The 288358-nt window shown below is 46.3% G+C and overlaps 2 protein-coding genes across 2 annotated transcripts; one reads left to right on the top strand and one right to left on the bottom strand.

The window, feature by feature from the left end:
• The first annotated feature begins 247332 nt into the window (after positions 1 to 247332).
• On the top strand, positions 247333 to 249598 carry LOC109782412 (small ribosomal subunit protein uS11x). The gene is made up of 6 exons (XM_020341035.4): positions 247333 to 247490; positions 248480 to 248599; positions 248691 to 248736; positions 248825 to 248910; positions 248990 to 249119; positions 249277 to 249598. Exons 1-6 carry the CDS (start codon positions 247488 to 247490, stop codon positions 249342 to 249344), a joined length of 453 nt encoding a protein of 150 aa, XP_020196624.1. The 5' UTR covers positions 247333 to 247487; the 3' UTR covers positions 249345 to 249598.
• Positions 249585 to 250500, bottom strand: LOC109782411 (early nodulin-like protein 18). The gene is made up of 2 exons (XM_020341034.4): positions 250289 to 250500; positions 249585 to 250173 (listed from the first exon to the last, which is right to left on the bottom strand). Exons 1-2 carry the CDS (start codon positions 250464 to 250466, stop codon positions 249731 to 249733), a joined length of 621 nt encoding a protein of 206 aa, XP_020196623.1. The 5' UTR covers positions 250467 to 250500; the 3' UTR covers positions 249585 to 249730.
• Positions 250501 to 288358: the final 37858 nt, after the last annotated feature.

The raw sequence follows: 288358 nt of genomic DNA, 5'->3' as shown, positions 1-288358 counted from the left end.
GGTTAATAGTATAGCCAGCTACTGGCTATAAGCCAGTGCCATGTCATCTACAACCCATCTTATATTCAACTTGTACAATAATAGATCAAAAGAGTGTACTACTTTTTTATTATGTGGCCCACTTCTCATTCTCACAAAGTGCCTAGGAGCACGTGCTAGAGCTGGCTCTTCACGAAGAGCCCACTTACCTTCTCTCTCCTCTTCTCTTTCCTCCAACTAAGCAGAAATATACTAGTTTATTTCTTATAGCCCACTGACTCAGCTCTATTGTACTTGCTCTTATGGGATTACTAATCTAGAAGCCTAAAAGAACTGGCCCCTGGTACTCCTACTAGTAGTAGTACTCAAGTTGAAATTCCAATTGCACGGCACAACTTGTTAGGCAAAAAATTCGATACAGGGTGTAGGAAGCAGTTTGGGAATTTGCATACCTTTCCAACCAGTGAGATACTCCGTACAAAGTACGACAGAGAAATAACCACAGAGAAGGAAGCTAAAAGTAAACAGTCAAACAAGCATTTTTGCATTTGTTTTGCATTGAATCGTTTCACAGGCTTGACTAGTGCTGTTTTTCTACTTTTACAAAAACCGCATCGTAATGTTAAAACGTGCATTTGCACGTACATAAGTAATAGTAGTACTCCCTCCGTCTAGGTGTATAAGTCTTCCCTCCTTCTTGGTCACGGTGCACAACCAAAGATGACTTATTGACCTAGACGGAGGGAGTAGCACAGTCTGCAAGCATATATCGAGAGAGACGTGTAGTGCGATAGTATATAGTAAAGTTTGTGCTATATGCACGTACTTGCAAAATGCGTACGAATACACAAGGTTTCCAAACTTTCCCTTTTACATACTTAATTAAGGACGCTAAAAATTCCTGAACGTTCGGGATTTATCATTTGCGTCCCAAAACTAATGAGATCGCCTTACGAAACAAAAATTATACTCCTCCTAAAAGCCACAGCGCTCGCAGGAGCGCTTGCGGCGCGCCACGAGTGCCCTGGCGCGCGGCCGTTTCCCAGCGCGCCGACACAACGCCTCTTCCTCAGCCTCGCAACTCGCGAGGTGCTGATTGGCGGCTTGCCGGCGGGCGAGCGCGATCTCACCGGTGTGGTGATCCGGCACCAACAGGTACTCCTCCTCGCTGGAAGCGTGCACCCAGTCCACGTACCGCCAAGCGTAGATGAGGCGCTTGGGCCCGACTGCACTCAGGGCATTGGCACGGGCGTCCTCCGCCACCCTCACGGCCCTCGCATGAGCCTTCTGCCAAAGAGCCAATTGCCTGACTCTCTCGGACACGACATAGGCCTCCCAGGCAGCTTGTTCCGCGGTGCGCTTCTCTTCCTCGGCCTTCTTCTCCGCCTCTATTTTGGCGCGCTCTGCTGGAGGCAAAGCCTCCCACAAGGCGACATCCATTTCTTTCCAAAGCTCCTCAAGGCTGGGGGGCTCGGCGGGCGGCGCGGTGTTCTCCTCGTAGCGGGGAGCCGACGCGTCCTCTGGCGCGCGTGCTGGCGGGATTGGGAACGCCGACGCGTCCACCTCGACGCGTCGCGGCGAGGAGCAGAACACCGACGCGTCCTCCTCGACTAGTGGCGGCGAGGAACGGAACGGTGACGCGTCGCGTCGCGGCGAGGAGCGGAACGCCGACGCGTCCTCCTCGACTAGTGGCGGCGAGGAAGGGAACGGCGACGCGTCGCGTAGCAGCGAGGAGCGGAACACCGACGCGTCCTCCTCGACTAGTGGCGGCAAGGAACGGAATGGCGACGCGTGACCGTCCGCGCGGTGCAGCGAGGGGCTCCTAGGGCTTGGGAGGGGCGATGCCATGGTGGTCAATGTGAGAGGGAGGGGGAGGAGATAGCGATGAACGTGAACGTGAGGGGGAGGAGATAGCGATGTCGTGGGAGGCGCAGTATTTATAGCGAGCAATGGCACACCTACGTAAGATATGGACTGAGCTGCATTGACTTAACTGCAGGTCCAGTTGCGTCACTGACATGTGGGCCAGACCCCTGTTGGGCCCATATGTCAGTGACCCAATGCACCTGCTGTTAAGTAACAGCTACGTGGGCATATTTGTTGGAGTAAATTACGGGGGAGCGAAGGGGTGGAAATATTGCTGGTCACAACGGATTGGACGAGTGTGGGGGGAGGAGAGTCATGCATGCAGATTTTTTCACACGGGGTGGAGTGGTGGGACCGCCGGAGGGAGAAGGAGAGTTTGGCAGGCATATTGTTTCCACACATGGAGAGGAAAAGATTTGGAGACGAACGGGCTTCCTGCATGTATGGGGAACGGTGCATAATAAGTCATCTTGCATGCCGGGCTAGGTATAGTCTCAAGTCATTAAAAACATACACGCCCCACACATGTTCATATTTCAAGGTGCACTAAATTATTGCATGCGATGATTAAGGCTGGCCATAATGGTGGTATCTTAGCTGGTATCATGCACACGGGAATAGCAAACATGCTGATGTGGCAAAGAATTAAAGAAGAGAGGGGGGTTAGAGTAACTAGTGTTCATGCATGCATTGGTAAACACATTTTTTTTGTGAAGAACAACATCACTAGTTGAGTACTTTTGCAGACTTCAAAAACTATTCCACCGCCTCTACTATCTTGCTAAGAGTAGGTGAAATTTTTGAATCGAGCCCTTTAAACTAGAAGGGAGGTAGTGGTACTCTAAGGCTGGTCATAGTGGGGAGTAACTTAGACTAGTAACATGCATATGTTACTAGTCTATGTTACTACCTCTATAGTGCATAGTATCATAGGTGGTCTCATTTATTGCCAGGCATGACACATAGTAGCATCACATTTATTATGTTACGGTATCTACCTATGTTACTATAATCATCTCTCTCTTATACTCATTATAATCAGTATTGTAGATATTGATATTTTTAGTATAAATTTGGTCGTGGGATTTCATTGATGCCTGTCAAAGCGTGGAGGAAGCGGAGCTTAGGGCTTGCATTGCCGGTCTCTACATAGGTATTTCTTTTCATAATCCTGTAATTTTAGAGACTGGTTGCGCTTTTGTGTTAGCCTCTCTTGCATCGGGGGACTATGACATGTCTGCTATGCGTGACCTAAAGATGAAAGCGTTGAGCATCTCGAAGTTGATCAACAATCTTCAATTGTCAAAGATTAGCCGTTCGGCCAATAAGGTGGCACACTTAATCGCTAAGTATAGCTTTGACAATAGATTAGATGGTATTCTTGTAAATAACGTACCGCCCTGTGTGGTGAATATTGTATCGAATGAGTGTACTGGTGTGGCTGGTTAATTAATATAAGGTGGTGTTCAAAAAAAGTATAAATTTGGTCAAACACTTTGCAAACGGTTGACGGGAGTAAAAAGGACCACAGGGAGTATCATGCATGCGGAGTAGGCAAAAAAATTGCTTGTCTAAAAAAAGGCAAAAAAATTGCTCATTTATAGCCGGTCGAAGTCTCAAAGGGCGCGACCGCGCGAGGGAGGCGATGGTCGTGGGAGGCGCGACGTTTGACGGAATTAAGTGAAGTTACATCCACGCGCCGGCATGGCGTGCGAACAGGCAGAAGCTATACTGTCAGGCCTACGATATGGGTCTAGTAGACATGACATCTAGTGGGTCCCGCATAGTTCTCGAGAACTCTTTGGGGGCTTGCAGCCGTTTATCCACCGGGAAAGCCAGCAACCCCACGCCGTTCGCACGCCCTACTCGTCCCCGTCTTCTACCTTACAACAGTTCGCTCACAGTCGTCCCGTCCTTTCACATTAGTTCGCTCCCAGTTTTTTTTGCGGGGTACAACAGTTCAACTTCTCCTAACCCTCCTCCATAATCCATGGCCTCCCAAATCTCCATGGTCGCCGCTGAGTACCAGGTTAGAGCCATCACCGGTGATTAGTTCATCGTCATCTACACACGTGGATCCGAGACGGTGAAAGCATGGCTTGCTCGCTTCCTATGCATGTTCAACAGTTCAACGGATGAGTGGGTCGCTGGGCAAGATGTTGAGTACACCACAGTCCTGGGATGAGAGAAGGATCTAAAGGACGAAGAGAGGAAGAAGCCCGCCGTGATACAAGTTTGCATACATAACGTTTTCTTGGTCTACCACATATGCCATGCCGACGTTGAGTGCAGGATTTTAAGAACTTCCTCAAGGACAAAAGAGTGAAATTTGTTACTGTAGGCTTTAAGAACGATAGGGATGTCCTGCGTCGGATAGGTCTTGTTGTAGGCCAGCCCTTCGATCTCCAGAAGGCAAGCCTGGTGTCCTCCTCTCAACCTTCAATCCTGACCCTGGCACCAGCCATGATTGATCCTTCGTACGCTAAACTGAAGAAACCTCATCACGAGTTTCATCATGCATGGGAGTCGAAGACATTAGATGAAGATCACATCCTGTACGCAGCAATGGATGCCTACCTTTGTTTAAATATCTACAAGGGTTGGATGAAGAAGCAGAGCCCAGTGTCCGGTTCAAGCAAAGAAGCGTCGGTGAAGAGGAAGAGGAAGAGGGACGAGGACGAAGTCGAGGACGTGGACTCGGACTCTGAGTAGGTGGCAGTGCCGTCGCTCATGCTGGTTCTACTGCAGTGTCAAGCGGACTAGTTGCTTAGTTTATTTTCAAGGGTGTGTTGTGCTGAGGCCCCAGCATAACTATGTTTATGTTCTTTCTCGTTATTTGAACTCTTTAGTATGTATAGTAGTACTAGTACTATGTCTTACTACTGTTCTTCTTGCAGTTGGTACTACTGCTCGTATCTTCGTGTTCCTACTGTACTTAATACGTTCGTACTAGTAGTATAATTTGGGTCAGTCGATTTGTGAAAGAAGTTCGACGGAGCGAAGGAAGAAGACGGCAGAAGAGGTGGAAGAAGCCCTTCTAGCCATCCATGTTGCATCAAACGGCTCACATGAGTCGACTGACCCAAATTGCTCCTTCAGATTGCAGGATCCACGTGGCATTCAAGGTCTCGAAGGTAGGTTCTGCGTCCGCACCTGGTTTGCAGGCTCGACGCGCGCGCGACCGGCTTCCGCCGCGACAGCCACCATGCGCGCCTCCTCCGCGCGGGCGGAGACGACAATGACACGCTAGTTCCTCCTCGCCGGCGTGCTGGAGCACGCGCTCGTCCTCCTCTTCGTACGCTGCGTGCATAGACGCGGCTCCACCAGCTGCTCGCGTGCTTGGCAGCGCGGTGGCATCGCGAGGAGGGACTGCAGACGACGTGAGCGGGTGAGCCTTCGGCTTCATGGCACAGGGATGGCGGCAACACGGCGGTGATGGGTGAGAAATTGTTGGCCGGAGCAGGCGGGTGCCGGCATGCGCAATGGCGGCGGCATAATGATGAGTGCGCGTGTGGGAGCTTACTTTAGTTTTATATATAAGGCTGGTCAAACTTAAAAGAAAACCGTACTAGTACACGTAAACATTAGACTTAGGCAACGCTTTTATTAGTTAGTACCACAGCCACGATACGGAATCCTGTGCAAGCGCGTGAACCGCGGCCGCGCGGTCGATCGAACGGTGCGTCACCGTGTCGCGCTCGAAGGACATCCACCAAACCTTTTTGTGTGTGTGAAAACAATCCTCGAATATTACTCAACTTTTTTTTCCTGTGGAAGTTCTTGACGCTGCAATATTTCCATATATTTGAATTTAGCTCCAGTTCGTGTTTATTTGGATTTGGACGTTTTAGGTGCGCCCTATTTTTTTTAATACTGATTTTGTGTGTGTGACTAAGAGAGAACGTGTGTATGTGTCCATATGTGTGTTGTGGCGGAAGGGCAATGTGGAGACGGTGTGCGTGTGATACAGACATAGAGAGGTGTGAATGTGCAAATGATCATGCATGAGTGAGACATAGACAAATGCCGATACGTTGTGTATACATGAGAGAACGGTCTTCTAGTTTACTTTGTGTGTGTGTGTGTATGTGAGTTTGAGCATGTTGTGAAGTACTATAGACCTTGTATATATCTTGGGATTCGACAATGATTGTAACTATTGAATTGTATAGACCATTACATTCGAAGTCAATAGCCTAATATATTTATTTCACAATTTCAACAAATGATTAGTTCACTACAAACTAAGAAAACAAATGTGTACTCCCTCCGTTTTTATTTAAGTCCGCGTATTAGCATTGGTCAAAGTCAAGTTTTGTAAACTCTCAGAAAGCTTATAACAAAAAATATTAACATATACAATAACACATAAATACCATTAGATTCATTATTGAATGTACTTTCACATCATACATATTTGTTATGGTAAATGTTTATATTTTTCTACAAACTTGGTCAAACTTTAGGAAGTTTGACTTCGGTCAAACCTAATATGCAGAGTTTACTACTACTACTCGCTAGTTGCTTACCCGAATCAGTCAACACGCCACACGGGGAGTCCAGTGTCACAAAATTTTGAGGTCGGCGGGAAAATCTCCCGCGACCCTGATTCGAGCAGTGGGAAGTTACCATCATAGCCTTCGGAACAGGCCTACGGATGACGCTTGGTAGGGGGCTGTTTTCGTAACTTCAGGTTCACCCTACCCAGCCAACCCCACCACGACACCCAGAGTAGTACACCTGAATACTCCCCATTTTCTATCCCCACCGCAAAATAGACTTCTCCACGGCACCGCAGCCTCCGTGCTCCTCCCCTTTACATTGGCGCACTCGTCCACCGCAGCGCATCTGCCTCATCGACGACCTCGTACGCCGCACTGGAGCCGGTCCACCGTCGTCGTCGTACACGGAGCCTCTTCCCCGGCATCGTCTTCCACGGTCTCGGATCTGCTTCCCGGAAGCCGACGCCAAGCGCAGAAGTACCACCGTCGTGGACAATGAACTAACTCCCGTTGCCGACCATGACTCACAGAGGCCGCCGCGACCATCGTTCTCCTCCTCGATTGGTAATGTGTGTATTGAATCACTTAGCAGTACATGTGCAGTTCCAATTTTGTTCATACCTACCCTTCAAATTTCCTGGGTGCTATTGTTCCCATAAAAGTAATTGGTTATAGCCTCCATTGTCCAGCAGAATATCAGCTTGTAATTGTGCGTCGCTCCTGTATCGCGTTGTGCTTGGGTAGGTTTTTCATCTGCAACCAGTAGTGTGGCAAATGATGGAAAGGTTTCTAGAACTAGCAAGATGCCCATGCGTTGCGCGCATCAAGATGCATTTGTATGAGTAGTTTATCTTGTGGGAGAAAAGGATGAACGAGGGAAGGCCTTATTTGCAAATCTGGAGAGGGGTATGGGTATCTTTTTGCAAAATTCCCATTTGTTTCCTTCCTATCTGTCAGATATAAATCGGACGGCCTATATTGCAAGAAAAAAAAGTATAGAGAAAAAAAGTAGACAGTAAAGGAAGTAGAGATAAATATTAAATATTAAATATAAAATAAATATAACAGTAGAGAAGAGAGTAGAGATAGCAGAGACGTCGGGAAAGGATCGCGCGCGGGAAAAAGCGGCCGGGCGTGCGCTAGTTTTGGCGCGCGGCGTCCGGCGCGCTTTATAAAATCCAACGCCCTCCCACCGCTCTGTGCCTTGCCACTGCTCTCTCCCCGCTCTGTGCCTCGCCACCGCTCTCTCCCCGCTCTTTTTCGCCTCACCGCCGCCGCGCCACCATGCCGCCGCGTCGCCGGGAAACTTGGGGATACCGCGGCATCCGCGCGCGCCCCTCCTGCGGCTTCTCCGCCGAGATCCGGTTCCGCGGGATGCGCCTCGGCCTCGGCAATTTCTACACCGCCAACGAGGCCGCCCGCGCGTACGACGCGGCGGTGTGGCGCCTCCGGTGGCCTCATAGAACATTGAACTTCCCCAACGTGCCGACACGGGAGCGGGCGCAGGAGCTCGCGCCTCTGCCGCGGCTTAGCACCGACGAGGATCGTCGCGACAACCGGAGGCGGGAGCACCGTCTCGACATCGCCGAGATGGACGAGGAAGCCATGGCGCTGTGGCGCCAACACTTCCCGCAGGACATCATCAAAGAGCGCGAGTTCTACGCGCAAAGGAGTGCGGAGAGGGATAAGAGGAGGGCGGAGCGAGCCGCCTATCGCGAGGACAAGCGTAGGCGAAAAGCGGACGATCAATTCAACATGAGGCTAGGAGCAGCGTCGCCCTGGGAATCCGACGACGATCGGTATCTTCACGCCTACAGTCAGACGTCGGAGGAGGACATCACCGAGGAGGAGTCGGACGACGAGGAGTAGTTGAATTATCTTTTTTTATCTATCTATGCTGAGAACTATCCTCTACTCTCTAGTATCTACTTCTCGATCTCAGCACTGTAAACGCTTTTTTAAAGCGCCGCGCGTTGCGATTTGTTGGAGATGCTCTAACATGGCAGACGAGTGCTTTAATGTTGCCCACAAGATGCGCGAGTATTACTAGTAGTATATTTTCTTGCCATGTTGAGATTTTAAAACCACGAGTGCGAACATGTAGAGGAGCAATGAAGACCAAACACGGGATATTTAGGACATCTTCAAGGAGCGTGGCAAGTTAAAGAGGAGCTGCACCGAACCTGTAAAAAGAGCTTTGGTAAGTAACACCCTTTCAATTACTTTCGTGTAGCCTCGTGTTCTTCGATGTGTATATGTTGTAGTTTCTGTTTCTCTTAAGCGTGGTGTTCTTCGATGTGTAATAAGAAGAGTCTTAATCGTCCTAATGCTTTCATTTTTAGCTTGATGTAGGAAGTGGGTGTTCTCACCTTGTAGTTTGTTTTTATTTTATTTTTCCTTTTGAATTCACTTCTCCGAGTTCTGTTTATCTGGCTTCTACTAAATGGATCTAGGTTGCTCTGAGTATTGATCTAAAAAAGAAGTAACTTCATGTCAGGATGCAGTTCCTGCGAGGAGGGAAGTATGGTCAACCTCGAGATCGTGTTTCCAAAATGAGGCTGGATTACACACAAGGTGCCAGTTCCCTAATGATGTTGGATTAGACACAAGGTGCAAATTCCCAGATGATGCTGGATTACACACAAGCCAGGTGGAGTCGTCAGCTGTTCATGTCCTCGTGGCATTAGTAAAGGCTGAAAGAAAGCGTGCAGCAGCCCTTGAGAATGTAGCTGAGTTCCTGAAGAAGCGAAAAGAGCAATCAGATGCTCTCTTCACCCAAGCCAAAGAAGAGATGGAAGAAGCCAGAAATAAGCTAGCAGAGGTAGAGCAGGCTAGGCGTCTCCTGCTATCTAAAACCGTTGTCAATACAAAATTTCCTTCATAATAGCTAGGTTCAAATGTTTATCTAGTCAGCATGCCTGTTGTGATGTCCATGCATCTACTGATGTGACACAAAATGTTTTTTCGGGTCATGTAATAACAACAATTACTTTCCAAACAATAACAGACGAAGCATTGGACATGGTATAGTTCACGCGCAAGCCCGACATTCCAAGTTCAACTTCCACATCAAACTCATGTTCACAGATATCTGCACATTCATACATAATGTCCACAACCATGATTCACTTCAAAGCCAAAAAAAATGAGGAGAGTTATAAATAAAGAAAATCCTCTACTAGTTCCTGCTACCAGTGCGAGCACAACAAGTCAAGACCATGCGTAAATTAATTATATTTTAGTCATTTTTTGTGTTCTAAAATGCCTGCCGGCTCGCGGAAGGACGTGTTGCCGGCACACGGGCGGATTCAATGAAGGCAGGCGGGGCAGTCTTAAGCTGGTAGCACGCGGCGAGGAGGCGTGCTCAGCCGGGCCTGCAGCGACTGCGGCCCTCTTGGCCGGTGCGCCGGTTCAATGCCTGTGCTATGAGAGGTCGCGTCCGTGTCAGAGCAATCACTCCCTCGAGTCCTTTTTTTGGGTATAATAAAATCTCGTTTTCCATTCACATTTTACAAGTAAAATTCGTGGACAAACTTTGACCCAAAGTACGATGGGGACTAGTAAACCAGAATGGAGGTAGTAGTTTTTTTAATCAAAGAAGGGTTTCCCCTTCCGATTTTCATTACTGAAAACCAGCATCTAAATCTTTTCCCTAGACTACCAGGTTCAACATCTCGCAACATAAACCCATACAACCTCCATCACAAAAAAAACCATACAACCATACGCCAAGGAGGTACGTAGTACTATGAATTCCATTTTCACTCCATACCAATCGTTCTAAAAACTACTTACTACTTATAACGCGCCATTGAAAATCGAAACTCTTAACCCCGCTAAAAAAGATATTTTAAACGTGGCTACTCGATCTGTGGCAACTGGCGAGCCACCGCGCTCCAAGTCGTTCACCTGTGGTCCCGACCATCAACTCCTACGGATCAAATTATCACGCAAGCTGACTATTCCTACAAAGGTGCTCCACCACGTACCCAGTACCCGCGAATGCAGCAATCGTGCACCTAGGGTTTTAGGGTTTATTTGTTAACGTCGCCTTTACGTAACACTCATGTGTGCGAGACAGCGAGAGGCCGACTGCGTGCGTGCGCCTCTTCTCTTCGTACATGTACTCCACCGTTTGTCTGGTGTCCCAAAAATTATAATAACTACTAGCAATGTGCCAATGCGTTGCCACACGGTCAAAGTAGATTAATACATATTCACCGATTTGATAGAAAAAAATTCTAGTTTTGAAATACGTATATCACTAAAAATATGTTATGTTTCACTCAAAATATATTCCTTTGGCGGTTTTGATGAGATAAGGGAGGAATGTTGTTGGTTTCAAGATTCGAGAAGTGGTATATGTCTAATTTCTACTCTTACTAGCAAGATGCCCGTGCGTTGCATGGAACATCAAGATCTTGTGGGAGAAAAGGATGAACGAGGGAAGGCCTTATCTGCAAATGTGGTGAAGAGTGCGGGTAAATTGCCATATTTTCCTTCCTATCCGTCAGATATAAATCGAATGACCTACATTGCAGGATGGCAGGCCCACCATCATCACCAACTCTATTTTTTATCCCTACTTATATAAAAAGCATTGTCGGTGATGATCGTGTGCCTTCCATCCTACAATATAGGCCGTCCGATCTATATCTGACGGATAGGAAGGACACTATGGCAATTTTGCAAAAAGATACCCACACCCCTCTCCACATTTGCAAATAAGGCCTTCCCTCGTTCATCATTTTCCCCCACAAGATAAACTATTCATACAAATGCATCTTGATGTTCCGTGCAACGCATGGGCATCTTGCTAGTTGTTGCAAAAAGCCCATGTGTGTGTGAGAGAGAGGGAGAGTGGAGGAGGACGGAGTGCATGTGTGACAAAGACACAAGGAGTGTGTGTGCAATAGGTATCAGCTTAAAATGAGGCGATAGTGTGTGTGTGCACGATCGAGAGGGCGTGTCTCAAGAAGGGAAGAAAAATCTACATAGATACAAGGAGCGGGAGAGAGACATGTATGCGATGGTGGAAGCACGAGTGTGCGGGTGTATAAACCTATCTAGAGGCTAGCTAGTCGATAAATGTTTGTGAGAGAAATACGAGTCGGGGTGCGAAAGCGAGAGTTTTGTGTGTGTGAGAGAGAGACGGTAGTCGGGAAGGGGAGTGGAAGCAGGAGTTGTGTGTGTGTGTCTGTGAGAGAGAGAGGAGACGGCAGTCGAGGTTGTCTGATTGGTAAACAAATGAATAATGTCAGTCTGGGATGGAGTCGAAAAGGAGACCGCAACAAATGTTGTGTCTACAGGAGAGAGAGAGTAATTTTAGTGGTATGAGTCATATGTAGAGACATATAGGGTATGTGAGAGAATCCCATAGAGAGAAAGACAAAGTGAAAGACGAGTGGAGACTGTGTGTGTGGCAGTGAAAAAGAAAGCTTAGGTACCGAGTGATACCAGAGAACAGTAGAGACGTGAGAGATAATGAAAACCGTGTAATGTATAATGATAGGAAGAGTGTGACACTTCTCAAGGGAGATGTCGAGAGACCATGTTTGCGAGGATAGGAGAAACATGAAGTGAGCGTGCGGGTGATCTGGAGAAAAGAGAGTGATAGCTACCTAAAGGAGCATGCATGCGAGAGAGATGGGCGTGAAAGGAGTGAACAAAAAAGGGATTCAAATATTTGAATTCGAGATGATGATACATGTAATCCATACTCGAACCAAAATTGATCTATCAAACATGCATACTCATATGAATTCACGCACATCTATGTTATTTAATATGTAGATATTACTGATCCATACATTTTAGTAGAACATAATTTGGTTAAAAATTTTCGAATTCAACCTTAAGATTTCCAGATCGTTGTATTTGTAAATCATATTATACATATAAAGGTGCAGAATTATTTGTTGTGCTTTTGATAGTATATATAAAAAATGATGTATATAGAATGTAATTCCAATTGAAAATGGATCCGCCCGAAAAAAATAGAATACAAACGAGATTCGAATTGAGTTGGCACGGTAAACATGCACTCTGCAAATTTTGAACGAAGCGGGGAAAGTCGCAGTAACCGCCTGAAACCAAAATCTGCGAGATGGAAATCACTACTGCCTATCCCTGCCACGCAAACCTATTTGCTGGATTTCTATAGGTTTCGATAGGGGTAGGTTTGTAATTTCACCCAAACGTGACGTAACCGCCTCTCACCCGGATTCATACACGGTGGGCGCCAAAACACAGTGTGTCCTCGGCCGAAATCGACTCCCTCCCTGATTCATATTCATACACGGTGGGCGCCAAAAACAAACTCTCGTCGGCAAATATTCGGTGTATGCGAGATTACCGTCCTATCCCCAACCGACTAATGTTGCTGTGATGTAGTAGAAATTTGAAACAGGGGCTAAGTTTGTAAATTTCCTCGCATTTGAGACAAGTGCGCCCTGAATACATGGTTCCCCCCTTCCTCTCTACCTCCCTTTTCCCCATTCGTACTCCGTGGGCGCCAAAACACCCTCTCCACCCCACCCTCCTCCGTCCGCCGCCGTCCGCCACCCCATCCACCGCCGTCCTCCTCCACCATGCCGGAGCTGATACCCCGATGCCGCCGTCCATTACAAGAGATCGACCTCTCTCATCCACGGCTTTGGACCGGGATCCTTGCATCCCGTCCTCTCGCTTCATCCCCGCCGTCGTCCACCTTGCCGGCGCCGCTCCTACGACTGTCTCATCCACCGCGCCCCGCCGCCACCGGCTACCCTCCTAGATCTGCTTCCACGCCACCGACAGCCATCGCTACTGCAGCACCGTCAAATTCTCAACAGATGCGTACACGGCGCCGCACCAGAGGCGGTACTCTTTCGTATCTGCTCAACTTATTTATCGCAGCAAGAAAATAGATCGCCACTGCTTTACTCTGATTTCTTGTCTTGGTTGCGAAGTTGCCTTTGTCCGGTTTGCACCTTCAGATCCACCATGGCACGCTCAACACTATACTCCCAATGCTTATGGTTTTCCCCTTTTATATTCCACACTAGTTAAATCACAGTAGACTAAATTTCAAAATTGGGTCAGTCGATTTTTCAGAGCTCGCCGGAGTTCGCCGGTGCGAACGAAGGGGCTCGGGTGGTTGTGGGGCCTCGCCGAACGAAGAAAACTCGACGCGGGTGGGGGTTGGGGTGGGGGTGGCGGAGGAACACAGGCGGCGGGGGCCAGTGGTCCGGCCGGCAGCCCGTGCGGTGTTCTGTATGGGAAGAACAGAGACGAGGAAGAAGATGGGTTGGGAGACGTAGGATCTTCATCCAACCGCCTGAAATGGTCGAGAGACAGCTGGGAGTTGCATTCTTAATGCGCTCTGGTTCATCATGTGTGGGCACTGCGCAACCAACATTTTATTATCCAAAATCTGCTTGCTCTTCTTTACCATGTTCCTGTTCCATTCTTCTTTAATATGTACTCTCTCCGTTCCTAAATACAAGTCTTTGTATAGATTCCACCATGGACTACATATGGAGCAAAATGAGTGAAGCTACACTCTAAAATGTATCTGGATACATCTGTATGTGATCCATAGTGGAAATCTCTACCAAGACTTATATTTTGGAACGGAGGGAGTATGATAGTAGTACAGTATGTTCCTTGTACTGAAGATGAGCAGGGACATTTGCAGTGTAGAGGTATATACGGTCGGTTGTGATGGACACTTTGAGCCTGTTTGATTCGTAGGATCTTGTAAACATAGGAATAGGATTTGTAGTGGCCTGCCCACTTGAATCCTATAAGAATAGCAAGGAAATGTGGGGAGCTGTGTCGCCTTTGAGAGTTACACTGATATTAACAGTACCGCACCTTCACTTTGATGGCAAGTCTATAAACGAATTTCCGGTGAAGTCTCCTGTGCTAAATTTAAAAGACATTGAATTGAAAAACCTTGTTATGCACTGGCCTTGTTCCCAGGATGAGGTACTGTCTATGAAATCACATGACAATTTGAACTTCTACTTTTCCGCATGTGCCTTACAGATCTTTTTTGCAGGAAATCTGCTCGAAGAAGAATTCCGATTTGACAAGAACGACAGGATATCGCAAATATGCTGCCCGCTGCTTTGCTCTTGTTAGTACCAGTTGTCCTGTATCACTGTACTTGCATAGATACCTGGTTCATTATGTGACAGCAGTATGCATGATAGCTTGCTTATCAATTGTGCGCTCCAAATTATCTGATCTGTATGAATGGTTACATTAGTGTAGAATATATCCAATGCCAATGTTTTTTTAGCTCTGCATTGTTCTTGTAAGTACATGCTGTCATTTATCAGTGTACTTATAATGACAGGTAGTTGTTCATGTACCATCACTCTGCAGCTTATTTTCCTTTGCCCTCCATTTTCTACACATCAGATCTATATTTACTCTTACCATAAGGTTGGTACTGAAGAAGTATAGCTGTGCATTGCTCTTGGCTGTACCTTTTGCCTGTATCGCTGCACTTACATTTATAGCTACTTGGTTATGTAGCATCACTCTTCATATTATCTTAAATATTCTCCACTTTTTCATATATTATCACATCTATATTTACTCTTAACAAAATGTAGAATAAAGGCAATGCTTTTGAAGAAGATTCTGTGGTAAACTTCTTGAATTGCCCCCCATCAGCATGGACAAGGCCTTTATAGAGCCTATCTTCACCAATAATGTAAGTTTGTCCATCTCAAGCCTTCAAACTTTGTTGTATATATTTGGTTAGGCATGACTACAACAACTGTTTATTTTTGATGTTTGCATCAAATTGCTTGTTTAAAGTTTATTATGTAGTTGATAAACAAAAGTTTGTCCTTTCTCAATTTAAGTTTTTAGTTGTACAACCAAGTTCCTTCTTCATACCATGTAAATTAAACTATACAGAGCAAGTGATCTTCTTTTGCACTGCATGTATGCTTCTGTTCTTCATCCGTAATCCAGTGGTGTGGTGAACCTACCCACTACAGCACAATGTCATATTCTGCAATGTCTTAACTATGAACAATGTCATATCATTCTACTATTATTTAAACCGTCTCTTTATTTGCCAATCTGAAATGGTATAAATTGACAACACACTATCCATTCATACTTATGAGTTCTTGATCTGTAATCCAGTGGTGTCGTGAAGCTGCCAACTCCTTCACAATGTCATTTCCTGCCATGTCTTGACCTGAACAATACCATATTGTGTTAATGCAATTTTAAACTGTGTCACTTTATTCGTCAGTAAGAAATGTGATGAATTGTCAGCACTGATACTTTTAGGTGCAAAACCTATCATCTGTCTGCTTGTTTATCTTTCAGAGTGAGGAAGATATAAGTGTTGAACAAGCGCAGTCTCATCATCTTGCTCAGCTGCTTGCGCTGCAGCTCCCCAGCAGGGCTAACCTTTCTTGAACTCTATTGAAGTGCTGTCGGTTTTGTATATTATTTTGTCGGCGTGTTTATTTGCACTGGTGGCGATCTTTGTTGCCCAGTGTATGTAATCTGCTGTCTGCTTGTGCTTTATTATCATAGTGGCGAACTTTGATGCCCAGTGGATGTAATATGCCGTAATTTCTTTATTGTATAGTCTAGGTTTTTTCTTATTCACGATGCTGCAGTTATTTTACTGTATATATATCCTGTCTTCGCAGTAAACCGGCCAAACCGTAAAATTACGGTACATAATCGGGCCGTCATGCAATCACGATGTAGGTTGGGCCTGGAACATGCCGAACATCTCACGGGCCGGCAGCAGCCTGAAATGAACCCCGGCCCATGATTGTGTGAATCAAATCACGGGCTTTTAACAGGCCAAAATTGTCTCGGTCCTTGTTTGGCCCAATCAGATATCGGCTGCGAGCAAGCCGGATGCAAACCGGGCCGTAGTTAGGCCCAACTATATGACGGGCTTTTAACAGGCCGAAATTAATATAGGGCCAAAATGTTAAACGGGCCCTTAACAGGCCAAAACTAATATTAGGCCAAATTACTAAGTGGGCCTTTAGCAAGTGGGCCCAAAAGCATAGTGTCCAGTTGACGGGCCGAATCTGATATGGGCCATAATTGAGCCCAAAGCCTCTTAAAGGGTCGGACCTGATCTGGGCTGTAATTTGGCCCAGAACGTGGTAGGCTTTTAACGGGCCTGATCTCATATGGGCCACTATTAGGCCCGGAGCGTGGCAGGCCATTAATGGACCGGATCAAATATGGGCCGACATTTGGCCCAAAACATGGCAGCCAGTTAATGGGCCGGCCTACTAGGGTCCTCAAAATCTTGTGGGCCTACAGCTGGGCCGGCCCATTAATGTCGGCGAAATCTCGTGGGCCTTTAGCTGGGCCGGCCCATTATGATCCGCAAGAATCTTGTGGGCCTTTACCTGGGCCGGCCCATTATGGCACACAAAAATCTTGTGGGCCTTTACCTGGGCCGGCCCATTATGGCCCGCAAAATCTTGTGGGCCTTTAGCTGGGCCAGCCCATTATGGTCCGCAAAATCTCGTGGGCCTTTAGCTGGGCCGGCCCATTATGGTCCGCAAAATCTTGTGGGCCTTCAGTTGGGCCAGCCCATTTAAACTTGATGGGCCAGTCCACGTGTCAACATATCATAGGCGCGTCTCGCCCATTGGATGAGTGACACCTGTGCCACCGCGGACCTGACACGTGTCTCCTCTAGCCAATGATGATTTTACACGTGGAAAATCCCCATTGGTCGGTGCTGTTAACGGGTTATCGGATCCAGAACCCGACCCGATAGCTTAACGGCGTTCCGTTACGGTGGATGCCACGTGTCGGTCACCCTTGACGAAAGCACTTCTGTGACGCGCGATTTATCATCATGGAAGTGGACACTTCCGTGATGATAATTTTGGTAATGTCATGGAACACTTCTACGACAGCACAGGTATGACTATCTTGATTCTATCATAAATTTGTCATGGATGTACATGCATGACAAAAAACGCGACCTACTGTGACAAACACGTATCATCACGGAAGTGTATTTTTTTGTAGTGAATGGAGCTTCGCCAGACGCGTCGGTGCTGCCATGAGCGCCGGCGCGCTGGTGCTGCGTTGGAGCATGGAGGTGGTGTGATGGAGATACAAGTCTGGGAGGGGGCTGTCCTCGTGAATATGCAACAAGAGGAGGAAGACGGGCTGCGAGCCTATGGATCAAACGGCTCGTGTGCCTTAATCGAACGGCTCCTCAGGGGGATGATATTTTGCAAATATCATCCGGTTGATTTGTAGCATTGGCCTTATCAATAACCAGTATTATGATTAAGGTTTTCAAAGTCGCTTCAGTGCAATGGCCATAATTTATCAATGGATATGATTTATTCTACAATGGAAGGAATAGTCCCGAGTCGCTGCAGGCTTACGACCCGGCACTTGGGGGCTACATTATTCAAGTTGAGATTACATCAAATATGCAAGTCCCATGTCACAGCCAGCATGCACCATGGCACTTGGGGTCTAATGCAAAGTCATTTTTGCTCACCTTATTGAAGACCCGACTCATCACATTGTAATGAGCCGGCCCTTGGGGGCTACGAATTGCTCCTGTCAAAAATTCAAGGCAATTACAAGTCCCAGGCTGCTACAAGCATGACAACCTGGCACTTGGGGGCTACATATATGGAGTATTCAATTTTTACTAGTGACTGAGATGAACAAAATGGATTTCTTTTAAGTGGCAGTATTTATATTGAAGCAAGTCTTAAGTTATCACTTTGTTCTGCTCAAGACTTGGGGGCTACAGGTAATATGGATATAAGAGAGAAAAATCTTCAAATTCTCAGTTTTGAGCAAACCAGATTGACCCGATGTCTGCAACAATTATGACCCAGCATCGGAAATAATTATGACTCGGCATCATCTCTTTATAACCCGGCAATTTTGGTAACCATAAATTGGCAAGATCTACATCTTCAAGTCGCTTGAAGATCAGATGAGTATTTCAAGACCAATATGTCCTCACAATATTTCTATGAGAAACCAATGTCAGCAAATTGATTATGAAGTTGGTCTATTAACCGGACTTTCCAGAAGAAGGAAATGACAAGGATTTAAGGATGATCAGGTACCGGTTCAGAAAAACTTTTAACCCGGAGCACAACCTGTCAAATTTGTTCTTGTGTTTATTTTGCAGGATCAGTTTAACATGGATAAATCCAAATTAAACTGGGGGCTAATGTCGGGGATATACCCCACGGTATGACCCGGCCGGATGTATGATCTGTACTTTAACATGTGAATAGCTTGTTACTTGATCATGAGAAGCTTTATGTTATGAGCTACTGTTATGACATATAATGATGCTAGAAAAAGTGATTGGAACTATCATTGATCAAACTTATGCACTTGCTAGCATTCACACTTCATAAATTATTTCTTTTATCATTTACCTACTCGAGGACGAGCAGGAATTAAGCTTGGGGATTGTCGGGGATATACCCCGCGATATGACCCGACCGGAAGTATGACCCGGCCGGACTTGGCGCTTCACCGTGACCCGCCGGAGGACTGGCGACTCACGGGTCTGGCGGCTCACTGTCAGATGACTCACGACCCTGACGACTCACGGATGACCCCGATGGCGGGTCAGATGGACAACAAGGCCCAAAGCCCGGAAGGCCGGCTCACGTTATGATGGGCCGGCTTAAGAGGAAAGGGATGACGAATATTTCCTTTACAAGGAAGCAAGACCCGGACTTGTAATCAACTTGTAAGAGAAGATAGACTAGTCGAAGTCCAACTGGGACTCCACATGTAACCCGCCCCTCTAACTTATATAAGGAGGGGCAGGGCTCCCCAAGAGGGACGGGTAACAAGAAACAATCTCTAGGGCTAGACACCGAGAGTCGGTTCCCGGCGACTCTCCCGTGATCATAATGAGACCTAGCCCCAAACAGCATGTAGGGTTGTTACCGGATGATGTTTCCCGGGGCCCGAAGCTGTGTAAATCCTTGTCTTGTGTTGCGTCTCTCGATTCCGCTCAACCCCTCTCAAGCTACCACATAGATGCGTTGGCCTCGCGACTAAGTCCTAACACTAAGGACATCTGAGGTGTTAATTCCACGACAGTTGGCGCCCACCGTGGGGCTTGCGCACGGTGGTGTTGAGTTCTTGAAGGGATCTCTTCAAGGGTTCGAGAAGTTGGCAAATTTTTCGGATGAAGAAAGAATCAGTTTGAAGGATATGCATCAGCCGGCCAATTTTGCGATCCGCCGAGTTGTAATGATTTTCGAAGATTCGCCGAATTGCCACCGCCGCGTACGTACATCACATCAAGACAAAGTTGATTTGTTCCAAAATTATCTGAAGCCGAACCGGTCTTCTTTGGCCAACTCCGACGGCTATAAGGAATCTGCTAAAAGATTACATCAAGGATTAAGGAAGGAAAAAGGCGCAGCCCACGTGAAGGTGTAGTACTTGTTACCGTGACCCCACGTGAAGGATCAATCAAAGGAAAAGTGAGCCATGCATGTACGCACAGATTCTTGATGGGATTAGTAGTACTCTTTGGACTTGGGCTCCACAATCGGGCATCTGCGCCGCGACAGCCGGTTTCGGCCCTGACGCCTCTGCCGCTGCACTTCTAAGCCTGCCTGCGCAAAGCCGCCTCCGGCCACGGGCCTCTGGCCCGCGCGTCTCCGTCCCAGCCTCTGGCTCATGCGCCTCCGTGCTTCATCGACGGCGTTCTTTCTCCTCGTGGTCGCACCTGCACGACTCTGAGTGCTAATCGCCAAGTTTCGTGCCACGCACGCCCTCTGTTCTGGAGTCACCTTCGTCAAGTCCTCACCACCAGCTGCTATCACCAGATCCGCTCGTTCGCTGGTTTTACTCCACTACGCTGGACCCGTCGCACTTAGACCGCTGCTATCAGGGGAACGCCAGCTTCAAGTCCCGAGGGAATCGGTGCCGCTGTTACGGTGTCCTACAAGACCTAAGGAATAAACCAACGTGACTAATGCTGGTACTCCGTATTGGGCTGATTTTCTTCAGAGATCAATTTGCATGGAATACACATATGTGGAGACCAGCTACGCGCTAATGGCCACGCTCACATGCGTCCAAAAAATAAATCAGGTGTTATTTCTCCTATATATTTTCTCAGTATACTTTAATTACTATGAGCACAACTACTCTACTCTACGGTATTTTTATATATGCAGGAGAATTATTCATTACAAAGTGGTGTTATATCACGGAGGCACGTTCGGCGGTACCGCGCGGCTTCATGGACTGGCGTGTCATGGTCCGGATTACAGCAACGCGCCGGCCGACTTGCCCGTCCGCGCCGCATTGCAGCACCACAAACGACTCGCCCGCACGCCCTCGCGACCGGTTCATGCATCCGCATCGGCTTACAACGAGGAGGACAATTTTCTCGTCCGCACCGGCTTACAACGCCGCGGCCGATTTATCTGTCTGCTCCTACGGCCGATTCACCCCCCGCGGCCGACTCGCCTGTCCACCCGGCTTACCGTGCCTGCGATTAGCTCGCCCGTCCGCACCGGCTTACAGCGCCGCGGCCGACTCATCTGTTGCCCGGGCGAATCAGGTGATATTCATCCAAGTTTGTTCTTAATACATAGTATTTTTGTCAAAGAGCAGTTTATCTTTGCCTTGGTCTACAATATTGTTGATGCAGGACAATTGTTCCCTACATCAAAACGATGTGGTTAACTCGCTCATCCGCACTGGCTTACAACGCCATGGCCGGCTCATCTGTCTGTGCCGCCTCTGATGCTACGGTCGTCTTTACCGTCCGTCTCTCGCGGCCTGGTCTACATCAACCCACCGGGCCGTACCTGTCTGCATGAGTTGTTATTGAATATGAGCAAGTCACTGCTTGGGAAGCCCGGTTTTCTTCCAACAACTTGGAGGAAACTTATCATGTGTTATCAACCGCCGTCTGCACTGGACGGCTCAATGGGCAGGCGCACAAGTCGCCGCCACTACGGTTTGGTTAACTTCAAAACATCCAGTTGGAAGGAACCATTGGCCGAGTTGCTCACACGGCTCATATGGGATCCTTTATAACCCGCCGCAGTCACCTCAACCTTCTGTGGATTCACATCGCGCTGTCAACACCAATGATATACCCCTTATGTTATGGTCAATATGGAGAATCTCAAAGTCAACTCCTCGAATCGTCTTGAGACTCGGGGGCTACAATGATATGACTCGGCATCATTGGTCGGTTTCAATGCATTCAAGAACTCCGGGTCGTTGGAGGGAATGATAACCCGGTCCCGGAGACTACTGTTATATTGATGAAAATTTAAAGGCCGTTAGAAAATTTTCGGCTTAGAAAGTATATGACAGTTACAAAATCCTGGCTCAATGAAGAAGTTCCGGGTCATCAGAAAGGATTCCAGTTTAAAATTTGGCTCAAGGGAAGTCAGTCTCACTGAAGCTCTCAATATCCGGTTTAAAGTCCGGCTCAAGGTAAATTTATATCTTACAAAGCTTTCAAGCTCTCAAATCCGGTTCAAACATCCGGCTCAAGGTAAATTTATATCTTACAAAGCTTTCAAGCTCTCAAATCCGGTTCAAACATCCGGCTCAAGGTAAATTTATATCTTACAAAGCTTTGGAGCTCTCAATATCCGGTTTACAAATTTCTGGTTCAAAAAAAAAGTTATCTCTCGCAAAGCTTAAGTTCTCAGGAAAAATTAAAGGGACCAAAGAGAGTCTGTTACAAAGCACAACTCAAATATAGGTACCCTGCTTTAATGACCATTGGGAGCTGATCGTATTCGAATTTAGCTTAACCCTTTTGGTGTGACCCTGATCGTATTCGAATCAGAGTCGTTAAATATTCTCATGATCACTAGGGGGCTTCCTGTTCAAACATAGGTCGTATTCGAACCAAAGAGAACATAACTGTCGATACCCTTTTGATCGGCACACTGCCGAGCTCATTGGGGAGTTTGTTGGTCATATTTGAACCATAGCTCAACCCCCTTTGGGAACCGACGTGGATCGTATTCGAATCAGCATCGTTAAACAACTCTCAAGGTCATTAGGGGGCTTCCTGTTCAAACATAGGTCGTATTCGAACCAAAGAGAACATAGCTATCGGTACCCTCTTGATCGGCAACGCCAAAGCCACTGGGGGCTATATGATCGTATTCGAATCTTAGCTTAACCCCTTTGGGACGGTTTTCTGATCGTATTCGAATATGAAGCCTCAAGATTTTTTGAAGTTTCTTTTTGCAAATAATTGTAAGCTCTTTTGAACACATCTAAAGTGTATATGAGTGGTTTCTATTTAAACCCGGCTTGATTTTCGATGATAAGTCGCCGGCTTATGACAATCATCATCTATGTGGAAGCATTGGCTTCTAAGGATTGGGTTATCACACTTACTGCACAGGTATCATAAGCCGGCGGTACAGTTCAATACCACAGATATGATATTGTTTATACATAATTATGTTTAAACTAGCCCTGGCTATGGACTTTAAGCCGCCGGTATGTTTTGAATTGCGCCATTGGAATCATGCGCGTATCAAAGATTAGGTTATCACCCTTATTGTGCAGGTCATATAAACCGACAAATGCAAATTCAATATCACAAGTATGATATTATTGTTATGTTTCAAAGTTATGATTCATAACAGGCTTATCTGTGACTCCTTTTTTACACATCCGTGGTCATATGTAATATATTATGACCCGCCCTGCGGTAAACCGCCAAGGTTTCTTGTGATCTACTTGTGTGCAGGATAAGACTACATTTGGGTAGTTACCCGCCCTGGCTTTTGACGTTAAGTCGCCAGGGCATATGTTGTTTAAACTCTGTGCAGGATTTGCAGAACTATGACTTATATAAATGCTTCAGTCCAAGCTCATCACTGAAATTGGTGTCTCAAAAGGGTTATCAATTATTGGTTTTCTCAAGGGCTATAGGCCACCGGGTTACAAAAATTCCGGCTTACAATGAAGGCACATTAAGTCGTCATTGGCCAAGAGCCGCCAGGTATTTAAACTCCGGGTTTACTTGTCAACCGATGAGGTATTCAAATCTTTAATAGCCAAAACTGGCTGAATTTTCATGATGATATTGAATGATTGAGGTTTTCATACCGGATTATATTATTCAAATCTTGAATAGCCAACATGGCTGGATTTCTATTGTGATTATCAGTAACCAGTGTTATGATTGAGGTTTTCAAAGTCGCTTTAGCGCAACGGCTATTATTTTTATCAACGGGCATGATTTATTTTACAATGGAGGAAATAGTCCCGAGTCGCTGCAGGCTTACAACCCGGCACTTGGGGGCTACATTATTCAAGTTGAGATTACATCTAATATACAAGTCCAATGTCACCGCCAGCATGCACCATGGCACTTGGGGGCTAATGCAAAGTCATTTTTTGCTCAACTTATTGAAGACCCGACTCATCACATTTTAAATGAGCTGGCCCTTGGGGGCTACCAATTGCTCCTGTCGAAAATTCAAGGTACACAAGCCTTAATCCATTATATCGCAAGATCCACTATTCAGTTGGTAGAGTACAAAGCTCTTAACCTTGTGGACGTGGGTTCAAGCCCCATGGTGGAGATTACATCATATACTGTTATTATCAATAAATCATATACAAAGTCCCAGCTCGGTAATATCTTACTGACCCGGCCCTTGGGGGCTACGCTGGTTGAAGTTTATATGAGCATGAGGCAATTACAAGTCCCAGGTTGCTGCAAGCATGACAACCCAGCACTTGGGGGCTACATAATATGGAGTATTCAGTTTTTACTAGTGACTGAGATGAACAATATGGATTTCTTCAAAGTGGCAGCATTTATATTGAAGCAAGTCTTAAGCCATCACTTTGTTCTCCTCAAGACTTGGGGGCTACAGGTATTATATTATTATCGAAGAAATATTTTCAAATTCTTTGTTTTGAGCAAGCCAGGTTGACCCGGCGTCACCAATCATTATGACCCTGTGTCTACAACCCGGCGTCATCAATAATCATGAACCGGCGTTGGCAACAATCGCGACCCGGAAGTATCAGCTTTTATAACCCGACAATTTTGGTAATCATAAACCGGCAAGTTTTATAAGCCGGCTGAATATAAGTTGAATATTTGAAGACCAATATTTTTGTCAAAGTTAGAGCATTGAAAGCCGACTCAAGTGGATTATCTCTTACAATATTTCTCAACAAGAGACCAATGTCAGCAAATTGACACTGAAGCTGGCCTGTTGACCCGGATTTTTCAAAGGAAGTATCTGAATTTTTGCATTGGCAAAATTTGAACATATCTGCTAAAGAGATTTGCTATGAGATTATGGATACATATCAAGAAGGAAGATGACAAGGACTTAAGGATGATCAAGTGCCGGCTTACAAAGAATATTTAACCCGGAGCACAACCTGTCAAATTTGTTCTTGTGTTTATATTACAGATTAGTTTAACATGGATAAATCCAAATTAAACTGGGGGCTAATGTCGGGGATATACCCCGCGATATGACCCGGCCGGACTTGGCGCTTCACCGTGACCCGCCGGAGGACTGGCGACTCACGGGTCTGGCGGCTCACTGTCAGATGACTCACGACCCTGACGACTCACGGATGACCCCGATGGCGGGTCAGATGGACAACAAGGCCCAAAGCCCGGAAGGCCGGCTCACATTATGATGGGCCGGCTTAAGAGGAAAGGGATGACGAATATTTCCTTTACGAGGAAGCAAGACCCGGACTTGTAATCAACTTGTAAGAGAAGATAGACTAGTCGAAGTCCAACTGGGACTCCACATGTAACCCACCCCTCTAACTTATATAAGGAGGGGCAGGGCTCCCCAAGAGGGACGGGTAACAAGAAACAATCTCTAGGGATAGACACCGAGAGCCGGTTCCCGGCGACTCTCCCGTGATCATAATGAGACCTAGCCCCAAACAGCATGTAGGGTTGTTACCGGATGATGTTTCCCGGGGCCCGAAGCTGTCTAAATCCTTGTCTTGTGTTGCGTCTCTCGATTCCGCTCAACCTCTCTCAAGCTACCACATAGATGCGTTGGCCTCGCGACTAAGTCCTGATACTAAGGACATCTGACGTGTTAATTCCACGACAGGGATGCTGATACGTCTCCAACGTATCCATAATTTATGAAGTATTCATGCTATTATATTATCCTTCTAGGATGTTTTATATGCATTTATATGCTATTTTATATGATTTTTGGGACTAACCTATTAACCTAGAGCCCAGTGCCAGTTTCTATTTGTTCCTTGTTTTTGAGTATTGCAGAAAAGGAAAACCAAACGGAGTCCAATTGACCTGAAACTTGACGAAGCTTATTTTTGGACCAGAGGAAGGCCATGGAGTAAAAGAGTTGGGCCAGAAGAGTCCCGGGCTGCCCACGAGGGTGGGAGGCGCGCCCCCTACCTCGTGGACAGCCCAGAGACCCCCCTGACTTGTTCTCGACGCCAAACCTCTTATATATACAGAAACCTCCAGAAAATAACCTAGATCGGGAGTTCCGCTGCCGCAAGCCTCTGTAGCCACCGAAAACCAATCTGGACCCGTTCCGGCACCCTGCCGGAGGGGGAATCCCTCTCCGATGGCCATCTTCATCATCCCGGCGCTCTCCATGACGAGGAGGGAGTAGTTCACCCTCGGGGCTGAGGGTATGTACAAGTAGCTATGTGTTTGATCTCTCTCTCTCTCTCTCTCTCTCTTGTTTTCTTGATTCGGCACGATCTTGATGTATTGCGAGCTTTGCTATTATAGTTGGATCTTATGATGTTTCTCCCCCTCTACTCTCTTGTAATGGATTGAGTTTTCCCTTTGAAGTTATCTTATCGGATTGAGTCTTTAAGGATTTGAGAACACTTGATGTATGTCTTGCATGTGCTTATCTATGGTGACAATGGGATATTCACGTGATCTACTTGATGTATGTTTTGGTGATCAACTTGCGGGTTTTGTAACATTGTGAACTTATGCATAGGGGTTGGCACACGTTTTCGTCTTGACTCTCCGGTAGAAACTTTGGGGCACTCTTTGATGTTCTTTGTGTTGGTTGAATAGATGAATCTGAGATTGTGTGATGCATATCGTATAATCATACCCACGGATACAGGTGACATTGGAGTATCTAGGTGACATTAGGGTTTTGGTTGATATGTGTCTTAAGGTGTTATTCTAGTACGAACTCTTGAATAGATCGATCCGAAAGAAAAACTTTGAGGTGATTTCGTACCCTACAATAATCTCTTCGTTTGTTCTCCGGTATTAGTGACTTTGAAGTGACTCTTTATTGCATGTTGAGGGATAGTTATATGATCCAATTATGTTATTATTGTTGAGAGAACTTGCACTAGTGAAAGTATGAACCCTAGGCCTTGTTTCCTAGCATTGCAATACCGTTTACGCTCACTTTTATCATTAGTTACCTTGCTGTTTTTATATTTTTAGATTACAAATACTCATATCTATCATCCATATTGCACTTGTATCACCATCTCTTCGCCGAACTAGTGCACCTATACAATTTACCATTGTATTGGGTGTGTTGGGGACACAAGAGACTCTTTGTTATTTGGTTGCAGGGTTGTTTGAGAGAGACTATCTTCATCCTACGCCTCCCACGGATTGATAAACCTTAGGTCATCCACTTGAGGGAAATTTGCTACTGTCCTACAAACCTCTGCACTTGGAGGCCCAACAACGTCTACAAGGAGAAGGTTGCGTAGTAGACATCACTACGCCCCTGGTCATCAGATCAGTTTTGGAAATCTGAATTATGTCTCGGGCATCCTAGGAGACTTGGTCTTCGAAGGGTTCACGGCCCCGACCACCTCTCTGGCCTTAGATCCGGAGCAAACTATCAGATTCGAAAATGGGAGTTTGGAGCCCATCGGACTCTCTGCAATTACGAAGCTCGCTATCGAAGATCCGGAGGAGACTGCATCATCGGCAAACCCGGAGTCGAACCGGGCTCCCCATGTCATTGGAAAGTCGGACTCACCCCCGGATACCAGCTCTGAACTTTCAAGGTCCACGCCAAGTGAGCATGGCCAGGAGGCTTCTGCCCTGCCTAGCTCCATGGACTCTCGCTTCCCCGTCCAGACCTCACTCTTAAACAAGGCTCTGGCCCTAATATGATCCCTCGCCATTACAGAAGAATCACCTCCAAACTACGTACGCCCAGCCCAGACTAGGGGCTGAAGGCGGGGAATTTTACGTCCCACCCACCACCCACTTCATAGCCATTGTCGAGGACTTAACCGACATCCTGGACTACGCCTCCGAAGACATCGACGACATGAACAACGATGCCGGAGACGAACAAGGCCAAGACCCGCCATTTATCAGGCGTTGGACGGCCACCTCCACATATGACGTGTATATGGTGGACACACCCAAAGAGGATGGCGGCGATGGTAGGAAGGATCCGGTTGAGGACAAGACTGCTGAGGCACCTCCAAAGCGTCGACGTCAGCGGCGCCGCTCAAAATCGTGTCACGAAAAAGACAGCAATACCGGCACCGGAGACAAGAACACTCCAGAGAACGCCAAAGACTCCGAAGCCCCCGTCGAGCCAACATCTAATCAGGATGATTGGGAGGAAGGGCAAGTTAACCCTGACGATCTGGTCGGGAACGAGGACTCAGAGGATAGTAACTATCTACCGATCTCTGAGGATGATGTGAGCCTCGGCGACAAAGACTTCATCATGCCAGAGGAACCACTCGAGCAGGAGCGCTTTAAGTGCCAGCTAATCGCCACTGCGAGAAGCCTAAAAAATAAGCAGCAATAGCTCCAAGCCGAACAGGATACACTCAACGACAGATGGACCCAGGTCCTAGCCACTGATGTTGCTTGAAGCTACGTCGGTATTTCCCCAAAGAGGAAGGGATGATGCAGCACAGCGGCGGTAGGTATTTCCCTCAGATATGAAACCAAGGTTATCGAACCAGTAGGAGAACCAAGCAACACAACGTAAACAACCCCTGCACACAAATAACAACCACTCGCAACCCAACGTGTTAAAGGGGTTGTCAATACCTTCTGAGCAACGGCGCCAGAAACGGTGCATGGACAGGAGAAAGTTGTAATAGATTGAATAAATAGATCACAAATAAAATAAAGTGCAGAAAAGTATTTTTGTATTTTTGATTTAATAGATCTGAATAAAAAGTGCAAATAAAATAGATCGTAAAGCAAATATATGAGAAAGAAGACTCGGCGGCCGTAGATTTCAATAGTGGCTTCTCTCGAGAAAGATAGAAAACGGTGGGTAAACAAATTACTGTTGGGCAATTGATAGAACCTCAAATAATTATGACGATATCCAGGCAATTATCATTACATAGGCATCACGTCCAAGATTAGTAGACCGACTGCTGCTTGCATCTACTACTATTACTCCACACATCGACCGCTATCCAGCATGCATCTAGTGTATTAAATTCATGGAAAAATGGAGTAATGCAATAAGAATGATGACATGATGTAGACAAGATCTATCTATGTAGAGATAGACCCCATCGTTTTATCCTTAGTAGCAATGATACATACGTGTCGTTTCCCTTTCTGTCACTGGGATCAAGCACCGTAAGATCGAACCCACTACCTGGCACCTCTTCCCATTGCAAGATAAATAGATCAAGTTGGCCAAACAAAACCCAAATATCGGAGAAGAAATATGAGGCTATAAGAGATCATGCATATAAGTGATCAAAGAAACTCAAATAATTTTCATGGATATAAAAAGATATGACTGATCATAAACTCAAAGTTCATTAGATCCCAACAAACACACCGCAAAAAGAGTTACATCATATGGATCTCCAAGAGACCATTGTATTGAGAATTCAGCGAGAGAGAGAAAGCCATCTAGCTACTAACTACGGACCCGAAGGTCTACAAAGAACTACTCACGCATCATCGGAGAGGCACCAATGGAGGTGGTGAACCCCATCCGAGATGGTGTCTAGATTGGATCTGGTGGTTCTGGAATTTGCGGTGGCTGGATGAATATTTCGTCGACTCCCCTAGGGTTTCTGGAATATTGGGGTATTTATAGAGCAAAGATGCGGTCCGGGGGGCACCCGAGGTGGGCACAACCCACCAGGGCGCGCCTGGGCCTCCTGGCGCGCCCTTGTGGGTTGTCCCCTCCTCGGTACTCCCCCAGGTGCAACCAGGGCCCAATATCTTCCTACTTGTGCATAAAAAATCTCCGTGAAGTTTTGTGACATTTGGACTCCGTCTGATATTGATTTCCTGTGATGTAAAAAACATGGGAAAAACAGCAACTGGCACTTGGCACTATGTAAATAGGTTAGTACCAAAAAATGTTATAAAATGACTATAAAATGATTATAAGACATCCAAGATTGATAATAAAACAGCATGGAACAATCAAAAATTATAGATACGTTGGAGACGTATCAGCACCCCCAAGTTTAACTCCTACTCGTCCTCGAGTAGGTAAGTGATAAAAACAGAATTTTTGATGTGGAGTGTTGTTTGTCATGTCATATCATATTATTTTCTTTATAGCATGGACATTTGGACTTTTATGTGATTCAAATCAATAGTCTAGTTTTGACATAATAATTTGATACTCAAGCATATCAACAAGCAACCATGTCTTTCAAAATATCAATGCTAAAATAAGTTATCCCTAGCCCATCATGCTCAAACATTGATCCATTCATGAAACACACTCGAATATTAGCTACACCCAATACTTAAGTATGATCATATTGCCTCTTATTTGGTGCTTTTGTAAGAGAAGATGGAGGCTCAAATTCAAAAATAAAAAATTGCATAAAGTAAAAGAAAGGCCCTTCACAGAGGGAAGTAGGGATTTGTAGAGGTGCCAGAGCTCAAAGCGAAAAATTAGAGATAAAAATATTTTGAGAGGTGTATCCATCCCACCAACGAAAACGACTAGAGTTCTGAACACTTTCCATGCTAGATATGCCATAGGCGGTTCCCAAACAGAAAATAAAGTTTATTCCTTTTTCCACCATTCTTTCACTTTCCATGGCTAACCGTATCCATGGGTGCCCTCCATACCAACACTTTCCAAGGAATTTATTATTTGACAACATAAAGTAAATTCATTTTTGCATTTCGGGACTGGTCATCCCTAAAACCTTTGCCTTACTCTCGTGCAATGACAAGTGAATAAACACTCATCGTGAGAATAACACATCCAGCATGGAAAATATTAGCCACCCATTACCGTTCTGCGAGCGAAACAAATACACAAAAGAGAAGTTTATTCTGAAAATTAGAGATGGCACATGCAAATTTGCTTAGAATGGCAAAATAATACCGCATATAGGTAGATATAGTGGACTCATGTGGAAAAAACTGGTTTAAAGGATTTTGGATGCACAAGTAGAGGTCATACTTGGTGCAAAATGAAGGCTAGCAAAAAGATTGGGAAGCGACCAACCAAGAAATGAATAATCTCATAAGCAAGCATTAAGCATAATTAACACCGAATAATGCACCACAAGTAGGATATAATTTCATTGCATGACTATTGACTTTCGTGCATGCATAGGGAATCACAAACCTTAACACCAATATTCTTACTAAAGCATAATTACTTATCGACATAACTCACATATCACATCATCATATCTCAAAACTATTACTAAGAATCAAGTTTAATTTGTCCAATGATCTTCATGATTTTTTTACTTATCCTTCTAGGATATCTATCACTTTGGGACTAATTTCATGTGTTGCTTTTCATAAGCTCAAACAAATATAAGTGAAGATCATGAGCATAAAATTTTCTTTCTCTAAAAATAACTTAAGTGAAGCAAGAGAGAATTTATTTAAAATTTTACTAAATCTCAAATAAATCTAAGTGAAGCAAGAGAGCAATTCTTCAAAAATACTAAGCACACTGTGCTCAAAAAGATATAAGTGAAGCACTAGAGCAAGTCCTAGCTCATAAAAGATTTATGTGAAGCACCGAGAGCAATTCTAACAAGTCATGAAATAATTTTGGCTCTCTCAAATAGGTGTGTCCAGCAAGGATTGATGACTTAAAACACAAAATAAAACAAGAAAAGACTCATATCATACAAGACGCTCCAAGCAAAACACATATCATGTGACGAATAAAAATATAGCTTCGAGTAAAATACCGATAGTTGTTGGAAAAAAGCGGGGGTGCCACTCGGGGGCATCCCCAAGCTTAGTTGGTTGATCATTTTTGGATAATAGCTTGGGATGCCGGGGCATCCCCAAGCTTAGGCTCTTCTATCCTTCCTTCACCCATCGTAAGATAACCTAAAAGTTGAAAACTTCAATCACACAAAACTCAACAAAACCTTCATGAGATCCATTAGTGTAAGAAAAATAAATCACTACTATAAGTGATGTATCAAACCAATTAATATTTTGTTTTTGTATTATATCTACTATATTCCAACTTTTCTATGGCAAAAACTCATCAAAGAAAACCATAGAGCCATCAATAAGCACACAACACAAAGAAAACAGAATATGTCAAAACAGAATAGTCTGTAGCAATCTTATTTGTTCGAATACTTATGGAACTCAAAAAATTCTGAAAAATAGGACGACCTGGGTAATTTGTATATTAATCTTCTTAAAAAAGAATTAGGGCAAAATATCTTTCTGATAAAAAATGAGAATTGTTTTCGTGAGCGCAAAGTTTCTGTCTTTTTCAGCAACATCAAACAACTATCACCCAAGAAGATCCTATTGGTTCTACTTGGCACAAACTCTAATTAAAACACAAAAAACACAATCATAACAGTAGCATAATTTTTCTAACACTCAAAAACAGAAAGCAGAAAAAAAATTATTCATTGGGTTGCCTCCTAACAAGCGCTATAGTTTTACGCCCTTAGCTAGGCATAAAGCAAGGATCTAAGTTTTGTCATCCTTCTTCTTCTTAATTTTCTTAGAGGTGTTTCCATCATGAGGTTTTGTAAACAAAACATAAAACATATTATCCATGGAAACTTTCGCATTCCTTAGTTGGTTTTCATCATAACCCTTTTGATTTCCCGCAACAATCCAAGAGTAATGTTGATTAACATTATTGAAAACTTGTTGGATTATATCTAGAACGGGGACTTCCTTTTTAAGATTATCATCAAAGATCTTATTATCCCCAGAAAATGCCTTAATGCATAGTCACTATTATAAAGAATTTCATCTATCACAGGCTTTTCATGATTCATACCATAATCAAAGATTTCCCTAGCTTCCTGTATTATGTAGTCAAACTCATTCATAAGAACGAGAGTGGCCAACTTTTTAGCCCTAGGATTCTTTATTTAGGGAAGCTCAAAAAAAATCTTTGCAAAGTAGGATGAGTACGAATAAATTTACTTTCGAGTTTCAGAAGTAGTGCTGAAATAGCATCTGCATAGGATCTAGTAGTTTTAAGTATAGGAGCATCATCAAGACTTAGATTTCCAACACAATTGAAAAATTCTTTGATACGTTCTTTCCCCATAACGTTCCCTTGCCCCAAGATAAAAGTTTTAGCATCCAGATTGCCCGTACATCCTATCTTAGGAGTTAGGCCATCATCTGTTGGTGCCATACCGAAATCACTCATGATTGCAAGTAAAGAATATATCTGACGAGAAAACGGCGAACGGAAGAAGAGAGGCGAATAAAACGGCAAATTTTTGTGAAGTGGGGGAGAGGAAAATGAGAGGCAAATGGCAAATAATGTAAATTGCAAGGATATGAGATTTGAGATTAGGAACCTGGTATATGTTGAAGATACTCCCCGGCAACGGCGCCAGAAACTCCTTTTGATGTCGCTTGAAGCTACGTCGGTATTTCCCCAAAGAGGAAGGGATGATGCAGCACAGCGGCGGTAGGTATTTCCCTCAGATATGAAACTAAGGTTATCGAACAAGTAGGAGAACCAAGCAACACAACATAAACAGCCCCTGCACACAAATAACAACCACTCGCAACCCGACGTGTTAAAGGGGTTGTCAATCCCTTTCGGGTAATGACGCCAGAAATGGTGCGTGGACGGGAGAAAGTTGTAATAGATTGAATAAATAGATCGCAAATAAAATAAAGTGCAGCAAAGTATTTTTGTATTTTTGGTTTAATAGATCTGAATAAAAAGTGCAAATAAAATAGATCGCAAAGCAAATATATGAGGAAGAAGACCCGGGAGAAAGATACCAAACGGTGGGTAAACAGATTACTGTTGGGCAATTGATAGAACCTGAAATAATTATGACGATATCCAGGCAATGATCATTACATAGGCATCACGTCCAAGATTAGTAGAACGACTCCTGCCTGCATCTACTACTATTACTCCACACATCGACCGCTATCCAGCATGCATCTAGTGTATTAAGTTCATGGAAAAATGGAGTAATGCAATAAGAATGATGACATGATGTAGACAAGATCTATCTATGTAGAGATAGACCCCATCGTTTATCCTTAGTAGCAACGATACATACGTGTCGTTTCCCTTTGTGTCACTAGGATCAAGCACCGTAAGATCAAACCCACTACCAGGCACCTCTTCCCATTGTAAGATAAATAGATCAAGTTGGCGCAACACTGCTCACTCCAATCCAAGACCAAGTGACCAGAAGACACAAGCACGGGGACACTGAGTCATGGCGCCTCCCACCTCCCTCCCCTCTCACCCCTCCCATGGCGCCTCCCACCTCCCTCCCACCTCCAATCCCTTCCATGGTGAGTTTTGATCCACCAAAATTCCTATGGCAAGTCTCATTCATTGGGATTTTTCCCCTGGTCTCAAGGTGGAACAGAAGGTACGTGCCAAGTTCAGATCTACGGTGCACTTTGATAGTTCTTCGGGGACCAAGGAATTTTTCTTGGTTGTTTCTTTCTCGTCGGCCTCCTTACCTCTTTCTGAAGAGGCGGTAGGAGTGGTTTTACAATGCTGCATTGGAAGATTGCCCATGGGTTTCAATGTCAAGCAATTGGGAGATCGGAATTTTCGGTTTTCGGTGGCTTCTAATCGTGTTGGTCATTTCATTTATGGTTTGAAAGATCGTGTTTGTCCAAGTTTTGTGTGTCACTTCCGCTTGTTCAAATCTTCGGTGGATTACTCTTGGAAGGGTTCTGAGTGGCATCTTGATGAAGTTATTCCGGAGGTTGTGGTCCGATCACCTATGGCTATCAGGAGTTCTCTAGGGTTTCTACGTAAAAGTGCACAAGGAGATACCTCGTCTAACCCTGAGTTGGCAAAATTCGAAATCTCTCATGCCGAAGACAGGAACACCACTGCCTTTCCGGATCATATCTTGGATAATTTTTTGGAGATGCAGGATCGTTCATCAAATGCTAATTTGGTTTCCAACGTTAATTCAAATGAGTTGGCTTTTGGCAGCTTTCATGCGCGTATGTCACGGCCGGATCATTAGGTTATTGGCAAACGATTTTCTGTATCCACTTTTTCAACTCTATCGTGGAATCTAATTCCGGATTCAAAGCTTGAGGAAGTGCTGGATTTTTGGCAAGCTGGTTATTCTAATGAAACCATACAATCGATACTTGCTATTTCCTCCCTGCCTACTAAATCGTTCATCTATAACAAGCTTCATATTTGCATTCTATGTGGGAGAAGAGGTCATTTATCTATGAATTGCACTAATGCTACTTTGATAGCTAGCTTGCCCTCTTCTTCCATTCAAAATGTTGTGTCATCTACCTTGCTAAATGATAAGGGGTGCACGAAATGCCGGTCTATGGATCATTCTTTTTCTACGTGCACTTTTGGTAGTAGACGCTGCAACATATGTGGTGCCACCGGTCACGTTCAATGGGATTGCATTGCACGTCGTGGATATTCATCGAAATTAGTTGCATGAGTTAGAAAAGATCGGGTTGTTGACCATTCTGTTGGGACTCGGGTTTCTCATAAGCAACAAAAGATTTGGCACAGAAAATCTCGGAGTCTGGTTCAACAGAAAAGGGATAAGAAGCAAATTTGGATTATCAAGTGTAATGGGAGGGATTCGGTACAATCTTTTGCCCACTCTACCAAAAATACCGCGGGCGTTTCGCCTCCTCACCAACCTATCACCACTCTCCAGATTCCCGAGACCACGGTGCCTCCCATGTTTTCCCCGTCACCTTGCGCCCCTGTGCTCTCCTCCACCCCTAACCTTAAGCTCTCCTCTTCTCCAAACCAAACGCCGCCAATGGCTAACCTATCCGTGCTTCCCTACCAGTTTGTGCCGGGGGAGATGGACATCCAGCACGGTCCGGAGGGGAGGCTGCAGCGGAACATGGTGATCGTAGATGACCCCCCTCTGGACCACTCGCATCATGCATTGGTCATGGTGGTGCCACCCCCTGGAGTTCTGCAACATGAGGAAGTTCTGGCAGAGGTCAGGAGGGTTCTTCATCATGATCATGGTGCTCCTACTGCTGAGGGTGAGATCTATCCTTCATGTGTTGGTTTAATCAGATTCAACGATAGTCTTGTCAGGACCCCGATCCTAAGCCACATCGATCTAGCATGTAACACATCATATCACTTTGCGGCCTCACGCACGGTATTCCCATGGGTGCCATCTTACCTGGCCCGGGACCGTTTGCGCCTTTTGGCTCATGTATATGATAGTGTCGCTAGTATCCATATGACAGAGAACCCAGGCCGACATGACTAGTCGTGAACCCAAAGTGGCGCTAACTTACGGGGACAGGCATACATGAACCAGCATCGAACGTGTCGGTCATCAGCGTGTGAATCCGGGCTGTAGCAACTGGGCTAACAGGACTCCGGGAACCCGGGCTGTAGCAGGCTAGCAGGACTCCGAAAGTCACCGCGTGACATTTCCCCGAAGGGACAGACACAGGAACGAAGTGGATCACATGCCGGCCAGTCTAAGTGTTCCGGAGCAGTAGTAACTGGGCTAGCAGGACTCCGGTAAACCGGGCTATAGCAGACTACCATGGCTCAGTGGAAGCACTAGACTACATTTCCCCATAAGAGAGGCTACAAAGGATAAACAACTGGGTTGTCGGATCCCACACATACCAAGCATTTCAATCATACACACAATATGCCCGATATGTGTAAATACAACATGGCATCACAACAAAACTCTACGACTCAAAGTATTTATTCATTAGGCTCCGAAGAGCCAGATATTACAAACATGGGTCTGATGACCCAGCATTCAAGTCATACAAGCAACAAGCACATGCGGAAGCTTAACTTGTCTGAGTACAAACAACTACAAATGAAAAGGGCTGAGAAGCCTGACTATCTACAAGACCCTGCCGAGGGCGCAGGATCGTAGCTGAGGTAACAAGCTAAACGTTGAGTCCACACGGAACTACTAGTGAGACTGAAGTCTCTCTAGAAAAAACATAAATTAAGCAAACGTGAGTACAAATGTACCCAGCAAGACTTACATCAGAACTAGCTACATATGCATCAGTATGAACAAAGGGGGTGGTGGAGTTTAACTGCAGCAAGCAAGCTTTAACTCGGTGGCTATCCTAAACTACGACTGAGGGAGTCCTGGATTAGGGGGTCCTCGGACAGCCGGACTATATACTTTAGCCGGACTGTTGGACTATGAAGATACAAGATTGAAGACTTCGTCCCGTGTCCGGATGGGACTCTCCTTGGCATGGAAGGCAAGCTTGGCAATACGGATATGTAGATCTCCTCCCTTGTAACCAACTCTGTGTAACCCTAGCCCCCTCCGGTGTCTATATAAACCGGAGGGTTTAGTCTGTAGGACAACAACAATCATACCATAGGCTAGCTTCTAGGGTTTAGCCTCTATGATCTCGTGGTAGATCAACTCTTGTAATACTCATATCATCAAGATCAATCAAGCAGGAAGTAGGGTATTACCTCCATCGAGAGGGCCCGAACCTGGATAAACATCGTGTCCCCCGCCTCCTGTTACCATCCGCCTTAGACGCACAGTTCGGGACCCCCTACCCGAGATCCGCCGGTTTTGACACCGACATTGGTGCTTTCATTGAGAGTTCCACTGTGCCGTCACCGTAAGGCTAGATGGCTCCTTCGATCATCGGCAATGATGCAATTCAGGGTGAGGTTTTCCTCCCCGGACAGATCTTCGTATTCGGCGGCTTCGTACTGCGGGCCAACTCGCTTGGCCATCTGGAGCAGATCGAGAGCTACGCCCCTGGCCATCAGGTCAGGTTTGGAAACTTGAACTATATTGCCGACATCCGCGGGGACTTGATCTTCGACGGATTCGAGCCCATGTCAGGTGCGCCACACAATCACGACGAGCATGACTTAGCTCTGCCGTCGGGCAGTGTTCGAGAGATCACACCTGCAACTGCTCCGGCCCTCAATCCGAAACAAATTGCGCCATCTGAGGACGGGTGGATGGACCCCGCCACGGAGGCCACACACTCAGTGGCGATAGAGCCGAATACTGACTTCACCTCCTACGAGACCCGTGTTGCCGAACCGTTGGATTCGTCCTCGGCCATGGGCTCCGAGCCGCCTGCGTCCGTGCCTATCAAATCCGATTGGACACTGATCATGGAGTTTACCTCCACGGATATCTTTCAGCACTCGCCCTTTGGCGACGTGCTAAACTCGTTGAGGTCTCTCTCTCGCTGTCAGGAGACCCTTGGCCGAACTATGTCCGGCTAGAATGGGATGCGGATGACGAAGAAATCCGCTCCCCACCCACCACCCACTTAGTAGCCACTGTCGATGATATAACATACATGCTTGATTTCGGCTCCGAAGACATCGACGGTATGGACGACGATGCAGGAACCATCGCCCATAGGGCGCTGGACAGCCACTTCATCACATGATATATACATGGTGGATACACCCAAAGAAGACAATGATGAGGAACGGGAGGGTGCACCGAAGGATAACCCCCTCGAGAAGCAACCAAAGCGACGACGCAGACACCGCTCCAAATCCCGCCTCGTCAAAAACGGCGATAACAACGCAAGAAAGAATGAGACCCCGGTTGACTCCAATGCAGCAGAGCAGGACGAGCCAGCGGACGGCGGACATAGTACGGAGACACTGTCCGATCATGGCAACGCCGAGGGTAGAAATCATCAATCTGTCTCCGGAGAGGAGAATAGTCCGGATGACGATATACATATCATCCCGGAAAGGAACTTGGAACAAGAGAACCTCCATAGAAGGCTTATTGCCACCGCGAGGAGTCTTAAGAAGCAGAAACAAAGGCTTAAGGCCGCACAAAATACACTCATCAGTAGATGGAACAAAGTGCTGGACACTGCGGAAAAGTACGATGGTAGTCGCCACACAAAGAGTTACCCAAAGCGCAAGCTGCTGCCTGAATTCGATGACGAGGCCTTAGAGCCTACAGAACCAAAAAATAAAACGGCTGATCGGTCGGATCGACCACCTCATGGCCGCGATAGGGTGGCTAACGAGGCCGCACATAAGTCAGCACACGATTTACGTGAGGACTGGCATCAAAAAGCCGGCATTACCAGATCCATCTACAGATCTAGGAAGCGCGCTCCAGCGCAGAATCAAAACCGAAGACTACAACCGTCAGAACGCCACGATACATCCAAATACAAGGGTGCCGCGCACCCCCTATGCTTCACCGATGAGGTACTGGATCACGAATTTCCAGAAGGATTCAAACCCGTGACATAGAGGCGTACGACGGAACGACAGACCCTGGGTCTGGATTGAGGACTTCATCCTCCATATCCATATGGCTCGCGGAGACGATCTCCACGCCATCAAATACTTGCCCCTCATGTGAAAGGACCAGCTTGGCACTGGCTGAAGAGCCTCCCCGAAAATTCAATTGGAAGGAGCTTGAGGATGCTTTTAGGGCTAACTTTCAAGGGACCTATGTCCGACCTCCGGACGCAGACGATTTAAGTCATATAATTCAACAGCCTGGAGAGTCAGCCCGAAAGCTTTGGAACAGATTTCTCACTAAGAAGAATCAAATCGTCGACTGCCCAGACGCCGAAGCCTTAGCAGCTTTCAAACACAGCGTCCGAGACGAATGGCTCGCCAGACACCTCGGCCAAGAAAAGCCAAGGACAATGGAAGCCCTAACAAGCCTCATGACCCGCTTTTGCGCGGGCGAAGACAGCTGGCTGGCCCGTAGTAGCACCAGCGACCCAGGCACATCTGAAGTCAGGGATGGCAATGGAAAACCACGACGCAGTAAAAGCAAGCGCCGAAATAACGAAGACAACCCAGACAACATGGTGGTAAACGCCGGATTTAGGGGCTCTCGACCCGGTCAGCGGAAAAAGCCTTTCAAAGGCAACAGAGATGGACCGTCCAGCCTAAACAAGATTCTAGACAAATTATGTCAGATTCATGGCACCCCTCCGACAAACCTGCAAATCACACCCACAGAGAATGCTGGGTCTTCAAGCAGGCCGGCAAGCTAAATGCCGAACACAAGGGGAGGGAGACACCAAGTGAAGACGAGGATGAGCCTCGCTAGCAAAGCACTGGGGGACAGAAAAAGTTCCCACCAGAGGTCAAAACAGTGAATATGGTTCACGCAACAAAAAGAAGGAACAAACATGCACTCCGAGACATATGCGCCATAGAGCCCGTCACCCCTAAGTTCAACCCTTGGTCGGCCTGCCCGATCACTTTTGATCGCAGGGATCACCTGATAAGTATCCAGCATGGAGGATTGGCTGCCTTGGTGCTAGACCCAATTATCGACGGATGCCATCTCACCCAAGTCCTCATGGACGGCGGCAGTAGTCTTAATCTGATATATCAGGACACGGTCCGCAAAATGGGGATAGACCCGACAAGAATCAACCAAAGCAATACTACCTTCAAAGGAGTAATACCAGGCCCAGAGGCCCGCTGTATGGGCTCTCTAGTACTAGAGGTTGTATTTGGTTCTCCCGACAACTTCTGAAGTGAAAAATTAACCTTCGACATCGCTCCATTCCGAAGCGGCTATCAAGCACTACTCGGAAGAACAGCTTTCGCTCATTTTAATGCAGTACCACATTACGCTTCTCTTAAGCTTAAGATGCCCGGTCCACGGGGCATCATCACAGTTAGCGGAAATATTGAGCGTTCCTTACGCGCAGAAAAACGTGTGGCGGCTTTAGCAGCTGAACACTAAACGGCCTCTCCAACCAGAATAAATGATCGGTCGTCAAGACTGCGGACACGGCTAGACGAGTCCGGCGCATCACTAGCTGTAATAGCTTAGATAAACCTGAGATTGGTTTGATGGTTATACCCCCATAGGCGGTACCAGGGGCTTCCCGCATGTAAAAAGAACTACAGTTCGGCTCGACCTTACTTATCCTGAATTTTAATGGTTTGTTGAGAATAACCAATTTTTCGCACGACAACTTTCACCTAAATTTTTCTCTTTTACAGATGATAATCGTGCTACACCCTTCCAGGATACGGCACAACGGAGACACAGGCGCAGACGTGCAGCAGGGCCCCGCTCAAAGGTTTCTTTTTAGATTAAGACCCTGTGTAAACCTTTTTCACTGTCTCTTGTTGCTTCACATCCTTCGGATACTCAGTATAACCGAGAGGGATGCTCACGTTATTGGCATTTCGCCACGTCAGAATAATGCACGTACCTGGACACTCGGGGTTCATTATCAAGGGCGTTACTCAGACCGGTATATGTTGTAAAGACCGAATACCTTAGGGAGTGTTCGGCGTCGCGAGTTTGGCCTTATATGCATCAGCTCCGAATCATGTCTTTGGTCAAATGTTGGGTTTGCCCGGCTCCCGCGTTTTGCTACCTTACGTTCCGCTCTATCGGCTAAGGTGGCACCGGGAGAACTACTGCGATTGTGCCCTGGTTCATCCGGATGAGCACCTCAGTAGAGAAAGCCGAAAACTGATTGTCATGATAAAGCGCGAGACTGGTCAACAACTCGATGACTTAGCGGAATCTTCGGGATTCCTCCGCATTAATGAAGGGCCGGTTTTCCCGGTCATTTACGTACGCGCCCCGTACTCGGGTGAGCGCGGAAGTACCAGGGGCTATATAGTAGCCCCACTATCAAACTCCTATGGTTAAGTGAAAGTGTTAAAGCAATATAGTCCGATTGCCTCGTTCGCCGCGCTACCACCTCCTTAATGGACCAAGACGTTGGATCAAGTGTGAACACGCGCTTTTGTGAACACCCCCGCATTATGTGCGTGGGGGCTGAAGCCGACGACTGCAAACTTTCAAGTTATATACATATATACATAAATGGCCTCACATGAGGCATCATAATACTTTTAGGCAAAAGTATAAACACAACCTTTATAATTCAAATAGCATTGTTATTACAATCGAGATACATGTCACTTGAACATGACACTCTTCGAGCACTGAGCCTCTATTAAACGAGCACCTTCCAGGACTTCTTCAAAATAGTGCTCGGCCGAAACCTGGCATACGGCCGGATTCTGGGTTGCAATCATGGTGGCCTCCATCTCCGCCCAGTATGTCTTGACACGGGCAAGAGCCATCCGCGCACCCTCTATGCACGCCGACCTCTTTACAGCATCGATATGCGGCACAGCACCAAGGAATCGTTGCACAAGACCAAAATAACTATTCGGCCTTGGTCCTTCCGGCCAGAGGCGATCCACAACAGACCTCATGGCAAGCCCGGACAACCTATGGAGCCCGGCCACTTGGCCATTTGCTCATTTAACAGCAGCGGACGTGCCGGAGCATTGAACTGCGGCCAGAACAACTTTTCCACTTCGTGATCTTTCTGATCTTCGAAAAACTTGGTCGCATCAGCAACACTCGCTGCCAAATCCAGGTACGCGTCCGCAGAACTCCATAATTGATCCAGACGGGCATACTTAGGATCTCCGAACTTCGTCCGCAACAAAAAGGGCTTCCCAGCCGTGATATTTCCGGCTTGACGTAGCTCCTCCTTCGTCGCTCTGATTTTAGGGCGGGTTTCCTTAGCTGCTACCATGGCTTTCTCAAGGTTCGCCGTCTTCGTTTGACTTTCCCTTTCGAGAAGCTCATAACGGTCGGCGGCGTCTTTCAGCTCAACAACCATCTTGGCTATTTTCTCTTTGCTCTCGCAATGCGCAGCCTGTTCGGCTTTTAACTCTTCGACCGCCTTTAGGGCGGCCTCATCACTCCTCCTGGCTTGTTCCTTGGCTCGGGCAAGTTCCGCCCGAAGGATCTCCACGACGGCAGCTCCATCTGCAGTCACAACATATTATAGATACTAGCATTATGCTCCTCTTAATAAATGTTGACCATCGGAGAATACATACCCTATGCCTCGTCAAGCCGCCTGTTTACAAGCACGATGTCGGCATCTGCCACATCAAGTTGCCGCTTCAGTTCAGCAAACTCACCAGTCCGGCTTGCCACCGGACCTTCAGCCACCTGCACATGAAGGCGGCATGATTATTACCTGGGACTATGATCCTCTGTTTGCCGCCATTTTCGACAGCAACCAGAGTCTCAGGGGCTACTATCTACATAGGGCACACCTGGCGTGTGCGGTACCATCAAAAATATATATATTACTTTGCATACCTCAAAGCCTCTCAGCAGGCTCATAAAAGCTTCATGCAACCCGCTTTCGGTGGATGAAATCTTCTCAACTACCATACCCATTAACGTACGGTGTGCTTCTGAGATAGCCGCTTGCTCCAGAAGATTCCTCAGTAAGTCTGTTCGCGCACCGGGCAGTCCCGGACTCTTTTCGTTGCCCCCTTAGGAGCCGAATACTCCGGACTCCGGGTGGCCGAAGGGTTACCTTCCGTCCTTGGAGGATCAGGAGAAACCCTTCGTGACGACACCTCAAGGTCGCCCGCCTCATGAGGCGGGGAGGCATGGGGAGGTGTTTCGCTCTCCATCATCTCCGGAAGAAGATCCCCCGAAGACGAACTCTGTCGAGAAGGGCTACGATCCGAACTACAGGATATACGTCTCGGTTATTGTCCTCGGAAATAAAGTAGGATACGTTTAAAGTACTTTTGTCTACTTACAGCTCGGTGGGGGGCTGATCCCCTTGTGGGCACTGTGCAGTAAGAATACCTCCGGGGCAGGACCCTCTGGCGAAGATTTCTTCCCTCGTTTGGAAACCATTGTTTCCAAGTCTTCAGAGGCGGTCCTCTTCCTTCCCTGGGGAGAGGGAATTTTAGATTCTTCTCCCCGGTTATCCTCCTTCGCGGAGGCACTAATTCCCCCGGTCTGGGTGAGTAATGAGTGAGGCCCGCTTTTGGCTTCTTTATTCTCCCCTGTATCTTCCCCTAAGGGCGCTTGATAAGGCGCGAGCTCAAGCATTCTGTCCAGTACTGGATCTGTTGAGCCTTCGGGAAGGGGGGCCGAACACCTGATCATCTTCGCCTTTTTTGCCCAGTCCTGGTCAAAGAGCGACTTTTCAGAATGATGTTGTGATAAATAAAGAGATAGCATGTTCGGCCAAAGAACTACTTACTTGGGTATCTGGACGATTGCAGCTCAGACCCGCATCCTCGGTGGTGTCCGGACACCTTATTTGTGATCCGAAGAACAATCTGTACATCTCTTCGAGCGTCATGCCGAAGAAGTGCTGAATAGCTCGCGGTCCTTCCGAGTTGAACTCCCACATACGGAGAGGTCGACGTTTGCAAGGCAGGACTCGACGAACTAGCATGACTTGCATTACTTTGACAAGGCTGACATCTCCCTCGAGGAGATCTCGGATGCGACTCTGTAATGTCGGCACATCATTTACTGGCCCCCAGTCCAGCCCCTTGTTGATCCATGACGCCAGTTGTGGCGGGGGGCTCGAGCGGAAGGCAAGGGCGGTAACCCACTTAGTACCTCGGGGAGCTGTGATGTAAAACCACTCCCGTTGCCATAAGCTGGACACCTCCGGGAAGGAACCCTTTGGCCATGGAACATCGGCGCCTTTGCTTATTACGGCACCTCCGCATTCTGCGTGTCGCCCATTAATCATCTTCGGCTGCACATTAAAGGTCTTGAGCCATAAGCCGAAGTGTGGGGTGACATGGAGGAAGGCCTCACACACGACGATGAACGAGGAGATGTGAAGGATGGAATCCGGGGCCAGATCATGGAAATCAAGCCCGTAATAGAACATGAGCCCTCTAACAAAGGGATCTAGACTAAGGCCTAGCCCTCGGAGGAAGTGGGAGACGAGTACGACACTCTCGCCGGGTTCGGGAGTGGGAATGACCTGCCCTCGAGCAGGCAACCTGTGCGAGATTTCGGCGATCAGATATCTGGCTTCTCTTAGCTTCTTGATGTCCTCCTCTATGACAGAGGAGGGCATCCACCGACCTTGAAGGTTGGATCCGGACATGATTGAAGGTCTGAAGCGCCTAGCCTGAGCCTTGGGTGTTGGAACTCAAGGTGGGGGAAGGATTCGATTGAGTGCGAGAAGAAAAGGACATGCCTTGGCCTCTTTATAAAGAGGGTGAATATCAAGCGTCCTCCGCGTGGCCATTTGGAACTTGCCTAAAATCGAGGAGTCATACCAACAGGCACGATTGGGTTACCCACACTCGTATTGATGAGAATCCCGTGATAAGGGGAACACGATCTCTGCTTCGACAAGACGTGCCAATAAAAACCGCCTCGCGAAACATGAAGTGGCAGGCTGGGAGAAACGGTTCGAATAATGACCAGGCCGTGGTGTGATGTCACGTTATGAAAAGTTGTCAGCAGATTAGATTTGTGGAAATATTATTCTCTCTACGGTGGTATGTGGAATTTGTTTTGCAGAGCCGGACACTATCCTTGTGTTCAAAAGCTTCTATGGAGTATTCGGAGGAAGAACCCGCCTTGCAATGCCGAAGACAATCTGCGGGCCGGACTCATCGTCATTGAAGCCTGGTTCATGGGCTACTGAGGGAGTCCTGGATTAGGGGGTCCTCGGACAGCCAGACTATATACTTTAGCCGGACTGTTGGACTATGAAGATACAAGATTGAAGACTTTGTCCCGTGTCCGGATGGGACTCTCCTTGGCATGGAAGGCAAGCTTGGCAATACAGATATGTAGATCTCCTCCCTTGTAACTGACTCTGTGTAACCCTAGCCCCCTCCGGTATCTATATAAACCGGAGGGTTTAATCTGTAGGACAACAACAATCATACCATAGGCTAGCTTCTAGGGTTTAGCCTCTACGATCTCGTGGTAGATCAACTCTTGTAATACTCATATCATCAAGATCAATCAAGCAGGAAGTAGGGTATTACCTCCATCGAGAGGGCCCGAACCTGGGTAAACATCGTGTCCCCCGCCTCCTGTTACCATCCGCCTTAGACGCACAGTTCGGGACCCCCTACCCGAGATCCGCCGGTTTTGACACCGACTGCAAGAACTCTTTTGAGGTGGCGCACACTAGTCCACATATTCACCATATCAATACACCACTATGGATCCGCTCCCGTCTCCCTACAAGAACGCCATCCATAACACTCACGCTTATCTTGCGCATTTTAGAGTATCCGCTTCAAGTTATCTATGAACTGTATAGGAAACCCAGAGGTCCTTTATCGTGGACACGGCTATTCAAATAGATCATTTATAACCCTGCAGGGGTGTACTTCTTCACACATGTTTCCACCACTTAGCGTCTGCACACGACATGTGCTCGGCAGACTTCAAGCGAAAGCCGACGTGGGTGTAGAACACGACCTGACTAACCACACAAGTCTCTAGTCCAGGTTTATCGCCTATTCAGGTTCCATCCGAAGGGAGTCCTGCCGAGGTTTCCACTTATGGCCCCGAACGATGTGTACAGGGTTCCGAGACACCAAACGCGGGCGCCCGGCATACCTGGCCACGTGCCTACCGCATCACAGCCCACCCCTCGGGTCAGCGCTGCGCACGGCCTCCAGCATACTACAAACACCAGAAACTACTTGCAACTCCTGGACAGAGGATAGGGGGTTAATAAGTCGAGCGGGGTCATATTTCAGGGCCCAACGTGTGGTAGTAGCTGTTCATGGATCACAAACACAGAACTCAGTTCCTGAGGACGGCTTCAATGAGACAACCCACCATGTACTCCTACATGGCCTCTCACCGCTACCTTTACCAAATCGTGTTCACACACTTTACTCTCAACAGTAGGACATGTTCACCACATTCTGATTCATCCCCGATGAATCAGACCTGACTCAACTCTAAGCAGTAGCAGGCATGACAACAAGCATGAATGAGTAGGCACATCAGGGCTCAAACAACTCCTACTCATGCTAGTGGGTTTCATCTATTTACTATGGCAATGACAGGTCATGCAGAGGAAAGGGGTTCAACTACCGCATCATGTAACAGTTGAATCATTGTTGTCCTAATGCAGTAAAAGAGAGCAGAAGCGAGAGAGTGGGATTGTATCAGAATGAACAAGGGGGTTTTGCTTGCATGGCACTTCTGAAGATAATATAGTTCTTCATCGGTGTCATCGAACTCATCGTCGGAACCACGTATATCGAGAGGGAACAACCACCGGCAACAGAGAAGGAACACAATCAATGCAATGCACAATATGACGCATGATCATGACATGTCAATATGCTGTGATTTGAGCTAATGCAACTAGAAACAGGTTAAATGGAGTTGGTTTGAATCCAAGATTCAAATTCAAACTCCATATGTGGATATTCAAATGTCATTTATATGATTGGTCCTAAACAGCAGCTATAAGTTGTTCTAACATGCACGAAAATGGTACAGATGGATAGATTGGATTTTTCTGATCATTTTTCATATATAAATCTTTTCATTTGGAGTTACAGATTAATTTCTATGATTTTTAGAAGTTTAGGTTATTTTTTGAATTAAATAAATCATTTCTGATTTATTAAATATCCAGAAAACATTTATGACGTCAGCACTGTGTCATCCCTGCGTCAGCAGGTCAACTGACCCGTCCAGGTCAAACCTGGCCTGTGGGGCCCACGTGTCAGTGTCAACACTAAGTAACAGGGTTAATTAGCGTTAAGTTAATCCTAACTAAACTGTGAGTGGGGCCTGGGGCCACTAGTCAGTGAGTTAGTGGGTTAATTAAGTTTAATTATAAACTTAACCCAAAGTTAGTAGGGCTAGGGCCCACATGTTAATGACCCAGGGGGGTCAAACCCTGGTCAACCCGGGTCAAACCTGCCGGCAACTCAACGCCGGCAAGGCCAGACACGGCGGCGAGGCTCGGAATCGAGCCACCGGGCATCATTTCGAGCGCGGTTAGTTGCGTTCGAATGCACGCAGTGGCGCGCATGGAACGGTGGTGGTGGGAGGTGCTGGAGTGGCCGAGAACAACGACGGCGAGCACCTCCACGGCGGCCGGAGTTCGGGCGACCACGGGTTTGATGCTGCAGAGAGCAAGCGGGCTAGTTTTTGCGCTAGGCATGCTCTACGGGGCACTACGAACGCGTTGGGCTCGTCGGGGTGACCAAATGGTCACCGGAGCTACGCCGACGGCGAGCTCAGGCGGAGCTTGCTACGACCATCTACAAAACGACGGCTACGGCGAGCGGCAAGCCACAGGGTTAGGGGGAAACATGCGGGAGCTCGCGGTGGGTTGGATGAGGCAGAACGCGAGCTCGGGGAGGCGGAGACGGCGGCGAATCGACGTGCGCGGCCTTTGGCGACCGAGGAGGAAGAAGGTGGAGTAGCCGGTGATGCAGGCTGTCCCAGCGCTTGGGGCCAGGGTGGGGCGAAGCAGCGGTCGTCGGCGGTTCTTGCGGACACAGAGGGGCGGTGAGGGGAGCACGGTTGGCGCGGCTATGGCGGCAGCGGGGTGAAGGAGAGAGCAGAGGGGAGAATGAGAGGCCGGATTGATCGGGACGACACCGAGGAGAAGATCCGCGGCGTTGCGCTGTCCCGGGGACGAAGGCAGGCAGGTGGCATGGTAGCACGGCTGTGCGCGTGCGTCGGGCACGCGCTCGGCGTCCGACTGGCGCGGTGGAGACGACGACTGGCAGTTGGACCAGTGGGCCGCACCGCTGGGCTGGTAAGTGGCCAGGTATTCTCTCTCTCTTTCTAATTCTATTAGTTTTCTGTTTTGTTTTTTTATTTAAACTTGCCACTGTTTAAAATTAGAACAATTGAAAACAGTGCCAAATATCCTCTAAGTATAACTTATGTTGCTTATTGGACATTTCCAAATGCACATAAATTATCAAAGAGCATTTAAAAACTTATCCATATATATTTGAATATATTTTCAAATTCAAATAGAATATTGTTTTAAATTCAGAGACCAAATAATTCCTTAAAAATGTTCCAAAATTTTGGTTTGGTATATAACCCTTGACAAAATTCTCAAAACTATTTTTAGGGACTTTTGGATTCACTAAATGCAATTTAAAGGGTTCTTGCCCTTCTTTTAAAAGATTTTGAGGCTTTCAGATTCCCTCAATTCAAGTTTCTTCAATTTAAACATGATGCATGCTCACAGATGCAACTCTTACACTCAGATATTCTAGGGCTGTCACAAGTCTTGTTCGAGATACGATGATTAGCAGAGGAGAACAACCCTTAGATGAGAACTCTAGCTTCTATTTGCTGCGCCATGATGAAGGTCCCAATATGCGTAGGCCTGTGATTGAAAGAGATGTTTGGGTTATGTTTCTTGGATTTCCTCTGAATTACCAAACAGAGCATTATATCATCAAGGCGGTGTCCTGTTTTGGGAGATGTATGTATTGGCACCGCCCAGGTCATAGGAAATCGCGTGTGCTTGTGCGTGTGCTCATCAATGAACTAGCTCTGGTGCCCTATAGTCTGATTGTTAAGAGATTCAATGATATCAGTGGCCTTGGCACCTCCTGGACGGTCCCTATTTATGTGCTTAACGGAAGAAATCCTAGCCAGGGGATGGTGAGTGATGAAGAGGCGCCTCCTCCTTTGGGAGCTTCTCCACACCCTGAGCATCTTCCTTTTCTTAATGCAATGCAGCAGGCGCAGCACAATGCGCATCTTTGGCAACTCCAAAATGCAGCCAATGCTTGGGAAGCGGCTCCACCACCTCCTCCGCCGCAGCAAGGTTGGGGTGAGTGGCCAGTTCTACCCCCTGTTCCACCTGCATACCAAGGTTTCAGCTATAGAAGATTCACTGGTTATGATGGTCCTTCTATGATGGATGGAATTCAGACTGCGGACTCTGGTTTTGATGATGGTCTGCGTGTTTGGAATGAGCATGTTGCAATGGTTGAAGATGTGGCAGAGCGATTTATCTAGGGCAGCCCTAATGGTGATTTTGCTTTCGAGCAGATGAATACACATGAAGTGGTTGTGGAAATTCCAGAGGAGCAGAATTGGCTTTCATTCATGATCTGTTTTTACTGCACGGTGTACACTCCTAGGCTCGTTGGAGTTCTGAAGATGATAACAGGGCAAGTCTCTGGTTAAAATTTGCCAATGGTTTGCAGAACACTCTGGTGGATCTGGTGGGAAGTCTTGCTTCACATCCTTCCCTTTTTCACCATTTGAACCGGGTACCAATATCATTCGCTTGTGTGAGGATGCATGGTCTTTTTGTTGTGATTTTGTGGCTGATCAACTAAACAAACTTCTTCATCTGGATAGTGATGAGTCAATGGCTGTGGATGTTAACTCACAATTGGAAAACTTATCTTGTTCTGGGTCAGCAGCAGGAGATGATGGAGATTGATACGGTCAATAACAAGAAGAAGCGCAGAATGGTCACACCTCTTGATGTCTCTGAAGTCAGACGAAGTGTGAGGGATACTAGGTACCAGGGTTTCAAACCCCCCTCTCTGGCAGACAACAAACGCAGGCCCTCATTTGTTAAGCCAAGAAGGACTCCTGATATCCTGGAGGTGCAGCACGAACATAGAGCTGATGAAGCAACTGTTGCAACGCACGTCCCCCCCCCCACTGCAATTGAAACTCTGTAATATCTTGGTACAATCGAGTGTGCTATTCCTCAGGAGGATCTCACCAGAGAGAAGCTGCTTGCCCCTCTCAAGGGCAAGGAGAAGAACGAGGCCTAGGCCCTTAATTAGCTTCCTTGTTTCAGCTGCCCTGTTGCATTTTATCAGCATATTTCTAAACTCTGTTATACGCTTTATCTAGTTTGTTTTAAGACTTTAATGGCCTCGGTTATGTGGAATATTTTGTGCTGGAATATCCGTGGTCTGAATGCTACTACTAAATGTGATGCCCTTCGTAATAAGATTGATGAATCAAACTGCTCGATTGTATGCTCGCAAGAAACTAAGAAACCTGATTTTGATCATTCTTTTATTCGAAAATGATGTCCAAGGAGATTTGATAAATTCAAGTTTATCCCGTCAAATGGCGCTTCAGGTGGTCTAGTTATTATTTGGTGTAGCAGCCAATTTATGGGCCAGATCATTCATCAATTTTCCTTTGCGATCACAATTAAAATGACATCGGTTCAAACTAATGAGAGCTGGCTTCTCTCGAATATTTATGGACCGTGTGATGGGCCTGAAAGATTAATTTTCACTAATTGGATGGGCAATTTAAACATTGAAGCAGAAGATCTTTGGCTTTTCATGGGTGATTTCAACTTCATGCGATCTTTGGATAATAGAAACTTACCAGGTGGAAATATCGATGATGTGCTCAAATTTAATGAGATTATTAGTCACCTTGGATTGCTTGAAATTCCAATAAAAGGAAGGAAATACACATGGAGTAACATGCAAGAAAACCCATTATTAGAGCAACTGGATTGGTTCTTTTCTTCTCCACAATGGATTCTCAAATTCCCAAATACCATGGCAAAACCTCTGGCTCGACCAATCTCTGATCATGTTCCTTGCATTCTTTCAGTGGAAACAAAAATCCCAAGATCTAAGCTTTTTAGGTTTGAATTTTTTTGGCCATCTCATCCTGGTTTTTTGGAGGTAGTGAAATCATCTTGGCTAGCACCTATTAAAACCTCTTCTAGTGCCACCAAAATCTCAGCAAAATTAAAGAGACTAAGATATGCTTTAAAAAATGGAGTAAGTCGATCTCTAAGTTAAAGCTCCTAATTGAAACTTGTAATAGAATTCTGCTCCAGATTGATAATCTTGAGGATTTGAGACAGCTCTCCACCCCAGAAGCTAATTTCAGAAACATTCTTAAAGCACATGTGCTAAGGTTGCTCAAATACCAAAGTGAATATTGGAAAAATGGTGCACTTTTCGGTGGGCAGTCCAAGGTGAGGAAAATACTAAATACTTCCAAGCCCGTGCGACTGAAAGGTTAAAGAGAAATGCCATCACAAATCTGCTAATGCCTGATGGTCGTTTGGTTGAGAATCATGATGAAAAGGCTGCGGCTTTCTATGATTGCTTTAAAACAAGAATGGGGGTTTCTAACCAGCTTGAGTTTGATTTTGAACTATCCGATCTCATCCAAAAATGCCAAGGTCTAGAAGAACTTTCGGTACCCTTTACAAAAGAGGAAATAGACAATGTTATTAAGATCATTTCAGTTGATCGAGCTCCAGGACTAGATGGATTCAATGGACTTTTCCTTAAGGTATGTTGGGATATAATCAAAGAGGATTTTTATGCTCTACGTGATGACTTCTGGAAAGGGACTATAAATTTGCAATGTTTGAACACATCTTTAATCAAGTTGATCCCGAAAAAATTGATGCCTGAATCAGTCAATGATTATAGACTGATTTCCTTGTTAAATTGTGTACTCAAGGTTATCACAAAAATTCTATCTGAGAGGCTTCAACGTTGGATTCTAAAGGTGGTGCATCGAAACCAATATGGGTTCATCAAGTCTAGGACAATTCATGATTGTCTCAGATGGGCATTTGAGTATTTGCACCAATGCAAACAGTCGGGCAAGGAAATTGTGATACTGAAATTAGATTTTGAAAAAGCCTTCGACACGATGGAACATTCTTTTATTCTGAAAATGTTAGAATGCAAGGGATTTGACGACAGGTGGTGTATGTGGATTAAAATGTTGTTACAATCATGATCTTCATCGATTCTTCTCAATGGTATACCTGGCACAGAATTTAAGTGTAAACGGGGAGTGAGACAAGGTGACCCGATATCCCCCTTATTATTTGTGCTCGCGACAGATTTATTGCAGTCCTTAATTAATAAAGCATGGTTAGATGGTTTAATTGCACTACCAATCAATCAGCCTGCTTCGGAAGACTACCCGGTTGTACAATACGCCGACGATACATTAATCATTCTCCCTACAAATCAACATGAGCTTCAAACAATTAAGGGGATTCTTGACTCATATGCAAAGGCAACGGGTCTGAAAATCAATTACGCAAAATCACAGTTAATGCCAATTAATGTGAATGCTCAAAAAACTATTGATCTGGCCAATGTACTGGGCTACCAAGTGGGAGATATGCCGTTTACTTATTTGGGATTGCCTCTCGGTACAAGAAGGCCCACTGTTAGAGACTTGATGCCATTGGTCGGCAGAATTGAAAGGAGATTGACTGGAACGGAGAACGAGTGCAACTGATCAACTCCGCACTTTCATCACTTCTATCTTTTGCCATGTGTGTTATTAAAGTTCCATTGAAGTTGATAGAGATTTTTGACCGCGCGAGGAGACACTGTCTGTGGAGAAAAGAAGTTGACAGAGATGCCAAAACTCACTCCTTAGCCGCCTGGGATCTGATTTGCCGCCCAAAGAAAAAAGGAGGTCTTGGGATCTTAAACTTGCAAATTCAAAACAAAACATTACTACTCAAGTACCTCCATAAGTTTATCCACAAAAAAGACGTGCCATGGGTAATGATAGTCTGGAATGCTCATTATGAGGATACACCCCCAAGCAAAACCAAGTTGCGGCTCCTTTTGGTGGCGTGATGTTTTCTCTCTAATGGATATTTACCAAGGGATCACTACCTGTATTCCTGCTGCGGGGGACACGATATTACTGTGGAAAGATGTTTGGAGGGATGAAAGACCGCTGATGGACACACATGAACATCTCTTCTCTTATACCAAAAACGAAGATATCTCATTGGCGCAATACTACAACAACATTGGTCATGAGGACAACTTCCTCTTGCCTCTATCAATGGAAGCCAGAGCTGAGCTAGATAGCCTGCAAGAGATCATGGAAGGAATAACCTTGGAACCTATGGGGACAGACGAATGGATTTTATGCTGGGGCGATACAGATTTTAAGCCTAAGAAGTTCTATATCTTCATGTTCAGAAATATAGTGGCGCCACAATACATCACCTCCATCTGGAAAACAAAATGTATCATGAGGCATAAGGTATTTGCGTGGTTGATGTTAAATGATAGGGTCAATACAAGGGATATGCTTCTTAGGAGACATTTCAACATTGGGGATGATCACAATTGCCCGGTTTGTAACATGGAGGTGCTGGAAACAAACACCCACCTATTCTATGAATGTCCATTTTCTGCAAAGTGTTGGGAAGCGGTGGGAATTCGTTGGGATAACCAGCTGGACATGCAACATAAATATGAAAGAGCTAGAACAAGATGGAAGGGACCTCTTTTCAAGGAGATTACCATGTTGACACTATGGAACATTTGGAAGGAACGAAACAGAATGGTGTTTGATGGTGAGGTGGCCACCCACATTGAATGGCTGAGGAAGATCAAGGAAGATTTTGTGATTTTGGGTTTCAGGATCAACCCTCAAAACTTATCCTTTTTGGAGGGTTTTAGCAACTCTCCTACTGTTTAAACCTCTTCTTTGTACTCTAGCTAAGCACTTCTTTTTCTTCCTTTGGATATGGCCCTTGATAGGCATATCTTTATGTAAAAGTCATGTAAAAACATTCTCCCCCCCTTGTTAACCATAGGTTAACATTTCAATAAATAAAAATAACAGTAGGAGTCTCTCCTGCTGTTTTCATTGGTAAAAAAATATCGGAGAAGAAATACGAGGCTATAAGAGATCATGCATATAAGAGATCAAAGAAACTCAAATAACTTTCATGGATATAAAAAGATATGACTGATCATAAACTCAAAGTTCATCAGATCCCAACAAACACGCCGCAAAAAGAGTTACATCATATGGATCTCCAAGAGACCATTGTATTGAGAATTCAGCGAGAGAGAGAAAGCCATCTAGCTACTAGCTACAGACCCCGAAGGTCTACAAACAACTGCTCACGCATCATCGGAGAGGCACCAATGGAGGTGGTGAACCCCATCCGAGATGGTGTCTAGATTGGATCTGGTGGTTCTGGACTCTGCGGCGGCTGGATGAATATTTCGTCGACTCCCCTTGGGTTTCTGGAATATTGGGGTATTTATAGAGCAAAGAGGCGGTCCGGGGGGCACCCGAGATGGGCACAACCCACCAGGGCGCGCCTAGGCCTCCTGGCGCGCCCTGGTGGATTGTCCCCTCCTCGGGACTCTCCCCAGGTGCAACCAGGGCCCAATATCTTCCTTCTGGTCCATAAAAAATCTCTGTGAATTTTCGTGACATTTGGACTCCGTCTGATATTGATTCCCTGCGATGTAAAAAACATGGAAAAAACAGCAACTGGCACTTGGCACTATGTCAATAGGTTAGTACCAAAAAATGATATAAAATGACTATCAAATGATTATAAGACATCCAAGATTGATAATAAAAAAGCATGGAACAATCAAAAATTATAGATACGTTGGAGATGTATCAGCCGCCGAAGAGTATGGCCTTCAGCGCCCAGCAAAGAGTTATCTGAAGCGTCGGCTACTACCACAATTTGAAGACGAGGCCCTTGAGCCCATACCATCAAGACATGACCGTGCTGATGAACCAGACCGGCCACCACGTGGGCGAGATAAAGCGGCCACCTACGCCAAACACCAACCCGCACCACCTCGCCGTAGAGGCAGAGAGACAACGGCTCCAGGATACACCTACGACCTATGACAGACCTCGACAATAGAGCAGGCCAAGCCAGATCAATCTACGGATCAAGGGGGCGGGCCCTAACGCGAGAAGATGACCATCAGGCCTGGCGCGACATGCACAACCTCACCCAGGCCAAAAACCGCATACGGACTTCATCCGAACCGCGTTGTGACGTCGCCTGATACAGAGGCGTCGCACACCCCTTATGCTTCACGGATGAGGTAATGGAGCACCGGTTCCCAGAAGGGTTTAAACCTGTGAACATTGAATCGTACGATGGAATGACAGATCCCACAGTATGGATCAAATATTTTCTTCTCCACATCCACATGGCTCGCGGTGAAGATCTCCATGCCATCAAGTACCTCCCCCTAAAACTCAAGGGACCAGCACGACACTGGTTAAACAGCCTCCCAGAAAACTCTATTGGTAGCTGGGAAGATTTGGAAGATGCCTTTAGAGACAACTTCCAAGGTACCTATGTTCGGCCTCTAGACGCCGATGACCTTAGTCACATAGTCCAGCAACCCGGAAAGTCAGCCCAGAAGCTCTGGACGAGGTTCTTAATTGAAAAGAACCAAATTGTTGATTGTCCAGACACCGAAGCCCTCGCGGCCTTCAAACACAGCGTCCGGGATGAGTGGCTCGCCCGACACCTCGGCCAAGAAAAGCCGAAGTCCATGGCAGCCCTTACCACACTCATGACCCGCTTTTGCGCGGGAGAAGATAGCTGCTAGCTTGCAGAAGCAACAGCACCAGCGACCCTGGCACCTCTGAAGCCAGAGACGGCAATGGTAGGCCACGACGCAACAAACACAAGCATCGAAGCAACAATGAAGATACCGAAGACACGGTGGACAATGCCGGATTCAGTGGCTCTAAACCCGGTCAGCAGAAGAAGCCATTCAAAGGAAACAAAGATGGCCCATCTAGTTTGGACATAATACTCAATCGACCTTGCCAGATCCATGGCACCCCTGACAAGCCTGCCAATCATACCAACAGAAATTGTTGGGTCTTTAAACATGCCGAAAAGCTAAACACCGGACACAAGGGGAAAGAGCCGCCTAGCGAGGACGATGATGAGCCTCACCCAAGAAACACAGGGGGGCAAAAGAAATTTCCCCCCGAGGTAAAAACAGTAAATATGATCTACGTTACTCATATCCCTAAGCGGGAGCGCAAGCGCACACTAAGGGACGTCTATGCCATAGAGCCAGTCGCCCCAAAATTCAACCCATGGTCAGCCTGTCCGATCACTTTTGATCGCAGAGACCATCCGACCAGTATCCGTCATGGAGGTTTGGCAGCATTGGTCCTCGATCCAATTATCGACGGATTCCACCTCACGCGAGTCCTTATGGATGGCGGTAGCAGTCTTAACCTGCTCTATCAGGACACTGTCTGCAAAATGGGCATTGATCCATCAAGAATCAAGCCCACTAAAACCACCTTCAAAGGAGTGATACCTGGCGTAGAGGCCTGCTGCACAAGGTCCATAACGCTGGAAGTAGTCTTCGGCTCACCAGATAACTTCCGAAGCGAAGACTTGATCTTCGACATCGTCCCTTTTCGCAGTGGCTATCACGCACTGCTCATCACCAGAGAACTACTGCGATTGTGTTTCTGGCTCGTCCAGTCAAACACCTGAGTAGAGAAAGCCGAAAACTGACTGTCATGATATAGCAAGAGCTGGTCAGCGGTTTGGTGACTTACTAAACCTTTTGCGATTTTTTTTCGTAATATACGAAGGACTGGCCTCCACCCGGTCACGCGCCTAAAGCATCCAAATTCAAAGAGCTGCATGCGCACCAGGGGCTGGATCATAGTCCCCTTGTAAAACTCCTATGGCTAAGTGAGAGTGATAAGCCGCATAGTCTGATTGCCTAGTTCACTGCACGGTCACCTCCTTTACGGACCAAGACGTTGGGTCAAGTTTGGTCATGCGCTATTCCGAACACCCCCGTAGTACCTATGTGGGGGCTGAAGCCGACGACTGGTAAACTTTCAGAAATAAATACGGCCGCACAGGAGGAAAATATTTCAGATAAAAGCACAAGTACATTACAAAGGACTTGTTTCATAACACTAAGTCTGGGTAGCCCGGATACATTCATTCAAACATAATATCCTTCGAGCATTGACCCTCTATCAAATGGGCACCCTCCAGGACGTCCTCGAAGTATCGCTCCAGCTTGCGGTAGTCCTTGCCTTCGGGCGGACCCTTGATTGTCACGACGACGACCTTCATCTTCACCCAGTGCATTTTGACACAGGCAAAGGCCATCCGCGCGCCCTCTATGCATGCCGAGCGTTTCACAGCCTCAACTCAGGGCAAGGCGTCACCGAGCCGCTTGACTAGGCCGAAGTAGCTGCTAGGAATGGGTTCGGCTGGCCATAGCTGGACTATGATGTCCTTCATGGCCAAACCGGATATCCTATGCAGCTCCGCCAGCTACCTCATCTGGTTGTTTAGCAGCGCTGGCCGCTTCGGCGCCAGGTACTACGACTAGAAGAGCTTCTCCGTCGTGTTCCCTTCACTACTGCAGGATGCTGCAAATGCGACACTATGATCAGAGACCCTTCGAGAAATTGTGTGCGATGCAATAATCGCAAACGGTGCTGTATGAAAACCGTTAGAAATGTATAAAACGTTTGTGATGACGGATGCATCAAACACGGTTCAGGTTTTAGTTGCGTGTGCAATGAAGGGCATACGGTTCAGTTCAATTAACTGTTTGCGATGAGGAGGAACAAAAGAAACGGGTAGCCAGATGAAGGCGTGTGTGATTCACAACATACGGTTCACTCGGATGAACTGTTTGTGATTAGGCAACACAAAAGAAACGGTCAGCCAGATCAAGGTGTGTGCGATATACGGCATGCGGTTCACTCGGATGAACTGTTTGCGTTGAGACATGAGAACAGAAATGGTTCAACTTAACAAGATGTGTGTGATACGCGGCAAACAGGTCTGTAATCAGAAATGTGTGTGAAGACCGATAATAACACAGACGGTTGCTGCTAATAAGACGTGTGTGTTGTGCGATGGGATTGCATACAGAACAACAACATATATATATATATATACATATATATATATACATATATATATATATATACATATATATATATATACATATATATATATATATATATATATATATATATATATATAGACACACACACACTTATAAGGACATGCTTGCATAACCAAATTAAACATCCACTTACATAGGTGGCTACTACAACCATGGCATTTGCACACACCAAAGTAAACTATTACATGCATAATTACATAGGTGGCTACGACACACATGACATTTCCACACACCAATAAAGTAAACTATATATCACATGCATTATTAACTAGCATAAACGATCATCTGATCATCATCTACTTCTTGTGACGCTTGCTCTGCTTGTGGCTCGATCCGGGCTCATCGATTTGGGTAACGAGGCACTTCCTCATGTCAACGATCCACTTGTGCATCTCGTAGCATGTGTACATGCTCTTGGCCGCAAACCTGAGGTGAGGTTCATCCAGTTGTCGCATCCAGGCCCCGTGCCAGGATACGGGACTTGTTCTCTGGGCATCCTACTTCATCTTTTTGTAGTAGGGGTCGATGATGGCTGAGGCGAGTTTGACCAGGGAGTCCTGCTTCGTGCTGCCCTAGACCCTGTAGTGGTCATGGATTTCGACAAGGTTCTTGCAGGCCAAGCTCGTAACACTGAGCGCTTTTACATCGTCTTTGGTTTCCACCGTGGCGAACTTGTAGTTGGTGCTGTTGACAAACCTGTTGAAATGGTCGCAAGGCTCTGTGGCCATGCAGTAGTGGTAGATGAGGACATGATGGCGCACGCACAACTGGGCGACGACAACCTTCTGATCTATGCCGGGATGACCGACGGTGTACTGGAGGTCGACGCCGACCACCTTGTACTTGTGTCGAGCAAGCAACTGCTCAACGCTGTTGATGTAGTCGTCCACCACGGCCGGGTCAATGGTGTACACCACCGAGAGATCCGTCTCCCTCGCGCGGGTCTCCACTCTATGCTCGCTGACCTCCATTGGAGCGCCGCTGGACATCCCCTCTCTATGTGTCGTCGTGGGTGTGCTTATTGTGCTGTGGGGCGTGATCGAAAGGTTGAAGAGACTAAGGTTATAATGGCCGCGGGAATTAAAGGGGAAGCCGGACGGCTAGGAATATCGGCAGGCCCTGATGGCAGTTCTAATTTGCAGCGTGTAAATCCATCGTATCACATGTAACTGCATCGCGTGGAAACGCGCGTGGCGCAACCGCATGCATATGGGGCCCCGACGTGATCGTGCGCACGCCCAACCGCTAGCAGAGCGCGCGCGGAGGGACGCGAGCAGAGCGCTCCACGGTCGCCTCAAGGAAAAGATGTCCACAAGCCGAGCGCGCCGACGAACATGAGCAGAGCGCGCCAACGCACGCGACAAAGCATGCCGCGGCGCCTAACGGCGAGCACAGTGCGCTGTGGCGCCTAACGGCAGGCAGAGCATGCCGAGGGACGCGAGCAGAGGACGGCACAGTGATACGTGGCAAATAAGACGAACTGTGCGAGCGATGTTGGAGACATCAAGCATGAATCAGATTAGAGTTGCGTGTGCGATACGTGGCAGACAGTTGATCCATCAGAGCTGTTTGTGATGGAATAAGCCATGTGTGTTGCGGGCAAACGCTTGCTGGTGTATAACCTTGAATTTAACCAAAAAAGTGTTAATGCATGTTACAAAAAATGTATAGCTGGAAACTATGTTCAAATACGACTCCAATGATATAATCTATGGCGACATGCATTCGTATTTTATTAGTTAAATCCTACTTATAAACCAGGACGGGGTATAGTAGGTAATTAAATCGCAAATGTTTTTTTGTTAACTATATGTGTACGTGTCCTCTCGTCCTCCTCTCGCATGTCTTGTCACCCCGCTGCCGCGGAAGGCTTACAGCGCAAGCTTGCGCAACGCGCGGGGGCGTTCTTTTGGCCAAACGGTGGCGCCAATGAATCTTCCGTGAGCCCGTTCCCACGCAACCTCGCAGGTTCCTGCGCAAGCTTCACGCCCGACTCGGCGAAATCCCCCAAAATCCCAATGCTTACCGGCCTGCTATAAAAACCCTTACGGCCGGGGAGTCCTGCGTCGCATTTCCCCTCCCTCCGTGTAGCTTATCTCGTCTGCTTCTCCCACAATCGCCAATGGCACTGGTCCGTCGTCGTCGCTCAGCCACTCCGCCGTCATCAGAGGACAGCTCCAGCTGGGAGGCTACACCGCGATGGCGGCGCAGTCCACGGTGTAGTTTAGTGCGTGTGGCATCCCTGTTGGGTGTGTGCGGAACACCCACCACACGCTCCGCCGCCGCTGCCCATTGGCAGCTGTTGCAGGCCGCCGTTGCCGCCACACCACCGTCAAAAGCCAGGGCCATCTCCCGCTCCGCCGCCGCGACCCAAAGGCAGGAGGTGGCCGTCGTGGCCGCCACCCCACTACCGGCCACCGTGGCCATAACCCGCTCCGCCACCGCGGCCCGAAGGCAGGAGGTGGTGGTCGTGGCCGCCATCCCATCATTGGTCGCCATGGCCGCCAGCCCACCATCGACCGCCGGGATCATCACCCGCTCCACCACCGCCGCCTGAAGGAGGGAGGCGGAGGTGGAGGCCCGCACATGCGTCAGCGACCTTGAGTGATACATCGAGTTCCTGCGGGAGGAGGAGCGCCTCGTCGAGCACGCAAACAGCCTTACCGCAGTCGTGGCTGCAGCACACGCTGACGCAAAGGCGAGGAATCAGGAGATCTACGAGCAGTCCGGCCGCTTCGAGAGGGATCGTCTAGAGCGGCAGTGGGCGTTCGAGCTGGCGAGCGTCGCCGAATGTGCAGCAGCGGCAGGCGCTGTATTGCATTTGTCCAGCTCATCGGTAGGCTCGTCCTCCTCCTCTGCCTCTTACTGAGCACGCTCGGCAGAGGAGAGGCTGCCGGAAGTAGCGCAAAGCCCCTCCGTGGTAGTAGTAGTATTTAGGGGCTATTTTGTTCAGTTCATCTGACTATAGATGTGTGGTCGAACTGTACAACATACTTAAAATTAGCTACTATATATAGTTGAACTAGCTATTTTAGTACGTGGCTGGCAACAATTGGGGAGAAGTTTGGTCAGTTCAGCTGTCGAGTTGAACTGTTTCTATAAATTAAGAACGACTGCTTAATCTATGAATGAAATCTATGCTTAATTACTGAATTTTAGTTCCAAAAATTACATAGTGCTAATGATTTCTAGCTGCATATTTTGACAAATCACAGTGTTATAAGGATTGACAAATGGCAACGTTACTAGATCAACAAATGTAAATCTTTCCAGTTTGACAAATGGCAACATACCCAATATGACAGATGCAAATCTTACCAAATTGTTTGTATGTGGTTGCACATGGGTCATCCAGAACAACCGTTTGCGTTGAAGGGGTGCACAAATCCTGCACTGCTCTCACTTTGCATACGAGTGTTCTATCTAAAACGTTTGCGATCAAGAGCTGCAGAAATCCTGCTCTGCACATTTTCTCTTGGCTTCCTGGGGAAGTTGTCGGTTTGCATACTGGTGTTCTAACTAAAACGTTTGCGATGAGTGTTTTATATTTGAAAAGCGAATTAAAATGCGGCTTGGGCGCCATTAATGGAGAGCATGCGAGCAAGGCGGGTGGCCATGGAAGTCAAAGGGCTCGCTTCCCAGTGAGCCTACGCAGCGTACAGCTCGCACGCTTCTCGATGAGCCTACGCACTCGAGGACAGCTTGCACGCCTCTCGGTCAGCCTGCGCACCTGACGGCACTTGCACGCCTCCCGTTCAGTCAAGGTCAAGCAGCTATCTGCACGGCACCTCCTACAGCCATTAAAACCAAGACACGTGGCGTCACGTGAATGGTTAACATAATTTTGGATTTACTAGAATTTAAAAACGAGGCATCTCAATGTTTTGCCAGCAATCAACGGTGCCATGGTGTTTGAAATTCATTCCCATTTCCTTCATGGGACCTAAGCATGCACCCAAGGACACAGATTTGATTTTTCAACCAATTTATATGCACTGGAGCATGTGCATGTAGTTCAAATTTGAATCATGCACATAAATGCATTGAAAACTCAGTTAATGCATAAAAATGTCCAAACGAACCCCGAAAAATCACAAAAATTCACACAACACTCCTGTTGTTCTATGTTGACACGAGAAAAAAAATTGAAAGAAATAAGAGGCAATGGATATCGTTTCGTCCCCAAAGGTGAGACGTTCCCTACCGAAAACCATCATGCTTGTTGTGAGAAGCTCCAGTTTGTGAGAAGCATATACCCAAACCTGCCCCAAATGGGACAAAATTTGTACCACGGCATGTTGATGCTGCTCCATGTTAGCATGCCAAGTTTCATGAATTTCAGACGAGTTTTGGATTTACTAGAATTTAAAAACCAGGCATCTCAATGTTTTGCCGGCAATCAACGGTGCCCTGGTGTTCGAAATTCATTCCCATTTCTTGCATGGGACCTAAGCATGCACCCAAGGACACAGATTTGATTTTTCAACCAATTTATATGCACTGGAGCATGTGCATGTAGTTCAAATTTTAATTATGCACATAAATGCATTGAGAACTCAGTTAATGCATAAAAATGTCCAAACGAACCCCGAAAAATTCCAAAATTGAACATAACACTCCTATTGTTCTATGTTGACACGAGAAAAAAAATTGAAAGCAGTAAGAGGCAATGGATATCGTTTCGTCCCCAAAGGTGGGACGTTCCCTACCGAAAACCATCATGCTTGCTATGAGAAGCTCCGGTTTGTGAGAAGCATATACCCAAACCTGCCCCAAATGGGACAAAATTTGTACCACGACATGTTGATGCCGCTCCATGATAGCATGCCAAGTTTCATGAATTTCAGATGAGTTTTGGATTTACTAGAATTTAAAAACCTGGCTTCTCAATGTTTTGCTGGCAATCAACGGTGCCCTGGCGTTTGAAATTCATTCCCATTTCTTGCATGGGACCTAAGCATGCACCCAAGGACACGGATTTGATTTTTCAACCAATTTATATGCACTGGAGCATGTGCATGTAGTTCAAATTTTAATTATGCACATAAATGCATTGAGAACTCAGTTAATGCATAAAAATGTCCAGACGAACCCCGAAAAATTCCAAAATTGAACACAACACTCTTGTTGTTCTATGTTGACACTCGAATTTTTTTGAAAGCAATAAGAGGCAACGGATATTGTTTCGTCCCCAAAGGTGGCACGTTCCCTACCGAAACCATCATGCTTGTTGTGAGAAGCTCTGGTTTGTGAGAATCTTATACCCAAATCTGCCCCAAATGGGACAAAATTTTTACGACGGCATGTTGATGCAGCTACATGATAGCATGCCAAGTTTCATGAATTTCAAACGAGTTTTGGATTTACTGTAATTTAAAAACCAGGTATCTTAATGTTTGCGGCCGAGTGACGGTAGCAGGGTGTTTGAAATTCATTCCCATTTCTTGCATGGGACCTAAGCATGCAACCAAGGACACATATTTGATTTTTCAATAAGTTTATATGGACTGGAGCATGTGCATGTAGTTCAAATTTGAATTATGCGCATAAAATGCCTGAAAAACCCAGTTAATGTATAAAAATGTGCAAATGAACCCTGAATAATTCCAATTTTTTTGACGACACACCTATAGTTGCATGTTCACTGCAGATAAAAGTTCTAACAATTCAAACACCATCCTTTGTAGCTGTGACCCAATTACGTAATTGAAATGATCAAGACGATAAATCAAGTAGATCGCGCACAGTTTATTATCACCAACCGTGTGAGAGGCGGCACAAAATATCTTGGAGCACCATCGGTGTATAGTACGCCCATGCCTTACGAGGGAAATTCGAACCAAATTATGCAATGACGTGGATGACCACTGTAACCAGCGAAATTCGAACCAACATTTTTGACGTTCAAACTCAACACACACGGGTTAAGCTATCTGAATTGTTTGTGATGTTCACATATCGTACACAGTTCTGAATAAGGGACCGCGTCTGATGACACTTTGCACGCCAGTTTTTTCGCTGAAGCGATTCCAAATTTTCGGCTTCCGCGGAAATATCTACCTCCCCACCCCCTCCCCCTTACCAAAAGCCACATTTCCCCTCTTTCCGCCTTCCTTTCCAAGTTGAAACCTTCACTCCTTGCTTGCAGCGTCGCCGCCTCCTCACCGGCGACCCTCCTTCACGCTGCTCGGCTCTCCTATCCAGGCAGGTAATTCACACCTGACCCCCATCCTCCTCCTCCTTCCACATCCCACATGCCCCTACCGCCAGCGCGTGCGCAACACCTTCCACCCAAATCACCGACCCCTCCACCAAATAAGCGCCGGCCTAAGCCATGGTGCACGCAGTATAGCCAAGACCTCAAGGAGCATTTGGCAGCGGAGAAGCAAATCGCGGCCGCACGCGCGGATGAGGTCGCGATGGCTGCCATTCGTGCCGACCCCCAGATCTTGAAGGAGCACCTTGCCATTTGCTAGCTACACCGGTTAAGCATGCTCGGTTTACCCGTTGCGTGTGCTGCTCCTACCTTTCCTTCACAAATTCTAGTGAATTGTGCTATCTAATTTTACCATGCAATCTGTTGCTCTAGTGTATATGTTCTATATGTTGTGTAGTGTGGTGCTCACTTATTAACTATTTTGTTAATTAGTTGTCGTCTTCAGTTAACTGTTTTGTTCAATTCTTCAGGCTGCAATTTTGTATTGTCTTCCATGTGAGAAATAAATCGAATTTATCTTTACAAAATTGTGGGTGCATTCTGTTATTGTATACCATGTGAGGAATAAATTGAATTTGGCTGTAGTAAATACATGAGAAACAAATACAATTGCTACAATTGGCTGTAGTTAACTATTTGGTTAACTGTCTGATCTTCTATTAGGAGTATGTTATATTGTGCAATGTGGTGCTCAGTTAATGTTTGGTTCATTTGTTGTGGTGTTTAGTTAACTGTTTGGTTCAATGTTATATTGTGCAATGTGGTGCTCAGTTAATGTTTGGTTCATTTGTTGTGGTGTTTAGTTACCTGCTTGGTTCAATTCTGCAATGCGATGTCCAATTGTCGTGGGTAGAATTTTGTATTGTTGTGCATGTGAGGAATAAATCGAATTTGGCTGCACTTAATACATGAGAAACATATACAAGTGCTATATTTCCTAGTTCTTAATCATGCTTGATTTGGATAAATGGGTTTTCCCTGTGGCTTGAATTAATCTGATGAATCTGGAATGTGATTATTTTTCATCAACATATTTTACTGATAGCATGCGAACTCTTACCTAACCTGATGACTAACTACCTTATATGTGTTGCAGGGAAACAATGGGAAGCACTGAGGTTTACAATCGAGGTTAGCACGTGCATGGTCCGTTGTCTAATAGCACATTATTGTGCAATTGCAGGAACCATTCTAATAGTTAGGTTTTTAATAATTTGGTCTTGCACATGTAGGTCCTGCTGTCAGAGGTTTGACCCACTATTCGACCCTTTTTGCATATGGGGAAATGAGTTGTCCATGAATATCAGCCAAGTCAAGAAACTCAGAAAGATTGTTAGGATAAAGAAATTAGCGACAAAAAACAACAAGATCTTTGTCTGCACAATGAAGAAGACATCAATTCACTACAGGATGCACTACAAAAAAAAGACACATCCGTGACATTTTGGGCCGAACAATTTTTTTTTCTGTCATACATATGACACTTCTATGACGATAATTGTGACAAAACCCGGTATTATCATAGATGTGGTGGGCTCCTACTTCTATGACAAAAAATCATGGCAGAAAATGGGCTTTTCGTCCTGGGCGGGCCGGAGACGCAGCTGCATGACATTCTTTGGGCCGTCCATGATGGGAAAAACCGTGGTAGAAGCGAGGGCGAGGAAAATTTCGGGGAGTTCCCGGTTACGGTGGGAGGTCGGGGGCCGAGCGATGCGCGTTTCTCTCGTACACGTACGCACGTGTGTGCGAGGCGTTGGCTCTAACTGAACCCGAGCGAGGCGTTGGGCTCTAACTGAACCCGAGTGATTGCATTGCAGGCTACGCGTTACTGAACCCGAGCGATCGATCGATGGCCGTTAACTGAACCCGATCGAGCGATTCCTTCACTACTGCTGCTAACTGAAGCCGATCGATTGGATGAACAGTGAGCGTTGCGGGGGGGGGGGGGGGGGTTGGATTAACAGTGAGCGGTGGTGTTGCCTCTGGATGAACAGGATCCCGTGGTGTGGAGGGCTGGATGAACAGTAGACGGTGGAGGGGTGCCCGTGGAGGGGTGGTTGAACAGGACCCCGTGGTGTGGAGGGCTGGATGAACAGTAGACGGTGGAGGGGTGCCCGTGGAGGGGTGGTTGAACAGGACCCCTGGTGTGGAGGGCTGGATGAACAGTAGACGGTGGAGGGGTGGTTGAATAGTAGCCGGTGGAGTAGCGCACGGTGGAGGCTGGATGAACAGGAGCCCGTGGAGGCTGGAGGAGGTCGACGGTAGCCCGTGGAGGCTGGAGGAGGTCGACGGTGGAGATGAACAGTATCCCGTGGAGTCCCGTTTTGCGGTACGTCACACCCCTCCCGATCAACAGGACCCCCGTTTCGACCGTAGCGCTCCAACACAAGGCAGTTTCCTCCGTTTTGCGGTACGCCACACCCCTCCCGATCAACAGGACCCCCGTTTCGACCGTAGGAGGTCCGTTTCCTCCGTTTTGCGGTACGCCAGACCCCTCCCGATGAACAGGATCCCGTTTCGAACGTGGCCGGTCGAACACAAGGCCGTTTCCTCCGTTTTGCGGTACGCCAGGCCTCGTTTCCATCGCCTGTTCCATCCAAGCCCTCCCGATGAACACGACCACGCATTCCGTTCCGACCCAGCCGGTTGGCTCCCACGCGTTCCGTTGCCTCCCGATGAACACGACGCATTCCGTTGCCTCCCCATGAACACGACACATTCCGTTGCCTCCCCATGAACACGACGGCGACGCTGTTTCTCCGTTCCGACCCAGCCATGTACACGAGCCCTGGCCGTACGTATGCGCGAGTAGGCGTTCGAGACCCTGCCCGTATGTACGTACGTGGCCGTATTTTCTTTCTTGCACCCTGGCCGCTGTACGTACGTGTACATGCTATGTGCGCGCCTCTACTACGACACGTACGCGCCTCTACTACGACACGTACGCGCCTCTACTACGACACGTGCACGCCTCTACATCGACCAGTATATATGTACGTACACGTTTGCGACCAGAATGACAATGCTACGTACGCTTCGACCAGGTGGGTCCCGACTGTCAGGCACTTCCTTGCCTGCGAAGATGTAGCTGGTGGGTCCCAGCAGTCAGGGGGGCGAATCGTTTTTTTGCCCGGACGCACTTCCTTGCGTGCGAAGGTGTAGCTGCTGGGTCCCAGCAGTCAGGGGGGAATCTTTTTTTTGCCCGGACGCACTTCCTTGCGTGCGAAGATGTAGCTGCTGGGTCCCAGCAGTCAGGGGGGAATCGTTTTTTTTAGGACGCACTTCCTTGCGTGCGAAGATGTAGCTGGTGGGTCCCAACAGTCAGGGGGAAACATTTTTTTCGCGAAATACGGTGGCCCGTCCGGTGGGTCCCCGCTGTCAGGTGGAGGAATAATTATTTTGCGCGTAATAAGGAGGCACTTCCTTGCTGCGGCCGTGGACCCAGCTGTCAACCTCTCCACGTACACTCCACGTCCGATGGAAGCCATTCCTTGACCACGTTGACCACGCCGCGCCGAGAGCACCAGGGCGGTGGACGACGGCGAGGCCTAGGAAGGGGACGACGCGGAGCCGGGGAAGACGCGGCAGTGGATGCCCACGCGTAGAGGAGTATGAGGGTTCACTCGTTCGGCTGCGGTGTGAGGCTGCCGTCGCCGCAGAATAACAGGGGGTGTGGGTGCGTAGAGGGATGGCCTGGCCAGCGGTGGGAGTAGTAGGGGGCGGCAGGAGCAGGCGGCACGACCGGCGCTGCTTTGGGCGGCTGGAGCAAGAAGACCAGAGGTTGAAGAAGCACTACGGCCGTTGGATGGACATCGTACGGTCACTGGAGCTAGAATCGTTCATATATTGACTAAAGTTGACAAAGGCCTCCGTCCCAATCAACTTAGTAGGCCCACAAGTCATCCTCCCACCAACGTGGGTCCCAGCTAGCAGGGGGGTATTCTTTTTTTTGTGCATAATAAGGAGGCACTTCCGGTGGGTCCGAGCTGACAGCGGGGGGAATGTTTTTTTTGCAAAATACGATGGCCCGTCCTGTGGGTCCCAGCAGTCAGGGGGAAACGTTTTTTTGCTAAATACTGGTGGCCCGTCCGGTGGGTCCCTACTGTCAGGTGGAGGAATAATTATTTTCCGCGTAATAAGGAGGCACTTCCTTGCGGCTGCCGTGGACCCAGCTGTCAGCCTCTCCACGTACAGTACTCTTTCGATGGAAGTCGGTCGTTGACCACATTGACCACGCCGCGCCGAGAGCACCACGGCGGTGGACGACGGCGAGGCCTAGGAAGGGGACGATGCGGAGCCGGGGAAGACGCGGCAGTGGAAGCCCGCGCGGAGAGGAGTACGAGGGTTCACCGGTTCGGCTGCGGTGTGAGGCTGCCGTCGGCGCAGAATAACATGGGGTGTGGGTGAGTAGAGGGATGCCCTGGCCAGCGGTGGGAGTAGTAGGGGGCGCTGAGGCCTGCGCGGCAGCACAGCCGGCCACGGGAGGCGGGAGTAGGCGGTCCCGCCGGCGCTGCTTTGGCGGCTGGACCAAGAGGATCAGAGATTGAAGAAACATGACGGCCGTTGGATTGACATCCAACAGTTACGTCTGCTAGAATCGTTTGTTGACGTATATAATAACGAAAAAAATCTTGCATACGCGTCAACTAAACAGGCCCACAAGTCAGACCACTCCCTCTTTTTTTAAATAATTTATATATAGCTCATGGCAACTTCTTATGCAATTTATTGCAGTCGTTTTTTTGGGTTGGCCAGGGCCAATTTCACATATTTCTGTGGGTTCCAAGCTATTTTTAATACCGAAATGTCGAGCCAGATTTAAAGTACTTTGAAGATATATTTAAATTAGGTTAATGCCCAGTGAAATAGGAATCTGAAAATGTGAAAAAAATCAGAAATTATAAAGTAATTGCCAATTTGTCATCTGTTTTTATATTTACAACCCATTTCATATTACTTTCAAGATTTGCAGGCGTCTTGAAAGAGTTGCAGCCCATCAGGGCGTAGAAAAATAAGTAGGGCTGGATTGGGTATTCTTCAGAAAAAATAAACTGGGCTCATTTTCACAAAGAAAAAATAGCTGGGCTGGTCACATGGTGAACATAAAATATAAGCCTGGGCTAGACGGGCCACAGCCCAGTTCAAACCCTGCTCTGTCTCAACAATACCAAACAAAAAAAATACTGCTCGAGTAGCTACGTCCCAGGTGTCAGCCGATCTTGTGCTGTTCTCTTGTCTATTGACTATATACGCTCACAATGTTGTGGGTCCCAGATGTCAGGAAAACACTAGGAGGAAGCATTTTATTTTTCCATACGCTGACGTGGTGGGCCCCTACTGTCATCCTCTCCACGTACTTCTGCCGATTCCTGTTGTTTGTTGACCATGTTGACAACGCGAGAGGGCGGCGCCGCGGCGAGCGCACCAAAGCGCGCGGAGGACGTCGGCGTTAACGATTTAGGAGACGGTGGGGCGGCGATGCGTGCGCTGAGGCGCAGCCAGCTGTGGGAGGCGGAAGCAGGCGGCCCCGTCGGCGCTGGTTTGGTTTTGGCGACTGGAGGAAGACAGGACTGAAGAAACACGACAGACTGTAAAAGCAGCAGGAGTACTTAACAACCTTAACTGAAACCAGCAGGGGCACTTAACAACCAAAGCTGAAAGCAGTATGAGTACTTATACAGGTTCAACCATACAAAGCACGCCTTGAACAGTGCTACTTTGCCTACAGTTAACCAAGGGTGAGGCCGCCAAGCCCCAGGACAAGGCCCAGGCGCCACCCCGCGCATCCACAACCTTCTGAAAGTGGCTTCATCTCGCAACGTGGTCAATAAACAGGATATTCGCTTTAGAGCTAAGGAAAAGCATGAACATAATCTTCTGTCCTATTCTCCAAGATGGACGGGCCTTCATTATTTGAGACCACCCATGAATAAGTATCTTTTCACCTCCAAGGGGAATTGAGTAGGTCGACATAAACATCATGTTGTGACCAAGCGCAAGTCTGACCCGACCATGGTCAGACATCTGTATAGGAACAATAGAACTTGGCAGTTCCTGTTTCAAGAAGATCACAGCTGTAAAACTGTGTATAAGCAATAGTTTATGAACAACATATATAACAGAAAATAGCTCATACCATAAGTTTCTCGACACAGTTGGACCTGTTCAACGAGTGCAGCAGTGGCACACATATCCCACGTGGCCTTCCACCATTGAAACGCTCCACAAGGACCTCAAGACGATCAATAAAGTGTAGGAACTTGTGGATGTCGATCCAGTCAACTTCAGTGCCATTAGTAACAGCCGAGTTATTACAGAGTAACAAACGAGGAGACTGCTTAACTCTGAAAAAACCTACACGTGCCACCAATTATAAGAAAATATTAGTTAGAAGTAGCATCTTCGTGAGAGATTCGTTGCTACTTATAAAGTTAAATTGTGATTAGTTAGACAGAATAGGTGGATTAAGAAGTAATCGAGGCAACAAGCAAGAACCAGATACAAAACTAACATGGATGAACAATTGGAACGACATCGGGGTGGAAGATTGCAGTGAAGATGAGACCAGGTTCTGCTATTTCCATCAACATTCGTGCGCCAACTTTCAGTCCGTAACACTTGAGAAAGTTTATCCAAGTTCGGCCATAAAAAAAGCAGCGATCTTCTTGGTTCATGAACCCAACTCGGAACTTATATCCATGGCTTGTCTTCACTGTGACCATTAAACTAGTGTATTCAGTTATGGCAAGGCCGAGCATCTTGAGTACATGTGTTCTGGCAGAGCAAATAATACACTACAGGAAAACTAATATGAGAACACAGCATGTTCAAAAAACCCCCACCCTCCCGGATAGAAAAAGAGGATTCTAGGAACATACTGTGCGCGCTTCAAAATGCTGTGTTAGGATGAGAAGGAACAAGTGTGGCGTCTCGCCGAGGGAGCAGAAACCTGTAGGGTACTCGCACTTTGGGCATTGCAGATGAAACACACTAGATTCAGTAGGAAGAAAAATGCATCAACGGCGGCGGCTGCCATCCTAGGATTACCTGCGACCAAGGGACTTGGATTTATCGGGGATGGATGAAGAATTCGTACCTGGTTCTCCATGAGAAAACCCTGTGCAATCGCCGAGAGGGGGTTTTCTCTGAACAAGTAGACGAGGGAGAAGGGGATTCAGTCCCAGTGAAATATTGCCGCTTCGTCCGTCCAGCTTACTGCTAAAGCTGGAAAGGGGGGTTGTGATTTGATGGCTCATTGGGCATTACTGCGGCGCTACGACCGGGGTGTGTCTACCATGAAGTTGTGCACTCTAATTTGTGCATATGGCACGTGGACCCCATTGCCGGTTGCCCCACATATCAGCGAAAGGAAGTAGAAAGACAGGAGTAACTAGTTACACATAAATATATTTTTTGACAGAGAGATACTCCCTCTGTAAAGAAATATACAAATCTTTTATATCACAGGCTCACCTTGCCGAGAAATATACTCCCTCTGCAACGCACGGGCATTATGGGGGTTCAGCTCTTTTTATGGGGGTTCAGCTGAGAATATAATACTCAGATAGGCTCACGGTTCTGGACTTTGGGCCGCAGGCCGACCCTGCATGTTTGGGGGCCCATGTGTTCTACCTCAGCGCTTCTCATATTGCAAGCGATCGGTACGGCGCTGGTTTTAGATGCTGTCGCAAGGCGAATACACAAAATTGAATAAAGCACGACAGCTGTTGGAATGAAATCGAACGACATTTCCTAACCAGCAATCAGAGTTGCAATTCTATCAACGATATACCATGTGATAAATAATACTGTCGTACTACTTATACACACAGGACACTTGTTTCACCATGCCAGATTATTACATCAAAATCTCTCGGAGGATAGATCAATTCGGCAGTTGCGTGCTGCTACTGAAGAATTTCAAAGTTGATTTGGACCAGCTCTCCTTGCCGAGAAAGTTCGATTTTGACATCATCCCCTACTGCAAGATATGATTTAGATTTGAACCTTGACCATCCTTTAGCATCAATCATCATGCGACCATCCTTTGTACTTACGGTATATTGAGCAGGTTCATTCACACCAAGGCTGCGCATGCTAAGAGAAACTTGGCCGCGGTCGCCCGGATTGTTGAACGACTCCCTCGTTGCTCTAGGAATTCTCTGTTTGCAAACAAGAAGACATACCCAAACAGTTAGATCAACACAGTGAATCATGTGAAACAACATGGAAAGAAAAAAGAACGAAGCACTTGGGCGGCCAATGCTTACCAAGAAGGTGGACATGTCGGTTTTTGTAAGGACTTTGGTATATGAAGTGCGAACTGCAGCCCAGTCTGTTGCCGGTGCAACTGCACGGGCCGGAGCAGATGCAAGTGCAAGTGTTGGTGCAGGTGCCGAAGCCGCTGCTGCTGCCGGAGATGGTGCTCCTTGTAGAGCTGGTGCCGGTGTCGATGCCCGATCCTCCGGTAGATCAGACTGATCCGCTGACGCGGTCGGTGCCCAATCCTCAGCTGGATCAGACTGAGCTGCTGCCGCTGTCAGTGCTAGAGCAACTGCCGGTGCTCGATCTGTGCAAGATAGCGGCGATCGTGTCTGGTCTGCTATGATCAGCTTTCTAACTTGACTAGGATCCGTGACCGTGATCCAGTTTTTTTCTTCATTTCTTTTAAACGCGAGAAGGACTAATTGTGGCATTTTTGTTAAACCAAACTGCAGTTCATCATAGGGATTCAGCTTGTACTCAGAAAACAGACTGATCCAATTTTTTCCAGTAATATAAGTGATGGACAGTGCCTTCGTTACTGACACGACATAAGAAGTGAAACCTGCAAAAGTAGCCATCGTAGAGCAAACCAAACGGTTTATTCTGTGATGAATGTCACATGGCAAAACCTGCATCGTAAAATTGTAGGAAAAGAAAGAAAACATGACATTAAATCGATAAGATTTAGACAGTAAATCAATAAGATTTACTTGATGTGACATGAGTGAATCCTTACCAGGAAATCACTATGTTGAAGTACTAAACAGAAGATTGATCGTCCAACTACGGGTGGCATGCAGGGGCCCTGCCTACTCCCACAAGCAGGACAGTCCAAAGGTCGTGACAAATCGTATGGACCGAACATCCATGGGGACTGGAAATCCTGGTGGGTGCGACAAACCCTGCAATGCATACAGATATTGGAGTGTAACCATAATTGATAAACCGTCCTCACAAAAAATATGATCTGGATACTTCAAAATATACAGACTGAATTGAGTGAACAGACATTAACATAGACATTAACATAGACCGTTCACACACCAAAAGCGGCAGTACTAATAAACAATACAGGGTTCACAAACACAAATCAAGTACTGAACAATAGTACTTACTACAGACAAGCAAAGTTGCACTAACTAAACTCTGCAGACTATTTCTTGCCACCGATCTACGGGATGAACCCCGCATAACTGACTAGGCCATGGACTTCGTGTGAGATGTCTACATGCACCATCACCATCTTGTCAACCTTGGAGAACCTAACAGAGTGGTCTTTCCACTCATAAACATGATGATGAAGACATACATGCCGCATCAGATTTGTTGGGAAGCTTTACAAGAACCACACCCTTCGTAATCGAAGGCACAACCAGGAAATTGTTGTGGTCAAGTACAGCCTCGAGAACACGCCTGACAACAATGCTGCAGGAAAACACTAGTTCAGGACACGTGGCGACAAGGACATAGCAGCTGGATAGTTCAGCAGTATAACTCATCATCAGGTCTCCCAGTTCACACGGCATGACTTTGAGAACTTCATCTCCACCGCGGACCTGGTTCTAATTCAAACAGAAACCATATTTTATTACTACCTCCGTTCAGAAATATAAGATGATTTTCAATATTATACTCCATATATGACTACATATACGCACATAAATGAGTGAACAAAGACACTAGAACATGTCTTCAAAGGCATGAGAGCAGAGGGATTACATGCAATATCCATAACACAAGTTACTGAGGCAAATATACCTTTTAAAAGGTAGCATTGATGTTCATAAAGTACTCCCTCCGTCCCAAAATTCTTGTCTTAGATTTGTCTAGATACGGATGTATCAAGTCACATTTTAGTATTAGATACATCTGTATCTAGACAAATCTAAGACAAGAAATTTGGGACAGAGGGAGTAGTTGAAAGTAATCTATAAGAAATCAGTGTCAACCTCTCGCATGTTTTGGTAAAAAGAGGAATTTAGAACCGTCATTTGGCACACTAAAATCACATGCAAGATCACCCAGAAAGTTGTACTACCAGTATTAGTACTGCGTGTTAGATGAAAAAACATGATCAAGATCGAGAAAAAGATCGTCAACAAGAGACATTACCTGGACTTGCTTAATGAGGGATCCCGGAGAGGGGGGCTTGGACAGGGCGATGGCTTTGAGCTTGTCTGCGGTAGTCTCGGCGGGGTGCTTGCACTTCTTCGTACCATGAGCCTCGACGGTTTTGTCCAGAGCCATAGACATCACGTCGGACGGTGCTCCGGCGTCCATCCAAGAGAGGAAGCTGAGAGAGAAGAGTGAAAGGAGGAACGAGATGAGGGAGAAGCGAAGCGAGTGGGGGTTTTCTTCAAGAGAGGAAGCTGAGAGAGAAGAGTGAAATGATGGTTGCTTCGTCCGTCCAACTTACTGCTAGAAAGGAGGGGGTTTTGTGATTTGACGGCTCATTGGGCATTACTGCGGCGGTTCGATCAGGGTAGTCTACCGTCACTCTACTACGGAGTAATTTAGTGCATGGCTGGTGGACCCAGGTGCTGGCTGTCCCACACATCGGCGAAAGCGAGTAATTTAGTGCATGGCTGGAGGAGGATCCGCACGGTATAGTGTGTCCACTGTTTTTCTAAAGAAAAAAATGATTACAGCAAGCGTTTCCACTCTTACGACGGAGGAGTGTGAAACACGGCAGCCACTTGAACATACACAGTGCTCCTACTACTAGGCATGTGCAGTGGTTCATACGTCAGTACTACACAATCTTGTTGCTAGTGTAGTAAGATATGAGGATAACAAATGATGTTGTGCGCATGTCAACTACTCCTATATGTAACATAGTACCGCTTTTTCGACTGTCCGGTCGAGAATGAACGGTGAGATCAATGTTAACAGAACTAGGTCCACAGCGCACGGAGAGTACGGTGCTACAGTACTCCACGAAACATGAACCATATGAAGCACAAATAGTGTTAGGCAGGGTGTATGAAGGGTGCACGGGATGGGAGCAAAAGTTCCCTTCTCGACCCACTTTTGGGTGTTTGGCAGAGTGCATGAAGGGTGCATGAGTCCACACTAGTAGGTTGACAAAAATACACGAAGAGGAAACAACTATATTGAGATGAGAATGCAACCAAACACACCCACACGCTTTGTGCTACAGTGAGTGATCTGCACCGTCTGAGTTTGATCCAACGGTCATGTTCTGCCGAGACATGGACATGCCCATGCAGAGGGCGCCTAAACACCACTGAAGTCCCTCTGCTTCTTGAGGCGCACGATGTTGGTGATGCAGGGTGCAACCGCCCGCAGAGCCCGCTCCCGGTCGACGGGAGCCAGCTCGTCAAAGACGGCGTCCAATGGCACGATTCTGGTGATGGAGCCCTGAAAGGATTCGCCCGGCAACGGCGATGGCAGCCCGCAACCCCTCCTTGTCCAGCTCAGCCCCCACCATCGCGTGGAGACGGCTCAGCTCCTCGGATATATAGGTGAACAAGGAGACCAGGTCAGGAAGCCGCAGCTTGTTGAAGTCGACCGGGTGGTCGAACGGGTTTAGCCCGACGGCCGGCATCGTCGCGCTGGCACGATGGTAGGCATCGCGCAGCCGCAAGACGTGTGTGGCAACTTGGTTCACCAAGTAGCTGAGGCGACCCTGGACCTCGTCACGATCGGCCCGCTCGCACTCCAGCCGGCTCCCCTGACGGCCTATCATATCTCCCGCTTTCTGTAGCAACGCCGCCGACGCCTCGAGCATCTTTGTGGTGGACGCCTGCCGCTTTTGAAGCTCCGTGAACTCCCGCACATCACGGAGGAGCATGGCACTCCTCTCCTCCTTGAGCTCACGGAGCTCCACGTCCTTGGCCCTGAGCTCCGCATCCTTGACATGGAGCTCCTGTGTCAGGCGCCTCACCTCAGACTCCGTGATCTGCTGCGCCGCCATGGCACTAGGTAGAAGCAATGGGGAGAGGAAGCAAAGGGGGCGAAACGGCTGAAAGGCAATGCAATCTACGGGAAGGCGGAGGGAGCGGGGAATCTTTTGGTTTTCACCACGGTAAAACACCAGTCGACGACTTCTCACATCAGGGAGCAGTGGGTTTTTACAGGCGGAGTCATCGTGACTAATTGTTGCCGCGCCTGCTCCGTCAATCAAAAAATTAAAAATCCTGCCGCACCCAAACACCATAGTAACGCCGCGGTGGATATTTAAATTTACCTGCCGGCAAGTAGATAAAAAAAGGGGTGAAAAAACAAATGTGGCGGCGGCCTAGCTAATCGGTCGAACTAGCCCAACCAGCTAGCCACCGTGCTTCACTGATGTACTCGGCGGGAAAGGTGGTCTTTCATGATTTGACGACTCATTTACTTGCTTCGGCGCTACGACCGAGGAGGACCCAGAAAACGCGCGGTAGGGCGTCCCACGTCAGGAAGAATATATGCGTGCACCACCCGGGAGGACCCCGAAACCGCGCGGTAGGGTGTGGCACGTCTCGGCACGAAGGAAAAATGTGCGTGTAAAAATATACTGTATCAGACATAGTACCTATGGTTCGACCTCGGGACCCAGCCAGTCGGTCGAAAACACCCCACTAGCCACACAGCTTCATCATGCAAACGTGGCACGGAGGATAGATGTGGTTAGCTCCGTCTCGACCAGCCACAACGTATCTTGTTCTAGGCGATTCTTCTATTTTCCAAGTTTTTTTAGTTGTAATAACACCACGGCAAGCTAGTGCCGCTCTTCGTGTGTGCCCGTGCAAAGGTTAGACGATGGAGAGAAGAGAGATTGAGATCGCAGACCTGGGACCCACCAGTAAGTGAGACAACGGTCATGCACGTGTTGACGAGGCACTCCCTCTACCCTACTCAATGCAAGTACTGTATAAAATCAAGTTATGGGACAAAGCCAACAACCGTTCGTTTTTTCAGGCTATCGACTTACGCTTTGTAGTCCAGGTTGCCAGTTTGAATCTCGTCTTTTAGATTTGTTAGTTTTAGGTCCAAATTTGATTAATGACAAGTGGGACCCCCATGTGTTGTTTCGATATTTCAGTGTAGGATGGTTTTTTGAACAAACACTTTGCGCGGTTAGACAAGTAACGGCACGAGTTACACATATTTTGCAAGTTTACGAACAAAAATGATAGTGGCATAGAATATCACATCCACCCCCCAGCTTAGATACTATGGTGATACGAGTTTTTACACCGTTGGAAGTGAGATTCAATGGCTTGGGAGTAGTCTTTGTAATTATGCGCAATTTCCAAACGCTCCAAAGGTTTTTTTTGCAAGTAAAACATTCAGGCCTCGTGTGTGCCGCTGCATCTTCGATCCAACGGCTCCCCGGTGCTCATATTAGGTGCTCCTCGTAGCTTAATTACCCGCTACGGTGATATGAGCATCTAGGTCGTATGATCAGTGATCAGATGGCACATGCGTAGTACTTGTACTTTCTGCGCATTTCCCAAACTCTATCAGTCGTATATTGCAAAAACATTCAAACCTCCTACTGTGGGCCGTTAGATCTCAGTGAACTCGTATCACCATAGAATCTACGATGCGGGAGCACCTCATACTCTCCCGTGCGAGAAAACATAAGGTGCTATCGCAGCTTGGATGCTACGGTGATACGAGCTTGGAGGTCATTTGATCTGAGATCCAATGGCATCTGAGCAGTCTTTGTGCTTGTAAGCAGTGGCCGAACTCTTTTGGGGCTTTTCTGCAAAAAACCATTCGAACCACCGAGGAGGTGTTGGGTCACAAATCCAACGCCTCCGAAGAGCTTGTATCACCAAAGCATCTAAGGTGTGGTAGCACATGATATTCTTACATACAGGAGAATATGATGTCCTCCTTCATCTTAGATGCTACAGTGATACGAGCTTCGAGGTCGTTGGATATGGGATCAAAGGGCATCTAAGTAGTTTTTGTACAAATTGTGTGCAATTCTCAAACTCATCAAGGTTTCCTGCAAAAATATTAAGACACATCATGTGAGCTGCTATATCTCAGATCTACAAGCTCCAAGCAACTCGTATCGGCATATAGCATCTAAGGTATGGGGGCACATGATATTCTCCTGGGGAGGAGGGGTGGGGGGTGCACAACCAATCGGTGGTTGGGAGGGTGGGGACAAATATAATCTAAACAACCCTAAACAGAGCTCCACAATTTTATCTAAGGTCGAGGGGTTGACCCCCGACAATCATAGCTCCGCCTAAACACAACATTTGCATGTACTGTAGTACTAGACTTAATATTCATGTTTCAGTTTCATGTTCATTTTAAATATTGAACTGAGGACCATGGATGTCTTACATTTTACTCCCTTCGTTCCTAAATATTAGTCTTTTTAGAGGCTTCAAATGGACTGGCACATACGGATGTATATAGACATATTTTAGAGTCTAGATTCACTCATTTTACTCCGTATGTAGTCACTTGTTGAACTCTCTAAAAGAATAATATTTAGGAATAGAAGGAGTATTTTTGAATTCATGTCATACATGCATGGTTTGGAAAAATAGATGCACTATACTTATTGGATTGTTGTTGTGTTCGTGCGTGTGTGTCTCTGTGTGTGTGTGTGTGGTCATATGCTTGATACATACAAAGTTTTCTCACCTCCATATTGTTCATCTTTTAAATTTGAATTTGCATTGGAAAACTTACTAGGGATACCATGAAATGTGAAATCCATGTTGAGATCACTATATCACAAACTCACTCTAATTCAACAACTCGTCATAAATCAATTACCACGTTGAGATTAATATTTGCAAGGAAAATACGGGTATTGTAATACACATAGATTCGTTCGGCAATTTAAAAGGTTCCTTTTGTATTCTCGAATGGTAGGACCCAACGGCGTACCAGCCAGACCTTGGCTCGTGTTGATCCTAAAAAAAACTGGGCTCGTGTCCTTCGGTGGCGTGCGTGGTACGCACATTAGGCAACCCCAACTAGTCGAGCCTCAGCGTTTCAAGTCGAAATATCTAGCGGCCAGAATTCCAGCCCTAGGAAATTCCCCTCATGTCCCCGGTCCATAATGACTACCGATGAACAACGGAAGGATGCTTTAGTAACTAGACAACGTTACCTACCGTGCCGAGCACGGTTCAATTCCCTCGATCGCCGCTCGTCAAGGTCACCCGTCAACTGCATTGCCTAGTACTACTACTACTACACCAGGATGAGCACAGAATTGAGCCCGTTTGTTCGTGCCTAGTACTTGAGTTAATATATCAGGCAATGCACTGGTACGGAGGGATTATCCTTTTACTCTGCATATATAACTTGTCTGAAGTCTAACTAAGAAAAATGTTTGACCAAATCCTTTCTTAAGAAATACAACAGGACAGATGTACGGCTTGAAAATTTATTGCATGATGCAGGTTATGATATTGTTTTGAATCCTGGATCTTAAATTTCAGAAAATCCAAAAGTGAGCATAAATTCTTGAAACTAAGCAGGGTCACGTGATATGGCACAAATATTACTTCGTAAGTTTTTTCTTCAATTTGAGACAAGCTGCTTATGACAAGTTGCACAAATGAAGAGCCAAGGTATTTTGGAACAAAGACCTGTCACGTTAAGGCGAACGCTTTCACTATTGAAACCGTGGGCGTTTACGTGCCGCCACGAGTCCCCGCTTCTCATCGGCAGGTGCCGTCCGAGCAAGCGTGTGAGTCGACGGGAGGCGTGCGAGCAGACCGCTGCGCCGGCTGTTAGGGAGGCGTGCGAGCAGACCGCTGTGCAGGCTCACCGGGAGGCGAGCCCTTTGACCAGGCTCCGCCGCCCACCGTCGTCCCAACTGCTCCCACTTTTAATGTCGCCGGCGCCGCAGTTTAAAATCAACCCCGCACTACCCGGTATCGCTACAATCCTCTCTCTTCCTCTCCGATTCTCCTATTGTCTACCTCCAACTAGCCTGACCTAAACGTACGCCATGCCGCATCACGATGGTCTGACCTTAGTTTTCCAGTTTCCTGAGGAAGACACTCAGCCGGAGTCTCAAGAAAATAAGGCGCTTTGGGACGAGCTTGAACTGGCCTTGCGGGAAGACGCCGCGCCTGTCCCTGCTCCCATTCCGGCTCCCGTCGCCCCGACTGCGCCTGCGCCCATCCCCGTGGCATTGATGGGCTGGGAGCCGCACATTGTCGCCGAGCTTGATCCCACGGGGTTCCATGAGGTCCCCGCTGACTTTCACGCGCCCGTGCACCTGCCAGCGCATGCGCTTGCGCGTGCACTGACGCGCACGCCCGTGCCGGTGCCCGTGCACCTGCCAGCGCATGCGCCTGCGCGTGCACTGATGTGTGCGCCCGTGCACACGAATGTCTCCGCCGCGCCGTTGACAGTGCCTATCCCCGTGCGGGTGCCAGTTGCCCCCTCAGCGGCATGGATGGCCGCCGTCGACCGCTTCCTTGCACCAACGCGAGTCGCCTCCTCCCGCCAGTTGTCTCGCTTCGAAGTCCAGAACATTTTGGCCTTCCTTGAAGCTAGGCCAACGTCCAGGAGTACGCCAACAACGGCGCAAGACGCCGCCGTCGCCGTCGGTTAGTGGCCCGACGACACACAAAGCACGGCAGAGGAGCCGCTTCCCACCGCGAGACGCCCCCGCCGCCGCCGCGTAATCTAAATTTGCCATGAAAAACGTTCGGATTGCCATGCTTAAAATCCGAACGTTTATCATTTCCGTTTATTTTATATCGATCGTCGTATAATTTAAAGTCGGAGTCAGACTGAATGAAATGTATGGTTTGATCGATTGAATGTTCTGTTAGAGCCGTATCAAATTAAATATAAAACATCATCAAGCCACATGTATTCCTTGTCATCCAACGACCTAGACTGCTTCAATGTCGAGCGCTCAACACGTTTAGCGTGCAGTTAATTTCATGCCAAAAATAGTGCTAATCACATGACAACACGCAAATAATATCCTAGTAGTTAATATCCGCATGCACTTAATATACTTCCAAATTAACGTGCAATACACGTACACACTGACTAGTGCTGCTAGTACGTGAAACTGGTGCCGTGACTTGTGAACGCGTCCAGATATGGTCAACGGCAACATCGCCCGCGAGTTCTTCCTGTTTGCCCGTGCGTCTAAACGCAGAAGGGGATGAGAGAGAGAGCACACATGGAACCCACCAGTAAGTGAAGGCGAATAGTACTAAAAATAATATTACATGTTATCCATTAATTAGGATGTTGGTAATATAAAAACATTATGTGAACAAAGGGGGTACAACAAACATTGCTATTCTACGTATGTTGCCTATTGACGTGCAGCTTGAAGGCCCGGTCGCATGTTCGATCCTCGTCCTTTATTTTTTAATTTGTATATGGGTCCAAATTTGTTTCATGACATGTGGGCCCCTCGGTGTGTAGTTTGTAGCACTTTAATTTGTGGGTCAAAATTTGTTCCATTCCAAGTGGACTATCGGTGTGTAGTTTTGTGGCTTATTTATAATAATTAAAGAGAACAACATAGTTTTTTCAATAATACCATGGTGCGACGTTGAAGGCGAGAAAGGACGTGCGAGAGAGCGAGACCGAGCCAGAGGGAAATCAACTAGGGGTGTTGCGTGGGTTGCAACGCTGTTTGGAGTAGTTGTGGGCCGAATGCTACGAAAATATAATCTAAACCGACCGGAATAAATGCCTACACAAATTAATCTAAGGTTGGAGTGCCCCTCGCAATGTAAATAGCTCCGGCTTTGCGAGGGATGGAGAGGTAGTAGCTTCAACGCGTGGAAGATACGGTGTGAGAAAGCGAGGTCAATCGAGAGACATATAGATAGAGAGACAAAGTGAGTGTGGTCCGACATTCATTGAACAAATATATATGCTCTGGAGAGATATTGTCCGATTGAGCTTTTTGGCAAGGGTGAGGGCTGTAAGATAGAGCTTGAGAGATGATCCAGTCACAGACGTGTAGATATATTTTGTGCGTGGGAGGAAGCAAGGTAACCGATCACATAGGGTCGCCGTGCGATCGAAAGAGTGAGACGGGTTGGAGAGAGTGACCTAGATAGACGATGTGCGTGAGAGAGTATACAATGTGAATAGGTCGAGTTGGGCTCAAACATGGTGATATATCGTTTTTGTCCGAGAAAGAGCGAGGTCAATCGAGACATACGGAGAGAGAGAGAGATTGAGTGAGTGTGGCCCACCATGAGGTCGAAAGAGTGGCGACGGCTTGGATGGACTGACCTAGATAGACAATCTGCGTGAGAGAGTATAGAGTGTGTCGATCGAGGCCCGAACAGGGAGATATATCATTTGTGTGTGAAAGAAAATGAGGTTAAACGAGACTCAGATAAAGAGAGCGAGATTAAGCGAGTGTGGCCCGCCGTGCGGAAGAAAGAGTGAGACAGTCTCGAGGGAGTGACCTAGATATACAACGTGCGTGCGTGCGCACGAGAGGTTGGGGGGCTAGATAGGCAATGCATGTATTTAGCGCGAGAGGGTGAGAGGGAGAGGGGGGAGAGAGAGAGCTCGGCATGGGGTGCAATGGCGGGTGTGTGAGGTAAATACATTTGGTAACAGAGTGGAAAAAGGGGTTGTGTAGTTGAGAGACTTAGAGATCGAAACATGGAGAGAAAGAATGAACGCGTGTTGGAAATCGATAGCTTCCTAAGGTGGTTAGGAGAGGAAGATTGACCGATACATGAAGTATGTAGCGTTTGTGCGGGGGGGGGGGGGGGGCTAAAAACAACATTTGAATGTACATAGTACGAGACTTAATATCGATGTTTCAATTTGGTGTACATTGTAAGATTTGAACCGAGGACCAGGCATACGGGTAATTATTTCGAATTCGTGCCATACTAAGTTTCGAAAAGTTGACATTGACTCAGTTTGTTGTGCCAATTTGTAGGTCATATGTTTGAATCCATCCAAAAGTTTTCTCACTACCATGGTGTTCATCATATACATATGAATTTGTATTAAAAAAAGTAGCGTGGATACAGTGAAATGCGAAATCCACGTTAGAATTGGAGATCGCTACGTGACACACACTCTAATTCAAATAACTAACTACGTGACACACACTCTAATTCAAATAACTAATTACGTGACACACACTCTAATCCACGTTAGCGTGGGTACCGTTTTGATTTTTTTCAAATAACTCCTCATTAATTAATTTATAGTACTCCCTCTATTCACTTTTATAAGACCTTGAAGACATTTCAGACAATGTGCAAAACAGTTCATTTTAAGTTGTCTAAAATGACTTACAAAAGTGAACGGATGGAGTATCTTGTTTCGAATGACTAATTATTGCAAGGAAAACACAGGCATGGTAATACATACAGATTCGTTTGCAAATGAAAGAAGATTCGTTTGCATTCTCAAATGTAGGCGCACCAGGTAGACCAGGGTCGTGTCGGGGTGGACGCTGCTTCGGTGCCTTAAAGGCAACTGCCTTTGGGTCACTGACATGTGGGCCAACCACCTGTTGGGCCCACATGTCATGGACACAAAAGCAGGTGCCTTAAGGCACCGAAACATTGTCCTGTCGGGGTGGTCGCATGTGTCGGACGGATGCGTAGCACCCAGCCGCCCACCCCCCTCCCCCCCAAAAAGGACGACGACAATATAAGTTCGCGCTTCCACGTTTCGGATTGAAATATCTGGTGGCCCCAATTCCAGCCCTGCAAAATCTCTCTTCTCCACCGTCCCCTTCCGCGCCCAGATTGCTCAAATCCCTAATTCGCCGCCAACCCTCGAATCGCCCCTCGTCTCGTCTCTTTCCCCACCGTTCCCCACCTCTGTGCCAGACAATGACGACGAAGACGACGGTCGTGCTTCACCACCGCACCGGAGCTACCTCATCTACGCCCTCGTCCACCGCACCGGGTGGTCCACCGACAACGTCGGCCGCCGCAACCGACGTGCCTCACAGACACCGAGTTCCACCGCATCAGGTGCGCTTCACCGACGCCGTCTCCCAGCTCATCGGGGCTACTTCACCGAGCACATCGTCGCACCTCCGCCCCCCGAGGCCGTTGGGGCTTCACCAATGGTCTCGTCCACCGCGTCGTAGCGCTCCGCTGCCACTCAAGATCTGCATCCGCGCCCGGCCAGCCAACGCCAACGCATCACCCTCAACGGCTCTGAAGTGACCCGCACTCTAGCTAGGCGAGCATGCCCAAACGCCGGCCCGAACTAGGTATCCACACATCACTCCCTTGTGCACTGTTCCGATGATGTTTGGATATCCTTTCACTGCTCTCTTAGCTTACACGCCTATGCAACTCTGACTTTAACTCTTATTTCTTCTGGAGATATCATCTGAAACAAGCAAATCCATTTTTTAGTGAAGCATGACGGCGCTACGGGATCTGGTACACATCCTGCACACCCGTATAACCTTGTAAGTATCTGTCCTCCGGTACAACATCAAGGTCGATTCCTCTTATTTGATCAACCATCCACCGTGTCAAAAATGCAGAGGGGGATGCAAGGAGCACAAGGCCTGCACATCCAAGCAAGTGGTAACATGGACTTGTACATGGAACATCCCAAGCGCAAGCAGAGCTGTAGTGAGCCTGTACAATGAGCTAGCGTAAGTCCCTGCATTTCATTTAATTCATACTGACATTCGTGTATGATTTGTGTGCAGTGGCTGATCCATGAATTCAAGTTACCAGGGGCGAACATTTAACTTAAAAAATACGAAGGCACTTGCACTCCGGAAATCAACATAACTTGAGAAATGTGAAGCTACATGCACTTTGAAAACCACCTAATGATCCAAAGTAGTTCAGATTATAAACACTAAATGATGCAAGCACCAAAAAACACAAAATGCAACATGGTGTACAAGGACTACAAACATGGTCTGTACCTGCTTGAATTATTCGTTCTCTGGCTGAAAATATCGAAGTGTAATTGCATGTATAACCAGTGCGCAAACTGCATATCAATATATCTATCCTGCACAAGTATGGCAATAGTTTAAAACAACAGATTAGAAAAGTATTTATGCTATGTTGTCATGATACGGGGACTTTCTGGTAGATGGCCTCGACGTTTCCTCAAGCTATGAAAATGCACTATAATTTGCTTGTCATCAATGCCTGCAAATCTCTGTCTCTCTCAACATAGTAGATCATCATTAGACACTAAATCCTTCAATGAGCTTGCAAAATGCTTGCATTAGATCCCTCATTAGACACTATATGTTCATCACCAGGAGCATGTAAAATGTTTGCATCAAATCCTTCATTAGCAGTCTGTTCATTAGACACTTCAGGCTCAAGAACAACATGAGCTTGTATGTTTGCACTGGAAACTTGATTAGATAGATCAGATTCAGTCAGTTCAGTATTGATTGGGGGAGTTATAAAATAAGTAGAAATTGGTTTCATTTTCTCATAGATTCCCTACATACAAACAGTTTTACAACACCGTCAGGTTTAACTATTGGCCAGAAATTGAAGAGTTGAATTAGATATAATCAGGGATGTGATGTACCTGCTCGTTGCGCATGCTACTCTTGCAAGCTGCGACTGTCCGTTTGCGCAAGCTCGATGCCATGCCCGTGCTGCCGCCTCTGCCTCCCACGCAGGCTACACCCAGGGTTGGATCTTCATCTTCTTGTCCTTCCGTTCGGTTGAAGCCCGGCGACCTCCCTCCAACGAGGGCGCGAGGAAGTGTTGTGTCGGTCTGTCCAGCGGTGGCTAGGTTAGGAGCGAACCAGACTGGAGGCTGGAGCGAATGAATTGGGATTTTTCCTGCTGTCAATCGATATGGGAGGCGCTCGTTTGGGCCGCGAGCCTGCTATAGGGCCTGCCTTGCACTTATGTTATTGGCCCATCCAAATTGAAATATTTTTCTTCATTTTTTACATTGCCTGCTCGTGCGTTGGGACGAACAAAACTAGCATGGGCCAACCTGGACGACTCAAACTAGGTGCACACTTTCCAGCCACCTGAGGCGGCCGCCCATACCAGCCCCTATGGTGGCGTCGCCCCTTTTTGCGTGTATGATTGGATAGTGAAAAATATTCTAGTGGCGCTTTTGATTTACCCACAGAATGGTTGAATTGCTTGTTTCTATGAACTGAGTTTGCCAATTATGTGAAGGATGCCAGTATTTTCATCCTATTGTAGATTGCTTAGATCTCGATATGCCAAAAGTAATCACATGAAATATACAGTAAAAGCCAGTGTGATGTGTTTGGCTACAACTAGTCTGACTACACGTCCTCATATAACATATCAAGGACGTACCATCTTACCAGATTAACCATTCGACTTACCCATGCAGTGTGGGAAGAAAGAAGTATTGGGACTACGTATCCAAGCAGTTGATGCCATGGACTCCTTCATACAACCTTGTAAGCGAAAAAGAAGTTGCAGTGTGCCTGTACAAAGAACTAGCGTAAGTTCAGTTACCTGCTTCTCGGAATTTTAGTTAGCCACTTATTGCAAAATTGTTCAATTACGTTGCTTGGCTTAATTTAGTTTGCTACTGATTACATAATGGCACAGCCTGTTAATCATATTGTAGACTCCGCCTATCTATGTGTTTGATACTTACTGTTAAGAATTACCTGTTTGCCTTAACTTAAATATCTACTTGTTTGTTTAACTGCTTTGCTGCTGCAACAGCGGGTTACAATGATGTTAATAACTACTTTTCAGCATCCAATTGAAACTCTTTAATTCCTTGTTTGTTTAACTGGTTTGCTGTTATAACTCCCAGTTGAGATGTTTTGCTAACTTCAACTTTTCTGAATCCAATCGGAACTTTAATGGCAAAACAGGTTAGCCCAAGATCAAAGAGTGAGGTCCCCATGGACGTTGCATCATCCCACAGCAGTGGCACCGACCCAATCATGCATTATGAATTGCCAACTGCTGATGCTCTAGAGGCTAAACTAGTGGTAGAAAGAGATTCTGCTTCTGCACTTAGAGATGAAGTTGACATGTTGAGGAAGCAAACAGCACAATCACAAGCAGTACTCAAGACAACCATTAAATATTTGGTGGATTTCAAAACGAAGCAAGCTGAGACTGACCAGATTGTTAAGGTCCTGAAGGAAAAAAGGAAATTAAATTCATACTTGGTAAATCATAGGTGAAATGTTCTTTCCATAGTTGAATAACCTTTGTGTTGTCTGTTCATGTAATCAATCAAACCATTTGTTTTAGAGATCATGTAATAATTGTTTTTTTTGTTTTTTGGTTTGTAATTTTATTTGAGCACAAGTCTGTATTAATTGATAAGACTCGGAGACATTTCATTTGGATTGCTGTGCCAGACCTACAAATATGCCAATCGGGCTGAATGTGCATTCAACAATAGTAGTAGTATAGATGGACCATAAGTGGCACGCATCGAAAAGGGCCAAGATGCAGGCTAAAAAAAGGATGCTGTTGTAGCAAAAAAAAGTACAGTGGCCTGGCTTATGTATGTTAGTTGATATTATTGATCCATATACTCTATAAGTGTTTATATGTCTGTTAGTTCTGTACATTCTTGGTTGATTGACTCGGTATTTGAATCTTGATACATCGCTTGTGTACATATCTAAATGGGAGTACACATTATGTTGCGTGTGACATTTGAGTTGGACATGAAGTGTTCCAAATATTCGAATTCACCTTAAACTGGATTCTAGTTTCTGAATTTGAGTATCGGCATTTGTAAACCATATTCATATATGACAGTGGAATACATCTTTGTCGTCCTTTTGAAGATATATAAAAACACATAGAATGATCTATAAAGATTCATATAGGAATACAAAATGGATTCAAATTTAGTTGCTAGGGTAAATGTGGATGCTTATTGTCCCAAAATTCGAAAGAAGCAGCAAAATGTCCACTCCCACATCGGCTGCCCGAAGCCAAGTGTTTGGGAGATGGAAATTACTATCTACCCATTACACGGACAATCCATCGGCCCGATTTCCACTGCTCTAAATAGGGGTAGGTTAGTAACTTCAATTAGACGTGACACGACCGCCTCTGAGCCCATTCCGACACGGTGGGGGTCAAACATGGGCGGTAAAACTCATTTGATTCAAGCTCGTCCGAAAGGCCTTTGTTTCTCCCTCCATTCCCCATTCATACACAGTGGGCGGCAAAACAAACCCGACTCGGCCGAAAGCGATGTAGGCAAATATTTTCAATAGGGGCAGGTTTGTAACTTCACTCAGACGTGACACGACCGCCCTACCTGTCAGCCCCGTTCATACACCGTGGGCGCCAACCATGGGCGCCAACCACCCTCTCCTCGCCCGAAATCGCTCTGGGCAAATATTGGCGAGATGCGAGATTACCGTCCTATCCCCAACCGAGGAGACATCCAAATTTTAAACGGGGGCTAACTTCGTAACTTTCCCATATTTCAGACAGGCGCGTCCCAAAAACATGGTTCCCCGTACCTCTCCCTCCATTTTCCCATTCATACACAGTCCACGCTAGAACACCCCATCCCCACACCAGCCTCCGTCCGCCACCCGATCCATCGCCGCCGTCCTACACCACATCCATCGCCACCGTCCTCCACCATGCCGGAGCGCCTACCAAGACCGCGTCATCCACTGCTAGAGATGGACGTTTCTCATCCACGGCGACGGACCAATAGCCTTGCATCACGTCCTCTCGCTTCATCGGCGCCGTCGTCCTCTTTGCCGGGGCCGCTCACACGACCTTCTCTTCCACCGCAACGGGACTTATCCCCCGATGCACCTGTCTACTATTGCAGATCTGCTTCAACGCCACCGACAGCCATCGCACCCCCGATGCCTACACGGCGCCGCAAGAGAGGTGGTACTTCATATCTCCTCAACTTTTTGATCTCAACCAGAAAATAGATCTTAACTTGGTTACTCTACTTTCTTTTCAGCTCTTAGAATTTAGTTCTTAGTTCGAAGCAAACAATGGATGCTAAATATCATTTCTCCGATTTGCAGCTTCAAATCTGCCATGGCACAGCCATAATACGGTTTAATTGATCATGCTTAGGGTTTAATTGATCATGTTGGTTCCGTGGTGGTTTCTTTAATAGAAATCGGAGGGGAAACTCTCTTTTGCTAAAAAAATATGCTTAGAGTTTCCCCCTTTTATGATCACTATACGATCAGAATACGTGCTTTGTGTCATAATAACACTGCTCCACCCATCAAGCTAAACAAGCTTAGTTGTTCAAATACGAATCTGATATTATTAAAACATAGTTGTTTAATTGGTCAGCTAAATGTTCCTAAATTAGTTTCGAAAATGCATGTTCGCCGCTCGGGTGTGTATCTCTACAGGGTGCCCACAGTGGGCCGACCCACCCTGGGATTTTGGGTCATCCCAGGCCCCGATTCCCCTCTGTTCTGCTGCGCGCTTCCGATCTCTACTCGCCCCCAGCCGCCTGCCTCGCCGGCGACTTGCCGTCCCCGGATGACATGACTCTAGGAGGAGACGCCGGACTAACAGGAGGCCAGGAGCCGCTCGCCCAACAGCGTCACCGCTGCCCGGGCGCGCCGCCGTGCCTACCTTCCCCGTCCGTTCAGGGCTCAGGCGTGCAACACCCACCAAGCCAACCCGATTTATCCTGAGATACGTCCTCAACACTCAGCAGCCACTCATCATCACCCATTTTCTAATTGATTCATTACTCATTAGGCAGGATTGTCATTAGGGTTTGTTGTGTGCTCAGTGCTACCTACACTTAATGGTTCAGATGTATTTCGGTAATCTTTAGCACCTCTAAAGTTCACAGGGTTTTCAAAATTCCGGCCCTCGGAACAGAAACTAGTCATTTTGGATTGTTGGTCGTAGTGACATTGACCCAGATTACTACTTCAAGCCAGGTTTGTTGACAATTTTACTTGTCTTTCTTACTCATTCGATATAATATCCAATTATTCACGTCGATTAGTTGCAAAAAATAAGTGCTAGACAAACTTCTTCATTCAGATTTTGGACGGTCGCTTACTGCAGTTACAATTCTGCATACTTGTCCTAGTAAGCTCACAAGTAAATGATTGATTCACTATATCTATGCTTGCCTTGTCATATTTGTTGTCAATATTCTTTTAGGGTGGACCACCCTGTTTCTAAATACTGGAACCGTAGACATGAGTGAATAGTATTTCTCTATGTGATCTCTTCCATCATGTGTGGGTAACGAACACTGCATTGTATAGAAAGAAAGTGTCATTTCCAGCTTTTACATAGGTTTCGATCTTTTACATGGAATACAATCTGCCTACTTGCTTTGTGTCGCACTACCAACACTCCACCCTTGAAGCTAAACATTACGCCACTCATAATTGCTTAGTTTATTTGTTCAAATACGAATTTCATATGATTCTAATGTTCCTATTGTAGTTTTGAAATGTGTGCCTGCCTGTTATAGAGACATAAGGGGTTTGTATTTCTGTGTGTGGTCTAGTCAGCACGGTTGGGGAGGTGAACTTTGCATATGCAGGGGTTTATAGGGAGACACTCTCCGAGTTGAATCCGCAATGCATTCCATAGATAATCTGACTACTTTTTATGTTTTCATGAACCTCAGATTCTGAACAGCATCATAATGATTATGAGCTTGTGCGCATGAAAAGAATAAAGCAGAACAATGCCATGGCTGTCAAACTTGGCATTAAGGGACTGAAATCAAGTCTGGATGCAATGCAATGCAAACGCTCTCCACCTACAGATTCATGCTCAGAATATGATCCTAACAGTGATTCTGAGCTAGAGGGAGACCTAAGTCAATGTAGCTCCCTAGTGGAGGAGTCAGAGGAAGATGCCCTATCTTATTCACCCATCAAGGTACTTGCTCTAACTTTCCAAGGTTACATTGCTCGCACATATCTTGCAACTGATGCTTTGCATTGCTTCTACTTTGTTGAACTTCCATTAGCTTAGTTTACACATCGTGTATGTGAATACGCCCTGCCTATCCATTTTCAGTACATATTCCATCTGTCATCATACCATATTTATCCATTCAAATGTTGTTCTTGTGTATCAGACGTTCAAAAGGAAGAGGGCGATTGTTGATCGTGGAGGAGCACAAGCAAAGTATTTGGAAAAGGTAGTGGCACCTGATAAATCAAATAGCCCATTAGGTGTAGTTGCAATATCACCTGACCCACAAAATACCCCAACTCTAGCAGACTCTAGCCCTACTACACTGGTCATTTCTGATGCCCCAACTTAGCAGGCCCCAACTGCAACAAACAGTATGATTATGCCAGTTGACATAGCACCAGTTGTACGACGCAAAACCCCCATTCCAGCAAAGAGTACACCAAATCCAGTTGCCAAATCCCTTTTCGAACCAGAGAGAGCCCCAATTGCAGCAAATAGGACCCTTGTTCCATTTCTTCCCAGTTTAGAAGATGAAGCTTATGTTGTTGTCAGGAACTTTGTGCGCATCTTTCCTTCATGGAAAGATTATACCGCAGACACAGAACAATTTCCAGTCTTCCTCCGCAACTTACGCGTAAGTAATGTACTAATGTTATTCATGGTCATTACTGCATATGTTTCTGCTGACAGAAGACACAAGATTTCATTCTTTTAAATAGGCGAGGAGCAAACTGGATTATGATGACGAGCAAGGGTTGGTTGTGCTTTTCAAGCACTCGTTGATGAAGTATCGTTCCTACCTGAGGCAAGCGCACTTCAATGGCAAGCCTCTGAACGAAATTTCTGTAAAGTCTCCGGTGCTACATTTATCCGACGATGACTGGAATAATCTTGTTACACATTGGTCTCGGCTGCAGCGTAAGGTACTGTCTATGATATCACATCACAATTTGAACTACATTTCTGCATTTGCCTTAATGTCTCACTTGTACGAAAACTGTTAGCAGAAGAACATTCGTTCTCAAGGGACCACAGAATCTTGCAACTATACTGCACACTGCATTGCTCTTGTGAGTACCTCTTGCCCTGTATGACCATACTTACTTTCATAGTTGTTTGATTATGTAGCATCACTGCACATGTTAGCCTCGTAATCGTCCATTTGGTGGACATTATAAGATCCGTATGGACTCTTACATAAATTTAGAATCAACCCAATGCTTTTGAAGAGGTTTAGCTCTGCAGTCCTCTTGTAAGGACTGAACGTGGTCTATCACTGTACTTACATTAACAGCTACTCCCTCCATCCCATAATATAAGAACGTTTTGTACAGTACACCAGTGTTCAAAACACTCTTGTATTATGGGAAGAGGGATTGGTTCATTTTGTAGCATTCTGCATCTTATCTCCCTCGCCCACCATTTACTAAAAAAGATCAGATCTATATTTAATCTTACCAACAAGTAGAATACACAGACAATGCCAGTGCAGAAGTGTAGCCCATTGCTCTTGTCAGTACATTTTGTCCTGTAACGCTTGTACTTCCAAGGATTGGTAGTTGATTATGTAGCATCAATCTGCATCTTATCTTCATTATCCTCTATCCCTTCCAGTATTATCATATCTATAATTACTCTCTACAAAATGTAGAGTACAGGCAATGCTTATGAAGAAGATTCTGTGGTGAAATTCTTGAGTTATCCTTCCCTTGACATGGAGAAGGGCATTATAAAGCCGGTGTTAACTGTTAATGTAAGTCAGTCCTTCTAAAGCCTTTATCCTCAACTGGTGTTTAATTTGCTCATACTCCCTATCGTTTACTGCTGTTTAGTTTGCTGTTTCTACCAAAATGCATGTTCGTAAGAACCGTAAGTTCTAAGTTTTACTTGTAAAACCAAATTCCTTATTCATACCATGCACATTACTTAATACTCCCTATATGTATGCTTGTTTTTGTGGATCTATAATCTAGTGTGTGGTGAAGCAGCCCACGTTTGCACCTTGACATCTCCTGTTTTATCTTACTGATGCGGCTGATGATATGAACAACATGCCATGCACATTATCCAAAATAGATACAATGATTTTCTTTGCCCTTCATGTATGCTTGTTATGTTGACATGGTAATCCAGTAGTGTGGTGAAGCTCCCCGCATTATGAACAATGCCAAATTATGTTATTGATATTTTGAACTTACTCTTTATTTTCTAATTTGAAATTGGATAGAATTGACAGAACAGTTATCATCTTTGTTTATACACGTGCAAAACCTGTCATCTCTCTGCTTTGTTTCAGGGTAATATGCCTGATGGCATGCACAAGTCTGCTGAAGGCTGTGAGACAAACCCAACATATATTGCAGCAAAGAAGGCAAAACATCTTGAAGATAGCGAGACAACCCCAAAGTCTTGTCTTGATGCAGTGTTCAAGTTACTTGAGACTAACAGTCAGACAAGCTCACAGAATTCGTTGTCTGAATCAGTTTGACTTCTTCAGTCCCAAGTTCTAGCAGAAAGGCATTCTGCAACTCAACTTCGACTTGAAGTCCTATCTCTAAGAAAGATTGCGGAGAACACCAATGAGAACCTCATCGCTAAACAGCTACACCTGGAAGCTATGACCGACATGCTAGGCCGGTCTCACAGCATTGCTCAGCAGCTTGCGCAGCAGTTCCCCCGCAAGGCTAACCTTTCTTGAACTGTCTTGGAAGTGGTCTCGGTTCAGTATTATTTTGTTACGCTGCAATGGTGCCCAGTTTTTGTAATCTGCTTCTTCGTTGCGCTTTATGATCACTGGTGGCGAACTTTGATGCCCAGTGGATGTAATATGTGTAATAGCCGTGATAGCCTAGCATAAGTTGCTTGCTTATTTATTTCCTTGTTGTCTTGTTTATTTGTTTGCTTGTAGTCAGTGCAGTTCTTTTTCCGCGGTTTGCTAGTGGCTGCAATAACCTATTTTTTAAAACTAGGCCACAATAACCATGGGCTAATATTTACTGTAGTGACACTAGGCCTCCTACGGGCTGTAGAAACAGTGGGCCTTCTACGGGCCGTAGAAACAGTAGGCCTTCTACGGGCCGTAGAAACAATGGGCCTTCTACGGGCCATAGAAACAATGGGCCTTCTATGGGCCGTATCATCAATGGGCCTTATACTAGCCGTATGATCGATTGGCCAAACATGGGCCAATAACAGGCCGCATTATGGCCGTAAACGGGCTAGAGTTGGAATCGTCCGTTCATGGGCCGACCATAATGGGCCATCGTTAATAGGCCATATTTGATGACGCTATGAAAACGGGCCAACGTATTAACGGACCACAAACGGGCCGACTGTAACCACGGGCTGAATTTGGCCCACAAGCAGAAAATGACAGTAACGGGCCGTAAGTAAACGAATGCTGGAAATGAGCCCAAGAATAAATGGGCTCTGAGAAGGTCGAAAGATAACATGGGCTGGAAACGGCCCAACGGAATAACGGGCCATTAATGGGTATAAAGTGATACAATGTTCATTACGGGCCAGTTTCACCATGGGCCATTAATGGGTGTAAAGTGATACACTGTTCATTACGGGCCAGTTTCACCACGGGCCGTTAATAGGCCAAGAGTTACATAGGGCCTCATATGGGCCGGAAGACGTCATGGGCCATACATGGGCCAGAAGTGAAAACGGGCTGGAATCATATTGGATGGCCCAGATGACGCTACTGGGCCTAATTCGGATAGGGCGTAACGGGCCTTGGGTTAGCCGGCTGTAAATGGGTTATATGCGAACAAGCCATTAACAGGCTTTCCATGGGCCGGCCCACCACCTTTTGACGAAGTCAAACGGGCCGGCCTTTTCACAGGAATGGGCCTCTGTTGGGCCGTGCCACGTGTCGACGTATCATAGGCGCCTTCTGTCCAATGAGTGGATGACATCTGTCCCAACGATGAGCCGACACGTGTTTCCTCCAGCCAATGATGATTTTACACGTGGAAAATTCCCATTGGTCGGGGCTGTTAACGGGTTATCGGATCCAAAACCCGACCCGATAGCTTAACGGTGTTCCGTTACGGTGGATGCCATGTGTCGGTCACCCTTGACGAAAGCACTTCTGTGACGCGCGATTTATCGTCATGGAAGTGGACACTTCCGTGATGATAATTTTGGTAATGTCATGGAACACTTCTACGATAGCACATGTATGACTATCTTGATTCTGTCATAAATTTGTCATGGATGTACATGCATGACAAAAAATGCGACCTACTATGACAAACATGTATCATCACGGAAGTGTATTTTTTTGTAGTGATGGTACTAACTATTATACCTTGCCTTTTTAATTCCTTTGCCCCATTTCCAATATAGAGAAGATATTTATGCACATCCTTGTTTTCAGGCCTTTCCAAAGTAGTTCACTGATGATTACCTCTCAAACCACCTGTATGGTCAGGAGGCAAGGAAGGTATTCATACAACACCCACGGTTCAATATTGAAGTGTTCCTGAAGAGGACGAAGGATGGACGGTCAATCATCCACACGCACTAGCCTAAAGTTACAGAGACCTTCAACATCAATGAAGGCTCAATATTCGCCTTTTGCTTCAGTAGTTTTCCAGATGAGATACATTTGTCTATGTACCGTCTATGATGCTAATTTCGAAAGGTTATAGATGTTGCATGTGAAACTTGGTCCTGGTGTAGTTGTGTAATGGGTAGCTTTTTTCGAAACGGAGTAATGGGGTAGCTGAGTGCTGAAGCTATATGATGTTGTACTCTGATGTATTTCAATTATGAAATTGAAATATATTGTGTGCTTAATATGAACTGTCAATTAGATTAATAAATGGATTACGAATAATCGGATAATTAGCCTGCTAGTGGTGAATTAGCCTGCTAATTGGGTTTTGCTATTACAAACGGTTGTTGAAAAAATGCCGTGGGCGATGACCTCAGGCAACGCACACAGTTTCTAGGAATAAACCGTGTTGGATCAATGAACAATCACACACGACTTTCTCTTGAAAACTATTTCCGTTAGGCTACCTTGCGCAAATGTTTACCACATGGAAACTGTGTGTGATGGATAGCCTTTGCCACACAGTTTCTTCCACGGACCATGTGTGATATATTCAATAACACAAGCGATTTAACTGGAAAAATTGTGTGTGATGTACCTGTGAACAGAAACATTTTCCTTCGAGCGACTGTGTGGGATGTACATACGAACGGAAATGTTTAGCGGGGACTGTTTGTGTGGGATGTACTTGCGACCGGAAACAATTTCGCCGTATAATTGTATTTTTTTAGCTCTACTGTATGTATTTCCGTATTTGAGCGCTCGCCGGTCGCACACGACCTCATTTTGCTGAACGTGTGTGCCAGGAGGGCATATCCCCGACGGTTTCTGGGTCATGTGGGAAGGACCCCCCTATCACCCACACTCACTTGGCGACGGTTCCAAATGCCGTCGCGGAAAGGGGTTAAAAACCGTTTGTTTAGGAGCTCGCTATACTAGTGCTTCTTGGGCCTGGAAATACTGTGCGGCGTCAGCAGCACTCCTTGGGAGATCTGCAAAGGCGTCTGGAGCACTCCATAGTCGATTTAGCAAAGCATATCTCCGACCGCCAAATATACTCTGTAAAAGAAAAGGCTTACCAGCCGCTATCTGTTCGGCTTGCTTGATCTCCTCGCGAGCCGCCTGGGACTCGGTCCGCACCTCCTTGGCCTCTTGTAGAGCCTTGGTGAGATCGGCCGCTTGGGCCTTGTTCTTCTCCTCCAAGGTCTCGCACTTGCTGGCAGCATCCTCGAGCTCCCATTCCACTTCGGTCACCCGCTCCTCATACTTGCGGCGGGTGTCCTGTTTGGCCTTTAAATCCGCAGCCGCTTTGTCAATGGCCGCCTGGCTCACCCGTGCCTGCTCCTTGGCTTGGGCGAGGGCGCTCTTCAGGGCCTCGACCTCGCCCGCACTGCCTACAAATATGATCGGGACAACACAGGAGGTTAGACTCCACATTGGCATTTTAATTCAGGTGTGTACACACTTTCAAAACATGCACCTCATCAAACCGCTTGTTGATGCGGACAAGATCCTCATCGGCCAGCGCCAGCTTTCGCTTGAGCTCGGACACTTCGGCGGCCTGGACGATCGCCGCTAACAGTGAAGCCTGTTTATCAAAATAGACAAGTATGTTATCTCCGGCGAATATTTGATCCTCTGTCCGGCCCTTTTTCAAATAGCCGAACAGAGTCTCGGGGGCTACTATCTATACACAGGCATATTTTTTGCACATGCAAAAGCGGCTAAGAATATTACATCACATACCTCAAAGCTTGTTAACAGGCTGGTGAAAGCTTAGTTCAGCCTGCTTTTGGCGGACTAAACCTTCTCAACCACCGTACCCATCAGGGTACGGTGCTCCTCCACGACGGAAGCACGTCGAAGTGCTTCCCTCAAAGTGTCCGGCGCCTTCGGATTGATGAAGGACACCGGTGGAGTCGGCACTCCCCCTGCTTCAAAGGGGGTTGATCGCTCGATTCCGGAGCCATGTGGGTCTCCGGAGTGGTATTCGGTTGGGGGCCGGACTGGTCCGGGCCCCCGTCATCAGTCTCCATGGGGGTTGTGCCCCCCATGTTCTTGGCAGCCGAGGCATTACCCTCTGGCACCGTTTTGGCGGCCTTCCACGCCTCTCCCTAGCCCGGAGAGGTCCTTTGGGATAACACCTCGGTGTCATCCGCAGCATGTGGCGGAGAGGCTCGCGGAGGCGTCTCGCTATCCACCATCTCCGACGCCAAAGAGTTCCCCGAAGACGATGATTGTTGGGGGAGATCACGGGCTGGACTGAAATACACAAATGATATGTTATCCTACAATTTGTAAAAGGCCGGATATATGCATAGTATCTTTGAATACTTACGATTCGGCCAGGGGCTTCGCCCTGGGACGCTGCTACCTCTTGAGCATGCGTTGGTTTTCCCTTGAAGAGGAAAGGGTTATGCAACAAAGTAGCGTAAGTATTTCCCTCAGTTTTTGAGAACCAAGGTATCAATCCAGTAGGAGACTACACGCAAATCCCTAGTACCTGCACAAACGAATAAGAACCTTGCAACCAACGCGATAAAGGGGTTGTCAATCCCTTCGCGGCCACTTGCAAAAGTGAGATCTGATAAAGATAATAAGATAAATATTTTTGGTATTTTTGTTGTATAGATTGAAAAGTAAAGATTGCAAAATAAACGGCGACAGAAATAGCTAGTTGACGGGAGATTAATATGATGGAAAAGAGACCCAGGGGCCATAGGTTTCACTAGTGGCTTCTGTTAAGATAGCAGATTCTACGGTGGGTGAACAAATTACTATCGAGCAATTGATAGAAAAGCGCATAGTTATGAGAATATCTAGGCATGATCATGTATATAGGCATCACGTCCGTGACAAGTAGACCGAAACGATTCTGCATCTACTACTATTACTCCACACATCGACAGCTATCCAGCATGCATCTAGAGTATTAAGTTCATAAGAACAGAGTAACGCATTAGCAGGATGACATGATGTAGAGGGATAAACTCAAGCAATATGATATAAACCCCATCATTTTATCCTCTATGGCAACAATACAATATGTGCCTTGCTGCCCCTGCTGTCACTGGGAAAGGACACTGCAAGATTGAACCCAAAGCTAAGCACTTATCCCATTGCAAGAAAGATCAATCTAGTAGGCCAAACCAAACTGATAATTCGAAGAGACTTGCAAAGATATTAAATCATGCATAAAAGAATTCAGAGAAGAATCAAATATTGTTCATAGATAATCTTGATCATAAACCCACAATTCATCGGATCTCGACAAACACACCGCAAAAAGTACTACATCGAATAGATCTCCAAGAGAATCGAGGAGAACTTTGTATTGAGATCCAAAGAGAGAGAAGAAGCCATCTAGCTAATAACTGTGGACCTGAAGGTCTATGGTAAACTACACACACATCATCGGAGAGTGTCACATCCCTAGTCTGGTATGCACTTAGGCTAGCTAGATATGCTGCATCATGTCTAAATTTCATTTAAAGTTGAATTGGGGATGACCAAACCCTAGCACCAAATGAATTCAAGTAGGTTCAAAATAAAAATATTTTCAATGAACCCAAAATGCCCTTAGAAATGTTCACGATTTTTGATAAAGGTGAAAACCTCTGCCAGAAATGATGAGCATATTTATTGGCCATTTATGGATTTTTGAGCTAAAGCATACTGTATTTGAATTGGAGCATTTAATGCCTATAAATATTTTAAATGCTTCAATACTTCTGAAAACAATTGGGGGCTGTTGGAAATAATTCAAATAGTGCCCACAATTTTTATCAGGATTTTACAAAATGAGTTAGTAATTTTACTAATTCAAAACAGATCAAATAAATAGAAAACATAAAGTAAAGAGAGAGAGAGAGGAGAGTACCTGAGCCACTTACCTGTCCTGCACTGTGTTGGCCCAACACTGTTGGCCCAGCCCATCTCTCTCCCTTGTCCTCTTCCAGCTCACGCCAGAAGGACTGGAGCGCGCGTGCCCGGCGCGCGCAGCCACACGCCGGCCACCTCCACCCTGCCTGCGTGCTCCCTCGTCGCCCTGGATCTCCCTCGCGGCGCCACGACACCCCCTCGACGCCTCGACCTCTCCCTCGAGCTCATCCCCTCCTCTGTCTCCCTCACGCGCGTCCACCCGAACACAGCCGTTGCCGCCGCTCGCCACCACCGCGGCCACCGCCTCCCCCTTGCCTCACCGACGCGCCCAGAAGCTCCGCCACTTCGTCCTCGACCCCCTCGCTAAGCTACACAACGCCGGACGCCTCGAAGCGCCGCCGCCGACGCCTTCTTCTTCCTCGGGTCGCCGAGATCGCCTCCGCCGCCCCGCTCGCTTCGAACCTCCTCCGAGCTCGCCGTAGCCTCTGCTGCAACTACTGTGAGCTCACGGACCTACTCCCCTTCCTCTCCTACTCGCGTTCATGCTCTAGCTTCATTCCCCATCTCCGCCGAAGCTCGCCACCGCCATTGCTAACGAGCTCCGTGCTCCCGAGCTCGGCGGCTCGCCCGAGCATCACCAGCGTGCTCGCCGCGCTCCTGTGAACCTGAAGCACCCACGGGTTCGCCCTGCCGTGCCCTGTAGCTCCGGCCGCCGCCCAAGTGGTCGCCACCGTAGTTCCCGACCTCCCCTCGCCCAGCCGCCTGCTCCGTTGGATGCGGTGCACGTCCAGCAGCCCGTAGGGCCAAACCCCGAGCCCAATGGTCGCCGGATGGCAAAACCCGACGCCTCCGCCGTGCGGAATGCTTGCCGCCGGCCATATTCCGGCGAGGCTGACGTGGCGACATCATTAGCGGCTAATGACGCCACTAACTAACCCCCCAAGCTCACTGACAGACGGGCCCCGCCCTTAATTAACCACAGGGTTATTTCCTGTTTAAATTAAGCTAATGCCGTGGACCCCACATGTCAGCTTTGACTTTGGTCAAGTCAACGTTGACCGGTCCCACTTGTCATCCACCCAAACCAGCCAGTGACACTGACATGCGGGCCCCACCGTCCAGGTTTGACCTGGACCGCCCAGTTGACCTGCTGATGTCACTGTGATGTAATGCTGACGCTATAAATCATTTTCTGGATTTATTCTTATACAGAAAATTCCAGAAAATCCTATAAACTTCTAAAAATCATAGAAAATAATCTATAACTCAGATTGAAAAGATTTATATATGAAAAATTATCAGAAAAATCCAATCTATCCATTTATGCTACTTTCATGCATGAAAAACCAACTTATACCTGCTGTATAAGTGAAAACATTCAAATGGCACCTTAAATGCTCAAACTAGAGTTTGCATTTGAACCTTTGGTTCAAATGGACTCCCTTGCACTTGTTGCTAGCTGCATTAGCTCAATTCACAGCATATTGCCATGTCACATTCATGCATCATATCGTTGCTTTGCATTGATTGGTTTTCCTCTCTGTTGCCGGTATTTGTTCCCCTTGGTAGACGCTGTTCCGACGCTGTGATCGTTGACACTAATGAAGACTCAATGCTATCTTCAGAAGTGCCAGGCAAGCAAACCCCCTTGTTCATTTCGATACAATCCCACTCTCTCGCTCCTGCTCTCTTTTACTGCATTAGGACAACAACGCTTCAACTGTTACTTGCTGCGGTAGCTGAACCCCTTTATCCTCTGCATGACCTGTCATTTCCACAGTAAATAGATGAAACCCACTAGCATGAGTAGGAGTTGTTTGAGCCCTGGTGTGCCTACTCATTCATGCTTGTTTGTCATGCCTGCTATTGCTTAGAGTTGAGTCAGGTCTGATTCATCGGGAATGAATTGGAATTTGGTGAACATGTCCTACTGTTGAGAGCTAAGTGTGTGAACACGATTTGGTAAAGGTAGCGGTGAGAGGCCATGTAGGAGTACATGGTGGGTTGTCTCATTGAAACCGTCCTCAGGAACTGAGTTCTGTGTTTGTGATCCATGAACAGTTACTACCACGCATTGGAATGCTTAAGTGCCCCTCTCGACTTATTAATCAACCTGATCTCTGTCCAGGAGTTGCAACTAGTTTCTGGTGTTTGTAGGTAGTGTTAGTAGTCTACCAAGTGGCACCCGGTACAGGTGGGCTTGGGACAGACTAGGCACACGTGGCCTGGTGTACCGAGTGGCACCTGGATGGTGGGCTCGGGAACCCTGCACACATCGTTTGGGGCCGTGAGCGACACCCCGGCCGGATCTCCTTGCGGATGGAACCCGAATAGGCGATAAACTTGGACTAGAGACTTGTGTGGTTAGTCAGGTCGTGGCCGACTCCCTCGCCAGGCTTCCGCTTGAAGGTTGCTGAGGTACACGAGGTGTACATGGTGGTAAGTGGCGAGAGCGTGTGTGACGAAGTACACCCCTGCAGGGTTAATATGATCTATTCGAATAGCCGTGTCCGCGGTAAAGGACTTCTGGGTTGCCTATAACAGTTCATAGACAAGTGAAAGTGGATACTCTAAAATGCGCAAGATAAGCGTGAGTGCTATGGATGGCGTTCTCGTAGGAAGACGGGAGCGGATCCATAGTGGTGTATTGATATGGTGAATATGTGGACTCGTGTGCGCCACCTCAAAAGAGTTACTTGCAGTCGTAGTTCAGGATAGCCACCGAGTCAAAGCTGGCTTGCTGCAGTTAAACTCCACCACCCCTTTTGTTGATACCGGTGCATATGTAGATAGTTCTGATGTAAGTCTTGCTGGGTACATTTGTACTCACGTTTGCTTATTTTATGTTTTGCAGAGAGACGTCAGTCTCGCTAGTAGTTTCGTGTGGACTTCGACGTTTAGCTTGTTACCTCAGCTACGATCTTGTGCCCTCGGCAGGGTCTGGTAGATAGTCAGGCTTCTCAGCCTTTTTCATTTATAGATGTCTGTACTCAGACATGTTAAGCTTCCGCATGTGTTTTGACTTGTATGCTCTGAATGTTGGGTCATGAGACCCATGTTTGTAATATCTGGCTCTTCGGAGCCTCATGAATAAATACTCTGAGTCGTAGAGTCTTGTTGTGATGCCATGTTGTATTTGCACATATCGAGCATATTGTGTGTATGATTGAAATGCTTGGTATGTGTGGGATCCGACAATCTAGTTGTCTATCCTTAGCAGCCTCTCTTATGGGGAAATGTAGTCTAGTGCCTCCTTGAGCCATAGTAGTCCGCTACAGCCCGGTTCACCGGAGTCCTGCTAGCCCAGCACTACTGCTCTGGACACTTGACTGGCCGGCATGTGTTTCATATCGTTCCTGTGTCTGTCCCTTCGGGGAAATGTCACGCGGTGACATCCGGAGTCCTGCCTAGCCTGCTACAGCCCGGGTTCCCGGAGTCCTGTTAGCCTAGTGCTACAGCCCGGATTCGCACGCTGCTGACCGACACGTTCGATGTTGATTCATGTATGCCTGTCCCCATACGTTAGTGCCGCTTTGGGTTCACGACTAGCCATGTCGGCCCGGGTTCTCTGTCATATGGATGCTAGCGACATTGTCATATACGTGAGCCAAAAGGCGCAAACGGTCCCGGGCCATGGTAAGGCGACACTCGTGGGAGTACCGTGCGTGAGGCCGCAAAGTGATATGAGGTGTTACAGGCTAGATCGGTGTGACTCGGAATCGGGGTCCCGACAGAGAGGCTATGGTGTTGATGTAGAAGCCCTTCGTGCTCGATTCCTCCTCCAGTAGAGCGCCAGAAAAGGCCCCAAGATGGGATCTCACGGGTACAGATGGTTGCGGCGGTGGAAATAGGATTTCGTGGTGCTCCCGGATGTTTTCGGGGTATATGAGTATATATAGGCGAAAGAAGTAGGTCGGTGGAGCTACGAGGGGCCCATGAGGGTGGGGCGCGCGTACCCCCCTGGGCGCGCCCTCCTACCTCGTGGCCACCTCGTGGCTTCCGTTACGTCCACTCCAAGTCTCCTGGATTGCGTTTGTTCCAAAAACGATCCTCGTGAAGGTTTCATTCCGTTTGATATTCCTTTTCTGCTAAACACTGAAATAGGCAAAAAACAGCAATTTGCACTGGGTCGTTGGTTAGTAGGTTAGTCCCAAAAATAATATAAAAGTGTATAATAAAGCCCATTAAACATCCAAAACAGATAATATAATAGCATGTAACAATAAAAAATTATAGATACGTTGGAGACGTATCAGACGCTACTCGGGGATGGCTTCGGCATCCGAGTCCGAGCCATCCGAGAGGGATATCTTCCCCCTGTTGGACGCCTCCGCCTCTAGGAAAGCGGAGGACGCCCTCTTCTTCTTCTTCTCCTTGAGGGGATAATTTCTTTCTTCCTCCTCCTCTTCGTCTTCATCACCCTCGTGGGAGGAGGGAGCTTCGGTATCTCCGGACACAGCGTTCGAAGTACCTTTACGGCGGAGGCCACCTTTGGCCTCCTTGCCCTTCTTCTTGACCTTTTTCTCCGGTGCCTGGTACGGCGTCGGGACCAGCATCCTCGCTAGCAGAGGATCAGCTGGGTTTTCGGGTAGCGGAGCTGGACACTTGATCCGCTCCGCCTTCTTTGTCCAGCCCTTATCAAAGGATGGAATTCTCAGCATACCCCTTTTGAGTTGCGAACTAAGTTATGTTTGGACATCAAAATACTTACCGGGGTGGCTGGGTGAGCGCAGTCGAGGCCGATGTCGTCGGTCGTCTCCGGCCACGACTTCTGGGCCTTGAAAAGCAGCTTCCAAATTGCTTCGTGTGTCATGCCGAAGAATCGCTGCAGGGTCCGCGGCCCTTCCGGATTGAACTCCCACATGTGGAGAGGCCGGCGTTGGCAGGGAAGGGTTCGACGGAATAGCATCACCTGGATCACGTCAGGGAGGCTGGTGTTCTTTTCTACCATGTTTTTGATGCGCTTCTGCAGCATCAACACCTCGTCGGTCGACCCCCAGTCCAGACCCTTGTTGATCCACGACGCGAGCCGCATCGGGGGTCCGGATCTAAACTCAGGAGTGGCCGCCCAGTTGGCGCCGCGGGGTTCGGTGATGTAGAACCACTCTTGTTGCCATATCTTGACGGTTTCCACGAAGGCCCCCTTGGGCCAGGTGACATTGAGGAGCTTGCTCACCATGGCGCCTCCGCAGTTTGCATGCTGTCCGTCAACCACCTTCGGCTTCACGTTGAAGACTTTGAGCCACAAGCTGAAGTGGGGGGATGCGGAGGAGCGCCTCGCACACGACGATAAACGCCGAGATATGGAGGAAGGAGGTTGGGGCTAGATCGTGGAAATCTAGCCCGTAGTAGAACAAAGGCCGCAGACGAAAGGGTGAAGTGGAAATCCTAGTCCACGGAGGAAGTGGTGGATAAATACCACCCTTTCGTCGGGCCCTCGGGTGGGGATGACCTACTTCTTGGCAGGGATTCTGTGCGCGACGTCCGCACTCAGGTACCCCGCCTCCCGGAGCTCTTTGATGTCCTTCTCCGTCACGGAGGAGGCCACCCACTTGCCTTGAGAGCCGGATCCGAACATGGCTGGAGTGTTTGGTGGCAATGGGAAAGATCAAAACTTGGGCGCTGGAGCTCGAGGATGGGAGGGCTGAGGAAGAAGAAGGCGTGGGGTAAAAAGATGGGTCCTTATCCTCATATAAAGGCAGTGAATATCAAGCGCCCCCTCACAAGCCTTAAAACTTGCCTATTCCCAAGCGGTCGTGCGAACGGCACAGTTGGATTACCCAAACCCGTATTGATGAGAATCCCACAATAAGGGGACACGATCTCTGCTTTGACAAGACGTGTCAATGGAGGCCGTGCCTTGAAACGCGAAGCGGGAGGCCAAAAACGGTTTGAAATAATAATAAGGCCAGACATAACATCTCGCCGAAAAAGCTGTCAGTGGACATGACTTATTTTGTTTAAGTATTTTGCCCTTGTGGTTGGGGGTTGTAACCATTATACAGAGCCGGATATAGTTCACTTGTTCATAAAACTGCTTTGGTGTATTCGGAGGAGGAACCCGCCTTGCAATGTCGAAGACAATCTGCGCGCCGGACACATCGTCATTGAAGCCTGGTTCAGGGGATACCGAGGGAGTCCTGGATTATGGGGTCCCCAGGCGTCCGGGCTATGCGACATGGGCCGGACTGATGGGCCGTGAAGAAACAAGATAAAAGGCCTTCCCCCGTGTCCGGATAGGACTCTCCTTTGCGTGGATGGCAAGCTTGGCGTCTGGATGTGTTGTTTCCTTTCTCTGTAAACCGACTCTGTACAACCCTAGGCCCCTCCGGTGTCTATATAAACTAGAGGGTTTAGTCCATAAAGATGATCACAATCATATAGGCTAGACATCTAGGGTTTAGCCACTACGATCTCGAGGTAGATCAACTCTTGCAACCCCTATACTCATCAAAGTCAATCAAGCAGGAAGTAGGGTATTACCTCCATTAGGAGGGCTCAAACCCGGGTAAACATCGTTCCCCCTTTGTCTCCTGTTACCTTCGATCCTCACACGCAGTTCGGGACCCCCTACCCGAGATCGGCCGGTTTTGACACCGACAGCCATGCTTCCTTGGCCACGGTGAAGGGTCGGAGATGCGCAATATCTTCGGATGGAATTGCATCTTGGATAATGGAGAGGGCGGACTCGTTGAATTGATGATCCGCGGCTTCTCTTGGAGTGAGGTTGCTTGGGTGGGTAGAACCTTGCTCAATAATTCTCCAAAGATTAGTAGAACTATGATTTAAATGACATTCAAAATGGTAGACCCAAGAGGCAAAATCCTCATTTTTCACAAACTTAGGAGGAGGACCAACATGATTCAAATGAGTGGAGGGAACCGGTCCTCCATAAGTAAGGGGTGGTTCAACATGGGCAAATATGCCATTTCCACTTCTACCACTAGATAAAGGAACTTTATCACTAGTAGCACCCCCCTTGTCAGAGTTAGCATCTGTCACCTTGTTAGCCGGATCACCCATTTCATTGGTGCAATGGATAATTTAAGGCCTTCTAAAAACTTGTTGAACATGCCTTCAACTGTTGGGGAACGTAGTATTTCAAAAAATTTGCCTACGATCATGCAAGATCTATCTAGGAGAAGCATAGCAGCGAGCGGGGCGAGTGTGTCTACGTACCCTGGTAGACCGAAAGCAGAAGCGTTTAGTAACGCAGTTGATGTAGTCGAACGTCTCGCGATCCAACCGATCCAAGTACCGAACGCACGACACCTCCGCGATCAGCACACATTTAGCTCGGTGACGTCCCTCGAACTCATGATCCAGTTGAGGCCGAGGGAGAGTTCCGTCAGCACGACGGCGTGGTGACAGTGATGATGAAGTTACCGGCGCAGGGCTTCGCCTAAGCACTACGACGATATGACCGAGGTGTGTAACTGTGGAGGGGCACCGCACACGGCTAAAAGATCAACTTGTGTGTTCTAGGTGCCCCCTCCCCACGTATATAAAGGAGGGAGGAGGAGGCCGGCCGGCCCTAGGGGGCACGCCCAAGGAGGGGGAGTCCTACTAGGACTACTAGTCCTAGTAGGATTCCGCCACAAGGGAGAGAGGGGAAAGGAAGGAGAGGGAGAGGGAGTAGGAAATGGAGGCGCCCCCCTTCCCTTGTCCAATTTGGACTGCAAGGGGGGGTGGGTGCGGCCTGCCCGGGCTGCCCTCCTCTCTCTCCAATAGGGCCCATGGTGGTTCCCCTGGGGGTTCCGGTAACCCCTCCGGCACTCCGGTTTTACCCGAAACTATCCGGAACACTTTCGGTGTCCAAATAACATGGTCCAATATATCAATCTTTATGTCTCGACCATTTCGAGACTCCTCGTCATGTCCGTGATCTCATCCGGGACTCCAAAAAACCCTCGGTCATCAAATCACATAACTCATAATACAAATCGTCATCGAACGTTAAGCGTGCGGACCCAACGGGTTCGAGAACTATGTAGGCATGACCGAGACACATCTCTGGTCAATAACCAATAGCGAAACCTAGATGCTCATATTGGTTCCTACATATTCTACGAAGATCTTTATTGGTCAAACCGCATAACAACATACGTTGTTCCCTTTGTCATAGGTATGTTACTTGCCCGAGATTCGATCCTCGGTATCATCATACCTAGTTGAATCTCGTTACCGGCAAATCTCTTTACTCGTTCCGTAATGCATCATCCCGCAAATAACTCATTAGTCACATTGCTTGCAAGGCTTATAGTGATGATCATTACCGAAAGGGCCCAGAGATACCTCTCCGATACACGGAGTGCCAAATCCGAATCTTGATCTATGCCAACTCAACAAACACCATCGGAGACACCTGTAGAGCATCTTTATAATCACCCAGTTACGTTGTGATGTTTGATAGCACACTAAGTGTTCCTCCGGTATTCGGCAGTTGCATAATCTCATAGTCATAGGAACATGTATAAGTCATGAAGAAAGCAATAACAATAAACTAAACGATCATAGTGCTAAGCTAACGGATAGATCTTGTCCATCACATCATTCTCTAATGATGTGATCCCGTTCATCAAATGACAACACATGTCTATGGCTAGGAAACTTAACCATCTTTGATTAACGAGCTAGTCAAGTAGAGGCATACTGGGGACACTCTGTTTGTCTATGTATTCACACATGTACTAAGTTTCCGGTTAATACAATTCTAGCATGAATAATAAACATTTATCATGATATAAGGAAATATAAATAACAACTTTATTATTTCCTTTAGGGCATATTTCCTTCATCAACCTCGGCCGTCATGGAGGTTTTCAATGTGTCCAAAGCCGCATTGAACTCCTCACGAGAGATCGAGGATCCCCCATCAGCCATAGACGAGGACGGAATCACACCGGGGTGCTCCTCCCCACCGTCCACGGTGTCAACCATACTCTTTGGACGGCAAAGTCCTTAATAAAGTGACGAGGCTCTGATACCAATTGAAAGGATCGATATAGTTGACTAGAGGGGGGGGGGTTAATAGGCAACTATCAATTTTTAGCTTTTCTTTACCAAATTAAAGTTTGCATCAAAGTAGGTTGTCTAGATATGCAACTAGGTGAGAAACCTATATGATGCAACAACAACAAGCACACAAGCAAGCAAGGGATACAACACAATATAAGCTTGCACAAGTAAAGGTGAGAGATAACCAAGAGTGGAGCCGGTGGAGACAAGGGTGTGTTACCGAAGTTCCTTCCCTTTGAGAGGAAGTACATCTCCGTTGGAGCGATGTGGAGGCACAATGCTCCCCAAGAAGCCACTAGGCCACCGTATTCTCCTCATGCCCTCACACAATGCGAGATGTCGTGATTACACTATTGGTGCCCTTCAAGGCGGCGACCGAACCTTTACAAACAAGGTTAGGGCTCTCTCCACAACCGAATTGGAGGCTCCCAATGAAACCACGGAGCTTCACCACAATGGAATGTGGCTCCGAGGTGACCTCAACCATCTAGGGTGCTCAAACACCCAAGAGTAACAAAATCCACACAAGAAAGTATGGGGAATCAAATATCCTTTGGTGGAAGTGTAGATCTAGGTCTCCTCCTTCAATCCCTAGAAAATCAACAAGTTTGAATGGCTAGAGAGAGAGATCGGGCAAGAAAGCTTGAAGGGCATTAATGGTGGAGAGAGAGAGGCAAGAGGTGATAGAGGTAGGTGGAATAACCTCCTTTATATAGCAAACCCTAAAATCCAACCGTTATTGCAGAAAATGCACAACAGCGGTAGAACCGCTCCTCAGCCCAGTACAACCGGGATTCACGGGTACCCTGTAGAAGACCTAACAGGCAGTACACCCGGACAAACAAGCTGTAGTACTGGTTGTCAAGATCAACCGGAACAACCGCTCAGCCACCACTCAACCACCGCTTTGAAACAGAAGGGAGTCACCCCTGTGAGCATTGATCGAGCGGTAGTGCGCCGGTACTCCCGCCTGGCCTTGGTACCCTGGGTGGCTAAGTCCTAAGAGGTAGAACCGCTTAGGGCATCGGTGGTATCGGTGTGCAGAGCACGACTGGAACAACCGGGCCACCACAGCCCGGGTACCGCATCAAAACAGAAGCATGTCCGGTTGTTGAGCGGTACCTGGCCGGTATAACCGCCAATGACACACCACAGACATTTTCAAGCATGGTGGCGGTACCACCGCCCGGGGGCAGCGGTACAACCGCTTGGTCATGCACTGGGAGGTTCAACCCCAGGGTATCACCCCTGGGGTGGTGGTTGGGCCGGTGCAACAGATCCAACGGTGCAGCTGCTCAGAAGAGCGGTGCAACCGCTAAGAGGAAAGATCACAGCAACAGTATGGATAATAGGAACCTCTCTCAAGCAAGGAACGAAAGGCAAAGGTGGGTGAGGAATATGTGTACATGCAATGATTCACCCAACTCCTTCCGATGTGGATTCCCTCTTAATAGTACGGGTTTCTTACGACCAAAGAGATAAACACGTAGACAAACACCGTCTTTGATATTTTCCTTCCAGAGAGAATGACTAATCGATGCAAGCCTAATCACCAAGACCTGAAGCACTTAACACAAGATTAGCCCAACAGAGAGTTTTCATCATCATCCAAAACACAAAGTAGGGAAATGACCTAACAGCCGTGGCCGTGGCCGCGGCAAGCGTCGTGGTCGTGGCGCTCCGGGAGCCTCTTCTTCGTCCGCACCTCCACCCAATCCTCGCCCGCCTGCCCTCCCTGGCCAGGCGCCCGGTGCCAACTCCTGGACCGGGCTGGTGCAAGCCTGGCCCATGGCCTGGCGCACGCCTGGTGCCGGCGTCCTTGGTCCTCGCCCCAACACGCCCCATCATTAGGCCTACTTCGCCGGCCCGAGCGCGCCCATGCCGCCGTCTGGCTATGGCATCTACGGCGCCCCTCCCAGCTTCCACTACGGTGACCCCGGCGCCTTCTCCAGCACCACGCCACCGCCTCCGCAGCCCTGGCACATGGGGGCTCTACACATGGCTCTGCAGGCCGCGTCTATTTCCTCTCCACCTACCGGAAGCACGTCGGACTGGTAGCTCGACTCCGGCGTGGCGTCCCACATGACCACCAATCCTGGTAACCTCCATTCCCTTATCCCACACTCCTCTCCCACCCAGACCATGGTTGGTAATGGTGATCATCTGTCGATCACACACACTGGCCACGGTTCTCTGATCACAACCAACTCCCCACTAGTTCTTCGTAATGTTCTAGTTTCACCCTCCCTGCTCACAAACCTCCTCTCTGTTCATCAACTCACTCGTGACAATCTTGTTTCTGTCGAATTTGACAAATTTGGCTTTCCTGTCAAGGACATCCGCACCCACCAGGTGATCCTGCGATGTGAGTCGACCGACGACCTGTACCGTGTGACGCCCTGCCGCGCGCTCCCTCCCTCGCATCCGTTCGCCGGCGTCGCCACCGTGGAGCTGTGGCACCAACTTCTTGGCCACCCTGGGGATGATGCTCTTCGCCGCGTGCTCCTCCAGTTCCCCTTCACCTGTGCGCCTTCGGACGTCCACACATGCCATGCTTACCGGCTGGGCAAGCATGCTTGTCTGCCGTTCTCTGCATCGCATAGTCATAGCTATTTCCCCTTTTAGTTGTTGCACTTAGATGTTTGGACATCGCCTGTGGCTAGTATTTCTGGTTTTTTGCACTATCTCGTTGTACTCGACAGCTGCACTCATTATGTTTGGACCTTCCCATTGCGTCACAAATCTGATGTTCTCTCTGTCCTTACTGAATTTTACGCCTATGTTCAGACCCAGTTCGAATGGCCCATTCTCGCTTTCTAGATAGACAATGGCAAGGAGTTCAACAGCGTTGTTGTTCGCTCACTCCTCTCCAAACACGGCACCACTCTCCATCTCTCTTGTCCATACACTAACCAACAAAATGGCAAGGCCGAGTGGGTGCAGCGCACTCTCAACGACAGTGTTCGTTCTCTGCTCTTCCATGCCTCTCTCCCTGCACGTTTTTGGGTGGAAGCCCTTGTCACTGCCACCCTTCTTCTCAACTACAAACCGTGCACCACTTCCTCGCTGCGATCACCACATGAGCTGCTTCTGGGCACTCCCCCGGACTACTCCATTCTACGGGTCTTTGGGTTTCTCTGCTACCCCAACACCTCGTCCACCTCTCGGCACAAACTTGATCACCGGTCTGTCGCTTGCGTGTTCTTGGGTTATCCACTTGACTACCGTGGTTACCGATGTTATGATCCCCGCACTCGTCGAGTTCTTACTTCTCGCCATGTGCACTTTGACGAACTATTGTTTCCCTTCGCCACGGCGCCGGTGAGCCCTTGTCCGCCTGCCACCAGCGCTCCGCCGCCCCCGCAGTTTGTTCCTGTGCCGCTCCAGGTCCCCGTCGCCGCTCCTGCTCCGCTTGCCTCGCCGACATCTGTTGGGCCTTGTGTCTCCAGGGGCCGCCCGCACGCATCTTCCGGGGATTCAACCTCCACCGCTGGATCGCCATCCAGCGGCTCCGGCTCTTCGTCGAGTGGCGCGTGAAGGAAATATGCCCTAGAGGCAATAAAGTATTATATATTTCCTTATATCATGATAAATGTTTATTATTCATGCTAGAATTGTATTAACCGGAAACATAATACATGTGTGAATATATAGACAAACAGAGTGTCACTAGTATGCCTCTACTTGACTAGCTCGTTAATCAAAAATGGTTATGTTTCCTAGCCATAGACATAAGTTGTCATTTGATTAACGAGATCACCTCATTAGGAGAATGACGTGATTGACTTGACCCATTCCGTTAGCTTAGCACTCGATCGTTTAGTATGTTGCTATTGCTTTCTTCATGACTTATACATGTTCCTATGACTATGAGATTATGCAACTCCCGTTTACCGGAGGAACACTTTGTGTGCTACCAAACGTCACAACATAAATGGGTGATTATAAAGGTGCTCTACAGGTGTCTCCAAAGGTACTTGTTGGGTTGGCGTATTTCGAGATTAGGATTTGTCACTCCAATTGTCGGAGAGGTATCTCTGGGCCCACTCGGTAATGCACATCACTATAAGCCTTGCAAGCATTGTGACTAATGAGTTAGTTGCGGGATGATGTGTTACGGAACGAGTAAAGAGACTTGCCGGTAACGAGATTGAACTAGGTATCGAGATACCGACGATCAAATCTCGGGCAAGTAAGATACCGGTGACAAAGGGAACAACGTATGTTGTTATGCGGTCTGACCGATAAAGATCTTCGTAGAATATGTGGGAGCCAATATGGGCATCCAGGTCCCGCTATTGGTTATTGACCGGAGACGTGTCTCGGTCATGTCTACATAGTTCTCGAACCCGTAGGGTCCGCACGCTTAACGTTACGATGACCGTTTTATTGAGTTTTGATGTACCGAAGGAGTTCGGAGTCCCGGATGAGATCGGGGATATGACGAGGAGTCTCGAAATGGTCGAGACGTAAAAATCGATATATTGGATGACTATATTCAGACTTCGGAAAGGTTCCGAGTGATTCGGGTATTTTTCGGAGTACCGGAGAGTTACGGGAATTCGTATTGGGCCTTAATGGGCCATACGGGAAAGGAGAGAAAGGCCTCAAAAGGTGGCCGCACCCCTCCTCATGGTCTGGTCCGAATTGTACTAGGGAAGGGGGGCGCACCCTTCCTTCTTTCTCCTTCCCCCTTCCCTTCTCCTACTCCCACAAGGAAAGGAGGAGTCCTACTCCCGGTGGGGGTAGGACTCCCCCCTATGGCGCGCCTCTCCCCTTGGCCGGCTGCCTCCCCCTTGCTCCTTTATATACGGGGGCAGGGGGCACCCCAGAGACACAACAATTGATCCTTGAGATCTCTTAGCCGTGTGCGGTGCCCCCCTCCACCATATTACACCTCGATAATACCGTTGCGGAGCTTAGGCGAAGCCCTGCGTCGGTGGAACATCATCATCGTCACCACGCCGTTGTGCTGACGAAACTCTCCCTCAACACTCGGCTGGATCGGAGTTCGAGGGACGTCATCGAGCTGAACGTGTGTAGAACTCGGAGGTGCCGTACGTTCGGTACTTGATCGGTCGGATCGTGAAGACGTACGACTACATCAACCGCGTTGTGATAACGCTTCCGCTGTCGGTCTACGAGGGTACGTGGACAACACTCTCCCCTCTCGTTGCTATGCATCACCATGATCTTGCGTGTGCGTAGGAATTTTTTTGAAATTACTACGTTCCCCAACAGTGGCATCCGAGCGTGGTTTTATGCGTTGATGCTATGCACGAGTAGAACACAAGTGAGTTGTGGGCAATATAAGTCATACTGCTTACCAGCATGTCATACTTTGGTTCAACGGTATTGTGAGATGAAGCGGCCCGGACCGACATTACGCGTACGCTTACGCGAGACTGGTTTCACCGTTGCGAGCACTCGTTGCTTAAAGGTGACCGGCGGGTGTCTGCCTCTCTCACTTTAGTTGAACCGAGTGTGGCTACGCCCGGTCCTTGCGAAGGTTAAAACAGCACCAACTTGACAAACTATCGTTGTGGTTTTGATGTGTAGGTAAGAACGGTTCTTGCTAAGCCCGTAGCAGCCACGTAAAATATGCAACAACAAAGTAGAGGACGTCTAACTTGTTTTTGCAGGGCATGTTGTGATGTGATATGGTCAAGACATGATGTGATATAATTTGTTGTATGAGATGATCATGTTTTGTAACCGAGTTATCGGCAACTGGCAGGAGCCATATGGTTGTCGCTTTATTGTATGAAATGCAATCGCCATGTAATAGTTTTACTTTATCACTAAGCGGTAGCGATAGTCGTAAAAGCAATAAGTTGGCGAGACGACAACGATACTACAATGGAGATCAAGGTGTCGCGCCGGTGACGATGGTGATCATGACGGTGCTTCGGAGATGGAGATCACAAGCACGGTGCTTCGGAGATGGAGATCACAAGCACAAGATGATGATGGCCATATCATATCACTTATATTGATTGCATGTGATGTTAATCCTTTATGCATCTTATCTTGCTTTGTTTGACGGTAGCATTATAAGATGATCCTTCACTAAATTATCAAAGTATAAGTGTTCTCCCCGAGTATGCACCGTTGCGAAAGTTCTTCGTGCTGAGACACCACGTGATGATCGGGTGTGATAGGCTCTACGTTCAAATACAACGGGTGCAAAACAGTTGCACACGCGGAATACTCAGGTTAAACTTGACGAGCCTAGCATATAACAGATATGGCCTCGGAACACGGAGACCGAAAGGTCGAGCGTGAATCATATAGTAGATATGATCAACATAGTGATGTTCACCATTGAAACTACTCCATCTCACGTGATGATCGGACATGGTTTAGTTGATATGGATCACGTGATCACTTAGAGGATTAGAGGGATGTCTATCTAAGTGGGAGTTCTTAAGTAATATGATTAATTGAACTTCAATTTATCATGAACTTAGTCCTGATAGTATTTTGCAAATTATGTTGTAGATCAATAGCTTGCGTTGTTGCTTCCCTGTTTTATTTTTGATATGTTTCTAGAGAAAATTATGTTGAAAGATGTTAGTAGCAAAGATGCGGATTGGATCCGTGATCTGAGGATTATCCTCATTGCTGCACAGAAAAATTATGTCCTTGATGCACCGCTAGGTGACAGACCTATTGCAGGAGCAGATGCAGACGTTATGAACATTTGGCTAGCTCAATATGATGACTACTTGATAGTTTAGTGCACCATGCTTAACGGCTTAGAATCGGGACTTCAAAGACGTTTTGAACGTCATGGACCATATGAGATGTTCCAGGAGTTGAAGTTAATATTTCAAGCAAATACCCGAGTTGAGAGATATGAGATCTCCAACAAGTTCTATAGCAAAAAGATGGAGGAGAATCGCTCAACTAGTGAGCATGTGCTCAGATTATCTGGGTACTACAATCGCTTGAATCAAGTGGGAGTTTATCTTCCAGATAAAATGTAGCGACCAGACCTCAAATGGCCTGTGTTGCTGTGCACCAGTGTCATCCCTGGATCAGTAATGCTGACACGCACAGTACAAATGGAGGATTTATAACAGAGTAGCAATCACACACTTATTACATCGAATATCTCCGAAGAGATTAAGTATAATAAACATGGCTTAAGGCCATCTAAAAACGATAACAGCGGAAGACTTGGAAGATAAGTGAGTCCATCAACTCCAGCGGCATCACTAAGTATAAGACCACGACCTAAGGCACCTTACTTGTCGTCTGAAAAGTCTGCAACATGAAACGTTGCAGCCCGAAACGGGTCAGCACATAGAATATGCTGGCACAGCAACACATAGAGAGCAATGAACAATGATAAGGCTATACTATATGCATATATGGCTGGTGGAAAGCTCTATGGTTATAATGTTTTTGCGAAAAGCAAATTTTATCCTACTACAAAGGAATAAATTTTATTTAACTATCATGGTGGTTGAAACATTGAGAAGGTACCTCCAACTCAATCCCAATTAAGTAACATCATTAACCCAACAAATTAATTATAAGTATCACGGTGATGAGATTCAAATGATAATCCAGGTACTAGATACTCAAGTTGTCCATAACCGGGGACACGGCTAATCATGATCAGTTTGTACACTCTGCAGAGGTTTGTGCACTTTTCCCCACAAGACTCGATCGCCTCCGCTTGATTCTCGCACTGCATGTTGTTTGAGAAACGGATGACCGAGACACAGTCTTTCAGAAACAGTCACTCTCTACTCTGGATGGACCGGTACACCTACTTTCCCCTACATCTGCTAGTCCACCTCTTCAAGAGATCCTGTAACCTACTCAGCTATGCTAGAGCCCATAATAGCTTGCGGCTGCACACGGAAGTTTCTAGCATGAAAAATCTTATGATCCCTTTGAGCCTGGGTGGCGGACCTTATACATACAGACAACACTGGGTTCTCCAGGTGTCTCAATCCACCCAGATGTGAGTTTTAGTTGCCACCTTAAGTTGAACCATTATTAAACACTCACATCTGTCATGAATATCTCTCGAACCCAATCCACGTCTACGAGCATAGCATGGCAATAATATAAGCAACGTAGAAGTAACTCCCAAGGGTTTGATAAAGAACAGGTAATAGGTACTACCTCAACTACTTCCCAAATACCCACAGTTTAATTAGATCCTAATCATGCAATGTGTTTGAGGAAATAGATCTAATGCAATAAAACTGGGTATGAACGGGGTATGATCAAAGTGTTACTTGCCTTGCTGATGATCTGCAAAGCCTAGCGAGTCGAAGTAACAAGCGGCACACTCCGGATACTCTATCGCAAACAAAAAAGCATACAATCAGTACTCATCTAATGCACAGGTAAAACTCGAAAGAAAGATCCAACCAGAAAGTTCAACTTAAGAACTCCAGTTTGCAAAAAGAATCAACTCGAAAGAAACAACGAAAGTCAAACGGCGAAAGAAAGAAACTTTGTTTGCTAATCTGGATCTAGGTCAAATTTTACTGTAGCAAAAACTTGTTTGAGTAGGTTAAACGGAAAGATAATTTCGAGACGAAACTCTAGGCGCTTGAATCACCTGATTCCGATAAACGAGCGAAAAGTTAAACAGGTTCGAAGTTTCGATCAGAAATCGAATCTGAGAAAATAACGAGAAAATCCGACGAAAAAGAAAATCGGACGAACGGTTAAATAACGGACATTCGTTAACAGAGAAAAACCGACGAACGCGTTCGTTAAAACGAACGGTTCGGTGAACGCTCGTAAAATAAGAAAACCGAAAAAAACCGATCTAGGGTTTTTTTTAAACAAAAGGGTTTTTTTCTTCAGAAAAACCGGTCAACTCGAACGGCAGTACCTCGGCGGGGCTCGCTCCGGCGAGGGCTCCGGCGGGCGGGGTCGGCGGCGGGGGGGGTGTGGGGCTCGGGCGGCGGTTCCGGCGGGCGAGGGGCGGGCTCCGGCGCTCCCGGCGGCGAGGGGCGAGGCGAACGGCGGGCGGCGGCGGGCGGCTAGATGCGGGGCGGCGGCGGCGGCTTCTCCGGCGATGGTGGCGGCGAAAACGGAGGGGGGTGCTATATATAGGTAGGGGGGGCTAGAGGGCTTGGGGGAGGGGCAAAGCCCGAGGCGGCGGCGGCTTCGTGCTCCCGGCGGACTCCGGCGGCGTGGGGAAGAAGGAGAGCGCGGGCGGGCCGGCCTGGCTTCGACTGGGCCTCGGCCCAGTCGGGCAAGCGCGTATTTTTTTTAAATTGTTCCGCGGAAAACATTGCATAGAAAAATAAATAAAATCGGAAAAATACGAAATAAATTTTCCCCGTCTAGTTAGAAAATCTAGAATAGGGTGAACATTTTTAAAATCAAAAATAAATATTTTGAAAACATGCATATTTTTAAATGCAATAAAAATTGCAAATAAAATCCAATAAATTCCAAATAATGTTTTTAACATTTTTCCTCCAATATTCCAATATTTTTGGAGAAGTCATATTTTCTCCTCTCGTTTATTTTTAAATGAAATATTTTTCTGGAGAGAAAAATAATTAAAATAAAATCCTCGTCTGAAAAATCAAATAAGAAAATTCGAGAAAATCCCCAACTCTCTCCGAGGGTCCTTGAGTTGCTTAGGATTTATCGAGGATTTGTCAAAATGCAATAAATCATGATATGCAAATGATGATCTATGTATAACATTCCAAATTGAAAATTTGGGATGTTACAAACCTACCCCCCTTAAGATGAATCTCGCCCTCGAGATTCGGGTTGGATAGAAAACAGGTGGGAGTGGTTTTTCCGTAGATCTTCCTCTCGCTCCCAGGTGGCCTCATCTTCTGTGTGGTGACTCCACTGAACTTTGCAAAATTTGATAACCTTGCTGCGGGTAACTCGGCTGGCATACTCGAGAATCTTAACTGGCTTCTCCTCATAAGTCAAATCGCTTTCCAAATGAATTGCTTCCAGTGGCACAGTATCTCTCAGTGGTATCTCAGCCATCTCTGCGTGGCACTTCTTCAACTGTGAAACGTGGAATACATCATGTACTTCAGACAATCCTTCGGGAATTCCAGCTTGTAGGCAACTTCTCCCATACGTTCCAACACTCTGTATGGTCCGATAAAACGAGGCGCTAACTTTCCCTTAACTCCAAAACGCTTCACTCCTCGAAGGGGTGATACTCGAAGATACACTCTGTCTCCGATTTCGTGAACTGTTTCCTTGCGCTTAGAATCAGCATAACTCTTCTGCCTGGATTGGGCTACCTTGAGCCTATCGCGAATCAACTTCACTTTCTGTTCAGACTCCTTAATCAAATCTGGTCCAAACAACTGACGGTCTCCAACTTCGTCCCATAACAACGGTGTTCTACACCTCCTTCCATACAAAGCTTCGAAAGGGGCCATCTTCAAACTGGTTTGATAACTGTTGTTATAAGAAAACTCCGCATATGGCAAATTGTCGTCCCAACTTGATCCATAATCTAGCGCACATGCTCTCAACATGTCCTCCAAAATCTGGTTGACTCTCTCGGTCTGTCCATCTGTCTGCGGATGAAATGCTGTACTAAATTCCAGCCTGGTTCCCAATGTTTCATGCAACTGCTTCCAAAACTTCGAGGTAAATTGGGTTCCTCTGTCTGATACAATGGTCCTCCGAACTCCATGCAAACATACTATCCTGGTCATGTATATCTTTGCCAACTTAGCGCTGGTGTAAGTGGTCTTCACTGGAATGAAATGAGCCACTTTCGTCAAACGGTCGACTACAACCCATATCGAGTCATAGCCTGAACGAGTCCTGGGTAATCCTGTGATAAAATCCATGCCTATTTTATCCCACTTCCATTCGGGTATCGGCAATGGCTATAGCAATCCTGCTGGCTTCTTATGCTCTGCCTTCACTCTCTGACATACATCACAAACTGCTACAAACTCCGCAATATCCTTCTTCATTCTGGTCCACCAGAAAATATTCTTCAAATCCAAATACATCTTGGTATTCCCTGGGTGAATCGAGTACGGTGAATCATGGGCTTCTTGCAAAATCAACTTCCTGATCTCCGGATCATTTGGCACATATACACGGTCCTCGAACCATAAGGTATCGTGCTCATCCTCACGAAATCCCTTGGCTTTTCCTTTGCTCATCTTCTCCTTTATCTATTCAATCTCCTTGTCTGTCTTCTGAGCTTCTCTGATCCTTTCCATCAAGGTAGACTGAATCTCCAATGTCGCTAAATAGCCTCTAGGGACTATCTCCAAACATAGCTCACGTATGTCCTCGGCTAACTCCTGAGGTAACTCTCCTGTCATGAGGGTGTTGACATGACTCTTGCGGCTCAACGCGTCTGCTACTACGTTAGCCTTTCCGGGGTGATAATGCAATCTCATATCATAGTCTTTGATGAGCTCCAACCATCTTCTCTGTCTGAGATTTAACTCCTTCTGCGTGAAAATGTACTTCAAACTCTTGTGATCCGTGTACACCTCACAATGGTTTCCGATGAGAAAATGTCTCCATGTCTTCAATGCATGCACCACGGCTGCTAATTCCAAATCATGCGTAGCATAATTCTTCTCATGGGGTTTAAGTTTTCGTGAAGCATACGAAACAACTCTTCCTTCCTGCATAAGCACTGCTCCAAGTCCTCGACGAGAAGCGTCGCAATAAACTTCATAGTCCTTGCGTTGATCTGGCAGTATCAACACTGGTGATGTAACCAATCGTTTCTTTAACTCCTGGAAACTAGCTTCACATTCCTCAGTCCAATTAAATTTGGTGTCCTTCTTCAATAGCTCAGTCATGGGCTTAGCAATCCTTGAGAAATTCTCGATAAATCTCCGGTAGTATCCTGCGAGTCCAAGAAAACTCCGGATTTCTCCAACTGTAGTGGGTGATTCCCAACTGGTCACTGTGTCAACCTTGGCAGGGTCTACTGCTATTCCTTCTCCAGAAATAACATGTCCAAGGAATCCAACTTCCTTCAACCAAAACTCACATTTGCTGAACTTAGCATATAACTGATGTTCCCTGAGCTTCTCAAGCACCAATCGTAAATGCTTCTCATGCTCTTCTTCATCCTTGGAAAATATTAAAATATCATCAATGAACACCACGACGAACTTATCCAAAAACTCCATAAACACTTTGTTCATCAGGTTCATGAAATAGGCAGGTGCGTTAGTCAGTCCAAATGACATAACGGTATACTCATACAATCCATATCTGGTGGTAAATGTCGTCTTGGGTATATCCTGCTCTCGAATCTTTAACTGATGGTACCCTGATCGTAGATCGATCTTGGAAAATACTTTAGCTCCTTGCAAGCGGTCAAACAAATCATTTATCATCGGCAGTGGGTACTTGTTTTTGATGGTCACTTCATTCAATCCTCGGTAATCAACGACCATCCTTAGTGATCCATCTTTCTTCTCTACTAGAAGTACTGGTGATCCCCAAGGTGACGAACTTGGGCGAATATAGCCTTTATCCAGTAACTCTTTGATTTGCTTCTTAATTTCTTCCAAATCCTTTGCGGGCATCCTGTACGGTCTCTTAGATATTGGCCCTGTGCCTGGCAAAAGTTCAATCAAGAACTCAATGTCTCTATCTGGTGGCATGCCTGGCAACTCTTCTGGAAATACATCCGGATAGTCATTCACCACTGGTACTTCCTCCTGTACAACTCCTGATAAGGAATTCACTTGAGTCCTCTTCGGCATATGCCTGGATACATACTTGATCCTCTTTCCTTCCGGGGTGGTAAGCAAAATAGTCTTGCTGGCACAATTGATGTTTCCTCCATACAACGATAGCCAATCCATTCCCAAAATCACATCCAAGCCTTGCGATTCCAAAACAATGAGGTCTGAGGGGAAAACATGCCTACCAATGGCCAACGGTATCTTAAAACATCCTTGGGTGGCCATATACTCTGCTCCTGGCGAGGTTACTAACATGGGGCTTTTGAGAACTTGGGTGGACATCTTAAACTTGTTTACGAATCCCCTTGATATGTATGAATGCGATGCACCAGTATCAAAAAGAACAGTTGCAGTAAATGACTTAACCAAAAACTTACCTATTACTGCATCAGGCTGAGCTTCAATCTCCTCCACGCTCACGTGGTTCACATGTCCTTTGTTGAACGGGTTCGGCTTCTTCCCAGAGCTTCCATTGCCATTTCCATTTTGGGCTTCGGGACAATCAGTTGCATAATGTCCCGTCTTCTGGCACTTGAAACAAGTAATGTGACTTAGATCTCTCTTGGTTGGGGTAGATGGGTTGGTGCGGTTTTGTCCGTTTCCTCCTCCATTCCCATTACCATTCTTGGAGCGATTATGGTTGTGCGAACTACCTCCTCCATGGGTATGCTGAAACTGTCCTCCCGGCTTCGGGGTAAATCGTGGCTTCTGCTAGGCTCCAGAATTATACTTCCCTTGTCCATACTTCCTCTTGCGGTTTTCAATCTGCTGCTGCTTCCCTTCAATCATGAGGGCTCTATCTACCAACTCCTGGTAGTTGTTAAAAGTTGCTACCATCAACTGCATACTCAGCTCATCATTCAATCCTTCCAGAAACTTCTCCTGCTTGGCAGCATCCGTAGCAACATCATCTGGTGCATAACGTGCTAACTTACTGAAATCTTCCACATACTGGCCTACGGTGCGTCCTCCTTGGCGTAGGTTGCGAAACTCACGCTTCTTCATAGCCATAGCTCCTGCTGAAACATGAGCTGTACGGAAAGCTTGCTGAAACTGGTCCCATGTGACAGTGTCAATAGGGTGCGTGGTTGTATAATTCTCCCACCATGATGCTGCGGGTCCATCAAGCTGATGTGCGGCAAAACGCATTCTTTCCGCATCTGTGCATCCTGCAGTGGTCAACTCCCTTCCAACTTTGCGGAGCCAATCATCTGCTACAATCGGCTCGGTGCTACTGGAAAACACCGGCGGGTTTAGCCTTAAGAAACGGGCTAAGTGGTCAACAGGTGGTGGTGGCGGTGGGTTGTTGTTGTTGCCTTGGTTCTGAACTAACACTTGCATCAAGGCATTCTGTTGCTGAATCAACTGGGTGATCTCTGGCGGGAAAACAAATCCGGTGTCGCGTCTCGGAGGCATCTGATAGGTTTAGAAAAGATGAGAATTAAGAATAGAATGAGGTCTAGAGAGAAAACACTACCCATATGCTCATGAGACAAATTCAAACAATATCACTCAATCAATCCAAACAAGGCAAAACAATCGATCTAACTAGCGTTACAAAGTGCTTGAGCTATACTACTAAATGGGGGAAAACTACTACTGATATGGTAGTCTACTAAAAATTCTGATCCGTTGAAGACTCCATGATGTCTGCTCCAGCTTCATCAATCCATTCGCCTTCACTTGGTTCCGAGTCGGTGTCGTCGATGATGATGTAGTTATCCGGACAAGTGCATTCGTCGACTTCTGCTTTTGGCACTGGATTTCCCACGAATGATCCAATCTTATTCTCCAGGTCGTCAATCTTCCCGACTAGTGCGTGGATTTCCTCCAGATAATCTTCGCGTATAGTCTTGAGTTCTTCTTGGAATTCCTTGATCTTCGTGAATGCCTTCTTCAGTTCTTCCTTGTCCGTGCACATCTGATTCTCCTGGCGTCGAATATGTTGGTTCTACTCCTGGATGAAAGCTGCAATTGATCCATCCTTCTTGGTCTTGATCATCTCCCATTGCGCGTCTCGACGTCCACAAATTTGATAAATTGTATCCTTAAGCTCCTGGTGGTAGACTTCTCCAATGCGTCCCATGGCGATATGTGCGGCCATGCTCTTCCCTAAGCTCCAAGTTGGTGCTTCGAAAACCAATCTCATGGGTTCCGTAATTGGCGCAAACGTCCTTCCTGGAATGATAACTTGAATCTTCCAGCTCTCCTCTTCAGGTAATGTGGCGTCGTAGGTTCTGGTGACGCTTGGTATTCCTATGTTCAAGTACTTGCTGACTTCCTTCAAATGTCGTCCAAACGGCGTGTCTTCATCCGGTTGCATGAACTTGCTCCTTGCATTCGCCATTCCTAAAAGAGTAGAAAGTGGAGAGGAGTCAGAAATGAGAAGAGGGAAGTTTCCTAGGGCTTAGGCTTAGTGGTCGTGTCCTATAGTCAACGTGTGCTCTGATACCAACTTTGTAGCGACCAGACCTCAAATGGCCTGTGCTGCTGTGCACCAGTGTCATCCCTGGATCAGTAATGCCGACACGCACAGTACAAATGGAGGATTTATAACAGAGTAGCAATCACACACTTATTACATCGAATATCTCCGAAGAGATTAAGTATAATAAACATGGCTTAAGGCCATCTAAAAACGATAACAGCGGAAGACTTGGAAGATAAGTGAGTCCATCAACTCCAGCGGCATCACTGAGTATAAGACCACGACCTAAGGCACCTTACTTGTCGTCTGAAAAGTCTGCAACATGAAACGTTGCAGCCCGAAACGGGTCAGCACATAGAATATGCTGGCAAAGCAACACATAGAGAGCAATGAACAATGATAAGGCTATACTATATGCATATATGGCTGGTGGAAAGCTCTATGGTTATAATGTTTTTGCGAAAAGCAAATTTTATCCTACTACAAAGGAATAAATTTTATTTAACTATCATGGTGGTTGAAACATTGAGAAGGTACCTCCAACTCAATCCCAATTAAGTAACATCATTAACCCAACAAATTAATTATAAGTATCACGGTGATGAGATTCAAATGATAATCCAGGTACTAGATACTCAAGTTGTCCATAACCGGGGACACGGCTAATCATGATCAGTTTGTACACTCTGCAGAGGTTTGTGCACTTTTCCCCACAAGACTCGATCGCCTCCGCTTGATTCTCGCACTGCATGTTGTTTGAGAAACGGATGACCGAGACACAGTCTTTCAGAAACAGTCACTCTCTACTCTGGATGGACCGGTACACCTACTTTCCCCTACATCTGCTAGTCCACCTCTTCAAGAGATCCTGTAACCTACTCAGCTATGCTAGAGCCCATAATAGCTTGCGGCTGCACATGGAAGTTTCTAGCATGAAAAATCTTATGATCCCTTTGAGCCTGGGTGGCGGACCTTATACATACAGACAACACTGGGTTCTCCAGGTGTCTCAATCCACCCAGATGTGAGTTTTAGTTGCCACCTTAAGTTGAACCATTATTAAACACTCACATCTGTCATGAATATCTCTCGAACCCAATCCACGTCTACGAGCATAGCATGGCAATAATATAAGCAACGTAGAAGTAACTCCCAAGGGTTTGATAAAGAACAGGTAATAGGTACTACCTCAACTACTTCCCAAATACCCACAGTTTAATTAGATCCTAATCATGCAATGTGTTTGAGGAAATAGATCTAATGCAATAAAACTGGGTATGAACGGGGTATGATCAAAGTGTTACTTGCCTTGCTGATGATCCGCAAAGCCTAGCGAGTCGAAGTAACAAGCGGCACACTCCGGGTACTCTATCGCAAACAAACAAGCATACAATCAGTACTCATCTAATGCACAGGTAAAACTCGAAAGAAAGATCCAACCAGAAAGTTCAACTTAAGAACTCCGGTTTGCAAAAAGAATCAACTCGAAAGAAACAACGAAAGTCAAACGGCGAAAGAAAGAAACTTCGTTTGCTAATCTGGATCTAGGTCAAATTTTACTGTAGCAAAAACTTGTTTGAGTAGGTTAAACGGAAAGATAATTTCGAGACGAAACTCTAGGCGCTTGAATCACCTGATTCCGATAAACGAGCGAAAAGTTAAACAGGTTCGAAGTTTCGATCAGAAATCGAATCTGAGAAAATAACGAGAAAATCCGACGAAAAAGAAAATCGGACGAACGGTTAAATAACGGACGTTCGTTAGCAGAGAAAAACCGACGAACGCGTTCGTTAAAACGAACGGTTCGGTGAACGCTCGTAAAATAAGAAAACCGAAAAAAACCGATCTAGGGTTTTTTTAAACAAAAGGGTTTTTTTTCAGAAAAACCGGTCAACTCGAACGGCAGTACCTCGGCGGGGCTCGCTCCGGCGAGGGCTCCGGCGGGCGGGGTCGGCGGTGGGGGGGGGGTGTGGGGCTCGGGCGGCGGTTCCGGCGGGCGAGGGGCGGGCTCCGGCGCTCCGGGCGGCGAGGGGCGAGGCGAACGGCGGGCGGCGGCGGGCGGCTAGATGCGGGGCAGCGGCGGCGGCTTCTCCGGCGATGGTGGCGGCGAAAACGGAGGGGGGGGTGCTATATATAGGTAGGGGGGCTAGAGGGCTTGGGGAAGGGGCAAAGCCCGAGGCGGCGGCGGCTTCGTGTTCCCGGCGGACTCCGGCGGCGTGGGGAAGAAGGAGAGCGCGGGCGGGCCGGCCTGGCTTCGGCTGGGCCTCGGCCCAGTCGGGCAAGCGCGTATTTTTTTTAAATTGTTCCGCGGAAAACATTGCATAGAAAAATAAATAAAATCAGAAAAATACGAAATAAATTTTCCCCGTCTAGTTAGAAAATCTAGAATAGGGTGAACATTTTTAAAATCAAAAATAAATATTTTGAAAACATGCATATTTTTAAATGCAATAAAAATTGCAAATAAAATCCAATAAATTCCAAATAATGTTTTTAACATTTTTCCTCCAGTATTCCAATATTTTTGGAGAAGTCATATTTTCTCCTCTCGTTTATTTTTAAATGAAATATTTTTCCGGAGAGAAAAATAATTAAAATAAAATCCTCGTCTGAAAAATCAAATAAGAAAATTCGAGAAAATACCCAACTCTCTCCGAGGGTCCTTGAGTTGCTTAGGATTTATCGAGGATTTGTCAAAATGCAATAAATCATGATATGCAAATGATGATCTATGTATAACATTCCAAATTGAAAATTTGGGATGTTACATAAAATAGTGATTGACAGAATTCTCTAGTCACCATCACCAAGTTAGTAGAACTTCGTGATGAACTATGGTATGCAAGGGATGACGAAAGTAATTCACGAGCTCTTCGTGATGCTGAAATCGACGAAGGTAGAAATCAAGAAAAACATCAAGTGTTGATGGTTGACGAGACCACTTCAAGTGTTGATGGTTGATGAGACCACTAGTTTCAAGAAAAGGGCAAAGGGAAGAAGGGGAACTTCAAAAAGAACGGCAAGCAAGTTGCTGCTCAAGTGAAGAAGGCTAAGTCTGGTCCTAAGCCTGAGACTAAGTGTTTCTACTGCAAAGGGACTGGTCACTGGAAGCGGAACTACCCCAACTATTTGGTGGATAAGAAGGATGGCAAAGTGAACAAAGGTATATTTGATATACAGATTATTGATGTGTACTTTACTAGTGTTTATAGCAACCCCTCGGTAATTGATACCGGTTCAGTTGCTAAGAGTAGTAACTCGAAACGGGAGTTGCAGAATAAACAGAGACTAGTAAAAATGAACAAAGGTATATTTGATATACAAATTATTGATGTGTACTTTACTAGTGTTTATAGCAACCCCTCGGTAATTGATACTGGTTCAGTTGCTAAAGAGTAGTAACTCGAAAACGGAAGTTGCAGAATAAACAGAGACTAGTAAAAGGCGAGGTGACGATGTGTGTTGGAAGTAGTTCCAAGATTGATATGATCATCATCGCACACTCCCTGTACTTTTGGGATTAGTGTTGAAACTAAATAAGTGTTATTTGGTGTTGCGTTGAGCATGAATATGATTTGATCATGTTTATTGCAATACGGTTATTCATTTAAGTTAGAAGAACAATTGTTGTTCTGTTTACATGAATAAAACCTTTATGGTCATACACACCAACGAAAAATGGTTTGTTGGATCTCGATCGTAGTGATACACATATTCATAATATTGAAGCCAAAAGATGCAAAGTTAATAATGATAGTACAACTTATTTGTGGTACTCCGTTTAGGTCATATTGGTGTAAAGCGCATGAAGAAACTCCATACTGATGGGATTTTGGAATCACTTGATTATGAATCACTTGATGTTTGCGAACCGTGCCTCATGGGCAAGATGACTAAAACGCCGTTCTCCGGAACTATGGAGAGAGAAACAGATTTGTTGGAAATCATACATACAGATGTATGTGGTCCGATGAATATTGAGGCTCGTAGCAGGTATCATTATTTTCTGACCTTCACAGATGATTTGAGCAGATATGGGTATATCTACTTGATGAAACACAAAGTCTGAAACATTTGAAAAGTTCAAAGAATTTCAGAGTGAAGTGGAGAATCATCGTAACAAGAAAATAAAAGTTTCTACGATATGATCGCAGAGGTAAAATATTTGAGTTACGAGTTTGGCCTTCAGTTAAAACAATGTGAAATAGTTTCACTACTCACGCCACCTGGTACACCACAGTGTAATGGTGTGTCCGAACGTCATAACCGTACTTTATTGGATATAGTGCAATCTATGATGTCTCTTACCAATTTACCACTATCGTTTTGGGGTTATGCATTAGAGACAGCTACATTCACGTTAAATAGGGCACCATCAAAATCCGTTGAGACGACGCCTTATGAACTGTGGTTTCGCAAGAAACCAAAGTTGTCGTTTCTTAAAGTTTGGGGTTGCGATGCTTATGTGAAAAAGTTTCATCCTGATAAGCTCAAACCCAAATCGGAGAAATGTGTCTTCATAGGATACCCAAAGGAGACAGTTGGGTACACCTTCTATCACAGATCCGAAGGCAAGACATTCGTTGCTTAGTATGGATCCTTTCTAGAGAAGGAGTTTCTCTCGAAAGAAGTGAGTGGGAGGAAAGTAGAACTTGATGAGGTAATTGTACCTGCTCCCTTATTGAAAAGTAGTTCATCACAGAAATCTGTTCCTGTGACTCCTACACCAATTAGTGAGGAAGTTAATGATGATGATCATGTAAACTTCAGATCAAGTTACTACCAAACCTCGTAGGTAAACCAGAGTAAGATCCGCACCAGAGTGGTATGGTAATCCTGTTCTGGAGGTTATGTTATTTGACCATGACGAACCTACGAACTATGAGAAAGCGATGATGAGCCCAGATTCCGGGAAATGGCTTGAGGCCATGAAATCTGAGATGAGATCCATGTATAAAGAACAAAGTATGGACTTTGGTTGACTTGCCCGATGATCGGCGAGCCATTGAGATTAAATGGATCTTCAAGAGGAAGACAGACGCTGATAGTAGTGTTACTATCTACAAAGCTAGAATTGTCGCAAAAGGTTTTCGACAAGTTCAATGTGTTGACTACGATGAGAGAGTTTCTCACTCGTATCTATGCTTAAAGTCTATCTGAATCATGTTAGCAATTGCCGCATTTTATGAAATCTGGCAAATGGATAAACAAAACTACATTCCTTAATGGATTTATTAAAGAAGAGTTGTATATGATGCAACCAGGAGGTTTTGTCAATCCTAAAAGTGCTAACAAAATATGCAAGCTCCAGCGATCCATCTATGGACTGGTGCAAGCATCTTAGAGTTGGAATATACGCTTTGATAAGTTGATCAAAGGATATAGTTTTATACAGACTTGCGATGAAGCCCGTATTTACAAGAAAGTGAGTGGGAGCACTACAGCATTTCTGATAAGTATATGTGAATGACATATTGTTGATCGGAAATAATGTAGAATTATTCTGCAAAGCATAAAGGAATGTTTGAAAGTAGTTTTTCAAAGAAAGACCTCGATGAAGCTGCTTACATATTGAGCATCAAGATCTATAGAGATAGATGAAGACGCTTGATGAGTTTTTCCATGAGTACATACCTTAACAAGATTTTGAAGTAGTTCAAAATAGAACAGTCAAAGAAAGAGTTCTTGCCTGTGTTACAAGGTGTGAAATTGAGTAAGACTCAAAGCCCGACCACGGCAGAAGATAGAAAGAGAGTGAAAGTCATTCCCTATGCCTTGGCCATAGGTTCTATAAAGTATGTCATGCCGTGTACCAGATCTATTGTATACCCTACACTGATTTTGGCAAGGGAGTACAATAGTAGATCACTGGACAGCGGTCAAAATTATCCTTGGTGGAATAAGGATATATTTCTCGATTATGGAAGTGACAAAAAGGTTCGTCGTAAAGGGTTACGTCGATACAAGTTTTGACACTAAATCTAGATGACTCTAAGTCTCGGTCTAGATACATATTGAAAGTGGAAGCAATTAGCTAGAGTAGCGCCGTGCAGAGCATTGTAGACATAGAAATTTGTAAAATACTTACGGATCTGAATGTGGCAGACCCGTTGACTAAAATTATCTCGGAATCAAAACATGATCACACCTTAGTACTCTTTGGGTGTTAATCGCATAGCGATGTGAACTAGATTATTGACTCTAGTAAACCCTTTGAGTGTTGGTCACATAGAGATGTGAACTATGGGTGTTAATCACATGGTGATGTGAATTATTGATGTTAAATCACATGGCGATGTGAACTAGATTATTGACTCTAGTGCAAGTGGGAGACTGAAGGAAATATGCCCTAGAGGCAATAATAAAGTATTATATATTTCCTTATATCATGATAAATGTTTATTATTCATGCTAGAATTGTATTAACCGGAAACATAATACATGTGTGAATATATAGACAAACAGAGTGTCACTAGTATGCCTCTACTTGACTAGCTCGTTAATCAAAGATGGTTATGTTTCCTAGCCATAGACATAAGTTGTCATTTGATTAACGAGATCACCTCATTAGGAGAATGACGTGATTGACTTGACCCATTCCGTTAGCTTAGCACTCGATCGTTTAGTATGTTGCTATTGCTTTCTTCATGACTTATACATGTTCCTATGACTATGAGATTATGCAACTCCCGTTTACCGGAGGAACACTTTGTGTGCTACCAAACGTCACAACATAAATCGGTGATTATAAAGGTGCTCTACAGGTGTCTCCAAAGGTACTTGTTGGGTTGGCGTATTTCGAGGTTAGGATTTGTCACTTCAATTGTCGGAGAGGTATCTCTGGGCCCACTCGGTAATGCACATCACTATAAGCCTTGCAAGCATTGTGACTAATGAGTTAGTTGCGGGATGATGTGTTACGGAACGAGTAAAGAGACTTGCCGGTAACGAGATTGAACTAGGTATCGACATACCGACGATCAAATCTCGGGCAAGTAACATACCGGTGACAAAGGGAACAACGTATGTTGTTATGCGGTCTGACCGATAAAGATCTTCGTAGAATATGTGGGAGCCAATATGGGCATCCAGGTCCCACTATTGGTTATTGACCAGAGACGTGTCTCGGTCATGTCTACATAGTTCTCGAACCCGTAGGGTCCGCACGCTTAACGTTACGAGGACCGTTTTATTGAGTTTTGATGTACCGAAGGAGTTCAGAGTCCCGGATGAGATCGGGGATATGACGAGGAGTCTCGAAATGGTCGAGACGTAAAAATCGATATATTGGACGACTATATTCGGACTTCGGAAAGGTTCCGAGTGATTCGGGTATTTTTCGGAGTACCGGAGAGTTACGGGAATTCGTATTGGGCCTTAATGGGCCATACGGGAAAGGAGAGAAAGGCCTCAAAAGGTGGCCGCACCCCTCCCCATGGTCTGGTCCGAATTGGACTAGGGAAGGGGGCGCACCCTTCCTTCTTTCTCCTTCCCGCTTCCCTTCTCCTACTCCCACAAGGAAAGGAGGAGTCCTACTCCCGGTGGGGGTAGGACTCCCCCTATGGCGCTCCTCTCCCCTTGGCCGGCTGCCTCCCCCTTGCTCCTTTATATACGGGGCAGGGGGGCACCCCAGAGACACAACAATTGATCCTTGAGATCTCTTAGCCGTGTGCGGTGCCCCCCTCCACCATATTACACGTCGATAATACCGTTGCGGAGCTTAGGCGAAGCCCTGCGTCGGTGGAACATCATCATCGTCACCACGCCGTCGTGCTGACGAAACTCTCCCTCAACACTCGGCTGGATCGGAGTTCGAGGGACGTCATCGAGCTGAACGTGTGTAGAACTCGGAGGTGCCGTACGTTCGGTACTTGATCGGTCGGATCGTGAAGACGTACGACTACATCAACCGCGTTGTGATAACGCTTCCGCTGTCGGTCTACGAGGGTACGTAGACAACACTCTCCCCTCTCGTTGCTATGCATCACCATGATCTTGCGTGTGCGTAGGAATTTTTTTTGAAATAACTACGTTCCCCAACAGCGGGTGCCTGCGGCTTTTAAGCAACGTCGTCGGATTTGCATCAAGCGGCCCTGGTTCAAACTCAGGCGTGCCCGCGCCAAGCTCTTCTTCCACTACAGACGCTGCCTCACGGATCGTCACCAGCTCTTCTTCCACTACGTCTGCACTGCTGCCATTGCTCCCTCGCCGGACGTCTCGCCGATCCCTCATTCTGTTCACGATGCGCTTCGCGACCCGAATTGGGTTTCTGCCATGAAGGAGGAATTTGACACGCTCGTCGGTGTTGGGGAACGTAGTAATTTCAAAAAAATTCCTACGCACACGCAAGATCATGGTGATGCATAGCAACGAGAGGGAAGAGTGTTGTCCACGTACCCTCGTAGACCGACAGCGGAAGCGTTATCACAACGCGGTTGATGTAGTCGTACGTCTTCACGATCCGACCGATCAAGTACCGAACGCACGGCACCTCCGAAGTTCTACACACGTTCAGCTCGATGACGACCCTCGAACTCCGATCCAGCCGAGTGTTGAGGGAGAGTTTCGTCAGCACGACGGTGTGGTGACGATGATGATGTTCCACCGACGCAGGGCTTCGCCTAAGCTCCGCAACGGTATTATCGAGGTGTAATCTGGTGGAGGGGGCACCGCACACGGCTAAAATATCATATATCAAGTGTGTATAGAGGTGCCCCCTGCCCCCGTATATAAAGGAGCAAGGGGGAGGCCGGCTGCCTATGGGCGCGCCAAGGAGAGGGGGGGAGTCCTCCTCCTAGTAGGAGTAGGACTCCCGTTTCCTAGTCCTACTAGGAAAAGAATGGGGGAAGGAAAGAGAGGGAGAGGGAGAGGGAAAGGGGGCTGCGCCCCCCTCTCCTAGTCCAACTAGGACTCCTCCTGGGAGGGGGCGCACCACCTCCTGGCTGCTGCCCTCTCTCTCCCCTCAAGGCCCACTAAGGCCCAATACTTCCCCGGGGGGTTCCGGTAACCCTCCGGCACTCCGGTTTAATCCGAAACTTCTCCGGAACACTTCCGGTGTCCGAATATAGTCGTCCAATATATCAATCTTTACGTCTCGACCATTTCGAGACTCCTCGTCATGTCCGTGATCACATCCGGGACTCCGAATAACCTTCGGTACATCAAAACATATAAACTCATAATAAAACTGTCATCGTAACTTTAAGCGTGCGGACCCTTTGGGTTCGAGAACTATGTAGACATGAACGAGACACCTCTCCGGTCAATAACCAATAGCGGGACCTGGATGCCCATATTGGCTCCCACATATTCTACGAAGATCTTTATCGGTCAGACCGCATAACAACATACGTTGTTCCCTTTGTCATCGGTATGTTACTTGCCCGAGATTCGATCGTCGGTATCTCGATACCTAGTTCAATCTCGTTACCGGCAAGTCTCTTTACTCATTCCATAATACATCATCCCGCAACTAACTCATTAGTCACAATGCTTGCAAGGCTTATAGTGATGTGCATTACCGAGTGGGCCCAGAGATACCTCTCCGACAATCAGAGTGACAAATCCTAATCTCGAAATACGCCAACCCAACAAGTACCTTTGGAGACACCTGTAGAGCACCTTTATAATCACCCAGTTACGTTGTGACGTTTGGTAGCACACAAAGTGTTCCTCCGGTAAACGGGAGTTGCATAATCTCATAGTCATAGGAACATGTATAAGTCATGAAGAAAGCAATAGCAACATACTAAACGATCGGGTGCTAAGCTAACGTAATGGGTCATGTCAATCACGTCATTCTCCTAATGAGGTGATCCCGTTAATCAAATGACAACTCATGTCTATGGCCAGGAAACATAACCATCTTTGATTAACGAGCTAGTCAAGCAGAGGCATACTAGTGACACTCTGTTTGTCTATGTATTCACACATGTATTATGTTTCCGGTTAATACAATTCTAGCATGAATAATAAACATTTATCATGATATAAGGAAATATATAATACTTTATTATTGCCTCTAGGGCATATTTCCTTCAGTCTCCCACTTGCACTAGAGTCAATAATCTAGATTACATAGTAATGATTCTTACACCCATGGAGTCTTGGTGCTGATCATGTTTTGCTCGTGGAAGAGGCTTAGTCAACGGATCTGCTACATTCAGATCCGTATGTATCTTGCAAATTTCTATGTCTCCCACCTGGACTAAATCCCGGATGGAATTGAAGCGTCTTCTGATGTGCTTGGTTCTCTTGTGAAATCTGGATTCCTTTGCTAAGGCAATTGCACCAGTATTATCACAAAAGATTTTCATTGGTCCCGATGTACTAGGTATGACACCTAGATCGGATATGAACTCCTTCATCCAGACTCCTTCATTCGCTGCTTCCGAAACAGCTATGTATTCCGCTTCACACGTAGATCCCGCCATGACACTTTGCTTGGAACTGCACCAACTGACAGCTCCACCGTTCAATGTAAATACGTATCCGGTTTGCGATTTCGAATCGTCCGGATCAGTGTCAAAGCTTGCATCAACGTAACCCCTTACGATGAGCTCTTTGTCACCTCCATATACGAGAAACATATCCTTAGTCCTTTTCAGGTATTTCAGGATGTTCTTGACCGCTGTCCAGTGATCCACTCCTGGATTACTTTGGTACCTCCCTGCTAAGCTTATAGCTAGGGACACATCAGGTCTGGTACACAGCATTGCATACATGATAGAGCCTATGGCTGAAGCATAGGGAACATCTTTCATTTTCTCTCTATCTTCTGAAGTGGTCGGGCATTGAGTCTTACTCAATCTCACACCTTGTAGTACAGGCAAGAACCCTTTCTTTGCTTGATCCATTTTGAACTTCTTCAAAACTTTGTCAAGGTATGTGCTTTGTGAAAGTCCAATTAAGCGTCTTGATCTATCTCTATAGATCTTAATGCCTAATATATATGCAGCTTCACCGAGGTCTTTCATTGAAAAACTCTTATTCAAGTATCCCTTTATGCTATCCAGAAATTCTATATCATTTCCAATCAGTAATATGTCATCCACATATAATATCAGAAATGCTATCGAGCTCCCACTCACTTTCTTGTAAATACAGGCTTCTCCAAAAGTCTGTATAAAACCAAATGCTTTGATCACACTATCAAAGCGTTTATTCCAACTCCGAGAGGCTTGCACCAGTCCATAAATGGATCGCTGGAGTTTGCACACTTTGTTAGCTCCCTTTTGGATCGACAAAACCTTCCGGTTGCATCATATACAACTCTTCTTCCAGAAATCCATTCAGGAACGCAGTTTTGACATCCATTTGCCAAATTTCATAATCATAAAATGCGGCAATTGCTAACATGATTCGGACAGACTTAAGCATCGCTACGGGTGAGAAGGTCTCATCGTAGTCAATTCCTTGAACTTGTCGAAAACCTTTCGCAACAAGTCGAGCTTTATAGACAGTAACATTACCATCAGCGTCAGTCTTCTTCTTGAAGATCCATTTATTTTCAATGGCTTGCCGACCATCGGGCAAGTCAACCAAAGTCCATACTTTGTTCTCATACATGGATCCCATCTCGGATTTCATGGCTTCAAGCCATTTTGCGGAATCTGGGCTTACCATCGCTTCTTCATAGTTCGTAGGTTCGCCAATGGTCTAGTAACATGACCTCCAGAATAGGATTACCGTACCACTCTGGTGCGGATCTTGATCTAGTTGACCTACGAAGTTCAGTAATAACTTGATCTGAAGTTTCATGATCATTATCATTAACTTCCTCACTACTTGGTGTAGGTGTCGCAGAAACTGATTTCTGCGATGATCTACTTTCCAATAAGGGAGCAGGTACAGTTACCTCATCAAGTTCTACTTTCCTCCCACTCACATCTTTCGAGAGAAACTCCTTCTCTAGAAAGGATCCATTTCTAGCAACAAATATCTTGCCTTCGGATCTGTGATAGAAGGTGTACCCAACGGTCTCCTTTGGGTATCCTATGAAGACACATTTCTCCGATTTAGGCTCGAGCTTATCAGGTTGAAGTTTCTTCACATAAGCATCGCAGCCCCAAACTTTAAGATACGACAACTTTGGTTTCTTGCCAAACCATAGTTCAAAAGGCGTCGTCTCAACGGATTTCGATGGTGTCCTATTTAGAGTGAATCCAGCCGTCTCTAAAGCATAACCCCAAAACGATAGCGGTAGATCAGTAAGAGACATCATAGTTCGCACCATATCTAATAAAGTACGATTACGACGTTCAGACACACCATTTCGCTGTGGTGTTCCGGGTGGCGTGAGTTGCGAAACTATTCCGCATTGTTTCAAATGTAGACCAAACTCGTAACTCAAATATTCCCCTCCACGATCAGATCGTAGGAATTTTATTTTCTTGTTACGATGATTTTCAACTTCACTCTGAAATTCTTTGAACTTTTCAAATGTTTCAGACTTATGTTTCATTAAGTAGATATACCCATATCTGCTCAAATCATCTGTGAAGGTGAGAAAATAACGATATCCGCCACGAGCTTCAAAATTCATCGGGCCACATACATCTGTATGTATGATTTCCAACAAATCTGTTGCTCTATCCATAGTTCCGGAGAACGGTGTTTTGGTCATCTTGCCCATAAGGCACGGTTCGCAAGTACCAAGTGATTCAAAATCAAGTGATTCCAAAATTCCATCAGTATGGAGTTTCTTCATGCGCTTTACACCGATATGACCCAAACGGCAGTGCCACAAATAAGTTGCACTATCATTGCATCTTTTGGCTTCAATATTATGAATATGTGTATCACTACTATCGAGATTCAACAAAAATAGACCACTCTTCAAGGGTGCATGACCATAAAAGATATTACTCATATAAATAGAACAACCATTATTCTCAGATTTAAATGAATAACCGCCTCGCATCAAACAAGATCCAGATATAATGTTCATGCTTAACGCTGGCACCAAATAACAATTATTCAGGTCTAAAACTAATCCCGAAGGTAGATGTAGAGGTAGCGTGCCGACGGCGATCACATCGACTTTGGAACCATTTCCCACGCGCATCGTCACCTCGTCCTTAGCCAAACTTCGCTTAATCCGTAGCCCCCGTTTCGAGTTGCAAATATTAGCAACAGAACCAGTATCAAATACCCAGGTGCTACTGCGAGTATTAGTAAGGTACACATCAATAACATGTATATCACATATACCTTTGTTAACCTTGCCATCCTTCTTATCCGCCAAATACTTGGGGCAGTTCCGCTTCCAGTGGCCAGTCTGCTTACAGTAGAAGCACTCAGTTTCAGGCTTAGGTCCAGACTTGGATTTCTTCTCCTGAACAGCAACTTGCTTGCTATTCTTCTTGAAGTTCCCTTTCTTCTTCCCTTTGCCCTTTTTCTTGAAACTAGTGGTTTTACTGACCATCAACACTTGATGCTCCTTTTTGATTTCTACCTCCGCTGCCTTTAGCATTGCGAAGAGCTCGGGAATCGTCTTATCCATCCCATTGCATGTTATAGTTCATCACGAAGCTCTTGTAGCTTGGTGGCAGTGATTGAAGAATTCTGTCAATGACGCAATCATCCGGAAGTTGAACTCCCGGTTGAATTAAGTGATTATTATACCCAGACATTCTGAGTATATGCTCACTGACAGAACTATTCTCTTCCATCTTGCAGCTATAGAACTTATTGGAGACTTCATATCTCTCAATCCGGGCATTTGCTTGAAATATTAACTTCAACTCCTGGAACATCTCATATGCTCCATGACGTTCAAAACGTCGTTGAAGTCCCGGTTCTAATCCGTAAAGCATGGCACACTGAACTATTGAGTAGTCATCAGCTTTGCTTTGCCAGACGTTCATAACTTCTGGCGTAGCTCTTGCAGGAGGCCTGGCACCTAGCGGTGCTTCCAGGACGTAATTCTTCTGTGCAGCAATGAGGATAATCCTCAAGTTACGGACCCAGTCCGTGTAATTGCTACCATCATCTTTCAACTTAGCTTTCTCAAGGAACGCATTAAAATTCAACGGCACAACAGCACGGGCCATAAATCTACAATTAACATAGACAAGCAAGATACTATCAGGTACTAAGTTCATGATAAATTTAAGTTCAATTAATCATATTACTTAAGAACTCCCACTTAGATAGACATCTCTCTAATCATCTAAGTGATTACGTGATCCAAAGCAACTAAACCATGTCCGATTAACACGTGAGATGGAGTAGTTTCAATGGTGAACATCACTATGTTGATCATATCTACTATATGATTCACGCTCGACCTTTCGGTCTCTGTGTTCCGAGGCCATATCTGTACATATGCTAGGCTCGTCAAGTTTAACCTGAGTATTCCGCGTGTGCAACTGTTTTGCACCCGTTGTATTTGAACGTAGAGCCTATCACACCCGATTAACACGTGGTGTCTCAGCACGAAGAACTTTTGCAACGGTGCATACTCAGGGAGAACACTTTTATCTTGATATTTTAGTGAGAGATCATCTTATAATGCTACCGTCAATCAAAGCAAGATAATATGCATAAAGGATTAACATCACATGCAATCAATATAAGTGATATGATATGGCCATCATCATCTTGTGCTTGTGATCTCCATCTCCGAAGCACCGTGCTTGTGATCTCCATCTCCGAAGCACCATCATGATCACCATCGTCACCGGCTCGACACCTTGATCTCCATCGTAGTATCGTTGTCGTCTCGCCAACTTATTGCTTTTACGACCTCGCTACCGCTTAGTGATAAAGTAAAACTATTACATGGCGATTGCATCTCATACAATAAAGCGACAACCATATGGCTCCTGCCAGTTGCCGATAACTCGGTTACAAAACATGATCATCTCATACAACACATTATATCACATCATATCTTGACCATATCACATCACAACATGCCCTGCAAAAACAAGTTAGACGACCTCTACTTTGTTGTTGCATATTTTACGTGGCTGCTACGGGCTTAGCAAGAACCGTTCTTACCTACGCATCAAAACCACAACGATAGTTTGCCAAGTTGGTGCTGTTTTAACCTTCGCAAGGACCGGGCGTAGCCACACTCGGTTCAACTAAAGTGAGAGAGACAGACACCCGCCAGTCACCTTTAAGCAACGAGTGCTCCGAACGGTGAAACCAGTCTCGCGTAAGCGTACGCGTAATGTCGGTCCGGGCCGCTTCATCTCACAATACCGCTGAACCAAAATATGACATGCTGGTAAGCAGTATGACTTATATCGCCCACAACTCACTTGTGTTCCACTCGTGCATAGCATCAACGCATAAAACCAGGCTCGGATGCCACTGTTGGGGAACGTAGTAATTTCAAAAAATTTCCTACGCACACACAAGATCATGGTGATGCATAGCAACGAGAGGGAAGAGTGTTGTCCACGTACCCTCGTAGACCGACAGCGGAAGCGTTATCACAACGCGGTTGATGTAGTCATACGTCTTCACGATCCGACCGATCAAGTACCGAACGCACGGCACCTCCGAAGTTCTACACACGTTCAGCTCGATGACGTCCCTCGAACTCCGATCCAGCCGAGTGTTGAGGGAGAGTTTCGTCAGCACGACGGTGTGGTGACGATGATGATGTTCCACTGACGCAGGGCTTCGCCTAAGCTCCGCAACGGTATTATCAAGGTGTAATCTGGTGGAGGGGGGCACCGCACACGGCTAAAATATCGTATATCAAGTGTGTATAGAGGTGCCCCCCTGCCCCCGTATATAAAGGAGCAAGGGGGAGGCCGGCTGCCTATGGGCGCGCCAAGGAGAGGGGGGGAGTCCTCCTCCTAGTAGGAGTAGGACTCCCCTTACCTAGTCCTACTAGGAAAAGAAGGGGGGAAGGAAAGAGAGGGAGAGGGAGAGGGAAAGGGGGCTGCGCCCCCCTCTCCTAGTCCAACTAGGACTCCTCCTGGGAGGGGGCGCACCACCTCCTGGCTGCTGCCCTCTCTCCCCTGAAGGCCCACTAAGGCCCAATACTTCCCCGGGGGGTTCCGGTAACCCTCCGGCACTCCGGTTTAATCCGAAACTTCTCCGGAACACTTCCGGTGTCCGAATATAGTCATCCAATATATCAATCTTTACGTCTCGACCATTTCGAGACTCCTCGTCATGTCCGTGATCACATCCGGGACTCTGAACAACCTTCGGTACATCAAAACATATAAACTCATAATAAAACTGTCATCGTAACTTTAAGCGTGCGGACCCTTTGGGTTCGAGAACTATCTAGACATGACCGAGACACCTCTCCGGTCAATAACCAATAGCGGGACCTGGATGCCCATATTGGCTCCCACATATTCTATGAAGATCTTTATCGGTCAGATCGCATAACAACATACGTTGTTCCCTTTGTCATCGGTATGTTACTTGCCCGAGATTCGATCGTCGGTATCTCGATACCTAGTTCAATCTCGTTACCGGCAAGTCTCTTTACTCGTTCCATAATACATCATCCTGCAACTAACTCATTAGTCACAATGCTTGCAAGGCTTATAGTGATGTGCATTACCGAGTGGGCCCAGAGATACCTCTCCGACAATCGGAGTGACAAATCCTAATCTCGAAATACGCCAACCCAACAAGTACCTTTGGAGACACCTGTAGAGCACCTTTATAATCACCCAGTTACGTTGTGACGTTTGGTAGCACACAAAGTGTTCCTCCGGTAAATGGGAGTTGCATAATCTCATAGTCATAGGAACATGTATAAGTCATGAAGAAAGCAATAGCAACATACTAAACGATCGGGTGCTAAGCTAACGTAATGGGTCATGTCAATCACGTCATTCTCCTAATGAGGTGATCCCGTTAATCAAATGACAACTCATGTCTATGGCCAGGAAACATAACCATCTTTGATTAACGAGCTAGTCAAGCAGAGGCATACTAGTGACACTCTGTTTGTCTATGTATTCACACATGTATTATGTTTCCGGTTAATACAATTCTAGCATGAATAATAAACATTTATCATGATATAAGGAAATATATAATACTTTATTATTGCCTCTAGGGCATATTTCCTTCAGTCGGCAACCGCACCTGGGAGCTCGTTCCTCGTCCTCCTCGTGCCAACGTGATCACCGCACTACAAAAAAAGACACATCCGTGACATTTTGGGCCGAACGAATTTTTTCTGTCATACTTATGACACTTCTATGACGATAATTGTGACAAAACCCGGTATCCTCATAGATGTGGTGGGCTCCTACTTCTATGACAAAAAATCATGACAGAAAATGGGCTTTTCGTCCTGGGCGGGGCGGAGACGCAGCTGCAATACATTCTTTGGGCCGTCCATGATGGAGAAAACCGTGGTAGAAGCGAGGGCGAGGAAAATATCGGGGGAGTTCCCGGTTACGGTGGGCGGTCGGGGGCCGAGCGATGCGCGTTTATCTCGTATGTACGCGCGTGTGTGCGAGGCATTGCGCTCTAACTGAACCCGAGTGAGGCGTTGCGCTCTAACTAAACCCGAGTGATTGCACTGCAGGCTACGCGTTACTGAACCTGAGCGATCGATCGATCCCTTGCTGTTAACTGAACCCGAGTGATTCCTTCTCTACTGCTGCTAACTGGAGCCGATCGATGCTGCCTCTGGATGAACAGTGAGTGTTGTTGGGGGGTTTGGATGAACAGTTCCCGGTGGGGTTTGGATGAACAGGAACCCGTGGTAGCTAGTAGAGGTCGTTGCTGCTGGATGAACAGTACCCGATCGATCGAGCTAGTGGATGAACAGGACCCCGTGGAGGGCTGGATGAACAGGACCCCGTGGAGGGCTGGTTGAACAGTAGCCAGTGGAGGGCTGGATGAACGGTAGCCCGTGGAGGGGTGGTTGAACAAGACCCCCGTGGAGAGGGCTGGTTGAACAATAGCCGGTGGAGGAGTGCGCGGTGGAGGCTGGATGAACAGGAGCCCGTGGATGAACAGTCGCAGGTGGAGGCTGGAGGAGGTCCACGGTGGATGAACAGTAGCTCGTGGAGGCTGGAGGAGGTCGACGGTGGAGATGAACAGTTTCCCATCGAGTCCCGTTTTGCGGTACGCCACACCCCTCCCGATGAACAGGACCCCCGTTTCGACCGTAGTGCTCCAACACAAGTCCGTTTCCTCCGTTTTGCGGTACGCCACACCCCACCCGATCAACAAGACCTCGTTTCGACCGTAGGAGGTCCGTTTCCTCCGTTTTGAGGTACGCCAGACCCCTCCCGATGAACAGGACCCCGTTTCCACCATGGCCGGTCGAACACAAGGCCGTTTCCTCCATTCTGCGGTACGCCAGGCCTCGTTTCCATCGGCTGTTCTATCCAAGCCGGTTGGCTCCCGATGAACAACACGTGTTCTGTTGCCTCCCGATGAACACGACGCATTCCGTTGGCTCCCCATGAACACGACGATGACGCAGTTTCTCCGTTCCGACCTAGCCACAGCCATGTACACGAGCCCTGGCCATACGTATGCGCGAGTAGGCGTTTGACACCCCGCCCGTATGTACGTATGTGGCCGTATTTAGTTTCTTGCACCCTGGCCGCTGTACGTACGTGTACATGCTACGTGCGCGCCTCTACTACCACACGTGTGCGCCTCTACATCGACCAGTATGTATGTACACGTTCGCGACCAGAATGACAACGCTACGTACCCTTCGACCGGGTGGGTCCCGACTGCCAGGCACTTCCTTGCGTGCGAAGATGAAGCTGGTGGGTCCCAGTAGTCAGGGGGCAAATCATTTTTTTGCCCGTAATATGGACGCACTTCCTTGCATGCGAAGATGTAGCTGGTGGGTCCCAGCAGTCAGGGGGGGAACGTTTTTTTCACAAAATACGGTGGCTCGTCCGGTGGGTCCCTCCTGTCAGGTGGAGGAATCATTATTTTCCGTGAAATAAGGAGGCACTTCCTTGCTACGGCCGTGGACCCAGCTGTCAGCCTCTCCACGTACAGTACTCTTCCGATGGAAGTCGTTCCTTGACCACGTTGAGCACGCCGCGGCGAGAGCACCAGGCGGTGGACGACGGCGAGGTCTAGGAAGGGGACGACATGGAGCCGGGGAAGACGCGGCAGTGGATGCCCATGCGGAGAGGAGTACGAGGGTTCACTGGTTTGGCTGCGGTGTGAGGCTGCCGTCGCCGCAGGGCCTGGCCAACGGTGGGAGTAGTAGGGGGCGGTGAGGCCTCTGCGGCATCACAACCGACCACGGGAAGCAGGAGCACGCGGCACAGCCGGCGCTGGTTTGGGTGGCTGGAGCAACAAGACCAGAGGTTGAAGAAGCACTACCACCGTTGGATGGACATCGTATGGTCACTGTAGCTAGAATCGTTCATATTGACTAAGTTGACAAAGCCCTCCGTCGTCGTCAACTTAGTAGGCCCACAAATCAGTCTCCCACTATGGCGGGTCCCAGCTAGCAGGGGTATTCATTTTTTTTGTGCGTAATAAGGAGGCACTTCCTTGCGTGTGAAGATATAGCTGGTTGGTCCGACCTGTCAGCGGGGGGGAGGTTTTTTCGCGAAACACAGAGGCCCTTCCGGTGGGTCCCAGCTGTCAGGTGGAGGAATCATTATTTTGCGCGTAATAAGGAGGCATTTCCTTGCGTGTGGCCGTGGACCCAGCTGTCAGCCTCTCCACGCACAGTCTACTTCCGATGGATGTCATTCATTGACCATGTTGACTACTCCGCGCCGAGCGCATCCAAGGTGGTGGACGACGGCGAGGCCCCGGACAGCAACGAGCCAGAGATGGGAAGACGCGGGAGTAGAGTCGCAGACGGAGAGGTGCACGAGGGTTAACTAGTTCTGGTGCGGTGTGGTTCGGTAGTCGGTGGAGAAGAACAGGAGGTGTGGAGGGGTGGAGGGATGGCCCGGCCAACGGTGGGGTAGCGCTTTACAGCGAAGCGTGCTAAGCAGAGCTGCTGGCAGCAGGAGGCGGGAGCAGGTGGTCCCGGCGGCGTTGGAGGAAGAAGACGAGAGATTGAAGATGGATGCCGGACGTTGGATGTAAATCCAACGGCTAACGATGTCAGAATCATTTGTTGACTAAGTTTACAACGACTTGCATTGGCTTCGACCTATTGGCCCACATTTCAGCCTCAAAAAATGTGGCACGTATTCAACCCATTTTTTCAGAATTTACAGTCAATTTGATCTCTTTTTTTTAGAATTACAGTCCATTTGCTGGGCTGGGTGAACAAATAATGTAGCGTCCATGCGGCCCATTTATTTTTCTCCTAAAAAATTACAGGCCATTTGCACTTTCTCGAAATACACGATTTTGCTGGGCTGATTCTAATTATAATGTTGGGTTGGGCGCAGCAATGTTATCAAAAATAAACAGGGGATGAGCATTTTGTTATAAATATATTTAAATAATACGTGATTTATTATTACATTGGTCCTTAAATCTTACCAAGCTTTTGTACACAATCACCAGGATTTTCGTTGCCAAAAAATCCAGTATTTTATTGTTAAGAAATTATTTTTATAAGTTAATAAGATGTGGGATATTGTTTTCTTACATATGTAAGTATCTGTTAAATATATGATGACAATAACAATAATATATAATAACATCTAAAATAATTTAAATATATATAATATAGTTAGAAGGGAAACAAAAGTTGGACCAGGCGTTCCTATTCTTATATAAAAAATAGAACGGACCACTGCGTTTTCTTCAAAAAAAATACATAAATTGGGCTACCGATGTTTCGGGAAAAATAAAACCTCGGATGGGAGGTCCATAGGCCGGTCGATACATGACGGCCCTCAAAAAAATATAAACCGGCATGTCGTGGGCTGCGCATGTTAAAAAAGAAAGCCTAGACGGGGCAGCCCAAAACCCAGCGGATACTTGCTGCCCTAGTGATAATAAATGATACTACCCACCAGCTCCACAGCTTCGTTGTGAATTTATCTCCTACGTTGCAGCACCTAAAAAATGTAACTATGTTGACAAACCCGTGGGCCCCAACATCAGTATAGCATTAGGAGGAAGTTTTTTCGATGAGGCACTTGCTTGCGTACGGCCATAGACCTGGAGGGTCCCAACTGTCCGCCTCTCCACGTACAGTCCTCTCCAGATTCCTCTTGTTTGTTCAGCATGTTCACAACAGCAGACAGCGGCGCCGCGGCGAGCGCACAAAGGCGCAGGAGGGGATCGGACCACCCAAGGCAGTGCCTTATTTGTAACAAAAGTACTGAACTAGCCCAGTGGCCAAGTGACACTACCCGACAGCTGTTCCGCTCGGATTCGATTCCACCTGATGCAGGGAAAATATCTCCAATTTTTTTGCCTCTGCCATTATTGACATGTGGGTCCCCATTGTCATCTACGCACACCACGTCCAACACTTGCCAAAACTTCGTCCCTCGTTTTCTCTGTTTTTCGCACACTCGACATTGTGTGGGCATTTTGAAAATAGCATATCTTTTTTACTTTGCATCATATGAAGATGTGCTATGCATGAATGTTGATCAGCATGATGTTAACTGGCTGGTAGTTCCATTTTCGACCATGAATAAAACTTCCAACATGATGTTAACCCTGTTTGAAAAGGCCGTGTTAATATAAATGCTCTGCCTGTGAAAGTTGCAGTTTCTTATCTGAAACTGAACTTGCAGTTTCTTCTCTGAGAATCACATTGTCTGCACTTTTATACTCCTATGAAACTACATTTTTTTAAGTGCTAAAAATAGATCTCTAGAATTCATAAAATACTTCATATGCTCAATACTGCAAATCTGAAATTCAAAAGACATTCATATCTGAAAGTACTCTCAAAATACACAACACAAAACACAATTCACAACCTGCAAATACTGACAACCCTAAGCTCATCCTGACAATTCACAACCTGCCCGACTATTGGGCTGGGGGCAGTCCCCTCCTATTCCTCGGCGGCAGATAGCCGCCCCGTGAGACGATGTGAACGACGAGGGAGAGAATGGCGGGGAAGCGTCGTCGGGCCAACTGCTTTTCTCGTCTTGCAGCTGGGTTCGGTCGACGAAGACTCCATCGGCTCGCTTTGGCACGACACCCTCACAAACGGCACCCTATAGATGCTCGATCCTTCAATCTCTGGTGGATGCTCCATTTGGGATCGATACTCCCACCACCGCTCCCTCACGATCGGATTCAGTGAATCTATTTGCTCCATGGCCCAGAGGAGCAGCTCTATGTACTCCCGCACGACTCCCTTCAGGAGTATCGCTACCTTTTCGCTCTGTTGCAGATATTTGGCCATGCATGTCGCCGCCGCCGCTAGTTGGTCCTTGTTGTCAAACCAAGAATGTATCTCCAACATCCTAGCTAGCTTCACAGAGTCGCCATCTGCGATCCTCACGTATCGGTTGTACTCCTCCATCGATCTACTTCTCCACAACACCTTCACTCCCCGGCGGTGGTTTTTGAATGGAAGAGGAGAGGAGCAGCGCTGGTTTTGGATTAGAACGGGAGAGGAGCGACGCTGGTTTTGGATTGGAACAAGAGAGGAGGGGTGGTGGTTTTGAAATGGAAGAGGAGAGGAGCGGCGCTGGATTTAGATTGGAACAGGAGAGGAGCGGCGCTGGTCTTGGAAGTATTTTTTTGTTTTGCATATTTTGGGTCAAAGTTTGACCACGTACTGTATTTGACAAGCAAAATGTGAATGCATGTCACCAAAAATTGTATCGTTTGGCTCGTATCTGAATGTACTTTCAAATTATATTATTTTTGCAACGTATAACATATATTTTATTTGTGAAAATCATGGTCAATTATTACCCAGAATAAAAGGGAGACTAGTTAATGTGGGGTCGCTTTCTTAATTGAAGGGTAAATTGATTTTGATTTTGATCCAGTCACAGCGCGCCGGCCCTCTCGTCCAATCCTAAATCACTGCCGCACGCTCCTCTCCCTCTTCTCCATTGCAAAACCACCTCCTCTCCTCTCCATCTTCTCCATTCCAAAACCACCGTCTCGCCTCTTCCTCTTCTCCATTGCAAAACCACCTCCTCTCTCCTCGGATGAGGATCCCCTGACGTAGCCCATCCTGCCATTGAGACACTGACACATGGGTCCCAACAAGCGCGGGGCCCACCTGTCAGCGACCGAAAGGCAGGGAAACCTCTCCTCTCCATCATCTCCATTCCAAAACCACTGTCTCGACTCTCCCTCTTCTCCATTTCAAAACCACCCCTCTCCTCTCCATCATCTCCATTCCAAAACCACTGTCTCGCCTCTCCCTCTTCTCTATTGCAAGACCACCGTCTCTCCTCCCATCTTCCAAAGCTAGCACCGGACCACTCAGAAGGACATCTATGGAGAGGATGCAACAGCGAATCAGGCAGATCACCGGTGGCAACCAGGCAAAGTTAGCCAGGTTGAAGGAGATCCTTACTTGGTTTGACAATGAGTGGGAGATTTCGAGGACGGTGAGGGCCATGTGGCAATGTATGCGAAAGAACGATACGGCGGCGATGAGGGCGGCGATGTACTCCTCGGCGGCAGTCACGCCGCAGTCCTTCGAGTTCATCGAGTATCTCCTCTGGGCGATGGAGCAGACAAATCGCCCGAATCGAAATTTGGGCGGAGGTGGTGGGCGTATACGTCGAAGGTCGAGCACCCAGAGGATAACGAATCGATCGAGTACGGTGTGTCGTTCGTGAGGGTGCAGAGCCAGCCGGAGCCACAGGAGTATTCGTTCTCCCACCGCAAGAGGAGGCCGGATGGCGCGACGTTGCTTCCCCGCCGTTCTCCATGGTTCCCTCGACACTCGCCTCATTTCAACGGCGTCGGTAGGGTTTAAGGTAAGCTTCGCACTAACCTAATCTTCCATCTGCTCATGCTTACAATTGGTGTGACAGCTAATAAAAATCATGCTTACAAGCAGTCTCCGAGTACTACGCCAATCACCCTAAAATAGCTCTGGACCTTTGGATCAAAGTTGTGACATTGTGTACAAATAAAGAAAAATAGATTGGTGCTTCTTTCAGAAAAGAGTACACCCTAGAAAACTGCCAATATAAGCTACTAGTATTTTTTTTGAAGTCTAAGCTACTAGTATTTGGTTAGAGGATTTGCTGCCGAGAAAGATCCGTCCACAGTGAGTGCCACACATCCCATTGATGGTGGTGGATGCCAATGCTTAGATAGAGCAGGGTTGGTGTCGGTAATTTTTACTTGGCACCTCGCACTCTGCATATATGTTGGTTCCATCCGTACATTTGTGCAGTTCCACCAAAATGCAGCTGAATAACCCTGTTTGCACAGATAATGAAAAGGCGTGATTACATTATAGTGGCACTAGTTGTTGAAACATACACTAATAAATAGAAGAAAATATTGCGATAGTATCATAGTATGCCATGTTGCGAGAGCGAGATGGGCCCCGCGACGCCTCATACGATAAGCCTCATACTGGAAATCGACCCAAGTCTCCCCGATACACCTTCTGCCAGTGATGAACATCAGTGTACAGCGGTAGTACAAGGAGGGGCCTTGAGACATTCCAATCTCTATTTTTGTGCAGATCAACCAAAATTAAGCACCCCAGTTTGCAGAAACGCTTAAACATTAACAATGGGACTAGTTGATGAAACATATACTAACAAAGAGAAGCACTTTCTTTGTCTATACATTGGAAATGAAATGATAGAGAGGACTCTCTCTCTATTTTAACTGTATTATTACTTCATTTTATCAGTGGCACTAGGGTCGAGCATGTGGCAAACGAGGTGTACCGTGCGTCGCAAGGATGGAGGCCGGGGGTGCTTAGACTGGGATGCTGAAGTTGGCTCTTTCAGTCCCTATCTTCCCCTCCGATGTTTCTGTGGTAGCATTTGGGTTGTAATCCAAACTTGGTCGAGCTGGTGCTACGTCCCCCTACCTGCCTAGCTTATGTGGCGAACTTGTCTCCTGCTAGTACTCAGTCCATTCTAGTAGTAGTTGCATAACTGCCTGTTTACACTGAGATGTTGTCGGATAATGGTTCTCTATGGTTGGATTTCTTTAATGAAATCGGAGGAAACCCCCCTCTTTCGATATATAAAAAATCAGTGCCACTAGCGGTGCCAAAAAATTGCGTCAAATTAATAGTGCCACTAGATTAAGGTGCAAAATAATAACATTACTGCTTTATCATGGCAGTGCCAAAACAGTAGCACAAGAGCAGACTCAACATGCAGGATCTTTGGCAAATGGTCAGACCAAAAAGGAACATACCTCGTGATGGGAACCAGGTTTGAAGTCAATGCCATCGTAGAAGGGATGACACCAGTCACCAACATGGATGATTCAATTCATGGGACCTTTTGGTGCAGTTCACCTGAAATGAAGCAATGTCCCATGAGCTAGCAACTTCTTCTTCATTTTTTAAGAAAAGGGCTCCAGCCCCGGTTCCATTTCCATCAGAAAACAAAACCCACAGAGCTTCTTCTTCATTAGTTGCAATAAAATTGAGCAACATCAAGGTTGGTTGTCAAGCTCCTGGATTCAACTATAATTTGGATATCATTTGTCCAGTTCAACTAAGATCAAGCGTGAAATGCATGTCTCTGTTTGCACAAAAAAGGTGGAAAGGAGGGTGACAAACAAGTGATGAAACATACATCAAATGAAAAGAAGCATGTTCCTTATCTGAATGGAAACCTACAAGGACAGTAGCAATTTATAAAGTAGCAGCATTGCTAGATATTAGTGTAGGCATTAGGATTAACTATGAAAACCTTTAAATACGACATTACTTTAATGGTGCCATTGCTTCATTTTACCAGCAACATTTGTTTAACGTGTCCTTACTTTTAGCAGTGTGACTGCTACATTTTACCAGTGGCATTACATAAGAGTGGCTCGGGGCAACAAACATCAGAACAGGATATCTGGGTTGGTCCCATTTTTGTTCGGTATACTCACCTTATACTGTGTGAGGCTAGGAAATCTAGTGTTGGACTTACTCTGTTGACTTGTCCCCCAGTCCCCACTTTATTTCCTTTTTCAACCAATAGATCGGGTTTATATTGAGTTTGTACTGCGTTTCCCTTTATTTCCCTATTAGACCTAGAGACCAGTTGGATAGCCAGTCTCTGCTACTTTTCGCCCCCATTATTTCCTCTTTCGACCAAGTCCTAGATTCAGGTAACAAATATTCCCCCAACCCCCCCCCCCCCCCACCCCACCCCCGTTTCTTCCATGTTTGAACCAAGTAGTACTAGATTCGAGTGCATTAACTAGTTTTACCTCTTAACAGTAAAAATTTAGGTGGCTTTCGAACAGCCAATCGATCCTATCTATGAGGGCCCCTGGGAAATAGTAAAAGATACAAATGCAGCAACGTCAGGAGCTCGGGAAGTAGAGCAAGGCCGGTTTTGAAGGAAGTTATACCTGAGGGTCGCCGGGATGTCGCTAGGTGGGCGGCGGGAGGCCAGATCTACCCACACTACGGCAGCGAGGAAGAAGGGGTTGGAGGCCCTCCCTAGCCAGCTGTGCTTGGGAGAGAACGGCAAGGCACGCTGATCGGGACGTGCCCGCAGTGGGTAAGAGCCGTCGCAGAGGACGACCGCGTGAACGTTGTACCTTCTCATCTTCCCCGGCGGGGAGGATCCAGCTGGATCTGTGACCAGCAGTGAGCAGAGAGAGAGTGTGTGTCCACCGCTGTCATGTTTAGATCTGGAGAGGACAAGACAGTGTGAAGAGAGCAACACTAGCAAGCAAGCACGGAGGCTCCTGCCTATATAGTGGAGTACTACTAGTTTTCTTTTGTCTACCGGAGCCGGCTTGACCTCGTCAATGACTGTCTTCATGCACGTGCCCCGGAGGTGCAGTTGTCCTCATTTTGATCTGAAGCAGCGGATTATAACATGACAAGAAACCATAACCTCACTGCCCAAAGGAGACAACATGAATCCCGACGGACAAACTAGCCGAGGATCAAAGCTCAAATTAAAGATAAACTCGTAGAAAAGGGGTCCATCGATAGATGCCCTAATTAACATAGCGGGCTTGACATAGATGGCAGCCGAGTAGTCTTCGTGCATGTGGCCCCCATGACTAGAGCCTTGGAGGAACTCAGTTGTCGCTGTTTAACCCTCGCAGTGATCCAAAGCACATGACACCTAATTTTGCGAGATGACAAGAAACCTTTTTTAGATTTCTCACTAGAACTATAGCCCTGTACAACACAACCTGCACGATATGTAGACGATAGCCAATCCAGGTGAAAGTGCAACTATCCCTGGGTGGTTTTGGTAATACCTAACAACATATAGCTCATTGAGCTAATGCTATTCCAAGATAAATATTTCAGGAAAGCTCAATGTTTGGCATGGCATGGATTAGAAAGTGGACCCTTCAAAATGCTAAGGACAAAGGATTGGCTCAAGCTCAAAGCAACAGACTCTACATTTTCTATTTTAGTGATCCAAGATCACATTGAGTCTATCGGAAAAGCCAATACTATTAAGAAGGGATGAGGTGTTTCTTAATGAGGATCTTGCTCAAAATGCTTAGTGATATGCTCCAAAACCCTCCACTACTTTCTCATATCCACATATGTCCTAAACCAAAAAGTCCAACTCGGCCCCACCGATTCTTTCCATCCGGAGCCACCGAGTTCAGTTGACATAGCCACTGCCAGAAACCCTAATCAATTCGGTCTCACCGATAGGGATCTCGGTCTCACCGAGATGGGGTTACAAACTCTCTGTTTCCCTTCGTAACGTTTCGGTCAAACCGAGATGAGCGATTGGTCCCACCGAGATTGCAATGCAAACTCTCTGTTTCCTTTTCGTAATGCTTCGGTCCAACCGAGATGAGCGAATCGGTCCCACCGAGTTTGCCTGACCAACTCTCTGTTTGGCTATTACCAAAATCGGTCTCACCGAGTTTGTGTAATCGGTCTCACCGAGATAACGTTATGCCCTAACCCTAATGACATCGGTCCCACCGAGTTGACATGTCGGTCCCACCAAGAATCCTAACATTCACATTTTGAACTAAATCGGTCCGACCGAGTTTAATGATTCGGTCCCACCGAGTTTGGTGATTTGTGTGTAACGGTTAGATTTTGAGTGGAGGCTATATATACCCCTCCACCCACTTGTCATTCGTGGAGAGAGCCATCAGAACATGCCTACACTTCCAATACATATTTTCTGAGAGAGAACCACCTACACTTGTGTTGAGGTCAAGATATTCCATTCCAACCACATAAATCTTGATCTCTAGCCTTCCCCAAGTTGCTTTCCACTCAAATCTTCTTTCTACCAAATCCAATCCTATGAGAGAGAGTTGAGTGTTGGGGAGACTATCATTTGAAGCACAAGAGCAAGGAGTTCATCATCAACACACCATTTGTTACTTCTTGGAGAGTGGTGTCTCCTAGATTGGCTAGGTGTCACTTGGGAGCCTCCGACAAGATTGTGGAGTTGAACCAAGGAGTTTGTAAGGGCAAGGAGATCGCATACTTCGTGAAGATCTACCCTAGCGAGGCAAGTCCTTCGTGGGCGACGGCCATGGTGGGATAGACAAGGTTGCTTCTTCGTGGACCCTTCGTGGGTGGAGCCCTCCGTGGACTCGCGCAACCGTTACCCTTCATGGGTTGAAGTCTCCATCAACGTGGATGTACGATAGCACCACCTATCGGAACCACGGATAAAAAATCTCTGTGTCAACATTGCGTTTGCTCCCTCAAACTCATCCCTTTACCTTCATATGCAATTGTTTTACATTCCGCTGCTATACTCTTAGAATTGCATGTGTAGGTTGATTGCTTGACTTGTGCTAAGTTGCTAAAATCTGCCAAGAACTAAAATTGAGAAAAGGCTAGATTTTTATTTGGTCAAGTAGTCTAATCACCCCCCCTCTAGACATACTTCCGATCCTACAAGTGGTATCAGAGCTTTGGTCTCCATTTGCTTTGCTTTCCATAGCTTTTGGTGGTCATAGCCTTGGTTTCACAACCTAGGAGAGTATGGCGTCTAGTGAGGGAAATTACCACCGTAGAGGTCCTTACTTTGATGGCACTAATTTTGCTAGTTGGAAGCATAAGATGAAAATGCATATTCTTTGACATAACCCCGCCGTTTGGGCTATTGTGTGTATTGGCTTGCAAGGTGAATTCTTTGATGGGAGAGAACCGAACCGTGATGCTACCGCGGAAGAGTTGAAGATGCTACAATACAATGCTCAAGCTTGTGATATTCTCTTCAACGGATTGTGCCCCGAAGAATTCAACAAAATCAGCCGTCTTGAGAATGCAAAGGAAATTTGGGATACTTTGATTGATATGCACGAAGGTACCGACTCCGTCAAGGAATCCAAATTGGATGTGCTTCAAAGTCAACTTGACAAGTTCAAAATGAAGGATGGGGAAGGTGTCGCTGAAATGTACTCTAGGCTTGCTCTCATCACAAATGAGATTGCCGGCTTAGGAAGTGAAGAGATGACCGACAAATTCATCATCAAGAAGATCCTAAGAGCCTTGGATGGAAAATATGATACCGTGTGCACATTGATCCAAATGATGCCCAATTACAAAGATCTCAAGCCAACGGAAGTCATTGGAAGAATTGTTGCTCATGAGATGTCACTCAAGGATAAGGAAGAGCTTCACAACAAGTCAAGTGGTGCTTACAAAACCTCATGTGATACTCCCACATCTTCAAGTAAGAAACAAAACTTCAATGAAGAATTGAGCCTAATAGTAAAGAACTTCAACAAGTTCTACAAGAGTAGAAGCAAAGAAAGAAGTTCCAAGTCAAGTTCCTACAATGACAAAAGATCTTCTAGTCGTGAGCGTAATTGCTACAATTGTGGAAGACCCGGACACTACTCCAATGAGTGTACGACCCCCTACAAAGGAAGAGAAGATTCTCCCAAAAGAAGAAGTAGAAGAGAAGAATCACCACCAAGAGAAAGGAGGAGTAGAGATGATCGCTATGAACGAAGACCCTCTCAGAGAAGCAAGGATTCGGAAAGAAAGGAAAAGTCATCAAGGAGCTACACAAAAAGAAGACATCAAGCTCATGTTGGTGAATGGGTATCCGGCTCCGAATCCAACAATCACTCTGACTCCGAATATACTCAAGATGAAGGTGTTGCCGGTCTAGCACTTGTGTCAACCAACTCCTATGATATATTTGACTCACCAAATGAAGGAATTGGAAGATGCTTCATGGCCAAAGGTCCAAAGGTAACACATCCCGAGTATGTTGATTTCAATAGTGATGAAGATGATTTGCTAGGTGATGATGATGTACTTGTTGACAACTCTAGTGATGAAAACTATGATGAAACATCAATTAATCATGCTAATCAAGATAAAACGAATGATGATGATAAGAAGGAGATTGAGCGTCTAAACAAAGAACTAAACACTCTTAAGTTAGCTCATGAAACTACCTTGGAAAATCATCGAGAACTTTTAAAGACTCATGATAAGCTACGCTTTGAAAAGCTCAACCTTGAGCAAGAGCATGAGTTTTTAAAGGCAATCAATGATGATCTTCGCTAGAAAAGTTCTTGTTACATTGCCAAGCGTTTACTCTTGTCTACTTACATGCCACAAGTTAAATCAAGCAACAAGAACAAGAAAGATTCTTCATCAGTAGTAACAACAATCATGCTAAATCCAATGTTGATGCTTCTAGTAGTTCTCTTGATTCCACTAATGATTCTCTTAGCCAAGTTACACTTGAGCAAGAAAATAGCTTATTGAAGGGAATCATAGAGAAAGGTGTTTACAAGAGTCTTGCCGGAAGTAAGCAATTTGATGAAATTGTGCGCAAGCAAGGAAGACACCGGAAGAATCAAGGTGTTGGTTTTGAACGGAAGTTCGATGCCAACCGAGTTGAGTGGGAAGAAGATCAATACCCCAAGACGAAGTTTGTTCCTCAACAAGAGAAGTATGATCCTACTTCTTTCAAAGGGACACAAGCTCAAGATGATCTTCCACCACAAGACCACAAGCAAAAGGGCAAGGATAAGCTTCAAGAGGAAATTTATGCATTTGAAGAAGCACCTAAGGCCTTGGTCAAGTGGGTTCCCAAGACTACATCAAGTTCCACTTCATCAAGTACAACTACGATTCCAAGGGTTCCCATCAAGATGGTGTGGATCCAGAAGAAGAAGAACTAGAGAGTTCTTGAGGGTGACTCCGCCAACATACTTCACTCCTATCATTTTGGCAAGGACAAGTGCAAACAACTTCCATATCTTGCACTAGTTCAAGGAGTCACAAACCCTCTTGTTGGTAAGACAAGGGACAAGGTAACCTAATGACTTCATGGACATCATTTTGTGTATACGTCACTCTATGTCTATGGATATCCTTGTTTGTTCCTTGTGGGACTAACCCATGTAGGTATTGAAAGTGCAACTCACTCAAAAGGATTGCTCCAAATGATCTACATCAACATTGAGCATCTACATTTTGAACGCCTACATGAAGTCATCATCGACAAAACCCAAGGTTAGTTCATTCCCTTTAGGGGGAATATCACATCTAGGGGGAGCTTTACTCAAATCAATGAGCTAAAGCAACTCTAATGGTGTGAACACAACAATGCTTTATGTAAAAGTGGTAACCCCACTTGTGCTTAAAGAATGAGTATGACCTATGATCAAATGTTCTCATTTGACTCCTATGTCAATATACTCATATATAGATGACCTAGTGAAAGGATCGATATAGTTGACTAGAGGGGGGTGAATAGGCAACTAACAATTTTTAGCTTTTCTTTACCAATTTAAACTTTGCATCAAAGTAGGTTGTCTAGATATGCAACTAGGTGAGCAACCTATATGATGCAACAACCATAAGCACACACGCAAGCAAGAGATAAAGCACAAATAAGCTTGCGCAAGTAAAGGCACGAGATAACCAAGAGTGGAGCCGGTGAAGACGAGGATGTGTTACCGAAGTTCCTTCCCTTTGAGAGGAAGTACGTCTCCATTGGAGCGGTGTGGAGGCACAATGCTCCCCAAGAAGCCACTAGGGCCACCGTATTCTCCTCACGCCCTCACACAATGTGAGATGCCGTGATTCCACTATTGGTGCCCTTGGAGGCGGCGACCGAACCTTTACAAACAAGGTTGGGGCAATCTCCACAACTTAATTGGAGGCTCCCAACGATACCACGAAGCTTCACCACAATGGACTATGGCTCCGCGGTGACCTCAACCGTCTAGGGTGCTCAAACACCCAAGAGTAACAAGATCCACAAGGGATTAGTGGGGGGATTCAAATTTCTCTTGGTGGAAGTGTAGATCGGGGCCTTCTCAACCAATCCCTAGAGAATCAACAAGTTTGATTGGATAGGGAAGGAGATCGGGCAAAAATAGAGCTTGGAGCAACAATGGAGCTTGGAGGTGGAAAAGGTGGTCAACTAGAGGAGGAAGACACCCCTTATATAGTGGAAGAACAAATCCAACCGTTATCCACCAACTCAGCCTGCGCATCGCGGTACTACCGCACCTGAGGCGCGGTACTACCGCAGAGGCACGCGGTACTACCGCAGGGCCCCGCGGTACTACCGCCCACGCAGCAGAGACCAGAACAGCCACACATGCACTAAAGCAGAGGGCGGTAGTACTACTGGCGCGGTACTACCGCTCCCCCTTGCGGTACTACCGCAAGGCAGGGGCTGTCCAGGGATGGGAAGGCACGGATATAAAAAATTACATCCGTGGCTACTTCCGCAGAGTTGGAGTCGATGCAAAAACCCGACGCGGTAGTACCGTAAGCCAGCAGCGGTACTACCGCGCGAGGCGCGGATGTAAAAAATTACATCCGCCCCTTACTGCCGCGTACTTGCGGAACTAAGTCGGAGACCATGGTACTACCGCTTACTATAAGTGGTACTACCGTGGGCCCTTGCGGTACTACCGCACCAGCGGGCGGTACTACCGCAAGGTCCTGCGGTACTACCGCTCTAAGGAGCAGTACTACCGCAAGCCCTAGTTCAGCAGGCAAGAGCAATATTTGCATAGACAAGGAAAACATAGGATACTCCAAAGGCTAGAGGAAAGGAGGTGCAAAGAAAGATGTGTACGTGATGAATCCACCCAACCTTTCCAACGCGGACCCCCTCTTAATAGTACGGCTTCCCTACGACTCAATACCACCGAAAAGAAACGAAGAGAAACGCCGTCTTCTATAGCCTTCAAGGGGAACCCAATCATCTTGTGCCTAGTCAATATATCTGAAATATTCGATGCACATGATTAGTCCGCAAAAGCATTGTCATCAATCACCAAAACCAACTAAGGGATAAAAATGCCCTTACACCTAGTCATCGCCAAATTGTTTGATAGATGCTAGAATGTTTGTGCATGCTTTGTCACATATTTCATTTGCCATTTTAATTGTGTGAGCATGTTGGATGCATATTTTACTCATTCGAGGACATTCATTTGTTGCTATGATTGTTTGGCTCTTTCTCTTTTGCCAAATGGATGGACAAGAATGCCTAAGAACACCCTCTAGCTATCTATGCTTTTCTCGTCTCAAACTCTATTCATGCTAGATCACAAAGTTTGATCAAGTCAGATTCGAACCACTCTATGTGAGCAGCACTCGGAGATCCCGATTCGTCAGAGACTTAAACCTCCAAAACCTCTTTGTGCATCTCGGTCTGACCGATTCATCCTTTTCGGTCCTACCGAGTCACCAAGTTGATCTAGGGTTTTCAATCTCGGTGCAACCGATTAGAACTTTTCGGTCACACCGAGTTGCAGTAACTGCTTGCAGTTTTGCATCTGGGTGCCACCGAGTCGTTCGACTCGATCACACCAACAGGGTCAGGTTATATATACCGCTGGGTCAAAATTTGGAAATTTCTCCGAACCCCTTCGCCCGCGCGTAACCTACTCTGCCTCCTCTGGTCTCCGGATCGTCCTCTCGTCGCCAGCGACCTCCCGCCGCCGGTCTCCGCCGCCGTCAATGGAAATCTTCTCCGCCGTTGCCGCCGTAGCAAGTTCGTCGCCGCACTAGGGTACGGACTTGATCATTGTGCTAATCTTTAACTCTGATTCTTAGCACATTGCTTTGCCATGTTTCCCACCATAATTGAAATCATCCTGTTCGGCGAAAACGTCCCGTAGATTAGTTTTGATTTGAAAATTTAGGGTTAGGTCTCCGCCGAATTCATCTCGGACCGACCGAGTTGTAGAAATCAGTCTCACCGATTTTGGCTTAGGCCAGAGCACACGCATTTTCGGTCCGACCAAAAATTGTAAATCGGTGTGACCGAGATCGATTCTCTGTGAAACCCTAGCAGTCTCGGTACCACCAAACTGTGACTCGGTCTGACCGAGTTCACTAGTTCAGGTTCCAAAAGCTGCTTCGGTATATCCGAGTTTACAAATCGGTAGATCCGAAATGCTTTCTGTGAAGAACTAAAACTAAGTTTTTAAGTCATCTGTTTTGCAAAAAACTCCTATACTTTGTGATGCTCATCTACTCTACCTCATCTACAACCTATTCACAGGGTCTGCTGATAGTTTGCTTGCAAGATGTCTGACCAAAGTGACAACCAGAACAAGTCAGAGGAACTGGTTCAGTTAAGTGAGGGCAGTAGTCCCTCTAGCAGCTATGATGATGGCAGCAGGAGCACTCCAAGCAATCTGCCAAAGGCTGCTACCAGAACAAGGAAGAAGAAGACTTCTGACTCTGAAGATGAAGATTATGTGGCTGTTGAAGATGAAGCCACTTCTAAGAAGAAAGTGCTGAAGAAAGAGTATGGCTCAGCTGCTGCAACTAAACCGGGTCTGAAAACTAAGATGCCAGCAAGAAGACAGCCCATGTCTAAGCCAAGGAAAGTTGCCACAGGTGAAATTATGAAGTTCACCATTGAGTCTGAAGAAGAGGCAGCTGGAGAAGATAAGAAGAAGAAGAGGGCCAGAACCACTACTGCCAGAGTTCTTTACAAGCCCTCAATGAGGAAAGATTCTAAAGAAGAGGAAGAGGAAGAGGATGCAGCACCAGCACCCAAAGCTCAAAAGCTTATGGGAGATGCAATTAAGACAGGGGCTGCTCCATCTAAGCCCAAAACTGCTCCTAAGACTGCTGCTCCAGCTCCAAAGCCAAAACCCAAGAGGAGCACTAGGAACATCCCTGCTGAGGAGAAAAACAAGGCCCCAGTGCCTCAAGCTGCTGAAGAAGAAGAGGAAGATGATTCTGTTGTTTTGAGGAAGCTGAAGCCCAAGATCCCTGATCACAATGATGCACACCCAGTTGCAGAGAACATGAAAATCAGGAAGGATTCAGGATTGAGGCTATGGAGATAGTCTGATCCATATGCCACTAGGAGAAGGACTATTGTGGACTACAGATTCCACACTAAGGAACATCAGGACTTCTATGAGACTGTTTTACTTGACAAGAAGCCCATAGTGTGTGACATGAGATGGGTTGACTGGGAATTCATCAAGGAAAATGAGGATCACTTCCCTGGTGTATATGACAGCTTGAAGGCATGTGGAGTTGATGAGTTTGTGGCTCAGAAGTTCACCAAGTGGAATGATGAGCTCATTATGCAATTTTACTCCAGTGCACTTCTATCCAGATGGAAGGATTGTGTGGATGTCTGAGGGTACTAGGTACCAGTCTACAGTTGAAGAATGGGCAAAACTCATAAATGCTCCTGAGGAACATGAGGATGACTTCGATGTCTATGCCAAGAAGAAGAAAGACCACAACTCTATGGCAAATATGTACAAAGAGATCCCTAATGCTGCTTTGGACACACATAAGTTTGGATTTGTACACTATTTGTTGTCTGGTCTGCCAACAATCAATTGGATTCTGAGGCACACACTTCTACCCAAGTCAGGTGATCACAAGATGATCAGAGGACATGCTATCAACTTGCTGCACATATTTGATGTCCCACAAAAGTTCAAGGTTATGAGCCTGATTGTGGAAACAATCAAGAGGACTGCAGCTGATCAGAAGAGAAGCTGTGGATATGCCCCACACATCCAGGAGCTCATCAACTCAAAGATGGGCAAAGGCAAGTACATCTTGGACAAGGAGCATCTACCCATCTATCCTGAATTTGAGGACAACACAGTTGTCATGACTGAGAATGAACCATCATCTGTGCAAGCACAAGAGAAGAAAGCCAAAGCTAAAGCTGAGAAGGATGCAAAGATGCCAACTGTGGAAGAGGCATCTCAGGTCTTCTTGAAGAGCAAGCAAGACCAGCTTGGATATCTGATCCAATCCACTCTGAGGATTGAGCAGGGCCTGGCCACCCTGACCAAGAACCAGGAGAGCTTGGAAAGGATTGTTGAGACAAAATTCTATGACCTTGATGTCAAGATCACAGAGATCCAAACTGCAGTTGAGCAACTTCAGGAGGAAGCAGAGGAGAAGAAGGGCAAGTCTACCACAGATGCATTTGCTAGAGTGCCCAGAGGACAGAGATCTGCTGCAGTGCCAGTGACAGACACTAGAGCTACAACATCAGCACCAGCAGCTACAGGTCCAGTTCCAACTCCAGCAGCTACTCCACCAGCTCCAGCCACTTCATCAGAAGCTTTCGTCCTTGGCGTTCTCTCAACACCACCACCCGAAGATCAAGCCTGAGATTCGTTTAGCACTATGCATTTTCAAACTTTTTGGTAACTTGTTGCCAAAGGGGGAGAAAAATGTATAGATCATAGGCTTCGAGAGAGAGAGAGAGTGTTGGTTTTATCTCTCTTTGCACTTTTTTTGGTTGGTTTGAAACTTTACTGCGTGCTTGTGTGATACTACTTTGTGTCCTTGTGAGATACTTATTTGGTCAAGTGTTTGATCATATGCTACCCTTAATGCTTGTTGGATAATGCTATCTTTCATATCCTATTATGATCATTCACTTTGCTTGGTGATGAGTGCATGCTTTTAATCTCTATCTTTTTCAGCGCTCCACCAAGATGTATGTGACATGGAAGAGTAACCCATGATCCTAATCGATTGTGCATTTGCATTCAAAAGCAAATCTTAAATAATGCACAAATTTAGGGGGAGCTCTTGCTTATCACATACTTCTCAAAGCGACGATGTTTTTCAATCTTATTTATCATTTGTCGAAGCTTTGATCTATATGTTGTCATAAATTACCAAAAAGGGGGAGATTGAAAGTGCAACTATCCCTGGGTGGTTTTGGTAATTCCTAACAACATATAGCTCATTGAGCTAATGCTATTCCAAGATAAATATTTCAGGAAAGCTCAATGTTTGGCATGGCATGGATTAGAAAGTGGACCCTTCAAAATGCTAAGGACAAAGGATTGGCTCAAGCTCAAAGCACAAGACTCTACATTTTCTATTTTAGTGATCCAAGATCACATTGAGTCTATAGGAAAAGCCAATACTATTAAGAAGGGATGAGGTGTTTCTTAATGAGGATCTTGCTCAAAATGCTTAGTGATATGCTCCAAAACCCTCCACTACTTTCTCATATCCACATATGTCCTAAACCATAAAAGTCCAACTCTGCCCCACCGATTCTTTCCATCCGGAGCCACCGAGTTCAGTTGACATAGCCACTGCCAGAAACCCTAATCAATTCGGTCTCACCGATAGGGATCTCGGTCTCACCGAGATGGGGTTGCAAACTCTCTGTTTCCCTTTGTAACATTTCGGTCAAACCGAGATGAGCGATCGGTCCCACCGAGGTTGCAATGCAAACTCTCTGTTTCCTTTTCGTAACTTTTTGGTCCAACCGAGATGAGCGAATCGGTCCCACCGAGTTTGCCTGACCAACTCTCTGTTTGGCTATTACCAAAAAGCGGTCTCACCGAGTTTGTGTAATCGGTCTCACCGAGATTACGTTATGCCCTAACCCTAATGACATCGGTCCCACCGAGTTGACATGTCGGTCCCACCGAGAATCCTAACATTCACATTTTGAACTAAATCGGTCCGACCGAGTTTAATGATTTGGTCCCACCGAGTTTGGTGATTTGTGTGTAACGGTTAGATTTTGAGTGGAGGCTATATATACCCCTCCACCCACTCTTCATTAGTGGAGAGAGCCATCAGAACATGCCTACACTTCCAATACATATTTTCTAAGAGAGAACCACCTACACTTGTGTTGAGGTCAAGATATTCCATTCCAGCCACATAAATCTTGATCTCTAGCCTTCCCCAAGTTGCTTTCCACTCAAATCTTCTTTCTACCAAATCCAATCCTATGAGAGAGAGTTGAGTGTTGGGGAGACTATCATTTGAAGCACAAGAGCAAGGAGTTCATCATCAACACACCATTTGTTACTTCTTGGAGAGTGGTGTCTCCTAGATTGGCTAGGTGTCACTTGGGAGCCTCCGACAAGATTGTGGAGTTGAAACCAAGGAGTTTGTAAGGGCAAGGAGATCGCCTACTTCGTGAAGATCTACCCTAGTGAGGTAAGTCCTTCGTGGGCGACGGCCATGGTGGGATAGACAAGGTTGCTTCTTCGTGGACCCTTCGTGGGTGGAGCCCTCCGTGGACTCGCGCAACCGTTACCCTTCATGGGTTGAAGTCTCCATCAACGTGGATGTACGATAGCACCACCTATCGGAACCACGGATAAAAAATCTCCGTGTCAACATTGCGTTTGCTCCCTCAAACTCATCCCTTTACCTTCATATGCAATTGTTTTACATTCCGCTGCTATACTCTTAGAATTGCATGTGTAGGTTGATTGCTTGACTTGTGCTAAGTTGCTAAAATCTGCCAAGAACTAAAATTGGGAAAAGGCTAGATTTTTATTTGGTCAAGTAGTCTAATCACCCCCCCTCTAGACATACTTCCGATCCTACACCAGGCGTGTCTGCTGGAGTCTGGTCACATGCATGGACGAACTGATCTTCTGTGTCATGCAGGGATCGTCCAGGCACCAACGTCGAGGCCTCCACCAACGTCTGTACAACACTTCTCTAGTACTACTATCGCTCGTCTCTCTCTTCTATTAACTCACTCGACTTGCGGGGCCGGGGAGTGTGCCTATGGTCGGTTCTCAATTGCGGTCCCACATGTGTGTGCAAACGCAATATGATGCGCGTTCCATTCGGAGAGCGGCGTGCCAGACCGACCGACCGTCTGGGGTGCGATGCGAACGCGACGGGCGTGTTGTATACTGTACTCCGTAAATGTGTACCGCCGTTTTCTTGAGGCTTTGCTCCATGGCGCAATCCATGGATAAAAAATTAGTATACTGTACTATTTAAAAGTCGAGGGCGGGGCTTTTCCCGTGCGGTAGGCGGGGCAGTTCCGCCTAGTCGGTTCGACAGAGATGCGAGAAGATGAGGGAGTAGGCTGCTGCAAACATAGGGCTGTGTGATTTGACAGTGAGTTACTGCTGGACAGGTGGGGCTCAGTGATTTGACTTGCCATTATAATTTTAACTGCGGCGCTACGACCGGCATGAATCTCCCGATTCCTGACCACCTCCATACAGGTGTCTCTCCCGATGCTCCACCATGTAGAGGTTGGCTCTTTCTTGAGAGCCCACTCCTCCACTTTTTCCTTGCCTCTTTCCCCCACATATGCAAAAATGCCATGTAAAGCAGGCTTATAGCCCACTATTGTACTTGATCCTATAGGTGCTAAGCCTGCCACATAGGCATAAAGTTTGATGTGGCAAGTTAATTAAGAAGAGAGAGACTAGTTTGGTGACCCCAGGAAGAAACGGTGCTAAGCGCGTGTACCTAGATGAAGCAAACTTAGCAACAAAAAACTAAGCACCTATGCATTAGGGACTTGAGTTGCTAAGCCATTTAGTGCCCATAGCACCTCATCTAAGCACCATTTCATTGGAAGAGGTCACTCCTTGGCAAATGCAATAAATACTACAAAGAAAGAGATAGAGAGAAGTAAACAAAAAATACTCTTATAGCCAACCTTATAGCTAACCATGTTGTAGTATGAGTGACTAAGTGATGACTATGTATGACATGCCAACATCAGATAGCCTAACGCACCATGTTAAATCTCCAAGGTCGCGACCGCGCGAGCGAGGCGACGGTCGTGGTAGGCGCGACCATGATACGGGCTGCTGGCAGCCCTTGGATCTGAGATCGAACGGTCGCATGCTAAGTTGCTAAAAATTTGTAGAATAACCCTCCAGGATAGGATATTCACCCATAGGTCTAGAATCACGCCATGCAACCGTTCGATCTCAGATTCAAGGGCTCTCGGAAGCTTCGTATCACCTGTAATTTTCTCGATGCTTGACATGACATCGAAAGCCATTTAATTGGGCGTCGAGTAGACATGACATCTAATTGGGCCCCGATAGTACTGTGCATGAATCCATTTATCCACCAGGCAAGCCACCACCCTGCCGTTCGCACGCCCCCCCCCCAGTCGGCATTTTTACAATCGATAAACCGCTCCTAGTCGTCTCGTCCTTTCACATTACGGCAGTTCCACTAATCCTAACCCTCCTCCCAAATCCATGGCGTCCCAAATCTTCATGGTCGGCGATGAGTACAAGGTTAGAACCATCACCGGCTATGAGTTCAACGTCATCTACACCCGTTCTTCCGCGATGGTGAAAGGATGCCTTAATCGCTTCAGACGCATGTTCGAAAACTCAAATGATGAGTGGGTCGTTGGGCTAGATGTTGGGTACACAACAGTCCTGGGAAAAGAGACGAATCTAAAGGAGGAAGAGAGGAAGAAGCCCGCCGTGATCCAGGTTTGCGTGCATGACTTATGCTTGGTCTACCACATATGCCATGCCGACATTGAGTGCGAGGAATTTAAGAAGTTCCTCAAGGGCAGCCGAGTCAAATTCGTTACTGTAGACTTTACGAACGACATAAGAGTCCTGGAATGGATAGGCCTCATTGTAGGCAAACCCTTCGACCTCCAGAATAATGGGCTGGTGTCCTCCCCTGATAAGCCTTCAATGCTCACCCTGGCAGGAGCCATGGTTCATCCTTCGTACAGTACATTGAAGAAACCTCCGCACATGTTTCATCATGCATGAAGTGGAATGTACTAGATATAGACCACATCCACTACGCTGCAATGGATGGCTACCTTTGTTTCAATATCTACAAGGGTTGGATGAAGAGCAAGAGCCAAGTGTGCGGTTCAAGCAAAGAAGTATCGGCCAAGAGGAAGAGTGACAAGGACGAGGTCGAGGATGTGGACAAGGACTCCAAGTAAGGTGGCAGTGTCGTTGCTCATGGTGGTTCTAATGCAGTGTCTACCGGATTAGTTGCTTAGTTTAATTTCTGGTGTGCTTAGTTTTATATGAGGGGTGTGTTGTGCTGAGCCCCCAGCAGAACTATGTTATGTTTCTTCTCGTTACTTTAACTCTTCAGTATGTACATACTAGTATTTCTTACAGTTCATATTTTAGTTGGTATAGTACTATGACTACCACTCGTTTCTTCACATTATATACGTACAATATATATGGCCAACATCGTATAGCCAGCAGTTTAGTTGTCAAAGAATTTCAGGGGGCTTAGTTTTGTCAAAGAATTTCAGGGTGCTTAGTTTTATTTGAGGGGTGTGTTGTGCTGGACACCATTATTGTGACTCAAATCTCTTTTGCCATGTTATAATGACATAAATACCGATGGACCAACATGTCAGCTCTCCCTCTATCTCACTATAGTAAAATAAAGTGTGGGGCCTACTTGATCCCAACAGCATTCTTATTTTCCTGTAAAATTGTTCGCTTGGTTACTCCTGACAAGCGGGGCCACACTTATCATTGTGAGAATCGGCTTATTTTTGTCATGTAACATGGTCAATGGTTTTGACGTGAAAATCACAATGTCTAATGGCATTTTTAGTAAACATCTAACTTAACGATGGCATTTTTTAGATATCTAATTGCATTTTTGAGCAGGCATCTCACGGGTCGATGGCATTTTTGAGTAGTTGTAACTTCTAATGGCAAAACTAAGTAGTGATACATAAACTAGTGGCATAAATAATAAGAACCCAAGAATTAAATAGGTATGCTAATTTCTTTAACAGAATTTAGCACCCCATTTAAGCACGTACTAGCTTTTTTAATAGTACTATATGCATAATTTGGCGACGAGCGCTCTCTATATGTACCACCTTTTTTCTCTAATTTCATCTTGTTAGTTTTGCTCCATGGCACAATCCATCGATCCTACTACCGTACAAAAGTATACATTTTTTAAAAGGCTAGAGGGCGGGGCAGTCTAGCTAGGTCGGTTTCAAGAGAGGCGAGGGCCTTTGTGATTTGACGTCTCATTACTGCTGGAAGGCGGGGCCTTATGATTTGACTGCTCGTATAAATGTGCCAACGACCTGAGGAGGAGCAAAGAACCGTGCGGTATACTCAAGTTTTCCACTGGAGTATGACGGAGGAGCACGAAACACGGCAGCCCAGTGCCATATCCTCTACTCTCTACTCTTATTATATATTACTAGCAAGAGGCATTGTTCTATTGGCGATAAAGACTGATCTAATTTGCTAGTCATCTCATTTTTAGCATTGTTCTATTCATGCCTCGCAGAGAAGGTGACACGTGCGGCGAAACACCCGAAGCTAAAGAAGAAACACAAGAGCAAAAGAAGAAGGAAGATTATCACCCCCAAAAAAGAAGGAAGACACACACACAAGTCTGGGGCGCTGCTCTCACTACATGAAGGGCTGCTGGACGCGGAGTCGTAACTGCTTCTTCATTGCCTCCACGACCTCCATCTCCTTGCGCGTCTCCTCCGCCATCTTCTTCATTGTGTCCATGACGCGGGATTTCTCGACACGAGCCTTCATCATCTGTTCCACGGTCGCATTACGTACCTTGACAGCAGTCAGGTGCTCGATGAGGAGCTTCGCCAACTCCTCCTTTCCATGACGAGGGTCTGCAGCATCTTCATCGAGGAACTACTATTCTCATGCAGCTTCTTCCAGCCGGCGTTCTCCTCCTTCAGCAGGTCGAGCTCGTGGCAGAGCTTCGCCTTGTCCTCCTGAAGTTGCAGGCTTTCGCCGGTCGCCTTCTTCTCTGAGGCAATGCTCTTCTTCAGCAGCATCACCAAGCCGGCGGCCAACTCCCCCTTCTCATTGAGCTCAGCGGGCATGTCATCGAGGCTCTCCTTCAGCAGCTCCACCAAGCCGTGGATGAACTCCTACTTATTGAGGTGCTTATTGAGCTGATCGGGCATGCCTTCGAGGGATAATGACTCCAGCGCCGCCAGCTCGGCATGTTCGCCTCCGCGGCTAGGGCGCTCCTGGGAGCCATCGCCTGCCCATGAGAGATCTTTCGAGGTCTCTGTGTGGCGGCGAGCCCTCTCTTTTTTTTCCGCAGCCTTGGTTGCCGCTCCCTTGTTACGAGTAGTTCTCGACCTAGAGCTCTGCACACCGGCCATGGCAAGGACGGACGAAGAAGGAGGACGTATGAGGAGGAAGGTAGAGTAATTTTTGGTTAGGTAGTTCCCCTTTTTATAACCTAAGTACTAGCACTAGTACTACTAGTGTAGAGGGCGGCGCTGCATGCGAGTCTCGCGGCAGTAAAGCCGTCATATCACAAAACCCAACCACTAATAAGTGGCCTGGTAAAATAAACGGACAAGCAACCATCACATCCCTCCGTCTTGATTGTTCTAGAACACAGGTGAGGTAGCAGCAGTGTACTGTTCATGCGAATCCTACTGATATTGGCTGTTGGATTTAGAAGATCAACGGTTATGATTGATGTTCTTAGTCCTACTTAAAATTGGTACACTATATAGTAGTATAGAAAAACCTGCATAGTGGGAACACGTTCAGGTTTGGTACGTACTAGTAGGTGTGAGCAGGCTTGCACTTAATTGTAGCACCAGTACTTTGGAATGTGATGGGAACAAGGTAAACATTAATTGATGGTTTTGGTTTCGAGGCCCGAAACGGCTCCCGATGAGTTTAGTGGAACGTAAATTTCAAGTACCCCCGATGAGTTTAGTAGAACATAAATTGTTTAACATAAAAAATATATCATTAAAAATAGAATATTTGAAGTTTGTAATGATATATTTTTCGTAATGTATGCCTCTTATTAAGTTGGTCAAATTAATGACCTAGGTACACGTGCAAGACTTGTAAACTGAGATAGAGGAAGTACTACACTGCTCAAATGCGGTTGCACAAGTCAGTGATGTAACTGGTCGTGCATGTCAGACCAAGCCGATGCGTGTCCCTTCGGTGAGACGCGGGTCTGACCAACCGTCTGTTGGTGCGACCGACCGTAAAGTACTTATGCGATGGAGACCTGGTTGTGGCTTTGGTTGATTGTCACGACTAAGCATTCTAAAACTAGTGATAAATCAATTACCATCTTTTTCCAAACGACCAAGTATGTTTTACAGGAAAACAATACATATAGATGGAGTGATTGTCAAGGTTGCAAACCGACATAGCGTTGCAAGTTCACTGCAGCAGCAACCAACTCGGTCACTGCATCGCTGGCAGGGAAGGAGGGCAACTCACCTCGCCTACGATGCATGCCCAGCGGCACCACCGCAACTGGTCCCAGGATTTGGCTTCTCCTACCGCCCATTTGAACAGTTGCACTGGCTGCTCATGCCATTGCGCAGGCATGCGCGTTCTTTCCTCCGCAGTCGACTCCATGAATATGATCTCTGCCATTAGCCCTAGCTTGAAATCAACATGACGCTGCCAGATGCTGATATCCCTCAGCATCTCTCCCCTGAGATCGACTTGCGCCTCCGCCTTGTGCTGCGCCAGGCACAGCTCCTTGGAACTTCTCTCCAATCAATGTGACGCTTGCTCGATCTGATTTGCCCTTGCTGCCCACCACCTGAAACGCAGCCCTGACATGTCCTCCGGCGCCACCGATCTGTGATTCCAGAGCAATGGATCCCCTCTAAAACACATGTGGGTTTCGCTCAAAGGCGGCAGTGCTGCGGGCCGCAGCGAGAGGGCATCCCGCGGGATCCTGGGATCTAAGGGATTATCCATGGCGGGATCCAGTGGGCGAGGCGGGGAGGCGAGCCTAGGCGCTGGGAGCCCTACGAGGCTAAGATAAATATAGTACTACTCCACTCCGTCCATATTTAAATACAAAGGCCACCAATAGTAGCCCTGGCAAAAACTGATCATGCTGCCTGCGTCCTACTTTATTGGCCCCCTTTTTTTGTGCCACTTTTTATGACATGCATAAATATTATGTTACTTACAAATATGGTCAAAAATTAGCACAAAATACGAAGGAGACCAATGGAAGTACTGGCACCCCATGATTTAACTACTCGCATGCGCGCAGTGGAGTAGTAATGTATTTCTTCCGCCCTCACATCCACTCAATTTGCATGCGCTGTATTAATTGACCATCAATGAAATGAAGGACTTTACACGCGTCAAATTATCGCATGGGGTGGATCTTCATACAAAAATGTGTCGCCCCATGTACCCGCATGTGCGTGCGGGGGAATGAGTGCGTGCGTGGCATGCGTGCACATCTTCTCTTCGTGCATGTACCGCTAGTGTGGCTCAGAGAGGACGAGTACATTCTTCTGGAAGCAGCAGCACGTCACTGTGATCAATCCACACAAGGAGGTCGCAACAACGCCTCCACATATGCCACGTAGCTTCATGAACTGTAAGAGCGACACTGTGTAGCGTGTCATTGGAATTCTAATCTACGTGTTTGCACATACTCGAAGTACTAGTAAGGTACACGTGCATTGCACGCATCAGATTTGGCAAGCAAATTATGAAGAAATACCACACTATAGCATGTAAGCTCTGAGTCATATATGCCTGATGTAGACCTTCGTTTAATTCTTATAGTTCATCTCATTCAAAATAAATTAGTTTTTATAAAAAAGCTAGGGCCTCTTTGATTCGTAGGATTTCCAAAACGCGGGAATAGGAAAACATGGGATTAGAGTTAAATGTCTTCTTGAATCCTACAGGATTGTACGAGTGTTTGATTGTGCATAGAAAAAACGCAAGATTCTTTCAAAGTGATTTGAGTGGATGAGATGTTTCCTATGAAATCTAGTGCAAATGAATCCTATGGAAAAATTTCTATGGTTTACAATCCTACGAATCAAACAACCAAGATAGGAAAAATTCCTAAGGATTAGAATCCTCCAAAATTCCTTTGAAAATCCTTTGAATCAAAGAATCCCTTAATCTATTTTATGATTCATGGAATTGTGCGTTGTAAAGCATAAAGTAAAAACAAATAATGGCAATTCAACTAGAAATTTTTTTGGGCAGTTATGATACGGAAGATTCTAGAACAAAGGAGAAGCACTTGCGTTTTGAGGTTTGTGCATTATGCTTAAGTTCAACCATGGAGTCTGCTAGATTTTACATGTGGCAAAATCCGGTGGGGGGCTAGAAGATGGTGCGAGGGGCCAAGTGGAGGGAGACTATGAAGGAGTGCACAAGTGCGAGATCGATATTTGAAGAGAGGGGTAGAGAACGTGCGTTGTTGCGCGCAGTGGCGTAGCCATGAAAAATAAATGAGCTAGGGGGCCAAGCATTGCTAATCCTTTACGAGGAGGGCCAATTCATCAACTTAAACCATTTTACCAGCAATTTTCTAATGATCACATTCATATTAGCCTCGATATATAGTGATGTTAGGGGGGCAGGGCCCGTGCTGCCCTATCTTCGCCACTGTGCGCGCGTCTGAGAGATGAAGCGGAGGCATGGATGATGAGAGGGGGCGTTGGATATATAATTAATGTGGATGTATTAGCTATGTAATCCTATATAGAGAGGTATAGATTGATCGATGTGGACGTGGGAAAGAGGGTGAGACCTCACTAGATATATAGATTGATCGGTTTGTGTGGAAAACTGTGAAAGACCTAGCTATATATACACACACATAGAGGAACATCGATCGTTGCGCATGCACGTGAGAGATAAAGAATGCCCGATATGATGGGGAGGGGAGGTGTGTGTGTGTGTGTGCATGCATGGGAGACCGACCTGAAGAAAAAGATTGCATGTGTGCGATGGATAATGCCGACTGGTATTGTGTGTGCATGCATGCATGAGAGAAAGTTAATGGTACAATTATAAAGAGAAGATGACTGTGTGGGTGTAAAAGACTAGGTGATGTCATAATCCATGTAAAGTAGAATTCAAATATTTGAATAAGAGATCATGATGTTTCAAACCCATGCATGCATGAATATAACTGAGATATGAGTGTTGTGGTTTGGAAACGAGCATGTTGTACTGTATACACATTGAACAAGGTCAGACTGATTTGTATTTGAGATATCGATGGCAGACATCGTTTGGCCACATTGCATCCGTGCATGGACACACTATTCTAATTGGAGATGATGGGTGGCTTTCACATCACATATCTATATCTATACCCCTGTATATATATATATATTATATTTTATATTTTTTATATAGTGTGCGGATAACTTTAACTTTGAAAGATGGTCGTTGGATGAGGCCAATCCGATGGTGCAGGGATGGCAAATTTGAGCACAACTGGTCGTTGGATATCATCTAGATTCCACCAGATTTTGCCACATGAACAATCTAGAAGACTCCATGGTTGAACTTAAGCATAATGCACAAACCTCAAAACACAAGCACTTCTTCTTTGTTCTAAAATCTTCCGTATCAGAATTGCCCAAATGTTTTTCTACATGATTTGCCATTATTTGTTTTTACTTTATGCCTTACAACGCACAATTCCATGAATCTTAAAATAGATTAGCTTTCTTATAAAAACTAGATGATTTTTAATGAAATGAACTATAAGAATTAAACGAACATCTACATCATGCATATATGACTCGAAGCTAACATGCTATAATGTGGTATTTATTCATAATTTGGTTGCAAAATCTCATGCGTGCAATGCACGTGTACCTTACTAGTCTAAATGGTGTTTGTGTGTGTTGTGCTTGTTAAACACATTGTACGTAGTATCATACATGGTTTAGATTCCGAACATCTAGCTAGAGCATACATGTAATATGATTTGAATTCAACATAAAATCTATACATATATTTGAATTTGAGATCGTATGTACATGTAGTTCGTATTTATATAGGAATGTACTTCTCCTATATTCATGTCATGTGTTGTGATGATAATATTTAGATGGTTGTATAACTAACCCGAGTACAATCCCATTCAAACTGGGAAAATGTACTCAAATTTAGTCCATATGCTAGAAAACACTCATTGTTTTTTTATTGTTGAGGGAAGTGCAAATTGTTTTGGTACTGTACACGTTATGTTTGTTGTCCTGATTTTTTTATTTTTTTGTTGTATTTGAATGCATTTCTAGTAATATAGTAAAACGGGACATAGCTCTCTCTAGTGATGAGGTGCGAATTGTCTTTTTCTTGGGTACACGTTAAGCTTGTTCTCCCGAAATTTCAAGCCGCGCCTTGTTATGCCGAAATTTCAAGCTAGCGCCTCTGTCTATCGTGCTGCGAAACTCCCGCCTCTTCAACTTGCGCCTTGTTACCCTGAAATATTTAAGATCTATCTTTGTCTTGTTGTGCTCTGACAACTCCCTCCATCTCAACCCGCGCCTTGCTATTCCAAAATTACAACCCGTGCGAAAACTCCCACCTCCTGTGAAATCCCGACACGCGAATGCCCGTGATACCGCTGAACCAAAAGAACCGCCTAGCACAAATCGGTGGGGGTACTTTTGTAACTTACCCCACATTTCGGACAAGCACGTCCCTAAGCCATGGTTCCCCACTCCCATCCCATCCGCACACCCATTCGTACACCGAGGCGGCGAAAACCCGCGAAGCCCCACACCCTCCTCCGTCCGCCACCCAGCCGGAGCCTCTTCCCCGACGACGTCGTCCACGGCAACACCTCGACGTCCCTCATCCACCGTACCGGATGAGGATCCATCATCGATCTCGTCGTCCCGCCGGTTCAGCCACCCCGTCCTCCACCTCCAAGGAGCTGCCCCGCCGTTCCCCTCGCCTTTTGCGCCACCTCCATTCCCACACCGCCATCTTCACCTGCACCACCGGAAGAGCATCATCATCACCGTTTCCTCGGATGAAGCTGAGGCCTAATCGGCGCCACCAAAGAGGTTGTACACTAATCGCCGCATTTTCTTCTTGATTCGATCTCACGGTGCTGCCGGCGCTCCGTCCCGAGCCGACACGGCGCGGCTCCATCCACGGCGGCGTCGCCGGCCACTTCCTCCACAGAGTCGCTCCCTCGGCGGCGACGTCCACATCAGTAGGAGCTGCTGCTCTGCTCTTGCTCTCGGTCCCCTGCTTGCCCTGCTCTTGCTCTTGCTCGCGCTGCTGCTCTCGCTCTTGCTCTTGCTTGTGATGCTGCTCTGATTTAGCTACACTTCAGTCGACTGAATCGACTTTCGGGTCAGTCGATTTTCAGGGGGTGGGGGGGGCTCGCCGGAGTTAAGGAAGAACCAGCCGCAGCGGGAGGGGGGCTCGCCGGAGAGGTACCCTAGTATCTATCTTAGGGTTCAGGGTGGGGGCGGTGGTCGCCGGTGGTGGCGTGGGGATCGCCGGAGAAAAAGCTCGGCACGGGGGGGCCTAGAGGGATGGCCGGGGTGGCGGCGGACTGGCGGTGGGGGGTGGTTTCGGGGCGGGCGGGGCGGCGCACCGCCGGCCGCGGGCGGCGGGGGGCGACTGTTTGGCCGGTGGTGGCTGGCGGCTCGGGGTAGCCTCACCTGATGCTGCTACACAACCAGTTGTCCCGGCTCTCGCACGCGCTGCTGCTGCTGCTACTACTGCTTTTCTGCTACTAGTGTGTTCAGCTTTGACAGAAAAATTCAGTTTCGACAATTAAGTTCAGTTTCGACAGTTAAATTCAGTTTCGATAGTTAAGTTCAGAGCTGGGCGGCTGATGTATTTTACATCTAGCACTTTGTGGTTATGTATTTTACATCTAGCACTTTGTGGTTATGTATTTTACGTCACCTATTGTAGATGCTATTAGAATTCCACTCAGGTTAACGTTATCTCTCTTGTCCTGCTTCAGCCTCGGCATCGTACAACTCATCGGAGCTGCTCCAATGATGAAATCCTGAATCACAGCGGAGCAGTACCCCGGGCTCCATCTCCAGACGCCTAAGATCTTCTTCCCCTCCTCCGACAGCCAAGTCAGCCGGATCATCCTCACCGACCAACCCAATCACGCTGAGATCGACATGCCTTCGCCAAAGAGGTTGTACACTTGTTGCATCTCTTTTTTACTCTACATGTTATATATATTGTCCACTGAGCACACGCAGTAACGTGAAATACGATTAGTTTCTCCTACTATATGACAAGCGGTGAGGTACCAGGCAACTTAGCTATCCGTGATGGACTCCCTTGAACGCCATCATTATTAATCTCTGCGCGTTTGAGCTGTGCATTTGTCGATGGTCCTGGGAGTTGAGCTAGTAGGGCAGTGGCCTGGGTCCAAAGTAATAGAAGTAGCACAAAAACATTTTTTGAGTGTAGGCTTTTCCTTGCTCAAGCCTGCCTACTAGAATCGTCGGTGCTTGAAAGGAAAAGTGAAGGAATAACATAGGAATTGGAAAGTTTCCTATGGTACTACTATTCATGAATTTGGTTCAAAGGAATGGAGCAAAGGAAAATTGTAGGATTTGTTCCTTTAGTGTCTCCTTGAAAGAAAAACCGTAGGAATTTTAATTTCCACTTGTCCTCCTTTTCAAATTCTTATTCATGAAGCACAAGACTAAGCGATAGTAGCATAATAGCATTATAACCGTACATTTTCTTGTGGTTTGACTTAATCTCACCTTGCTTCTTTGCATCCTGTGATCTTCCAATTCTTGTGAATCAAACACCCAGATTGGCATAAATCCTGTGTTTTTAAATTCTCTGTTTTGCACGTGCATTCCTATCATATTCTTGTCTATTTCCTATCCCTGCATTGTTAGAATCCTCAAATTCAAACAAGCCCTTACACAATTAATTCTGTTACAGATATGTGTCAAAGAAAACCTTGTGTGGTTTGTCCTGCTCCTGCTGCGCTATGTTCCACCCCAGCTCAGCTGCTCCAACGACGGAAGGGTTCACCACAGCAGAGATCTGCTCTCCAGACTGTCCTTCGCCGCCCAAGATCTTCTTCCCCACCGCCGGCAGCCACGACAACTGCATTACCATCATCAACTGAGCAGATGACCTTGAGGACTACACGGGTCCGCAAGAGAGGTCGCACTCTTCCGTGTCTGCTTACGTTATGCATCGCTTAATATGATGACATGCTACTTTATTGTCGTGTTCACCTATTAAACTCCGAGTCAGGTCCAAACTAATGCTGGAACTTGAGTTTTTAAATGGTTGTGGGGTACATATTGGGGCAGCAATCAGTACTATCTGGTTAATCTCGGGTGTCTACTACGAGTTTCATGTTGGGTGCAAACAAACATTAAAGGAGCCATTATCAGTATTTTTTTAACTAAAGCTATTATCTGCCTGCTATCATTGGTTTTGGGTCTATCCACAGTTTGCTACCATCACTCTGGATTTGTGCATGCACTCCTTACATAATCTCACTATGTTTTATTCCTATGCATGTCAGTTATTGTACACAATGGAACTGAACATGTAGAACAAAAGAGACGAGCCTTGCGTGGCAATAAAATTTCATGCAGACGTCGCTCCATGGTGGGCACAAAGGCAGCCCCCTCACCCATTTCGGATCATAATCAAGAGGAAGATAACTATTCTGAGGGGGATTCAAAAGGAGAAGACCACTCCTATTTACCCCTGAGGTCTTCGCTCTAACTTGGCATGCTGATGTTGGTAATATCATGCATATGGTGCCTTGCATTGCTTACTGGATACATCAAATATGTCATCTGCTTAGTTTAGACATGCTTTGTGTCAATGCCATCTGTTTAGTTTCTTTATCGTATATGTGAATCATGCAATGCCATCATGTTTAGCCAGGCATCATATATGTGAATTTTGCAATGCCACCCTGGTTAGCCAGTCATCTTATATGTGAATTATATCATGCCATCATTTTTTATTACGTGTTAAATTTGTCAACAATTTTAGTACATTCAATTACTCTTCCTGTGCATCAGCCATTCGACACGGTCATGGAAAAATCTGAAGTGGAAACAAGGTCTTCAGAGCAGACAATGCTATCTGACGAAGCGCATGTCTTGCTGGTTACGGATAGCTCCTCAGAGGAGGATTCAGAGATAGATGGCCAGTCCTATTCCCCCCCCCCCGAAGTGCATGCTCTAACTTGGCAGGGTTATGTTGCTCATATCGTGCGTATGGTATCTTTGCATTGCTATGTCATTTGCTTAGTTTAAACATGCTTTGTGTGAATGCCACCTGTTTAGTGTCTAATTACCATATATGTGAATTATGCGATGCCATCTTGTTGCAAGACATTATATATATGAATTATGCAATGCTATCTTGTTGCAAGGCATTATATATGTGAATTATGCAATGCCATGCTGTTTAGCCAAGCGTCATATATGTGAATTATATCATGCCGTCCTTTTTTTTGTATTTCTCGTTGCATTTGTCGACAATGTTTGTATATTCAACTGCTCTTCCTATGCATCAGCCATTTGAATTGGTGATGGAGAAATCTGGAGTGAAAACAAGGTCTTCAGAGCAGACAATGGTACCTACTGAAGCAGATATCTTGCTGGTTACAGATAGCTCTTCAGAGGAGGATTCAGAGGCAGATGACCAGTCCTATTATCCCCCTGAGGTGTATGCTCAAACTTGGCAGGGTTATATTACTCATATCATGCATATGTTGTATTGCAATGCTTAGTTTTTACATCATATGCACAATATTGAATGCCATCTCCTTAGTTGACACATCATATATGTGATTGCCCTCTGCTCACTTGCTTAGTATATAAATCATATATTTGAATTATATCATGCCAAGATGTTTACATAGACAGCATGTATCTGAATTATGGCATGCCAACCCATTTTCTAAAGACATGATATAATTATATCATCTCATCCTATTTACATAGTCATCATATTTTGAATTATGTCATTCTATCATGTTTAGTTAGCCATCATACATTTGAAATTGTGTCATGCTATCCTGTTTAATTAGCCATCATATATGTGAAATTATGTCCTACTATTCTGTTTGGTTAGACAACATAAATGTGAATTATTTCATGCCATGTTTTCTTCCCTACTATCCATTGCACCTGTCTATCTTACAATGTCTGTACATTCAATTACTTTTCTTTTTTATCAGCCATTTCAATTGGAGGGGGTGATGGTAGTATCTGTGGGAGTAAAAACACGGTCTTTAGAAAAGATTGTGCTACCTGTCGATGCAGATGGAACCACGGTTGTACTTGCCCAAGAACCAGCCCCACCACACATAACTCAGACTCACACAGATTGTACCCCTACCCAGTTGGACAGAGAACCAGCTACACCCCTTCTAACCCCAACCCCAGCAGATAGTAACCCAGTTCCAGTTGACACAGCACCGTTTCCACCACAGAGTACCCAAACACGAGCAGTTAGTAAGGCAACTGCAGTGCCCAAAGCACGAGGACCACCACTCCGAACCCCAAGTCAACGCTTAGAGCAGAAGAAGAATTGTTCTTAGGTTAGGTTCCGTAGCTATGGTTCATACTACTTTGCTCTTGCATCACTATATTTACTCATACCAACTAATTTCAAATTGAAGGATGCAATTGAAACTCCAATGGCGCAACAGGTATGTTTTAAACCTGTTTCTTTAACGTGTTTGCTGTTGTAACTTGCTCTATGTTGATTTCAGTTCAATTGAAGAAACAGTTATGTTCTCATGCCATGCACATTACAAGTGTTGTTATTGCTGTGTAGTTTCCCACACTTATATTCTGTCTATGCTGCTTTGTCTTAAATAGATATGATTCAAACTGTATCTATCTTGATTTGGCAACATAAACTAGAATGATATAGACCATACAGTGACCATACTACATAGATATATGTTTGTTTCATGTTGTTATCCTGTCCACCCTACTACTGAACTGGTTTACCAAAATGAGTTTCATATGCTACATTGTAAACCTGTGATGTGTTTGTTTGTTTCTCTTTTAGAACGCGGATAAAATATTGGAGAAGAGTACCCCATTATGCAATGCTAAAGGAAGTAATGCAGATAAGGTTCAAGATAGTGAGACATCCCTGTTGGTCTCCAAGAAAGCTGATAAAAACTATATTGAAGACTCTGAGACAACCCCAAAATCTTATCTTGATGAGTGTTCGAGTTACTGGCTACTACTGCTGGCACCAGCTCTTCGAACTCGCTGCCTGAATCAGTTCGGCTTCTTGAGTCTCAACTTCAAGTTGAAAGACATTGATCAGATGTTATGCGACAGGAAGCCGAAGGACTGAGGAAGTCCCGCAGAATTCAGATGCATACTTTCTGGTGCAACAGCAAGTGCTGGAGGATTTAAGCGCCAAACAAGAGAAAGTTAATAAGCTTGCTAAGCATCTTGCCAGCATTATGGGTACCCAGGACATTGTTTCTTGAGCTCTTCTGAAGTGGTTTCAGTTCTGTACTTGTTTTGCTGCGGCGTTTATTTGCACTGGTCGCCAACTTTGACAACCAGTGTATATGATATGTTGCTTTGTTCCCTATACCACTAGTGGCGAACTTTGATGCCCAGTGGATGTAATATATGTAATAGCCATGATAGCCTACCGTAAGTTGCTTGCTTATTTATTTCCTTGTTGTCTAGTTTATTTGTTTGCTTGTAGTCAGTGCAGTTCTTTTTCCGCGGTTTGCTAGTGGCCGCAATAACCTATTTTTAAAACTAGGCCACAATAACCATGGGCTACATATTTACTGTAGTTACCATGGGCCTCCTACGGGCCATAGAAACAATGGGCTTTCTTAGGGACGTAGAAAGAATGGGCCTTCTACGGGCCGTAACATCAATGGGCCTTCTACGGGCCGTAGCGTCAATGGGCCTTCTACGGGCCGTATGATCGATAGGCCAAACATGGGCCAATAACAGACCGCATTATGGGCCGTAAACGGGCTAGATTTGGAATCGTCCGTTCATGGGCCGACAATAACAGGCCGTCGTTAATCAGTCGTATTCGATGACGTTATGAAAATGGCCCAACGGAGTAACGGGCCGCAAACGGGCCGATTGTAACCGCGGGCTGAATTTGGCCCACAGGCAGAAAAGGCCAATGACGGGCCATAAGTAACCGAATGCTGGAAATGAGCCCAAGAATAAATGGGCCCTCAGAAGGCCGAAAGATAACACGGGTTGGAAACGGCCCAATGGAATAATGGGCCGTTAATGGGTATAAAGGGGTACACTGTTCATTGCGGGCCAGATTCACCACGGGCCGTTAATGGGCCAAGAGTTACAAATGGTCTTGTATGGGCCGAAAGACATCATGGGCCATACATGGGCCGGAAGTTACAATGGGCTGGAATCATATTGGAAGGCCTAGATGAAGCTACTGCGCTTAATTCGGATAGGCCGTAATGGGCCGTGAGTTAGCGGGCCGTAAATGGGCTATATACACTACAAAAAAAAGACACATCCGTGACATTTTGGGCCGAACGAAATTTTTTCTGTCATACATATGACACTTCTATGACGATAATTGTGACAAAACCCGGTATCATCATAGATGTGGTGGGCTCCTACTTCTATGACAAAAAATCATGACAGAAAATGGGCTTTTCATCCTGGGCGGGCCGGAGACGCAGCTGCATGACATTCTTTGGGCCGTCCATGACGGAAAAAACCGTGGTAGAAGCGAGGGTGAGGAAAATTTCGGGGAGTTCCCGGTTACGATGGGAGGTCGGGGGCCGAGCGATGCGCGTTTCTCTCGTACACGTACGCGCGTGTGTGCGAGGCATTGGCTCTAACTGAACCTGAGCGAGGCGTTGGGCTCTAACTGAACCCGAGCGATTGCACTGCAGGCTACGTTTTACTAAACCCGAGCGATCGATCGATGGCTGTTAACTGAACCCGATCGAGCGATTCCTTCGCTACTGCTGCTAACTGAAGCCGATCGATGCTGCCTCTGGATGAACAGTGAGCGTTGCTGGGGGGTTTGGATGAACAGTTCCCAATGGGGGTGGATGAACAGGACCCTGTGGTGTTGCCTCTGGATGAACAGGACCCCGATCGATCGAGCCGGTTGGGGTTGGATGAACAGGACCCCGTGGAGGGCAGGATGAACAGGACCACTCCGTGGAGGGTAGGATGAACAGTAGACGGTGGAGGGCTGGATGAACAGTAGCCCGTGGAGGGGTGGTTGAACAGGAGCCCGTGGAGAGGGCTGGTTGAACAGTAGCCGGTGGAGTAGCGCGTGGTGGAGGCTGGATGAACAGGAGCCCGTGGATGAACAGTCGCAGGTGAGGCTGGAGGAGGTCGACGGTGGATGAACAGTAGCCCGTGGAGGCTGGAGGGGGTTGACGGTGGAGATGAACAGTATCCTGTGGAGTCCCGTTTTGCGGTACGCCACACCCCTCCCGATGAACAGGACCCCCGTTTCGACCGTAGCGCTCCAACACAAGTCCGTTTCCTCCGTTTTGCGGTACGCCACACCCCTCGCGATCAACAGGACCCCCGTTTCGACCGTAGGAGGTCCGTTTCCTCCGTTTTAGGGTACGCCAGACCCCTCCCGATGAACAGGATCCCGTTTCAAACGTGGCCGGTCGAACACAAGGCCGTTTCCTCCGTTCTGCGGTACGCCAGGCCTCGTTTCCATCGGCTGTTCCGTCCAAGCCCTCCCGATGAACACGACGACGCATTCCGTTCCGACCCAGCCGGTTGGCTCCCCATGAACACGACGACGACGCTGTTTCTCCGTTCCGACCTAGCCATGTACACGAACCCTGGCCGTACGTATGCACGAGTAGGCGTTCGAGACCCTGCCCGTATGTACGTACGTGGCCGTATTTTCTTTCTTGCACACTGGCCGCTGTACGTACGTGTACATGCTACGTGTGCGCCTCTACTACGACACGTGCGCGCCTCTACATCCACCAGTATATATGTACGTACACATTCGCGACCAGAATGACAACGCTACGTATGCTTCGACCAGGTGGGTCCCGACTGTCAGGCACTTCCTTGCCTGCGAAGATGTAGCTGGTGGGTCCCAGCAGTCAGGGGGGCGAATCGTTTTTTTCGCCCGGACGCACTTCCTTGCATGCGAAGATGTAGCTGGTGGGTCCCAGCAGTCAGGGGGAAACGTTTTTTTCGCGAAATACAGTGGCCCGTCCGGTGGGTCCCAGCTGTCAGGTGGAGGAATCATTATTTTCCGCGTAATAAGGAGGCACTTCCTTGCTGCGACCGTGGACCCAGTTGTCAGCCTCTCCACGTACAGTCCACGTCTGATGGAAGTCGTTCCATGACCACGTTGACCACGCCGCGCCGAGAGCACCGGGGCGGTGGACGACGGCGAGGCCTAGGAAGGGGACAACGGGGAGTCGGGGAAGACGCGGCAGTGGAAGCCCGCGCGGAGAGGAGTACGAGGGTTCACTGGTTCGGCTGCGGTGTAAGGCTGCCGTCGCCGCAGAGCCTGGCCAGTGGTGGGAATAGTAGGGGGCGGTGAGGCCTCCACGGCAGCACAGCCGGCCACGGGAGGCAGGAGCATGCGGCACGACCGGCGCTGCTTTGGGCGGCTGGAGCAAGAAGACCAGAGGTTGAAGAAGCACTACTGCCGTTGGATGTACATCGTACGGTCACTGGAGCTAGAATCGTTCATATTGACTAAAGTTGACAAAGGCCCCCGTCCCAGTCAACTTAGTAGCCCCACAAGTCAGCCTCCCACCATGGTGGTTCCCAGCTAGCAGGGGGAGTATTCATTTTTTTGTGCGTAATAAGGAGGCACTTCCTTGCGTGCGAAGATATAGCTGGTGGGTCCGAGCTGTCAGCGGCGGTAACGTTTTTTTTCGCGAAATACAGAGGCCCTTTCGGTGGGTCCCAGCTGTCAGGTGGAGGAATAATTATTTTGCACATAATAAGGAGGCACTTCCTTGCTGCGGCCATGGACCCAACTGTCAGCCTCTCCATGTATAGTCCACGTCCGATGGAAGCCGTTCCTTGACCACGTTGACCACGCCGCGCCGAGAGCACCAGGGCGGTTGACGACGGCGATGCCTAGGAAGGGGACGACACGGAGCCGGGAAAGACGCGGCAGTGGATGCCCACGCGTAGAGGAGTACGAGGGTTCACTGGTTCGCTGCGGTGTGAGGCTGCCGTCGCCGCAGAATAATAGGCGGTGTGGGTGAGTAGAGGGATGGCCTGGCCAGCGGTGGGAGTAGTAGGGGCGGTGAGGCCTCCGCCACAACGTAGCCGGCCACGGGAGGCAGGAGCACGAGGCACGACCGGCGCTGGTTTGGGCGGCTGGAGCAAGAAGACCAGAGGTTGAAGAAGCACTACGGCCGTTGGATGGACATCGTACGGTCACTGGAGGTAGAATCGTGCATATTGACTAAGTTGACAAAGTCCTCCGTCCCCGTCAACTTAGTAGGCCCACAAGTCAGCCCTCCACTATACTGGGTCCCAGCTAACAGGGGGAGTATTCATTTTTTTGTGTGTAATAAGGAGGCACTTCCTTGCGTGCGAAGATATAGCTGGTGGGTGCGAGCTGTCAGCAGCAGTAACATTTTTTTCACGAAATACAGAGGCCCTTTCGGTGGGTCCCTGATGTCAGGTGGAGGAATCATTATTTTGTGCGTAATAAGGAGGCATTTCCTTGCGTGCGGCCGTGGACCCAGCTGTCGGCCTCTCCACGTACAGTCCACTTCAGATGCATGTCGGTCGTTGACCACGTTGACCAGGCCGCGCCGAGAGCACCAGGGCGGTGGACGACGGCGAGGCCTAGGAAGGGAACGACACGGAGGCAGGGAAGACTCGACAGTTCTTTCCCACGCGGAGGGGAGTACGACTGTACGAGGGTTTACTGGTTCGTCTGCCGTCGCCGGAGAATAACAACAGGTGTGGGTGAGTAGAGGGATGACTAAGCCAGCGATGGGAGTACGGTGGGGCGGTGAGGCCTGCGCGGCAGCACAGCCGGCCGCGGGGAGGAGGGAGCAGGCAGTCCCGCCGGCACTTGTTTGAGCGGCTGGAGCAGGAAGAGCAGAGATTGAAGAAAGCACGACGGCCGTTCGATGGACATCCAACAGTCACTGCTTGTGCGTCAACCTTTTTTTAGGAAAGCCTCAAATCTGTGGAAAACAGCATACAGCCCATCTGCCATTATTTCTAATAATTTACAGCCCATTTGCTAATTCTTAAGGTTTTTTGGAGCCCATATTCTTTTTGTTAGCATTACATCCCATATTGTGGCCACGGTTAAAAAATTATACGAAATTTTGCATATTTCGGTGCGGTCCGAACTGTTTTTAATCCCGAAATTTCGACTCACATTCAAACTGATTTTAAAAATAAATATATATCAATATAAAATCCAACAAATTCTCCACGCATAAAAATTAATGTAATTTAAAATCTCGAAATGAAAAAAAGATATTTGAAACTAATTGCCGGTTTGATGTGTTTTAAAAATGTACAGCCCATTTCTCATTACTGATAGGCCATTTTCTCGGCCAGCCGAATGAAGCTCTCCTCGTCTTGAAAGATTTACAGCCCAACAGGCCTGACAAAGCGACTTACTTGGCAAATCACAAAAAAACTAGGCTGTGGCCGTGGACCCAGATGTCAGCCTCTCCACGTACAGTACTCTTCCGATGGAAGTCGGTCGTTGACCACATTGACCACGCCACGCCGAGAGCACCAAGGCGGTAGACGACGGCGAGGCCTAGGAAGGGGACGACGCGGAGCCGGGGAAGACGCGGCAGTGGATGCCCACGCGGAGAGGAGTATGAGGGTTCACTGGTTCGGCTGCGGCGTGAGGCTGCCGTCGCCACAGAATAACAGGGGGTGTGGGTGAGTAGAGGGATACCCTGGGCCAGCGGTGGGAGTAGTAGGGGGCGGTGAGGCCTCCGCGGCATCACAGTCGGCCATGAGAGGCAGGAGCACACGGCACGACCGGCGCTGCTTTGGGCGGCTGGAGCAAGAAGACCAGAGGTTGAAGAAGCACTATGGCCGTTGGATGGACATCGTACGGTCACTGGAGCTAGAATCGTTCATATTGACTAAGTTGACAAAGCCCTCCGTCCTCGTCAACTTAGTAGGCCCACAAGTCAGCCACCCACTATGGTGGGTCCCAGCTAGCAGGGGGTATTCATTTTTTGGTGCGTAATAAGGAGGCACTTCCTTGCGTGCGAAGATATAGCTGGTGGGTCCGACCTGTCAGCGGGGGGAACATTTTTTTTGCGAAATACAGAAGCCCTTCCCACGTACAATGCACGTACAGTGCGTAATAAGGAGGAACTTTCCTTGCGTGCGACCATGGACCTCGTGGGTCCCAGCCGTCAGGCTCTCCACGTGCAGTCCTCTTCCGATGACTCGTATGTTGACCACGCCGCGCCGAGCGCACCGAGGCGGTGGACGACGGCGAGGCCCCAGACTGGAACGATCCGGAGATGGGGAAGACGCGGCAGTGGAGTCACAGACGGAGAGGAGTGGGAAACTTGACTGGTTCGGGTGCGGGGTGGGCCTACACTCGGCAGAGAATAACAGGAGGTGCGGAGTGGAGGGATGGCCTGGCCGTCGGCGGGGTAGCGTTTTGCTCAGGAGCGCAAAACAACGCCGCTGGACACCGACGGCTGGAGCAGGCGGTTCCGGCAGCGCTGGGGGAAGAAGACAAGAGATTCAAGAAGAATGCCAGCCGTTGGATGTAAATCCAACGCCTTCTTAGGCTTCGACCTACTGGCCCACATGTCAGCCAGTCCATTTGTTTTTTTAGTCCATTTGGTGGGCTGGTGAAACAATGATGTAGCATCGATGCAGCCCGTTTTCCCATTTGCATTTTTCTCGAAATCCGCGGACTTGCTGGGCTGGGTGAAAATATCATGTTGGGCTACACAGAGAAATGTTATAAAAACATAAACACATGATTGCACGTCAGTAAAATCTTTGCAAGCTTATGTACGCAATCACTAGGAGTTAACTTGCCAAGTTATATATAAACAATTATTATTATTATTTTGTAAGAACTTTCAACTTACGAAATAAAATATCATTTTAATTTGATGAGTTAATAGTACGTGGGGTATTATTATTTTTTAGGCTAGACGTGGGACAGTTGAGTTGGTTCTAGGGGAAAGTACTGGGAGAAAACTCAGTTTACATCGAAAAAGAAAGTGGGAGAAAATTCAGAGACCTGCTGGGTCCACCTAAGGAGGGGAATATGTTGGGAGGAAGGAGATTCAAAGCACGGCAGCCGAGTGAACTAGTTTTATTTTTACGGACAAGTGAACTAGTTTACATACATAAGCAAATAGCCACTAAAAAAGCAATCAGGTTAATGGGTTCTTAAAAAGAAATATTTCAGACAAAATAGATAATTACGACATGTACTTGATCATGATGATAAAGGTGCTTATAAACAGATAAAGTACAACATCTAAAGGTGATAAAGGTGCTTATAAACAGATAAAGTACAACATCTAAACCTTCCTGGCACACTTGATCATGATGACGCGGCTGTCCGTGTACTCGTCGGTTACGGGAAGCAGACACGCCCTCATGTCCAAGATCTGCCTGTACATGTCGTAGCATGCGTATGCGTCCTTGGCCGCGTAGGTTATGTAGGCTAGATTCAGAGGTACCTCCCATGTGTTCAGGTCGTCTTCTTTCATGTTGGCGTATCAGGGGTCGATGATGGTCTCAGCGAGGTCAACCACGGAGTCCTTCTCCTGCCCATTGCTGATGATCTTGTATTGCTTCTGGATGTCGACAAGCTTGTTGCACCAGATGGCTGAATCGTTGCGTTCTTCCTTCTCTCCACCGTAGCGAAGGTGCAGTCGGCGCTGCCGATGAAACGGGCGAATGCTCCAGAACCTGGTGCAGCCATAGGACTAAGGCGAGGTAGAGCTTCACCGAGTCCGTATCGTTGGTGTACATCACATTCAACTTGGTGCAGTCATAGGTCTGAACGGCGAACTCAAAGGGGAACTCCTTGCTGAAGTCCATATCCAGCAGGCTCACCCCTCGGATCACCATTGGAGTCTCTTCGAGTGAACGAGTGTGTAGGCGGCGGCAGCAGTTCGTTTTTCAGCTCTTGGGGAACTGGATTCAACAGTAAGCTGAGTGTGTACAGGCGACAACAATTACTACCCCTCGCTTGATTCCCAGCTTGCAGGATTCCTACACATCTCATTGATTCCCAGCTTGCAGGATTCAGAACCAACAAATAAGATCCAAATAATAAGTACAACAAAGATGCCTACACATCTCATTGATTCCCAGCTTGCAAGATTCAGAACCAACAAATAAGATTCAAATAATAAGTACAACAAAGATGCCTACACATCTCACTGATTCCCAGCTTGCAAGATTCAGAACCAACCCATTAGAGCCTTTTGATAAAGTGAATATCGGGATTAAATCCATCTGGGCTAGCCATGTCATACAATCGAAGAACTTGGCAAATGCTCTTGACCGTCACAACATCTGTAGTTGAGTATTCCTGTTTGCACAACGCAGATAATAAAGAGCATGATTACTATAATACTGGCACTAATGGAAGTCAACCTGCAGCTCCACTCGATGATTCAATTCATGCCACTTTTTCTGCAGTTCGCCTGAAATGAAGCAAAGATTGCATCATTCAGCTACGGCTCATCTTGCAAAGGCTAATAAAATGTTGCATGAGATTACCAGCAGAATTTGACGGAGATTAACTCCAATCACCATTTTGTGCAGTTCCACCAAAATTGAGAGATGTTGCCCATGTAACATTTTAGTTGAACTGCACAAGACACTCATTCCAAAAAAGTGTTTTGTGCAGTTCACCAAAAGGTCACAATAGCACCAAGGTGAAATGGATATCCCTATCTGCACAAAAAGATAGAAAGTAAACAGTTGCTGGTCAATAAGAATATACGAAACATATAAAAAATGAAAAGAAGCATCTTAATTATGTTCATGGCAATCACGCAAGGACAGTAGAAATTTTAAAACGTCAGCAATGCTTCATGTTACCAGAAGCATTACGATCAACAATGAGATTCCTCAAATATGGGATTACTTTAATGGTGGCATTGCTTGTTTACCAGACACAGTAAATCAACAGCAGCTAAAGAGTTGGTTTAAGGGCATGGGACCGTGGGGACACCAGGACACTCAGCAGCGTAAAGGAGCAACTTACTTATCATACTGGGGAAAACAGCAGGAGTGCCATTTGTAACACAGTTTAATTGCATATTATCACTGGAGGCATTAGATTAACAATAACACTGGTTAGACATGTCCCTAAGGTAACAGTGTGATCGCTTCATTTTACATGCGCCCTTACATTAACAACAGCAAAAGGTTGGTATATGGACATGCGACAGTGGATGCATCAGCACAATGTACCTACAAGGAGGCATAAAGTGGTGATGCCGAGTTTGTTCATGCTATGTGAGGGCAGCAAACCTAATCCTGGAGACCTTTTACTATGTGAGGGCAGCAAATCTAATCCTGGAGACCTTTTACTATGTGAGGGCAGCAAATCTAATCCTGGAGACCTTTTACTATGTGAGGGCAGCAAATCTAATCCTGAGACCTTTTACTATGTGAGGGCAGCAAATCTAATCCTGAGACCTTTTACTATGTGAGGGCAGCAAATCTAATCCTGGAGACCTTTTACTATGTGATGGCAGCAAATCTAATCCTGGACATACTCTGTTGACTTGTCCACCAGCCGCCACTTTCTATCCTTTTTTTCAACTAATAATAGATATGTTCCTTATCCAGTTTGTACTGCGTTTTCCCATTATTTCCCTTTTCAACCAAGAGATCGGTTGGGTATCCGGTCTCTACTACTTTCACCATATTATTTCCTCTTTGAATCAAGTCCTAGATTCATGCTACAACTTTCCCCCTTTCTTCGTTGTTTGAACAAAGCCCTAGATTCGAATGCATGAAGTAGCTTTACCTCTAATAATACTAAAAATTTAGGTGGCTTTGGAAGAGCTGATGGGAGTAGAAAAAGATGCACATGCAGACACGTGGGGAGCTGGGGCAGTAGAGCAAGGCCGCTTTCGAAGAACTTATACCTGAGGGTCGCCGGGATGTCGGCGGTGGCAGGTCAGATCTGCGGACAATACGGCAGGGAGGAAGAAGGGTCGGAGGACCTCCTGAGCCGGCGCTGTGTCGGAGAGAACAACACGGGCAGAGGATCGGGCCCCTCCGACAGCTGTGGGTTTCCTCCCTCGGCGGCGATGACCGCGTGAACGATGCACCTTTTATTCCTCTACACACACCGGCCGAAGGGATCCAGTCGAATCCGTGACCAGTAGTGAGCAGAGAGAAAATGTCGCTACCGCTATCTTGTTTATATCTGGAGAGGATGAGAGAATGAAGAGAGCAACCCTAGTAAAGCAAGCGCTCAGGCCCCTGCGTCCATATATAGTGGAGTGATTATCCTTTATCTCTCCACAACAAGCGTTTCAATTTGTGTACGTGGCATTAAAGAAAAGAAACTCTCTATTTAAGGTGACTACTGTACGACTCCTACTTACTACTAGTAGTACTACAGTATTGTTCACTTGTGCTCCCCGCCCCTCCATTCATTGAACAACCCCACGGGTGAATAAACATACAGTAAGTATTGTATTTATATAGAACGAACAAGCTCGAACTATTTTCGCGTAGTTAAAAGTTGAGGTCGGGGCTTTTCCCGGGCAGTACGCGCGGCAGTTTTCGGGTAGGCGGTTTGACAGAGAGGCGAGGAGGGTGAGCGAGTGGGGCTGTGCGATTTGACGGCGCGTTACTGCTGGAAAGACTTGTGATATGACCACTCACTATAGTCATGAATTACTGGCGCTCCGACCGGGGTGATGCCCCCCTTCCGTTCCGCGCTCTAATCTGGTGCATGACACGTCGACCCGGATGCTGGCTCTCCCACATGTCGGAGTAGTAAGAAGGAGCAAAGAATGATGCGGTATATACTAGTACTATACTAGAGTACTACTCAGGTCGGAGGAGTGCGAACCACGGCAGCCCAGTGAACCAGCAGTGCGAACCACGGTAGCCTAGTGAACCAGCAGTAGTAAACAATGTGGTGATATGGCCATAAAAAACAATGTGCTACGGTCCATACTGTAGCATGTACAGTAACACTCCTCTTTCTTTGGATCCCTGAGTTAGAGCTAGTCTGGGTTGAAATAGCCTCAAGTTATCAAAACAAGAGGGGTTAGTTTGAGCTAGTTTGCTCTAACCCAGCTAAAAAAATAGCCCGGTGGAGAGGTTCTAATTGGGTTAGTTATCCTCGGGCCCACTAAAAGAGAACTAAAAAAATCTCCCCTGCCCGCACCAGATCGCTCCCCCCTCTCGCACGACTCCTCTCTATTCCCCATAGGGCCGCTCGCCCTCTCTCTCCTCCGGCCGCCCTCTCCTTCCGGCCTCCACCGCCCTACTCCAGCCACCCTCTCCCTCCGGCCTTCGAAGGTCGCCCCGCTCCCCCTTCACCAGTTTTTCTCCCTCTGTCGTGTGCGGCGGCGGCGCATCTACCAGGGAGGTTGCGAGAGGGGTGAGTTTGTTCGTTCCTTCTCTGTCTCACGGCCATATCATTGATCTTGCTTGCTCTAGCGCTAATTCTGATTTGGAAAAGTAGATCCTGATCAAACTTGGTATAGATTTGTGGTGCACACATGGAATTGTTTGATGCCGCTTGAGGAGGTAATAAATCTTTCTAGAGGCCCAAAGATTCAGGTCACCTTTCTAGGTATTTCAATTTCAGGCTTGCATTATTTCTAGAGGCCCAAAGATTCAGTTCACCTTTCTAGGTACTTCAGTTTCAGGCTTGCATTATTTCTAGAGGCCCAAAGATTCAGTTCACCTTTCTAGGTATTTCACTTTCAGGCTTGCATTATTTCTAGAGGCCCAAAGATTCAGTTCACCTTTCTAGGTATTTCAGTTTCAGGCTTGCATTATTTCTAGAGGCCCAAAGATCTAGTTCACCATTCTAGGTATTTTAGTTACAGGCTTGCATTATTTCAGAGGCCCAAAGATTAAGTTCCTAGTCGGCGGCAAGCGGCCCTGCTACCCATGCCGGTGTCGACCTCAACTCGCAAGGGCCGGCGTCGGAGGGGTTCCCGGGGCTTGGGCTCTACAGAGCCTTCCTCCAGAGCGACGATGGCGAGCTCCTCCCTCGGTGCGTGAGGGGCTCCGGGCTCCCTCCCTATCGTGAATGACTTCCGTGATGAGTTAGCTCATTCTTTGTTTCATGAAGTGTTTTTTTATTTTGTGAAGCTTGATTGACGACTTGTATGTTTAAGTGGGATATCTCATTTGTATGGACAAAGTAAAAATTATCATGTTTTGCATGCTTGATTTGTATAGATGGTTCGTTTATGTCAATTGTGAGCGGGAGGAGGCCACAGAAGAGCCGGCCACACCAAGAGGGTGCTTGGATCCAAGGGACTTATTTTAGTCTGACTAAAAATAGTCTCTTTAAGAGGCTAAAGTTCCAAGCACCCCTGACTAAAGAGGGGCTAAAACTAGTCTTGAGACTAAAAAATTTTAGTCAGGGGTACCCCTACTAAAATGTGGGTTAGTCCTCCCTCTCCTCATTTAACTCCTCTCCTTTAACACAGGCGAGTTCTGGATTGGAGGGTTTGGAGGATAATAACTGCTCATTAACTTGATTTTAGTCTCTTTAGTATTTGGATCCAAGCATGGGTGAGGCTAGCAAGTTTTAGTCCCACTACTTTTAGTCATGGAACTAAAACGTATCCAAGCACCCTCCAAATCCGGCAGGAAATAGGGTCCAAAGTAGTCAAATGATTGAGATAGAGCATTTATTGTCAATCTAACCCTGCCATCCATACACCTCTTTGGTTTAGAGTTAGTTCAGGGTTAGCATGTAACTCTAACCTCTAACTGAGTTAGAGTTCTCCTCGTCTCGGTTCATTGCCATCATACTTTCCCCATTCCTGTGTTTTCAGTATCCTGCGAATCAAAGAGGCCCTTTTTTGCGGGAAAAATCAAAGAGGCCCTTAGACTGGTTTCGGTCCGGTCATTTTTTATAAACGTGTTATGTCCAAAATTTAATGAACGTGCTCCGGTTTCCATGAAAATAATCCGGTTTCATGTAGTAATTCATTCATTTATTTATTCTTCTGCAGGGGGTTTGCATGTAATTCGTGAGGTCTGAAATGTAAAGTACCCCGGCATATGCTCCGAGTCGTGCATGCACTACGACCCAGATGCTCTATATGCCACATGTCGGTGAATGGGAGCATGTGGAAATAGCCTAGGAGTACATATAGGAGGATAAATGCGTGAAATAATATGTACTGTGAAGCGTAGCCGCGGTTCGAAAAGGAGACCCAAAGTGATGACAGCTATAGGTCGCATGCACCCAACTAGTGGTACTAGACATAAGACTAATTTTTCCCTCAAAAAAAAGAGGCACGAGTGCTCAGTACTCCTATTCTATAAACACGAGTCCCATCTGACAACAGCGTCCGTGCTACAGCTAGCTCTCCTCCCTCGTTCCTGTCTTCTAATTCTAAACTCGGCCGACGCCCGGTGGGCGGGGTGGGTTTGCTCAACTGCGGCCCCACCTCACAGTGAAAACGTTACGACTAGAATAAAAATGCCATATACTCCCTCCGTTCATAAATATAAGCCTTTTTAGATACTATTTCAAATGGAATACATCATACAGATGTATGTAGACATAGTTTAGAGTGTAGATTCACTCATTTTGCTCCGTATGTAGTAGTCACTTGCTGGAATCTTTAGAAAGACTTATATTTGGGAACGGAGGGAGTACTATACTAATAAAACATTAAGGCCATGAGGCGATGCAGTGCTGGTTACAAGAGGCAAGAAGAGATGCATCCATCGACGACGTCCACCTCCTCGACTCAGGGCGCCGGCCCACCGAACAGCGCCTAAGTAGCAGCGGCTTTCGTGGCCAGGTCGACGTGCTTCTAAACAATGGCGTGAAAAGATTCCAGCCGCTGGAAGAAGGCCAACGTCTTTCTGTCCTCGCTTGCCTTGTAGTGGCCTATGTAGACGATTTCCTCGTAGACGTGGATGTGCAGGTCGACGGTTTCTTGCATGGCGAGGCGCTGCGCGGCGAGCGCAGCCTCGAGGTGCACATTCTTCGTCGCGACCTCCGGCACCTGCAGGGCCACCAGGGCTTGAAAGAGTTCAACACCATGGAGGCCGATGAGGGTGGCAGGCAATGAGGAGCCTGGGCGCGCGGGCTGGAGCAGTACGGCAAGGTCGTTTGCGCGCTTCTTGATGGCGGTGAACTTGCGGATGGAGTTGACCATCATGTCGTCCATGCGAGAGGCGAAGCCGGCGTCGGCGAGGGCTACGATGCCTGCGGTCGCCAGCACCGTCTGGAAACGCTGCACGGTGCGGGGCCGCAGGCCGGCACCTTGGATGATTTGGCACAGCCGACTGCCGCTCGCGTCCATCGCCTCCATAGGTGCTTGTGGCTTCTGGTCACTTGGTCTTGGATTGGAGTGAGTAGTGTTGCGCAGAGACTTGGGAGTAGATGGATTGGAGTGGTGGGGCGCCTTTATTATATGAGAGTCCAAACTCTGTTGCATTCACATCGTGCTGGCTCTATTCTGCTTCTCCAGTTAATTCTCTCTGCATGTAATTGAGGATGCATCATTGACCGTTCAATGTCTCGGGAACCGCTACCCTCTCTCTCCTTGGCATTCAAGCACCTATGGACCCGTCGACGACGAGGTGCCTATGGTGACTTCGTAAATTTCAAGATGATAGTGTCGTGCGTGTGTGCGTTCATAGGGGTGAGTGTATGCGCGTGTATATGAGCGCTTGCGTCTGTACTGTGTAAAAAAACGTAAATGCATGTCAAAAAGATACTAGTCAGTATACTCAATATTGTGCACCTCGGAGAGGAAAATGATAGAACTAGTACGTATTTATTTACGGTGCAGATTCACTCATTTTGCTCCATATGTACTCCGTCTCGGTGTAGTCTAGTCACTTGTTGAAATCTCTAGAAGGGCAAATACTCATTTATGGTTTACAGGGCTATACTAGCAAGTAGTTGTACGTACTAGTACAATAGTGGGCTCACATAGCAATTTTATCTCATGCAAGAGCCTGGCTATATGCGTGCTCCAATATTCGCAACTGCAACGTTCGGTTTGCGCTTGGCTCTTCGCCTCTTCGAGAAGACGAACAATGATGTTACTACTACTGCTTCTACAGTGTCGAATCCACTGCTGCATGTCCGTCCACCGCGAGCGGGACGGATAGCTTGTTGTAGAAGTACTACTAAGCAAAAGCCTGTCCTCGTTTGCGAGCAACCGCGCGCATGGGTGAGGGAGAAGGCGTGTAGTAAAATCAAGCTTCTCCTCGTTGTATGAGTTGACGCGACACATCATAGCACTGGCCCCACATGCTTGCCTCTAAACTTGGCTGAAAGACCCGCAGTGTACAATATATTTGCTGCAACCTCTAACATTTACCCACCACAAATTAAAATATATGTGGCCGTATGCATCGTTCTGATGCAGAGGCCGGGGAGTCCCCCTTTTCGAAAAAAAAACAAATTAAAATATATATTCCTGTCTTGACCAGATGAGCGTGCAAACTACAATCACCAGGGTGTCAGGTAGGGCCAGAAGACTATTTTAATTTTTTTTTAAACTTCGAGACGACCACATAGCATGGAGCCGACCCCAACGATTTTAAGCTTACAGGCACGGTACACGCTATCCTAGACTACTCTACACATGAAACTGCCACACGAGCGTCCGGGCTGCGCTTGGCTCTTCGCCTCTTCGGGAAGTCGAACAATGATGGAGTACTACTGCACTGGAGGATTACTACAGTACGCTTCTGGCCATCTGACACCGGTTGAACTACTGCATGTCCACCGCGTGCGGGAGGGAGAGCGTGTAGCAAAAGCTTCTCCTAGTCTTGCCAGCCACCACGCTCATGGGCGAGGGAGGGACGCTCCTGCCTTTGCGTGTATGACAGGTGGGCCCGACAGGTGTGTGGCCAACCTGTCATACAGCCAAAGGTAGGTGCAGTTAAGTCCGCGAGGGAGAGGATAATCAAACTTCTCGTTGATGTACGAGTTGACGCGACACATCAAAGCACTGCACTCGATATATTTCAATAATTTGCGTTTACCGATGCATTAATTACAACGCATGCATGCATGCCGTGACTCTCCTTTTGATACTTGCATGTGTTGATTTAATGCACCTTGAAGTAGTATAAAATATATGACGGTAAATCTTTGTAATACCCCGGCCCAAGTCGAGAGATGGTTGTGCACGAGGAGGGCGAGATCATGCAGACCGAACAGGACCCGATGATGGAGCTCTCTAAGGTCTCGATGGACCTCACCGTGCTCCACTGCCCCTTGTGCCTCCACCCCTTGACGCCTCCAGTGTATGAGGTTCGAATACACCTCGTCCGTTCGGCTGATTGAGCAAGGTGCAGGTTTCTTGATTGATGTGTTGTTTGATTGATTTCTGCAGTGCAAGGGAGGGCACCTGGCCTGCGCGGACTGCCGCATCGAGCGCCCCGGGAACCAGCGGCAGTGCCAGAAGTGCGAGCGCGGTGGTGGCTTCGACGTGCGGAACACGGCGGTGGACTCCGTCCTTTCATCGGTGAGGGTGGAGTGCCCGCACAAAGGCTGTGGGCTCTACGTCACTTACGACAAGCTCGCCGATCACCAGAGCGTGTGTCCGCTCGCGCCCTGCAAATGCCCCGTGCCCGTCTGCGGCTACGAAGGCCCGCCGCCGGCGCTCTACCACCACATCAGCACCGCGCATCCCATGCCCATGCATAGGATCAAGTACGGCAAGGTGCTCCAGCTGCAAGTGCCACTGTCGGAGCCACGGCTCTTGCTGTTCGCGGAGGAGGACCGCCGCGCGTTTTTCTTGGTCGGCGGCGTGCTCGACATCGGCGCGCCTATCGCCGTGTCGGTCGTCTGCATTAGAGTGGGGGCGTCCCCACTGCCGCACTACATGGCCAAGCTGTGGGCGAACGGCCCGCCGGGGGAGCCCAAAGGCACGACCGACGCCGTCAAGGTGGAAATGGAGGTGACAAGCAGCAAGGATCCCGGCGACGTTGACGTGCAGGAGCTGACCTTCTTGACAGTTCCGCCCAAGCTGCTGGCCGGGGCTAAGCTTGTGTCCCTCCATATTCAGATTGACAAGCTCACGTCCTAAATGTTTCTACAGTGCCTTCTGTTTATCTTAGTAATATGCTAATATAGGGATTACCTTGGTCTACTTTAGCTTAAGAAATGGTGTGTTTTGGTGGCGATGCAGCAATTACTTCGACATCAGATCAGTAATTTCCAACAGTCGAACGGATATTTTGTGTCTGTTGGATATAAAGTTCCTTTGGGTAAGAAGTACTACTTGTCATCAAAATGGATAAAAGGAGATGTATGTAGACGTATTTTAGTTCTAGATACGTCCCTTTTTATCCATTTTGATGACAAGCACTCCCTCCGTTCCACAATACATGCCTTCCATTTGTCAAAACATAGATGTATCTAGACATGTTTTAGTATATAGGTACATCCATGATACAGCCAATCGGATGGTTGAGAACACTACAATTCGTAGCTACAGATGCGTGTGTGACTCCCAGATGCAGAGGCCGGGGGTCATCATCCTCCTTTTCGAGAAAAACATACGCGTGTGTGAGAGCTCGCCACACGGCTATTCCTGTCGAACGCCCCATTAACCGTAAGATATGTATACGACGGTGCCAGTTATTGCACGTACACAGCAGTACTCCCTCCTTTCCGGTTTATAGGGCTTAATTCAAAAATCTCACCAACCAAGATGGTGAGTGGTGGAATATTTTTTGTAGTTTGCAAAAGCACCTAATTAATGCTCTTGTTTTTCTCAAAAAATTATGTTTATCAATGCATTAATTGCAATGCATGCACGCATAAAGTACATGCATTGGTCAATTTTCTCTTAATACGTGCATGCAATGATTTAATGCACCTTGGAATCTGAACATGTGTTGGGGAACAACCAAATTGAGCCTTATAAAATGGAAAAACTAAAATTTTGAGATAAGCCCTATAAAACCAGAAAGGAGGGAGTAGAAAAAGAAGTACTCCATCCGGGAAAAGTGCCGCACTTCGAAACTAGAACCGTCAATAAATTTTGAGCTTGCGTCTCGTCACATTCCAAATTACTCCACGCCATCATATTGAATTGCAAACCTGTTCACACCGATCACAACCTAAACGGTTTCCCACTTAGGAGCGTATTAGTACCACGCTATATTGAATTGCAAACCTGTTCACACCGATCACAACCTAAACGGTTTCCCACTTAGGAGCGTATTAGTACTCGGTTATAAATACTAGTATGCCAAGATGACTGCACATTCCTCCTCAACTCCTCATCCACAAAAACAAACAAGTCATTCAGCATCCTTCCCTTGCGTCTGCCATGGCCAGCGTGAGTTCTGGGTCGAGAGATTGCCACCAGGGAGAGGCGAGCATGGAAGCGGAAGCATGAGAGATGTCCCGCCTCGCTGCGAGAGCAGCCGACATGTCCCGCCGCGTGGAAGTAGCAGCACAGAAGTCCCGCCGCGCCGCTGAAGCAGCACGGAGGTCCCGCCGCACCGTCGATGCAGCAGACTGGTCCGGCCGTGCCGCGGAAGCAGCAGAGATGTCCCGCCGCGCCACGAATGCAGCAGAGATGTCCCGCCGCGCCGCGGCGGCCTGGGAAAATTTCTCGCGGGCAGGCGACGACTGTTACAGGCGCATGCATGCGATCGTCCATAGCCAGATGGATCAGATCTCCAGCTGGGCGAGGTTGCAGGACGACATGAAAGCCTCATTTGAACAGGCTACCGGCGTCATCCGGCAACTAAGGGAGGGCAATGAGAGGCTCCGGGCCGAGCGCGACCTGCTGAGGGAGAAGATCGTCCGAAGTGCAGACCAGCAGGAGGAGACCAGTGCCTTGTTGAAGAGGACCGGCGTCATCGTCAAGAAACTTATGGACGAGAATGACATGCTCTGCAACGAGCGCCAAAGGCTGGTGGAGGAATCCGTGGATGTTCTCAAGCAGCGTCTTCAGGACATGAAAGAGCTCATCGCCGCTCGCCGCGGAGACTAGTTCCCGCGGCCTGCAGCAACGCATGAAGAAAGTAGAGATCAGCGAGCCAGATCCTTGTCTTCCTTCTTCTTTTGCCCTTGTGTATTTCGGGCGTAGCCGCATGTGGCTTTTTTAATTATCTTTCTAATTATGTAAGACAATTAATCGTCCTTATCTTTCTGTGGAAGATCAATGTTGCGAGGCTGGAATGAAGAAAACTCCTGCTGTGGCGACCCTGGCGTTGTTGTTCTTCTAGTTGCTGTTGGGCTTCCTTCAGTTTCCTGGTTTCTTTTGATGTAATAATCGGTTTAGGATGTGGATTGTGTCGTCGGTTGTGAAATGTTGGGTTCTAGCACGGATGTTTGGCCTTTGTTGGCCTCTTGGGATGTTGCGATTTCAATCTGGTAGCTTTTAGTCCTTCGTGTTAGGCTGGAGTTGTGCTGAACTTCTTGTGAATTGTGGTGGTTTTCAGTAATGAAAATCGGAAGGGGCAAGCCCTTCTTTGATAAAAAAAATTAATCGTCCTTATATATTCATCAGTCTTGCTATAAGTCGCAGTAGATGCTATATAGGTCCGTCGGATCTTACATCAAGATCTGTGCTTTCAGATTTTCTTTTTTCTCTCTTAAATCTCAGTCGAGTGAGACATAGCCACGCCATTAAACAGAGGCTCCGGCGCCATTAATGGAGACCTTGGGAGAGAGGTGGACGGCAGATGGAGGTCAAAGGGCTCTCCTCCCGATAAGCATGCGCAGGGGTCTGATCGCACGCCTCTCGTACTCAAATAGCTACCCTGCACGGCGCCTCCTAGCTAATAAAAAATGGGGACGCGTGGCGGCACGTAAATGGTACTAGTAAGTAGAACGCCCATGGTTTCAATAATACTTGTGTTTCCGATTCTAACGTGACAGCACTTGTTCTAAAATGACTTTGTTGATTGTTAATGTGTGCGCCTTCGCAAATCGGACTGCAAATTTACCACGGCATGTTGGTGCCATGTCATGGCACCAAGCCAAGTTTCATTATTTTCATGCGTGTTTTGGATTTACAGGAATTAAAAAACTAAGTTTCTCAATGTTTCCAACCCAGCCACGACGCCCAGAATTTTGAATTTCATTCCCATTTCTTGCATGGAACCTAGAAATTTACCCGAGGACACACATGTGATTTTTCAACCAACTTTGGTGCACTGGAACATGTGCTTGTATTTCAAATTTGAATTATGCACACAAAGGTGACACGTTCCCTCCCAGAACCACGAGCCTTCTTGAGAGAAGCTCCGATTTGCAAGAAGCTTATACCAAAATTTGTTCCTATTCGGCCAATTTTTTTTACCACGGCATGGTACTACCATGACATGACACCATGCCAAGTTTCATGATTTTAAAACCAAGTTTCTCAATGTTCTCGACCGATCCACGATGCCCAGATGTTTGAATTTTATTCTCATTTTTTGCATGGGACCTACTCCCTCCTTCCATCTATATAGGGCCTAATGTGTTTTTCAAGACAGCCTTTGACTATTGACAAGATTAATAGCACATGAGATGTATACTATGAAAATTATATTATTGGAAGCTCCTTTGACATACAAATTTGAAGGTATGCTTCGTGTAAGTTGCATGTCATATATTATTGCTCTAACGTTTGGTCAAAGTTAGCCTCGAAAAACGCATTAGGACCTATATAGATGGAAGGAGGGAGTAGAAATTCACCCGAGGACACAAATGTGATTTTTCAACCAACTTTGGTGCACGGGAGCATGTGCTTGTAGTTCAAATTTGAATTATGCACATTAAATGACCAAAAACTCAATTAATGTGTAAATAAGGCCAAACGAAGCCGGAATAATTCCAAAATTTAACAGGGCACTCATGTAGTTCTATGTTGCCTTTGTAAATAAACTCAAGGGGGACAACGTATATCGTTTCACACTCAAAGGTGGCACGTTCCCTCTTAGAACCACGAGCCTTCTTGAGAGAAGCATCGGTTTGCAAGAAGCTTATACCAAAATCTGTTCCTATTCGGCCAATTTTTTTACCACAACATGGTAGTACCATGACATGACATCCATGCCAAGTTTCATGATTTTCAGACTTCTTTTGGATTTACAAGAATTTTAAAACCAAGTTTCTCAATGTTCTCGGCCGAGCCACGATGCCCAGATGTTTTAATTTTATTCTCATTTCTTGCATGGGACCTAGAAATTCACCCGAGGACACAAATGTGATTTTTCAACCAACTTTGGTGCACGAGAGCATGTGCTTGTAGTTCAAATTTGACTTATGCACATTAAATGACCAGAAACTCAATTAATGTATAGAAAACGACAAACGAACCCGGAATAATTCCAAAATTTAACACGGCACTAATGTAGTTCTATGTTGCCTTTGTTAAGAAACTCAAGGGGGGCAGCGTATATCGTTTCACACTCAAAGGTGGCACGTTCCCTCTTAGAACCACGAGCTTCCAAATCGGCCCAATTTTTTGCCACAACATGTTAGTGCCATGACATGACACCATGCCAAGTTTCATGGTTTCCAGGCGAGTTTTGGATTTACATGAATTTAAAATCAAAGTTTCTCGATGTTCTCGGCCGAGTCATGACGCCCAGATGTTTGAATTTCATTCTCATTTCTTCCATGGGACCTAGAAATTCAACCAAGGACACACATGTGATTTTTCAACCCACTTTGGTGCACCGGAGCATGTGCATGCAATTCATATTTAGATTATGCACATTAAAAGTCCAGAAACTCAATTAATGTATAAAAAGGCCAAATGAACCCGAAATAATTCCAAAATTTAACAGGGCACTCATATAGTTCTATGTTGCCTCTGTAAATAAAATCAGGGGGGAGGCAGCGTATATCGTTTCGCACACAAAGGTGACATGTTCCCTCTCGGAACCACGAGGCTTGTTGAGAGAATCTCCGGTTTTGCAAGAGGCTTATACCAAAACTTGTCCCAATTCAGCCAAAAATTATACGTATGAAAACAGGGTTTTGATTATCCCAAACATCTCGCTACCTAGACCAATAATGTACTATGATTTGAATTCAACATAAAATGGATACAAATATTTGAATTGGAGAGTGTATGGTACATGTAGTTCATAGTGAAATATGATTACTGCTATATGTATGTTTTTGTTATCAAGATAATATTTAAATTATTGTATAACTTGACAACAATCGTATTCAAATAAGGAAAATTGATTCAAATTTAGTCCATATAGTAGACGACAATATATATGTTCACATGGTGGAGTAAAATGTTCATATATGATGGAAGATCAAAATGTACGACTACATCAATTATAAACCGCAAGGTCACCTAACGATATATTCGAATTCAACATAACGTGGATTCAAAAATTGAAATTCGAGATCATGGCATCTGTAATCATATAAAAAGGGACATTACTCTTACTTTGGTGGGAATTGATTTGTTTTTTGTTGTTGTTGAGGGAAGTGCGAATCGATTTGGTACTGTGCAGGGTAATCTTGTTCTCCCGGGTTTTTTTACATTTTTCTTGTAGTTTTTTCAATGGCATCTATAGCAATATAGTAAAAGGGGACATGACTCTCTTGTGTCTTGTATGAATTGTTTTTTTACACATTAAGTTTGTTCTGCCGAACAAGGAATCCGCACCTTGTTATCCCGAAATTTTTAAGCTCGAGTATCTTTTGTCTCACCTGCTTTGAAACTCCCGCTTCTTCAACCCGCGCCGCGCCTTGTTATCCCGAAATTTGGACGCGTGCGAGAACTCCCTCCTCATCCAAAATCGCTCCCGCAGCCCAGACACGCGAAATCCGCCTTCTACCCCTCAGCCGGAAATGAAGCTCCACGTCGCGGTGTCAAAACCGGTGGGGGTATGCTGGTAACTTACCCTACATTTTGGACAAGCGCGTCCCTAAGCTTGGCTCCCCCCTCCCCCTTCGCCCCCCCCATTCGTACACCGAGGCCGCCAAAACCCGCGAAACCCCACGCTCCTCCGTCGGCCTCCCGACCGCCGCCCAGCCGGAGACTCTTCCCTGACTACGTCGTCCACCGCAATAGCTCGCCGTCCCTCATCCACCGCACCGGATGAGGATCCGTTATCGATCTCGTCGTCCCGCCGGATCAGCCGCCCCGTCCTCCACCTCCAAGGAGCTGCCCCGATGTTCGCCTCGTCTATCGCGCCACCTCAATCCCCACAGCGCCGTCTTGACCTGCCCCACCGGAACCGCATCACCCTCACCAATTCCTCCGATGAAGCCGAGGCCAACTCGGCGCCACCAAGGAGGTTCTGCACTCACTGCTGCATTTTATCTTTTATTCGATCTCACGGGGCTGCCGGTGCTCGATACCAAGCAGACATGGCGTGTCTCCATCGACGGCGCCGTCGCCGGCCACATCATCCACGGCGTCTCTCCCCCATGTCGTTCCTTCCTCGGCGGCGACTTCCACAATGGCACTAGCTGCAGCTGCTCCGGCTCTCGCTCGCGCTGCGGCTTTGTTCTTGCTGTCGGTCGCGCTGCTGCACTGCTCCTGCTTTCGTTCATGCTGCTGCTCTGCTCTTGCTCTCGCTTGCGCTGCTGCTGCTGCACGACCTCCGGCAGCTATAGGAGTTGCTGCTTTAGCACTCGCTCGCGGTGCTACTGCACGACTTGCTCTCTGCTAGTGCGTTCCGTGCTCGAGCGTCTGCTGATTTAGATCACTGCTTCTCTGCTACTAGTGCTCGAACGCCCTAAACATCTATTGCAATGCTCTGTTACTAGTTCGATCAGTTTCGACAGTAAAATTCAGTTTCGACTGTGAAGTTCATTTTCTTCAGTTAAGTTCAGAGTGAACGGTACTTACAGCATCTGTCGGAGCGGCCGTGGCGCGGCTGATGCGTTTTACATCTATCACTTTTTGGTGATGCATTTTACATCATCTATTGCAGATGATATTAGGGTCCCACTTCAGATTATCGTTGTCTGTCTTGTCATGCTTCAGCCTCGTCGCCGTACACCTTAGCAGAGCTGCTCCAACGACGGAACCGTCCATCACAGCGGAGCAGTACCCTTGGCACCGTTTCCAGAGGCCTCGGATCTTCTTCCCCGCCTCCGACAGTCACACCAGCATCATCACCATCCTCCACGTCCAACCCAATGATGCTGAGGTCCACAAGGCTATGCCAAAGAGGTTGTACACTCGTTGCATCACTTTGTTTCTCCATTCCTCTGTTCTTCCAATTCATGTGAGCCAAACACCCAGGTTGACTGAAATCCTATGTTTCCAAATGCTCTGTTTTGCACGTGCATTCCTATCCTATTCCTGTGTTTTTCCTGTCCCTGCGTTTATAGAATCCTCCAATTCTAAGGAGCCCTTACAGATTTACTTCATTTTCAGATAGGCGTCAAAGAAAACTCTGTGTGTTATGTCCTGCTCCTGCCGTGTCATCATCCACCCCACCTGAGGTGCACCATCGACAGAAGCGTTCACTGCAGCAGAGATCCCCCCTGCAGACTTTCGCCGCCTCAGATCATCTTCCCCGTTGCCGGCAGCCACGCCAACTGCATTACCATCATCGACTGAGCAGATGAACCTGAGGACTACACAGTTCCAGAAGAGAGGTTGCAGTCTTTCGTGTTTGCTTACGTTATACATCGGTTATTATTACCTGCTACTTTATCATTCAATCTTGAGTTTTGAATTGCCCATGGGTCTCATATCGAGCCAGCAACGAATAGTATCTGTCTACTATCTAGTTCATCTGGGGTCTTCTATGTGGTTCATGTTGGGTGGGCAACAAACAATAGATGATCCATTGTCTATCTTTTTAAACTGAAGCTATAATCTACCTGCTATCATTAGTTTTGGATCCATCCACTCGTTTGCTACCATCAATCTTGATTTTTGCATGCACCCCTTAGGCCTTACAAAATCTAACTATTTTTTTATTTTGCATGTCAGATATTGTACACAATCGTACTGAACATGTAGAGAAAAAGAGAAGACCGTTGCGTGCGAATATAATGTCATGCAGACGCCGCTCCATGGTGGGCGAAGTGCCCCCCCCCTCCTGCATTTCCAGATTGTATTCCAGAGGAAGATAACTATTCAGATGGAGATTCAGAAGGAGCCGACCATGCCTGTTTACCACCTGAGGTGTTTGCTCTAACCTGGCATGCTGATGTTGGTCATATCATGCATATGGCGCCTTGCGTTGCTTACATTATACATCTTATATGTCATCAGCTTAGTTTAGATTTGCTTTGTGTGAATGCCACCTGTTTGGTTTCTATATCATACTCCCACCATTCCTAAATATTTGTCTTTTTAGAGATTTCAACAAGTGACTACATATGGAACAAAATGAGTGAATCTACACTCTAAAATATGTCTATATACATCTGTATGTGGTAGTCCATTTGAAATCTCTAAAAAGACAAATATTTAGGAACGGAGGGAGTATATGGGAATTATGCAATGCCATCTTCTTTAGCCAGGCATCATATACGTGAATCATGCAATGGCATCCTGTTTAGCCAGTCATCGTATATGTGAATTGTATTGTGCCATATTTTTTTTCCGTAATGTATTCCATTTGTCAACAATGTTTATACATTCATCTACTCTTCCTGTGCATCCGCCATTTGAGTCGGTCATGGGAAAATCTGGAGTGAAAACAAGGTCTTCTGAGCAGTCAGTGCTACCTGTCAATGCAGATTTCTTGCTGGTTACAGATAGCTCCTTAGAGGAGGATTCAGAGAGAGATGACCAGTCGTATCCCCCCTGAGGTGCATGCTCTAACTTGGCTGGGTTATATTGCTCATATCATGCATATGGTGTCTTGCTTTGCCATGCCATCTGCTTAGATTAGACATGCTTTGTGTGAATGCCTCCTGTTTGCTTTCTATATCAGATATGTGAATTATGCAATGCCATGTTTTTCAGCCAGTTATCATATATGTGAATTATGCACCGCCATGGAGCCAGGCACCATATATGTGAATTATCTCATGCCATCTTTTTTTTCATTACGTATTCCATTTGTCGACAATCTGTGTATATTGAACTACTCTTCATGTGTATCGGCCATTTGAGCCGGTTATGGAAAAATCTGGAGTGAAAACAAGGTCTTCGAAGCAGGCAATGGTACCTGTTGAAGCATATATCTCGATGGTTACAGGGAGCTCCTCAGAGGAGGATTCAGAGACAGATGACCAGTCCTATATCCCACCTGAGGTGTATGCTCTAAGTTGCAATGTTTATATTTCTCATATGATGCATATGGTGTCTTGCATTGCTTAGTTTAGACATCATATGCACAATATTGAATTCTATCTGCTTAGTTTAGAGATCATACATGTGAGTGCCGGCTGCTTAGTATATGAATCAATTATGTCAATTATATCATGCCATCATGTATACTTAGATAACATGTATGTGAATTATTTCATCCCAACCTATTTTAGAAAGACATCATATAGTTTTGTCATGTCACCTGTTTAGGTACTCATCATATGTTGAATTATGCCATTATATCCTGTTAAGTTATCCATCATATATCTGAAACTGTGTCATGCTATCCTGTTTAGTTAGGCATCATATATGTGAAATTGTGTCATGCTGTCCTGTTTGGTTAGACAACATATATGTGAATTACCACATCTGTCTATCATACAATGTCTGTACGTTCAATTTCTTTTCTTGTTTATCAGCCATTTGAATTGGAGGGGGTGATGGCAGTATCTAAGGGAGCAAAAACCCGTTCTTCACAAAAGACAGTGCTACCCGTCGATGCAGATAGAACCATGGTTGTACTGGCCCACAAACTAGCCCCACCACACATAATCGAGACTCTTCCAGATTGCACACTTACACCGTTGGGAAGAGAACCAGCTACAACCCATCTAACCGCAACCCCAGCGGATAGTAACCCACTTATAGTTGACAAAGCACTATGTCCACCACAGAGTACCCCCACACGAGCAGTTTGTAAAGCTTCTGCAGTGCCCAAAGCACGAAGACCACCACAGCTAACCCAAACTCCACGTTTAATGCAGAAGAGCAACTGTTCTCAGGTCAGATTCCGTAGCTATGGTCCATACTCCTTTGCTGTTGCATCACTGTATTTACTCATACCAACTACTTTCGAATTTGAAGGATCCAATTGAAACTCCAATGGCGCAACAGGTATGTTTTAAACCTATTTCTTTAACTGGATTGCTATTCTAACTTCTTGCTCTATGTTGATTTCAGTTTAAGTTGTATAAACAGTTATGTTCTCATGTGATGCACATTACAAGTGCTGCCAATGTTGTGTAGTTTCTCACACTTATATTCTGTCTATGCTGTTGTGTCTTAAAAATATATGAGTTGAACTGTGTCTCTATCTTGATTAGTGAACATAAACTAGAATGATATGGACAATACAGTGACCATAGTACATAGATATATGTTTGTTTCATGTTGTTATCCTGTCAACCTTACTACTGAACCGGTTTACCAAAATGAGTTTCGTATACTACAAGCTAAACCTATGATGTGTCTGCTTGTTTCTCTTGTAGTATGCAAACAGAATATTGGAGAAGAGCACCCCACTATGCAATGGTAGAGAAAGTACTGCAGATAAGGTTCAAGATAGTGAGACAACCTTGTTGGTCTCCAAGAAAGGTGATAAAAACAATCTTGTAGACAGTGAGAAAACCCCACAGTCCTGCGTTGATGTAGTGTTCGAGTTACTGGCCAGTACCGCTGGCACAAGCTCTTCGAACTCGCTGCCTGAATCACTTTGGCTTCTTCAGTCTCAGCTACAAGCTGAAAGGCATCAGTCAGCTGTGCTGCGGCAAGAAGCCGAAGGACTGAGGAAGTCCCTGCAGAATTCAGATGCGTACTTTCTTGTGCAACAGCAAGCGCTGGAGGATTTAAGTGCCAAACAAGAGAAAGTTAATAAGCTTGCTAAGCATCTTGCCAGCATTATGGGTACCCAGGATATTGTTTCTTGAACTCTTCTGAAGTGGTTTCAGTTCTGGACTTGTTTTGCTGCGGCGTTTATATGCTGCTTTGTTCCCTATATTTGCACTGGTGGCGAACTTTGATGCCCAGTGGATGTAATATGTGTAATAGCCGTGATAGCCTAGCATAAGTTGCTTGCTTATTTATTTCCTTGTTGTCTTGTTTATTTGTTTGCTTGTAGTCAGTGCAGTTCTTTTTCCGCGGTTTGCTAGTGGCTGCAATAACCTATTTTTTAAAACTAGGCCACAATAACCATGGGCTAATATTTACTGTAGTGACACTGGGCCTCCTACGGGCCGTAGAAACAGTGGGCCTTCTACGGGCCGTAGAAACAGTAGGCCTTCTATGGGCCGTAGAAACAATGGGCCTTCTACGGGCCGTAGAAACAATGGGCCTTCTACGGGCCGTATCATCAATGGGCCTTATACGGGCCGTATGATCGATTGGCCAAACATGGGCCAATAACAGGCCGCATTATGGCCGTAAAAGGGCTAGAGTTGGAATCGTCCGTTCATGGGCCGACCATAATGGGCCATCGTTAATAGGCCGTATTTGATGACGCTATGAAAACGGGCCAACGTATTAACGGACCACAAACGGGCCGACTGTAACCACGGGCTGAATTTGGCCCACAAGCAGAAAATGATAGTAACGGGCCGTAAGTAAACGAATGCTGGAAATGAGCCCAAAAATAAATGGGCTCTGAGAAGGCCAAAAGATAACATGGGCTGGAAACGGCCCAACGGAATAACGGGCCGTTAATGGGTATAAAGTGATACACTGTTCATTACGGGCCAGTTTCACCACGGGCCGTTAATGGGTGTAAAGTGATACACTATTCATTACGGGCCAGTTTCACCACGAGCCGTTAATATGCCAAGAGTTACATAGGGCCTCATATGGGCCGAAAGACGTCATGGGCCATACATGGGCCAGAAGTGAAAACGGGCTGGAATCATATTGGATGGCCCAGATGACGCTACTGGGCCTAATTCGGATAGGGCGTAACGGGCCTTGGGTTAGCGGGTTGTAAATGGGCTATATGCGAACAGGCCGTTAACAGGCTTTCCATGGGCCGGCCCGTTACCTTTTGAACAAGTCAAACGGGCCGGCCTTTTCACTGGAATGGGCCTCTGTTGGGCCGTGCCACGTGTCGACGTATCATAGGCGCCTCCTGTCCAATGAATAGATGACACCTGTCCCAACCGTGAGCCGACACGTGTTTCCTCCGGCCAATGAGAATTTTACACGTGGAAAATCCTCATTGGTCCGGGCTGTTAGCGGGTTATCGGATCCAAAACCGGACCTGATAGCTTAACGGCGTCCCGTTACGGTGGATGCCACGTGTCGGTCACCCTTGACAAAAGCACTTCCATGATGCGCGATTTATCGTCATGGAAGTGGACACTTCCGTGATGATAATTTTGGTAATGTCATGGAACACTTCTACGACAGCACAGGTATGACTATCTTGATTCTGTCGTAAATTTGTCATGCATGTAGATGCATGACAGAAAACGTGACCACACTGACAAACACGTATCACCACGGAAGTGTATATTTTTTTAGTGCCGGTAAATGGGTCTTCAAGCACAAAACGCGCGCTGATGGCTCTCTGGAGCGTTACAAGGCGCGCTGGGTCATCTGTGGGTTTCGTCAACTCGCCCGTGTCGACTACGGTGAGACTTTCTCCCCCGTCATCAAGCATGCTGATAATCCACAAGTATAGGGGATCAATTGTAACCTCTTTCGATAAGTAAGAGTGTCAAACCCAACGAGGAGCTAAAGGTAGAACAAATATTCCCTCAAGTTCTATCGACCACCGATACAACTCTAGGGACGCTTAACGTTCGCTTTACCTAGAACAAGTATGAAACTAGAAGTACTTTGTAGGTGTTTTTAGATAGGTTTGCAAGATAATAAAGAGCGCGTAAATAAAATCTAGGGGCTGTTTAGATGAAGACACAACTAAGTTAGTTTTAGTAGAGAGCTTTTTGTTACGAGAAAGTTATTTGTCCCTAGGCAATCGATAACTAGACCGGTAATCACTATTGCAATTTTATTTGAGGGAGAGGCATAAGCTAACATATTTTCTCTACTTGGATCATATGCACTTATGATTGGAACTCTAGCAAGCATCCGCAACTACTAAAGATCATTAAGGTAAAACCCAACCATAGCATTAAAGCATCAAGTCCCCTTTATCCCATACGCAAACAACCTACTTACTCGGGTCTGTGCTTCTGTCACTCACACCACCCACCATAAGCAAATCATGAACATATTGCAAACCCTACAGCGGGGATCCCTCACGCCTGTGCGACACGGAGAGCACCATAGGATAGCACCAATAATAAAACATGCAACTCAAACCAATCTTGATCATCAAATAACCCATAGAACAAAACGGATCTACTCAAACATCATAGGATAGCCATACATCATTGGGAAATAATATATAGCGTTGAGCACCATGTTTAAGTAGAGATTACAGCGGGTAAGAGAGAGGTTACACTGCTGCATAGAGGGGGGAAGAGTTGGTGATGATGGTGGTGAAGTTGTTGGTGAAGATTGCGGTGATGATGATGGCCCCCGGTGGCACTCCGGTGCCACCGGAAGCGAAGGGGAGAGAGCCCCCTTCCTTCTTCTTCTTCCTTGACCTCCTCCCTAGATGGAAGAAGGATTTCCCCTCTGGTCCTTGGTCTCCATGGCATGGGAGGGGCGAGAGCCCCTCCGAGATTGGATCTGTCTCTCTGTCCCTTTCACCGTTTCGTATATATATGGAGATCCGTAACTCCGATTGGACTGAAATCTTCGCCGTTATTTTTTCCTAAAAATTAGCATTCTTGCGGCCGAAGAAGGGCATCAACCGCCTTACGGGGGGGCACTAGGGTCATGGGCGCGCCCCCCTGCCTCGTGCCTCCCTCGGGCACCGTCTCGTGTGGATTTTTCTTCCCATATTCTCCAAATATTCCAAAAATAATCTCCGTCCGTTTTTATCCCGTTTGGACTCCATTTGATATGGATATTCTGCGAAACAAAAACATGCAACAAACAGGAACTGGCACTGGGCACTGGATCAATATGTTAGTCCCCAAAAATAGTATAAAAAGTTGCCAAAAGTATATGAAAGTTGTAGAATATTGGCATGGAACAATAAAAAATTATAGATACGACGAAGACGTATCAGCATCCCAAGCTTAATTCCCGCTCGTCCTCGAGTAGGTAAATGATAAAAAAGATAATTTTTGATGTGGAATGCTACCTAGCATAATCTTGATCATGTATCTAATCATGGCATGAATATTAAGATACGAGTGGTTCAAAGCAATAGTCTATCATTTGACATAAAAACAATAATACTTCAAGCCTACTAATAAAACAATCATGTCTTTTCAAAATAACATGGCCAAAGAGAGTTATCCCTACAAAATCATATAGTCTGGCTATGCTCCATCTTCACCACACAAAATATTCAAATCATGCACAACCCTGATGACAAGCCAAGCAATTGTTTCATACTTTTGATGTTCTCAAACCTTTTCAACTTTCACGCAATACATGAGCGTGAGCCATGGATATAGCACTATAGGTGGAATAGAATAGTGGTTGTGGAGAAGACAAAAGGGAGAAGATAGTCTCACATCAACTAGGCGTATCAACGGGCTATGGAGATGCCCGTCAATAGATATCAATGTGAGTGAGTAGGGATTGCCATGCAACGGATGCACTAAGAGCTATAAGTGTATGAAAGCTCAGACTGAAAACTAAGTGGGTATGCATCCGACTTGCTTGCTCATGAAGACCTCGGGCGTTTGAGGAAGCCCATCATCGGAATATACAAGCCAAGTTCTATAATGAAAATTCCCACTAGTATATGAAAGTGATAACTCAAGAGACTCTCTATATGAAGGGTCATGGTGCTACTCTGAAGCACAAGTGTGGTAAAAGGATAGTAACATTGCCCCTTCTCTCTTTTTCTCTCATTTTTTGGTGGGCTTCTTTGGCCTCTTTTTATATTTGGGCTTCTTTGGCCTCTTTTATTTTTTTTGTAAAGTCCGGAGTCTCATCCCGATGTGGGGGAATCATAGTCTCCATCATCCTTTCCTCACTGGGGCAATGCTCTAATAATGATGATCATCACACTTTTATTTACTTACAACTCAATATCACAACTCGATATCTGGAACAAAGATATGACTCTATATGAATGCCTCTGGCAGTGTACCAGGATGTGCAATGTTCTAGCATAGCAAAGATATCAAAAACGGACAAGCCATGAAAACATCATGCTAGTTGTCTTACGATCATGCAAAGCAATATGACGATAAATGCTCAAGTCATGTATATCATGATGATGGAAGTCGCATGGAAATATATCTCGGAATGGCTATGGAAATGCCATGATAGGTAGGTATGGTGGCTGTTTTGAGGAAGGTATATGGTTGGTTTATGGTACCGGCGAAAGTTGCGCTTACTAGAGAGGCTAGCAATGGTGGAAGGGTGAGAGTGCGTATAATCCATGGACTCAACATTAGTCATAAAGAACTCACATACTTATTGCAAAAATCTATTAGTTATCAAAAAAAAGTACTACGCGCATGCTCCTAGGGGGATAGATTGGTAGGAAAAGACCATCGCTCGTCCCCGACCGCCACTCATAAGGAAGACAATCAATAAATAAGTCATGCTCCGACTTCATCACATAACGGTTCACCACACGTGCATGCTACGGGAATCACAAACCTCAACACAAGTATTTCTACTAATCCACAACTATCCACTAGCATGACTCTAATATCACCATCTTTATATCGCAAAACTATTGCAAGTAATCAAACATATCATATTCAGTGATCTACAAGTTTTATGTAGGATTTTACGACTAACCATGTGAATGACCAGTTCCTGTCATCTCTCTAAATAGATATAAGTGAAGCAAGAGAGTTTCATTCTTTATAAAAAAGATATGCCTACGCTCTAACAAATATAAGTGAAGCAAAAGAGCATTCTACAAATGGCGGTTTTCTATGTGAAGAGAAACAGGCAATCCAAACTTCAAATGATATAAGTGAAGCACATGAAGCATTCTATAAAGCCATACTCAAAAGATATAAGTGAAGTGCATAGAGAATTCTATAAATAAACCAAGGACTATCTCATACCAGCATGGTGCATAAAATAAAAATGAAAACTAAATGCAAAAGACGCTCCAAGATTGCACATATCGCATGAACGAAACGAATCCGAAAACATACCGATACTTGTTGAAGAAAGAGGGGATGCCTTCCGGGGCATCCCCAAGCTTAGACGCTTGAGTCTCCTTGAATATTTACTTGGGGTGCCTCGGGCATCCCCAAGCTTGAGCTCTTGCCTCTCTTCCTTCTTCTCACATCGATACCTTCTCGATCATCGAACACTTCATCCACACAAAACTTCAACAAAAAACTCGGTAAGATCCGTTAGTATAATAAAGCAAATCATTACTCTAAGTACTGTTGCAAACCAATTCATATTTTGTTTTTGCATTATAGCTACTATAATATAACTTTTTCATGGCTTAATCCACTGATATAAATCGATAGTTTCATCAAAACAAGCAAACTATGCATCAAAAACAGAATCTGTCTAAAACAGAACAGTCTGTAATAATGTGAACACTCACCATACTTATGATACTTGGAAAATTCTGACATAATTAGGAAAAATAAAAAATTTGTATATAAATACAGTGCAAAAAGAATCAGTACCATTTGACGTTCCAGTAAAAAACGTAAAATTGCGCACTACAGCCAAAGTTTCTGTCCTGCACCGCACAAACCAACAAGCATTGTAAACATCCTAAAGGCAAACCTTGGCACATTATTTTTATAATACAATGGAATTGTACAAGGGGATAATTATTTTTGTTGAAAAGTTTCTGTAATTAAGATTCACAAGGTTTCCATGGGCATGAACAAAGTTCAAGGCTAGCTCCCACTTTAACAATGCTCGTCTTTCTCACTTTCACTTTCCTTTTCGAAAAAGTTTTTAGGTTCCCCTCTTTATTTTTTATTTTTAAACTATATAAAAGCACTCAACAGAAATAAATGACTCTCTAAAACTTTCGGGTTGTCTCCCTGGCAGCGCTTTCTTTAGAGCCATTAAGCTAGGCATATAGTGCTCAAGTAATGGATCCACCCAGATCCCAAGGTATATCAAAGCCAATTTTAATTAACAATGATTTAGAATTTAGTAGTGAGCACAAAGCAACATATATCAAGCAATGACGAAGTCTAACTCTCTTCCTATGCATCGTCATGTCATAAAAGAACATTCATGCACACCTAGTAAAGGCCAATGCATAGTATAAGTAGTTTCTTGCAATTTTATCATATTGGAAACATAGAGAGGTGGAGATATAGTTCCTCTCTCATAATAATTGCAAGTAGGAGCAGCAAGCACATGCATATTATATTCATCACAATCATCATGTGCAACGGTAAAAGGCAACCCATCAATATAATCCTTAATAAAAGCAAACTTCTCCGATATAGTGTAGTTGGGAGAATTCAAAAAGATAATAGGACTATCATGCGTGGGTGCAATAGCAACAATTTCATGTTTAACATAAGGAACTATAGCAAGTTCATCTCCATAAGCATAATTAATATTGGCATCTTGGCCACAAGCATAGCAAGCATCATCAAAAAGGGATATTTCAAGAGAATCAATGAGATCATAACAATCATCATAGCAATCATCCTTCGGTAGGCACGAAGGGAAATTAAACAATGTATGATTTGAAGAGTTACTCTCATTAGAAGGTGCGCACGGGTAGCTAATCCGCTCTTCCTCCTTTTGTTCTTCGCTCTCCTCCTCATCTTTTTCATCCAATGAGCTCACAATTTCATCAATTTCTTCTTCCATAGATTCCTGCAAAATATTAGTCTCTTCTTGGACAGCGGAGACTTTCTCAATAAATGCATCAATATCGTAATTGAATTCATAATTGGCATAGCAATATTTAAGGATAGCTAAATTTTCAGGTCTATAAACAGCATCATAAAGATTTTCAAACTCTTTGAACATAGATTCGATTTCATAAGCACCCATAAAAGCAAAAAATTCTTCTATTTGTTCCACATCATAGTAATCATATATGCCTCTAGCATAAGAAGCCAAGGTTTCATTATCATTAAATTTGCATGAAACGGGAAGGTGTGGAGCCTTCATCCTAGAGCAACAAGTATAATCATATCTCAAGCATACTTGCCGAGCATACCACTTCAACATATAAATTTGATCCCATAATAGTTTCCCTTTTTGTGTCAAGGGATAATCCCTAAAGTATTCACGTTGGTCCAACGTGTCTCCCATTACATAATTGAATGAGGTTTTCTCAGGCTTATCGAAGTGGTACATAATATTTTTCACATAATGATCATCGAGGGTTTTAGGAGGTTCCCCATCTCCATGAGCAGCAAGTACACCTAATTTTTTTGGTATTTCATGTTCCATATCCATAAATAAAGATAAAGAACAACTAAGAATAGCAAATAAAAATTACTTAGTGATAAAGCAAACAAGCACACACGAGAATATTCACCCCACGCTATTGCTCCCCGGCAACGGCGCTAGAAAAAGGTCTTGATAACCCACAAGTATAGGGGATCAATTGTAGCCTCTTTCGATAAGTAAGAGTGTCGAACCCAACGAGGAGCTCAAGGTAGAACAAATATTCCCTCAAGTTCTATCGACCACCGATACAACTCTACGCACGCTTAACATTCGCTTTACCTAGAACAAGTATGAAACTAGAAGTACTTTGTAGGTGTTTTTGGATAGGTTTGCAAGATAATAAAGAAAGCATAAATAAAATCTAGGGGCTGTTTAGATGAAGACACAACTAAGTTAGTTTTAGTAGAGAGCTTTTTGTTACGAGAAAGTTATTTGTCCCTAGGCAATCGATAACTAGACCGGTAATCACTATTGCAATTTTATTTGAGGGAGAGGCATAAGCTAACATACTTTCTCTACTTGGATCATATGCACTTATGATTGGAACTCTAGCAAGCATCCGCAACTACTAAAGATCATTAAGGTAAAACCCAACCATAGCATTAAAGCATCAAGTCCCCTTTATCCCATACGCAAACAACCTACTTACTCGGGTCTGTGCTTCTGTCACTCACGCCACCCACCATAAGCAAATCATGAACATATTGCAAACCCTACAGCGGGGATCCCTCACGCCTGTGCGACACGGAGAGCACCATAGGATAGCACCAATAATAAAACATGCAACTCAAACCAATCTTGATCATCAAATAACCCATAGGACAAAACGGATCTACTCAAACATCATAGGATAGCCATACATCATTGGGAAATAATATATAGCGTTGAGCACCATCTTTAAGTAGAGATTACAGCTGGTAAGAGAGAGGTTACACCGCTGCATAGACGGGGGAAGAGTTGGTGATTGATACATCTCCGCAAATATATTCCCATATACCCTAAAACCTTCGGGGAACAGAATAGATCGGGAGTTCCGCCGCCGCAAGCCTCTGTAGCCACCAAAAACCAATCGGGACCCTATTCCGGCACCCTGCCGAAGGGGGGAACCCTCACCGGTGGCCATCTTCATCATCCCAGCGCTCTCCATGACGAGGAGGGAGTAGTTCACCCTCGGGGCTGAGGGTATGTACCAGTAGCTATGTGTTTGATCTCTCTCTCTCTTGTTCTTGATTTGGCACGATCTTGATGTAACGAGAGCTTTGCTATTATAGTTGGATCTTATGATGTTTCTCCCCCTCTACTCTCTTGTAATGGATTGAGTTTTCCCTTTGAAGTTATCTTATCAGATTGAGTCTTTAATGATTTGAGAACACTTGATGTATGTCTTGCGTGGGATAACCGTGGTGACAATGGGTTATTCTATTGATTCACTTGATGTATGTTTTGGTGATCAACTTGCGGGTTCCGCCCATGAACCTATGCATAGGGGTTGGCACACGTTTTCGTCTGGACTCTCCGGTAGAAACTTTGGGGCACTCTTTGAAGTTCTTTGTGTTGGTTGAATAGATGAATCTGAGATTGCGTGACGCATATCGTATAATCATACCCACGGATACTTGAGGTGGCATTGGAGTATCTAGGTGACATTAGGGTTTTGGTTGATTTGTGTCTTAAGGTGTTATTCTAGTACGAACTCTACGATAGATTGAACGGAAAGAATAGCTTCGTGTTATTTTACTACGGACTCTTGAATAGATCGATCCGAAAGAGTAACTTTGAGATGGTTTCGTACCCTACCATAATCTCTTCGTTTGTTCTCCGCTATTAGTGACTTTGGAGTGACTCTTTGTTGCATGTTGAGGGATAGTTATATGATCCAATTATGTTATTATTGTTGAGAGAACTTGCACTAGTGAAAGTATGAACCCTAGGCCTTGTTTCAATGCATTGCAATACCGTTTACGCTCACTTTTATCATTAGTTACCTTGCTGTTTTTATATTTTCAGATTACAAAAACCTATATCTACCATCCATATTGCACTTGTATCACCATCTCTTCGCCGAACTAGTGCACCTATACAATTTACCATTGTATTGGGTGTGTTGGGGACACAAGAGACTCTTTGCTATTTGGTTGCAGGGTTGTTTGAGAGAGACCATCTTCATCCTATGCCTCCGACGGATTGATAAACCTTAGGTCATCCACTTGAGGGAAATTTGCTACTGTCCTACAAACCTCTGCACTTGGAGGCCCAACAACGTCTACAAGAAGAAGGTTGCGTAGTAGACATCAAGCTCTTTTCTGGCGCCGTTGCCGGGGAGGTTAGTGCTTGAAGGTATATCTTTAGATCTTGCAATCGAATCTTTCAGTTTCTTGTTTTATCACTAGTTTACTCTATAAAAGAAAATTACAAAAAAGATGGAATTAAGGTTGCCTCATATGCTTCATCTTTTTAATGTCTTTCGTAAAAATGATGGGAAGGAAAATTGTGCTCAAGTACTAGAAGAAGAATTGCATAGAATGCTTGGCATAAAATATGTGAATGATGAGCATGATTGCAATGTTGTTAGTATGAATTCCTTGAATATCCATGATGCTAATGATATGCAAAGCCACAAGCTTGGGGAAGCTATGTTTGATGAAGATGATATTTTTTGTCCCCCAAGCTTTGATGAGCAAATTTACTATGATGAAAGCATGCCTACTATCTATGATGATTATTGTGATGACATGTATGCTTTAAAGAATAATGATAACCATGAAACTTGTCATCTTGATCTTAATTTTCAATCACATGATAGTTATTTTGTTGAGTTTGCTCCCACTACTATTCATGAGAAGGAATTTGCTTATGTGGAGAGTAATAAAAATTCTATGCTTCTGGATCATGACAAGAATGCTTTATGTGATAGTTATATTGTTGAATTCACTCATGATGCTACTGAAAATTATTATGAGGGAGGAATATATGCTTGTAGGAATTGCAATAATATCAAGTTTCCTCTCTATGTGCTTAAAGTTTTGAAGTTATGCTTGTTTTGCCTTCCTATGCTAGTTGATTATTGTTCCCATAAGTTGTTTGCTCACAAAATCCCTATGCATAGGAAGTGGGTTAGACTTAAATGTGCTAGTCATATTATTCATGATGCTCTTTTTATGTTTCAGTTCTTATCTTTTATGTGAGCATCATTGAAATCATCGTGCCTAGCTAGGGGCGTTAAACGTTAGCGCTTGTTGGGAGGCAACCCAATTTTATTTTTGTTTCTTGCTTTTTGGTTCTGTTCAGTAATAAATATTTCATCTAGCCTCTGGTTAGATATGGTTTTATGTTTTAATTAGTTTTTGTGCCAAGTAGAACCTTTGGGAAGACTTGGGTGAAGTCTTTATGATCTTGCTGTAAAAAACACAAACTTTAGCGCTCACGAGATTGGCTTCAACTTTTTACTGGAGAGTGATATTTAGTTGATTGTTTTTTCAGATGATTATTAGACAAATTCCTCAGGTCCACCACTTTATTTCAGAATTTTTCGAGTTACAGAAGTATACGTTTGATACAGATCACTACAGACTGTTCTGTTTCTGACAGATTCTGTTTTCTATGTGTTGTTTGCTTATTTTGATGAATCTATGAGTAGTATCGGAGGGTATGAACCATAGATAAGTTGGAATACAGTAGATATTACACCAATATGAATTTAGAATGATTTCATTACAGTACCAAAAGTGGTGATTTATTTTCTTATACTAACGGAGCTTACGAGTTTTCTGTTGAGTTTTGTGTTGTGAAGTTTTCAAGTTTTGGGTAAAGATTCGATGGACTATGGAATAAGGAGTGGCAAGAGCCTGAGATTGGGGTTTCCCAAGGCACCCCAAGGTAATATTCAAGGATAACCAAGCGTCTAAGCTTGGGGATGCCCCGGATGGCATCCCCTCTTTCGTCTTCGTTCATCGGTAACTTTACTTGGAGCTATATTTTTATTCACCACATGATATGTGTTTTGCTTGGAGCGTCATTTTATTTTCTTTTGTTTTGCTTGCTGTTTGAATAAAATACCAAGATCTGAAATTCTTAAATGAGAGAGAGTCTTCACATAGCTACATAATTATTTAACTACTCATTGATCTTCACTTATATCTTTTTGGAGTAGTTTGTCATTTACTCGTGTGCTTCACTTATATCCTATGAGTAAATGGTTGAATGATTTGAATGTCATAAATCTGAAATTATATATGTTTCATATGCTTATCCCATGGGGATTAATGACTTCACATATAAGAAGTAGAGGTGGCAAATTTTTTGAAGGTTAGCAAACTTTGTATTGGTCACTTGAACAATTCATGAAAGAATATTGAAGGAAGAGAGATTTCACATATAAATATACTATCTTGGACATCTTCTATGATTGTGAGCCCCATTAATTATTTTCAAACCTGAGCAAATTGGTTGAAGTTGGACAAGGAAGACAACATAATGAGTTATGCTTGGGTATATTTGTATAGAAGTTATATTGTTATGGATCCTCTAACATGTGGTGCTTGCTATTTAGAATCTTTTGCTAGCCAAATATCTGTACTAAGCGGGAATACTGCTTGTGCATCCAAATTCCTTGAACCGAGTTTCTTCCATGAGTGTCCACCATATCTACCTATATGCGGTATTTACCTGCCGTTCCAAGTAAATTTGCATGTGCCAAACTCCAAACTTTCAAATAATAATCTGTTTTGTATGCCCGAATCGCTCATGTAGCGACTAGGGGCTAGCAGTATCTTCCATGCTAGGTGGGTTATTCTCACGATGAGTGGACTCCGCTCATCATTCATGAGAAAATGGCTGGTAACTGGGATGCCCAGTCCTATGATCAAAAGATCAAAAACAAATTCGCAAATAATTTAAACAAAACTCCCCCAGGATTGTTGAAAGTTGGACGGCACCCGTTGTTTCGGACAAGCCGTGGAGTGTGATTGTTGGTGGAGGGGGAGTAAAATCTTTACCTTTCTGCGTGGGAACCGCCTATGATGTATCTAGTATGGAAGATATCGGAAACTCTTGGTCGTTATGTTGACAATGAAAGCATACCTCTCAAAATTATTTTCATCACCGTTTTTGCTTCAAGCTCTGTCACCTCTGCAAATCCCTGCTTCCCTCTGTGAAGGGCCTATCTTTTACTTTTATGCAAGAGTTAGTAGTATTCCTTCTCATTCCAACCTACTCTTTAGTTGGCAAGCATCATGTGATGGAAAGATCTAAGCATATATGGCCATTCAAATATATTTGAGCATGAATTATTACTGTTGACATTACCCTTGAGGTAAAAGGTTGGGAGGCGAAACATTAAGCCCCTATCTTTCTCTGTGTTCGATGAATACTATTTGTTCTAAAAATATGCTTTGAGTGGTAGCAATCATGGAAGACTAAATGATAGTTGAGTATGTGAAGTTTGCTGAATCAAAGCTCTGACATAGACTCTTCCTGAAAATAAGATGAATTGTAATTGTTTGATGACTAATAACACGGTTTGTTAGTTTTCAAGAAAGTTTATGATCTATACTTTAACATGTGAATAGCTTGTTACTTGATCATGAAAAGTTCTATGAGTTGAACTACTGTTATGACATATAATGATGCTAGAAAAGGTGATTGAAATTATCATTGATCAAACTTATGCACTTGCTAGCATTCACACTTCATAAATTATTTATTTTATCATTTACCTACTCGAGGACGAGCAGGAATTAAGCTTGGGGATGCTGATACGTCTCCAACGTATCTATAATTTATGAAGTATTCATGCTATTATATTATCCATCTTGGATGTTTTGTGGGCTTTACTATGCACTTTTATATTACTTTTGGGACTAACCTATTGACCCAGAGCCCAGTGCCAGTTTCTGTTTTTTCCCTTGTTTCAGTGTTTCGCGGAAAAGGAATATCAAACGGAGTCCAAACGGAATGAAACCTTCGGAAAAGTTATTTTTTGGAAAGAAAGCAATACGGGAGACTTGGAGTGCACGTCAGAGGATCAACGAGGAGAGCACGAGGCAGGGGCGCGCCCACCCCCCTGGGCGCGCCCTCCACCCTCATGGGCCCCTCGTGGCTCCCCTTACCGACTTCTTTCGCCTATATATTCCCATATACCCTAAAACCTTCAGGGAACAGAATAGATCGGGAGTTCCGCCGCCGCAAGCCTCTGTAGCCACCAAAAACCAATCGGGACCCTATTCCGGCACCCTGCCGGAGGGGGGAACCCTCACCGGTGACCATCTTCATCATCCCGGCGCTCTCCATGACGAGGAGGGAGTAGTTCACCCTCGGGGCTGAGGGTATGTACCAGTAGCTATGTGTTTGATCTGTCTCTCTCTCGTGTTCTTGATTTGGCACGATCTTGATGTAACGAGAGCTTTGCTATTATAGTTGGATCTTATGATGTTTCTCCCCCTCTACTCTCTTGTAATGGATTGAGTTTTCCCTTTGAAGTTATCTTATCGGATTGAGTCTTTAATGATTTGAGAACACTTGATGTATGTCTTGCGTGGGATAACCGTGGTGACAATGGGTTATTCTATTGATTCACTTGATGTATGTTTTGGTGATCAACTTGCGGGTTCCGCCCATGAACCCATGCATAGGGGTTGGCACACGTTTTCGTCTTGACTCTCCGGTAGAAACTTTGGGGCACTCTTTGAAGTTCTTTGTGTTGGTTGAGATCGTGTGATGCATATCGTATAATCATACCCACGGATACTTGACGTGACATTGGAGTATCTAGGTGACATTAGGGTTTTGGTTGATTTGTGTCTTAAGGTGTTATTCTAGTACGAACTCTATGATAGAATGAACGGAAAGAATAGCTTCGTGTTATTTTACTACGGACTCTTGAATAGATCGATCCGAAAGAGTAACTTTGAGGTGGTTTCGTACCCTACCATAATCTCTTTGTTTGTTCTTCTCTATTAGTGACTTTGGAGTGACTCTTTGTTGCATGTCGAGGGATAGTTATATGATCCAATTATGTTATTATTGTTGAGAGAACTTGCACTAATGAAAGTATGAACCCTAGGCCTTGTTTCAACGCATTGCAATACCGTTTACGCTCACTTTTATCATTAGTTACCTTGCTGTTTTTATATTTTCAGATTACAAAAACCTATATCTACCATCCATATTGCACTTGTATCACCATCTCTTCGCTGAACTAGTGCACCTATACAATTTACCATTGTATTGGGTGTGTTGGGGACACAAGAGACTCTTTGCTATTTGGTTGCAGGGTTGTTTGAGAGAGACCATCTTCATCCTACGCCTCCCACGGATTGATAAACCTTATGTGACGCCTGGATAATCAAGCTACAGTAATCCCACGTTAATGTTGCCACGTCACCTCGATTTCTGTTGCTAATCTCGCGTTAGTTCGAAACCGGTTCGAATTCGAATTCAAAATCAAGCAAACAGTAAAATATTTTCAAATATTAAAACTAAAATGTTGGGGTGTTGCCGAATAATTCATGAGTAATAATGGTGGAGAAACCAACATTTCTTATAATATTTAAATTCACTAAAATAACCAAAGCATAGGGCAAAACAATTAATTTAATGCCTTTTATAAAGTTATAATAATATAACTAAATTAGTAGTGTGCCAAAATAATTATGGCAGTGGCCTAATTAGTTATACTAATTTAGGTGCTAACTTGGTATTTTATAAAACTAAAATAATAGAAACTATAAATGAAAAAAGTAAAGAAATAAAATAAAAATATAAAAGGAAAAGCAAATCAAGAAAGAACAAACAAAAAAAGGGGCAAAGCCCCCCCCCCTCTCCTTGGGCCGAGTGGTCCAACTGGCCACCCAGGCCACCAGAAGGCCCACCCCGCTCTCCCCATATCCCCCACCCCCCGAAACCCTAGCCCAACCACCCACACTCCCCCCCCCCGATTCACTCGCTCCCTCTGCCCCTCCCCCGATCCAGATCGAGGGGCAGAGACTCCGGCGACCACGCCGCCCCGCGCCCGAACGCCGGCGCCCACCCCGATGCTGCACCTCGCCGCACGTCTCGCCTTCCTCCCCGAAGCCCACCTCGTCGGGACGCCCCCCCCCCCCCCTGCCTCTGGATCGTTCCGCCAACGCCACCCGGAACGCCACCGCCACGGCCACCTCCTCGACACCTTGCCGGCCTGCCTCCTCTTCGTCACCGTCGTCCCCGATGTCCTCCTCGAGCCCCGTCATCGGCCGCCGCCCCCGACGCCTCGCTCCTCCGTCCCCGCCTCTCCCTCGTCGGCCTACGGCAAGCCACGCCGACCGGATCGACCGTCGCCGCCGACCGGGACGACCACGCCGGACGCCATCGCCGCTCCTCCCCTGCGTCGCCGTCGATCCGCGCCACCGCGACCTCCCCGGAGCTCCACGAGCCTCGCCCCCGTCGTCCTCTTCTCCACTCCGTCGTCGATCGTCCCCATCCTCCTCCCCACGGGTCGCCCCCGAGCCTCGACGCCCTTGTGCCCCTGCAAACGCCGGTGAGGCCCCCGGCCTCCCTTCCCCTATGTTACTCGCGCCGTCCCGCTGACGTTCACACGCCGCCCGGTGCTCGTGCTCGCGGTGAGCACGCGCGCACCCGCGCACTAGCCTCGCCTGTTGTCCGCACCGTCGTCTGCCCCGGCGCGCTCCGCGCTCGGCCGCGCCGCGCCTCACACCCGCGGCCACCTCCGGCGCTCCAGCGCCCGCCGTGCCCCTCCCTTTTGCCCCGTCGTGGCGTCGCCGCTGCCAGGCCGGCGCCGCGCCGGCGTTTTCCCCCTCGCCGTGACCCCGACTGGCCACGTCCAGTTCGGGTGCCCGCACCCGCAGCGCCCGCTTCCCCTATGCCCGTTAAGGCCCTGGGCCACTGGACAAACGGGGCCCACGCCCTGAGAACAAAAAAAGGAATTAAAAAGAATATAAATAATAAAAATAATAATAATAATAATATATTAAAAATAATTAATTAATTAAAGAATTAATTAACCTAATTAATTTTGTATTAATTAAACTAATCTAATAACTAAACTAATTAAACTGTTAGTTAATTAATTAATCAGTCAATGACAGGTGGGTCCCGCACGTCAGTTTGACCCAGTCAACGCCCTGTTGACTGCTGACGTCATGATGACGTCAGCAGGCACTATTCTGGATAATGTTGAATTAAATAAATTAAATAAATTCTTAAATGATTTAAAACTTTAGAAAATCATATAAAATAAACCGTAGCTCAGATGAAAATACTTTCTACATGAAAGTTGCTCAGAACGACGAGACGAATCCGGATACGCAGCCCGTTTGTTTGCCACACATACCTAGCATAGCAAACACGCAACTTTTCCCCTCCGGTTCATTTGTCCGAAAACGCAAAACACCGGGGATACTTTCCCGGAAGTTCCCCCCCTTCGCCGGTATCACCTATCCATGTGTTAGGCCACCCCTAGCACAACGTATTGTTGCGTCTTGCTTTGTGTTATATTTGATTGCTCTGTTATTTATTGTGTTCCCCCTCCGTTACTTCTTTCCGGTAGACCCTAAGACTGCCGGCGACCCCCAGTTCGACTACGGTGTTGACGACCCCTCCTACTTGCCAGAGCAACCAGGCAAGCCCCCCCCCTTGATCACCAGATATCGCCTATTCTTCTCTATACTGCTTGCATTAGAGTAGTGTAGCATGTTACTGCTTTCCGTTAATCCTATCCTGATGCATAGCCTGTCATTGTTGCTACAGTTGTTACCCTTACCTGCTATCCTACTGCTTAGTATAGGATGCTAGTGTTCCATCAGTGGCCCTATACTCTTGTCCGTCTGCCATGCTATACTACTAGGCCGTGATCACTTCGGGAGGTGATCATGGGTTTATACTATATACATTATATACATGACACATGTGGTGACTAAAGTCGGGTCGGCTCGAGGAGTACCCGCAAGTGATTCTGATGAGGGGGCTGAAAGGATAGGTGGCTCCACCCTGGTAGAGGTGGGCCTGGGTTCCTGACGGCCCCCGACTGTTACTTTGTGGCGAAGCGACAGGGTAGGTTGAGACCACCTAGGAGAGAGGTGGGCCTGGCCCTAGTCGGCGTTCGCGGATACTTAACACGCTTAACGAGTTCTTGGTATTTGATCTGAGTCTGGCCATTTGGTCTATACGCACTAACCAGCTACGCGGGAACAATTATGGGCACTCGACGTCGTGGTATCAGCCAAAGTTCTTCTTGACGTCAGCGACGGAGCGGCGCGCGCCGGATTGGACTGGAACGCCTGCTAGGCTAGGTCTGCTTCCGGCCGCCCTCGCAACGTGCAGGTGTGCAATGGGCGATGGGCCCAGACCCCTGCGCGCATAGGATTTAGACCGGCGTGCTGACCTCTCTGTTGAGCCTAGGTGGGGCTGCGACGTGTTGATCTTACGAGGCCGGGCATGACCCAGGAAAGTGTGTCCGGCCAAATGGGATCGAGCATGTTGGGTTATGTGGTGCACCCCTGCAGGGAAGTTTATCTATTCGAATAGCCGTGTTCCTCGGTAAAAGGACGACCCGGAGTTGTACCTTGACCTTATGACAACTAGAACCGGATACTGAATAAAATACACCCTTCCAAGTGCCAGATACAACCCGGTGATCGCTCTCTAACAGGGCGACGAGGAGGGGATCGCCGGGTAGGATTATGCTATGCGATGTTACTTGGAGGACTTCAATCTACTCTCTTCTACATGCTGCAAGATGGAGGCTGCCAGAAGCGTAGTCTTCGACAGGATTAGCTATCCCCCTCTTATTCTGGCATTCTGCAGTTCAGCCCACTGATATGCCCCTTTACTCATATACCCATGCATATGTAGTGTAGCTCCTTGCTTGCGAGTACTTTGGATGAGTACTCACGGTTGCTTCTCTCCCTCTTTTCCCCCTTTCCTTTCTACCTGGTTGTCGCAACCAGATGCTGGAGTCCAGGAGCCAGACGCCACCGTCGACGACGACTCCTACGACACTGGAGGTGCCTACTACTACGTGCAGCCCGCTGACGACGACCAGGAGTAGTTAGGAGGATCCCAGGCAGGAGGCCTGTGCCTCGTTCGATCTGTATCCCAGTTTGTGCTAGCCTTCTTAAGGCAGACTTGTTTAACTTATGTCTGTACTCAGATGTTGTTGCTTCCGCTGACTCGTCTATGATCGAGCACTTGTATTCGAGCCCTCGAGGCCCCTGGCTTGTATTATGATGCTTGTATGACTTATTTATGTTTTAGAGTTGTGTTGTGATATCTTCCCGTGAGTCCCTGATCTTGATCGTACACATTTGCGTGCATGATTAGTGTACGGTCAAATCGGGGGCGTCACAAGTTGGTATCAGAGCCGACTGCCTGTAGGAATCCCCCTTTCCAACTCCTTGGCCAAAGTCGAGTCTAGTCATTGGAAAAGTTTTTACTAACATGGCTGTGTGTCTTACGGGCCCACGTCGCCATTGGGTGGTACTAGGATCTTTTACTCCTCGACCTTTACTCTGGGACTCTGATCTCTCTCCTATTTGGGTTAAATGAATTTTGCTAAATCTAACATCAGGATCTCGTGATCACTTTCACCCGGAGAGCCCCTTATTACTGATGATCGTCTGCTGCACGTGAAGACCCTGAAGATACTCTCCGCTGATAACCCGAGAACTTGTGTTCATCGCTTTTGCAATTCCCTTTCATCGATAAACTCCTATGGATAACCACGTATACTCGCCATTCATACAATGTTTCCCAGTTGATCTTGTTATTACAAGATACCCCCAAATTCTCTCTGTTATTCTGAGAATCCTTTGAGCTTACTGCCTTGCTGTTCTTTGTCACCTGAATACCCCTACGGATAATTCTCGCACTTACCGAGTATCCGCCCATCCCTAGTTGATTCAAGTATTTCACAAAAGTGTTCAAAATACCATTCGATCTTCCGAAAATCCTCAGGAGCCTTTTTGCTCTTGAAATTCTTGCTTACTTGCATTATGATTAATCTTAAGTCTCGTAATCTTATTGGCATCTCTTGTCATTATCATTTTGAGTCCGTTGATTCAATTTGTTGTGAATGCTCACAATCCTCAATCAGAGCCTAGAATTCATCCTTCCGGCTCAGCCGTCATTTGAACAGGAGCTGGTTCTCGACTAATCAAATTACTGTCGATTGTATCCCTATGGCTATTCAACTTATCCATCCCTAATCAGAGCATTGCTTCGGATCCCTTGATTTGGAAATCATAATTCCTTTGCCTTTGAGCTTTGAGTTAGTCAGTTGTTTCTATAATCTGATCTCCTTGCATTCTTCTTCCTCTAGTGGAGTACCGTTGCTCACGTCAGATCCCTTGTGGACCACCAGATCCTTTGTTGGATTTTATCCGACAGCGTCCTTCATATTCAATAAGCCTGTGAGCTTTTCCTCGGATACATAATGCCTTTGGTAAATTGTATCCTCTGCTTTGTCAACCATGCTCTACTATTGAGCTTGTGTTATTTACTCCTGAAGTTTGTAGTATATCTTTCTACGATGCCCCGATGGGTTGAACCTATGCCTTCCTTAATCTGTGTGAACCCGAAAGTTTTCACGAGTCATACTCATCTGGTATTTCACCAGGTAAAACTTTCAACACTAATGCCTTTATCAAGGCGAGAAGTGAATGGAAGGTTATACATTGGAGAAGTGGGAGTCGACCTTGAACCTTGCGTTCATGCCCATGGACACGATGTATAACTTATCATGGAAGCTGCTCGTAAAAATAATTACCCCCCTTGTTATAAGTTCATCTTGTATCCGTGGTTCGATCATTTATGATCGTGGTTTCCGACCATGTTCTCCTTTAAATGCCATTTCTTGGACAAGTTAAATCACTTGTCTTCTGGAGGTCAATACGCCTGCACAACCTCTATTATGATCTACCTTTGAGTATTACCCCTGGTATCTCGAGGATATCTTACCATTGCACTACATCTTATAAACGATGAAGTACTACCTTGCCTTGTCTTTGTCACTTCATGGGTTCTGGGTTGTTTGTCAACCGAGAACACCGAATAGTGAATCAAGTCCGCACTCAGATTCAATAACTCTAAGTAATTTTTGTTGCTTACGAGTTTAATAATCATTTAAGTCATTCCTAGCCTGATCGACTATATCATTAGCGTGCTAAATTTTAACTGTGCTACCTGGTTCTTAACCCCGGAGCACAACTTTCGATGATGAGCTAAGCTTACGCCGATCTTTCTCTCATACCATTTCACCTTGAAAAACAAGCTTGATTTCAAGTTTGTGTCCTACCATGGTTCCAATAACCGTCTACTTCATCATTCCTTTGACTTGATGTCGTCGCTGATTGATTATATCTTCATGAAATCTCTCGACAAATGTGTCGTGATCATCATCAACCTTATGCGCTCTTCCAGGATATCGATTGAGTTCATGATGAGAAATACCATCCTTGCCCTCGATGATCTGTGTTATCATCGACCACTTTATTGCCTTCCCACCAACACAAGCTTGTTCGCGTTTGGTGTTATACCTTGAGATCCTTGTTATCCAGCAATTGTTCTTCCTTACCTTGGAACATTAACATCTCTTATGTCATCTATGTTGTGAGAATTTCACCACCTCTTAAGAATTCTTGGTATGGTGATACTTCTCACCATCACCATTCTTTCTGGGGTCCTCGTGTTGATTCCAACCGGGGTACCAAGAAGTGAGCGGTGCTGTTTGGATTCTGCCCTTCTAGCAACCCTATTCCTTTGAAGTTAATGGTCGGACGTTCATTCTTAGACTATTGATTATTGAATCACCATTCCGACGTTGGTCATGCAACCCAGCACATATTTCGGGTGCACCTTTCAACCAATGTTTATTTGTGTATGTTTTCCTCGAGCATACATCATTATACCATTTGAATTGAAAAATGTTATCTCCTTGATGACATACTTGTGGAAATCCATCTTTTGGAAATCTGGAGGAATTGTCGCTGAGTCCATCAGCCACCCCTCACCCTCTCCTTGATTTGATGATGAACTCTTCGGAACTCGCTTCCATAGTTCAATTCTTGAGAATCTTACAATGTCATCTCGACAATTTGTGTAGCACCTTTCTTCTCAGGCATCCTGAGTCTGAGTTATCCTGACACCAATCAGATCTGAATCTCGGTCAGATATGATGGTTGGAACATATTTCCAAGAGTTATAACATTGGTCTTATGTGACCCGGTAAGGTGATGTCGTGCCTAGCACACCTGGCCGGAGGACCTATTGTTATAAGTTTTCCTTTTTAGCAAGGTTAGCTATTCTTCCATGAGGAAATTGTAAGACTTATTCTATAAGTTGTTCCTGATGGATCCTTTTTGTTTCCAAATTCTGATCTTCACCTGTTGACCATGTCAATGCTATCTCAAAGCATGTCTATGGTACTCCGATTTTCAACAAGAACATTTGAAGCCCAATACTAAATGTTTCTTGCTCAATTATCCAAACACCGTTGTATGGGTTATGTCATGAAATTCCTCTCCCCTTACCTAAATGGTTTTCTACTTTCTATCCTGTCATGGATATGATACTCTGCTTGTCCTTGGGAAGGATATACCCTTGAAATATGTGTTTAAACACATTTTCCTTTCCATTGTTCTGTTTTAATCTAATAATCACATTTTCCATTTCATAGTCTTGTTTAACCTTTCTCTTGGTCTATATGATCTAAGCAGTAATAGTTCCCTGCTTATGTAAACACCTCAGTGTACAAGTTGTCAGTAAGACCTTGTTATTATTGTTGTTGACATTTTGGTAACCACCGATGGACGAGAACTTTGCCTATTGGTCCGCCTCGTTCAACGAGTAGGAAAATTGTTCTCTTCGTCCCTCGCCCTTGGTACCGACGTTGTTGCCGACATAACTGGGAGGCTACCCTCTGACATGCCTTGCTATCATGACCGGGCAAGATGTCACCGTTCCTCCTACTTTTAATCCACATGGTGGGCCCATAACCCATAGTTCCACAGGATCGAAACCTGACTCTCCTGTACACCATGTTAACAAAGATATTCCTCGCGCTTGACTTCTTATGTAACTCATGGGCCATCTGCCAAGTGATATATTCTAGTATTAGACACAATACTTATTCCCGTTGATCTCAACCCCTTTCACACTTTGTTTCAGGCATCGAACGATTGCCTGCCCGCTTGAAACTTCCCATGATACCTCTTTATTTTGCTCTCGATATTTTCTTAAGTTTCAATTCGAGAGTTACTTTCCGCCACCTTCCCCGATGATATCGACCAGATAGTCAACCTTGCAGAGGTCCGTTCTTCCGGAATACCCCCCTTACTCTATCGTAAGTACGATGGAGATCCTGAAGAAAGGACGCCGACTTGATCATGGTAACTTGAAGCAGAGAAATGAAGACATCAACGAAAGGGATCAACCTCTTCGAAAGGGCAGCCAAGACCGAGAAGACTCGTTAGGTTTTTCGCTAGCAGCACCTCCCCCCCCCCTACTCCACCGCTTAAATCTCGGGACGAGATTTCTTGTAGTGGAGGAGAATTGTGACGCCCGGATAATCAAGCTACAGTAATCCCACGTTAATGTTGCCACGTCACCTCGATTTCTGTTGCTAATCTCGCGTTAGTTTGAAACCGGTTCGAATTCGAATTCAAAATCAAGCAAACAGTAAAATATTTTCAAATATTAAAACTAAAATGTTGGGGTGTTGCCGAATAATTCATGAGTAATAATGGTGGAGAAACCAACATTTCTTATAATATTTAAATTCACTAAAATAACCAAAGCATAGGGCAAAACAATTAATTTAATGCCTTTTATAAAGTTATAATAATATAACTAAATTAGTAGTGTGCCAAAAATAATTATGGCAGTGGCCTAATTAGTTATACTAATTTAGGTGCTAACTTGGTATTTTATAAAACTAAAATAATAGAAACTATAAATGAAAAAAGTAAAGAAATAAAAGAAAAATATCAAAGGAAAAGCAAATCAAGAAAGAACAAACAAAAAAAGGGGCAAAGCCCCCCCCCCCTCTCCTTGGGCCGAGTGGTCCAACTGGCCACCCAGGCCACCAGGAGGCCCACCCCGCTCTCCCCATATCCCCCACCCCCCGAAACCCTAGCCCAACCACCCACACTCCCCCCCCCCCCCGATTCACTCGCTCCCTCTGCCCCTCCCCCGATCTAGATCGAGGGGCAGAGACTCCGGCGACCACGCCGCCCCGCGCCTGGACGCCGGCGCCCACCCCGATGCTGCACCTCGCCGCACGTCTCGCCTTCCTCCCCGAAGCCCACCTCGTCGAGACGCCCCCCCCGCCTCTGGATCGTTCCGCCAACGCCACCCGGAACGCCACCGCCACGGCCACCTCCTCGACACCTCGCCGGCCTGCCTCCTCTTCGTCACCGTCGTCCCCGATGTCCTCCTCGAGCCCCGTCATCGGCCGCCGCCCCCCACGCCTCGCTCCTCCGTCCCCGCCTCTCCCTCGTCGGCCTACGGCAAGCCACGCCGACTGGATCGACCGTCGCCGCCGACCGAGACGACCACGCCGGACGCCATCGCCGCTCCTTCCCTGCGTCGCCGTCGATCCGCGCCACCGCGACCTCCCCGGAGCTCCACGAGCCTCGCCCCCGTCGTCCTCTTCTCCACTCCGTCGTCGATCGTCCCCGTCCTCCTCCCCACGGGTCGCCCCCGAGCCTCGACGCCCTTGTGCCCCTGCAAACGCCGGTGAGGCCCCCGGCCTCCCTTCCCCTCTGTTACTCGCGCCGTCCCGCTGACGTTCACGCGCCGCCCGGTGCTCGTGCTCGCGGTGAGCACGCGCGCACCCGCGCGCTAGCCTCGCCTGTTGTCCGCACCGTCGTCTGCCCCAGCGCGCTCCGCGCTCGGCCGCGCCGCGCCTCACGCCCGCGGCCACCTCCGGCGCTCCAGCGCCCGCCGTGCCCCTCCCTTTTGCCCCGTCGTGGCGTCTCCGCTGCCAGGCCGGCGCCGCGCCGGCGTTTTCCCCCTCGCCGTGACCCCGACTGGCCACGTCCAGTTCGGGTGCCCGCACCCGCAGCGCCCGCTTCCCCTGTGCCCGTTAAGGCCCTGGGCCACTGGACAAACGGGGCCCACGCCCTGAGAACAAAAAAAGGAATTAAAAAAATATAAATAATAATAATAATATATTAAAAATAATTAATTAATTAAAGAATTAATTAACCTAATTAATTTTGTATTAATTAAACTAATCTAATAACTAAACTAATTAAACTGTTAGTTAATTAATTAATCAGTCAATGACAGGTGGGTCCCGCACGTCAGTTTGACCCAGTCAACGCCCTGTTGACTGCTGACGTCATGATGACGTCAGCAGACACTATTCTTGATAATGTTGAATTAAATAAATTAAATAAATTCTTAAATGATTTAAAACTTTAGAAAATCATATAAAATAAACCATAACTCAGATGAAAATACTTTCTACATGAAAGTTGCTCAGAACGACGAGACGAATCCGGATACACAGCCCGTTTGTTTGCCACACATACCTAGCATAGCAAACACGCAACTTTTCCCCTCCGGTTCATCTGTCCGAAAACGCAAAACACCGGGGATACTTTCCCGGAAGTTCCCCCCCTTCGCCGATATCACCTATCCATGTGTTAGGCCACCCCTAGCACAACGTATTGCTGCGTCTTGCTTTGTGTTACATTTGATTGCTTTGTTATTTATTGTGTTCCCCCTCCGTTACTTCTTTCCGGTAGACCCTGAGACTGCCGGCGACCCCCAGTTCGACTACGGTGTTGACGACCCCTCCTACTTGCCAGAGCAACCAGGCAAGCCCCCCCCCCCCCCTTGATCACCAGATATCGCCTATTCTTCTCTATAATGCTTGCATTAGAGTAGTGTAGCATGTTACTGCTTTCCGTTAATCCTATCCTGATGCATAGCCTGTCATTGTTGCTACAGTTGTTACCCTTACCTGCTATCCTACTGCTTAGTATAGGATGCTAGTGTTCCATCAGTGGCCCTATACTCTTGTCCGTCTGCCATGCTATACTACTGGGCCGTGATCACTTCGGGAGGTGATCATGGGTTTATACTATATACATTATATACATGACACATGTGGTGACTAAAGTCGGGTCGGCTCGAGGAGTACCCGCAAGTGATTCTGATGAGGGGGCTGAAAGGACAGGTGGCTCCACCCCGGTAGAGGTGGGCCTGGGTTCCTGACGGCCCCCGACTGTTACTTTGTGGCGAAGCGACAGGGCAGGTTGAGACCACCTAGGAGAGAGGTGGGCCTGGCCCTGGTCGGCGTTCGCGGATACTTAACACGCTTAACGAGTTCTTGGTATTTGATCTGAGTCTGGCCATTCGGTCTATACGCACTAACCAGCTACGCGGGAATAGTTATGGGCACTCGACGTCGTGGTATCAGCCGAAGTTCTTCTTGACGTCACCGACGGAGCGACGCGCGCCGGATTGGACTGGAACGCCTGCTAGGCTAGGTCTGCTTCCGGCCGCCCTTGCAACGTGCAGGTGTGCAATGGGCGATGGGCCCAGACCCCTGCGCGCATAGGATTTAGACCGGCGTGCTGACCTCTCTGTTGAGCCTAGGTGGGGCTGCGACGTGTTGATCTTACGAGGCCGGGCATGACCCAGGAAAGTGTGTCCGGCCAAATGGGATCGAGCGTGTTGGGTTATGTGGTGCACCCCTGCAGGGAAGTTTATCTATTCGAATAGCCGTGTCCCTCGGTAAAAGGACGACCCAGTGTTGTACCTTGACCTTATGACAACTAGAACCGGATACTGAATAAAATACACCCTTCCAAGTGCCAGATACAACCCGGTGATCGCTCTCTAACAGGGCGACGAGGAGGGGATCGCCGGGTAGGATTATGCTATGCGATGTTACTTGGAGGACTTCAATCTACTCTCTTCTACATGCTGCAAGATGGAGGCTGCCAGAAGCGTAGTCTTCAACAGGATTAGCTACCCCCCTCTTATTCTGGCCTTCTGCAGTTCAGCCCACTGATATGCCCCTTTACTCATATACCCATGCATATGTAGTGTAGCTCCTTGCTTGCGAGTACTTTGGATGAGTACTCACGGTTGCTTCTCTCCCTCTTTTCCCCCTTTCCTTTCTACCTGGTTGTCGCAACCAGATGCTGGAGTCCAGGAGCCAGACGCCACCGTCGACGACGACTCCTACGACACTGGAGGTGCCTACTACTACGTGCAGCCCGCTGACGACGACCAGGAGTAGTTAGGAGGATCCCAGGCAGGAGGTCTGCGCCTCGTTCGATCTGTATCCCAGTTTGTGCTAGCCTTCTTAAGGCAGACTTGTTTAACTTATGTCTGTACTCAGATGTTGTTGCTTCCGCTGACTCGTCTATGATCGAGCACTTGTATTCGAGCCCTCGAGGCCCCTGGCTTGTATTATGATGCTTGTATGACTTATTTATGTTTTAGAGTTGTGTTGTGATATCTTCCCGTCAGTCCCTGATCTTGATCGTACACATCTGCGTGCATGATTAGTGTACGGTCAAATCGGGGGCGTCACACCTTAGGTCATCCACCTGAGGGAAATTTGCTACTGTCCTACAAACCTCTGCACTTGGAGGCCCAACAACGTCTACAAGAAGAAGGTTGCATAGTAGACATCAGTGATGATGGTGGTGAAGTTGTTGGTGAAGATTGCGGTGATGATGATGGCCCCCGGTGGCACTCCGGTGCCACCGGAAGCGAAGGGGAGAGAGCCCCCCTCATTATTCTTCTTCCTTGACCTCCTCCCTAGATGGGAGAAGGGTTTCCCCTCTGGTCCTTGGTCTCCATGGCATGTGAGGGGCGAGAGCCCCTCCGAGATTGGATCTGTCTCTCTGTCTCTCTCTGTTTTTGCGTTCTCTTCTGCTGCCCTTTCACCGTTTCGTATATATATGGAGATCCATAACTCCGATTGGACTGAAATCTTCGCCGTGATTTTTTCCTAAAAATTAGCTTTCTTGCGGCCGAATAAGGGCATCAACCGCCTTACGGGGGCCCACGAGGGTCAGGGGCGCGCCCAGGGGGGTGGCGCGCGCCCCCTGCCTCGTGCCTCCCTCGGGCACCGTCTTGCAAGGATTTTTCTTCCCATATTCTCCGAATATTCCAAAAATAATCTTTGTTCGTTTTTATCCCGTTTGGACTCCATTTGATATGGATATTCTGTGAAACAAAAACATGCAACAAACAGGAACTGGCACTTGGCACTGGATCAATATGTTAGTCCCCAAAAATAGTATAAAAAGTTGCCAAAAGTATATGAAAGTTGTAGAATATTGGCATGGAAATATCAAAAATTATAGATACAACGGAGACGTATCACCCGCCACCATCCGCACTGTGCTCACCCTCGCTGCTTCGCATGGCAGGCCGGTGCGCCAGCTCGACGTCACCAACGCCTCCCTGCACGACAATTTGCAGGAGGAGGTCTTCTGCCTGTAGTCGGCCGGTTTCATCGACTCCAGCAAACCTGACCATGTCTGCAGGCTTGTCAAGTCCCTCTACGGGCTCAAACAGGCGCTGCACGCATGGTTTCAGCGCTTCGCCACCTTCCTCGCCATGCTCGGCTTCGTCGCCATCCGCTCGGACATCTCGCTCTTCCTCCTCAAAGCTGGTGCTGATGCCGCCAACCTGCTTCTCTATGTGGACGACATCGTCCTCACAGCGAGCTCGACCGCTTTTCTTCGGCGCATCATCGCCCGGCTCACAACCGAGTTCTCCATGAAGGACTTGGGCGAGCTCCATGTTGGGGAACGCAGTATTTCAAAAAAATTCCTACGATCACGCAAGATATATCTATGAGATGCATAGCAACGAGCGGGGAGAGTGTGTCCATGTACCCTCATAGACCGAAAGCGGAAGCGTTAAGTAACGCGGTTGATGTAGTCGAACGTCTTTGCGATCCAACCGATCAAGTACCGAACGCACGGCACCTCCGCGATCTGCACACATTCAGCTCGGTGACGTCCCTCGAACTCTTGATCGAGCTGAGGTCGAGGGAGAGTTTTGTCAGCACGATGGCGTGATGACGGTGATGATGGAGTTACCGACGCAGGGCTTCGCCTAAGCACTACAACGATATAACCGAGGTGGAAATCTGTGGAGGGGGGCACCGCACATGGCTAAACAATCAACTTGTGTGTCTATGGGGTGCCCCCTCCCCCGTATATAAAGGAGTGGAGGAGGGGGAGGGCCGACCTCATGGGGCGCGCCCAAGGGGGGATTCCTACTCCTAGTAGGAGTAGGTTTCCCCCCTTCCCTACTTGGAGTAGGAGAAGAAGAAAGAGGGAGAGGGAGAGAAGGAAAGCCCCCCCCCCAATTCGGATTGGGCTTGGGGGCGCGCGCCTCCTACTTGGCTGCCTCCTCCTCTCTTCCACCATGGACCATTAAGGCCCATTAACTCCCCGGGGGGTTCCGGTAACCCCCCGGTACTCCGGAAAATGCCCGAACTCATCCGAAAACTTTCCAGTGTCCAAACATAACCTTCCAATATATCAATCTTCATGTCTCGACCATTTTGAGACTCCTCGTCATGTCCGTGATCACATCCGGGACTCCGAACAACCTTCGGTACATCAAAACACATAAACTCATAATACCGATCGTCATAGAACGTTAAGCGTGCGGACCCTATGGGTTCGAGAACTATGTAGACATGACCGAGACTCATCTCTGATCAATAACCAATAGCGGAACCTGGATGCTCATATTGGCTCCCACATATTCTATGAAGATCTTTATCGGTCAAACCGCATAACAACATACGTTGTTCCCTTTGTCATCGGTATGTTACTTGCCCGAGATTCGATCGTCGGTATCTCAATACCTAGTTCAATCTTGTTACTGGCAAGTCTCTTTACTCGTTCCGTAATGCATCATCCCGCAACTAACTCATTAGTCACATTGCTTGCAAGGCTTATAGTGATGTGCATAACCGATAGGGCCCAGAGATACCTCTCCGACAATCGGAGTGACAAATCCTAATCTCGATCTATGCCAACTCAACAAACACCATCGGAGACACCTGTATAGCATCTTTATAAAAATCCAGTTACGTTGTGACGTTTGATAGCACACTAAGTGTTCCTCCGGTATTCGGGAGTTGCATAATCTCATAGTCATAGGAACATGTATAAGTTATGAAGAAAGCAATAGCAGCAAACTAAACGATCATCGTGCTAAGCTAATGGATGGGACTTGTCAATCACATCATTCTTTAATGATGTGATCCTGTTAATCAAATGACAACTCATGTCTATGGCTAGGAAACTTAACCATCTTTGATTAACGAGCTAGTCAAGTAGAGGCATACTAGTGACACTCTGTTTGTCTATGTATTCACACATGTACTAAGTTTCTGGTTAATACAATTCTTGTATGAATAATAAACATTTATCATGATATAAGGAAATATAAAAAAGCAACTTTATTATTGCCTCTAGGGCATATTTCCTTTAGTCTCCCACTTGCACTAGAGTCAATAATCTAGATTACACAGTAATGATTCTAACACCCATGGAGTCTTGGTGTTGATCATGTTTTGCTCGTGAGCGAGGCTTAGTCAACGGGTATGCAACATTCAGATCCGTATGTATCTTGCAAATCTCTATGTCTCCCTCCTTGACTTGATCGCGGATGGAATTGAAGCGTCTCTTGATGTGCTTGGTTCTCTTGTGAAATCTGGATTCCTTTGCCAAGGCAATTGCACCAGTATTGTCACAAAAGATTTTCATTGGACCCGATGCACTAGGTATGACACCTAGATCGGATATGAAGTCCTTCATCCGGACTCCTTCATTTGCTGCTTCCGAAGCAGCTATGTACTCAGCTTCACACGTAGATCCCGCCACGACGCTTTGCTTAGAACTGCACCAACTGACAGCACCACCATTCAATATAAATACGTATCCGGTTTGTAACTTAGAGTCATTCGGATCAGTGTCAAAGCTTGCATCGACGTAACCATTTACGACGAGCTCTTTGTCACCTCCATAAACAAGAAACATATCCTTAGTCCTTTTCAGGTATTTCAGGATGTTCTTGACTGTTGTCCAGTGATCTACTCCTGGATTACTTTGGTACCTTCTTGCTAAACTAATAGCAAGGCACACATCAGGTCTGGTACACAGCATTGCATACATGATAGAACCTATGGCTGAAGCATAGGGAATCACTTTCATTTTCTCTCTATCTTCTGCGGTGGTCGGGCATTGAGTCTGACAACTTCACACCTTGTAACACATGCAAGAACCCTTTCTTCGCTTGATCCATTTTGAACTTCTTCAAAACTTTATCAAGGTATGTGCTTTGTGAAAGTCCAATTAAGCGTCTTGATCTATCTCTATAGATCTTGATGCCCAATATATAAGCAGCTTCACCGAGGTCTTTCATTGAAAAACTCTTGTTCAAGTATCCTTTTATGCTATCCAGAAATTCTATATCATTTCCAATCAACAATATGTCATCCACATATAATATTAGAAATGCTATAGAGCTCCCACTCACTTTCTTGTAAATATAGGCTTCTCCAAAAATCTGTGTAAAACCATATGCCTTGATCACACTATCAAAACGTTTATTCCAACTCCGAGATGCTTGCACCAGTCCATAAATGGATCGCTGGAGCTTGCACACTTTGTTAGCATCCTTTGGATTGATAAAACCTTCTGGTTGCATCATATACAACTCTTCTTCCAGAAATCCATTCAGGAATGCAGTTTTTACATCCATTTGCCAAATTTCATAATCATAAAATGCGGCAATTGCTAACATGATTCGGACGGACTTAAGCATCGCTACGGGTGAGAAGGTCTCATCGTAGTCAACTCCTTGAACTTGTCGAAAACCTTTCGCAACAAGTCGAGCTTTGTAGACAGTAACATCACCGTCAGCGTCAATCTTCTTCTTGAAGATCCATTTATTCTCTATGGCTTGCCGATCATCGGGCAAATCAACCAAAGTCCACACTTTGTTCTCATACATGGATCCCATCTCAGATTTCATGGCCTCAAGCCATTTTGCGGAATCTGGGCTCATCATCGCTTCCTCATAGTTCGTAGGTTCGTCATGGTCAAGTAACATGACCTCCAGAACAGGATTACCGTACCACTCTGGTGCGGATCTTACTCTGGTTGACCTACGAGGTTTGGTAGTAACTTGATCTGAAGTTACATGATCATCATCATAGTTTCCCCACTAATTGGTGTAGGAGTCACAGGAACTGATTTCTATGATGAACTACTTTCCAATAAGGGTGCAGGTACAATTACCTCATAAAGTTCTACTTTCCTCCCACTCACTTCTTTCGAGAGAGACTCCTTCTCTAGAAAGGATCCATTCCTAGCAACGAATATCTTGCCTTCGGATCTGTGATAGAAGGTGTACCCAACAGTCTCTTTTGGGTATCCTATGAAGACACATTTCTCTGATTTGGGTTCGAGCTTATCAGGTTGAAGCTTTTCACATAAGCATCGCAACCCCAAACTTTAAGAAACGACAGCTTGGGTTTCTTGCCAAACCACAGTTCATAAGGTGTCGTCTCAACGGATTTAGATGGTGCCCTATTTAACGTGAATGCAGCCGTCTCTAAAGCATAACCCCAAAACGATAGCGGTAAATCAGTAAGAGACATCATAGATCGCACCATATCTAATAAAGCGTAGTTACGACATTCGGACACACCATTACGCTGTGGTGTTCCAGGTGGTGTGAGTTGCGAAACTATTCCGCATTGTTTCAAATGAAGACCAAACTCATAACTCAAATATTCTCCTCCACGATCAGATCGCAGAAACTTCATTCTCTTGTTACGATGATTTTCCACTTCACTCTGAAATTCTTTGAGCTTTTGAAATGTTTCAAACTTATGTTTCATCAAGTACATATACCCATATCTGCTTAAATCATCTGTGAAGGCCAGAAAATAACGATACCCGCTGCGAGCCTCAATATTCATCTGACTGCATACATTAGTATGTATTATTTCCAATAAATCTATTGCTCGCTCCATTGTTCCGGAGAACGGAGTTTTAGTCATCTTGCCCATGAGGCATGGTTCGCAAGTACCAAGTGATTCATAATCAAGTGATTCCAGAAGTCCATCAGTATGGAGTTTCTTCATGTGCTTTACACCAATATGACCCAAACGGCAGTGCCACAAATAAGTTGCACTATCATTGCATCTTTTGGCTTCAATATTATGAATATGTGTATCACTACTATCGAGATTCAACAAAAATAGACCACTCTTCAAGGGTGCATGACCATAAAAGATATTACTCATATAAATAGAACAACCATTATTCTCAGATTTAAATGAATAACCGCCTCGCATCAAACAAGATCCAGATATAATGTTCATGCTTAACGCTGGCACCAAATAACAATTATTCAGGTCTAAAACTAATCCCGAAGGTAGATGTAGAGGTAGCGTGCCGACGGCGATCACATCGACTTTGGAACCATTTCCCACACGCATCGTCACCTCGTCCTTAGCCAATCTTCGCTTAATCTGTAGTCCCTGTTTCGAGTTGCAAATATTAGCAACAGAATCAGTATCAAATACCCAGGCACTACTGCGAGCATTAGTAAGGTACACATCAATAACATGTATATCACATATACCTTTGTTTACTTTGCCATCCTTCTTATCCGCCAAATACTTGGGGCAGTTCCGCTTCCAGTGACCAGTCCCTTTGCAGTAGAAGCACTCAGTCTTAGGCTTAGGTCCAGACTTGGGCTTCTTCACTTGAGCAGCAACTTGTGTGCCGTTCTTCTTGAAGTTCCCCTTCTTCCCTTTACCCTTTTTATTGAAACTGGTGGTCTTGTTGACAACACTTGATGCTCCTTCTTGATTTCTACCTCCGCAGCCTTTAGCATCGCGAAGAGCTCGGGAATTGTCTTATCCATCCCTTGCATATTATAGTTCATCACGAAGCTTTTGTAGCTTGGTGGCAGTGATTGAAGAACTCTGTCAATGACACTATCAACCAGAAGATTAACTCCCAGCTGAGTCAAGTGATTATGATACCCAGACATTTTGAGTATATGTTCACTGACAGAACTATTCTCCTCCATTTTACAGCTGTAGAACTTATTGGAGACTTCATATCTCTCAATCCGGGCATTTGCTTGAAATATTAACTTCAACTCCTGGAACATCTCATATGCTCCATGACGTTCAACACGTCGTTGAAGTCCCGGTTCTAAGCCGTAAAGCATGGCACACTGAACTATCGACTAGTCATCAGCTTTGCTCTGCCAGGCGTTCACAATGTCCGGCGTTGCTCCTGCAGCGGGTCTTGCACCTAGCGGTGCTTCCAGGACGTAATTCTTTTGTGCAGCAATGAGGATAATCCTCAAGTTACAAACCCAGTCAGTGTAGTTGCTACCATCATCTTTCAACTTAACTTTCTCTAGGAACGCATTAAAATTCAAAGGAACAGTAGCATGGGCCATTGATCTACAACAACATAGACAAGCAAAATAGTATCAGGTACTAAGTTCATGATAAATTAAAGTTCAATTAATCATATTACTTAAGAACTCCCACTTAGATAGACATCCCTCCAGTCATCTAAGTGATCATGTGATCCAAATCAACTAAACCATGTCCGATCATCACGTGAGATGGAGTAGTTTTCAACGGTGAACATCACTATGTTGATCATATCTACTATATGATTCACGCTCGACCTTTCGGTCTCAGTGTTCCGAGGCCATATCTACATATGCTAGGCTCGTCAAGTTTAACCCGAGTATTCTGCGTGTGCAAAATTGGCTTGCACCCGTTGTATGTGAACGCAGAGCTTATCACACCTGATTATCACGTGGTGTCTCGGCATGACAAGCTGTCGCAACGGTGGATACTCAGGGAGAACACTTATACCTTGAAATTTAGTGAGAGATCATCTTATAATTCTACCGCCGAACAAAGCAAAATAAGATGCATAAAGGATAAACATCACATGCAATCAATATAAGTGATATGATATGGCCATCATCATTTTGTGCCTTTGATCTCCATCTCCAAAGCACCACCATGATCACCATCGTCACCGGCTTGACACCTTGATCTCCATCGAAGCATCGTTGTCGTCTTGCCAACTATTGCTGTCACGACTATCGCTACCGCTTAGTGATAAAGTAAAGCAATTACATGGCGATTGCATTTCATACAATAAAGCAACAACCATAAGGCTCCTGCCAGTTGCCGATAACTGTTACAAAACATGATCATCTCATACAACAATTTATATATCATCACATCTTGACCATATCACATCACAACATGCCCTGCAAAAACAAGTTAGACGCCCTCTACCTGTTGTTGCAAATTTTACGTGGCTGCTACGGGCTTAGCAAGAACCGTTCTTACCTACGCATCAAAAACCACAACGATTCTTCGTCAAGTGTGTTGTTTTAACCTTCAACAAGGACCGAGCGTAGTCACACTTGATTCAACTAAAGTTGGAGAAACAGACACCCACTAGCCACCTGTGTGCGAAGCACGGCGGTAGAACCAGTCTCATGAACGCGGTCATGTAATGTCGGTCTGGGCCGCTTCATCCAACAATACCGCCGAATCAAAGCATGACATGCTGGTAAGCAGTATGACTATTGTCGCCCACAACTCTTTGTGTTCTACTCGTGCATATAACATCTACGCATAGACCTGGCTTGGATGCCACTGTTGGGGAACACAGTATTTCAAAAAAATTCCTACGATCACGCAAGATCTATCTAGGAGATGCATAGCAACGAGCAGGGAGAGTGTGTCCACGTACCCTCATAGACCGAAAGCGGAAGCGTTAAGTAACGCGGTTGATGTAGTCGAACGTCTTCGCGATCCAACCGATCAAGTACCGAATGCACGGCACCTCCGCGATCTGCACACGTTCAGCTCGGTGACGTCCCTCGAACTCTTGATCCAGCTGAGGTCAAGGGAGAGTTTCGTCAGCACGACGGCGTGATGACGATGATGATGAAGTTACCGACGCAGGGCTTCGCCTAAGCACTACAACGATATGACCGAGGTGGAAACCTATGGAGGGGGGCACCGCACACGGCTAAACAATCAACTTGTGTGTCTATGGGGTGCCCCCCTCCCCCGTATATAAAGGAGTAGAGGAGGGGGAGGGCCGGCCTCATGGGGCCCGCCCAAGGGGGGGATTCCTACTCCTAGTAGGAGTAGGTTCCCCCCTTCCCTAGTTGGAGTAGGAGAAGAAGGAAGAGGGAGAGGGAGAGAAGGAACCCCCCCCCCAATTTGGATTGGGCTTGGGGGGCGCGCGCCTCCCACTTGGCCGCCTTCTCCTCTCTTCCACCATGGCCCATTAAGGCCCATTAACTCCCTGGGGGGTTCCGGTAACCCCCCGGCACTCCAGAAAATGCCTGAACTCATCCGAAACCTTTCTGGTGTCCAAACATAACCTTCCAATATATCAATCTTCATGTCTCAACCATTTCGAGACTCCTCGTCATGTCCGTGATCACATCCGGGACTCCGAACAACCTTGGGTACATCAAAACACATAAACTCATAATACCGATCGTCGCCGAACGTTAAGCGTGCGGACCCTACGGGTTCGAGAACTATGTAGACATGACCGAGACTCATCTTTGTTCAATAACCAATAGCGGAACCTGGATGTTCGTATTGGCTCCCACATATTCTACGAAGATCTTTATCGGTCGAACCGCATAACAACATACGTTGTTCCCTTTTTCATCGTTATGTTACTTGCCCGAGATTCGATCGTCGGTATCTCAATACCTAGTTCAATCTCGTTACCGGCAAGTCTCTTTACTCGTTCTATAATGCATCATCCCGCAACTAACTCATTAGTCACATTGCTTGCAAGGCTTATAGTGATGTGCATTACCGAGAGGGCCCAGAGATACCTCTCCGACAATCGGAGTGACAAATCCTAATCTCGATCTATGCCAACTCAACAAACACCATCGGAGACACCTGTATAGCATCTTTATAATCACCCAGTTACGTTGTGACATTTGATAGCACACTAAGTGTTCCTCTGATATTCGGGAGTTGCATAATCTCATAGTCATAGGAACATGTATAAGTTATGAAGAAAGCAATAGCAGCAAACTAAACGATCATCGCGCTAAGCTAACGGATGGGTCTTGTCGTTCACATCATTCTCTAATGATGTGATCCCGTTAATCAAATTACAACTCATGTCTATGGCTAGGAAACTTAACCATCTTTGATTAACGAGCTAGTCAAGTAGAGGCATACTAGTGACACTCTGTTTGTCTATGTATTCACACATGTACTAAGTTTCCGGTTAATACAATTCTAGCATGAATAATAAACATTTATCATGATATAAGGAAATATAAAAAACAACTTTATTATTGCCTCTAGGGCATATTTCCTTCACTCCACTACTTCCTGGGCATCCGGGTGACCCGCGACGCCACCGGCTTCTCCCTCACGCAATCCTAGTATGCTGAGGACATTCTGGAGCGTGTTGCCATGGACAATTGCAAGGTCGCGCCGACGCCCGTGGACACCAAGACCAAGCTGCCCTCATCTGCTGGTCCACGCATCTCCGACCCCACCTCTTACCGGAGCCTCGCCGGCGCTCTCCAGTACCTCACCATCACCCGCCCTGAACTCGCCTACGACGTGCAACAGGTTTGCCTCCACCTGCATGATCCATGGGAGTGCCATATGACACTGCTCAAGCGCGTGCTCCGGTATGTACGCGGGACGACCGAGCTCGGACTTCGCCTCCGTGCATCGCCGTCTCTGGCGCTCCGCGCGTACACGGACGCGGATTGGGAAGGCTGCCCCGACACACAGCGGTCCACTTCCGGCTTCTGCATCTTCCTTGGCAATGCTCCTGTGTCCTGGTCGTCCAAGCACCAAACTACTGTCTCCCGCTCCAGCGCGGAGGCGGAGTACCGCGCCATTGCGAATGCTGTTGCTGAGTGCGTCTGGATCCGCCAGCTGCTCCGCGAGCTTCACTGCACTGTCAACACGGTGTCGCTTGTCTACCGCGACAACATTTCTGCGGTCTACCTCTCCAGCAACCCAGTTCACCATCGGCGCACCAAGCAAATCGAACTGGACATCCATTTCGTTCGTGAGCACGTGGCCCTCGGCGAATTCCGCGTTCTGCACGTCCCGACTCGCCAGCAGTTTGCCGACGTGATGACCAAAGGGCTGCCCTCTGATGTCTTCCGAGAATTCCGATCCAGCTTTTGCGTCTCCAGCACCGACGCCAAGACTGCGGGGGGTGTTAGCATACTGCACTTGTACACTGTATTTGTACCTGTAGACAGGAGTGCGTGTGCGCAGTTTTCCCTGTAAGCGCACGCGCCCACCTCTCCTGATCGTTGGCCGCCCCACGTCTCCATCGTGGCTGCGTGCCCCTCTCTGTAACCTATATGTATGCCCAAGTGCAATAGAACAAGTGCGTTCAATCTCTTCTCCTGAAACATTTAGGATAAATAAAGACAAAATGACCACCAGCACCAAGTCTAAGATTTGAATCTGGGAAAGTGGTTCCACCACAAGGAACTTAGCCAATTGAACTCTCCTAAATAAAAATGACATGCACATAAAGGTAAATTTTTCTGAATATTTTGATATTTATTTGTATTTTTATGAGTGTATATGAATTTGTTATGAATTTTTAAAGTGTTGGTCAAACGATCAAAGGCCACACGGACAACCTCAACCTCAGAGACAAATCAAAGGGCAAAACAAAGCAGAGCCAAAAAATAAGGGCAAACCTGCAGGCTGACACAACTAGAGGCAAAAGTGTAATTCTCCCTTTTTTACTTGACCCCCATCTATCATTTAACCCATGCTTCCTCGAGCAGCCGCAAAGATGAGCCCGTGATTTTAAATCCTTGAGAAAAACATGAAGGAGCCCAGACCATGGAATTGCGGCACAACATATATACATCCTTATCTGGAGCTAGGATGCACCAAACGGGTTTCTTTACGAGAGATAAGTAAAAGAAACAAACTAACTAAGCTCAGTTTCTCAATTTTCACGAAGGACGACATACATAATAGTCAGATTGGTATTACTTTGTGTCTTCAACATACATCAGTGTCATGCATATTCCTTTCGGAGTACATATTATAAGACAATAAGAGATATTAATTATTTATGGTTGAATTTCCCTTCAAGTATAACTCTAATCTATCCTGCAACATTATGAGTTGTGCGCAAGTTTAGTTGAGGACACAATGTTGCAAGCCGCAGAAGATATATTCCATTAGCATTATTTTGAAGACACAATGTTTCCAGAGATATTTCACCTCTTTTCCGTAATTAATCCGTGTTTATGAAAAAAATGATGGAAGGATGGACCTGATACACAAAATTGGACATTATTTCGCAAGCGTTGAGCTAACCAAACCAGCCAAAAATGGTACAGATAAGACACTGACCAACCATCTGACTAAATACCTCATGAAGGTTCTTTGAAAATTGAAATTTGGAATTTGGATAGTATAATTTAAATAGAAGAACCATCTACCATTAACATGAGAATTTACACATTCTTTTCCAAAAAAATAAGACCATGTATATTGTGCCCTGCACACAAAAACAAATCGTGCATACTACAAGTTTTCACATGAATGGAGTTCTACATGATTACATGATAGAAACACAAGTGCGGTAAACTTAATGCAAGCCTCGTATGCACGGGCGTACGTCATCTTCTTCACAGCTCGATGCACACATTATAAATTGTCACCATGTGGGGGTTAAAAAATAGGCCAAAATATGAATTACTTGTAGAATAAGAGATAAATTGCCGTGTTCAATGTACAAAATTTTAGATCTTAAGTTTATGTAAAAAAATCTGGATAAGTATATGTAATTTTTTTGCCGATTTTTTTTATTAACAGTAAATGATAATTCTGTAATTCCGAAACTGTTAAAGGGCCCGTGAAAATTGTAAAAATAAGAAGGACGCCATGAATAACAGCGTTCATGGTGGACTCTGTTGCTAACAGCGTACACGTCTGGACGCTAATATGGACGGCGTCCAGTCATGCCATTCCATTGGTGCTCCGATTAGGCTCAATCGAGTCGTTTTGCACTTATAGATAGAGGTTTCATGACTTAAAAACCTAATACACATGTAGTGGTCGCTCCTTACCTCGCAGGGTTGTAAGCAAGCTCTAGCACGGGCATCACCAATCATCACAGGAGCAACATCGTCTCATTGGCCGCTCGTCATTAGGATCATTCACTCGTCATTAGGATCATTCACTCGAGCTATGGATGGCGCATGTGAGTTGTTCCAAGTACTCGTTGAATCTTCTTTGTTTGCTATTATGTATAATTTATTCAGTGGTTACAAGGGTACATTGTATAGATGACTTGGTTGTTACTCTTGAGTAATATAATTGGTAATTGGCTAGTTTATGAGAATAGATAAGTCGACCTTGAGTCAGCGTCCGCGCTTTTGCCTCTACATGCTTGTGCACCGCTGCCAGTACTTCTGGGAGCATGGTGTGCCGGCGTCGTAGCTCAATGTGAACCTCCTGTACGGGTGGCACCTCAACCTCGATAGGGTTCCGGTGTCGGCCCTGCTGGCCTCAGGCCACGCGTAGCTGATGAAGATCCACCGCACTCGTGCTCTACTACCGCCGACCTTCACCGCGACCCAACGTACGCGGTGGATTTGCCACCGAGAATGACCAGCGTTGTCGGTAGTGCTTCGAGTGTGCGTTCGATGCACCGCGCTCACTCGCCGCTCAACGCCACCACTGTAGTCGTGGCAGGCGGAGCAGCAGCTGGCAACCTTCCAGCAGGCATTTGGATGGTGGCGCCAATCTACGTCAATCTGACCAAGGAGGAGGACAACGACGACCCTGCCTAGATCTACCACCCGCAGCTAACTGTTTTTATAGTTTTCATTTATTTTTAGATTTAATTAATATAAATAGGACTTTTGTTGGTTGTTTTATTTTTTAGAATTTCCAAAAGCTAGCGCAAATGTGCAATGCTTCCGACCGTTTTGGACGCACCTATGAACCGGCAGACAAAAACGAACACTGGCGTCCACCCAAATGGACAAAGAACGAAGCAAATCTGCGTCAGGCCAAGTTCAACACATGGGACGCTGCTAACAATAGCGTCCAGGTGTGGACGTGGTTCATAATAGCGACCAGGCCTGGACGCTACTAATCATTGCGTTCTTCCTATTTTTCAAAATACCAACTTATGGTTACTAGTTTCGGAATTACAGAATTACTATTTATTACGTAAAAAACTCTCACATTTTTTTGACAATGTAAGCATATGTAAACAAATCAGGATAAGTCTTGTTTTTAGGCAATATTAATTCACTAAAAAGGGACTAATGGATTAGACGTGCTGATGGGCCCATATGAAGGCATGAGGTGTGAGCCCAACCGTACTAATAAATGAGCCCATTTGCTGCCTCCTTTTTCCCTGGCCCGGCCGGCCATCTAGGCCCGTGCTATAACCGGTCCCACTTGCAGACACTGCTTCAGCCTCCGTATTAAACCCTAGTACTACCCGTCATCCGCCGCCGTCGCATATAACCTCTCCCGCTAATTCCTTTATCTCTCTTCACGAATTTCCGGCGGCGGCGGCGAGCTCGCGACCTGAAGCAGAAGGAGAAGACGCGTCGATCCCTCGTTGCCTCGCCCCACCATGGTATGCCTTCTCCTCCGTCTCCCCTCACCTGGCATTTCCATGGCTGTCGAGTTAGCGGGACGGATTCGCTGTGCGGACGCTAGTTCAGTGGGGGAAATCCTGCGTGATGTGCTGCTGCTGTTTGTGATCTAAGTCGTTCTGCTATTTGTATGGAACTGCTGCGGTATCATTCGGTGCTGGCGTCTGATGGAGCTGTAGCTCTGCGATCTACAGTAGGTGCCTAGAGATTGGAACTGTAACCTGGTGCTTTGATTTTTAACAGCTGAACTGGTAGAGAAATTTCAAGTTAGTAGTGGACGAACGTTTACTGTGGGTTGTAGGTGATGATCTTGGTGGTGAACTGTCTGTGTGTGTGTTTCAAAAGATTTGGGGAGCTCATATTGGTTGGGGTTAAATCTGGTTTTTCGTTCACAAACATTCCCAAGAGCCGCAGTCTTTTACTAATTTATACACACTTGCCGTTCACACTTAGATGATTACGGAAGAGGCTAAGATTTAACTTAAGCTCATTTGATCCTTTTGTTTACTTGCTGAGAATACTGCATTGGCAGATTTTGGAAGAATTCTCAGTATGCTGCTTTGATTAGTTACATAGTGTCTGCCCATACGCATTTCCACTCTAGTTTTAGTTGTCATCACACAGCCACATGACAAGTTTTTGCATTAAATTAGTTACACTCAACTTGGAATATAGTAGTGTAAGTGAATACAATTTTGCAGTTAATACCTTTTCTATTTAATTGATGAGAGTTCTGCATTTGGCAGGGTGTAGGTTCAATTCGTAGTATGCTTCGTTGATTAGTTACAGGTTCAAGTTTCTGTTATACAGTTTCTACTTAGTTTTAGTTGTCATTGCGCAGTTGCATGACAGGTTTATTGCACGAAATTTGTTATACCCAACATAGAATGTTGCTACTGGAAATTTAATTGAATGCTGTTGTGCAATTATGTCAAGTATGTACTCAGCTAAATCTGATTTGCCTTGCTAGTCGAAGAGGAAAACCAGGGAGCCTAAGGAGGAGAATGTTACTCTTGGACCTGCTGTCCGTGAAGGGGAGCATGTCTTCGGAGTTGCTCATGTCTTTGCATCATTCAATGACACATTCATCGTATGTACTGGTTTGCCTATTACATGCTTTATTATGGTCGTCACGGTCATGTGCTGCTCGGTTTCTTACTGGTGTTAGCCTCCATCTGCAGCACGTCACTGACTTGTCTGGGAGAGAGACCCTTGTTCGTATTACTGGTATGCTCTGTACTTAAATTTTCTTTTAGTGGTTGAGCTATATTTTTATGTTTTAAAAATAAATCTGATTGGCCCCTAATTAATGCAGGTGGAATGAAGGTCAAGGCTGATCGTGATGAGTCATCACCATATGCAGCTATGCTCGCTTCTCAAGATGTTGCGACGCGTTGCAAGGTTTGTATGGGCTTTCATTGCACTATTTTCTGTTTGGGTGCCTACAGGATTCTGATATATTTTGTGCTTGCGCTTCCAGGAACTTGGCATCACTGCTTTGCACATTAAGCTCCGTGCCACTGGAGGCAACAAGACCAAGACTCCTGGACCTGGTGCTCAATCCGCTCTCAGGGCACTCGCTCGTTCTGGCATGAAAATTGGACGCATTGGTAAATTCTGGCATCCGCTGCATATATGCAAATGAAGAATACATATCTTGTTACCCCCCTTCATGGACAGCGGGTCCAAGAGTACTTTGTTGTTTCATTGTGGTGTCACCCTTATTGGGCATAGAACTAATGATGGTATGTCTCATTCTCTTTGCAGAGGACGTGACCCCTGTTCCCACTGACAGCACTCGCAGAAAGGGCGGCAGGAGAGGAAGGAGGCTGTAGACACCTTCTTTTTCATCGTCTCTCATGGTCGTCATCAAGAATTTGCAGTTTGAGTAGCCTTATTATAGATCCTATGTAGTCGCCCGTCAGTTTACTCTGAGTTCAGAATATTTGACTGTCGCTTAATTCAGAGCTGTGCTTCACTTCAGATCATCTCTGGTCGTGTATTTATGCCAAAGTATTAGTCCGCACATGCCTTTATTATGGTTTCTGATAAGTAATACTGCTGGAATGCCAACGATCTCATTCAGGAACCATCATATTGCATTTGTCATTGATCATAACGGAAAAGAATCTGAGCAGAGAGACGCATTGCCTTCTGAAAAGGAGCAAATAGTCTCCCGGCTTTGAAAAGGAGCAGTGAAAGATAGCTTTGGAAAGCAGTACTAGAAAGCAAGCATGGCGTATCCAAACAATGCCACGAACGAGCCGGCGAGGCCTGCCACCGTGAGACCGGCGCCGCTGGCGGCTCCAGGAGGCGCGTCCTTGGCCGGCGTTGAGTTACCCGCCGGAGCATTTGGGGCTGCTGGGGAGTTTGGCGGCGCGCCACCCGAGGGAGAAGACGGCGGGGTCGTTGCTGTTGCTGCAGGCGACCCTTGGCTGGGCGTGGGAGCGCCCTTGGCGGCGGCGGCGACCATGACGATGAGCTTCTCGTTGGCGCGGCAGTTGGCGTCGACGCCGCTGATGAAGAAGAAGGCGCCGGCGCGGTCGAGGTCGAAGACGGTGTTGCCGTCGGTGAACTGCTTGTCGTAGGTGTTGGTGTTGCAGGCGTTGTAGTCGGCCGGCGCCACCAGCAGCACCGAGTCCTTGTCCTTGGGGTACACGAACACTGCACGCGACGCATGCATGCATGAACCACACACGCACATCAAAATCACGTCGCCGAAGTTCAAATGAAATGCAAACTTGGATCGATCGTCCAGGTCGGTCGTGCAGTTACGTACCGAGCTGGTCGCCGACCTGGAAGGTGGTCTTCTCGGCCCAGGTGTTGTAGGACTCGGCGCCGGCGCCGGGCACGCCCCATCCGCTGTCGCCGCCGACGTTGTACTGCGCCGCGCCGGCCACCGCCGCCATGAGGGCGGCGCAGGCGAGCACCAGGCCACAGGATCTATGGTTCGACATGGCTAGCTACAAAGTACTACAAACTACACTCTAGATGCTTGTATTGTGTCGAGAGATCGGGTACGTATTTGTAGCCGTAGGCACATGCATGCCGCGTACGTGAGCTGATCGAGCAGGCTGGCTTTACACGCTGTGGGGTGCCTTGCTTTTGGCGGTCGCCTCAAGCTACGTATTACTCCCTCCGTTTGGAATCACTTGTATCAAAAATAGATGTATCTAGAATTAAAATATATTTAAATACATTCATTTCTGTGACAAGTAATTTTGAACGGAGAGAGTACATAGAGGAGGCATGCACGTGCCGGTGGTCTGTCTCTTTTTCGTGCGGCGCGCCCCTGTGCCACCCCATTGCGACTGCGTGCGTGCGTGCTGTGTGCCTTTTGAGTTTCGAATCGATGCTTTGCCGGTTGCACCCGGAATATCGGCGTCGTGGCTTAGCTTGTGAACGTTGGGATCCACGCGACGTGATACCTGGCTGGTGCCATTGGTCGGGTCAGGTGTAACGGTTTGTAGTTTTGCACCCCCGGTGTTTTTTTCTAACACAGTATAGACGCAAGCGCTCATATGCACGCGCATACACTCACCCCTATGAATGCACACACGCACACCCTACCCCTATTAGCACCTCCGAAAGACTGAGCCGGCATATTTATCTTGAAATTTACGAAGTCACCGTAGGCGCATCGTCGTCGACGGGAACATCTTCTCCCATTGAATGCGCATCGCCGGATATCCTGAAATAAATCCAGGAATAAATGCGAGCACCAGGATTTGAACCCTGGTGGGCTGGGGATACCACAGTCCCTCTAACCATCCAACCACAGGTTGGTTCGCACACCCCCTGGTGTTAATGGTGACTTGGTGATTTTTTTCTTTGCGAAAATAATTCTTGCATTATGCGAAGTTTCGTTTACATCTCCTAAGACCTCTTCCGGACCAGAGCCTAGCCAAACAACAATTCGACATTGCAACCTACCAAAATTAGCTATGAAGTAACTAGCCCTATTACAGTTCCGACGAGAGTTTCCAGCTCCTTCTCTTATCTTGGTTGTTATAAGGGAGAGAGCGGATTGGTGGAATAGTTTGATGTATTGCTTGAGCCTCGTGGGCATATATATAGGATTACATGATCTACTCGGAGTACAAGGCAAGCCAGAATAATTCCTAGTCTAACCTATGTTTCCTAATACAATCACGTTACTCAACATCCCCCCGCAGTCACAATGGTAGCGACGCAGACGATGAGACGGGAGAAGAATCCGAAGGCAAGCCGACGGACCCCCCCCCCCACAGTCGTAACGGTCGACGCATCGCGGAGTCGTGGCTGGAGGGGCAACCGACGAGGTTGGTCAAGCAAGGCGGCAGCCCTTTGTGCCGTTTGTCAATATAGCCGAGAACGTATGTGGTGGAGCCGTGGTTGAGATAGCCGTGCGAAGAATGTCGTGCTCGATGTCGAGTCGGGGTAGCCGGTGTCGAGGAAGTCACTGTGGAGCCGCGGGCGCAATGGGGCGCCGAGTTAGCATGGGCGCAGTGGTGTCGAAGTACTGGTGCGTCGGGGAGAAGACGGTGTTGACGAGGCGTCGTGCTGGGGTTGCCAAACCCGGGGACACGTCGTAGATGAAGGCACGCGTCGGTGTTGCCAACACCGCAACACCGGGCATGCGTACACTGGGACCTGCACGAGGTGTATGCCATGTCGGAGAAGTCGGAGAGGCCAGCAGAGAAGGACTCGACGACAGTTGCGGCGCCAATTAGCGCGGGGCTGATGTCGCCCACGGTTGTCGGAGTAGACGAAGTGGCCTGGGTAGATGACGACGACGCTAGCGACGAGCTGGTGCTAGACGAAGACGAACGGGGTGGACGGGCCGCTGCGGCGGCTACTGGGGTAGCGGCGGTGGCGGCCGAAGAAGAGCGGCGGCAGCGGCCTAACAGCGGGGGCGGCTAGGTTAGGAGCGCGGCGGCGATGCTCGAATGAGGCGAAGAACTCGACAGTATGACGAAGACCAACGCGGACGGTGGCATTCCCGCGCCAAGGGAGGCGGCGGGGCGCATACCACGAGAAGTCGACGCGCAGCGACGGCGGTGGACCGCGGGCCACGGCGCTATGGCCCGAAGGGGCGACACAGCGGCGGCGGGCGGGTCAGGGCGACGGCGGAAGACCTCGGGGCGGTCGCAGGGACCGCGGGCCGCGACGCTACAGCCCGAAGGGGCGGCGCAGCGGCGGAGCGCAGGTCGGTGCAACCGCAGGGACGGCCTTGGGACGGCGGTGTGGATCGCGTGCCACGCTCGCTACGGCCCGACATGGCAACACAGCGGCAGCGCAATGGTCGGTGCAGCCACGGGGACGGCCTGGAGCGGTCGGCCCCGGGGAGGCGGTGGACCGCGGGCCGCGGCACTACGGCCAAGGGGCGACGCAGCGGTGACATGGGTCGGTGCAGCCGGGAGAAGAACCACTGGGCGGCGGCGCTGCGGCCCGATGGGGCGACGCAGCGGCAGCCCGTTGCTCGATCGGTAGAGGGGGCGCTAAACTCGGGACAGTCTTCACGGGGCCTGCGAAGGCGCGCGCAACCGACGGGCCAGGTCGGTCGCACGGCGTAGATGAGACGGATTGCGGCGGTGGGCGGGTGATCAATCCGATCGCGCGCGAGGTCGGGGACGCCGCTCGGTGGAGACAGGGTGGCGGCAGAGTCCAAGATGAAGCCGACGACGATGGACGGCGGGGGACGACGTGCGGACGAGCGCGTCAGCACCGGCAGCCGGGCCACCAAAGCAGTGCCGGTGCCCGGGCAGCGAGGCCCGAGCAACCAATGGAGCAACGACGCCCGAGCTTGAGGCAGCCGACGGGTCTGACGCAACCGGGAACGAGGCCGGCGAGGCAACCCGTAGGGCCGCCGTGCAGACACGGCGGAGGCGAGTGGCGTGGATCGATTGGCGGACCAACGCGCGAGCGGCGACTATGATTGGTCGCCGCATGGCGCGAGGCCGCCGGGTGGAGGTGTGCTACCTCTTGAGCTTGCGTTGGTTTTTTCCTTGAAGAGGAAAGGGTGATGCAGCAAAGTAGTGTAAGTATTTCCCTCAGTTTTTGAGAACCAAGTTATCAATCCAGTAGGAGGTTACACGCAAGTCGCCTTGTACCTGCACAAACAAATAAGAACCTTGCAACCAACACGATAAAGGGTTGTCAATCCCTTCACGGCCACTTGCAAAAGTGAGATCTGATAGAGATAATAAGATAAATATTTTTGGTATTTTTATGATATAGATTGATAGTAAAGATTGGAAAGTAAAAATAGATTGGAAACTTATATGATAGAAAATAGACCCGGGGGCCATAGATTTCACTAGTGGATTCTCTCAAGATAGCATAAGTATTACGGTGGGTGAACAAATTACTGTCGAGCAATTAATAGAAAAGCGCATAGTTATGAGAATATCTAGGCATGATCATGTATATAGGCATCACGTCCGTGACAAGTAGACCGAAACGATTCTGCATCTACTACTATTACTCCACACATCGGCCGCTATCCAGCATGCATCTAGAGTATTAAGTTCATAAGAACAGAGTAACGCATTAGGCAAGATGACATGATGTAGAGGGATAAACTCAAGCAATATGATATAAAACCCATCTTTTTATCCTCGATGGCAACAATACAATACGCGCCTTGCTGCCCCTGCTGTCACTGGAAAAGGACACCGCAAAATTGAACCCAAAGCTAAGCACTTCTCCCATTGCAAGAAAGATCAATCTAGTAGGCCAAACCAAACTGATAATTCGAAGAGACTTGCAAAGATAACCAATCATACATAAAAGAATTCAGAGGAGATTCAAATATTGTTCATAGATAATCTTGATCATAAACCCACAATTCATTGGATCTCGACAAACACACCGCAAAAAGAATTACATCGAATAGATCTCCAAGAGAATCGAGGAGAACTTTGTATTGAGATCCAAAGAGAGAGAAGAAGCCATCTAGCTAATAACTATGGACCCGAAGGTCTGTGGTAAACTACTCACACATCATCGGAGAGGCTAGGGTGTTGATGTAGAAGCCCTCCGTGATCGATTCCCCCTCCGGCGGAGCGCCGGCAAAGGCTCCAAGATGGGATCTCACGGGTACAGAAGGTTGCGGCGGTGGAAATAGGGTTTCGTGGTGCTCCTGGATGTTCTCGGGGTATATGGGTACATATAGGAGGAAGAAGTAGGTCGGTGGAGCTGCAAGGGGCCCACGAGGGTGGGGGCGCGCCCAGGGGGGCCGGCGCGCCTCCCTGCCTCGTGGCCTCCTCGCTTCTATCTTGACGCCCACTCCAAGTCTCCTGGATCACGTTTGTTCCAAAAATAACTCTCCGGAAGGTTTCATTCCGTTTGGACTCCGTTTGATATTCCTTTTCTGCGAAACACTGAAATAGGCAAAAAACAGCAATTTGCACTGGGCCTTCGGTTAATAGGTTAGTCCCAAAAATAATATAAAAGTGCTTAGTAAAGCCCATTAAACATCCAAAACAGATAATATAATAGCATGGAAGAATAAAAAATTATAGATACGTTGGAGACGTATCAAGCATCCCCAAGCTTAATTCCTGCTCGTCCTCGAGTAGGTAAATGATAAAAACAGAATTTTTGATGTGGAATGCTACCTAGCATATTTCTCAATGTAATTTTCTTTATTGTCGCATGAATGTTCAGATCCGAAAGATTCAAGATAAAAGTTTAATATTGACATGAAAATAATAATACTTCAAGCATACTAACAAAGCAATCATGTCTTCTCAAAATAACATGGCCAAAGAAAGTTATCCCTACAAAATCATATAGTCTGGCTATGCTCTATCTTCATCACACAAAGTATTTAATCATGCACAACCCCGATGATAAGCCAAGCAATTGTTTCATACTTTTGATGTTCTCAAACTTTTTCAATCTTCACGCAATACATAAGCATGAGCCATGGACATAGCACTATATGTGGAATAGAATGGTGGTTGTGGAGAAGACAAAAAGGAGAAGATAGTCTCCAATCAACTAGGCATATCAACGGGCTATGGAGATGCCCATTAATAGATATCAATGTGAGTGAATAGGGATTGCCATGCAACGGATGCACTAGAGCTATAAGTGTATGAAAGCTCAACAAAAGAAACTAAGTGGGTGTGCATCCAACTCGCTTGCTCACGAAGACCTAGGGCATTTTGAGGAAGCCCATCATTGGAATATACAAGCCAAGTTCTATAATGTAAAATTCCCACTAGTATATGAAAGTTACAACATAGGAGATTCTCTATCATGAAGATCATGGTGCTACTTTGAAGCACAAGTGTGGCAAAAGGATAGTAACATTGTCCCTTCTCTCTTTTTCTCTCTCTTTTTTTTATTTTTTTTATTTGGGCCTTTCTCTTTTTTTATGGCCTCTTTTTTCTCTTTTTTTTTCGTCCGGAGTCTCATCCCGACTTGTGGGGGAATCATAGTCTCCATCATCCTTTTCTCACTTGGGACAATGCTCTAATACTGATGATCATCACACTTTTATTTACTTACAACTCAAAAATTACAACTCAATACTTAGAACAAAATATGACTATGCCTCCGGCGGTGTACCGGGATATGCAATGAATCAAGAGTGACATGTATGAAAGATTTATAAAGGTGGCTTTGCCACAAATACGATGTCCACTACATGATCATGCAAAGCAATATGACAATGATGAAGCGTGTCATAATAAACGGAACCGTGGTAAGTTGCATGGCAATATATCTCGGAATGGCTATGGAAATGCCATAATAGGTAGGTATGGTGGCTGTTTTGAGGAATGTATATGGTGGGTGTATGATACCGGCGAAAGGTGCGCCGATTAAAGAGGCTAGCAATGGTGAAAGGGTGAGAGTGCGTATAATCCATGGACTCAACATTAGTCATAAAAAACTCACATACTTATTGCAAAAACCTATTAGTTATCCAAACGAAGTACTACGCGCATGCTCCTAGGGGGATAGATTGGTAGGAAAAGACCATCGCTCGTCCCCGACCGCCACTCATAAGGAAGACATTCAATAAATAAATCATGCTTCGACTTCATCACATAACGGTTCACCATACGTGCATGCTACGGGAATCACAAACTTTAGAACAAGTATTTCTCAAATTCACAACTACTCAACTAGCATGACTCTAATATCACCATCTTCATATCTCAAAACAATTATCAAGTATCAAACTTCTCATAATATTCAATGCACTTTATATGATAGTTTTTATTATACCCATCTTGGATGTTCATCATATTAGGACTAATTTTATAGCCAAAGCAACTACCATGCTGTTCTAAAAGACTCTCAAAATAATATAAGTGAAGCATGAGAGATCAATAATTTCGGTAAAATAAACCACCACCGTCCTCTAAAAGATATAAGCGAAGCACTAGAGCAAAATTATCTAGCTCAAAAGATATAAGTGAAGCACATAGAGTATTCTAATAAATTCCGATTCATGTGTGTCTCTCCCAAAAGGTGTGTACAGCAAGGATGATTGTGGTAAACTAAAAAGCAAAGACTCAAATCATACAAGACGCTCCAAGCAAAACACATATCACGTGGTGAATAAAAATATAGCATCAAGTAAAGTTACCGATGGACGAAGACGAAAGAGGGGATGCCTTCCGAGGCATCCCCAAGCTTGGCCTTTTGGTTGTACTTGAATTTTACCTTGGGGTGCCTTGGGCATCCACAAGCTTAGGCTCTTTCCACTCCTTATTCCAAAATCCATCAAATCTTTACCCAAAACTTGAAAACTTCACAACACAAAACTCAACAGAAAAATCTCATGAGCTCCGTTAGCGAAAGAAAACAAACCACCACTTCAAGGTACTGTAATGAACTCATTCTTTATTTATATTGGTGTTAAACCTACTGTATTCCAACTTCTCTATGGTTTATACCCTCCGATACTAGCCATAGATTCATCAAAATAAGCAAACAACACACGAAAAACAGAATCTGTCAAAAACAGAATAGTCTGTAGTAATCTGTATCAAACGTATACTTCTGGAACTCCAAAAATTCTGAAATAAATTGCTGGACGTGAGGAATTTTTCTATTAATCATCTGAAAAAATAATAAACCTAATAGCACTCTCCAGTAAAAAATGGAAGCTAATCTCGTGAGCGCTAAAGTTTCTGTTTTTTACAGAAAGATCATAAAGACTTCACCCAAGTCTTCCCAAAGGTTCTACTTGGCACAAACACTAATTAAAACATGAAAACACATCTAAACAGAAGCTAGATGAATTATTTATTACTAAACAGAACCAAAAAGAAAGAAACAGAAATAAAATTGGGTTGCCTCCCAACAAGCGCTATCGTTTAACGCCCCTAGCTAGGCAAAAAGGCAAGGATAGATCTAGGTATTATCATCTTTGGTATGCAATTATTCAATAGAACACTTATAACTCTTAGGAGTTTCCTTCTTTTTATTAATGATCAAACTCCTAGGCAAGAAATCGAGAAAATCATTTGTAGCAAAAGGTTCCTTAATGATAGCGAGAAAGTTGGGGTGAACACTTATGGATTTGAGATCCGCATTTTCCTTACTAGAAGTTTCACCCTTATTTTTAGGAACATACATAAGTTTGGCAATTTTAGCATTAGGAGGTTTTGGAGTATTTTCACGGAAGAAAAGGCAGACCCTAAGTTGGTAATAATATCTTCAAATTTATCAATTCTTGTGGAATCTTGATCTATCTTTTCGTTAACTATGGGTTCCTTTTCTTTAAAAAAATTCAGAGTAACTCCTACCTTAGATCCATATTGGGTAATTTGGTTGTGGATCTTTTTATCCAAATTTTCAATCAACTCTACAGTGGCAACTTTATTTTAAATAATTTCAAGCCTTTGCATCACATGCTCCAAAGTTAAAATAGTTCCATTAACCAAAAGAGGTGGTGGGCCAAACAAATCTATCATAGCATTATAAGAATCAAAAGTATGGCTACCCAAGAAAATTCCCTCCGGTAATGGTATCAGGAATATATCTGTTCCAAGGAGTGATGCCTACATAAAAATTGCGAAGAAGAACGGAACTAGATTGCTTCCTAGTAGATCCATTATGAGCATTGCAAATTCTATGCCAAGCATCTTTTAGATTTTCTCCCTCCCTTTGTTTAAAATTAAGAACTTCATGATCGGGAGTACTAACAATGATAGAAGGACTAGCCATGACGACACACGGTGATACAAGAAGCAAGCGAAAAGAGACGAACGAAGAAAAAGAGGGCGAATAAAACGGCAAGAGTGAAGTGGGGGAGAGGAAAACGAGAGGCAAATGACAAATAATGTAATGCGAGGGATAAGAGTTGTGATGGGTACTTGGTATGTCTTGACTTGACTTGGCAACTACGCCAGAAATGGCTAGTTGCTGGGAGATCAAATCTTGACTTGACTTGGCGTAAGCCTCCCCGGCAACGGCGCCAGAAATCCTTCTTGCTACCTCTTGAGCTTGCGTTGCTTTCTCCCTTGAAGAGGAAAGGGTGATGCAGCAAAGTAGCGTAAGTATTTCCCTCAGTTTTTGAGAACCAAGGTATCAATCCAGTAGGAGGTTACACGCAAGTCGCCTTGTACATGCACAAACAAATAAGAACCTTGCAACCAACGCGATAAAGGGGTTGTCAATCCCTTCACGGCCACTTGCAAAAGTGAGATCTGATAGAGATAATAAGATAAATATTTTTGGTATTTTTATGATATAGATTGAAAGTAAAGATTGAAAAGTAAAATTAGATTGGAAACTTATATGATAGAAAATAGACCCGGGGCCATAGGTTTCACTAGTGGCTTCTCTCAAGATAGCATAAGTATTACGGTGGGTGAACAAATTACTGTCGAGCAATTAATAGAAAAGCGCATAGTTATGAGAATATCTAGGCATGATCATGTATATAGGCATCACGTCCGCGACAAGTAGACCGAAACGATTCTGCATCTACTACTATTACTCCATCCATCGACCGCTATCCAGCATGCATCTAGAGTATTAAGTTCATAAGAGCAGAGTAACGCATTAGGCAAGATGACATGATGTAGAGGGATAAACTCACGCAATATGATATAAACCCCATCTTTTTATCCTCGATGGCAACAATATAATACACGCCTTGCTGCCCCTGCTGTCACTGGGAAAGGACACCGCAAGATTGAACCCAAAGCTAAGCACTTCTCCCATTGCAAGAAAGATCAATCTAGTAGGCCAAACCAAACTGATAATTCAAAGAGACTTGCAAAGATATCAAATAATGCATATAAGAATTCAGAGAAGATTCAAATATTGTTCATAGATAATCTTGATCATATACCCACAATTCATCGGATCTCGACAAACACACCGCAAAAAGAATTACATCGAATAGATCTCCATGAGAATCGAGGAGAACTTTGTATTGAGATCCAAAGAGAGAGAAGAAGCCATCTAGCTAATAACTATGGACCCGAAGGTCTGTGGTAAACTACTCACACATCATCGGAGAGGCTAGGGTGTTGATGTAGAAGCCCTCCGTGATCGATTCCCCCTTCGGCGGAGCGCCGGAAAAGGCCCCAAGATGGGATCTCACGGGTACAGAAGGTTGCGGCGGTGAAAATAGGGTTTCGTGGTGCTCCTGGATGTTTTCGGGGTATATGGATATATATAGGAGGAAGAAGTAGGTCGGTGGAGCTGCGAGGGGTCCACGAGGGTGGGGGCGCGCCCAGGGGGGGCAGGCGCGCCTCCCTGCCTCGTGGCCTCCTCGCTTCTATCTTGACGTCCACTCCAAGTCTCCTGGATCACGTTTGTTCCAAAAATAACTCTCCGGAAGGTTTCATTCCGTTTGGACTCCGTTTGATATTCCTTTTCTGCGAAACACTGAAATAGGCAAAAAAAACAGCAATTTGCACTGGGCCTTCGGTTAATAGGTTAGTCCCAAAAATAATATAAAAGTGCTTAGTAAAGCCCATTAAACATCCAAAAGAGATAATATAATAGCATGGAACAATCAAAAATTATAGATATGTTGAAGACGTATCAAGGTGATGCAGGTGTCCCGGTCAGAGAGGGCGGAGACGGTCGGCGTAGATCGATGGGCGGGCCGGCGCGCGGACGACGGCCGTGAGGGGCCGCCTGTCGCACGAGGCCGCCGGGTCGGTGAAGAGGTCGGCCGGTCACACCGGTGTCTGAGTAGAGGCGCACGGGGTCGACGGCGGCGGTGGGCGACGCAAACCGATCAATCATAGATCGAAAAACCAAAAAGAAAAACGCTGATCAAGACAACCGGCGAGAGGGCGAAAAAACCCGGAGCAAGGGCTCGGGAAAAAGACTCGCTAGGGCAGCCGGTCAACACGACCGGCGGACGAACCCTAGGTACGGGCGGCGTGGCCCCCGGCGGCGGTCATGGAGGCCGACCGCCCAAGGGGCGGCGCGCGGGTGCGGAAGCGTCGGGCGGCGGCTAGGGTTGGATCGATTAGGCTGATACCATGTTATAAGAGAGAGAGGGGATTGGTGGAATAGTTTGATGTATTGCTTGAGCCTCGTGGATATATATAGGAGTACATGATCTACTTGAAGTACAAGGCAAGCCAGAATAATTCCTAGTCTAACCTATGTTTCCTAATACAATCACGTTACTCAACATTGATGGCCTCTAAACAATTTTTGATGTTGATGGATAAATTACTCCATTGCAGTGCCAAAAAAATTCCTTTTTTCAAAGCCAACAACTCAGCTTCCGATATATCTCTGCATGAGTAAGGTGCATGCATGATGTAAAGATGATTGATCCAGCCATCCAGCGTGATCTCTAAGGATCATACCTGCTCTTGCATTTGACTATGACACCGATCCATTTGTGTTTAATTTTACGCTTCCCATAGTAGGTTTTTTCCATGATCCGGCTGTGCTCTGGGTCAATAAACATTGGTGCACTTTCTGTTGGTAGTCCGGACCAAGAACAGATTTGCTCTTTATTGGATCAATGACCGTCGTATCCTTATGCCTTGCAAAGAGGCTAAATAGCTTTGCTAGGAACCGGACTGAAACATGTACAGGATGCAATGGTGACTTGGTGATTGATGCGGAGTAGGAGAAGATCAGCACACATCTACACATGACAGATCGATCAACTATTCACCACCCCCAAAAGTAAGGTGTCTACACTCTTCAATTTGAAAGAAGAATCACACTTTTGACTTACAAAGAGGTATAGTGAGTCTATTCCTTTCTTTTTCAACCATTTTTAAACAGAAAGGAATGTCTTTCTAGCTTTTTCATAAGTCGGTTGTGTTTTCATATTTCTTTTCAGTTTTTGACTAACTTTTGCTAAATCTTAGATTTGAAAAAAGTTCTCAGCGACTTACGATTGCACACCCAGTTGCATGTTACTGTAAAATTATGTCTGCTGACCCCGTGGCAAACGTGATAAGCAATTCCAAACCTATCAAAAATTATGTCTTTGAGTTTTATTAAATGGAGTGATATGAAAATAAGAGCAATAAGGTGTTGATTGCCTACCCCTCTTGTGGTGGCCAGGGCGCAACGGCGGGGAGGTATTGATCAGGGGGCGACCTGTTACAGAGATGTTGGAGGGTTGTTGTGTGACGGTGAAGGTGATGTGTGCTCGTCTGCTCGAGTAGTGGCTTTCGTCAGGCGGTGCTCGATGACAGCGTTGGTGAATGCCACAACGGATGGATGGATCCATCATGGTGATCCCGGTCTGGTTGAAGCACTAGAGAAGAGGTCGTCGGTGCATTGTTCTGGACAGCGGCGAGCTCGACGTTAGACCTGAATCTGTCGTGCATAGACATGGGTGATTTTTTCAAGTTTTCTTTAGGGACTCTTCGTGTTGTGTTTGGGGTTGTTTTGTTTGGGGCGACGAAGCGGTGACGTTGTCTCAAGGTAGGAATAATGTTCTCCATCGCCCTATTCTCATTCCGTTGGTGTGTTCTGCGCCGATGAAGGGCGTGTGAGCTATGTATCTTGGTTGGTTTAGGTTTCTAGTGGATTATTTGGATTCGTCTGGCTTTTGGGGTCTTTGGAGTTTCTTCAGACCCTTATTGGTGGGTTTTTTCTTTACACCGGGGCGGAGATTTGCTTTGTAGAACGTGGTCGTCGAATCTCCTGCTCTGCATCAACGACTTCCTGTCCATTGCTTCTATAAGCTCCCAGGTTTTAAAAAGTTTGCTCCGCCGAGGTGGATGCACAAAGGTGGCACTGGGTTATGCTCATGGCGCACCGCAGGTGAACATGATACGTCTCCAACATATCTACTTTTCCAAACACTTTTGCCCTTGTTTTGGACTCTAACTTGCATGATTTGAATGGAACTAACCCGGACTGCCGCTGTTTTCAGCAGAATTGTCATGGTGTTATTTTTGTGCAGAAATAATAGTTCTCGGAATGACCTGAAACTTCACGGAGAATATTTTTGGAATAAATAAAAAATACTGGCGAAAGAATCAACACCAGGGGGCCCACACCCTGTCCACGAGGGTGGGGGGCGCACCCCCTGCCTCGTGGGCCCCTTGAGGCTCCACCGACCTCAACTCCAACTCTATATATTCACGTTCGGGAAAAAAATCAGAGATAAGGATTCATCGCATTTTACGATACGGAGCCGCCGCCAAGCCCTAATCTCTCTCGGGAGGGCTGATTTGGAGTCCGTTCGGGGCTCCGGAGAGGGGAATTCTTCGCCGTCGTCATCATCAACCATCCTCCATCACCAATTTCATCATGCTCACCGCCGTATGTGAGTAATTCCATCGTAGGCTTGCTGGACGGCGATGGGTTGGATGAGATTTATCATGTAATCGAGTTAGTTTTGTTAGGGTTTGATCCCTAGTATCCATTATGTTCTGAGATTGATGTTGCCACTACAGGAATCAGCTACTTTGCCGTCTGCCAAGGCAGACGGCAAAGGCACGGAAGGCTGACGGCAAAGACCTTTGCCGTCTGCCGCGAATGGAAAAAGGCGCCGGCAAAGAAAGGATCGACAAAGACCTTCTTTACCGTCTGCTTCCTGACGCGGACGGCAAATGAGCCTTTGCCATTAGCGGCGGACGGCAAAAAAGCAGATGGCAATAAATTCGCTGTTAGTCCGTTAGGTGGCTAACGGCAGTCTTTGCCGTCCGTGGCTGACGGCAAAGAGCATCAGGCCTTTGCCGTCTGCCACTGTAGGCAAATTGACCAAATGGTCAGCTGCCAGAAAACACAGGTGGTTGCCACGTGGCTTCTTTGCCGTCCGCTGCGGACGGCAAAGAGCCCATTACCGTCGGTGGCAGATGGCAAAGAGCCTGCATTGCCTCTTTTTTTCTATTTTTCTTATACTCAACCATTTTCACAACAAATAGATGATACATATATGTTTTTCACATGGCAAGTTCACAGCAAACATATGAGATATCCAACACATATAATTTCATCATACATGCATAGTTCCATCAACCATACATAGCAAGTTCCACATACATCCATCCAACCATACATATTACAATAGTGTCATCAAAGCATACATGCGTAGTTCATCGATACAAAAGAAACATAGTTAATCCAAACAAGCACTCCATCTATGCAAGCTTCCGTGAAGCGAATGAATTCTGCAAAATGGGAAATAAGAAAGTTAGAAGAAGAAGATTAGAAGAAGAAGAAGAAGATGAATAAAATGAAGAAGAAGAATATATGACATTTATGAGCTAATTTAGGTGAAATTGATCGTTTGTGAGCTAACATAGGTGAAATGGATCGTTTATGAGCTAACCTAGGTGAAATGGATCGCTTATGAGCTAACTTAGGTAAAATGCATCATTTTAGAGCTAACCTAGGTAAGATGGATCATTTTGGAGCTAACTAGGTAAGATGGGTCATTTTAGAGCTAACTTGGGTAAAATGGATCATTTATGAGCTAAGTAATGTAAAATGGGCCACTTTAGAGCTAACTTAGGTAAAATGGATCGTTTATGAGCTAACTAAGGTAAAATGGATCATTTTAGAACTAACTTAGGTATAATGGATCGTTTATGAGCTAACTAAGCTAATTATGCCATTTTTGACATAAGTAAGCTAAGTACATGTCATTATTGAGCAAACCAAGTTAAGTAAGCATATTAAAGCTAACTTTGGTCATTTTGGAGGAAACAAAGCTAAGTATAGATCGTTTTAGAGCTAACTTAGGTAAAATGGATGGTTTTGGAGGTCAGTAAGCTTATTAAGTCATTTTGGAGGAAATAAAGCTAAGTCTTTATGCATTTGTTAAGCAAAACACTAGCGAAACTTACCGTGATCATGGAGGTGTGGGAGCGGGCTGGCTCGTGCCGGTACTTGGAGAAGGATCGTGCGATGCTTGTCTGGAGTTACGCTGCACCAAAGATCATTTCCAATGTCTCGTTAGCATGATGACACTCAAATGTTCAGACTAGCAAGTAGTGTCCATTCAAATTAAACTCACCGTCGTCCCAGGAGCAATCACTGGCATCGGCGGAGCGGTCTGACCGGACTTCTCGCACACATACTGCACATTTGGTTTTGACGACTGAGTCATACTAGTTAGTAATGAGACAAACACTACATGAATGTTTTGGCTAATCAGCAGAAGAAACTTACCACAAGGAGCTCATACATTGACCTTGCCTGCATGTCATTCCGTGCCCTCTCCTCCTCCAACATCTTTGTCGTCCTCTCCTCCAACTCCCACTGCCTCTCCGCCGCCTCCGACAGAAGTTTCTCCGTTCTATCTCTCTCACTCTGTATAGCAGCCTGCAACACCACTCCTCGTTAGCATTTGTAATCATTGATGGAAGCGCACACAATGTAATGTAGAAAGATAGCTGAGTACGTATAACTAACCTTGAAGGCGAGTTGGACTGGCCGTTCACGAGGCCTTATCTCAGGAGCGGATCTCGACTGGCGTGCCTTGATCTCCGGGAGAGTGCTAGGACAACGGATAAGTCCATCTCCAATGGCTATCGAGCCATGGGACCTCCCTCCACCAGCTATCATCACCAGCTCTGGATCAATGGGACCCTGGCTCGGGTTAAAGTCCTCCCCTTTCCTCGCCTTCCCTTGATCTCTATATTTCACGAGCTTGTCGTGGGAGGAGATGTTGGTGAAGTTGTTTGCATCATCGAGGTCAGACGGAGAGAATGCCTTGACTTTCTTGTAAGAGGCAGTATGGGCCATGGCATAGAGGTCGTACACCTCTGGCACCTTATCCGCCTTATTGTAGCGTGCCTGAAAGAGAGAAACAACGTAAATTAGTAATTAAAGGGCTCAAGCTAGCATGATGAATGAATTGCATGAATCATGAAGCAAACCACATACCCAGTTCCGCCCGAACTGATATAAGTTGGAGCTGCCTTGATGGTGTGGCACACCTTCTGAAGGAAATATGCCCTAGAGGCAATAATAAAGTATTATTTATTTCCTTGTATCATGATAAATGTTTATTATTCATGCTAGAATTGTATTAACCGGAAACATAATACATGTGTGAATATATAGACAAACAGAGTGTCACTAGTATGCCTCTACTTGACTAGCTCGTTAATCAAAGATGGTTATGTTTCCTAGCCATAGACATAAGTTGTCATTTGATTAACAAGATCACCTCATTAGGAGAATGACGTGATTGACTTGACCCATTCCGTTAGCTTAGCACTCGATCGTTTAGTATGTTGCTATTGCTTTCTTCATGACTTATACATGTTCCTATGACTATGAGATTATGCAACTCCCGTTTACCGAAGGAACACTTTGTGTGCTACCAAACATCACAACATAAATGGGTGATTATAAAGGTGCTCTACAGGTGTCTCCAAAGGTACTTGTTGGGTTGGCGTATTTCGAGATTAGGATTTGTCACTCCAATTGTCGGAGAGGTATCTCTGGGCCCACTCGGTAATGCACATCACTATAAGCCTTGCAAGCATTGTGACTAATGAGTTAGTTGTGGGATGATGTGTTACGGAACGAGTAAAGAGACTTGCCGATAACGAGATTGAACTAGGTATCGAGATACCGACGATCAAATCTCGGGAAGTAACATACCGGTGACAAAGGGAACAACGTATGTTGTTATGCGGTCTTACCGATAAAGATCTTCGTAGAATATGTGGGAGCCAATATGGGCATCCAGGTCCCGCTATTGGTTATTGACCGGAGAGGTGTCTCGGTCATGTCTACATAGTTCTCGAACCCGTAGGGTCCGCACGCTTAACGTTACGATGACAGTTTTATTGAGTTTTGATGTACCGAAGGAGTTCGGAGTCCCGGATGAGATCGGGGATATGACGAGGAGTCTCGAAATGGTCGAGACGTAAAAATCGATATATTGGACGACTATATTCGGACTTCGGAAAGGTTCCGAGTGATTCGGGTATTTTTCAGAGTACCGGAGAGTTACGGGAATTCGTATTGGGCCTTAATGGGCCATACGGGAAAGGAGAGAAAGGCCTCAAAAGGTGGCCGCACCCCTCCCCATGGTCTGGTCCGAATTGGACTAGGGAAGGGGGGCGCACCCTTCCTTCTTTCTCCTTCCCCCTTCCCTTCTCCTACTCCCACAAGGAAAGGAGGAGTCCTACTCCCGGTGGGAGTAGGACTCCCCCCTATGGCGCGCCTCTCCCCGTGGCCGGCTGCCTCCCCCTTGCTCCTTTATATACGGGGGCAAGGGGGCACCCCAGAGACACAACAATTGATCCTTGAGATCTCTTAGCCGTGTGCGGTGCCCCCCTCCATCATATTACACCTCGATAATACCATTGTGGAGCTTAGGCGAAGCCCTGCGTCAGTGGAACAACATCATCGTCACCACGCCGTCGTGCTGACGAAACTCTCCCTCAACACTCGGCTGGATCGGAGTTCGAGGGACGTCATCGATCTGAACGTGTGTAGAACTCGGAGGTGCCGTACGTTCGGTACTTGATCGGTCGGATCGTGAAGACGTACGACTACATCAACCGCGTTGTGATAACTCTTCCGCTGTCGGTCTACGAGGGTACGTGGACAACACTCTCCCGTCTCGTTGCTATGCATCACCATGATCTTGCGTGTGCGTAGGAATTTTTTTGAAATTACTACGTTCCCCAACAGTGGCATCAGAGCCTGTTTTATGCGTTGATGCTATGCACGAGTAGAACACAAGTGAGTTGTGGGCGATATAAGTCATACTGCTTACCAGCATGTCATACTTTGGTTCAGCGGTATTGTGAGATGAAGCGGCCCGGACTGACATTACGCGTACGCTTACGCGAGACTGGTTTCACCGTTGCGAGCACTCGTTGCTTAAAGGTGACCGGCAGGTGTCTGTCTCTCTCACTTTAGTTGAACCGAGTGTGGCTACGCCCGGTCCTTGCGAAGGTTAAAACAGCACCAACTTGACAAACTATCGTTGTGGTTTTGATGCGTAGGTAAGAACGGTTCTTGCTAAGCCCGTAGCAGCCACGTAAAATATGCAACAACAAAGTAGAGGACGTCTAACTTGTTTTTGCAGGGCATGTTGTGATGTGATATGGTCAAGACATGATGTGATATAATGTGTTGTATGAGATGATCATGTTTTGTAACCGAGTTATCGGCAACTGGCAGGAGCCATATGGATGTCGCTTTATATATGAGATGCAATCGCCATGTAATAGTTTTACTTTATCACTAAGCGGTAGCGATAGTCATAAAAGCAATAAGTTGGCGAGACGACAACGATGCTACGATGGAGATCAAGGTGTCGCGCCGGTGATGATGGTGATCATGACGGTGCTTCGGAGATGGAGATCACAAGCACGGTGCTTCGGAGATGGAGATCACAAGCACAAGATGATGATGGCCATATCATATCACTTATATTGATTGCATGTGATGTTAATCCTTTATGCATCTTATCTTGCTTTGTTTGACGGTAGCATTATAAGATGATCCTTCACTAAATTATCAAAGTATAAGTGTTCTCCCTGAGTATGCACCGTTGCGAAAGTTCTTCGTGCTGAGACACCACGTGATGATCGGGTGTGATAGGCTCTACGTTCAAATACAACGGGTGCAAAACAGTTGCACACGCGGAATACTCAGGTTAAACTTGACGAGCCTAGCATATAACAGATATGGCCTCGGAACACGGAGACCGAAAGGTCGAGCGTGAATCATATAGTAGATATGATCAACATAGTGATGTTCACCATTGAAACTACTCCATCTCACGTGATGATCGGACATGGTTTAGTTGATATGGATCACGTGATCACTTAGAGGATTAGAGGGATGTCTATCTAAGTGGGAGTTCTTAAGTAATATGATTAATTAAACTTAAATTTATCATGAACTTAGTCCTGATAGTATTTTGCAAATTATGTTGTAGATCAATAGCTCGCGTTGTTGCTTCCCTTTGTTTATTTTTGATATGTTCCTAGAGAAAAATTATGTTGAAAGATGTTAGTAGCAAAGATGCGGATTGGATCCGTGATCTGAGGATTATCCTCATTGCTGCACAGAAAAATTATGTCCTTGATGCACCGCTAGCTGACAGACCTATTGCAGGAGCAGATGCAGACGTTATGAACGTTTGGCTGGCTCAATATGATGACTACTTGATAGTTTAGTGCACCATGCTTAATGGCTTAGAATCGGGACTTCAAAGACGTTTTGAACGTCATGGACCATATAAGATGTTCCAGGAGTTGAAGTTAATATTTCAAGCAAATACCCGAGTTGAGAGATATGAAGTCTCCAACAAGTTCTATAGCTAAAAGATGGAGGAGAATCGCTCAACTAGTGAGCATGTGCTCAGATTGTCTGGGTACTACAATCGCTTGAATCAAGTGGGAATTAATCTTCCAGATAAAATAGTGATTGCCAGAATTCTCTAGTCACCATCACCAAGTTAGCAGAACTTCGTGATGAACTATAGTATGCAAGGGATGACGAAAGTAATTCCCGAGCTCTTCGTGATGCTGAAATCGACGAAGGTAGAAATCAAGAAAAACATCAAGTGTTGATGGTTGACGAGACCACTTCAAGTGTTGATGGTTGACAAGACCACTAGTTTCAAGAAAAGGGCAAAGGGAAGAAGGGGAACTTCAAAAGAACGGCAAGCAAGTTGCTACTCAAGTGAAGAAGCCCAAGTCTGTACCTAAGCCTGAGACTAAGTGCTTCTACTGCAAAGGGACTGGTCACTGGAAGCGGAACTACCCCAAGTATTTGGTGGATAAGAAAGATGGCAAAGTGAAAAAAGGTATATTGGATATACATGTTATTGATGTGTACTTACTAGTGTTTATGGCAACCCCTCAGTATTTGATACTGGTTCAGTTGCTAAAGAGTAGTAACTCGAAAACGGGAATAGCAGAATAAACAGAGACTAGTAAAAGGCGAGGTGACGATGTGTGTTGGAAGTAGTTCCAAGATAGATATGATCATCATCGCACACTCCCTATACTTTAGGGATTAGTGTTGAAACTAAATAAGTGTTATTTGGTGTTTGCGTTGAGCATGAATATGATTTGATCATGTTTATTGCAATACGGTTATTCATTTAAGTTAGAGAACAATTGTTGTTCTATTTACATGAATAAAAACCTTTTATGGTCACACACACCAACGAAAATGGTTTGTTGGATCTCGATCGTAGTGATACACATATTCATAATATTGAAGCCAAAAGATGCAAAGTTAATAATGATAGTGCAACTTATTTGTGGCACTGCCGTTTAGGTCATATTGGTGTAAAGCGCATGAAGAAACTCCATACTGATGGGATTTTGGAATCACCTGATTATGAATCACTTGATGCTTGCGAACCGTGCCTCATGGGCAAGATGACTGAAACGCCGTTCTCCGGAACTATGGAGAGAGCAACAGATTTGTTGGAAATCATACATACAGATGTATGTGGTCCGATGAATATTGAGGCTCGTAGCAGGTATCATTATTTTCTGAGCTTCACAGATGATTTGAGCAGATATGGGTATATCTACTTGATGAAACATAAGTCTGAAACATTTGAAAAGTTTAAAGAATTTCAGAGTGAAGTGGAAAATCATCGTGACAAGAAAATAAAGTTTCTATGATCTGATCGTAGAGAAGAGTATTTGAGTTACGAGTTTAGCCTTCAGTTAAAACAATGTGAAATAGTTTCACTACTCATGCCACCTGGAACACCACAGCATAATGGTGTGTCCGAACGTCATAACCGTACTTTATTGGATATAGTGCAATCTATGATGTCTCTTACCAATTTACCACTATCGTTTTGGGGTTATGCATTAGAGACAGCTACATTCACGTTAAAAAAGGGCACCATCAAAATCCGCTGAGACGACGCCTTATGAACTGTGGTTTGGCAAGAAACCAAAGTTGTCGTTTCTTAAAGTTTGGGGTTGCGATGCTTATGTGAAAAAGTTTCATCCTGATAAGCTCAAACCCAAATCGGAGAAATGTGTCTTCATAGGATACCCAAAGGAGACAGTTGGGTACACCTTCTATCACAGATCCGAAGGCAAGACATTCGTTGCTTAGTATGGATCCTTTCTAGAGAAGGAGTTTCTCTCGAAAGAAGTGAGTGGGAGGAAAGTAGAACTTGATGAGGTAACTGTACCTGCTCCCTTATTGGAAAGTAGTTCATCACAAGAAACGGTTCCTGTGACGTCTATACCAATGAGTGAGGAAGTTAATGATGATGATCATGAAACTTCAGATCAAGTTTTTACTAAACCTTGTAGGTCAACCAGAGTAAGATCCGCACAAGAGTGGTACGGTAATCCTATTCTGGAGGTTATGTTACTAGACCATGACAAACCTACGAACTATGAAGAAGCGATGGTGAGCCCAGATTCCGCAAAATGGCTTGAGGCCATGAAATCTGAGATGAGATCCATGTATGAGAACAAAGTGTGGAATTTGGTTGACTTGCCCGATGATCGGCAAGCAATTGAGAATAAATGGATCGTCAAGAGGAAGACGGACGCTGATAGTAGTATCACTATCTACAAAGCTAGAATTGTCGCAAAAAGGTTTTCGACAAGTTCAAGATGTTGACTACGATGAGAGTTTCTCACTCGTATCTATGCTTAAGTCTGTCTGAATCATGTTAGCAATTGCCGCATTTTATGAAATATGGCAAATGGATAAACAAAACTACATTCCTTAATGGATTTATTAAAGAAGAGTTGTATATGATGCAACCAGGAGGTTTTGTCAATCCTAAAGGTGCTAACAAAATATGCAAGCTCCAGCGATCCATCTATGGACTGGTGCAAGCATCTCGGAGTTGGAATATACACTTTGATAAGTTGATCAAAGGATATAGTTTTATACAGACTTGTGGTGAAGCCTGTATTTACAAGAAAGTGAGTGGGAGCACTACAACATTTCTGATAAGTATATGTGAATGACATATTGTTGATCGGAAATAATGTAGAATTATTCTGTAAAGCATAAAGGAGTGTTTTGAAATGAGTTTTTCAAAGAAAGACCTCGGTGAAGCTGCTTACATATTGAGCATCAAGATCTATAGAGATAGATGAAGATGCTTGATAAGTTTTTCAATGAGTACATACCTTAACAAGATTTTGAAATAGTTCAAAATAGAACAGTCAAAGAAAGAGTTCTTGCCTGTGTTACAAGGTGTGAAGTTGAGTAAGACTCAATGCCCGACCACTGCAGAAGATAGAGAGAAGATGAAAGATGTCCCCTATGCTTCAGCCATAGGCTCTATCATGTATGCAATGCTGTGTACCAGACCTGATGTATGCCTTGCTATAAGTCTAGCAGGAAGGTACCAAAGTAATCCAGGAGTGGATCACTGGACAGCGGTCAAGAACATCCTGAAATACCTGAAAAGGACTAAGGATATGTTTCTCGTATATGGAGGTGACAAAGAGCTCATCGTAAATGGTTACGTTGATGCAAGCTTTCACACTGATCCGGACGATTCTAAATCGCAAACTGGATACGTATTTACATTGAACGGTGGAGCTGTCAGTTGGTGCAGTTCTAAACAAAGTGTCGTGGCGGGATCTACATGTGAAGCGGAGTACATAGCTGCTTCGGAAGCAGCAAATGAAAGGAGTCTGGATGAAGGAGTTCATATCCGATCTAGGTGTCATACCTAGTGCATCGGGTCCTATGAAAATCTTTTGTGACAATACTGGTGCAATTGCCTTGGCAAAGGAATCCAGATTTCACAAGAGAACCAAGCACATCAAAAGACGCTTCAATTCCATCCGGGATTTAGTCCAGGTGGGAGACATAGAAATTTCCAAGATACATACGGATCTGAATGTTGCAGACCCGTTGACTAAGCCTCTTCCACGAGCAAAACATGATCAGCACCAAGGCTCCATGGGTGTAAGAATCATTACTGTGTAATCTAGATTATTGACTCTAGTGCAAGTGGGAGACTGAAGGAAATATGCCCTAGAGGCAATAATAAAGTATTATTTATTTCCTTGTATCATGATAAATGTTTATTATTCATGCTAGAATTGTATTAACCGGAAACATAATACATGTGTGAATATATAGACAAACAGAGTGTCACTAGTATGCCTCTACTTGACTAGCTCGTTAATCAAAGATGGTTATGTTTCCTAGCCATAGACATAAGTTGTCATTTGATTAACGAGATCACCTCATTAGGAGAATGACGTGATTGACTTGACCCATTCCGTTAGCTTAGCACTCGATCGTTTAGTATGTTGCTATTGCTTTCTTCATGACTTATACATGTTCCTATGACTATGAGATTATGCAACTCCCGTTTACCGGAGGAACACTTTGTGTGCTACCAAACGTCACAACGTAAATGGGTGATTATAAAGGTGCTCTACAGGTGTCTCCAAAGGTACTTGTTGGGTTGGCGTATTTCGAGATTAGGATTTGTCACTCCAATTGTCGGAGAGGTATCTCTGGGCCCACTCGGTAATGCACATCACTATAAGCCTTGCAAGCATTGTGACTAATGAGTTAGTTGCGGGATGATGTGTTACGGAACGAGTAAAGAGACTTGCCGGTAACGAGATTGAACTAGGTATCGAGATACCGACGATCAAATCTCGGGCAAGTAACATACCGGTGACAAAGGGAACAACGTATGTTGTTATGCGGTCTGACCGATAAAGATCTTCGTAGAATATGTGGGAGCCAATATGGGCATCCAGGTCCCGCTATTGGTTATTGTTGGAAATATGCCCTAGAGGCAATAATAAATTGGTTATTATTATATTTCCTTATTCATGATAATCGTTTATTATCCATGCTAGAATTGTATTGATAGGAAACTCAGATACATGTGTGGATACATAGACAACACCATGTCCCTAGTAAGCCTCTAGTTGACTAGCTCGTTGATCAATAGATGGTTACGGTTTCCTGACCATGGACATTGGATGTCGTTGATAACGGGATCACATCATTAGGAGAATGATGTGATGGACAAGACCCAATCCTAAGCATAGCATAAAAGATCGTGTAGTTTCGTTTGCTAGAGCTTTTCCAATGTCAAGTATTTTTTCCTTAGACCATGAGATCGTGCAACTCCCGGATACCGTAGGAGTGCTTTGGGTGTGCCAAACGTCACAACGTAACTGGGTGACTATAAAGGTGCACTACGGGTATCTCCGAAAGTGTCTGTTGGGTTGGCACGGATCGAGACTGGGATTTGTCACTCCGTGTGACGGAGAGGTATCTCTGGGCCCACTCGGTAATGCATCATCATAATGAGCTCAATGTGACTAAGGCGTTAGTCACGGGATCATGCATTGCGGTACGAGTAAAGAGACTTGCCGGTAACGAGATTGAACAAGGTATTGGGATACCGACGATCGAATCTCGGGCAAGTAACATACCGTTTGACAAAGGGAATTGCATACGGGATTGATTGAATCCTCGACACCGTGGTTCATCCGATGAGATCATCGTGGAACATGTGGGAGCCAACATGGGTATCCAGATCCCGCTATTGGTTATTGACCGGAGAGGCGTCTCGGTCATGTCTGCATGTCTCCCGAACCCGTAGGGTCTACACACTTAAGGTTCGGTGACGCTAGGGTTGTAGAGATATATGTATGCGGAAACCCGAAAGTTGTTCGGAGTCCCGGATGAGATCCGAACGTCACGAGAGTTTCCGGAATGGTCCGGAGGTGAAGAATTATATATAGGAAGTCAAGTTTCGGCCACCGGGAAAGTTTTGGGGGTTACCGGTATTGTACCGGGACCACCGGAAGGGTCCCGGGGGTCCACCGGGTGGGGCCACCTATCCCGGAGGGCCCCATGGGCTGAAAGTGGAAGGGAACCAGCCCCTAGTGGGCTGGGCGCCCCCCCTTGGGCCTCCCCCCATGCGCCTAGGGTTGGGAACCCTAGGGTGGGGGGACTTCCCCCTTGGCTTGGGGGGCAAGGCAACCCTTTCCACCCCTTGGCCGCCGCCCCCCCAACCCTAGATGGGTTTTGGCCGGCCCCCCCTCCCAAGGGGGCCTATATAAAGGGGGGGAGGGAGGGCAGCAACCTACAGCCTTGGGCGCCTCCCTCCTCCCCTGCAACACCTCTCTCTCTCTCTCGCAGAAGCTCGGCGAAGCCCTGCCGGAGACCCGCTACATCCACCACCACGCCGTCGTGCTGCTGGATCTCCATCAACCTCTCCTTCCCCCTTGCTGGATCAAGAAGGAGGAGACGTTGCTGCACTGTACGTGTGTTGAACGCGGAGGTGCCGTCCGTTCGGCACTCGGTCATCGGTGATTTGGATCACGGCGAGTATGACTCCGTCATCCACGTTCATTGGAACGCTTCCGCTTGCGATCTACAAGGGTATGTAGATGCACTCCTTTCCCCTCGTTGCTAGTAGACTCCATAGATGCATCTTGGTGAGCGTAGGAAAATTTTAAATTATGCTACGATTCCCAACAGTGGCATCATGAGCCAGGTCTATGCGTAGTTACTATGCACGAGTAGAACACAAAGCAGTTGTGGGCGTTGAGTTTGCCAATTCTTCTTGCCGCTACTAGTCGTTTCTTGTTTCGGCGGCATTGTAGGATGAAGCGGCCCGGACCGACCTTACACGTACGCTTACGTGAGACAGGTTCCACCGACTGACATGCACTAGATGCATAAGGTGGCTAGCGGGTGTCTGTCTCTCCTACTTTAGTCGGAACGGATTCGATGAAAAGGGTCCTTATGAAGGGTAAATAGAAATTGGCAAATCACGTTGTGGTCATACGTAGGTAAGAAAACGTTCTTGCTAGAAACCTACAAACCACGTAAAAACTTGCAACAACAATTAGAGGACGTCTAACTTGTTTTTGCAGCAAGTGCTATGTGATGTGATATGGCCAGAAGATGTGATGAATGATATATGTGATGTATGAGATTGATCATATTCTTGTAATAGGAATCACGACTTGCATGTCGATGAATATGACAACCGGCAGGAGCCATAGGAGTTGTCTTTATTATTTTGCATGACCTGCGTGTCATTGAATAACGCCATGTAAATTACTTTACTTTGTTGCTAAACGCGTTAGCCATAGAAGTAGAAGTAATCGTTGGCGTGACGACTTCATGAAGACACAATGATGGAGATCATGATGATGGAGATCATGGTGTCATGCCGGTGACGAAGATGATCATGGTGCCCCGAAGATGGAGATCAAAGGAGCATGATGATATTGGCCATATCATGTCACTATTTGATTGCATGTGATGTTTATCATGTTTTTGCATCTTATTTGCTTAGAACGACGGTAGTAAGTAAGATGATCCCTTATAATAATTTCAAGAAAGTGTTCACCCTAACTGTGCACCGTTGCGAAGGTTCGTTGTTTCGAAGCACCACGTGATGATCGGGTGTGATAGATTCTAACGTTCGAATACAACGGGTGTTGACGAGCCTAGCATGTACAGACATGGCCTCGGAACACACGCAATACACTTAGGTTGACTTGACGAGCCTAGCATGTACAGACATGGCCTCGGAACACGGAGGACCGAAAGGTCGAGCATGAGTCGTATAGAAGATACGATCAACATGGAGATGTTCACCGATCTTGACTAGTCCGTCTCACGTGATGATCGGACACGGCCTAGTTAAACTCGGATCATGTTTCACCTAGATGACTAGAGGGATGTCTATCTGAGTGGGAGTTCATAATTAGATGAACTTCATTATCATGAACATAGTCAAAAGGTCTTGGCGAATTATGTCATACGCTTTAGTTCTACTGTTTAAAATACGGTCCTAGAGAAAATTTAGTTGAAAGTTGGTAGTAGCAATTATGCGGACTGGGTCCGTAAACTGAGGATTGTCCTCATTGCTGCACAGAAGGCTTATGTCCTTAATGCACCGCTCGGTGTGCTGAACCTCAGCGTCGTCTGTAGATGTTGCGAAACATCTGACATACACGTTTTGATGACTACGTGATAGTTCAGTGAGTAATGCTAACGGTTTAGAATTGTGGCACGAGAGACGTTTTTGAAACGTCGCAGAACATATGAGATGTTCCGAAGACTGAAATTGGGATTTCGGACTAGTGCCCACGTCAAGAGGTATGAGACCTCTGACAAGTTTCTTAAACCTGCAAACTAAGGGAGAAAAGCTCAATCGTTGAGCATGTGCTCAGATTGTCTGAGTACTACAATCACTTGAATCGAGTGGGAGTTAATCTCCCAGATGAGATAGTGATAGTTATCCATAGTCACTGCCACCAAGCTAGTAGAGCTTCGTGATGAACTATAACATATCAAGGATAGTTATGATGATCCTTGAGCTATTCGCGATGTTTGACACCGCGAGAGCAGAAATCAAGAAGGAGCATCAATTGTTGATGGTCAGTAAAACCACTAGTTTAAGAAGGGCAAGGGCAAAAGGGATACTTCATGAAACAGCAAGTCGTTTGCTGCTCTAGTGAAGAATCCCAAGGTTGAACCCAAACCCGAGACTAAGTGCTTCTGTAATGAGAGGAACGGTCACTGAAGCAGTACTACCCTAGATACTTGGTAGATGAGAAGGCAGGCAAGGTCGACAGAAGTATATTGGATATACGTTATATGAATGTGTACTTTACTAGTACTCCTAGCAGCACCAGGGTATTAGATACCGGTTCGGTTGCTAAGTGTTAGTAACTCGAAATAAAAGCTGCGGAATAAACGGAGACTAGCTAAAGGTGAGATGACGATATGTGTTGGAGGTGTTTCCAAGGTTGATGTGATCAAGCATCGAATGCTCCCTCTACCATCGAGATTTGGTGTTTGCGTTAAGCATGATTGGATTATGTTTATCGCAATACGGTTATTCATTTAAGGAGAATAATGGTTACTCTGTTTATTTGAATAATACCTTCAATGGTCTTGCACCTGAAATGAATCTCGATCGCCATGATACACATGTTCGTGCCAAAAGATATAAGATAGTAATGATAGTACCACATACTTGTGGCACTGCTACTTGAGTCATATTGGTATAAAACGCATGAAGAAGCTCCATATAGATGGATCTTTGGACTCACTCGTTTTGAAAAGATTGAGACATGCGAACCATGTCTATTGGTATATATATGCATGAAGAAACTCCATGCAGATGGATCATTTGGACTCACTTGATTTTGAATCACTTGAGACATGCAAATCATACCACATGGGCAAGATGACTGAAAGTCCTCGTTTTCAGTAAGATGGAACAAGAGAGCAACTTATTGGAAGTAATACATTTTGATGTACGCAGTCCAATGAGTGCTGAGGCATGCAGTGGATATCGTTATGTTCTTACTTCATAGATGATTTGAGTAGATGCTGAGTGTATTTACTTGATGAAACACTAGTCTGAATTATTGAAAGGTTCAAGTAATTTCAGAGTGAAGTTGAAGATCGTCGTGACAAGAGGATAAAATGTCTGTGATATGATCATAGAGATGAGTATCTGAGATACAAGTTTGGCACACAATTGAGACATTGTGGAAAGTGTTTCACAATTAATACCGCCTGGAACACCATAGTGTGATGGTGTGTCCGAACATCATAACTGCACCCTATTGGATATGGTGCATACCATGATGTTTCTTATCGAATTACCACTATCGTTTATGGGTTAGGCATTAGAGACAACCACATTCACTTTAAAAGGGGCACCACGCAATTCCGTTGAGACGACACCGTTTAGAGAAACCTAAGTTGTCGTTTCTTAAAAGTTTGGGGCTGCGATGCTTATGTGAAAAAGTTTCAGGCTGATAAGCTCGAACCCAAAGCGGATAAATGCATCTTCATAGAATACCCAAAAACAGTTTGGTATACCTCCTATTTCAGATCTGGAAGCAAAAGTAATTGCTTCTAGAAACGAGTCCTTTCTCGAGGAAAAGTTTCTCTCGAAAGAATTGAGTGGGAGGATGGTGGAGACTTGATAAGGTTATTGAACCGTCGCTTCAACTAGTGTGTAGCAGGGCACAGGAAGTTTTTCCTGTGGCACCTATACCAATTGAAGTGGAAGCTTATGATAGTGATCATGAAACTTCGGATCAAGTCACTACCAAACCTCGTAGGACGACGAGGATGCGCACTACTTCAGAGTAATGCGTGATCCTGTCTTGGAAGTCATGTTGCTAGACAACAATGAACCTATGAGCTATGGAGAAGCGATGGTGGGCCCATATTCCGACGAATGGCTCGAGGCCATGAAATCCGAGATAGAATCCATGTATCAGAACAAAGCGTGGACTTTGGTGAACTTGCCCGATGATCGGCAAGCCATTGAGATAAATGGATCTTTAAGAAGAAGACAGACATGGACGGTAATGTTGCCGTCTATGAAGCTCGACTTGTGGCAAAGAGTATTTTCACAAGTTCAAGGAGTTGACTACGATGAGTTTTTCTCATCCGTAGCGATGCTTAGGTCCGTCGGAATCATGTTAGCATTAGCTGCATTTATGAAATCTGGCAGATGGATGTCAAAACAAGTTTCCTTACCAGTTTTCGTAAGGAAAGGTTGTATGTGATACAATCAGAAAGGTTTTGTCGATCCTAAGGATGCTAAAAGGTATGCTAGCTCCAGCGATCCTTCCATGGATTAGAGCAAGCATCTCGGAGTCAGAATATACGCTCTGATGGAGTGATCAAAGTTTTTGGGTTTATACAAAGTTTGTTAGAAACTTGTATTTACAATAAAGTGAGTGGGAGCGCTACCACATTTCTGATAAGTATATGTGAATGACATATTGTTGATCCGAAATGATGTAAAATTTCTGGAAAGCATAAAGGGTTGTTTGAAAGGAATTTTTCAAAGGAAGACCTGGATAAAGCTGCTTACATATTGGGCATCAAGATCCATAGAGATAGATCAAGACGCCTGATGATACTTTCAAAAGACAGCACACCTTGACATGATTTTGAAAGAGTTCAAAATAGATCAGCAAAGAAGGAGTTCTTGGCTGTGTTACAAGGTGTGAGTATTGAGTAAGACTCAAGACCTGACCACAGCAGAAGATAGAGAAAGGACGAAGGTCGTCCCCTATGCTTTAGACGTAGGCTGTATAGTATGCTATGCTGTGTACCGCACATGTAGTGTGCCTTGCCATGAGTTGGTCAAGAGGGTACAATAGTGATCCGGGAAAGGATCTCATGACAGCGGTCGAACTTATCCTTAGTACCTAGTGGATTAAGGAATTTTCTCGATTATGGAGGTGGAAAGGAGTTCGTCGTAAAGGGTTACGTCGATGCGAACTTTGACACTAATCCAGATGATTCTGAGTAGTAAACCGGATTCGTATAGTAGAGCAATTATTTGAAATGGCTCCAAATAGCGCGTGGTAGCATCCACAAGATGACATAGATATTCGTAAAGCACACGGTTCTGAAAGGTTCAGACCCGTTGACTAATAACCTCTCTCACAAGCATAACATGATCAAACCAGAACACATTGAGTGTTAATCACATAGTGATGTGAACTAGATTGTTGACTCTAGTAAACTCTTTAGATGTTGGTCACATGGTGATGTGACCAGTGAGTGTTAATCACATGGTGATGTGAACTAGATTATTGACTCTAGTGCAAGTGGGAGACTGTTGGAAATATGCCCTAGAGGCAATAATAAATTGGTTATTATTATATTTCCTTATTCATGATAATCGTTTATTATCCATGCTAGAATTGTATTGATAGGAAACTCAGATACATGTGTGGATACATAGACAACACCATGTCCCTAGTAAGCCTCTAGTTGACTAGCTCGTTGATCAATAGATGGTTACGGTTTCCTGACCATGGACATTGGATGTCGTTGATAACGGGATCACATCATTAGGAGAATGATGTGATGGACAAGACCCAATCCTAAGCATAGCATAAAAGATCGTGTAGTTTCGTTTGCTAGAGCTTTTCCAATGTCAAGTATCTTTTCCTTAGACCATGAGATCGTGCAACTCCCGGATACCGTAGGAGTGCTTTGGGTGTGCCAAACGTCACAACGTAACTGGGTGACTATAAAGGTGCACTACGGGTATCTCCGAAAGTGTCTGTTGGGTTGGCACGGATCGAGAGTGGGATTTGTCACTCCGTGTGACGGAGAGGTATCTCTGGGCCCACTCGGTAATGCATCATCATAATGAGCTCAATGTGACTAAGGCGTTAGTCACGGGATCATGCATTGCGGTACGAGTAAAGAGAATTGCCGGTAACGAGATTGAACAAGGTATTGGGATACCGACGATCGAATCTCGGGCAAGTAACATACCGTTTGACAAAGGGAATTGCATACGGGATTGATTGAATCCTCGACACCGTGGTTCATCCGATGAGATCATCGTGGAACATGTGGGAGCCAACATGGGTATCCAGATCCCGCTGTTGGTTATTGACCGGAGAGGCGTCTCGGTCATGTCTGCATGTCTCCCGAACCCGTAGGGTCTACACACTTAAGGTTCGGTGACGCTAGGGTTGTAGAGATATATGTATGCGGAAACCCGAAAGTTGTTCGGAGTCCCGGATGAGATCCTGGACGTCACGAGAGTTTCCGGAATGGTCTGGAGGTGAAGAATTATATATAGGAAGTCAAGTTTCGGCCACCGGGAAAGTTTCGGGGGTTACCGGTATTGTACCGGGACCACCGGAAGGGTCCCGGGGGTCCACCGGGTGGGGCCACCTATCCCGGAGGGCCCCATGGGCTGAAAGTGGAAGGGAACCAGCCCCTAGTGGGCTGGGCGCCCCCCCTTGGGCCTCCCCCCATGCGCCTAGGGTTAGGAACCCTAGGGTGGGGGGACTTCCCCCTTGGCTTGGGGGGCAAGGCAACCCTTTCCACCCCTTGGCCGCCGCCCCCCCAACCCTAGATGGGTTTTGGCCGGCCCCCCCTCCCAAGGGGGCCTACATAAAGGGGGGGAGGGAGGGCAGCAACCTACAGCCTTGGGCGCCTCCCTCCTCCCCTGCAACACCTCTCTCTCTCTCGCAGAAGTTCGGCGAAGCCCTGCCGGAGACCCGCTACATCCACCACCACGCCGTCGTGCTGCTGGATCTCCATCAACCTCTCCTTCCCCCTTGATGGATCAAGAAGGAGGAGACGTCGCTGCACCGTACGTGTGTTGAACGCGGAGGTGCCGTCCGTTCGGCACTCGGTCATCGGTGATTTGGATCACGGCGAGTACGACTCCGTCATCCACGTTCATTGGAACGCTTCCGCTTGCGATCTACAAGGGTATGTAGATGCACTCCTTTCCCCTCGTTGCTAGTAGACTCCATAGATGCATCTTGGTGAGCGTAGAAAATTTTAAATTATGCTACGATTCCCAACAGTTATTGACCGGAGAGGTGTCTCGGTCATGTCTACATAGTTCTCGAACCCGTAGGGTCCGCACGCTTAACGTTACGATGACAGTTTTATTGAGTTTTGATGTACCGAAGGAGTTCGGAGTCCCGGATGAGATCGGGGATATGACGAGGAGTCTCGAAATGGTCGAGACGTAAAAATCGATATATTGGACAACTATATTTGGACTTCGGAAAGGTTCCGAGTGATTCGGGTATTTTTCGGAGTACCGGAGAGTTACGGGAATTCGTATTGGGCCTTAATGGGCCATACGGGAAAGGAGAGAAAGGCCTCAAAAGGTGGCCGCACCCCTCCCCATGGTCTGGTCCGAATTGGACTAGTGAAGGGGGGCGCACCCTTCCTTCTTTCTCCTTCCCCCTTCCCTTCTCCTACTCCCACAAGGAAAGGAGGAGTCCTACTCCCGGTGGGAGTAGGACTCCCCCCTATGGCGCGCCTCTCCCCTTGGCCGGCTGCCTCCCCCTTGCTCCTTTATATACGGGGGCAAGGGGGCACCCCAGAGACACAACAATTGATCCTTGAGATCTCTTAGCCGTGTGCGGTGCCCGCCTCCACCATATTACACCTCGATAATACCGTTGCGGAGCTTAGGCGAAGCCCTGCGTCGGTGGAACATCATCATCGTCACCACACCGTCGTGCTGACGAAACTCTCCCTCAACACTCGGCTGGATCAGAGTTCGAGGGACGTCATCGAGCTGAACGTGTGTAGAACTCGGAGGTGCCGTACGTTCGGTACTTGATCGGTCGGATCGTGAAGACGTACGACTACATCAACCGCGTTGTGATAACGCTTCCGCTGTCGGTCTACGAGGGTACGTGGACAACACTCTCCCCTCTCATTGCTATGCATCACCATGATCTTGCGTGTGCATAGGAATTTTTTTGAAATTACTACGTTCCCCAACACCTTCCATTTGGGCACGTTTGTCCTTGGCCGCGTTGTGGACGGCTAGCCATTCTTTTGAGCACCACTCATTGACCAACACCTCCCAACAATCCATCCGATCCGCACACCATCTCGGAGGCGCCTAAGTTAGCAAATAGAAACTTGAGCGCTACGGCTATGAATTAATAAATGAAGGAAGTAAGTACAAGGCCGTAAGAATTACCTTCATGTATTGCTCCTTACTCAGGAACTTCTCGCGGCACGCCGGCTTGGGCTTCTTGATATCACGCAAGGCGTAGTAGTCTCGAACAGCCTACACCCGAGCCTCGTGCCGTAAGTTCTGTAGTAGGCGCTTGCAGACGTTCTCGATAACATTTGCTGCCTCCTCCTCGTATCCCTCCTCACACCTGTAGAATGTCTGCAATCAAATGAGACAATATTGATTAGTACAATTAATAACTAGCTAGTTGAAGATTTTTAATTGTGTAAAGGAGAAATTACCCAGAACTTTCTGATCACCACGTCTGCCCTCGTGTCACACAAGACACCGTCGATAATCTCACCCAGCGGGGCCGGGGCAGCCAAGTAGTGCTCCCAGCTCAATCCCGGGAAGTTTTGCCGGCAAAGCACTCCAAGGACAGAGTTGGGCCGGCGGACCTTCTCATGGTGGTCCCAACCCCTGCAGCATGACAAGGCCAACGCATTAGATATTTGAAGAAACGTGAATGCAGAAGGTACAAAAATATTAAATGCACTTACCTCTCCCCATCAGGGAAAATCAACCACCTCTGCTCGCGGGTCGCCGGCACGGACGGGAGCCGTGTACAACCACGCTGGTAGACGGTGCCCCCCTCCTCCTCAATATCAGTCGGCTCCCCGCCATCATCAGCATGGCCACTCAGCCCCTCAGGCTGATCCGGCCAGGTACCCCATCCAGACGTGTGCTCGTCCGGGGTCTCGTGGGCCCAACTATCGTGGGCCGAAGGCCCGTGGACCCAAGGCTCGTGGACCGGAGTCCGTGTAGCCTCCTCCTCGGACGAGTCCACCCTAGCAGTCACGTGCTCGGGTGAAACAGCTGGGGGTGGCGGCGAGGAAGGCACCCTAGCAGTCACCTTACCTCCTCTCCCACGACCACGTGCTCTAGCTCCTCTCTTCTTCCCTCCCTTTCCTCGTCCCCTGCTGGGCACCGCGGTTGACGAAGAAGGGCCCGGCGGTGTCGCCATACTGTCCAGCAACGCTCGTCGGATTTGTGCGGGTGGAATGGAAGACCTCCCACCACGCCGACAAAGAAGGGGCCTCGGAGCGCTCCCGACCAGCGCCCACCATCTTTCAACACCTGCCATGACATAGAGTAAACGAAATTAATACAACATAAAAAATACCGACATGAATAATAATATATGATGTTTTTATAACAAAATCAAAAAATATATATGGTGTCGGGGTGGCGTGTCGGGGTCGGGGTGCCGTGTCGGGGTCTGTGTGTCGGGGGTCGGGGTGTCGGGGTCGGGGTGTGGTGTCAGGGTGTCGGGGGTCGGGGTCGGGGTGTCAGGGGGTCGAGGGTCGGGGTCGGGGTCGGGGTGTCAGGGTGTCGGGGGTCGGGGTCGGGGTGTCTTGCCGGGGTGTCGGGGTGGCGTGTCGGGGTGCCGTGTCGGGGTCGGGGTGCTGTTTCGGGGTCGGGGTGTTGGGGTCGGGGTCGAGGTGTGGGTCGCGGTCAGGGCACATGACAGCCTTTTCTTCTTCTCTTCTTCTCCTCCTCCTCTTCCTCCCCACTCCTCCTCCTCTTCTTCTTCTTCTTCTTCTTCTTCTTCTTCTTCTTCTTCTCCCTCCTCCTCTTCCTCCTCCTCCTCCTCCTCTTCTTCTTCTTCTTCTTCTTCTTCTTCTTCTTCTTCTTTCTTCTTCCTCTTTTCTTTCTTCTTCTCCCTCTTCTTCTTCTTCTTCTTCTTCTTCTTCTTTTTCTTCTTCTTCTTCTTCTTCTTCTTCTTCTTTTCTTTCTTCTTCTCCCTCCTCCTCTTCCTCCTCCTCCTCCTCCTCCTCCTCGTCTTCTTCTTCTTTTCTTTCTTCTTCTCCCTCCTCTTCTTCTTCTTCTTCTTCTTCTTATTCTTCTTCTTCTCCCTCCTCCTCCTCTTCTTCTTCTTCTTCTTCTTCTTCTTCTTCTTCTTTTCTTTCTTCTTCTCCCTCCTCTTCCTCCCTCCTCCCCTCTTCTTAAAACTAAAACTAATCTAAAATAAACTAAACTAAAAATAAAAACTAAAACTAAACTGAAACTAAAACTAAAGTAAAACTATAACTAAAACTAGGGTTTAGGGTTTCCTCTTCCTCTTCTTTTCTTTCTTCTTCTCCCTCCTCCTCTTCCTCCCTTCTCCCCTCTTCTTCTTCTTCTTCCCCTTCTACATATTCTAGCACTAAAACTAAACTAAATCTAACACTAAAACTAAACTGAATCTAACACTAAATCTAATAGCAAAAAAAACAAAAAAACAGAAAAAAATAACTCACCGGAGCGGCGGCGCCGGGGCGGTGAGCGGCAGCGCCGAGCCGGCAGGGAGGCGGGGGCGATGGGGCCGCGGTGGTGCCGGGTGCGACGGTGGCGCCGGGTGGTGGGCGGGTGGAGGGGGTGGCGGGGCGGCGGGGTGGTGGGGGCGGCGGGGCGCCGGGGCGGTGGGGCGGTGACGTGGTGGGGCGGCGGGGCACCGGGGCGGCGGGGTGGTGGGGCGACGAGGCGTCGGCGCGTGGGGGGCGGCGGGGTGGTGGGTCGACGGGGCAAGCGGCGGCGGGTGGCGGGGGCGGCGGGGGCGGCGGGGGCTGCTCTGGTCGTCGGGGAGGAGAGAGGGAGAGAAACAAAGAGAAGGGGCGGGGTGGGGCTCGGCCGTTAGTTAGGTCACTTCTTTGCCGTCCGCCCACCCTTTGCCGTCCGCTTTGTTTCCTCTTTGTCGTCTGCTAGCAGACGGCAAAGAGGGGGGCCGTTAAGTTTCCCCAATTAACTTGTTTAGTGGGGCCAGCTCTCTCTTGCCGTCAGCCAGCGGGCGGCAAAGAACTGGCAGACGGCAAATAAGCTAATTCCAGTAGTGTGCTCTGACTTTGCTATGCTTAATGCTTGTCACTAGGGTCCGAGTGCCATGAATTCAGATATGAACCTATTAGGTTTTCATGAATATATGTGAGTTCTTGATCCTATCTTGCAAGTCAATAGTCACCTACTATGTGTTATGATCCGGTAACCCCGAAGTGACAATAATCGGGACCACTCCCGGTGATGACCGTAGTTTGAGGAGTTCATGTATTCACTAAGTGTTAATGCTTTGGTCCGGTACTCTATTAAAAGGAGGCCTTAATATCCCTTAGTTTCCAATAGGACCCCACTGCCACGGGGGGGTAGGACAAAAGATGTCATGCAAATTCTTTTCCATAAGCACGTATGACTATATTCGGAATACATGCCTACATTACATTGATGAACTGGAGCTAGTTCCGTGTCACCCTATGTTATAACCGTTCCATGAGGAATCGCATCCGACATAATTATCCATCACTGATCCAATGCCTACGAGCTTTTCACATATTGATCTTTGCTTAGTTACTTTACCGTTGCCATTGTTATAATTACTACAAAACTGCTACTGTTACCTTTGCCACCGTTACCGTTACTTCCATACTACTTTGCTACTAAATACTTTGCAGCAGATATTAAGTTTTCCAGGTGTGGTTGAATTGACAACTCAACTGCTAATACTTGAGAATATTCTTTGGCTCCCCTTGTGTCGAATCAATAAATTTGGGTTGAATACTCTACCCTCGAAAACTGTTGCGATCCCCTATACTTGTGGGTTATCAAGACTATTTTCTAGCGCCGTTGCCGGAGAGCATAGCTCTATTCTTTTAGTCACTTGAGATTTATATCTGCTGATCACTATGAGGAACTGATACGTCTCCAACGTATCTATAATTTATGAAGTATTCATGCTATTATATTATCCATCTTAGATGTTTTATATGCATTTATATGATATTTTATATGATTTTTGGGACTAACCTATTAACCTAGAGCCTAGTGCCAGTTTCTGTTTCTTCCTTATTTTTGAGTATCGCGGAAAAGGAATATCAAACGGAGTCCAATTGACGTGCCAATTTTTGATGATTTTTGATGGACCAAAAGAAGCCCCCGGAGTAAAAGAGTTGGGCCAGAAGAGTCCTGGGCTGTCCACGAGGGTGGGGGCGCACCCACCCCCCCGGGCATGGGCCCCTATCTCGTGGACGACTCGGAGACCCCCCTGACGTGAAACCGACGCCAAAAATTCCTATAAATACAGAAACCCCCAGAAAATAACCTAGATTGGAAGTTCCGCCGCCGCAAGCCTCTGTAGCCACGAGAAATCAATCTAGGCCCTCTCTGGCACCCTACCGGAGGGGGCCATCATCACCGGAGGCTATGGAGGAGGATCCCGGAGGGGCCATCATCGCCATGAAGGCCAAGGACCAGAGGGAGAACCTCTCCCCATCTAGGGGGGAGGACATGGAGGAGGAAGCACAAGGGGGAGAACCTCTCCTCCTCTCTCTTGGTGGCGCCGGAGTGCCATCGGGAGGGGAATCATCGCCGCGGTGATCGTCTTCATCAACATCACCACCATCATCACCATCCTCATCTCTTTTACGTGGTCCACTCTCCCGCACCCCGCTGTAATCCCTACTTGAACATGGTGCTTTATGCCACATATTATTGATGTGTTGCCATCCTATGATGTTGTGAGTAGATATCCTTTGTCTTTGGGTTGATTGATGATATAGATTGGTATGAGTTGTATGTTTTATTTTGGTGCTGTCCTATTGTGCCCTCCGTGTCAGGCAAGCGTGAGGGATTCCCGTTGTAGGGTGTTGCAATACGTTCATGATTCGCTTATAGTGGGTTGCTTGAGTGACAGAAGCATAAACCCGAGTAAGGGGGTTGTTGCGTATGGGATAAAGGGGACTTGATGCTTTAATGCTATGGTTGGGTTTTACCTTAATGATGTTTAGTAGTTGCGGATGCTTGCTAGAGTTCCAATCATAAGTGTAACATCCCAAATTTTCAATTTGGAATGTTATACATTAGATCATCATTGCATAGCATATTTTATTGCATTTTGGCAAATCCTCGAAAATCCTAAGCAACTCAAGGACCCTCGGAGAGAGTTGGGGATTTTTCGCGGTTTTCATATTTGATTTTTATCAAATAATGAAA

This window comes from Aegilops tauschii, chromosome 6 (genome assembly GCF_002575655.3).
Source record: "Aegilops tauschii subsp. strangulata cultivar AL8/78 chromosome 6, Aet v6.0, whole genome shotgun sequence".
NCBI classification, from domain to species: Eukaryota; Viridiplantae; Streptophyta; class Magnoliopsida; order Poales; family Poaceae; genus Aegilops; species Aegilops tauschii.
Note: the sequence above shows the minus strand (reverse complement) of the source record. Positions and strands in the feature narration are given on the sequence as shown.

Coding starts and splice junctions, on each gene's coding strand:
- LOC109782411 (XM_020341034.4), bottom strand. CDS start 250,466: ATGTCGAACCATAGATCCTGTGGCCTGGTGCTCGCCTGCGCCGCCCTC. Junction 250,174..250,288: donor CCAGGTCGGCGACCAGCTCG/GTACGTAACTGC, acceptor CGTCGCGTGCAG/TGTTCGTGTACCCCAAGGAC.
- LOC109782412 (XM_020341035.4), top strand. Junction 248,911..248,989: donor ATGTTGCGACGCGTTGCAAG/GTTTGTATGGGC, acceptor TTGCGCTTCCAG/GAACTTGGCATCACTGCTTT. Junction 249,120..249,276: donor CATGAAAATTGGACGCATTG/GTAAATTCTGGC, acceptor TTCTCTTTGCAG/AGGACGTGACCCCTGTTCCC.